The following is a 288,358-nucleotide window of genomic DNA, read 5'->3' on the forward strand; positions in this document are numbered from 1 at the left end:
GTTTTCTATATCCAGAGTATGTATCCCTTAATCTTTTTTAAACTGTCTATGCATCTACTGTTATGTGGCTCAATAGCCATAATTATTTCCAAGCAATTATGCTGGGTTGCTAAGAAAAAGGAAGACAGACAGCATTGCAGACCAAGTTTCCACACAACACCACAACTTGGGCATCATACATTTTTGAGTGACCTAGTAACATTAAACTGGTGAAGTTTTCCCCCCTAAAGAAGTCATCCAATACCAGATTGAAAGGTGATAGCTACATATCATTAGAGAATCACCTGAGAGGAGGCCAGGGCTACATCTGCTTCATGTTTCTCTACACACAGACAATGGGACAAAATGGTGCCTCAAGTGTACTCATATCACCTCACCGGTGGGTCCCAATAATGTCTCATGTCTCCTGAATTGTTTACTACCTCCCATAATTCTAAAAGCATTGGATTGGTGGAGGCATTGGCTAGTGGTAGGTTCCACCATGTTTCTTATTCTACTCATTTCCTTTAAAGGTACAGGGAAGTGAACAAGTGCACACTTCGGGAGGAAGGAGAGCCTACCAGATGAGCTAAATTACTTCTTTCCCCCCTTCGAGGCAAGTAACACTGAAACATGCATGAGAACACCAGCTGTTCCTTTAAACGGGTCAACATTCACAATGCCGCAGGGCCAGACGGATTACTAGGACTAGTACTCCGAGCATGCGCTCACCAACTGGCAAGTGTCTTCACTAACATTTTCAAACTCTCCCTGTCTGTGTCTGTAATACCAACATGTTTCAAGCAGACCACCATAGGCCCTGTGCCCAAGAACACTAAGGTAATCTGGCTAAATGACTACTGACCTGTAGCTCTCACGTCTGTAGCCATGAAGTGCTTTGAAAGGCTGGTCATGGCTCACATCAACACCATTATCCCAGAAACGCTAGACCCACTCCAATTTGCATACCACCCCAACGGATTCACAGATTATGCCATCTCTATTGCACTCCACATTGCCCTTTCACACCTGGACAAAGGAACACTTATGTGATGCTATTCATTAACTACAGCTCAGCGTTCAACACCATAGTGCCCTCAAAGCTCATCACAAAGCTAAAGACCCTGGGACTAAACACCTCCCTCTGCAACTGAATCCTGGACTTCCTGACGGGCCACCCTCAGGTGGTGAGGGTAGGTAACAACACATTGGCCACGCTAATCCTTAACACGGGGGCCCCTCAGGGGTGCGTGCTCAGTCCCCTCCTGTACTCCCTGTTCACTCATGACTGCACGGCCAGGCACGACTCCAACACCATCATTAAGTTTGCCGATGACACAACAGTGGTAGGCCTGATCACCAACAACGACGAGACAGCATATAGGGAGGAGGTCAGAAACCTGGCCGTGTGGTGCCAGGACAACAACCTCTCCCTCAACATGATCAAGAATAAGGAGGAAAAAAAGGAGCACCGAGCACGCCCCCATTCTCATCGACAGGGCTATAGTGGATCAGGTCGAGCGCTTCAAGTTCCTTGGTGTCCACATCACCAACAAACTAACCAAGCATACCAAGACAGTTGTGAAGAGGGCAAAACAAAACCTTTTCCCTCAGGAGACTGAAAAGATTTGGTATGGGTCCTCAGATCCTCAAAAGGTTCTACAACTGCCTGGTATGGCAACTGCTCGGCCTCCGACCGCAAGGCACTAAAGGGTACATCACTGGGGCCAAGCTTCCTGCCATCCAGGACCACTATACCAGGCGGTGTCAGAGGAAGGCCCAAAAAATGGTCGAAGACTACCGCACGGCAAGCTGTACCAGAGCGCCAAGTCTAGATCCAAGAGGCTTCTAAACAGCTTCTACCCCCAAGCCATAAGAATCCTGAACATCTAAACAAATGGCTACCCAGACTACTTGCATTGCCCCCCCCCCCCCTCCTTTACACTGCTGCTACTCTGTTATCTCTGCATAGTCACTTTAATAACTCAACCTACCTCGACTAACCCGTACCCCCTGGATATAGCCTCGCTATTGTTATTTTACTGCTGCTCTTTAATTATTTGTTACTTTATTTCTTTAGGTATTTTTCTTAAGCTGCATTGTTGGTTCAGGGCTTGTAAGTAAGCATTTCACTGGAAGGTCTACACCTGTTGTATTTGGCACGTGACAAATAAAACTAGATTTTATATATTTGGGACATAAGATATGGAGGGGAAAGCACACATATATTACACTCCACACCTGGTGAGGTGAGCTAGTTCATTGGCCACCTTGCATGATGTACATAAGAAATGCAAATCCAGGTTGTGCTGGAGGAAATGTGGTTTTGTCTGTCTATTCACCATCCCTCTAGGGCCAGCCCTCATGAAAAACAAAGCTAGCTGTGCAAACAGCATTATGGCCTATACACCATGGAAACTATGGTGACTGGCAGAATAGGTCTGGATGCACTTGACATTTCAGAGGGACAATAGATACTGTCCGTCACATTGGAGAGGGCAGTGCGAGGATGCATTGATACTACTTAAGCTTCTAAAATATTTACACAACATTGTCTGTGACCATAACCGCAGTAAAGACTTAAAAGGCAGCTCCAGGTTATTCACTCCTTGTCTGCATCCCAAATATAGTGCACTACTTTTGACCAGAGTACCATGGGCCCTAGTCAAATGTAGTCCATTATATAGGTGCCCTGTTCGGAAGTGGTGCACTATAAAGGGAATAGGGTGCCATTTGGAAGGTAACATTGGTTTCTAAGGACATGTTGGGAGGGAGGGTCGGAATGAATGCAACGCTTCTCTGAACTCAAAATGCTACACACGGAGAGGAAAGCCTCGCGCTGCTATTTTAACATACTTGTTCTTCACATACAGTATATTTAAGATCATTGTGATAACTGAAAAAAGTAGATACAATAATTTTTTTCAAGACAATAAATAAAGCCTATGAATATGCCGTTAACTGCCAAAACAAAGGAAACACTTGACTAAACGAGGGATACAAAGTATATTGAAAGCAGGTGCTTCCACATAGGTGTGGTTCCCGAGTTCATTGTGCAATTAAAACATCCCATCATGCTTAGGGTCAAGTATAAAAATGCCAAGTTGCCCAATATTTTGGCTACCATGGCTAGAAGATATCTCATTGACTTTGTTTGTCTCAGTCATCAGGGCCCAGTTTTTTAAAAAGTTATTTATCTGGATTTCACCTATTGGATAGGATAAAATACATAGAATGAATAGAACTGACAAATCATTGACTTGAATGGGGACTCTTGTTCTATTCATTCCATTTAATACTATCCGATAGGTGAAATGCAGATAGATATCTTTTAAAAAATGGGATCAGATCTCCACCAAATTGAACACTTACGGAAGATTCTGGAGCGGATCAACGCCACCACAATCAACGAAACACCAAATTATGGAATTTCGCATGGAAGAATGCTGTTGCATCTCAGTTTCACACTTGTAGAATCTATGCCAAGGCGCATTAAAGCCATTCTGGGTACACTGGCGGCTCATGGTGGCCCAACGCCCTATTTAGACACTATGTTGGTGTTTCCTTTATTTTGGCAGTTACCTGTAAATTAAACTTTTTGAGCTAGGGTAATAAAAAATTACATATTTTGAGCAAAGGAAGATCAACTAACTGTATATCGCTGTATTAATGACAAGGCCCAATCATCCCTAGATAACGATGGATAATAGCAGTCATTTGTTCAAACAATAGAGGACAGACACATCTAGATGACCACCTTTTCATCCTATCAGCCCCGGGCGACCAGATGATGAAACCTGGCACAAATGCACTTCTACAACAGAGATATTGAATATGGGATGACATCTCATGGAATTACATGAATTCTATCACAGTAACTGTGTCCCAAATATTTTACTAAAGAAAAGGTGCACTCAACTCATGTTTTATGCAGAGGAAAACCAACAACAGGAGGGAAGAACGCTGACCAACAGTATGTTATAAAAACTAAGGCAAATGATGTGCTCTTGCGTTTAATGCTCAAGATCCATCCACTCACATAAAGAGACTTAAAAAAGTTCAATGCAGCCATTTTTATCTCAATATCAAATCATACTTGGGAAACAAGTAAGTACCTTACTGTGATTGTTTTCAATTAAAAATGGTCAAAAAGCAACAAATAGCTTCTTAGCAAAGATCAATTTCTCAGGCAAGAATTTAGCTAGGACTATCTGGGAGGGGTCCGAGTGGGGAGGGAAAAAACGGAAATCTAGCTGTGATGTCTTCATCCCATCAAACAGCTATTACAATAAAAGGGCATTATACAGTATTATCATACAGTATTATTCCAACCTCCTAGTGTGTAAAAATATATGAAACACAGGATAATCATGTTTTTGACTGCACTGGGCCTTTAACAAGCACTTGTTAAGCAATTCATGAGAGGTACTGGGATTTTGAAAATGATACTTTCTTCCAGACCGGTATGGCTATAAATGACAAATAACAGCAAGTTCTCTACACAACTCAGTCAGATGCATAAAAAATATGATACAAGAGCGGAACAGTATATTCTGCACCCGAAAAAAAGAACATCTATGAAGAAAACAGATGTGGATGATGATCATCCACGTGTAGCGCGGCATCAAAAACAGTAAATCTCAAAGGCAGCAAAAACATCCAGCATATGTACATGTTTTATTCAATACAAATGTAAAATGTTTTGTTGTAAATGGAAGGAATAGGACAGTTAGGAAATAAGGGGGGGGGGGTAATCCAGCAGCATGTAATCAGGCCTGGCCCTGGCAGCAGGAAGGCAGACGGACCGACCTCCAGGCTTGGCCAGGCAGCGGGAGCCCCACCCGATAGATAGGACCGTCATGTCAAAGTAAAAGAGAGTAGGTAGGCAGCCGTGTCAGACCAGACAATGCACCTCAGGGGCTGACGGGAAAGTTCTGAATCTGTATCTCTACACCTTCCTCTGTATCCTCTCCTCCCACCTCCTGTTCACCAGGAGAGCCTTTGGCTGAGCCCTGGCCTGCCTCCTTCTTCTGTTGGGATTGGATCTTTCGAATGAGCTCCTTGATCTCTTCGCGTTTAGTCTTCATCCGTTGCTGCAGGAACCATTCCGCCAGGTTCAAGGGGAGATGAAAGCTGGCAAGTGGACTCTGAATGGAGGGCAGAAAAACGTAATTATTATGGATTCACTCCTAAGCAATGTCCCATCTATTTTTGGAGTGTTGTAAGGTAGCAAATGAGCTTCAAAATCAAGAGTCTATAAAGGCCTGGTTTGGTGCGATTGCTTTAAAACAGTAGCTGGTATCCGTATTTGGGATTCACTTCTGGTTAGCAGAGTCGACCCATCAGTAGTTGTTACAGTAAATCAATTCGGTAAACATTGCCAATCTAAAAATACAACCAATAAAAAATGAAAATGGACCACATCTCATTATATGGCCCCAGGTGTCTGTTATTTTATACACTGCACTGGTTGTATTTCTCGCCGTGTGCATCCTAAAAATCGCACCCTATTCCCTATATAGTGCACTACTTTTGAACAGAGCCGCTTTGCCTTCAGCCTATTTTCTCACCTCGAAGAAGCTCTCCACATACTGCAGGATGTAGACTCCACAGTCGCTGAAGTTATCTTGCTGAGGCACACGCGGGTTGGAGCCCTTCATCTGATCCTTCCCAAAACTCCTCTGACTTCCTTTCCTCACCTCCCACTCCACCTCCAGGTACCTGCAGTTACACACGCAAATCACACAAACAAAAACACTACATTTAAATGGCTTGGGAAGGTTTGCTTTGGTGCGCCAATGCGTGTAATACTTAGATAACGTACAAATTAGGCAAACTAAATGTACAATATACAGAACAGTATGAAAGAATTGACTTACTCTCGTAATGTTTTAACTACTGAAGATCTGGAAGGGCCACGTAACGAGTCCATGATGAGAATGCAGGGCCTGAGAAAACAAACAAAAATCACTCAGCAAATGCTTAAACATTGTGATTCTGAGGTAAATATGAATGGACAATCACCTCAAATCACACTAGCCACAAAGGTGTCAGGAGAGCAATATCGCCATCTACTGGCACAAGTAGAACATCCTCTCCTACTCACTGTTTACAGGTGGTGGGTTTGGAGGTACACTCCGAGCTCTCAGGGGTAACCGGGTCCTCAGCAAGTGCACCATCCTCACTGCACTCATCCTAGACAAAAGGAAAAACAACAACGTGACACATAACATTCATTTAACTTCCTCAGAAATGTCACCAAACAGAGAAGCAAATTCCACCGTTACCTGGCAGGAGCTTTGATCATCAGAAAAGGTTTGGGTGTCATCACCATTGCCACCTCCTGATCCATAACACACACTGATTCTGTGCAGACCATCTGCAAAACATAATTAAAAGGCCAGTGAATCACAGATTCATTTCCCATCAGTTCCCACACAGCTTCCAAGAAATCGCAATCAAAGTTTATTTGCCATATGCGCAGGATACAACGTAGTGTATTGTACACAGTGCAATGAAATGCTACTTGCAAGTAGTGACATCTGCCTGTGCCTTACCTGTGTACTGTGGCTGGGCGTTGACCTGTCCATTCACCCTGGCTCCAGAGGTCTTGGGAGGCTCTTGGCGCCCATTGGGACAGGTGGACACCCCCTTTGGCTGCTCGCTGTGAGAGTGTCTCCCCGAGGAGGCCTCAGTGGCACTGAGGGACAGCTTCTCTGAGGTGGCCACGGGTTCCTCTCTGTCTGGGGACAGAGGCTCAAAGTGGTCTGGCTCTGGAGACAGGGGCCGGCAGTGGTCAGGGGGGCTGCCCTGGGGGGCAGCCTGTGTCGGCCCTGGTGCTGACTCCGGGGCCTGGTATAGGGGGTTGGTCACAAACTGAGGGCCCTGAAGGCCTGGGAAGCAGATCACTGCTAAGTACCAGTGGGCTCTGAAACACATACAGCAATGGGTTTGGTTAAGAGAGACAGTTAGGTCTACCATCTTTGTCTATTATTTTGTATCAGTCTGTTCACCATCATTGCACTTGAGACAAGAAAACAGTCAATTCATTTCCATGTTGAAATTCGCATCTCAAATGGCAGGTAGCCTAGAGGTTAGAGTGTTGGGACAGTAACCGAAAGGTTGCTTGTTCGAATCCCGGCAAGGTGGAAAAATCAACCGTTCTGCCCGTGAGCAAGGCAGTTAACCCCCACAACAACTGCTCCCTGGGCACCGATGACATAGGCGTTGATTAAGGCAGCCCCCCGCACCGCTCTGATCCATTTGGGTTGAATGCATTCAGTTGTGCAACTGACTAGGTATCCCCTTTCCCTTCCTTATATAGTCGGGCTCCACTCAAATATAGTGCACTACATAGGGAATAGGGTGTAATTTGGGCGCAACCAGGGATATTGAGCAGCACTCACGACTCGTTAATGGGAACAAAGATGAAGTCCTTCTGGAACAGGTCTACATGTCGGGTCCACGTCTTCACCCGATTGTGCTTCCTCTTCTGGATCCTGGCAAACAAGAGACATGGTTTACTGAATTCTGCCTGAAATGTGTTGCCCTTGCCTGGTCCCACATCAGTTTGTGCCGTCTCGACAACTAAAACAATGTTTGCCGTGATAATGACCAAATGAGTTGGCAAAACAGCACAAATAGATCTGGGAGCTGTCGGGCCGCTCTCGGCAGAGGAGAGGAGACTCACGTTAGGTTCGTGGTGTCTGGGATGCTTCTCCTCTCTCTTTGGTTGAGCCTCTTGTAAAAGAAGGAGCTGAACACGTGACTCCTTTGTGAGTCTTCTTTTTTCAACTTCTCCAAAACTAAATATCTAAAGGGAAGATGCACACAGAAAAACTGTTAATCCACTCTCCTTGTAAGGTTGGCAAAATTCCCAGTGTACTACAAACGCCGGCACTTTGTGTTTCTATAGAATATCAAACCTAGAATGTGACTTCAAAAAACAACAATGGGAAATATACAACGGAACGCGAAAGCCACTAACTTTAAATAAAAGTCTATGATGACGTCGTTTAGGAACTCTCCATCGTTAAGGCAGTGGAGGTCTTCGTTAGTCACCGACATGCCCCCCTTGGCTGGAGGAGGTGGGTACACCATCAACCTACAACACAACCATCCAATTACCATTAGGCACAAACACTTTAGAATGATACTTAGGAGGACAGGGCACACCGAAGTGAAATGGTTTACAACAGAAAACGAGTGTTAGCCCCTTCCCATTTCAGCCCATTTTCTTGAACATGACCCAGGTGTAGGAGATAGATAACCCTCGTACTTTACGATTGGTCCAGTGAAGGTGGGTTGGAGCTCAGCCATGTCATCGTCTTCATCATCGAAGAACGTGCTGGTCTGCTGCCGTGTGGCCATGCGTGTCCGCACTGTTGGTGGCGGTGTGTTGTTGGCATTACCGCCATTGTTGTCGTTATTATTCTTTACCTACAAGAAAGTGATGCAGCCAAAATATCATGGTCAAGGGATTGTTTAAGAGAGACTGTTGAAAACCTGAAGCCAAGGAAAGGCAACACCGGCAACACATACTTTGTTAGCTAGTCTCAAAAGGCTCCAAGATGCTAATCTTCCATGGAGAGAAAGCCCACCTTTTCTTTTGTTGCTTTGTTGTAGTTGACCAATCTGATGTTAGCTTCATCAAACGGCAGTTTAGTGGGGAACTCGTTCAGTTTGTTGGCTCGGCCGATCTCCTGTAGAATCTCCTCTAGAATCATCTGCTCGTGCATCGACAGCCCATTCTCAAAGATCAGCACGATGTACTTCTCGTCAGAGTCTGGGGTGAGTAGGGAGAGCAATAAGACTTGACATTTTGTTGACCGTCACAGACTTGAGGTCACAGACTTGATTTAGCAAAAAAATATGTCATAGAAAGTCTTCTCCAAAACAGAGGGACAACGTTGACGAGTCTTGTAAACAAAAAACATATTCATCCAACTATTTTACAGACGACTGATGTTGCAACTGGCAAGGGTGCTTCACTTTTCGATTGGCATTTCTCACCGTTGCTGGCACAGTCGTACCACAGGCCTCCCTTGTCGCGGGTCATCTTGAGCTGGGTGCGAAGCCGCAGACATTCCTCTTGGGTGGTCTGGAAGAAGAGCACGGGTAGCTTCCTCACGCTGCACCACTCACAGCTGATAAGCCCAGACGCTTGCAGACGCACCTTCTCCAGAGAATCCACTTCAGGGCCTGGGATACAAAGCACTAGAACATCACATACTGTTAGGTTTGCTAAACTTCAGTAACGTTTCCACAATTCTCAGGTTGTCCAGAAGTCCTGGTTGGAAGATTCCCTGAAACAGGAGGGAATAAGCAGGAAATTCGGAATCCTCCAACTACAATTTCTAGAAAACATGGGAATTTTGGGAAATGTATTGGAATTATGCCACCCTTCATACTGTACAAGAGTGTGCGTATAATGCATCTACAACATTTTGTCATTGGAGAGCAGAGGGAAAAAATGCGTAAGACATTTTATGTTCTTATGTCTCTCACCTTCAGTTTCAAGTTGAATGTAATCGCCCGTAAACTGAAAGACAAAGAGATGGTTGAATGACACATTATGTCAGTAAGACAATTAGTATAAATAATTTCAGCTTTGACCCTATTGCTATAGGCTATTGTTTTTGGCAAGATTTTTGATAAGCGCGACAGTGTCTGTACAGAGAGAGAACAGAGTACAGGAGCGGAGTACTTACAATGACAGGTTTGGTCACCATCCTGCGAAGAGTCCCTACTCTCACGCTCCTACAGTCCAGGATGATGCTGTCCAGCTTGTAGGGGGAGGTCTTCTGTTTTTTCCTGGGTGTAGAGTCGTCGGGTATTTGGTTTCCAAACTGAAAAACACACGGTCAGCCTCAAAATCTGCCGCCTCGTATCATTCATTCCTCTTAGGGACCAATCATGTACAGTACTCGTCTTGCCAACAATATCGGATTCTTCCTCAACTCATCATTTAGATTCAGCTGCATAATTAGTTTGAAAGCTAAATGTCAGGAGCGGTATGTTTCTCAAAGGAAAACGATCCTGAACACACAAAAAGTAAATTAGGAGACATAATCGTGAGTTGTTTTTGGCCATTGGGAGTGGGACTATCTTAGTGAATAAAGAAACACAGAGTAATATAACTTGCTGCCAAGCAAAACAACCCACAATGTTACCTTGAGAGAGCAGATCAGGAACATTGAGTTCTCAAGGACATTCTGACGGACAGGGTCAATAAATCCAGACTGAAATGTTCCAAAACAGCTCACTATCAGACTGGCTCACTATAGCTAGGCCTGTGTACTAAATGTGGCTGACCTTTGAGAAGAGAACTGCGGAAACATCCTTGAGGGATCAACAACATTTCATTACGTATCCACACAAGTGCCATCCTATACACAGAGGCTGGTGCAGCACATATACACTACCACAACATGGGTACAAATCCCAGCCCCCGACACTACTCATTTCATGCTATCCCAGTCTGAATAAAACCTTTTTTTTTTTTATATATATATAGAGAGTATACCAAATATTAGGAACACCTTCCTAATATTGACTTGTCTACCCCTCCAGCCCTAAGAACAGCCTGAATTCGTCAGGGCATGGACTCTACAAGGTGTCGAAAGCGTTCCACATGGATCCTTGCACATGTTGACTCAAGTTGGCAAGTTGTGTCAAGTTGTGTCAAGTTGGCAGCTGGATGTCCTTTGGGTGGTGGACCATTCTTGATACACACAGGAAATTGTTGAGCGTGAAAAACCCAGCAGCGTTGCAGTTCTTGACACAAACCGGTGCGCCTGGCACCTACTACCATACCGCGTTCAAAAGGCACTTTAATCTTTTGTCTTGCCCATTCACCCTCTGAATGGCACACATACACAATCCATTTCTGAAGGCATAGAAATCCTTCTTCAACCTCTCTACTCCCCTTCATATACACAGATTGAAGTGGATTGAACAAGTGACATCAATAAGTGATCACAACTTTCACCTGGATTCACCTGGTCAGCCTGTGTCACGGAAAGAGCAGGTGTCCTTAATGGTTTGTACACTCAGTGTATTTCAAAGAAGCGGACACATACCTGATCTTTCATGCGGTTCCTTTTCGGTAGTGAGATTCTGCTGTCGACGTCGGAGAAGAAATCAGAGGTGATCTCCTCCTGCTCCTCTCCTGCGCTACTCTTCACTGCCGCCTCTACCCTGCCTCCGGAGGGCGCTGGCGAGGAGTGGGCCGAGTCAGCGGGCAGCGGGGAGACGCTGTCCAGCCTGTTGACGCTACCAGTGCTGCCGTCGTCTGCTTCATCCTCCTCATCATCGTCACTGGACAGCACGACTGGAACACACACACACACATTACAGACATTTCATGACTGAGAATGAGTCACTCGCTCCACCATAGTTGAATTTATTCTTTCAAGAAGAGCAGGAGATTTAGATTTTGAAAAGTGGCATTCGGTGGCAAACAAATGTGACCTTGTGTGAGAGAGGTAAGATGTACAGACAGGTGCTAGTGGTTTTGAGGTGTGTGGTTTACTAGCAAGAACATTCTGTACTGCCAATTTAAATGAAAACTTCCTGCACTACCTTACACAATGCAAAGCCCTGAGGTAAACCCTGACAATAACCACTGTAGGGAGATGCGAGAAGTGAGTACTTAGCAGGTTGGGATGGATCAGTAGACTTACTGGGGTCGTTGATCTTGTGTAGCTTGGCGGCCGCCGTCCTCCTGCCTTTGTTGGCGGCGACTTTCCCGGCGCAGCAGCTCCCCACTAGCCCAGCCCCCACGGCTCTCCCGTTGTGTGGCAGTAGCAGGCCGGCCCGGGTGGTAATGCGTACCGGGATGGGCGGGTTCATCACAGTGTCCACACGCAGCGGCGGCGCCCTCAAAGTCGAGGCCGAACCGTAGAAGTTGTTCTTCCTCAGCTGTAGATTGTTGGCTCCTGGGGAGGGGTGCTGGTTGGTATGGGGGTGGGGTCGGATGGGGGGTCTGGGCGTGGGGGACGTAGGCTGGGCTGCAGGGGGGTGGTGGAGGTGGGGGGCCTCCAACGCCAAGGGGTTCCCGCAGTGTTCACACATGGTGCTGTTTTCACTGGATTTGCTACACTTCCCGCACACTACGTTTGGATGTAGGGCCTGCAGAAAAGACGAGAGACAATTTCATTTCAGCAGCAGATACATTCACATTCAAATACTTTGATTTTCTTCTCAACACTATCTGTCAGGGGTATCGTCTTAAAACCTGTCTGCCCTTTCGGGTTGAAATGGTCCACTGAAGTGGAACTGTTACACATGCTTCTTTCTAGTCAGGTATTTATTCATCTCTGGCTCTAGGCCCAACACTAAAGGTATGACTCAGACAGGAAGGAGCAGGCTGGATGGTTTGATAGTTGACTAGCAAGGCCTGAGAGAAAGGCCCAGAGGGGAGTAGCTCCCACTCCAGCCCAGCAGGGTCAGAGTCCTCTCATATGGAAAGGCTGCATGGTAAACACTAAACAGTCAAATCTAGATGACCACAGAGACATGCACTTACTAAGCAGGCACAGGTCCTTTTCCACCTTCAGGGCCTATACATAAAGCATCTCAGAGTAGGAGTGCTGACTTAGGATCAGCCTCCCCCGTCCATATTAACATATACATTATAATGTAAAAGCAAAAACAGATCCTAGATCAGCACTCCTACTCCGAGATGACAAAGTGTTTAAGCAACTGCTCTTACCTCCTCGGTCTGAACCTGCAAGGGAAAGCTACAACAGCCCTCCGCCGAGGCTCTCCGACTGTGCTGCTGGACACGCCGTTTGATGCTCGAGTTGTCGTTGGCTAAAAAGGAAACAAAAGATAACATGGAAAGGAAAAATATGACTTATCTGTCATATACAGTGTGCAGTAACAACTGGTTAAGAACCAGCCTCATCTTCAACACAAACACAAATTGCCAGAGTGGAAAGAATTGCCCTTGGGGAAAAGTTTCACATGGGTGCAGTGTTCCAATGTTCCAAGGTCACCTTGCTGCACCACATGTGATCATCATCACTCCCATAATATTTCGCTGTGCAGGAGTTGGCTGGCTGGGCACAGTGTGCTTTATTAGCCTGACTGCCTGTGTGTGCTGCTTTCCTTCCCATGCTCATTTGTGACCGCCAGGCTCTCTCTCTTCTTCCTCTCAGAGGAGCTTTGCAGGCGGAGTAATCTGCGAGGCCTGCTGCAATCCCCCTCTGGCAGACACAGGCAGGAGGCTCAGCACAGATCTGCTGCCCCGCAGACCCTACAGCCTTCACTGCCAGAGACTGAGGCTGCAAAGCCACATCCAGACACCCTCTACCACCTAGTACCAAGTCCCACATTACATCACATTACATACACTAGCATTTACCCACGCCATCTTAGTACAGTACACTTTGTCCACATATAAAACCATGCTGGGTGATTCCATGTCAGGATGGTTTGGGCATCTCAGATTGTTCTAGCAATTCTCACACAGAAACTTGACATGCTTTTTACATTTGTATCACAAACATTTGGTAGAGAAAATCATGATGTTGGCTGCATGAATTGTCCACCAGAGCTGTTGCCAGAGAATTGAACGTTCTTTTCTCTACCATATGCCACCTCCACGTCATTTTATAGAATTTGGCAGTACGTCCAACCAGCCGCACAACGTATAACCACGCCACCCCAGGACCTCAACATCAGTCTTCACCTGCGGGATCCTCTGAGACCAGCCACCCAGACAGCTGATGAATCTGTGGGTTTGCACAACCCGAAGAATTTCTGAACAAACTGCCAGAAACCATCTCATTGGAGCTCATCTGCGTGCTCGTCGTCCTCACCAGTGTCTTGACCGGACCGCAGTTTGACATCGTAGCCGACTTCAGTGGGCAAATGCTCACCTTCGATTGCCACTGGCACGCTGCAGAAGTGTGCTCTTCACGGATTCAGCCTGGTTTCAACTGTACCGGATGGCATCATGTGGGCGAGCGGTTTTCTAAATGTCAATGTTGTGAACAGAGTGCCTCACGGTGGCGGTTGGGTTATGATATGGGCAGGTATAAGCTACGGACAACAAACACAACTGCATTTTATCAATGGCAATTTGAATGCACAGAGATAACGTGACGAGATCCTGAGGCCCAATGTCGTGCCATTCATCCGCTGCCATCCCCTCATGTTTCAGCTTGATAATGCTCGGCCCCATATAGCAAGGATCTGTACACAATTCCTAGTAGACATGTCACCCATTGAGCATGTTTGAAATGCTCTGGATTGACGTTTACGACAGCGTGTTCCAGTTCCCGCCAATATCAATGCTGATACAGGAAAGGGCCTTCCCCAAACTGTTGCCACAAAGTTGGAAGCACAGAATCGTCTAGAATGTCATTGTACATTGTAGCGTTAAGATCTCTCTTCACTGGAACTAAGGGAGCTAACACAACCCATGAAAAACAGCCCCAGACCATTACGCCTCCTCCACCAAACTTTACAGTTGGCACTATGCAGTCGGGCAGGTAGCGAATCTCCTGGCATCCACCAAACCCAGATTCGTCCGTCGGACTGCCAGATGGTGAAGAGTGATTCATCACTCCAGAGAATGCATTTCCACTGCTCCAGAGTCCAATGATGGCGAGCTTTACACCACTCCAGCTGACACTTGGCATTGCGCATGGTGATCTTAGGCTTGTGTGCAGCTGCTCGGCCATGGAAACCCATTTCACGAAGCTCCCGACTAAAAGTTACTGTGCGGCGGACGTTGCTTGAAGAGGCAGTTTGAAACTCAGTAGTGAGTGTTGCAACCGATGAAAGACATTTTTTTACGCGCTGCGCCCATCAGCACTCGGTGGTCCCGTTCTGTGAGCTTGTGTGGCCTACCACTATGCGGCTGAGGCGTTATTGCTCCTTGCCGTTTCCTCTTCACAATAATAGCACTTACAGTCGACCGAGGCAGCTCTAGCAGGGCAGAAATTTTACGAAATTACTTGTTGGAAAGGTGCCATCCAAATGCACGGTACCACGTTGAAAGTCACTGAGCTCTTCATTAAGGCCATTCTACTGCCAATGTTTGTCTATGGAGATTGCATGGTTGTGTACTCGATTTTATTATCTTATCAGCAATGGGTGGGGCTGAAATAGCAAAAATCCACTCACTTGAAGGGGTGTTTACATACTTTTGTATATACAGTGCATTCGGGAAGTATTGCGACCCCTTGACCTTTCCCCCAAAAAAATCCGTTACAGCCTTGTTCTAAAAATGGATTCAATAAATAAAAAAATCCTTATTTACACACAATACCCCATAATGACAAAGCAAAAACTGGTTTTTAGAAAGTTTTGCTCATTCATTAAAAATAAAAACCAGAAATACTTAATTTACATAAGTATTCAGAGCCTTTCCTATGAGACTCGAAATTGAGCTCAAGTGCATCCTGTTCCATTGATGATCCTTCAGATGTTTCTACAACTTGATCGGAGTCCACCTGTGGTGAATTCAATTGATTGGAAATGATTTAGAAAAGGCACACATCTTGTCTATATAAGGTCGACACAATTATAAGTGCATGTCAGAGCAAAAACCAAGCCACGAGGTTGAAGCAATTGTCCGTAGAGCTCCGAGACAGGATTGTGTCGGGATACAGATCTGGCGAAGGGTACAAAAAAATGTCTGCAACATTGAAGGTCCCCAAGAACACAGTGGCCTCCATCATTCGTAAATGGAAAAGTTTGGAACCACCAAGACTCTTCCTAGAGCTGGCTGCTCTGCCAAACTAAGAAATCGGGGGAGAAGGGCCTTGGTCAGGGAAGTGACCAAATAAAAATAAAAAAATAAAAAAAATTGGCCGATTAATCGGCACCGGCTTTTTTTTGGTCCTCCAATAATCGGTATCGGCGTTGAAAAATCATAATCGGTCGACCTCTAATTGAAACCAGTAGCCTATTTCTCTCATGTTCTATTGGTTATCGGTTATCAACTTTCTTTCATTGTCCAGTAGCCAAATGCACATTCGCGCGTAGCCTACTGCCTTGTGCACATTGCTGCACTAAAAAAGTTACATTATAGTTTATCAACATTTTAAGCTGAATGTTCTGATATGTTGCAGATTCATTGCTTCAACTTTTTTTGTTTGTTAATGTAGCCTAGGCTTACTGGTTATATGAATTTGGGATCTATCGTCCCATAGCCTATTTGGGCTATTTGTTTCTCGACAAGCTGACCAATAGAATAGGTAGACTTTTCTACAAATGGGGGATAGTAGATTGGCATAGGCTCATATGCGGCATGTCTTCAAGGCTAGGGGAAGCTAAGCCTTCCCTTAGTAAACTATATTAAAGTGGCAAAATTATATAGCCTAATTAGCCTACTCCTGTCGATACATAAATAAATACCATACTTCAAAATAGGTTACTAAAGCAAGATTTAACCACAGAGGATCATTAGCTTCTCCTAGCCGTAAAAAAAAATGACACCTTGTGGATTTTTAAAAATCGCATTGCCTACAGTCGGGAGGAAAGGCAACCCGCGCAATTTTGGCAGCGTGCACTGCAAATACCAAATAAATGATTGTTGAGTTGTGACTGTCAGTGAAAAGTAGACGCCCAGCAAGGCATATCACAAAATGTCTACATTCAATCACAAGAAAACATAGCTATTTGCTTTCAAAGCTATTGCTGTAAAGAGATGACAATGAAAAGACTAAACTGTCTTTTAGTTGAGCGAACAACAGGCCTATAGCCTATCATATTGGAACCAGCGGAGAGCAACAGCCATATCCCTGGTGCACACTGCACATATTCACACTATCATTGTTGGGTCAATGCCACTTAAAAGTTTGTTTTTGGACAATAATTACCTCCTCCAGTTTAGATGGACGTCATATTCTAGTTGTGTATCCCCTTCTCATAGGCCTATCATATGGACAAGAAATGCTTTGATTGTTTGTCAGTGTTAGAGTAGGCTACCCTGTAATTTGTTTTATTTAACAAGATTCTGCTAATGTCTCCAGTCATATAAAGTGCAGTAGAATCGCAAGAAATGTGTTTCACGTGCAAAGAAAGAAGGAACGTAACCGATATGGCCTATAGCCCAGGCCTCTACGCGCTCAGCCATGCATTGAACTGTCTTTTTTTGCGAATAGTGATCGAGTTATATTATTACCCTAAATTTTGACTATCCAATCTACTCATCACATTACAAATAGTAGGCTATCTTACATAAGTCTGCAAATGCGATGATGCATGGAATGCTTTATTATAAAAGGTGCATTTTACGGTGAAATGTTATTCTCCAAACTTGAAACTCACGTGCCACCTATACATAGGCTAGCGATTCTGCTACTCGTTACTCATTTTGTCGTCTGAGGAAAATATAAATGTGGACAGTTCTTCTAACATCCTCAAGGACATGTCATTGCATCCTCGACTTGCATATTCTGGGAAGACTATTTACCATAATCTAAAATGTGACTTCTGTCATTCTGAGAACGGTGATTGGACACCCTAATCAGGTTACGCACCCACTGCACATGGGTCCGGGACATTACTCAAATGTCCGGTAAATTTAAATGCTGCCGGTCAAATGTCCGGCGCCACATTTTCATAACGGAAACCCTGAAATACAGTGAATGTAAGGGCACAGTGTCGTCTTACCTGGGTTCTCTGGACAGGTGAGAATGATGCTCTCTACTTCTACTGGTTGGATCTGCTGCTGGGTGGTGCTGTACTCTTTTCTGCGGGAAAAATGGCACAGTTTGGTCAGAAGCACAGCCATATACCTAGATATGTCTAAATCTATGGCTCTGGTCAGAAGCACAGCCATTTAAAACAAATACTTTTTTTGTCAACAGCCATAAATGAGGTAAACAACTCAAATCCGCAGTGGATCATTGGAGATAAGCAAAATATGCAATATGAAGTGTAGGAGCGCAAATGAAGCTATTTCACAATGGAGTAAGGCTATGATGAAACACATGACATGGGATATTCCATGCAAACAGACTTCAGTCAGTGCCCTACAGATCCAGACCAAAGGTGGGTGGATGCAGGTTGAGCAGGGTATTAAGTTAGCTAAAAAGTACAAACGCACATCGGCACAGGCACTATTGCTTTGACTACAGCATGACATGAAATGCAAAGTCAGAACAGGACAAAGAGAGCAGACCATTCAGCTCACTACGAGTGGTTGCAGCACAAAGCATGGCTGAGAAAATCCTCTGGGTTCAATGTCTTACCTTTCCTTTAAGTCAAGGTTGCTTAAGAAAGGAAAATGGAGAGAGAGTAAGTCTCGTCTAGCAATACAATCAAGTCTAACACAATAATTGTGATGATCCATGATTAAATGGGCTGCACCTCCAACTTGATGGCAATTAGCCAAACGGATTTGATCAAACCCTTCCATAAAAAGGGAGAGTAACATGTTCTCTCTTCGATCGACTAAAGAGCCAGCCCTACCTGGCAACTTGGGAGAAATCAAGCGTTCTGACATACAAAACCACAGAGTCGCTTTCGATGCTTTGTTTTGCAGTACGACTAGAGTGTGACTTCCGTGAGGGCTCATACCTTTGGACAGGTTTCCTCATTGCAGCAGGAACATGGTGGGTGTGCTGAAAGTGTCTCCCCTGTAGAACGACCCCTTGAGGCGGTGTTGGGCTGCCGATTAAATAGTCTGTTCTGTTCGGCATTGGCGACGTCGTTGCTACCGGGTATGGAATTTCACTAGAGAGGAAAGCAGAGAAACAACATCCGCCGGGTTTCACTGAACACAGGTCGAATTTGTTCATTATCATATTTGCCATTGTCATCAAAACGTTCCAACTTGGACAGGAGAGATACTAGCAACAATGATGTGCCATACCTTAGCCTCTTGCCAGTTCCTAGTTTGTTTAGAGCCCTTATGTGATTATTTGTATTTGGCCTGTTTTCATATGTTTTCAGGGGATCCGCAGAAGAGAAGTGCCTAAGAGCGGGGGACTGGTGGAGAGAGAGACAACAAAGAAGAGAATTAACAAAGAGGATCTGATTACATAAAGTATGTTGCAGTGCATTTCGGCTGAGAGCATACAGTATATGCCTGAGTGATGCTGCATTAAACACTGATAAAGTCACGGCAAAAACAGCACTGAGCTGATGTTCTTGTTCACTGTTCAGTTGAGACAAGAGAAACAGGTTTTGAATATTTAGTAATAATACCCCTAAATAATATCACATTCACAACAAATTTCACCGGATTAAATGTTCTGTGTATTCTAACAGTGCAGTTAGCATCAAAATGTCACAACATTTACTTTTCACCAGCAGCAGCACAGAACATTTTTGCTGGTACAAAGCTGGAGTCCTCTGGATGCCTTTGCCATACAAGATTTGACAGAGCGAGAGAGAAAGAAAAAGAAAGGAGAGAAAGAAAGAATAAGGACATATAAAAAGGGAGAGAGATGAGACAGAACGGCAGAGGGCACCAACAGGACAGAGCAGAAAGCCTGTAGCCTGCTGCGAGCAACAATGCCATAGATGTGAGTAACGCGGAGGGGTGCACGATAAGGCTTTCCTTCGTGAGGGAGGTAGCCTACAGTACCTTCTGCCCCTCTGGGGAGGAGTGCTGTTGTCCATCCATCTCCTTCGTGGTCACCACCGATGTGCAACTTAGGAGAAAATAAGAGAAAAAGGGGTGGAAGAGCGTGGTTAGATAATGCCTTGGTTTTATGTCCACTTAGACAAAAACCATCAGACAAACATATTGGGTAGTTCCTTAAGTTACTGGACTACATCAATTATTGAATTACAATGTCATATGATGTCATATGTAACCGCATGATTCTGTGATACATGTAGTTTTACAGTAACATCACTGTCAGTTTGTATCCCTGGTGTAAAACACTTCTACAGTCTACACACTTCTATTACAACACAGACTCTGCATGCAGACAGTGCGTGTGCATGTGGCCATATCTGTATATTAAGCTGGTGGCAGGCAGGCTCTCAGGTGGGAATACTAATAAACAGAACAGAAAGAATCGTGGGGTCTGTCAGTCTGGTGGATACGGCGGGTGGCAGGGTGAAATTGATGCAATGCAGCGATGCCGAGTGCTGAAATGAGGTCCGGAGGAGAAATGCTTACTCATGTCTCCTCTCCTCTTCACTGCCTTCAGAAAGAGAAAAGCTCCAGTTCTGCTTGTACCCTCCATCTCGCCTGGCCTCTGATCTATCCAGAGCTTGAATATAATAAACCACAACTTGCATGAGTTCAGTTATACGACGGGAAAATGAGGGCATCAGTTGAAATGAGCATGTGTACTTCTAGGAGTTGCACTAATCATTTCAACACTGCTTGTATTAGCACCATATGCATCATTCAAATCATCAAAGAGAACTTCGATTCATGAGTAATCCTCAAACTAGATTATGAATCTGATGTTAAGATGAAGCCAAATAGCCTCAACCTAAAGTCAAGTCAACAAAGAAATAACTGAATAGCCCTTCTATGTTCTTTGATGAATAAAGCTTAAATCATGTCTGCGATAAAACTGTAAGCAGAGGAGACACGTCGGCAGCTGACAACAGAGCAGGTGTTTGCCAAGGAGCTACTCCCCCTCTCTGTGGACGACAAGACTCATTTCCTATGGTGACTCTCATCATAAATGTGTAACAGGCTTAGAGGCGTAGCACCATGCTGCTCGAAAATGAGACACGGTGGAGTCGTAATATCTCACGACAATCACAATAGCTGGTTTAGAGATGGCAAAAACGGTTTTTGGATGGCGGTATTTCACAAAAAGTTATTTGCATGATGCTTTGAGTAGGTGTGTTTTGTGCAATCACATAACTGTAGGCCTCTCCATATCAATGTCTGAGGATAAACATTTCACCGCTGTAGGAAACCATTTCAAGGAAGCACTTAAAATGTTTTCCAATAAATACTATGTGGCACAGCAGCAGGGTACGCAGTGAAGCTGGGGATGTGGCAGTTAGCCAAAGGGTCTATATTTTGCTGTCAAAAACTCTGTCACTAAGTGTTTAGGCTAACAATTAGAATGTATTTATACCGGATCTTAGTACACCAACTGTAGCCTAGATAATTAGGTAATGGCTTGACCACTGAGCTCGTTCCATTTTCACCCGACTAGCTATGATTTGATTTCCTAACACTGTAGGCTATCCTTACAGTGTTATGAAATCAAGGCTTCCACCCTACATGTGTTAGCCCACCTTCATAACACCATCAGCAGTCTAAATGAATGAGGCTGGTCAGTCATAGATAGGCACAGCAGTTGAAGGATTGCTTTGAGTCTGGCTCGGTGGATCAAACCCATGGCTCAATGACACAGTCACTGCAGCTTTGTTCCCTTCTCAACACTGTGGGCACTGTTGCCAGACAGACTGCCGCAAGACAGCCCAAACCAGTCTATGCTAGGTACAGCAAGATATTTCCCACTTAGCTGACCCACTGTAGGCACTTACAGTTATTTATAATGGAAGAAGATTGTCATGTGTTTTTAGAGTTTTCTAGAATTACATTTAGGCTCCCTTTAGAATCTGTCAGATGAATGTCTCAATGTACTGACCCCTCTCCCAGGATGTGGTCTATAAAGCTAGTAATTTAGTATAGAAATAACTAATAAACAAAGTTATTCCAGGAGTTGCCTTTATCAATATGCCTTTGGGTTGCATACTGTCCTCATTAACTACTTCCTTGCTCCACAGTCTGTGGCACAGGCAATGAAATACTTAGGCCTATTACTTAATTGGTCATGACTACGAGTGTTAACAGCAAAATATATTGAAAGTGTTCGTCTTGTTAAGAGTTATGTGCAGATGATATACCGTAGCTATACCTATAGCCTCAACTCCCCCACCCCCAACACACTGAATTTGGAGACACCACATTCCACACTGGCATGGTGCTTACAGAAGTGTTCCCTTCCTTGTTTTTGAGCAAGTTAGCACTTTGATATAAGAATGCATATTATAAAGTTGCTCATTTATTTGCTGGCTATTTACATGAACACCATCAGACTAGCTACTTTGTTATGCGCTGTCTGAAATGGAAACTGACAACCCTTCTCTGAGTTTTAAGACCTTGAAAAGCAGAAAGAATGTATTGTTTATAACTAACGTTAACTTGATTGCTAACCAACAAATAACGTTAGGTTGATCCACTGTTAAATATTTTCAAATGAAAAACAAAAGGACATGTAAAAGTATAGCTGACATGAAGGCCTGTCAACAATTATGTCTAGGTAGCTAACGTTAGCCAGCTAGGCCTTGCTGTCTGACTGTTCAATCTTGACCATTATCTACAGTACATTCAGTACCTACGTCCACAAGTAAGTTACAACTTTACCCCATGGCGCAGAAAGCTATAATTTATGTAAACAAATTACTCATGTAAAATACTGCGCAAACTTATGTCAGTAAAACCGTGTCCCATTTCCTACGACATTTGAGGCTAGCTAGCTTAGCTAGTAGGTAGTCAGATAGCTTCTGGCTAGCTAGTCAGACATACACGGGCAAGTTAGCTAGCTAGCTTAATAGCTAGCATAACTATAGACGGCGTTCAGTAAAGCAGCGTGACTCTGATAATTCCATTTTAATCGTATTAGGTCTTTTTAATTAGGTCTTTTTGGTTCTGAAATGTCCATTCGCGGTGAACAATGTAGCTACAGATGTAAGTTATGTGAATAAATGTAGCTAGCTAGTTCTGGAAGGAATAGCTAACTTTAGCTCGCTAGCTAGTTGCTAGTGCTCTCCGAACAGGCTTGAAACCAAATTTGAGGCACGCGCGCTGGATCCGATGTCTCATTTAGAGACCTGGGAATATGATCGCTAACAAACATTGCCGCCTTGCCTTTACAATTAGTTAGGTAAAATAAGCCTCACTTTACCTTCAAAAAAGCTTATGTTGTGTGCCATGTTTATTCCATGTTCTCTTCCTCTTTCAGATGGTGTTTGCTGCTCACCAGCGACCCAATCTCGCAGAGGGCTCGCGAGTTGGCTTTTGTGGTTCTACGCACAACGCAGAATGTGTCGATTACTTTTTCAGCCAACAAACAGTTAGTTGCCAAATGTACCGTAATGGTCTCAGAATAATTGTGCTAGCTCTACACACATTGTGCCCATTCGATTGTTACAAAGTACCTAGCTAGTTGTAAATGGGGCAACATTGTTTGGTAGCTAGAAAAGCCCAACGTTATTGATTTGCCTATTACTCAGAGGTGCTAGGTAAAACATTATCAAAATAATACATGTGGGTCTACTTCGGCACCTCTGCTGCTGTTGCCTCATTGTAGTATTATTCGGCCTGTGAAGGTAAGGGCTGGCTAAACAACTGCAAGTAAGTTGAACCATGGTTACAGTCATTTACCATGATAAGCCTGTGACTAATTATTCCTTGAAAATAAGTGCTTATGTGCTAAGTGACAAAATATGTGATGTATTGACGAAGACAAGAAAAAGCTATCTTCCCATCCCACCCTACTATTCAGCAGTGTTCGCATAACTGATTTCATTCAGAAATACCACATCCCTAAATTCCCATTCCCAAACCACAGTGAACTGCTAGGTGGCGACAACTCTCTAGGAGAAGCTGAACCATCCCCGAGTACAACAAACACCCTCTCATGTCACATAGCCGACTCACTTCTCAGTGCTGTATTGTTGCTCTGAATGAAATCATTATACCCCAGAATAAATGAGCTGCTGTACAAATATATGTAATAACTTTCCATTTCATTCAAAAAAAAGTATGCATTTATCTTAAATAATCAGATACAAATCTGTCAAATGTGTGGTGTGTAGTGGCATGCCCTGAAATGCCTCCTGATTGTTGTAATTGGATGCAGCCATTTCTCCAATGCATAGGCCTACTACATCACATACTCCCACTGTAAAGGCCCAAGGTCAAGTAGCCTATTCATTGTCTCCACCGAAACTCCATTATGGTAAAGCCAGTGGGATGAAAATATAATTAAATATTCATAGCCTAACAGCCTGTACCATTGACGTGTGATATTAACTGAAAGGGTCCTATGTTCCCCATAATGCAAAACAGATGAGGGCTTTCATACATAAGGCTAAATAGACCAATGTAAAGGGGGGTGGGGTCTCCTTATTTAATGCACAAATCTCAGCTAATGTGTTATTACTGAAGCTCCACTACTACTAACTGATGATTAATGATTTCCTGAAACAAATTGTGTGTGTTGCAAAATCTAACTCCACTGCTCTAGCCAGCTCCCCACAAGCTAGACATTACACATATCGGAAACATTATGTTACATTATGTTGCAGCGCAATAGGATATTATTTTGTTTGGCACATTATGGCGCGCTAATGACATTAGCATGAAATCGCTCACCAGAAAAACTGCAAAACAGATGTTGCATCATTTATATTTTGCAATAAAGAGGACAGAGATCTAGCCTTAATGAAAGTCACAAAACATCTGTTTCCAGACACCTAGAACGAACCGTGTAAATGTGTAAATAATTTGATACATTTTCCTTTGCCAAACGTGACACGCTACAGATGCTGAACCCATCTCTTGTGAAGATAGATATATGTAATCTACAGAGGGCAAAATATCATTATGAACCTCTGGATACCCATGGGGGGAAAAACTCATATCTAAAACAAGTGTTGAACCTCATCCAAATACGTAGGATTCAATACAGTGTATCCAATGTTGCTTTGATTTTACTTGCCAATAAAAAAATGACATGGACCTTGATTTTACAAGCACATTTAAACACCTCCCCAAAATAGGTCTGGGTTGCTATGTGACAGAGAGCTGCCTTGCTGCCTATTTGCTCATCCTGCCTTACCATGGATGAGTCTGTTGAGGGCCGTATCAAATTCTACACTTAGCATTTCTCACAATGGAACACACCAATGTCTCTATTAGCTAGATTGAATGACAGAGCTGGATTCAATGCACCTTGCACTTTGATTTGGCTTGATTACATAGAGGTCGTGGAGAGTTGTACACATACCTTTCTACATGTATTGTCAATGGTAACGACATGAATCGATCACTGTATTTCTTTGATTGATCAGAGGAACTGTACAGTTGCAAACGATAAGATCTTGAGCAAAGGTATTGGGTCCATACAAAAAGTGAAGGGCTCTTACGTTGGATAAGGTAAACAAACATTTTGAAAATGACTTCAAAAGGTACTGACTTGATCAGTATCTTAGTAACCCCAGATGAAATGCCCAACAGAGAGGTTCTGACCATGATAACCATCTCGGAGCATTAGGGAGCAGAGAGAAGGAGAGGCCCTGACTCAATTGTCAGTAATGTGCAGTGCTTTGGTTTCCGGCTCCCTGTGCATTAGGAGAGAATGGAAGACTGTAACCATAGCCACAGTTATGAGCACACCATCACCCTTCGTGTTCCGGAAAGATTTAAAATAATTATACAATAAACTTTCAGTTGTCATTTTACTGTTGTTATGGTACATGTCAGGATGAAGATCAAACGTGGACATAATAATTAGGAAGGATAGAAGGATATTAGGATAGAATTGTAGGGAAACAGCCCCCCTTTTGCCTTCAGAACAGCCTCAATTTGTCGTGGCGTGGACTCTACCATACCCATTTCAAAGGCATTTTTTGTCTTGCCCATTCACCCTCTGAATGACACACATACACAATCCATGTAACAATTGTCTCAAGGCTTAAAAATCCTTCATTAACTTGTCTCCTCCCCCTTATCTACACTGATTGAAGTGGATTTAACAAGTGACATCAGTAAAGGATCATAGTTTTCACCTGGATTCACGTGGTCAGTCTATGTTATGGAAAGAGCAGGTGTTCTTAATGTTTTGTGTACTCCGTGTATGTCATCTACACAGAAGAATTATCTCTAACCACTAGATTACTTAATAAAATACTTAGACTTTGAAACAGTTTGGTCACTTTCACAGCCGTGTCTCAAGTGACTCATGTTATCCACAAGTGCAACACTGAATCTTAATGTGAGGACCACCATCAGCTCTGGGCTAAAAATATAGAAGGATCCATGTTTTAAAACAACAACATCTTTCACACCAACTTTATGACTTCATTGGGGCGTGTGGTTCAAGTATAATGAGTTGTGCATTAATAAGACCTCTGTGTGAACATATACTGCACATCTGTTTCCAAAGTATTGAATAGCATTAGGGGTGCGTCCCAAATGGCACCATATTCCCAAAGTAGCGCACTACATAGGAAATAGGTTGCCGTTTGGGAGACAAGCCAGACTAGATAACATATTTCAACAAGGAGACCTAGCAACTTGTAGCACCTGTCTGAAGTTCCAGCTTTCATGTGTCATTATAGAACCAACTTGATTGATTGAGCTTTAGGCTAGTTTTATTGGAAAGAGTTGACAAACGGTTGTGATTATTCCTTTCTATATCAATGGTGACTGGTAATGCCGCTGGAGTTACTCTCACAATGAATGTTTATGTTTCTTAAATGCCATCCGGTGCGAGAGCCATTGTCAATTACAGCGTGAACAAGGTCATACACCCCTAGACAATGACATTTACAACACTTTGGTGTCAACGGAGTCTATGTTTGTCAAGGCTAGTGTCACGCTTGTAACACTACAGCAGCAGAACCCTCACAGGAGTGGATCACTGCTTCTCATTTGTAATGCTTTGTTTTGACTTGGTTTTATTGGGAACAAATGTTCTCATATTTATGGCTCTCAATAAATCATTTTTGTTTGAAAAGGTTAACTTGGCCCCTGTACGGTATCAGTGGTCGAATCCTTCTAGGGAAAAATTGCTGAGCAAGCAAATGGATGCATAAAGTGGAACCACCTTTACACAAAAACAATAAACTAACTTCTCATACTCAAATGGTTGAAGGCAAACTGGTGATCTTATATTATTTGCCTGCGATTTTCTCATTTGCTTCTTAGAAAAGATGACTGTGTATTGACTAACCAGGCAGAGACTGAGCCCTCCTTGCTAACCCTGCTTCTGCTCTGGCGGGAGTGGTAGAGCTGGACTTCCCCTGCCTGCTTCAGAGTGGGATAGTTCAGCTGTCAGAGGGGCTTGGAAAAGCTTCCCTCAATCTGCTCAGCTGCTAACAGCCATGAGTGACTGAGAACACTTGTTAAATATAGCCCAGGCAGACTCTGCTACACTCAAAGCTCTACACTCTCCTGCCCAGGAACAAAAGGGAAAAGGCAGGGTCCTGGCTACTGACAGGCTATATTCCACTTATCTACCCTCCTCTCCATCTAACTTTGGATATCTCCATTTGAAGAAAAAACTGACTTTTCAAACAAAAGCAGCTCTGACCACCTCCTCTTGCTTGCTGGTCTCTCTCTCTCTCTTTTTCTTTCTCATCCTCTCAGTTTGTGAAAGACTGCCGGCCCAAACTCCTGGAGAGGACAAAGCTTGGTGTTCATCTTCAGACGCCTCTTGCATTGCCTCTGTTGCCTTGACAGGAGAGAAGAGGAGAAACAAGTTATTAAAAGAGAAAAGTAAGAGGTGAGAGTATAGGTCATCTACGTTTGATATGATGTCTCTTTTTGACACACACAGTCAAGGTAACTGAAGAACACTGAGACATTGAGGAGAGACGGTTTTTACTCTGGGACTTGATTCTCAGTAACTGAGATATTCCTTTTTGACCTGTCGTCACCTGTGATGTGGTACCATTGAGAACAGGTAAGAGGAAATGATTCTGCTATTCTTCATAGATTTGAATAGCTTTTCTTTTCCTTGCAAAAATAAACTTGTATGGACTAAATGTTGGGACATTTAGATGCCCAATTATTTGGCTTCTAGTTCCCTTTCTAGTTCGTAAAATGGAACACATTGTGAATCAGGGAGTTGGGAAAGAACATTAGTTGCTGCCATCTGACGTCCGGTCCAGACTCAATTCAGGAAATGGTACATTAGGAGGCATTCATTGATTACATCTTTTACCAGAAGAACGCTTTAGCTCTCTCTCTAGAGGATATATTAAATGTACTAATAGCTGAGTAACAACACAGGAAACGTAGTGAAACTGATGCAATAATACAATGATAAATCAGTGTCTAACATACTGTAGTTGCTCAACTTTCTTTGGACTGTGAGATTTGTCTCTAAACATGTAAACTTGTTCACGTTGGAGGAAAGTTGAAGTAATTAACATTAAAGAATGTCTCTCTTATTAATAAGCCTGTATGGCTCTGTTGGTATGGCATAGTGCTTGTGGGTTCAATTCCCAGGGCCACCCAAATGTAATATGTACGCAAGCATGACTGTAAGTCACTTTGGATAAAAGCGTCTGCTAAATGGCTGATATTATCACTATCATGTCTGTCCACTTTGACGTTTTCCCATGTCAAAACAATAGATGTTCCCAATGGGTTTTGTTCCGATAAGAGGTTCCATGAGAGACCCCGCTGTTTGAAGGCACACAGTAAACAGAGATGCTATCCCACCCTCTCACTGTTATTCCAGTGGTAGCCAGTAGATGTGTCCTCTGCCAGCTTGTGGTACCACACACACATACCCAGGCAGCACATGTGGGTGGCACCTTAATTGGGGAGGACTAGTTTCATGGTAATGGCTGGAGCAGAATCAGTGGAATGGTATTAAACACATGTGTTTGATACCATTCCATTTACTCCCTTCCAGCCATTATTATGAGCAGTCCTCCCCTCTGCAGCCTCCCGTGCCAGGCAGTCACATCCCTAGGGACTAGGGAACGTTCCATTAATAACTTTTTCCACTGTTTCAATTGTAAGTTATTTTTAATCCGATCAAAATATTTTTCCCTCTGTGATGATACAATAAATGTCTGCTCTCCGTGTGGGTAAGGGAGGGCTTCAGTGGCATTTGCGTCATCAAGTCATTGTCATCGGCTTTAGGAACTCCACACAGCTATCCTGTGTGTTATGTGGAGGATGATCAAGGGTTAAAAAAATCTATTGTCTTTTGTAATGGACAGGTCAGAGGTCAGTTTGTTTAGAAATATTTTGGACAATGCCAATAGTGTTCAGAACAACTGAAGGAATAGTGAGGTCCTGTTGCATATCAATGACCATTTCTCAAAGGGCGAGTTTATACAGATATTATTCTTGGACACTTTTATACTTCCTCCTTAATCTCTATTAACAAGCCTGAATTACTTTAATGGAGTATACCTTTCTGGACAGATTATTGACAGGTTGGGTAGTTATCGGGTATTATGTATGAGAAACTAAATTACTGCCTGTTGAGCCTCTCTTTTGTCCTCCCCTCCAGTCTCTAACTCAATTGATCCCACTGCATTCCCTGGTGCTCTTGTAAGTTTCTCTGGCAGCGGTTGTCTTTAAATCATCTGCTTCAGTTTGTGCCTGTGGCATTACTTCACCGGCAGCCAAGGCCCAAGTGATAAGACAGTGAACCATGAGATCACTTAGCTAATTCAGCTCTGCAATCTCCCATGGAGGGAAACAGCAGGGCCTGTCCTCATGTTTTGTTTCGTAACAACAGCACCGCTGTTCCCATGACAGCAAAATAAGGGACTAGAGAGAGATGGATTACATTTGTTTGGGTGCTTTGCCTTGTTGACGTTTTTGGGATGAGTCTTGTCCTGGAGGCAGAACTGAGCGATTTTCACTAGCTGCAAAATCTAAAATGCCGATATAGTACAAATTCATGAAAACAAAAATGTCCTTCATGGTCTTAATTTAAGGTTCGGGTTAGGCATTAGGGTTAGCAGTGCGGTTAAGGTTAGGTTTAACATCAGATTTTATGGCTGTGCCAGCTAGTGACCACTGCCGAGCTGCCTCCAGAACAAGATTCATGACGAAAACCACTAACCTGCTTGCCAGATGATAGGACACAAAAAACACTGGCTGAGATCACTAAATATTGTGAATGAAATAATACTATATATCATCTCTATCACAGATCGTTATGTGCGCTTCATAAAAATAGTATATCACGAAAAATGTTAAATGGAGATGACAGATAAACACGTTTGACTGAATAACCCATTGTCAGCATTATGCTGTGGGTGCTTTTACATCCCACAAAGGGTGTGTCTCTTTAAAAATGACCAAGGGTAACCATGCATTACCACTATGCTATTTAACATTCCATATCAGCCCACACTTAGTGGAATCATCCAGCCTGCCCACACACTGAAGTGGAGCTGAAGGTGTGGTGCATGGGACGGACAGCACGCACACACACACACACACACACACACACACACACACACACACACACACACACACACACACACACACACACACACACACACACACACACACACACACACACACACACACACACACACACACACACACACACACACACACACACACACACACACACACACACACACACACACACACACACACACACACACACACACACACACACACACACACACACACACACACACACACACACACACACACACACACACACACACACACACACACACACACACACACACACACACACACACACACACACACACACACACACACACACACACACACACACACACACACACACACACACACACACACACACACACACACACACACACACACACACACACACACACACACACACACACACACACACACACACACACACACACACACACACACACACACACACACACACACACACACACACACACACACACACACACACACACACACACACACACACACACACACACACACACACACACACACACACACACACACACACACACACACACACACACACACACACACACACACACACACACACACACACACACACACACACACACACACACACACACACACACACACACACACACACACACACACACACACACACACACACACACACACACACACACACACACACACACACACACACACACACACACACACACACACACACACACACACACACACACACACACACACACACACACACACACACACACACACACACACACACACACACACACACACACACACACACACACACACACACACACACACACACACACACACACACACACACACACACACACACACACACACACACACACACACACACACACACACACACACACACACACACACACACACACACACACACACACACACACACACACACACACACACACACACACACACACACACACACACACACACACACACACACAGTGATTTGGAGTGGTGCTGGCCTCACACAACGTCTCTGGATTATTCTCTCATTATCAGCTGGAACAGCTGCATCTGAAGCACCCCACAATCATTTCCAGCCCTTGCTATTGTACTGCTCCGAACAAGGGGAATCAAAGGATTTCAAATGATAGCTGGTCAGCTGGTTTACATAATTCAGCGTTGTAAGAGCAGATGTACTGTATGTATTTAACTCCAAATGCTCAAATGATCACCCCAAATGGAGGACCATTTGTGATTTGTGTTCAGAACATAACACGTCTCTCAACTCATCTTTACCGATATAAAGCCTTTAAAGTATGTTTACTGTAAGATAAGGCTGATCTACCTACAGACTGTTCTGTGAGCTGTCTTTTTTTCTAATTGCAAGAATTCTGTCTTCACCCCATTTGTCCTGACATTCCTAGATGTTATGACAGCATGTGTTTTCTGGGAAACTGATGACAAACAAATAGTTGAGTGTTTCAGGCTCAGGGAGAAAATAGTCTGTAAAAATCAAAATAATAAAACACAGTCAGCATTAATCTCTCCCCTCTCTCATAGGGTCTCAAACTCTCACACATTCTTCTCTCTCTCTCTCTCTGTTCTCTCTCTTCCCCTCTCTCTCTCTCTCTTCGCTGTCTCTTTGTCTCTCGCTTTATGAGGGAAGTGACTTCATCGTCATTCCACCAGAAAGGCATTTGAGACTGGCCAGCTCGAGAACTACATCTGGCTAGTGGTGTCAGTTTGCTGGATCCATAACCACTGATTAGGACTCAGCACAGAGGCTTGTGAAGATAGAAGCAAACCTGCCATGTCTTTTGCTCGTTCATTTTCACTGCTGATTGAACATGTAGGACTGAGAATTGATTCGGACTGTGAGAGTTTTGATGATGACAGGGAAGTCAAGTCACGGCCAATCTTTAAGACACCCTATTAGGCTTGGCAATGGAAATAAGACTATTGAAATAACGCCACAGTTATAACAAGTTATAGTGCTATTTAATTAAGTGTACTATATTCCATGTCCTTTTATGATAGCAATAGTTTTGAATGAAACATTTCCTTTCAGCACTGCGCCTCTTTTAGACGCACGTCACATTGTGATTTGTTATTCCGTTTTAATATCTAGCCCTAGGCTTAGGATTGACATTGCAGCTGAACCTCCTCTTTCCAAGTGAGATCCACTCATGTGGCTTTAGTCCTGGATCCAGTCTGGTTTCTGAGAAGCCCTTTCCAAGGCCTGCTTTCTGCTAAAACCCTAATAAAAAAAACCTGGCCTGGCTTCTTGTTGTGTGCAACTTTGAACTTGCTCAAGAGTCCGATTTCTATTTTTATACCAGCGTTCACATGAACCTTGCTGCTCACTCATTTGTCTGACTTCAGATACCCTTGTAAGGTGGCATATAATGATGTCATGTAATGTTGCCAAAGGATGTGGGTCACTAACTCAAATGTAAAGACACTAAACCCCTCTACTGTATGAATCTCAGGTGTCCCTTCCACGACTCAGACTACCAGATAGCCTTGAATGAGCACTGTATAATGCAGCTATCTTGACAACCCAGACATTTTAGGAACCATTTAATCTTCCTATTTGATTTTCTGATAAAAGTAAAGAATATATTCCAATCCAGCGTTGGAAGCCGTACATATCATTTTAGAGGTATTTGTATGAGTGTGTGTGGGGGTCCAACACTAGCAGGTGGGTTCTACATGTGCCACGGGCCAGGGGGGAAGTTGTCAGTAACGAGGTTACATTAAGATTGCTATATTTATGTCATCTGTATGAAATACTACAGATTGGAACCCGACACAGTGATATTCCACTCTCGGCTGTATACGTACGTCAGCACTTGGGGCAGTAAATGTTTGATATTAATAGTGGACGTTGTACAGTACAGTGAGGTCTGCAATATTACATTTACACAGTGGTAAGATGTCCATAGAGGTTTAGTCAAATGTACATCAGTGGTCTGGAATGTTTTATTTGGTGTTGGAGCTAGGAACACAAGAATTTCGCTACACCCGCAATAACATCTGCTTAATATGTGTATGTGACCAATAAAATTGGATTGGATTTGATTTGAAAGTTATAGCCTCTGTGAATAGAACTGCATGGCCATCTGGTTATATGCATCTGTTTAGGTTACATGTACTGTATCGTTTACTGCTATGGTTTGTTTTGTGGAATAACACCAAATTAAACATTCCCGACCACTGATGTACATTTGACTAAACCTCTATGGACATCTTACCACTGTGTAAATGTAATATTACAGACCTCACTGTACTGTACAACGTCCACTATTAATATCAAACATTTACTGCCCCAAGTGCTGACGTACGTATACAGCCGAGAGTGGAATATCACTGTGTCGGGTTCCAATCTGTAGTATTTCATACAGATGACATAAATATAGCAATCTTAATGTAACCTCGTTACTGACAACTTCCCCCCTCGCCCGTGGCACATGTAGAACCCACCTGCTAGTGTTGGACCCCCACACACACTCATACAAATACCTCTAAAATGATATGTACGGCTTCCAACGCTGGATTGGAATATATTCTTTACTTTTATCAGAAAATCAAATAGGAAGATTAAATGGTTCCTAAAATGTCTGGGTTGTCAAGATAGCTGCATTATACAGTGCTCATTCAAGTCTATCTGGTAGTCTGAGTCATGGAAGAGACTCCTGTGATTCATAGACTAGAGGGGTTTTGTGTCTTTACTTTTGAGTCAGTGACCCACAAAAATATTGTGATCAGATTACAGATACTTTTTCAAAACTAGATGATTACTTCGAGGATTACTTTTCAAATCAGAAAGGATATTTGCGAAATAAAATCTTCTCAAGGACATTCAAATCAGCATAGAAAAAAGGCGCAAATTTAAATTTGTTCAACGTGAGCGAGTCTGACTTAAGTCAGAGACCACTTTGATGACACACCAAATGTGTTTGATGGATCGCGGGAAAAGAGCAGGAATAGGCTTTTGTTGGCTACAGTCCAAGCTACAGTGACTTTTCCTATTTTGTTGCATTACAACCTGTAATTTAAATTGATTTTTATTTGGATTTCATGTAATGGACATACACAAAATAGTCCAAATTGGTGAAGTGAAATTTAAAAAATAACTTGTTTCAAAGAATTCTTTAAAAACAAAAACTGAAAAGTGGTGTGTGCATATGTATTCACCCCTTTGCTATGAAGCCCCTAAATAAGATCCAAGCAACCAATTACCTTCAGAAGTCACGTAATTAGTTAAATAAAGTCCACCTGTGTGAAATCTAAGTGTCACATGATCTGTCACATGATCTCAGTATATATACACCTGTTCTGAAAGGCCCCAGAGTTTGCAACACCACTAAGCAAGGGACACCACCAAGCAAGCAGCACTATGAAGACCAAGGAGCTCTCCAAACAGGTCAGGGACAAAGTTGTGGAGAAGTACAGGTCAGGGTTGGGTTATAGAATATATCAGAAACTTTGAACATCCCACGGAGAACCAATAAATCCATTATTAAAAAATGGAAAGAATATGGCACCACAACAAACCTGCCAAGAGAGGGCCACCCACCAAAACTCATGGACCAGGCAAGGAGGGCATTAATCAGAGGCAACAAAGAGACCAAAGATAACCCTGAAGGAGCTGCAAAGCTCCTCAGCGGAGATTGGAGTATCTGTCCATATGACCACTTTAAGCCGTACATGCCACAGAAGGGCTTTACAGAAGAGTGCCCAGAAAAAAATAAGCAAACATGTTTGGTGTTTGCCAAAAGGCATGTGGGAGACTCCCCAAACATATGGAAGAAGGTACTCTGGTCAGATGAGACTAAAATTGAGCTTTCTGGCCATCAAGGAAAACACTATGTCTGGCGCAAACCTAACACCTCACATCACCCCGAGAACACCATCCCCACAGTGAAGCATGGTGGTGGCAGCATCATGCTGTGGGGATGTTTTTCATCGGCAGGGACTGGGAAACAGGTCAGAATTGAAGGAATGATGGATGACACTAAATACAGGGAAATTCTTGAGGGAAACCTGTTTCAGTCTTCCAGAGATTTGAGACTGGGACGGAGGTTCACCTTCCAGCAGGACAATGACCCTAAGCATACTGCTAAAGCAACACTCGAGTGGTTTAATGGGAAACATTTAAATGTCTTGGAATGGCCTAGTCAAAGCCCAGACCTCAACCCAATTGAGAATCTGTGGTATGACTTAAAGATGTAAAGATTGCTGTACATCAGCGGAACCCATCCAACTTGAAGGAGCTGAAGCAGTTTTGCCTTGAAGAATGGGCAAAACTTCCAGTGGCTAGATGTGCCAAGCTTATAGAGACATACCACAAGAGGCTTGCAGTTGTAATTTCTGCAAAAGGTGGCTCTACAAATATTTGACTTTGGGGGGTGAATAGTTATGCACGCTCAAGTTTTCTGTTTTTTGTCTGATTTCTTGTTTGTCTCACAGTAAAAAATATTTAGCATTTTCAAAATGGTAGGCATGTTGTGTAAATCAAATGACACAAACCTCCCAAAAATCTATTTTAACTCCAGTTTGTAAGGCAACAAAATAGGAAAAATGCCAAGGGGAGTGAATACTTTCGCAAGCCACTGTATGTCTTCCAATGGTGTGACTGCTGTCGGCATCCAAAGATTATCCAATTTGAATAAACGCTTGGAGGTAAGGATGGCAGCAGTGGTGTAGTCTACGGCGATACGGATATCACTTATTATTGATATCTACATAGCGCATTGACGTGAATCACACTGCTGCTCTCTTGTTTAGTTATTTGCACCGTACGGATTGTGGTTGTTGTGGATAGCTGTTCACAAATCTAAATGTGTATTTAAACCAAATAATGGTTGAATTCAAGAAGTTTAAGCCGCCTATCAATCATTATTTTTGAAACCAGTGAAAAATGCGCTCTTGCAACAGCTGCATAGTGCGGATCCCAGCATATGGAATAAAAGTGAGGCTTTTATTGCTCAATCTAATTCATGCTGCTAAAAACATTATCCATAGGCCTAATGGACACATGCTCAAACTCGCACACTTCTAATAGACTTGAAGGGGCAATCTGTAGTTGCTACATCCAAGAAGGAAAGATATTCCACAAATTAACTTTTAGCAAGGCACACCTGTTAATTTCAATGCATTCCAAGTGACTACCTCATGAAGCTGGTTGAGAGAATGCCAAGAGTGTGCAAAGCTGTCATCAAGGCAAAGGGTGGCTACTTTGAAGAATCTCAAATATAAAATATATTTTGATTTGTTAAACACTTGTTTGGTTACTACATGATTCCATGTGTTATTTCATAGTTTTGATGTCTTCACTATTATTCTACAATGTAGAAAATAGTAAAATATAGAAAAATCCTTGAATGAGTAGGTGTGTCCAAACTTTTGACTGGTACTGTATATATATCGATTAATTCTTGAAGAATATAACTTATAAATGCGCCTCATGAGCTTAGTTTAACTGTCACACTACATGAGAACCCAAAATATAAACTTGTTTTTCTCCAATAATGTAAACATTGTAAATATAAACAAACACTGTATAGCCTCATAACATGGTTAAAACAATAATTTGCATCCATAGTTCTGTCTATTAATCTGAGAGTCGTTACATTTTCCTGGCCCATCCCTCAGCTTTTTACCAAAACAGAGGTGGGGCGGCCATTTTGTTATTGATTAATCTGTGGATTTTCCCTTTAAACAGCTGCATATTAGATATCAAAGTGTCACCAACAAAAAGGTAAACAATAGGCCTATTGCAAATGCAGCATATGGCATTTATTTTTCACATGTAAATAGCACTTTTCAGCAGTAGGCTTCTTCCATGAGCATGCCATTCCATGAGCATGCCATTCCATGAGCATGACATTCCATGAGCGCAGCATTTATTTTTCAACTTGTATCAATGAGCCCAATCAGTCCTCCATGACAATAAAATCATAAACAACTAGCTTATGTCACGAACCGGCTCAAAGCCCGTAACAAAAGGGAGACAACGTGGAGATAAGGAATAACAAAACATATATTTATTAAATAAAGTAACCTAAATGCAATTAACAATGGTGTGTGTAATCAGTAATCAGTAGTGTAAGTGAGTGTTTTGGCATGCATGAATGTGATAATGCGGTGTGTTGAAAGGTGCTAAAGCAAACAACCAAAACGCACCACGAAACACAACAAAATCTATCAAGGTGTCTGCATGGAGAGAGTCTCCTCCATGAATGGGGAAGTGGTGCATTTATCCTATGACAGTGGGCCCAGGTGTTTCCCATGTAGCTGACGACCCTCCCAACTCCGCCCACCGGCATCCTAATAAGGAAACAAGAACAAAGAGAGAATACGGCAGACAGAGTGGGAGGGTCGTCACACTTATAAATCCTTAGTTTTGGGGTTATGCTCAGGTAAAACAATTTAGCTAATCTATACTTCCATATTTCCAAGTCCTATTCTTGAAGATCAAGGGGTATACCATTTATTGGCATGACTGGAATTCTGATCGACTTTTGTTTTTAATGTGAAGATATAATTTAATCGTATTATTATATGTAGTAGAACGCGATGGGTTAGAAGAAGCCTACATAACCAACCCATAAAGTAAAATTTAACATCCATGTATGGCCAGCTATGTAAACTTTAACATTGATTTATCCTGCAATAGATGTTGTTCAATTGGTAACATACTTTTTTGTCTTCTTCTAATACCTCTAAAGGGGAAAGTAATCTAAAAGTAACTGAATGTAATCAGATTACGTTACTGAGTTTGGGTAATCCAAAAGTGATGTACTGATTACAATTTTGAACAGGTAACTAGTAAATGTAACAGATTACATTTAGAAAGTAACCTACCCAACCCTGGCTCTGAGTGACTGAACCCTTGTAGACAGTTTTCCTTCCTGTTTCACAGAGTTTTGTTTTACCACCCTGATTTGAACCCCCCCAGTCACCTTTGACCCTACCCTGACCTTTTGTCACAAACTTGTCTGGGTTGGTAGGTAGCAATGGTAGGAGACTTCAGGAAGTGCCTGTTTTACACTGAATTTACAGAGAGCTGTGACATTGAAAAGACAGATTGACCTCCTCCTGTACCTATAAACTCTCAGTGGTATTCACCTTACAGTGGGAGACTGAATATAATATACTGTAGCTAATCACAGGCTACCCAGAGGTAACCGAGGTTTGGAATGCACACAGTGTCTCTCACTGACAGAGTCAGATGGGTTTGAATTGAGTGGTATTTCATTAGAGGTGACTTATCAGAACTTTGTTTTAGTTTTTATAGCTTTGTTCTGATTGTTTTGTCCCCTGCTGGCGGGGGTTTTTACCGACAGTGGCAGCTGAACTCATGAATACAGCATGGTGTGAAGCAGACTCCCAGAGGAAGATTACTCAATCGTCTGATAAACGAAGTGCAAAGCTGCATTAAGTTCTGATGTTGCACACAGCTCTCTCTACTGTCTACCCCATACATGGTTGCCAAGACAACCACAGCATAATATTTTGCTTTTGGAAATGAGGTGAAATCTACTCAGCATATTGTCACCAGTAAAATTCTCAGAGGAGTATAGATGTGGCAAGTGTATGGTCCCGTTACACGAGTCGGGTTATGCTGCTTTTTCTTCCCTTTACTCAGAGTGAGTTGCTGCAGCAGGATAGGATTTTCGGTTTTCAAAATAAAAAGTCTCTCCCCTATGTTCGTCTTCCCATATTTAGTCACATTGGGAGTCTTTAGTCGCATGCATGACTGAATCGAAATTCCATTTCAAAGGGACATTTTTGAAGAGCTACAAAATCAAGTAGTGGGGGATTTGGACAGCTGCCGGCACCAGCCAGTACCTCGTTTTACTGGGGCTAAGTTGGCTGGTCTGTGAGACCGTCCACAGGGAGCCTTCGCCACATTCAAGTAGCCTTGATTGGACGAGACAATGTGTCAGATCTTCCTTTGTAACTCTGTAAGGAACCAAATTAACCAAAGAACACATCTGAAAGGCGTTGTGTGGCAAAAGGAAGTATTGGAGCTGAGAGCAGACACGCTTGAAGTTAAGCACTTAAACACTCTCCCTTTCACTGCAGTATGTGGTAATGCACCGTGAGAGAAACTAGCAGGTGGACCTGCCATAATACCAAGATGTGATGCTGTCAGCCTGCCAGAGAGATGTTTATACATATCATATAACATATCAATTATAAGAGTCATTGCTGACTGCCTTGGCCAACACCACCAGTCTTTGTTTCCCCTGATTAGCTGCGCTGTCATTATGCCCATGGAGGAATGTGTTGTTAGAGAAGCCAAGAAATGATATCAATATCCGCCATTTTATTTCTATAAATAGCAGAGGTCTTTGAATATCAAAGGATGTTGCATACCTCTCGAAAAAATGTGTGCAGAGGATCGTAGGAACGAATGAGGAACTGTGTGATGTGCATTTACTGGCGTGTGTGAAAACCTACAGCTGTGGAGTAAAATAGAAGTATTGACAGCTGTTTAGAATGCTGATGGCTTATAAAGTGATCACATTTTGGCATTTCCACTTCTGGGTCCCACTGCACAAGTTGAGGGACGGGGCTCCTATAAATACTCACTGAAAACTTCACCAGCAGACAGCTGTGCATGCCGCCCGGCCAAAGGCCCAGCTCAAAAATAGGGACCCTGCCCTTATTTACCTCCCTATTTTCATGGGCAGAGAATTCACATAGGGTGCATTCCAAATTGCAGCCTATTCCTTATGGGCCCTAGTCAAAAGTTGTGCACTATGTAAGGAGTAGGGCTCCATTTGTGATGCGCTTATGCTCTACCATCAGCTATGGGCCACAGCTGTCCCAGGTTTTAGCAAGGCTCAAGTGTAAGTTGAGGAGACCAGCCTGGCACGATCACATCCCCAGAAATACCTGGGCCCTGCGAACATTCATCTTTACGTACTTAAGCTGCATGATCTTCGTGATGATCAACATGTGATATTGGGCAACGGGAAAGTTGTGCCTTGTAGCATAGTCATTAGTAATAAGGGAAAGTGTGATTCAATGTGTGAACAGACACCATGTTTATAGTGAGGGTTTGTGTATTAACCTACCATTGGATAGTGCCTGTGAATCAGTGGAGGCTGCTGAGGGGAGGACGGCTCATAATAATGGATGCAACGGAGCGAATGGAATGGCAGCAAACACATGGAAACCATGTGTTTGATGTATTTGATACCATTACACTATTCCGCTCCAGCCATTACCACGACCCCATCCTTCCCAATTAAGGTGCCACCAACCTCCTGTCCTGTGAATCCACATTTAAAGGGAGTTGTGAACAACAGTATTGCCAACCACCCTTTTTATTTTCTGTTTTAAGTTTACTGTTATTGAAGGGTGGGCATGAGACCGAGAAGAACATGTACAGTAACTTGTAGTGGGTGACTTTCTATGGTATGAATCCACTTCAGAATAACATCGTAAATATTATTGCCACTCTTTCCCCTGAGCCCGTTTTGAGATATTCGATACAGAACCTTTAGGTAAACATTCCAATGTAATATTCTGCCTGCTGTTACCCTGGGCTTGTCATGGATTTATTTTTTTATACACAACTTTTCGTTTTGGTTCGAATCAAACTGACACTCAACATGAAGACAGCTCCATGGCTGCACCCGATGGAGTGCTTGGCTTCTCCCCTGAAACAACTATTAATAACGCCCAACTCTAAAGTGGCTGCTACCATTTGGCTGCCAGGATTCTCTCTGCCTGAGTCACACGCTGCTTTCATCAGAGACTGTGCAACCTTGGGGAACTTTGGCCCCATTCATATGCAATGGCCTCATCGTGTTCTTTTCCTGAGCACCCCCGCCGTGTCCCTCCCTCCCTCCCTCCCTCCCTCCCTCCCTCCCTCCCTCCCTCCCTCCCTCCCTCCCTCCCTCCCTCCCTCCCTCCCTCCCTCCCTCCCTCCCTCCCTCCCTCCCTCCCTCCCTCCCTCCAAGGTTATGGATCCCCTGTGTCTGTGTCTTCTGCCTGGGCTGTTGTGTTGATGTGACCATCGTCATAACTGGCATTGTCCCAAAGCTCGACCCCTGATATGAGAGCAAATTATTTTGATTCACACAGAACGAACCAGTTATCTATCATCCAAATTCAATTAAAATTGCCCATCTGTTATGACTATATTCTGGGATCTGCATTTTCACAGCATATCGGCTTTGATTATGATGCTTCTGATGGCGATGCGGACTTATTACAGACACAGACAACTAACACTGGTCTGATCAATGTCCAAACAAGGCCAGCCAGGCCAGGCATACTGTAGCAGCTCCGCTGGTGTGACATGATGGTAAGCGTGACTCTGGCTCTATAGATTCTAGGACAATGGAAACAATGGATCTGATTTGGCACAGTAGGAGGCGAGAGCTCTTGGCCAGGAAACGTCCTCCCTGCAGTAAAAGCAGTAACTAACCCACTCCATATACTGTAGTTAGAACTACGCTAACCTCATCCCTAGGCTAACTGCACACAGCGAGGAAGTGTATGGTGAAAGAGGTTACAAGTTACACTAGAATACTAAAAAGTCATGGTAGTCATGTATTTATTTGTATACGTTAGTTCACATAGCCTACCATTCAAGGTCACACATGTTTTTTGATGCATTAACGTCACACTGAATATATTTGTTTATTCAGGTTAGAATAACACAGTTGCTATTATAGCTACTTGCTTCATAATATTCCTTTGGTTCCAGATGTTTTTAAAAGTCCCTATGAGAACATTCTTCTAGACCATTCTCACTCCCAGAGTTGGGTCCCACACCTAATTACAATCAAGTATAGCAATTTAAGAAACAGAAAAAGGGAGCAGTGTGAAATACTAGTAGGTCAGAGGTTAAGGTCAGAGGTTAAGTTATGTGAGATCACAGGGGAAATTCTGAACATGTCTTGAGGTCATATTTAAATGTGGCTGAGATGACAGAGATGTTATTTACTCTTTATTGTACAAGCTTTCTTACTGGTCTATGTGGTATGTATGGCCGAGGGAGATCTCCACTGAGAAATGTTAGCAACACTTTCAACTTGTTCAAAACATATGCCATGAGAGACAACCCCATATAATTAATGCTCAGAGAATATTAATTTAACAAAAACATTATGCTAGGGCAGTGTTATATAAGGTTTTGTATCATTTCAGCCAGTGGCTTCGAAAATAACACTAACGAGCTACAAAACGGGTCCCCGGAAATTGTGCACTATTGTGTACAATGTCATCCATTTTGTATGATATGTTACGATTTCCAATTCGTACAATATGTTACACATTTGTAAGTGCTTAAGATCCCGTCACTCGCTTTAAGAAGTGATCTCATGGCATATTATTTGTCATTCAATAATGTCAAATGATTATGTTGCTCTGCAGAGATAATGACGCACTACATGACTCAGGCTTGGTAAACAAAACATGATCCTGTTATGCCAGGAGTGGAGGAGCCACTGACTATTACCTCCCCAATGGCCACTGTGATCAAAATAGCTGCTATCCAAAGCCAGGGAAGAAAACTGATAGAATCCTCATCGTCTCTAAACAATTTACAGCCACCAAGAGGGCAATTTCAAGTTATTTATTTGGATAACATAGTGTGAACTATTTGGGCTGTGGATTCAGTGTCCCTGTTGTCTGTCTCCGCCCTGCAGGTGAGAATGCGGTCCAGGTGCAGCACAGCCATGGAGGGCTCAGACGACGGACAGATAAACCAGGTCACCCAGCCCACCAAAGCCTTTCCCAAAGAGGAGGGGGAGAACACACCAGAGCTGGTGAAGAGGAAAATGAAGGTCCAGCGAGAAGAGAAAGAGGGGAAGTCAGTGGTGTCTGGAACAGCGAAAAGGCCCCAGACAACCACAGAGAGCAGCAGAGGACAAAAGAAGGCAGCAGGGCTGACAGACCTCTCCAAGGAGGACCTTCTCCGTCTGCTGGGAGTCATGGAAGGAGAGGTGCAGGTGAGAGGTTCTCCACTAACATTGTGCTGCTGTGCCCTGGTCAAAAGTAGTGCAATATATGCAGTGGTGTAAAGTACTTAAGTAAAAATACTTTAAAGTACTTCTTAAGTAGTTTTGGGGGAGTATCTGTACTTTACTATTTAGATTTTTGGTAACTTTTACTTTAACTTCACTACATTCCGAAAGAAAATAATGTACTTTATACTCCATACATTTTTTCTGACACCCAAAAGTTTGACAGGAAAATGGTCCAATTCACACACTTATCAAGAGAACATCCCTGGTCATCCCTACTGCCACTGATCTGGCGGACTCACTAACAGCAAATGCTTTGTTTGTAAATGATGTCTGAGTGTTGGAGTGTGCCCCTGGCTATAAGTAAATAATATAGAAACAAGAAAATTGTGCAGTCTGGTTTGTTTAATATAAGGAAGTTGAAATGATTTATACTTTTGACTCTTAAGTACATTTGAGCAATTCCATTTACTTTGATTCTTAAGTATATTTAAAACCAAATACTTTTAGACTTTTACTCAAGTAGTATTTTACTGGGTGACTTCCACTTTTACATGAGCCATTTTCTATTAAGGTATCTTTACTTTTACTCAAGTATGACAATTGAGTACTTTTCCCACCACTGTATAGGGAATAGGGTGCCATTTGGGATGCACTCAGAGAGTTTCTCCACTGACACTGTGCTGCTGTGTGCTAGGTAACAGCTAACATTGTGGTAAGTGGTTTGTGTTATATTTGGCAGGTGGTAACATCTCAGCCTCTCATCATCTCAGCCTATGTGTCTGGCTTGACATGTTACTGTAACCAGGAGTGCGTAAACCCAAGAGTCATGTTGCTGACTCACTGCTGTTGAGAGTCAACCTCAGTGTCAGCAGCCATTAACTCTGGTACCTTCCCACGCTGCCCCACTCTGTGGGTCCTAATGAAAGTGTTAAGCCTGCTGTTCATTATTTTCTTAATGGAGTTCCATTTATAAACAAGCCTCAATAGAGTACCACAGCGTGAGTCATAAAACCCACAAAACCTAGCGGTCAAACAGGGAAATGGTTCCAATCGTTTTTCCACTATTCATTTTTCCCATAGGGGATTTTAGAAACACTTAAAATAAGGGCTGTGTTTTGTGTAGGCTCACCTTGGCGTGACGTTTTGATAACCGTGTAAATCTCTCTCGAATTTGATCAATATATCTGGCTGTATTTACCCCCCACAAAAAAATGAAACGCTAATGAGCTGCTAATGTGGCTATCATGCAGAACTACAAATACCATGACGATCTGCACGAGACTGCCGACTCGAGGCAAAGGTAAGTATCTCTGGATTAACTATCTAATGTTAGCTAAATGTAGTAATGAATAAATTGGCTACATTCCTTTAAATGGACAATTCTGTGAACTGTCTTGGGCAAGTTTTAAAATACACAGTACCTGTTAGCAAAGGTGTCAGCTAAAGCTGACGTGAAGGAGCTTGCTGGGATTTGCAGTCTTGCATGATGTCTACTTTGATGCTAATTAGAATTTTCAAATCTGAGAAAAAATAGAGCCGAATATATTGATAAGTCACCTTGTCCGAGAGAGATTTACATGGTTATGAAAACATCACACCGGGGCTGCGGTTTAAACTCATAAAAGACACACCCTCGTTCACTTACCCTCACCTTATGCCCTTGGGGGAATCCCCGTCAACATCTTGGAGGGCGGTCTAAATGATTAGCCAAGCAAGGGAAGTTTGCAATGTAAGCCCATCAGCCCTCGTGTTTAGTCAAGTTTGCGAGTGTACAATTACAGTATGTTCACTTTGGGCCTGAAACTCCCCATAATTCAATTCGCGACGATTGTATATCCGCTAAGTAAAGTCAGACAAAAATTAAAACCTCAACGTCAATATATGGAGTCAACATACAAGTGTAAGTAAAAACGAATGTAAATAAGTTTGAAATTGTGCAACTAATGCACATGCCAGCTCAAACACATCTTGTAAATGTAATGATATTTTTGTTTGGTTAGCTTTTGGAAATTGTAGAAATTAAACATTTTCCTTCTTCAGAAGTTCCAGCTAGGCAGGCTAACATTATTTAGCTAATTCATTTGCTAGCCATTATACAGTAGGTGTATATTCATAATTATATATTTAATGTAAGTAGACATGCAATCATAATTGACTGTAGCGCATATAAAGCACCGACAAGGTGGCTGAAAACACAATCATCGTGGGATGAATAAGTGCCGAATTTCCGGGCATTCGTTCCTCCTTCGCTCCTTGCCCTGCAAGTGTATACTCGTCAGACGTCGTGATTCGTCATCAGAAGTGTCCACTTAATTTTAGGGCTGAGGGGATAGGGTGTCTTTTAAGTGTTTGGACTGCAACCCAGGGAAAGCCTACACAAAACACAGCACTTATTTTAAGTGTTTCTAAAATCCCCTATGGGAAAAATGAATGGTGGAAAAACAATTGGAACCATTTCCGTGTTTGGGAGCTAGGTTTTATGGGTATTATGACAACTACTGTGGGGCTCTATGGAGGGAGTGATGCTGCTGCCATCAGTGCACCCTCATCCCTTTCTCCATCCAGCTGATTTGTTTAGGCATGTTGATGACTTTGCAAAGTTGCAACTTGGGATAAACAACACACGTCCTCCTATACCTTATGTTGAAATCCAACCCTGAACATGTTGAAATCCAACATGCTCTGAATGTCTTATCAACACTCAAGGTATTGTGAAAACAGAAGAATGGTCTTGTTTATACTAAATTACTTGCTAATTATATTCTAGCACAGTGGTATGGCAATAATAATGTATATGTACAATAAATATGTAAAAATGTACCACTAGCCACTTTAAGCAATGCCACTTAATACAATGTTTACATACCCTACATTACCCATCTCATATGTATATACTGTACTCTATATCATCTACTGCATCTTGCCATCTTTATGCAATACATGTACCACTAGCCACTTTAAACTATGCCACTTTATGTTTACATACCCTACAGTACTCATCTCATACGTATATACCGTACTCTATACCATCTACTGCATCTGCCATGCCGTTCTGTACCACCACTCATTCATATATCTTTATGTACATATTCTTTATCCCTTTACACTTGTGTGTGTGTGTAAGGTAGTAGTGTGGAATTGTTAGGTTAGATTACTGTTGGTTATTACTGCATTGTCGGAACTAGAAGCACAAGCATTTCGCTACACTCGCATTAACATCTGCTAACCATGTGTATGTGACTAATAAAATTTGATTTGATTTGATTTAATTAAACTCTATTAATAATTTATAAGGAGCGAGATAAAGAAGGGTCTTGTGTCCTTCATCTCTATGCAGGAATGTATAATTATGTTCCAAATGGCAGCCTATTCCCTATATAGTGCACTATTCCAACCTGGGCATATGGGGTCAGTTGAGAAAAAAACCTGTGTTTTGGATTGCATTTGTGTGAGAGGAGACACTCAGGGGTCTAGCTAAGGAGAACAGCACCCCCCTGTGGGGAGAGTTGAGCTCACAGTGCAGGAAAACCACTATGAATGTGGTGTTTATTTTCAATAGTTACCCCACCCTGTGGTCATTAAAATATTTTACAATGATCATACTTCAAAATAATTGTATATGGTTGCCCATGTATATTCTCTAACCCAGGGCTCTCCAGCCCTGTTCCTGGAGAGCTGCAACCCTAATCTAGCGCACCTGATTCTAATAATTAGCTGGTTGATAAACTGAACCAGGTTAGTTACAACTGGGGTTGGAGCGAAAACCTACAGAAGGGTCTCTCTCCAGGAACAGGGTTGGTGAGCCAAACTGAACTTTTACCAATAATTTCCTTTGACGGAGCTGGCCGTCACGCCATACACATCACATAAGAAGTTAAAATACAACTGAAAAGTTATCAAAAAATGTATAAATATTTATTAAAAACAGATCACAGAGAATAAAACATAGAACATGCAACAACAACATAAAAAAGGCTACAAAAAGAACACTTGACCCTTAAGATACATCGCATGTCTAGCCTCTTACCACATTGTCAAGAACTCCCCAAACTCTTCTCAACCTCCATTTTAAATGAGAAACACAATCAGGTGTGGGCAATAACCAATTAGGGGTGTGGCCCACACTCCTGCATACAATTAACTAGACCCGACAATTTATCAAACAAACTGAAGGAGATGTAGTTGAAAGATTAAGTGGATTTACATGGATAAAGTATGGAATAATGGTTAACTTGGGCCCAGTTCAACAAATATAGTTCACACAACACATTTAAAACAGTTAAAGGGGGAAATTGTGTCCTAGTGAAGATACTATCTTCACATTTCCCAACTAAAAAACAAAAGCAACCTCCAAGTGTCACTACTCACAATAACAAAGCCACATCCGTCAATTTGAAGTGGTTCAAATGTCATCGAGAATAAAGAAGGTAATAATGTTATTGTCTTTATCCCCGTGTAAATGGTTCTTAGGTGACCTAACGTGTCCCCCTGCTCCTTGTGTCCGTAGGCCAGAGAGGATATCATCCACATGCTGAAGTCAGAGCGTCCGCGACCCGAAGCCCTGGAGGCCCATTACGGCTCAGCTGCCCCCATCAAACCCCTCCAGGCCCTGCAGAGAGACAGCCTTCTGACCAACAACACTACAACGCTAGGGGACAACGTCTATGAGATGCCCATGCAAGAGGTGAGTACCACTATAGACAGTTTAGTCTCATAGTATAGTAAATGTAAATCTGGGACACTCAAATTTGTATTATGTTTGGTATGCTTACATAAGACAGAAAGTTACATAAGGCCATCTCATCACAGACGATGTTAGCTAATTAGCAACTACGTTACTTATTACTTTTTAGCTACTTTGCAACTTCTTAGCATGTTAGCTAACCCTTCCTCCAACAATCTAATTCCTAACCTTAACCCATACCCTAGCCATGTTACGTTTACCCCAGAGTCCAGGTTGCTATAGAAGTTAATATCAAAATAAATATAGATTAACTATAAATCGCTATATAGTGTTGATAAAAAGGTCAATGTTTTTAATGAACATACTGGATAGATAAGTGTTTGAATGACTCAGACATGGCGTGTGCTCCAAATGGTACTCTATTCCCTAATAGCGAATTCATTTTTATCATATGGGCCCAGGTCAAAAATAGTTAACTATATAGGGTGCAATTTGGAATGTAAACATGGTGGATGCCATTGAAAACCTTCTAATATGTTGATCAGTTGGACCGGCTGGAGGAAAAGCATCGCGAGACGTACAGGCGTATGCTGGAGCAGCTGCTGCTGGCCGAGAAGTGTCACCGCCGCACGGTTAATGAGCTGGATAGCGAGAAACGCAAACACACAGACTTCATGAACAAGAGTGATGACTTCACCAACCTGCTGGAGCAGGAGAGGGAGAGGTGAGAGAGAGTTGCATGTTCCTTATTCCATGTGTGTAAGTACAGTGCAGTGGCGTACCGCAGTTTCGCTAACTTCCTGCAATTCTACATATATTGCCATGGGGCAGAGAACAATGTACAGTTTTATAGCTTATAGCTTTTATAGTTTAGCTCATGCTATTCTAAACGTTTTGCAATGAGGCTAAGAGAATGTAGAATTTAAAGCCAATTTCCTGCAATTCTACACATTGCCATGATAACTTTTGCAGTTTTATAGCTAATCTCATGCTATTCTACACATTTTGCCATAAATCAGAGAAAATGTTACTGTTTTAAAGCTAATTAACTGCAACACATATTGCCATGTTTTGCCATGACTATTGTACACACTTTTCCATGGCTTATGACGTGTTTATATATTTTTGGGGTTTGGGGCCCCCCACCTTGCGGTAGCTGCAGTACGCAAATGAGTTATTACATCATGTTACAATTGGTTGTGTGCCAATCTGTCACTGCACTCTGCAAATCACAAGGCCCGCAGTGCTCTAAAGTGTGACCATTTTGATCTCATATGCTCCTAGATATTTTGCTGTGTGACCTGACATTTCATTTTGGTAGCACCAGTGCAACCAGGAAAGAAATCACCCAGATAATATTTGTTGTAATGATGATGCAGTTGTTTCCGAGTGCCCTTGAGAAAAAAACTAGCGCAGATTCATACAATGCCTGTGCCTACCACTTTTTGTCGCCGGTTAGCTAAAGGCTTTCCCATAAAACAAATTAATGTTAACGGCAAAGTAGGCTTACCTGGAAGAATTATATGATGATTTGTATCAATCGGGTGGTGTTTTGCAAACTCTGCTATTGCGCATGCAGTACAGAAACACTGCCGGCCAAACATACCTCATTAGCTAGCTAACAACCAGGTTACTTTACCGGTATACTGTATCTAAACATTTGGGGGCACAGAAAGAAAGGAAAAGGGATAGCTTCTTTAGAAGACCAATGATCATAGCAATGAATGACTGATCTCTTGCATGTCATCACTCACAACTTGACGCTCTTAGAGAGACAGTGCAGCATTTAATGTAACACATCTCAATATGTAGTACTTTTCCACAATGTAGAAACCTAATATTCCATGAATTACTTTGTAAATTCCATGACAGGTTTTTGTATCAACATTTTTATAGAGCGTTATTCGTTTTATAGAGCATAACATGCTTCAAAAGTAGCTAGAGTTCATATAGGTCCAATATGCTATATCTCATTCCAAAAGCATATGTTCTGGTGCTCCTAGATTTTATGGTGTGCTCCTAACCTTCAGTTGGGAGCACCAGTAAATGTTTTTAATTTAGAGCACACGGGGAAGCAAGCCCAAACAATACCAGACAAAGACCCAGTGACAAAGAGACGCTGAGGCAGTTTCAGAGCCCAGATGTAGCATGTCGACACCCAAGCTAGAGAACCCCTCAAAAGGGCTTGAACAGAGTCAATGCTCGATAGAGTGATGAATAGACTCAACCAGTGAACAATGATAGTGCCACTCTGTTACAGTTGTTAGGTCATTAGACCACAATGACCTAACAATTGTTATTGGACACAGCACATATGTAGAAGAGGTACTGACATGATGAAGTATACATTGCTACAACTATGATTTAAAGTAATATGGCAGTATTACATAGAATATATCATTCTTTTATGGCATGGTTGTTAAAGTTATGATACCCATTTGCCTTCATAGACATATAATAACTGTCACGAGCTGCGATTTACCCATCAAATCATTTTAGCCTCCTTTGAGACCAACTGAGTTTGACTATGGCTTTAACATTTACATTTACATTTAAGTCATTTAGCTTTAAAACAAGGATGAAGAAGAGATAAAAAATCCGATACCAGCAAGATGTTCCCAGGTGGAATTTATGAGGCTCATAACAAAGGTGGAATCCAGATGTCAAATCTAACCTGGCCCCCTAGTACAGTGCCTCAGTGGTACCCAATTCCCTATGTAGTGCACTCCTTTCAACCAGGGCCCGTAGGCCACGGTCAAAAACATTGCACTATGTAGGAAATAGGGTGCCATTTGGGACACAGACTGTCTGACAGTACCTCAAGACCTGCAAGTCAGGACAGAGCACTGACATCATCTATACCCAACACTAGAGTAATCTGATAAGGCTCAGTCTATCTGATAATGCATGATGATGAATGGTTCCTCACCATCAGAACACTGCTAGCTCACACAGTACTATGCACAGCTAGTTCTACTCCAGGTGTAAAACATTCCCCAATTGAAAGACCTCATGCCTCACTGAACCATTTACCCACAACATGAAAATATTTTAGTGTTTTGACAGTGGGTTGCATGCTAATTGGTTAGTAGTCTTATGTAAGGAACAGATGGATTTCCCAGTTCCTATTTGAGGAACAACTGTTGTGTATGACCTCGTCCACAAGCGAAAACCTGCCCAGCATTGCCAAATTAATCGCTGTGTATGCAAATCATTTGTCACTTATAATTGACCTTGTTTTACTTGTGCTAGAATGAATTGCCTGTTCATATGTTGTTCAGGACATTTATATACCTTCAGTGGTCACATTTGTATCTGGGCAATTCCATGGTAACAGAATTTTAAATGTATGCCAAACAAACACCATTGATTGCAAAGTTAAACAAACCATACAACTCTATACACAATGACTATATTTCCAAAATGTCCACTGAAAATTTTACAAAAACACATTCAGAAAGTTTTCACACCCCTTGACTTTTTCCACATTTAGTTAAAGCCTGAATTTAAAATTGATTACATTTATATTTTGTGTCACTGGCCTATACACAGTACCCCATAATGTCAAAGTGGAATTGTGTTTTTAGACATTTTTATTCAACCCCTTTGTTATGGCAAGCCTAAATAAGTTCAGGAGTAAAGATTTGCCTAACAAGTCACATGTACTATGTGTTAAATAAGTGTTTAACATGATTTTTGAATGACTACTTCATCTCTGTACCCCACACATACAATTATCTGAAAGGTCCCTCAGTCGAGTAGTGGATTTGAACCACAAAGACCAGGGAGGTTTTCCAATGCCTCGCAAAGAAAGGCACCTATTGGTAGATGGGTAAAATATAGCAGACATTGAATATCCCTTTGAGCATGGTGAAGTTATTCATTACCTGAAAGGAAGGAAACTGCTCAGTTTTCACCATGAGGGCAATGGTGCTTACAGCATTTAATGGCTGTTGACTGTGATAGATGACAACTGAGGATTGATCAACAACGTAGCAATGAACTATTTCCTGAATTCAAAGCGTTATGTTTGGGGCAAATCCAACACATCACTAAGTACCACTCTTCATTTTCTCAAGCGTGGTGGCTGCATCATGTTATGGGTATGCTTGTCATCGGCAAGGAGTAGGGAGTTTGATAAAAAAATAAACGGAATAGAGCTAAGCACAGGCAAAATCCTAGAGGAAAACCTGGTTGTCTGGTTTCCAACAGACACTGGAAGACAAATTCACATTTAGCCAGGACAATAACCTAAAACACAATTAAGTGATAATGCCCGAGAAGACAGTGTTTGGAAGCTATATTGGCATGGGTGTTGTGCTCTCTCATTAGGACACTGTTCAGATGAGCAAGGCAACAACACAGCTAACACAACTTCAAACTGAAGCTGGAAAGACTGCAAACTAGCTGCACTTCGTTTTACCTTTTTTTCCAATTGACCTTTTTTTCTATATATCCATAAAAATTATGCCATCTGATTCATGATTTCGACTGGCTGAGAAACGCTGCCTGCCTTTCTGTCACGTTCTGACTCCTGACCCCTACACGTTCATTACTATGGGACAGTTGGAGATCGAATTTGAATATTGAAACAATGTTACAAATGTCGGAGAGACCTACAGCAAGGTTTATACAAATCTCTGCTGTTGAAAACTAAATGTTAGTCGAAAAGAAATGTGAGAATGTCTAGATGCTTTTTATAGTGGAGATGAAGTTCAGAACTTCTCTGCCTGGGCTGATGAGACAGTGGATTGCGCAGTCAGATGGAACAGAGTAAATAGGCATTTTAACATTATAGATTTCGCCGGTGGTAACTTGTGGAATAGACACTGGCTGGAATGCGCTTTCAACCAATCAGCATTCAGGATTAGACCCACCCGTTGTATAAGGCCAAATATACACTGGAGTTGCTTACCAATAAGACATTGAATGTTCCTGAGTGGCCTAGTTACAATTTTACTTAAAATAGGCTTGAAAATCTATGGCAAGTCTAGCAATTGTCAACAACCAACTGGACAGAGCTTTAATAACTATTTTAAGAATGCGAACATTTTGTACAATCCAGCTGTGCAAATCTCTTAGACTTACCCAGAAAGACTCAAAGTTGTAATCGCTGCCAAAGGTGATTCTAACATCTATTGACTCAGGGGTGTGAATACTTATGTAAATTAGATATTTCTGTATATAATTTTCAATAAATTAGCAAAACATTTTAGAAACATGTTTTTACTTTGTCATTATGGGTTATTGTGTGTAGATGGTTGAGGATTTTTTTATTTTATTTTGAATCCAGGCTGTAACAACGTTGAATAAGTCAAGGGGTATGAATACTTTCTGAAGGCAATGTAGTTGAAGAAGTTTTCCAAACACTCTAAATATCTAGTCTGAATTAAGATTAAAAGATGTCTGCAGAAAGGCGGCTGCGTAGGCACTAGCTATTATCAAAGCCAGCTTTACAGATGTTCAAGTCCGGGCTTTGGCTGTGCCACTCAAGGACATTCCAAGACATGTCCTGAAGCCACTTCTGTGTTGCCTTGCCTGTGTGCTTAGGGTCGTTGTCCTGTTGGAAGGTTTTCATCAAGGATCTCTGTACTAGAGGTCGACCGATTATGATTTTTCAATGCCGATACCGATTATTGGAGGACAAAAAAAGCCGATACCGATTAATCGGCCGATTTATTTTAAAAAAGTTTTAAAAAATAAATAAATAAAAAAATATATATCATACACACACATTTTTGTAATAATGACAATTGCAACAATACTGAATGAACAATGAACATTTATTTTAACTTAATATAATACATAAATACGCACACAGCTCTGAAGTGACAATGATACTGAAGAGTCTGCTTAGGAGACAAATACTCTCAACTGTTTGAATAAAAATTGAGTTTAAGTTACCCGTGATGAATGTTGAAAACAAACTTTAATTTCTATATGCAGGAAATCCTATTTTAATAATGGGCATGGTAAGAATTGACAACCAAAGTGCGAGTCATAATTCCCATGACACCTTCTAGTAAAATTTGAAAAGCGGTTCCTTCATTTATTCCATAGGATATTTTTAGATTCACTTAAAATAAGGTCTGTGTTTCGTGTAGGCCTACAGCACCGTGCCAATTTTATAACTGTGTAGATATCCATAGGACAAGGTAACTCTGATCAATATTGGCTAAATATAAGTGAAGATACATTTTTTTGTAGAGTGGATTTATGAAAATATGTTGACAAACGTTACCTTATCCTAGTGAGATTTACACGGGTATCAAAACGTCGAGGCGGTTTAAGCCTGCACGAAACACAGACCTTATTTGAAGTAGATCAAGACATTCTCTATGGAAGACATGAACGGTAAAATAACGAAGGAACCCCTTTCAAATTCAGCCGCAAGTTATCACAGGAATTATAGCGCGTCGACTATTTCTCTCTAAACCATATACCTTTGACTAATCCGGAAACTATCACCCTGAAAACAAAACGTTTATTCCGTTCCGTATTTTATCTAACGGGTGGCATCCATGAGTCTAAATATTCCTGTTACATTGCACAACCTTCAATGTTGTCATAATCACGTAAGATTCTGGCAAATTAGTTCGCTAAGAGCCAGGCGGCCCAAACTGTTGCATATACCCTGACTCTGCGTGCAATGAGCGCAAGAGAAATGACACAATTTCACCTGGTTAATATTGCCTGCTAACCTGGATTTCTTTTAGTTAAATATGTAGGTTTAAAAATATATACTTGTGTATTGATTTTAAGAAAGGCATTGATGTTTATGGTTAAGTACACATTGGAGCAATGACAGTCATTGATTGTTTTTTATAAGACGTTTAATGATGTTAGAGCATTGGACTAGTTAACTGTAAGGTTGCAAGATTGGATCCCCCGAGCTGACAAGGTTAAAAATCTGTCGTTCTGCCTCGTTCCTAGGCCGTCATTGAAAATAAGAATGTGTTCTTAACTGACTTGCCTAGTTAAATAAAGGTGTAAAAAAATTATCGGCAAATCGGTAAGTCGGCGCCCAAAAATACCGATTTCCGATTGTTATGAAAACTTATGAAATCGGCCATTCCGATTAATCGGTCGACCTCTACTCTGTACTTTGCTCCGTTCATCTTTGCCTCGATTCTGGCTAGTCTCCCAGTCCCTGCCGCTGAAAAACATCCCCACAGCAAGATGCTGCCACCACCATGCTTCACTGTGGGGATGGTGATAGGTTTCTTCGGCATTCAGGCCAAAGAGTTCAATCTTGGTTTCATCAGACCAGATAATATTTTTTTCTCATGGTATGAAAGTCCTTTAGGTGCCTTTTGGCAAACTCCAAGCGGGCTGTCATGTGCCTTGTACTGAGGAGTGGCTTCCGTCTAGCCACTCTACCATAAAGGCCTGATTGGTGGAGTGCTACAGAGATGGTTGTCTTTCTGGAAGGTTCTCCCATCTCCACAGAGGAACTCTGCAGAGAATGGTGCTGAAAATCTGTAGAAATCCTTTATTTTATTTGTGTTAACTTAAATTCCAAATTCTCACCTGATGACCTGTTCATCCTCTCCCTGTGCCTCAACATGGGCGGTGCGCTCCCTCTCTCTACTGACTCTCTGACCCCTGCCATGACAATCAAATGAAATCAGAATGCAGGCAACAACTGTAGAGATGAGGAATTTAACTGATAGTGCCCTTAACTCAAATTCTCACATGATGACCTGTTCGTTTTTACCCTGCCTCAACATGGGCGGGGCTTTCTCTCTCTCCACTGTCTTTGATTCCTGCAATAATCATATGACCAAATACCATCATATGACACATATGACACAAATGTCTGGCCTTAACAATGATGGGGTTAGCTTATTAACATGAATTAAGTTCTGCTTTTATTAGCTAAATTATTGATTTACTGTCTGGCAATATAGCTGGCTAGCTGACTACATAGTACCAGTCTATTATACATTATTCCATGTAGCTAGCTAGCTATGTAGCCATTCATTTATTTACTTAGTCCTCTGCACTCCCCCAAAAAATCTTTTGTCCTACACTTTTCTCCTCTTTGGCATTGACCTCTCTACTAGCTACTTTTTCAGAAAGGCAGACACTGACTCACTGAGTGCTGTTCATCTGAAACTGCAGTTGAAAAGGGGAAGATCCAGATACAGTGCTAGCTTAGCTAGCTAATGTTAGTCTAGCTAAAATAGCCAACCAAACAGTTTTTAGTATCTCATATCCAATAGTTTGCTAGTTACACAACATAGCAATACATTTATGAAATGTTCATAAACCTTTACTCGTTTTCACCATTCAAAACATGTATACACTGGAGCACTCGTGAATATAGATACCCGGGGCTTGAGAATAACTTTTTTTCATCACTGTCCCAGAATCGTCCCGAAGTGCAATTTCAAGCATCCCAAACTGAAGATGACCATCCCAAAATATACTTTGTTTGTTTTAGTTTTGATTTGCCAACGTGTGTCTACTCCAGACCCTAGGTCATTCAGGGATTTAAAAGGCTAATAAGAGTACTACTAAAATAAAGAAATAGGGCTGTCAACGGAGCTAGAAATTCACACACATGTGCCTCTAAAAAGGCCAATTAGAAAAACATTCAAATCTATTTTGCATAAATGTACAGTTAACGGACAAAATAATGGAGAACTTGAGGAAATGAGGGATACAAAGTATATTGAAAGCAGGTGTGGTTCCTGAGTTAAGCAATTATGCCTAGGGTCATGTATAAAAAGCTTTCCAAACACTTGTAGAATCTATGCCAAGGCACTTTGTTGGTGTTTCCTTTATTTTGTCAGTTAGCTGTACAAAAATTAAAGTGTATCCTAGGTGATGTCCACACCGATGATGATATGAGGGAGGTGCCAGGAAATGTAGCCACACTTTCAGGCTTTTAGTTACATAAAGGCTAAACTGCAGTAATGTTTGACAAATATAATGTAGGATTATTAACATTAATATTTAAAGGCTTGATTCTGACATGCGAGGCATGGTTAGTTCACAAGAGTGGAGAGAGAGGCCACTGGCCAGCGCATGTTGCACACTGCACACATCACCCACCCTGCAATCAGAGCATAGGCAGTCAACAATTTTGAAAGTATTAAACCATAAACTTAATTGGATAAAACCTGGAGGTTATATGTCATTTTATGAAGCATGTCTTACCTTGTTTAAGAGTACACTAGCCAAAATCAGACCACAGAAATGTTAAGGGAATTATTAAACTAGCATTTCTATCAAGTCCTATTGGTTTTCAAATCAACCCTCTTTCATTGTCCAGCAGCCAAAGAGACAATCCTAATCATATTAGCAAACCATGCTAGTTGTTGCATCTTTAGATCTCCCCTCTTTCTAAAATTCGAAAATATTTTCATCTGTCACAGGAAACCACTGGCATATGCAGTGTGCTTTCCAGAACAGTGTGTTCCCGCTAATTGCATTTTGGAACAATGCACACATGGTGTAGCCTATTTAAACACAACATGCAACAATTTCAAAGATTTTGAGTAACAGTTCATATAAGAATCAGTCAATTTAAATAAATTCATTAGGCCCTAATCTATGGATTTCACATGACTGGTCACAGATACCTTAAAAATGTAGTGGGGTGGATCAGAAAACCAGTCGAGTTGATCAGGCTGTTGATCGTGGCCTGTGGAATATTGTCAGACTCCTTTTCAATGGCTGGATATTGGCGGGAACTGGAAAATGCTGCCACATAGCCGCAGGAAGAATTTTGGGGATGTGGTGGCGGATAATTTTTTGGCACACGCTACAGATGTCTACAGTATCAGTCCGCTAATACAGGACCAGGAAAGGCCTTAGTGAACTACTTTGGTTCTTTTTTTTTTGTCATTAGGAAAAGCATTCCTCATGAAGCTGGTTGAGAGAATGCCAAGAGTGTGCCAAGTTGTCATCAAGAAAAAGGGTGGCTACTTTGAAGAATCTAAAATCTTTTGTTTTAACACTTTTTGGTTAATACATTATTACATATGTGTTATTTCATTGTTTTGATGTGTTCACTATTATTCTACAATGTAGAAAATAGTAAAAATAAAGAAAAACCCTTAAATGAGTGGGTGTGTCCAAACTTTTGACTGGTACTGCAGCACCCTCAGCACCCCTACTTCCCATGGCTATGCGCTGTCGTACATGTCGATCCAGAGCATCCCAAATATGCTTAATGGGTGACATATCTGAGTATGCAGGCCATGAATGAACTGGGACATTTTCAGCTTCCAGGAATTGTGTACAGATCCTTGCGACATGGGGCCCTGCATTATCATGCTGAAACATGAGGTGATGGCGGCGGATGAATGGCACGACAATGGGCCTCAGGATCTCGTCACGGTATCTTTGTGCATTCAAATTGCCAACGATAAAATGCAACTGTGTTCGTTGTCTGTAGCTTATGCCTGCCCATATCATAACCCCACCGCCACCATGGGGCACTCTGTTCACAACAATCACATTAGAAAACCACTCACCGGGGCTCCCGAGTGGCGCAGCGGTCTAAGGCACTGCATCACAGTACTAGAGGCGTCACTACAGATCTGGGTTTGACCCCAGGCTGTATCACAGCCGGCCGCGACCGGGAGACCCATTTGGGCCAGCGTTGTCCGGGTTAGAGGAGGGTTTGGCCGGCTGGGATGTCCTTGTCCCATCGCGCTCTAGCGACTCCTTGTGGCGGCCAGGCGCATGCACGCTGACTTCTGTCTCCAGCTGTACAGTGTTTCCGCCAACAAATTGGTGCGGCTGGCTTCCGGGTTAAGTGAGCAGTGTGTCAAGAAGCAGTGCGGCTTGGCGGGGTCGTGTTTCGGAGGACGCATGGCTCTCGACCTTCCCCTCTCCCGAGTCCGTACGGGAGTTTCAGCGATGGGACAAGACTGTAACTTCCAATTGGATATCATGAAATTGGGGAGAAAAACGGGATAAAAAGTACCAAAAATAAATAAATGCTTGCATACTGACATCTGCCCGGTACAATTGAAACCGGGATTCTCCAGCGTGCCAGTGGCTATCAAAGGTGAGCATTTGCCCACTGAAATCTGTTTCGACGCCAAACTGAAATCAGGTCAAGACCCTGTTGAGGACGATGAGCACACAGATGAGCTTCCCTGAGGCGGTTTCTGACAGTTTGTGCAGAAAATCTTTTGTTGTGCAAACCCACAGTTTCATCAGCTATCTGGGTGGCTGGTCTCAGATGATCCCGCAGGTGAAGAAGTGGAGGTCCTGGGCTAGCATGGTTGCACGTGGTCTGTGGTTGTGAGGCCCGATGGATGTACTGCCAATTTTTTTTTATTTTTATGTGGTGTGACAAAACTGTAAATTTTAAAGTGGGCTTTTATTGTCCCCTGCACAAGGAGCACCTGTGTTTAGGAGAAATACTCACTAACAGGGATGTAAACAAATGTGTGCCCAGTTTGAGAGAAATAAGCTTTATGTGCATATGGGAACACTTCATGGATCTTTTATTTCAGCTCATGAAACATGGGACAAACACTTTTCATGTTGCATTTATATTTCTGTTCAGTGTAATTGGAAGGTCAACCTTTACTTGCGGACATTATCTACACTGCCAGACAGTAAATCCTAACTTTAACTATTAGTGGGGGAAATGCAAAACTGACCCACGATCAGCATCTAGGGGCAATGTCACCCTACTCCTGTTCTCAACCTGAGATTCACTTTGTTTTTCTGTGCTGAGGACATGTTGAATGGCTGGTTCAGTGAACTGGTGAATAAATCGACGTTTAACGTCTGTCGGACGTAGCATGGAGATGACGGCCGATGACCTCAGTCTTATTACCTTGTTGAAATGGCCAGTGTTAAGAAAGTTGGGAACATCATGCTGACCAACAACCGTACATACATTTAGTTAAAGCCTTTAGCTAGGTTTATGTGGATGGAGCCTCTAGGCAAATAGTAGAGGGAGTGTTGAAAATATGAAATGTTGTAATATTAGATTTGGAGGTTTTATATTTTGTTTGAGTGGGTCACATTCAGAAACATGTGAAATAAGACTTGTGACCTCTGCACAATTCAAATGCATGCCAATTATTATAATCCATCTCCAAATGTATTGTCACCTCAAAAGCATTACTCATTTGGTGAGTAGATGTCCTTCTCTGGTTCTCAGTTTCGAGTTTTGAAAGATTTTTATAAAGTAGCATTCTACTTTATAAATGTGAGCTTTGTCTGTGAGTCTGTAGCAAACTATATACTTGCATGCTCTTGTGCTCGCTGATGCACAGATTTCCAGTTGCCCCCCCCCCCGTCACCGATGACCTCCCCCGCTCTGTTCGCAGCACCATGTGATAACACATTCCTCCCAGCTGCAGTCATCTCAGAGATTCACTGCAGGTGATGTCATAGTGGACAACCCTGAGCACCTGTGAAAGGATGCTAGTTAGTCATCAGAGGAGTGAGAGAACTATGCTAAGCCACTTAGATCTTTGTTTGTTTCATTCACCATGGTGGAACCTCTCCCACTCCTTTTCTATGAGGTCAGTCAGTCGTTCTTCGTACGTGGAAATGGATACTGTATATTTTCCCTAAATTAAAATATATTGACATGACCATATCTGTTAATTAAACTGAAACAAAAAAATCCAACAAGCTAATTCTGTTCCAGATGAAGAAAGTATTCCAATTAGAGTTATTTTCAAATGTGACTTCCTTTCTGTTTGAAGATTCGTTATAGTGATCGTTATAGTAACTGTAATTGGTATGACATTAGTTCAGTCTCTGCTGTGGGCTTAGCTTGGCCACAGGAGGTTTTGGACCTTCTTTGCCGTCACTGATGGGCCTCTGTCAACAAAGAGGCTATGAATAGCCCTGACCACCAGGAAACATGCTGGTCACCTTCTAAAGGACTTATTCATAATGCCACGATAATCAGTGAAATGACACCTGGCTCATATTCTAAACACTATCATCACCACTGAGAATGGGGGAGTATCTTGTTGCAGAACTATATGTCATATCATAATTGGGCCTATGGGCTCTGGTCAGAAGTAGTTTGCTATAAAGGGAAAAACGTGCCATTAGGAACGCCAACTTGGTCTCATTAAGATTATCTGGATACTTTGAAGTAGCCTTGTATACTCTTTCCTGAAATGCAGTGGTAGCTAATGGTAAATATTTGAGGTGGGTCATGCAACCATTGACTCCTGTAGCATTTTCTGCTTGACAAGCTGCCAGGCAGATTGTGTGAGGGCCACCCAGGACCTCGTGACACAGGTTTTATGACCAGTGACATCATCCGTGTGGTATTTGCATGATTACACATCACACTTTAAGACCACAAGTGTTGCTCCCAGCCAGGAGTTATGGTCTGTGTCTGAAATGACACCCTAATTCCCTATATAGTGCACTACTTTTCATCAGGGCCCATAGGGCTTGGTGAGTGAGCTGTTATTTTAATGAAGAACACTGCAGTGCTGTAAATATCTGAATCCACTGCAGGATTGGGCTTCTGGTGCAGCAAATTCATCCCGTTGTGAAAATGTACAAGTCCACTTTTACCTTACCACCTTAGGATCTGGCATCTATAAAAAAAAAATATTTCACCTTTATTTAACCAGGTAGGCCAATTGAGAACAAGTTCTCATTTACAACTGCGACTGTAATATGTCTGTAGCCGTAGCATCCTACAAATATCGACATTTGGTTTTACTTCTTTGCATTCAAGGGGCAGACAATTATGAATTGGTCTGGCACTAGTCAGACATTGTTCCCAAAACAACAACAACTTTCCCCTTGCATTGTTGCCTTGTTTCTATGGGAACATGGTTGGTCGCAAGATGGACAAGAAACAATTGGGTCAGGCAAGACAACAGTTTGTGTGTTGGAAGTGGAAAGAAGCACTGCTAACATTAGTATAATTCTATATACATTTACCTTTGGTCTAAAAGGCTGCTGCAAATCTACTGAATCTCACAAATACAATTCCCCTTCTCTGTTGGAGGAGAAAGGGGGGGGGAAAAAAGAGAGCAGGGGCACAGGAAAGATAGTGTGAAAAGCCTCCCCCCCCTGGCTTGAACCCCTCTGTGGCCAAACAAGGGCAGCACCATTCTGTGGCATAAATGGGAGGAGGGATGACATCACCACCAGCTAGTGGAGCAGGGATAATTTTACACAATTCACCTTTCATTGTCCATCGATGACATGTTTGGAATTTGATGGCCAATTCCTCGTGGATTGGGGGCCTTCTCACTACACAGTGAGAGGGAGCAGATGCCTGCCTGAATACAGCTCAGCACTATCTAAAGTACGCAAGGACCTAGTGAATCCATCCCGACTAATACTGGGTAAGTCTGAGAGTTTGAGCTGTTGAAACTTTAAGAAACAGAGTAGTCTGGCTGTTACAGTATCATGTGCATTGTTAGACCGGCTGCTGGTGGAACATTTGTTTGTAATGCAAAGCAACAGCGGACAATGATCAGGACTCGCTCCTGATTATGCACTGAGTTTCTAGTGTGGTTATGTGAGAACCATATGTAAGGGACCTGTTGTAGGCAGCAGACACACTATTGCAGTTGCACAGGGAGATAGACTCCCGCAGAGATTAGTTAAACATCTACTCACATTATTCCGTTAAGGTTCACTCCGTGTTAAGGACACTGGTTGTGTTTTTTACAGTTTAGCTAGCATGTCTCTATTGTGGTACTTTGCTCAGTGTGAAGGGCAGTGTTGCCCCTGTTGGGGAGAATCATATGGGCAGTGTTGCCCCTGTTGGGGAGAATCATATGGCTTCTAATCTGCCCCCCACCCCCTCCTTTGTTTCCTCTTCTATCATGCCTTTTCTTCTGTTTGCCTACCTCCCATCCGGGATCTCACCACTGCCCACGGGGTTTTGGGCTGGGGATAAGGCACTCATTCTGAGTCTGGTCAGGCTCCTCTACTCTGGGAAATGTTACTTAACTTTGGAGATTTGTGAGACATTTTAAGAGTTCAAATACTTTTTATTTTTATTGAAATGCTTTTTTCCCGGACTATTTGTAGTTTACAAAATCAAAGGTTCAATATTTGTAAGTACTATGTAGCAGTGTACAGGAACAGGCCTACATTGTTCCTGTATACTGTAATTACATCAGCAGGAACAGCGTAGTAGATACAGTTTCACGGTCTCTTAATACAGAGGGGGATTTATTATTATCATCAGGTGAAACATCTGAATAAAGCCTATCAAATTGAGAATTTACATTTCAATCACACTTCATCTCTCTCGCTCTCTGTGTCTGTCACTTTCTCTCTCCCCCCTCTTCTCGCTCTCTCCCAGATTAAAGAGGCTGCTGGAGCAGGAGAAGGCGTACCAGGCTCGTAAAGACAAGGATCACAGCAGGAGGCTAGAGAAGGTCCGTGAGGAGCTGGTCAAACTCAAGTCCTTTGCTCTGATGCTGGTGGATGAGCGGCAGCTTCACATTGAGCAGATCGACCAGCAGAGCCAGAAGGTCCAGGACCTCAGCTGCAAGCTCCAGGAGAGAGAACAGCGTCTGGCCGCTGTACGCGGCACCGCCAAAGAGGACGCCCAGAAGGTCCTTAGGCTAGAGGCGGAGCTGGAGTGCAAAGCTGCCAAGTTCACCCAGGAGCATGAGGAGATGACTGCCAAGCTGGCCAACCAGGAGTCCCAGGGCCGTCAGCTCCGCCTGAAGCTGGCAGGCCTGGCCCACAGGATCGAGGAGCTGGAGGAGAACAACAAGGCACTACAGAAGTCAGAGGAGGACCTCCTGGAGCTAAGGGACAAGATCAGCAAGGGGGAGTGTGGGAACTCCAGCCTCATGGCGGAGCTGGAGACCCTGCGCAAGAGAGTCCTGGAGATGGAGGGCAAGGATGAGGAGATCACCAAGACGGAGAGCCAGGCCAGAGAGTTGAGGAAAAGGCTGCAGGACGAGGAGACCACCGGCCGGGAGCTGAGGCTGGAGGTGGAGAAACTGCAGAAGAGAATGGTGGATCTGGAGAAACTGGAGAGGGCTTTCAACACGAGCAAATCAGAGTGTGCAACACTTCATATTAACATAGAAAGAGAGAAAGGACTGGCAAAGGACTTGGCTGGTGAGCTGGACACAGTGAAAACCCGTGTGAAAGAACTGGAGAACTCTGAGTCGAGACTTGAGAAGGCAGAGATGGGCCTAAAGGATGACCTGATGAAGCTGAAGTCATTTACAGTGATACTAGTGGATGAGAGAAGGAACATGACTGAGAGAATAAAACAGGAGGAGCTAAAGAGCGATGATTTAAATAAAATGTTCAAAACTGAGCAGAGTAAAGTTATGGAGGTCACCGAAAAGTTGATTGAGGAGAGCAAAAAGCTCCTCAGACTGAAATCAGAAATGGAGGTAAAAGTGACGTCTCTTACTAAAGAGAAAGATGAACTGAAAAGTAAACTAGCAAGTGAAGAGGAAAAGTGCAGGGATCTTAGCTCCAAGGTCGGCGTAATGAAAAAAAGAATGGACGGGCTAGAGGAGGCAGAAAAAGTATTGTTAAAAATCAAAGCCAATAAGGACAGCAAGAGACCCCCAGACGAGGAAAACAAATTCATGGAGCTAACGCAGGAAATTGAAAGGCTAAAAAACCGCCTCAAACAGCTAGAGGTGGTGGAAGGTGACCTGATGAAGACAGAGGACGAGTACGACTTACTGGAGAAGAAGTTTCGAATGGAGCAGGACAGGGCCAATGCCCTCTCTCAGCTGCTGGAGGAAATGAAGAGTCAGACTGCCAGGAACAAAGCCATAGAGAAGGGAGAGGCGGTGAGCCAGGAGGCTGAGCTCAGGATGCGCTGCAAGATGGAGGAGGCAAGGACCAGAGACCTGCAGGCAGACGTCCAGGCCCTCAAAGAGAAGATCCACGAGCTGATGAACAAGGAGGACCAGCTCTCCCAGCTGCAAGTGGACTACTCCCTCCTCCAGCAGAGATTCCTAGAGGAGGAGGACAAGAAGAAGAGCTTGAGCCAGGAAGTGATCAACCTCACCAAAGAGCTGGAGGTCACCAAGCGCTACAGCCGCGCCTTGCGTCCCAGTATGAATGGAAGGAGGATAGTAGACGTCCCTGTCACCTCCACCGCAGTCCAGACAGACGTGGTGGTCAGTGAACCTGCCGAGGAGGACACGCCTGCAGTGTTCATCAGGAAATCTGTCCTGGAGGAGAACCATATCATGAGCAACCTGAGGCAGAGGGGTCTGAAGAAGCCTGTAACTGTGCTGGAGCGCTACCCCCCAGCAACCACCGAGCTGGGCATGAGAAAATCATGGATCCCCTGGATGAAGAAGAAGGATGCAGTGACGATCACTCAGACCACCCCAGAGAAGACCCCAACCCCTCAGGACAACGGGAACTCCTCCCCTCGTCCACCAGAGCTGTCCATGTCCCAAAAGCCAGGCCAGCCGCTGCACATTCGAGTAACCCCCGATCACGAGAACAGCACTGCCACTTTGGAGATCACCGGCCCTCGTGCTGAGGACTTCTTCTCCAGCGCCACCATCATCCCCACACTGGGCCTGCAGAGGCCTCGCATCACCATTGTTCCCAAGCCCACCACCGTGTCCTCAAAGAGCAAGCCGGGTGAGGGAGTGATGGGGGGGCCTGAGCGGTGCAAGTCTCCAGTCACCATCACCACCATCTCCAGGGCCAAGTCCCCAGATAGGAGTAAGGGCTCCTCCTACTCAGATTCGAACAGACCCCTCTCCCCCGTCTCCATCATCACAGTGAGCACCACTCCTGTGACGGAGGCCTTTGCCTCCGCATCCCCAGAGCCCCATGACATGAGCACCATGGGCCGGGCTGTGTTCAAAGTGACCCCAGAGAAGCAGACATTGCCTATGCCCGTCAGAAAATACAACTCCAACGCCAGCATAATCACCACCACAGAGGACAACAAGATCCACATCCACCTGGGACCTCAGTTCAAGAGGCCATCAGACGTCAGCAGTAGCAGCCCCACAGTGACGGTCAGGCCCCTTAGTGTGAGCACAGAGAGCAAGGAGGCACCCCCAGGTACGGTGCTGCGCTCCCCGCGTCACCCCAGCAACATCACCACCGCTCCTGGGAAGACCACCCCCAACAAATTGACCAGCAGCATCACCATCACCCCCATCACCTTGGCACCGTCCAGGCCAACTCAGTCTGTGGTGAGTAGTCAAAATCGAGTATATTTACATAAGTTATTTCTGCCGGTTAGCTCTCCCTCTCCCTTTAATGATGATTTGAACATCGGCTGTCTCACTAAAAGAGAAGCTTTGTAATTGTATATTTTATGTAACCGTTTTCAGCTGGTATGCTGAATACATTCTATATCGTTGTTAGTAATACAGTTTTTCAATTACGTTTTCTTTTCAGACAAACCATCTAAATGATATCCAATCTTTTATATTTCAGTTGCTTCTGAAATGTTTCAAAATGATATCAGGTGGTGTCTGCTCCCTAGATAGCACTCTTTCCAGGTACAGTGATCCCTCGCCACTTCGCGGTTCACTTATCGCGGATTCGCTATTTCGCGGATTTTCATAATGCATTTTTTTTTTTTTTGGTGCATTGTGCTCTGCATTCTGATTCGCTAAAAACTCACTCCCGCTTCTTGTATCAAAACATGCTACGAATTGTGCTATCATTTTGTCGTCTCGTGCAGTTATGTGTACGTACATAAAACAGCTTGGCAAATTTACATTAAGTTGGCCAAATTATCTTGTAATTTCGAACATCTCCTAAACCCATAATGTCGACGAAACGGCCTACACGTGAGTCACTGTATTTGTATACATGTAATAGTTGCTAATTGTAAAAAAAAAAAAAAGTTTTCTATTTCGCGGATTTCACTTATCGCGGGTCATTTTCGGAACGTAACCCCCGCGATAAACGAGGGATTACTGTATACCGAAATCAAATGCACTCCTTTTACCTATGACCAATACTAACACTGGAATGAATTGACACGCATATCCCCACCTTAAAAAGGCCCCTCTCAAAGGGTCTTGTGTTGACACATCTGTTTCTACTGGCACAAACTGACATGTTCCTCCCTTTTTAACTGAAAATGTACCAGTGATGACCAATTTGGATGTTTGACTTCAAAAGTGGGCTGACCCGCACATCAGCAATATGAACAGCATACTGTAATGTATAATCTCCTCTCCCAAGTTCTGTTAACTCAATGTAAATCATTTTTGTGAACGCTAGCTTTGCAATGCTCTTTCTTAATGCTGTGAAGGGTTAAAGGTGAGCTATGGTAACATTGTGGTTTTTCATACAGCTAGATTTAAAGAGGCTCTGTATGGATGGAAGCTTTTTGAAGGATAAGAAATGCAACACTTTAATCCTATTGCAATTCTAATCACAATCAATATCCAATATGGCCAACTCTTGTCATCCCTCTTGAACCTGTAAATTGATTTCTTTAATTTACATGTAATTCTGCACCACTGTTCTAACAAGTGTTAACTTTTTTATTAGTATTTTTATATACACTGCTCAAAAAAATAAAGGGAACGCTTAAACAACACAATGTAACTCCAAGTCAATCACACTTCTGTGAAATCAAACTGTCCACTTAGGAATCAACACTGATTGACAATACATTTCACATGCTGTTGTGCAAATGGAATAGACAAAAGGTGGAAATTATAGGCAATTAGCAAGACACACCCAATAAAGGAGTGGTTCTGCAGGTGGCGACCACAGACCACTTCTCAGTTCCTATGCTTTCTGGCTGATGTTTTGGTCACTTTTGAATGCTGGCGGTGCTTTCACTCTAGTGGTAGCATGAGACGGAGTCTACAACCCAGACAAGTGGCTCAGATAGTGCAGTTCATCCAGGATGGCACATCAATGCGAGCTGTGGCAAAAAGGTTTGCTGTGTTTGTCAGCGTAGTGTCCAGAGCATGGAGGCGCTACCAGGAGACAGGCCAGTACATCAGGAGACGTGGAGGAGGCCGTAGGAGGGCAACAACCCAGCAGCAGGACCGCTACATCCGCCTTTGTGCAAGGAGGTGCACTGCCAGAGCCCTGCAAAATGACCTCCAGCAGGCCACAAATGTGCATGTGTCAGCATACGGTCTCACAAGGGGTCTGAGGATCTCATCTCGGTACCTAATGGCAGTCAGGCTACCTCTGGCGAGCACATGGAGGGCTGTGCGGCCCCACAAAGAAATGCCACCCCACACCATGACTGACCCACCGCCAAACCGGTCATGCTGGAGGATGTTGCAGGCAGGAGAACGTTCTCCACGGCGTCTCCAGACTCTATCACGTCTGTCACATGTGCTCAGTGTGAACCTGCTTTCATCTGTGAAGAGCACAGGGCACCAGTGGTGAATTTGCCAATCTTGGTGTTCTCTGGCAAAGGCCAAATGTCCTGCACAGTGTTTGGCTGTAAGCACAACCCCCACCTGTGGACGTCGGGCCCTCATACCATCCTCATGGAGTCTGTTTCTGACCGTTTGAGCATACACATGCACATTTGTGGCCTGCTGGAGGTCATTTTGCAGGGCTCTGGCAGTGCACCTCCTTGCACAAAGGCGGATGTAGCGGTCCTGCTGCTGGGTTGTTGCCCTCCTACGGCCTCCTCCACGTCTCCTGATGTACTGGCCTGTCTCCTGGTAGCGCCTCCATGCTCTGGGCACTACGCTGACAGACACAGCAAACCTTTTTGCCACAGCTCGCATTGATGTGCCATCCTGGATGAACTGCACTACCTGAGCCACTTGTGTGGGTTGTAGACTCCGTCTCATGCTACCACTAGAGTGAAAGCACCGCCAGCATTCAAAAGTGACCAAAACATCAGCCAGGAAGCATAGGAACTGAGAAGTGGTCTGTGGTCACCACCTGCAGAACCATTCCTTTATTGGGGGTGTCTTGCTAATTGCCTATAATTTCCACCTTTTGTCTATTCCATTTGCACAACAGCATGTGGAATTTATTGTCAATCAGTGTTGCTTCCTAAGTGGACAGTTTGATTTCACAGAAGTGTGATTGACTTGGAGTTACATTGTGTTTAAGTGTTCCCTTTATTTTTTTGAGCAGTGTATATTTATTTTTTACTTCAATTTATGTAGTAAATATTTTATAACTCTTTCTTGAACTGCATTGTTGGTTAAGAGCTTGTAAGAAAGCATTTCAGGGTAAGGTCCACACCTGTTATATTCGGCGCATGTGACAAATACAATTTGATAGCTTGCCATCCTGAATTTGTTTTCACCAAATGTACACAAAGTAAATCATTTATTTTTTTTGTGCTAGTTTACGATAATACTTAAAAAAAATATATTTTCTGTCTGTGCTTTTGTCTTATGTTGTGTGATTCCTTTCAGCCCGGGGCGGATGTGCAGTCAACTCGTGCCGCAGCCACACGAATCCCTATGTCAAAAGGTATGAAAACAGGCAAAGCAGTTGTGACAGGTGTCTCCACTGTGACACGGTTAGAGTCGCGAGCCGAGTGCCAGTCTATGAAAATTGAACTGAGGAGGTCGACAGTCTGCAGCTCTACCTCCACAGGGGGAGGGAAGTGCTGAGGGCCACACGCTGCCATGGAAATGTGGCCCCGCTATCTATCTATGGACTCAGTCACCCATCATTCAATTCTGACCAGTCTGTTGCCAGCAAAAAGCATATAGAATAGGATAGGTGTTGCAGGCACCTTAATCTGCTCCGATACAAACAGGAACACAGAATAGCTATATCACAGACATGTCCCTTTCCTCTTTAAACATTGGGGTAAAAAAGCATTGAAATTAGATTGTATTGTAATTATGAATGTTTTCAAAAAATATTTTTCTATCCATGTTGAAATGCTTTTTGTTTTGATTGACACGTTACTAATCCCTCACCTGGGTTGTTGTTTATTTCATAATTCATGTTAATATTCTTGTTTATTTCACAATTTCTTATGGAGGTTTCCGAATACTGGGTTTTGCATATGAAATACATTTTGGTTGTCATCAACGTCACTAATTTGTGGCACCAAATTCTTAAAAAATAAACATTATTTGGAATAAAGTATGACACTGTTTTGTTTATTATTCATGTGGAGATATGACAATGCAAAATCTTCTTGATGTTCACTAAACAAATGATTTAGTGAATGCAGGCGAGTAACAATCATGGAAACTTCCATAGTGCTTTATCCATACATCTATAAAATTGCTTACTGCATGTTTGGCGTACTAAGCAAAAGAAACAAAAGCCTAATCTGTAATCTTGCTTGTTCATAATACTAGTACTGTATATCCATACAAAAGGAATGAAATACTTTAGTCAATCAGAATAAAAATGTAAACTAGAATTTTCATACCTGATATTTTGGAGTAGGCTTTTATTTACATTGTAAAGGCTTCCGCACAGTTCACAGCTGCAGAGCCACAATCTGAAAGTACATAAAATCCATCACAAGGTTTGATTACCTAACGAGCAAATAAAATTAAAAACACAAGTGACCTGCAATGACAGTAAAGTGATACTGTTTGTACTTCAAACCGTTTGTTGATTAGAGTCATGCAGAGTGCTGATGGGAGAGGCTTTTCCTTGTTGAGTCATTGAACTTTACTCAGTGACTGCATCACAAATGGCAACCTATTATCTACACTGAGTGTACAACACCTGCTCTTTCCATGACAGACTGACCAGGTGAAAGCTATGATCCCTTATTGATGTCACTAAATGCACTTCAAATCAGTGTAGATGAAGGGGAGGAGACACTTTGGTCATGTTGAGAAACTGATCTGAGGAAGGGTACCTAAAAATGTCTGCAGCATTAAAAGTCCTCAAGAACATAGTGCCCTCCATCTTTCTTAAATGTAAGAAGTTTGGAACCACCAAGACTCTTCCTAGAGCTGGCCGCCCAGCCAAACTGAGCAATCGGGGGGAGAAGGGCCTTGGTCAGGGAGGTGAATGTCCTGCAAGGAGCTCGCCCCCAATGATGTATTTGGCTATCCACACCACCCTCTGTAGAGCCTTGTGGTTAAGGGAAGTGTAGTTGCCATACCAAGCGGTGATGCAGCCCGTCAAGATGCTCTCGATGGTGCAGCTGTTGAACTTCTTGAGGATCTGAGGCTCCATGCCGGAGGTTGAAGGGGAGTTGTTGTGCCTTCTACACCATGGTGTCAGTGAGATTGGTCCATGTCAGCTCCTCTGACGTGCACGCTGAGGAACTTAAAAGTTCCTCTCCACTGCATCCCAGTCGACGCAGATAGTTCTGCTGGCTTAAGATATGGTCTGATGTTGGTCTATAGCTCCCTCACCTGGACAATGGACAGCTGTATCTGAAATTGCAGAATTGGAGTGTCAAAAATAACTGAGCAGTCTTTCTGATCACTAGATGTAATGTCATTTCTATGGTAAATTATCAATGAAGTCTACATTTACCTTGACTATGGACTTACAGTAAGGTCCACTACATTTGGCTAGCGACCATTGAGGCCTAAAGTATTTCCTCCAAATGGCTCCTGTTCCAAAAACAAATTAAGCAAGGATGTGAAAAGGAAGCGCTGAGGGAAAGCAGGTCACAGGTCTGGATCTCATAGCCATGCACCACTTGATTAAACACCCTCTAGACTAGAGCAATTAAGAAATACTTATTTTTTAACAAGCAGCCTCCACTCTCTAAAACGATAACACAAACCACAGACTACCACTCCCATGAGAACACATCCTACTATCCTAATGAGCGGATGAACAAAGGTTTACATAAGTGAAATGAGGCAGGAAGAAAAATAACTTGCTTATGTCATGGTGCATTGGAGTGCATTCCTGAATATTCTGTCGAGCCAGCTACAGATGGAGGGTGATGGGTACCAGACCCAACTCCACCGTCTCTGTGGGGATGTCCCAAATGGCATCCTATTCCCTATATAGTGCACTACTTTTGACCAGGGCCCATAAGGCTCTGGTCAAAAGAAGTGCGCTACATAGGGAATAGGGTGCCACTTGGGACACCCACACAGAGAAGAGAAGGTGGAGTTGGGTCCATGTAGGGTCTCCCTCCAAAGAGAAGCATCTGGAAACCAGGCCAGGGACAGTAAACATGAGATAGCTGGAACACAGATTCACAAGTGAATTCCACTTTCACTCAGCTGCATCCTGATCCTGCAAATGGTCGGCTGCCTTCACTCCCCTGGGGTTGTTTGACTGACAGATTTTGGTGGATCAAAGTGTGGATGAATCTAATTTTGCACATACAAAAATCAGGAATGTTTATAAAATGTGTTACAAAAATACAAAGCTAAACAATACTCGAAATAATTGCATCGGTTGATCGACAGACTCATTCCTTGCATCCCAAATGGCACCCTATTCCCTATATAGTGCACTACTTTTGACCGGAACCCTATGGGCCTTGGTCAAAAGTTGTACACCACTGTATATAGGGAATAGGTTGCAATTTGGGACGCAACCCATACCTCTATTTGAATAATGACCCTCATGTCTTCATTGGTTGGTCTGAGTGAGGATGCAATGGCACAGTATCACTCATGGTCCTTTTATTGATTTCTTGTCCCCACAGGAAATATTGTGCACCATGTGATAGTTGAGCCCAGATGATGAGACTGTAATGTGGAACTCCTTCCTTCACCTATGACAAGTGCCCTGCATCCCTACTCTACTCTTACAGTGTGCCACCGCAACCATAGGGTCAAGCCAACAGACGACAACCATCGGAAAACAGTCAGAACTCCGCATGCAGACTGTCATGGAGATGATTTCTAACCTCAGGGCACCTAACAAGGCTCTCTTCTCAGTTCTGTGGGCTTTCTAATAATATTACCTCTGGATTCTGGCTTACATCACTATGCGAAATAGCCACATGGAGTTGTATAAAAGGGGTATGCAACGTGGGGTATGCAACGTGTACTCTACAGTAGCTCTGGTTCAGGCTGTTACGTGCGGCTTGAGCGTTCTTCAATGGAAGGCTTGAAGACTCAAGCCGCACGTGACACCCTTGACCCGAGCTAACGCTGCAGCGGTTTGTGTGAGAGGACAGATACATAGCGTACCAGTCAAAAGTTTGGAAACACCTACTCGTTCAAGGGTTTTTCTTTATTTAAAAAAAAATGTTCTACATTGTAGAATAATAGTGAAGACATCAAAAGTGTTACACAACTGTTAGGCTCTCCCTGCCTGCTCCTCTGTGTTTGTGCTTTTACTTGCAGATTGGGGACAGGTGGAGCTGATTGGGTCGTTAAGGTGACAAGTTGCACCTGGGTTTGGGATCAACTAGGAGATAAAAGTTCCTGGTGCCCAGTCCTGGCCCTCTCTCTCCGCAAGCACCATTTTGTTTTGTGATCTGCTTGATGATCTTTTTTGATTAGGTGCACCCTTCAACACATTTTACCTTCATCCATGCATCTTCATTACACACCTCACATGTCTACTTTCATACTTCACAGGTTAGTTTGGTGGAGAGAAGACCACGAAGTCTCTTTTTCCTGTATTGTCTAGAGACACTTTGTTCCTTGTTGGGTCATCGGATTATGGAGGGGAGTTGTCTTTGCAATGTATGACAGTGAGAAGTTGAGGCAGACAACTTATCGTCCAGAGCTATGGTCTTTCCCCCTGTTAGGTATAGTGGCGTGTTCCCACTGGGCGCAAGTTGTGTGTCGTTTTGTTATTTTTGTGTGGTGACAGCGGTCAAAGCAGTTGTCTCTGGAGTACATCTGTGGTTTGGGGTTGGTTACTAGCAAGCTGGTTCCTCCTTCGTGCCAGCGGGCTCTAGTGCATCAATACCTGCCGCAAAGCCACCGAAGACTAGGGTTAAGTTTAACAATAGGATTTGGGGAAACTCAAGTAATACTCATCTGTTTTTGCACTGATCTGTTCATTTGGTAGTAACATTATGGCTTCTGAGGATTTTGTCCGTGTTCCTTCTGAAGAGTTGCTTATGCAGTTTACCAAGGAACAGTTTTTGAAGTTGAGTGAGTATTATCATGTTGAGATTAGTGACAAACGTCTCAAGGATCCAGTGAGGTCTATTCTGTCAGCTAATTTGCTTTCAGCTGGTATTTTGAAGGCAGAATTGAGTGAACCTAGTCCAGCTGTATTGGCTGTACCAATTGTGTCTAGTGCTGGTTTGAGCAGAAAAAGGAGTTACTTTTATTGCAGCGAAATCATGACAAAGATTTAAACATCAAAAATAACTTGATTTGAAAGGTTGAAGCAGGATACAGAGCAAGCTAAACTGCGGTTGCAACATCAGCGAGAATGATGCTGCAGTGTATTTTGACCGGTAGGGCTCACTCATCTCTTAGCGCTACAGATGGCGACGATTACGTAAAGGTTAAAACTGCTGTCCTGCATACTTAAGAGTTGGTCCCTGACGCGTATCGACAGCATTTCAGAACGTTGAAGAAAGGTGAGAAACAGTCCCATCTTGCGTTTTCACAGGATTTGTTAACTCAATTCAATCTTTGGTGTACTGCGTCAGCAGTCACTCGTTTTGAAGCTTTGTACAACCTGGTTGTCCTGGAACAATTTAATCTGTCCCTGATCGTCTTGCTACCTATATAAAGTGCGGACTGCATCTGAAGCTGCTGTTTTGGCAGATGCGTACGTACTGACAAAGCAGTTTGAGGGTCCAGTTATGTGAGCTTCGGGGCAGAGGAACCATTCAAGTGGATTTCAGTCAGCAAATTCCTTTGGTTCTGGTAATGAAGCATTTCCGTCTAGATCCGAACATGTTTCATGTGGACAGAATGATGTAAGTAAAATCTGTATTATGGCAATGGCCACTGGAAGAGCTAATGTCCTGTCCTTGGTAAAAAGGTCAGCAGATTGGCCAGCACAAATGTAAAACCTGTTGCGTTACCTGGGCCTGTTCATGCTAATCCTGTTGCTCAAGAATTGTCCGACCCTTTTAGTATTTATTATTCACCATTTGTCAGAGGGTTGTGTTTCACTAATGGGATGTGCCAGTAGAGTTTCTGCGAGACACTGGTGCCTCTGAATCGTTTGTTTGAGTCTTTTCTGCCTTTTTGTCTGGAGACAGATACAGGAACCAGTGTCCTGATTCAAGGGATAGATTTGAATACATTGTCTGTACCCTTGCACAAATGTCAAACTTATATCTGACCTAATGCAAGGTGATGTTTCCCTTGGGGTGGGTCCCTTTCTGCCCGTTGACTGTGTTCATGTGATTTTGGGTATCAACTTAGCCGGTAGTCTGGTGTGAGGCATCTCCTCTGGTGGTTTCTCATAACCCATTCCATGTAGGGATTATCGCTTAAAACCTACAGAGATTCCCGGAGGTATTCTCTACATGCGCTGTGACTCGTGCTATGAGCTGTGCTGACACTAGGGTCAAAGCGGAACTTACACAACACAGCTGAACAGTTTGATAATCGATTAAGTAAGGAGTGCTGCCCAGGGTTACTACATTCAAGATCAGTTGTTGGTGAGGAAATGGACACCTCACAGCAAAAGTTGTGGGTGACGCTATTGTACAGATCGTGGTTCCTTCTAAGCTTCGAGATCAAGTTTTGAAAACATGACGTTTCTGGTCCCTTAGGGGTTAGTAAAAACTTTTTTCTTGGCCTCGTAATCGGAAATGTCTTTCTTTAAACATCTAAACATGCCATGTTTGTCAGCTGACTGGGAAGCTTAATCAGATTTGAAGGCCAGTCCCGCTACATACAACCTATTCCTGTTACAGGCCAGCCATGAGCATTTGATTATTGATGGTATTGGACCCTTACCCTGTCCTAAAGCTGGTAGCACCTACATGTTAACTGATTTGTCAGGCTACGAGAGATCCTCCAGCCTATCCACTTCGGAACATAACCACTAAGTCTGTTGTGAAGGCTTTGTCACGGTTCATCTCAATTTTTGGAATACCTAAGTTGATTCAGAGTGATCAGGGTTCCAACTTCACTTCGCACATATTTGTCTTGCAACAAATGCATATAAAACATAATCAGGCCAGTGCTTTTCATGCGCGGAGTCAAGGGGCCCTTGAGCGTTTATCAGACTTTGAAGTCCCTGTCACGTGCGTGCTGAATTAGAATGTGACTGGGATGAGGGGTTACCCTGGTTGCTACTCACTGTTAGAAGTATCACAAGCACGCACGGGGTTCAGTCCTAATGACCTTGTTTTTGGTCATACTGTGTGTGGTCCCCTTGCTGTATTAAAGGAGGTTTGGAAGGTGGTTGAACGTCCCCCAAATTTGTCATGTTAGTAGTTTCCAACACAGGTTGTACAAAGCTTGTGAAATAGCTAAAGAAAAACTAGCATCCTCTCAGGTGAGGATAAAAAGGTTGTTTGACCGGGGAGTTGCGCCGCGACAATTTAGTCCAGGGGACCAGATTCTGGCCCTGCTGACCGTTGTCGGTTCTCCTTTTCAGGCTAAATTCAGCGGCCCATACACAGTTCAGATCGGACAATTGCCGAACCACAATCTGATTGCTACCCCTGAGCGCAGAAAGGCGAATCTGCTCTGCCATGTCAATTTGTTAAAGCCCTATTATGCTCGTTTGTCTTCTGAATTGGCTAAATCAGAACTATGTGCTAAAACTGACGTGGTTAGTCCTGTTCTTTTGGTGGAATCCGTTGATCTGAGGTGAGCCACTCCACCTTCACATACAGTGGCAGTGTGAGGAAGAGGGGCTGCCGGGCCCTGATGGTATTTTACAGGGTAGGTTGATGAATTCAGAGTTCCTTTGCAAACTTGGCGTGTTTTTTGGGTCACCTGTCTTATTGTCAAGCAGAGTTAACTGATTTGATCACTCACTTTCAGTCTTTGTTTGCTGACACACCTTCTTGTACACATTTGGCAGTGCACGATATTGATGTTGGGGATGCTGTCCCTATTAAACAATGTTTGTATTGTGTCATTGGAGAAGCTATGCCACTTGGACTCCAGATTAAGTACATGCTAGTTAATAATATCGCTGTACCATCATTCTCCAGTTGGGCCTCCCATGTCTCTTGGTGAGCAAGCCAGATGTTTCTAAGATTTTGCAATGACTACCGGAAGGTTAAGTGTGACAACCTGACTGTTACCCACTCCCACGGATTGCTGTCATGGGCATCCGGTGGGCCTCTATATGGTTTGTATAGTATTTGTCAACCTTTTATTAGTTATGGTTTTTGATCAGTTGTATTTGTGGTTTTGTTTTTGGGTTGTTAGTGCTCAATTTTTATGGGAGGGGGTGTTACGCCCCCCTTGCTCTCCCTGCCTCCTGTGTTTGTGCTTTTATTTGCTGATTGGGTCATTAAGGTGACAAGTTGCACCTGGGTTTGGGATCAATGAGGAGATGAAAGTTCCTGGTGCCCAGTCCTGGCTCTCTCTCTCTCTCAAGCACCATTTTGTTTTGATCTGATTATGTTTTTTGATTAGGTGCACCCTTAAACACTTACACACATTTTACCTTCATCCATGCATCTTCATTACACCCCTCACATGCCTACTTTCATGCTTCACAGGTTAGTTTTCCTTTTGTAGTTTTATACTTAGTTAATTATTTAATAAATATTTGTTACTCCTTAACTGCCAATGTGTGGACTCCCTTTGTCGCCAGGTTGTGACAACTCAATTTTAGATTCTTCAAAGTAGCCACCCTTTGCCTTGATGACAGGTTGCACACACTCTTCCAACATATGCTGAGCACTTGTTCGCTGCTTTTCCTTCACTCTGCGGTCCAACTCATCCCAAACCATCTGAATTGGGTTGAGGTCGGGTGATTTGTGCATGCCAGGTCATTTGATGCAGCACTCCATCACTCTCCTTGGTCAAATATCCCTTACACAGCCTGGAGGTGTTGGGTCATTGTCCTGTTGAAAAACAAATGATAGTGGGACTAGGTGCAAACCAGATGGGATGGCGATTCGCTGCAGAATGATGTGGTAGTCATGCTGGTTAAGTGTGCCTTGAATTCTAAATAAATCAGTGTCCCCACCAAAGTATCATCACACCACCTCCATGCTTCCCAGTGGGAACCACACATGCGGAGATCATCCGGTCACCTACTCTGCGGCTCACATAGACACGGCAGTTTGAACCAAAAATCTCAAATTTGGACTCATCAGCCCAAAGGACAGATTTCCACCTGTTTAATGTCCATTGCTTGTTTCTTGGCCCAAGCAAGTCTCTTCTTATTGGTGTCCTTTCGTGGTGGTTTATTTGCAGCAATTTGACCATGAAGGCCTGATTCAGTCTCTGAACAGTTGATGTTGGTGTGTCTGTTACTTGAACTCTGAAGCATTTATTTGGGCTGCAATTTCTGAGGCTGGTAACTACTTATCCTCTGCAGCAGAGGTAACTCTGGGAGGCAGTTTCATCATAGCGCTTGATGGTTTTTGAGAAGTTCTTAATGTTCTGTATTGACTGACCTTCATGTCTTAAAGTAATGATGGACTGTCATTTCTCTTTGCTTATTTGAGCTGTCCTTGCCATAATATGGACTTGGTCTTTTACCAAATAGGGCTATCTTCTGTGTAACACCCAAACCTTGTCACAACAACTGATTGGCTCAAACGCATGAAGGAAAGAAATTCCACATTAACTAAAGGCACACCTGTTAATTGAAATGCATTCCAGGTGACTACCTCGTGAAGCTGGTTGAGTGCCACTTTTGTTTACTACATGATTCCATATGTGTTAATAGTTTTGATGTCTTCGCTATTATTATACAATATAGAAACGAGTAAAAATTAAGTTAAACCCTGGAATGAAATGAGTAGGTGTGTCCAAACATTGGACTGGTACTGTACATATTGGGACCATCTTAACGACTGCATTGACTTCTCCAAAAGTTGCATTGCATGCATGCCACTAACTTTCTCATAAAACCAGAACAGTGAATCATTCTAATACATTTGGTTTTAATAAGATTTTATGAAAAAAAAGCAGAAATGTTTTAAATACATTTAAAATGGAATGATATAAAATTGCCAGCATAAAAAAAGATGACGCATTGCTGTTGAACCAGACTTCGTTATAGCAGGCCTAGAGTAAGGGTAGCTTACAGAGGGCTTGGGTTTTACAAATATGAAATGGGGAAAATAAACAATTGTTACAGGAGATTAACTTCTAAATACGAGGTTCACCGGTATGAAGCTCTCATTTCATGATGGGCATGTAGCCTACGTCATGGAAGGGGTTTTACGCACGTCCAAAGCATAGCTAAAATAATTTAGGCCTGCTTATAAAAAGGGAACGTCAGCTCACTGTTTTGCTTCTCACAAACTTGATATTTGAATAAAGCTTTGGTGATTAAGATTCATTTCCAAGCGGTCTCACGAGCCAAACACTTTATCGATGGTCTTGACAAGACAAAAAAAAGACATTCAAATAAAACAAATGGTGGGAAAGGTGTTATGTTTATAAATACGAAATATATAGGCCCCAAATCACATGTTCCTTGCATGTCACAGCTGGATAAGTTGCGACTCTGCTGTCAAAATGTATGCCATAACCAACTGTTACTGCTAAAACCAGCTCTTGGTTGGCCTGAAATATCCCAACCAGTGCTGCCTGAAATTAGTACTTTGGATCATGTTATCATGCCTCAAATATTTCCACCCTTCCCATCTGAGCGCAAGCATGGTGATGTTTGACAGGTAAATTGTCAAACCTGGCATTAGGGCTGGAAAATAAGGAAGTCCTGAGGACATATGAATAAAATATATATTCCCTCGTTATTTCGATCACTAAATAACAAAAGTAATTTTGTACGATCACAAGATAGCTTGTTACATAAAACAGGCATCAAGGCATTCAGTTACTTTTAGATTGAATGTTAGAATGGGCTAAACGAGTGCCTTAAACGACAGTGTGTTATGATCGTTGGTGCCAGGCGCGCTGGATCCAGTATCTCAGAAACGGCCGCCCTCCTGTGCTTTTCACTCACGACAGTGTCTTGGGTTTAACGAGAATGGTGCGACAAACACAACATCAGCGCCAACCTGTGGGTGAGAACAGCTTGTTGATGAGCGGGAGGTTGAAGAAGGGCAAGTATCGTGCAAGCTAACAGATGGGCCACAAACAGACAAATAATAACGCAGTACAACAGTGGTGTGATCCTGGTCATGGATGGGGTGTTGCAGCAGAAGACCACACCAGGTTCAACTCCTATCAGCTAAAAACAAGAAGAGGGCTCCAGTGGGCACACGATCACCAACCCTGAATAATTGAGGCGTGGAAAAACTTTAACTGGAACATTACAGCGAGTTCCATTTACTTGAGTCCCCAGACCTCATCCCAATAGAGCATCTTTGGGATGAGATGGAATGGGCGGTTCACAGCATGAATGTACCGCCGTCCAATCTGCAGCAATTGTGTGATGCCATCACATTAGCAAGGACCAACATCCCTGTGGAACTTTTCAGGCTGTTCTGGAGGGAAATGGGGATCTGACCCAGTACTAGACTGGTGTACCTAATAAACTGGCCAGTGAGCGCATCTTTCTATTACGTGTGGGAATAGTTTGGAACTGATTTCCAAAATTAAAGTAACTTGGGTCTGGTTTGCTGGTGTTTTTACAGTATTTAATGCCCAAAAATAAATCAAATAACTTAGGGGGGCAAATATCAAATTCCACTTGAGGTCCACCATTTGGGGAACTCCGCAGTATGCTCTAAATGGTCATTTATGTTAAGAATCCAGATAATCAGGCACAGTTGTCAAAGGATGACCCATGTATGCAATATCAGCTGGTTATGTTTGCAACAATTAACCTGAAAATTCAAATGGTTTGTCATTATTTGAGAGTTCATAAATTGATCTCCTACTAGACCGATAAATGGTTTTGGTCTATTTGGGTCAAGAAAATATTCAATATCAATTTATTGGGAAAAACAAATGAGAATTATAAAATAATTATATAATTCATTGACTTTTAATGAATCTCCTGAATTGAATCAGACATTAGCTATAGTATGAATGATAATATTTGCCACAAAGAAACGTTTATCATATTTTATGTAATCACGTATTTTCGCTTCGCAGTACGCAAGTTTGTAAAAACTTCCTGACTTGAGTGTTTAACGTCGGGCAAGCCATCTTTTAATATAAAACATAGTTATATATGGAGAAATAACCTATAGCACAAATATATCAGCGTTTTCTCAGCTAAACTGTTAGCTTCTTCAGCTTCAGGGAGATGACCCAAAATAGCTGACACACTGGTTGTTTTCGGTCAGAAGCCATGATGGCGTCGAGCTACAACGCGAAGGAGGAAGTCGGTTACATCGCCGTACCTGTGGGACCATCAATAAAAAGTCCGATAACACAGCGTTTTAACAACAACGATTTTTAACAACAACGATTACCTGCTTGGCAACCCATTCTGACAGCAGGCACAGTTCTCCCAGCTTTCTTCGTTATCCGTCTCATCTAAATCCCCATTGGTATAGGACTCTACGTCACGTCTAACAACATCAGAGAGTTTGAGGTAATGGGACAGGTTGTCACTAGTTACCACTATTCTGGGTACCAGTCTTTAGCTAACATTCCACTCCTTGCCATTGCCAAGGTGACTTACCATTCGGCAAACTCAACGTGCAGCTTGATTTACGGCGGAGTTGGTTGTTGGAAATAACATTAAAGTAATATTTTCCATGATCACATGTGGAGCCTCGAAATTAGAATTGTAAGTAAAAAACATTTAGCTGTTAGCTAGGCAAGTTGTTGTATTTTGATGCTTAAAGTGGCACTGACAGCTTTTTACCTACTTTGCAGATATGAAACAATCATATCAGTCAAAAATATCAAATTCTCAGTATGCTTAAACCAACTTTATAAGCGGTTTTAAAAATGGATTGATTCAAAATGCCATTATACAGTATAGAGTAAGGCATTGTTTGCAGAATATATTGATGCAGTTAAATGCATGATTAATATAATTGATCAATGCATTTCTTGGTAGTCCAATATAAATATTGCTATCAGGTTCTAAATCACAGCTGGCCTGATACACTGTTTGCTGCCTCCACCCATTCGGGATGCACTGTTTCAGTTTCAATAACTCAATATTTTTTTACAAAAACGGACGATTTTAACTAAGGCTTGAAATGTCAATGCGATGATCGCAAGTCGGTCTTATAACGTGGCTAATGGGCTAGCGCACATGTGTCAAACACAAGGCCCGCGGGGCGAATAGGACACACAAACAAGCATAAATGAGTAATCTACTTTATGAAATTACAGCCTGATGCGCTCACGTAGGTGAATTCAACTTCAATTGCACTGCTTTCGTGCGTGCATGCAGTGGAGGGAAAGTGTAGACAAATGCAGAATGTTAGCCAAAGAGACTGGTACTCAGGCTGTTGCCACAATGTCAAAATTGGCTATAATTGTAAGTCATAAAAACCCCCAGCTTTTTTTTGTCTTAATTTAAAGTTGCAATATGTAACTTTTGGACAACCTGACCAAATTCACATTGACAGATCTATAACATACATTTCTTATTGAAAGCAAGTTAAGAAGCGGTAGATCTGCTCTATGTGCACTATTTCTATTAGAGGTCGACCGATTAATCGGATTTCAAGTTTTCATAACAATCGGAAAATGGTATTTTTGGACACCGATTTGGCCGATTTTTATTTTATTTTAATTAAAACAAAACAAAAAATCCTTTATTTAACTAGGCAAGTCAGTTAAGAACACATTCTTATTTTCAATGACGGCCTAGGAACGGTGGGTTAACTGCCTTGTTCAGGAGCAGAACGACAGATTGTCAGCTCGGGGATTCAATCTTGCAACCTTACAGTTAACTAGTCCAACGCTCTAACCACCTGCTTTACATTGCACTCCACGAGGAGCCTGCCTGTTACGCGAATGCAGTAAGAAGCCAAGGTAAGTTGCTAGCTAGCATTAAACTTATCTTATAAAAAACAATCAATCAATCATAATCACTAGTTAACTACACATGGTTGATATTACTAGTTTATCTAGCGTGTCCTGCGTTGCATATAATCGATGCGGTGCGCATTCGCGGAAAAAGGACAGTCGTTGTGCCAACGTGTACCTAACCATAAACATCAATGCCTTTCTTAAAATCAATACACAGAAGTATATATTTTTAAACCTGCATATTTAGCTAAAAGAAATCCAGATTAGCAGGCAATATTAACCAGGTGAAATTGTCACTTCTCTTGCGTTCATTGCACGCAGAGTCAGGGTATATACAACAGTTTGGGCCGCCTGGCTCGTTGCAAACTAATTTGTCAGAATTTTACGTAATTATGACATAACATTGAAGGTTGTGCAATGTAACAGGAATATTTAGACTTATGGATGCCACCCATTAGATAAAATACAGAACGGTTCCGTATTTCAATGAAAGAATAAACGTTTTGTTTTCGAGATGATAGTTTCCGGATTCAACCATATTAATGACCTAAGGCTCGTATTTGTGTGTGTTATTATGTTATAATTAAGTCTATGATTTGATAGAGCAGTCTGACTGAGCGACGGTAGGCACCAGCAGGCTCGTAAGCATTCATTCAAACAGCACTTTAGTGCGTTTTGCCAGCAGCTCTTCGCTGTGCTTCAAGCATTGCGCTGTTTATGACTTCAAGCCTATCAACTCCCGAGATTAGGCTGGTGTAACCGATGTGAAATGGCTAGCTAGTTAGCGGGGTGTGCGCTAATAGCGTTTCAAACGTCACTCGCTCTGAGACTTGGAGTAGTTGTTCCCCTTGCTCTGCATGGGTAACACTGCTTCGAGGGTGGCTGTTGTCGATGTGTTCCTGGTTCGAGCCCAGGTAGGGGCGAGGAGAGGGACGGAAGCTATACTGTTACACTGGCAATACTAAAGTGCCTATAAGAACATCCAATAGTCAAAGGTATATGAAATACAAATCATATAGAGAGAAATAGACCTATAATTCCTATAATAACTACAACCTAAAACTTCTTACCTGGGAATATTGAAGACTCATGTTAAAAGGAACCACCAACTTTCATATGTTCTCATGTTCTGAGCAAGGAACTTAAACGTTAGCTTTCTTACATGGCACATATTGCACTTTTACTTTCTTCTCCAACACTTTGTTTTTGCATTATGTAAACCAAATTGAACATGTTTCATTATTTATTTGAGGCTAAATTGATTTTATTGATGTATTATATTAAGTTAAAATAAGTGTTCATTCAGTATTGTTGTAATTGTCATTATTACAAATAAATAAATAAAAATCGGCCGATTTAATCGGTATTGGCTTTTTTTGGTCCTCCAATAATCGGTATCGGCGTTGAAAAATCATAATCGGTCGACCTCTAATTTCTATGCTTCCCGTTAAGTTTAGATTTTGCGTCTTACTTTTGGTTTTGTACACCACCTTCAAACAGCTGAAAATACCACATTTTTGGTTATGGAAAATATTTCACTGCTGTTTGATGGAAAATGATCCTCTACACTATACTTGCTTGTTTAGTGTAGAGATTTGCTGCAACAGTCTGCTGCAACCTGAATGCAATACGCAACATCCGGGACTAGCATTCCTAGGCATTAGCCACTCTAGCATGGTTTTGGAAAATGGTGTTTCATAAAGAAAGCATATTTTCCCAGTTCCCCCTCACCATTAAATATAGTTTGAGTAAATTGACACTTTTTTGCAGCCTGAATGGAGAATGTTTTAGGTACGAACCGGTCCACCAGGGATATGAGTGTATTGCCTGCTGCATACAATGCGTTTGGACTGTAAAATGAAACGACTCATTATCGCCGGCCTTTGGGATAACCAGCAACCTGCTCCCATGTGTAGCAAGCTAGCTACTCAACAAGCCCAAAGAGAAGGGGTCCCAAACTAGCTACAGATTGTAACACCAGATAATTTGATTTAACCAAGAACATTTGGTATCCATTATCCTGGGAGTTACAGGTTAGGTACTGTTTGGTGTAGCAAAGCACATGTTTGACCAACCTTAACTCGATGATACTGTCTTCTGTCTTCTGTTTTGAGTTTGGAAAATGCTCCATTATTAAAATATATATACATATTTTTTTTTCTCCATGAAGTGATCCAACAATGTGTACGCCGCCATCTTGTCTATTTCAAGTTCTCTCATTGATCGAGACAGGTGTCTGTCATCATGACATATGGCACTTTGGGGTGGACCCACCTGTCTAAATCGTTGAGAGTAGACTTCAAATAGACAAGATTGCGGAGTGCACGGTCGGATTACTTCATGGAGCAAAACTTTTGAATTTACATATGTGCTTGTTTGAACCTTTTACCAATTTTAGCATCAAAATATGTGCCATTCACTTGTATATATGCTTCTACCACTGTCATTTTAAATGATTGTTATCAATAAAGAATATTAACTTGAACAAGTCCGATCAAGGTTATGTATTTGACGCCAGGTGCACCATTAAAATAATGTTAATGGCTCTCATCATTCCCCCAGAGGCAGCAGATTGCTAGCTATTTGGAAATGATGTTTGGATGTACACATCACATCTAATTACAGATTGATTATACTGGGACTGAGAAGTCCAGCCCATGCTTCGACTGCTCCCAGAGCTTTAGTTGGAACAGCACAAGACAATGCACCTGTGCACTGCCCATCTCTGGAACAGCCTTTTGAAGTAAGTCTAAAGCATGACGTCTCAATCACTCAGTTTGTGCTGTATTCATATGTTGCACCTCTGTCACTCGGTCGCGTCATGCCATTGTTATGAACTTTCTTGAGCCGCCCTCTACAGGTGATGCCATAGCTGTGCCCTAAAGTCGTGATAAACCCAGTCTTTCTGGACGGAGGCTAACTACTGTTTTGTCTAAATTACACTAGTGCCAGGAAATACAATGACATTCTTAAAGTAGTCCAAATATTTAGTAGGAAACAACTTTGCCAGCATTATCATGTCGTCAAATTTACTTCAGACAGATGACCGTGTAGTCATTAGCTAGAAAAGTTTGTCAAAAATAGCTAGCAATGCTTATACTGCATATAAAGTCAATCTGGTGACATCAAAATATGTTTTTCCTACTAGTTATGTCTCCTTTTGAATGTCATGTAGTTCCAAGCCGCTGTAATGCGCTTTTAAAGAAATCTTCATCGGCGCTCATTGATGCATTGAGCAGAATGCTCAGTCGGACATCAGTCCAAAATGAACAATATTGTAACGAAACATGCAACCCATGAATACAGGTACCCTTCAATTGAAAATGAATCTTCATAAACATCTAATAGAATTTTGTCTCAACAGAGCAATGTCTTCATGTATTATTGCCTGTCCAACTTCTACCAAAATCACCGGCGCTATGTCAAGTCCAGGGATGATAGCCAACTGAATGGGGACCCCACCTCTCTAATGGTACATGAACAGGGGTTCTGTACCAATGTAACATTTTGACACTGTGCATTCCTGAATATCTGCAATGACTTTTGACTGATCATCATCAGCTTTACGTGTTCAGTTATTAGACATATTCCTCAAATTGTCAAGATGTCATGTTCTGTGCTATGACCTACATGCAACATTACCTGTCTGCTTGTAATGTCCACAGAACCCTAGTAAGGAGTGTGAGCCTTACGCTCGCAATGAAAACATGCCCATTACGCCATGTGGTGCCATCGCCAACAGCATTTTTAATGGTAAGACAGTTCTGTCCTTTTTTTTAGGTCAGAATTACAAGGATTGCAATAAGAGCAGCTCCGTTTAATCAGGATCTCTATCCTCAGACACTTTGGAGCTGTGTTACATTGACCCTAATGGCACAAGAATCCAAATTCCTCTGATGGGCATCGCTTGGTGGACAGACAAGCATGTGAAGTTCAGGAACCCAGGAGGCAACCCCAACCTCACAAGAGCTTTCCAAGATAAGCAAGCATTCAGAAGAATTGTTACCATTGAAGTTGATAAGGAGTCTCACTGTCTTTTCCTAGGAAACTCACGGTAATTTCCTCCCCCAGGAACAACCAAGCCGATCAACTGGCGCAAGACTGTCTATGAGCTGGACACAGACGCTGAAAATAATGACATCATCAATGAGGACTTTATTGTGTGGATGCACAAAGCTGCCTTCCCCGTCTTCTGTAAGCTGCACCGTATTATCCAGAAGAAGAACAACGTGACGCTGACTCTTCCCCGGGGCAACTACACCCTGGAAGTCACCTACAGTATCCTTTCACAGGCAGCTGTTCAAATTATACAGATTTACAGGAAGTTTGGGTTTGTGGAATGATGGCTTGTGATGTAGTAGTCTTTTTTCTCTCCAAATCAGTCATTGTCATAATAGGTCAGACAGACCAGGTCGATGTCCAGCCGTGTGCAGTAGGTGGCCGTTCCTTCACTTGCTATAACAATAGGTACCACCTGCTGGATGTAGATGGATGCTGGCTTTCTTTGTCGCTTCCACTAATATAGACTAACATATTCATAATGAGTCCACATTTTTTTTGTATGATACGTTAAGAGCCTTATTGCTACAGAGTTCTTCGGTTAGTCAGATGTTAAATGGGTCTGAAGTTTAACATTTTTTTCAACCTTAATGAGTTGATCCCAGACTATCCTGTTTGTAGCTTTGAGGGGTGGAAGCGTGTGATCCTGAGTACCGTCTCCTAGATGAGGGGCAAGGACCTGTGGGCTCCGTCTGCTTCTTCCTGGGGGTGGTCCTCCTATCCACCACAAATATGGCAGCCGCAACCACAGCGCTGATATCCCTAACTAAAGATGTCCTATATGCATGTTGCATGCTGGCTAGCACAGGAAGCGAACATAACCAGTGGCTAATTACAAGCTCTGGTGGGACCCTTGTGCCTGGCTTGTGTACTGTATGTAAGAATGGGCTGCTTGTCAAAAGTGCTGTGCAAGTATTGGATGAGTAAAGATGTCAGGGGAAAGTTGCGATAAAGTGGAAGTTCTCTCGTATTTATTTTTCATGGTCAAAGCTATGCAGTTATGTACTATTGCAGATCAGTTTTAATGCAGAAATATGTGTATATCAGTCATAGATGTTTAGTTCTAAATGAATCAATTATTTAAAAGAATGTTTGAATACAGTCAAGCAAATCTGAACTGTCTGTTAAGCTAGAATTGCTTCAAGTTAAGGCTATAGACTTGGTTTTTCGTACAAGTAGGTTGTGTGTTACTGTACAGTAGTTTGAGGCACATTTTTCTGGTCTTTTTACACTGCTGATTGGGTTCTATAGCTTGTACAAGGATGTGCACTCATTTTCAGGTCAAGTGTTATGGATTGCTTGCGTTGTATGTACTTCTATTCTCAGTATATACAGTAATGATGTTTAGCTGCCTGGAATATGCGGAGCTTGAGTCAAGTTTATGTCATATTACACAACCTTACACAATGACTTTATTTTTCAGGGACCAAAGCTTTATTCATGTACAGTAGCCTGGGTGCCAGTCTCTCTGCTCTCTTGCCAACTCCTTGTGGAATTGTCATGCCAAACATGTTTGGCTTGACAATGGAGTAGGGAAGAGCACAAACAGAACTGGGACCAGGCTACTGTTCATGTTAGACTACGGAAAAACCTCCATATTAGTTTTCTTACTAAGACTGCTGCAAGTTGAAACATGTTTTGCACTTTAGAGTTGCCATGGATTTATTACCTGGAGATTCTATGTCTGTTGCTTGACAAATAAAATGTCTGAACAACTCGTAATTTTGTTTAGTCACCTGCTTTTATTTAGAAATGTTTTGAGATGTACCTTTGTTGTGAAATGGAAAAAGTGAATACGTATACAAACAAATCATTTGTCAATCTTGAAGCAGTTTTTATTTTTTATTTATTTTTTAGCCCAGAAATAGAGAATGGTGGGTCATGTGTTGGCTACTCTCCAAGTACCCACTCCTGACCATTATGTGGCAGCATGCACAAGTGTTCGTGATGCGTCAGTAAATCTTTTCAAAGAAGAAAATAGTGGATGCGCAGTCTTCCGGTGTCCTTGTACGACGATTGTTGACGTGGAGCTATGTACCGACACATTCAAGTAAGATGCGATTTAGTATGGTTTTGAGTGGAGTTCTTAATATAATTGTTTTCCATGCCATCGGTCTGCCTTAAAAAAAATGCTTTCTAAAAGGTCAAGAGAAGCCAGCATCACGAGCCTTTAGCGGTCATGTGAGGACATATCCCATCAGACTTGTGTTGAGTGCCCGTTGCTTCTCTATAGTTTATGTTCTGACAAGTCTTTATGGCAGACTAGCTAATTTGTTGAATATTCAGATAGACAGCGGCCTATTCCAAACCAGCGTTGATTTTACAATCTCCAAATCTGTGAAACTGCAGTGCTGGTGAGGGGCTTACAAATGGATGCTTCTTTTCCGTTAATTGACAGGCGCTCCAGCAGGTGTCGCGGCGGACACTGAGCACCAGTGCGCGCAGGCAGGTGGAGAACAAGGTCCCACATAAACAGAAGCATTTCCAGGTAATTGTTTACACTTAAAATGTCTATTTCAAGCTTAATATTAAAACGTACTCTGATTTCAGTTCAATGTCAAGGAAAATGTCGTTTCAAATCAATGACAATGTGATATGTGTTTTAATGACTGGTGACATGTCTGCTCCTGTAGTTTCTTTACACACGATGAAGCCTGAGACGCATATAGTTGACAGATAAGTACATCTGAAAGATGGCTCACTGGGTTGGAGTTACTTATTTGCATGTAGTGTGTAAAAGTATGGCTCCTGGTCAAAAGTAGTGCGCTAAATAGGGAATAGGGTGCCATTCGGGACATAGGCCATGGCATGAGATGAGAAACCCATGTCTGACTCTGATTAGCGATTGCCACTGGCACATGATCAAGGGAGGGTGATGCCACTGCCTCATTGGCTGCTTTTCAATAACTGATTGTGCAAACTGTGTTGCTGTAAATGCTTTCTAAAACGGGTGCGTTGCAGGTCTTGCTGTCAATAATGACACTCGTAATGGCAACATGTTGCGTTCTGTGGCTAACTAGAATGGTCCGTTTTGGGGGTATTAATGACCACTCAACCACCTAGAACAGAGGTCGCTGTAGATGCACCATTGAGGCCCTTTGTGCCACTAGAAGCTGAAAGGAATGTCAAGTCAATGTCCACTTGGAGAATACCACAGCTTTGGTGGGCTTAAAGGAAGTAGGATGCTTATACTGCATGTTGCTGTGCATGATATGCGTTTGATACAGTATGTTTTTCTTCACCAGGAGGACAATGGGATTCCAATTCATTTGAAAGGGGGTGCCAGCGACGCTATCCTGTACAGAGCAACAATGACACTAACTATCCTAGGTGAGTACAGATGGACTCAATGGCAAAACATTTAAAAACATTTTTTATCCATGTAGACACCAGATCTTGGTATAGTCTGGTTGTGCATTACCACTTTAAATTGTTCAACACCTTTGTAATAACACTGTATTTAATTAGTAATGATGTTTTATATGTTATTGCAGGATCTGCATATGTCATATATGAACTGGTTTGTGCAGCTTTCCCCAAGAAGAAGGAGTGACGCCAGCTGCTGGGCTCACCTGTTCTACATGACACCCTATTAGTTGTAAAAAGTTGTCTCTGTGTCATCAGGGGGTTGATTTGTCATGTCATAATGGCTTTTGTTTCATGTTCATGGGATCAATATTTATTTATTTATAACTGAGGATGATTAAATATGCCTCTCATTACCAAGTGGTCTTTGTTGTCTTTGTTCTTTTTGTATGTGTGTAAATGTTATATTTTAAGTAAGGGATACACCATAACAAACGTCGGTAGTGCGCAGCGGGCGGCCATCCTATCGCCTCTGACCACAGAGCATCGGTTGTCATTTTCTGTTAATGTGCCAACAATTCTGCATGTGGTATCGCCACCGTTCGTTGAAACCCAGCAGGTGATCTATTGGGCATGGCTGACGTTTGTGTTGGTCTCTCTTGTCCTTTAAACTACACTGAATCAACAATGCTCACAATAGTCTGTGTAGAGGAATGTTGGTGGTAGCCTACATCTGGATGTCTGGTAAGTGTTCATTATCATCAACGCAGGCAGAGGAAGAAAGGCCTTAACAATGTTGTTAATCTGGTTTGCTACTAATGACGTTCTCATGATGGGAATTATTATCCGTGCTGTAAATGGAAATTCATCTTGTCTTAGAAATTTCCTGAATGGATATACACACTGATCTTATTATAAACAGCATCAAAGAGAACAATTATGCTCAAATTTCAGGGTGTATTTACATTTTTTTATTTAACCAGGCAAGTCAAGAACAAATTCAGATGTACAATGACAGCCTATGAACAGTGGGTTAACTGCCTTGTTCAAGGACAGAACCACCGATTATTATTTTTATTTTATTTTTTTACCTTGTTAGCTCAGGATTCGATCGGGTCCAATGCTCTAACCACTAGGGTACCTGACTATGCTTTCCCCACTTTGTGCAGTTTGGCTGCTTTGAAGCCAGTCTAAGATTACTAGGCTACATTTGGCCAAGAGCAGTCTTAAATGTGTTCATCATGATACTTTGAAAATAAATTAGTATATCTCGATCAGAAAATGATGCTCCTATTTTGAAATGTGCCTTGAGCTCTAGCCTACAGAAATCAGGACTATATCATGGGAAAATGTCATGAGATGCAATTTGCTGTGTATTGTTTATTTTAAAAAATGGTGATAGGCTATGCGTGCACGTTACGAAGTTGAGTAGCAGATAAAGTGTTTTTATCAGACATTTAACTCATGAAATGTAAGTAACGTTTTTTTAATGAACTTATTTGCCCAAGGAACCAGCACTGCAGGATTTTTCTTTTCCATGAGCATTTTGCCTCTTGAGTCACTAGAGGGCTATGTCTTCAAGGGAATGGATTGGGTCTCACATTATGATAGGTCTATGGTCAGGTAACTGAATTCTGTCATATAAAATAGTTTAAACGTGACGATCTCTTTTTATTCCATTTAACATGTCAATTATCAACAAAATGTTCATTTGGAAAAGTGAATCTTCCAAATGATCTGTAGGGCTATAATCTGTATTTCATAAATGAGGGTTTATTAGACTACTCCAATAGCCTATTTTTAATAGGCAGGACAAAGGGTTTGTTTTATCTTGGCCTAGGCCTTAATTCAGTTAGGCCTATCAATTAACTTTTTTTCACAGAGAAGAAGGAACCAGGACAGAAAGCATCACCCTTTCCCCGTGCCTTGCCTGTATAATTCTGATTGGACTGTTAAGAATTTATTGACATTTTCTGAGTTGAATCCAAAGACCTATTAAATACTTCAATAACATAATACGTTTCTAAATATTTATCTACTGACATAAAGCACATTAAATTAAAAGGACATGGTTACTGACTCTTAAACTTGGTCACTTAATAAATGCTATTGGGCTGTTGAGGATTTTTCCATTGTTCCATTGTCCCCCCCCCCAAAAAAACGGCTTAACGGCTGCCAGTAAAACATCTCCTGGTTTCCAAACGCAGATGCTATCCCTTTAATTTGCAGTGGACTTGTGGATACAACACATAGAGGGGCATCATTGCAAAGGAATGCAGAAAACTATGCAAAGTTTCCAAAAGTAATCCCCACACTTTGAGAGGCTGCATATGTCAACCCATGGCAGGGTTCCATGCTTGCTGGCTGTCGTAAGAGCCTACGATGTAAAAGGGAGAGTTGGGAACAGCCCCCTATTAAGTAGCAGATTGTGTAGAGTCTTCCCACTTGGAAAAAGGCTTCTTATCTGGGACCTCCGCAAGAGGAGCACTGAGTTTTCGTCTGTGCTTAGGCTACTTGATTCTTGATAAAGTGAAACTTTTATCCATCATTAGGCAGAAGAGGCATATCCAAAGAGGCTTTACTTTTTTATATTCTGAGACGAGAGAAAACATCATTTCCACAGGTCAGTATTGAATTAATTGAATATGGATTGGACTATTGCTTAGGCTATCTGAGAGGAAGATGGGGAGAGTGAGGTGAGTTGTGGTCATCCGGAGACCAGTGAAGTAGGCTAGGGTATCCCAAGATTGTCCTCTGGGCAAGTGTTTTAGCATTTGCCTATTGTTCATTTGCCTTATTATCATCACGGTGTCATGTTGGTTTGAAATGAAGTATAGCCCATAATTATAGCCCAACAGCCATGACGTAAATGCCGTGCGTGTTGGAATAGTTGACTGCTTCTTCGTGTAATAATGTATGTGATGTAAAGTAGAATTTAACTTGAGAAGAAACAACATATTGATAACTTGGTAGCGTATTCAGTTTTCGTTATAACACTTAGATGAACATGCAATGCAGGATAAAGACGGACACGTTTTTGGAATCGATTGCTCTATCAGCAGCAGAGTGATGGCCAGTAGCCTGCATCTGGCGCACCTGCATTCTGGCGCCTTTGAACGTTTTATTTGGATTTTGTGTTGGGAGACCACGGAATGCTATGCATTGTGTTTTCATAGGCTTTGTACAAGTTTGTGAAAGTTATGGTTTTTGTGTCTTGCTAGTGAGGCACAGCATTGCATTCCCATCTCCATCAATTCTAATGCATTCCTCAAGGCACGTTTTGACTGAATGGGGACAGACTTTTTGATCAGATACTACAGCAGGCTCCCTTGTCCCATAGAAAAGTGTAGACCTACAAGGGACTCTTTTCCATTTGTAGCTGTGCATTTAAACCGCATTGAAATTTGATTGTGAGTTTTTGAGGATATTTGAATGCTATTTAAGATGGAACAATATGTTAATTTATAAAGCCAATGCAGTTGGACGATCAATGGTCTTGCCTTTTGTCTTTGAATTAATAACTATGACACTCTTTGAGAGTGGGTATCATAAGTATCCCCTCCCTTGGATTTTTCACATTCTGTTGCTGTACAAAGTGGAATTGAAATGTATTCATTGAGATTTGTTTTCCATTGATCTACACAAAATACTCCATAATGTCAAAGTGAAAATAAAAATTCAATAATTTTAAAAAAAGGAATGGAAAAATTAAACACCTGGATAGTGCCCAGTGTTCTTTTCTCTGTCAAAGTGTTTAGGGATCATCGATCTTCAAACAGATTGAAACAGTATTTCACCAGAGTGAGTCCATGTAATTTATGTGATTTGCTAAGCCAAATTTTACTCCTGAACTAATTTAGGCTCGCCTAAAAAAGGAGTGAATACTTTTGCAATATTTTAGCTATTAAATCTTTATTTTATTTGTTAACATTTGTCTAATTTTCCTTTCACTTTGACATTATGGAGTATTTTGTTTAGATCAATGACAAAAAAATCACAACTAAATTGAAATCGAACCCACTTTGTCACACAACAAAAAAACCAAGGGGGATGAATACTTATGATATAATACCCTCTGTATGTTTAAGAGTAGGCTATTGGATGATAGGACATCTGCGAAAAGGTACAACAATGTATGCAATCACTACCCGTAAGTCGCTCTGGATAACAACGTCTGCTAAATGACTAAAATGTCAAATGTAAATGTTGCTTGTGGTCATTAAAGGTAGACTGTGTGTTGAAGGATGGCGCATTGCTGAGATCCTTGTGTAATTGCCCGTGCCTTTTGTAGCCTCATTCATGTTCTGCTGAGCCAGAGAAAGAGAGCGAGTCAAAATGAAGATAAGGCTGTCTCTGGCAGCGGCTGCCTTCCTTGCAGTGCTACTATCCTCCGTCGAGGCCCAAGGTAAAGTACCCCTCACCCGCTGTCCTGTCCTCCCTCCCCCCCTCCAATGTTCCTACTGTTAATTAAACACATCTGATCCGAATGAAAAATATGCAGCCCCCCCCCCCTCTCTCTGTAGCTAGTTGTGTCCGTTTTTAAGCTCCTCATGGTGAAATTACAATACTTTCACCAATGCAGTTTTATTTAATGAATAAATGTTTTGCTGAAATAAAATGTCTACAGTATTTGTATCTCATGTAGGCCTTTGCCTATAGGCCTATTTCATCGGTAGGCCTATGGATTCTTGTATTTTTGTTGTGTTTGAATAGGTTGGCTATTTCATTTGTCTTTTGATCCAATTTTCTCTGCCTATTAATTGTGACAGGTTGAATCAACTCAAACAAGTAGCCTAGGGTAGGTAGGCTAACCTTTTACTTGGTCGTCACTAGTTACCACGGCCACAAAGTCTTACTTCTCACTAAACCCTGCCTATTTCTAAAATGTATATATTCTTAAAATCTAGTTTGAAACCTAACCTTAATCATAACCACACTGGTAACCTTATGCCTAACTCTAACCTTAAATTAAGACCAAAAAGCAATTTTTCGTTGTCAGGAATTTTTACAATAGCCAATTCTGACTTTGTGGCTGTGGTAACTAGTGACAACCCCTATACTTCCAAACATCACACTTTAAACTTTTGAGTAGCCTTGAAACACAATTATATAAGCACAATTATATTTTTAATCTAAAACTGGTTCAAATAGATTTTTTTTTATCTAAAAATTCAAAGTGGAACAGGCCCCATCATACACTCTTAGAAAAAAGGGTTCCTAAAGGGTTTTGCGACTGTCCCCATAGGATAACCCTTTTTTGGTTCCAGGTATAACTTTTTGAGTTTCCATGTAGAACCCTCTGTAGAAGGGTTCTACATTGAACCTAAAAGGGTTCTAGCTGGAACCAAAAGTGGTTCTTCAATGTGTTCTCCTATGGAGACAGCCGAATAACCCTTTTTGGTTCTAGATAGCAAGTTTTCTTCTAATAGTGTTGTAGGCTAGTCTGGAAATTAGTGAAGGGGCGACTCCCTAAGCATGATAGTTGTAGTGAAGTCTTTCTTGCGCTAGGAGGGGCACTTGCTTGATATTTTTTTTTATAGGACTTTGTCATCAGTACCTAGTTCCTCTAACAGGCCCAACTCTCTGGTGATGAGAAGAAATCTGTTAAAAAAAATAAGTTAAGTAATGATAATGATAAGGTAATGATAAAGGAGCCAGATAATGATAAAGGAGCCTGATAACGATAAAGGAGCCAGGTAATGATAAAGGAGTTAGGTAATGATGAAGGAACTAGGTAATGATGAAGGAACTAGGTAATGATAAAGGAGCTAGGTTATGATAAAGAAACTAGGTAATGATAAGGGGCTAGGTAATGATAAAGGCGCTTGGTAATGATAAAGGAGCTAGGCAATGATAAAGGAGCTACAGTAGGTAATGATAAAGGAGCTAGGTAATGATAGAGGAGTTAGGTAATGATGAAGGAACTAGGTAATGAGAAAGGAACTAGGTAATGATGAAGGAACTAGGTAATGATAAAGGAACTAGGTAATGATGAAGGAATTAGGTAATGATAAAGGAGCTAGGTAATGATAAAGGAACTAGGTAATGATAAAGGGGCTAGGTAATAATAAAGGAGCTAGGTAATGATAAAGGAGCTAGGTAATGATAAAGGAGCTAGGCAATGATAAAGGAGCTACAGTAGGCAATGATAAAGGAGATAGGTAATGATAAAGGAGCTAGGTCATGATAAAGGAGTTAGGTAATGATGAAGGAACTAGGTAATGATAAAGGAACTAGGTAATGATAAAGGAACTAGGTAATGATAAAGGAGCTAGGTAATGATAAAGGAACTAGGTAATGATAAAGGAGCTAGGCAATGATAAAGGAGCTACAGTAGGCAATGATAAAGGAGATAGGTAATGATAAAGGAGCTAGGTCATGATAAAGGAGTTAGGTAATGATGAAGGAACTAGGTAATGAGAAAGGAACTAGGTAATGATAAAGAAACTATGTAATGATAAAGGAACTAGGTAATGATGAAGGAACTAGGTAATGATAAAGGAGCTAGGTAATGATAAAGGAACTAGTTAATGATAAAGGGGCTAGGTAATAATAAAGGAGCTAGGTCATGATAAAGGAGCTAGGCAATGATAAAGGAGCTAGGCAATGATAAAGGAGCTAGGTAATGATAAAGGAGCTAGGTCATGATAAAGGAGTTAGGTAATGATGAAGGAACTAGGTAATGATGAAGGAACTAGGTAATGATAAAGGAACAAAGTAATGATAAAGGAACTAGGTAATGATGAAGCAACTAGATAATGATAAAGGAGCTAGGTAATGATAAAGGAACTAGTTCATGATAAAGGGGCTAGGTAATGATAAAGGAGCTAGGTAATGATAAAGGAGCTAGGTAATGACAAAGGAACTAGGTAATGATAAAGGAGCTAGGTAATGATAAAGGAACTAGGTAACAATAAAGGAACTAGGTAACGATAAAGGAACTAGGTAATGATAAAGGAACTAGGTAATGGTAAAGGAACTAGGTAATGATAAAGAGGCTTGGTAATGATGAAGGAACTAGGTAATGATAAAGGAACTAGGTAATGATAAAGGAGCTAGGTAATGATAAAGGAGCTAGGTAATGGTAAAGTAATTAGGTAATGATAAAGGAGCTAGGTAATGATAAAGGACCTTGGTAATCAAATCAAATTTTATTTGTAAGAAAATGCTCATCCTGAGGCGGTGCTCCTAGTGGCGGGGACTTTAATGTAAGGAAACTTAAATCAGTTTGACCTAATTTCTATCAGCATGTTAAATGTGCAACCAGAGGGAAAAAAATTCTAGACCACCTTTACTCCACACACAGAGACGCGTGCAAAGCTCTCCCTCGCGCTCCATTTGGTAAATCTGACCATAACTCTATCATGATAAAGGAACTAGGTAATGATAAAGGAACTAGGTAATAATACAAGTACTAGGTAATGATAAAGAAGCTAGGTAATAATACAAATACTAGGTAATGATAAAGGAGCTAGGTAATAATACAAGTACTAGGTAATGATAAAGGAACTAGGTAATAATACAAGTACTAGGTAATGATAAAGGAGCTAGGTAAAACAATTAAGTGAAGGAAGTAACACATGTTTTGCCCGTAAGGGATGTAATAGATTAGCTAATACAGTACTATGAGAGATCAAGTAAAAATGAACCGAGAACTCAGTTGTCTCCTCTTTCATTTGGAGAAAAAGGGGGCTTGATTTTCCTTCTTGTGTTCTTTTTCTGTCTGATGGAACAGAAAGACAAAATATGAGTGTCCCTAAAATTATTTTCCAAAAACTGAGAAAAAACATTCTTCAGAAGCTTCCGTGACCATTCATATAGATTACAGATTACAGCATTGCCTTCTTCTCATTAAATCAGGCTATAATAAGGCTATAATATTCTGTTAGCATATCATATAGACCCCGTATTTTTTAAGAGAAGGCCTCTCTTTTTAGGAGACTGTAGCCTACACTCGGACCTTGATGACCAGAACTAGAGATCACAAACAGAGGTCATAGTAGCACCACCCCCCCCGCACCCCCCACCCCCCACATTGGTATGTTCCTTGTTGAATGGCTTGACATGTTGAGACCAGGATGCTCACTGATCAAATCTTGAACTACTTGGAGAAACCAGAAACGAAGAGAAAGAGTCATAACTCCAACAAAACTTTTTGGCTCATTATTGAGGTTTGTGTGTGTGTGTTTGCGTTTGCGTGTTTGCGTGTGTTTGTGTGTGCATGCCTTTGTGGACTGTGTGTACATGCGCGTATGCCTGTGCTTGCTTGTGGTGTGTGTGCTTTAACTAAGAGCTTCGTAACAAGGAAAATGTGGGTAGTACTGTATGGTTTTGATGGGTCCATTTGGAAACAGAGAAGGAGCAGACCATGGCCCTTGAGTTGATCTGCCAGGTTGGTGGTTCTCATTTTTGATATCCTGTACTGGACAAGCTTCGCTCAGGTCATTTGCTGTGCAAATTTGCATTCAACTTGTCCTGAGTCATGGCTTTTCAACAATATTTTAGAATGATATTCTTGATCCCCACCAGCTTCCCTTATTTAGAAAACCCTTATTTAGACTACAACCCCATACTTACCCTGCTATGCACCACTGCACTATCCACTGACACGTTATCTTGTTATAGTTCATCAACAAGCAGATTAATCTTAAACCACTACACATATTGTCTTATCATTTACTGTATTTGTCATTTTAGACATCTCTAGACATTCTGTTATTACTATATAGGCTACTTAAACGGATACTCATGGATAACGTTGTTATGTCTCTGCATCCAGTATGAAGGAAGTTAGAGGTAGTTTCTCAAGCCAATGCTAACTAGCGTTAGCGCAATGACTGGAAGTCTATGGTATCTACTAGCATGCTAGCAGTTACCATAGACTTCCAGTCATTGCGCTAATGCTAGTTAGCAATTGCGCTAACGCTAGTTAGAAACTTCCTTCAAACTGCCCGTGGAGACGTACAAATGGTATCCATGGGTTCATCTGACTCTGGGGAAGTAGATAACGGCCTTCACTGCCACAGGCATCCCTTTAATACTCTACTCTTGTTAATGCTGTTTTCTCTTAATAGCCTAACTTACTTAAACCCATCCCCCAACAGACGAATATCATTTAAAAATATTTCTAAAATATGTTCTCTGGTCCGTCTTGTACATGGAAACTTTTGTCCGGTTCCATAAGTTGTTACAAACAACTTTTCATGTACATGTGCATGATCTTCAGACAGTCCATTCACTGTGACCAATCACATTTATGGTTTGTTTTGCTTTTCTATTTGATTTGTGTTTTTCTAATATATTTTTTCATTGTGGATTCTCACTACTTAGCGCTAGAGGGGTTGGAAAAGATGTACCCAATGGTCTTAAATGGCATTGTGTATTCTTTTAAGAGGTTTGCAATGGATGGGAGTCATACACATGGGTCAATCAAAGGAAACAATGTACTGAAGGCTATGTATGACTGCATGTCGGCCTTTACACAACCATGGTATATAAACGTATGAGAAGACTCCATTGTAAAATCCATTTCCACAAGTTTTATGAAAGGTGTATGTTGTTGCCGGTTGACTCAGTTTAGGCATGACCTTATCAGCATGCAAAATGTTAGTTAGTCAATGTAAACAAAAGTAATTGTGCCCTTGGATATTTCTTTTTGCCACCGTTTGTTATTCTCCTCACTATATTGTATGTGCTTGAGTTGTTGACTGTGGTCGGACAGACATGGTCGGAAAGCTCAAACGAATGTCATTTTTCTCCAAAATGGCTGCTCGAATGTTATGTTGCCTTGTTGTCACCTCTTGCTGTTTGCCCCAACAATGAATAGGATAACTTCAACCTTGAAGTGTTGATTGTTGGGATATGTGTTACCTACACCTTATGTTTCATCATAAATACACTTATTTTGCAAAAGCTGGAATAACATTTGCAACTTTTTTTTTCACAGTTGAACCACCTTCAGACTTGAGATTTAAGATTTTAAATGAGAACACAGTACAAATGACATGGAATGTTCCACTAACACGGATAGAGGGATTCAAGATACAAGTGGCCTCAGAAACAGGTTGGTGGACTGTTTTTCTGCAGGCCATCTCTCTCAACTTCACTACCTTTACTGCAACATTACCTGTGTAGTTTACAACAAGCAATCACTGCCATTGACATGACAAAACACCTACATTTCCTGTTTTCACCAAATCATTATGGGATCCACATATTAAGCATTTCATGCACTGAACTAAGATTGTTAAGGCATAAATTGCTTGATTTTGAGATTCAGAATTGCTAATTTCCCTAACCTTTAATTTTTAAACTTGGTACTGTATTATTTCCATAGACGAACCAACAAAACATGTATCCCTCCCTGCCACTGCCACTAAGACCTCCATCACAGATCTGACACCAGACATGGACTATGTAGTAACAATCATTGCATACTCTGGATCTGAGGAAAGTTTGCCCATCTCAGGACAGCTCACAAGTGAGTCGTTTACTATCACATCTTATGTAGACTATACTGGTGAATGAAGTGAGTCACTTACGGTCACAGCCATTTGTTTAGTCTACTGGTGATTGATTCAGACTAGAGAGAGGAATGACACTGAATTACTGCATGGCCTTTATCACAGGGGCTGCATCCCAAATGACACCCTATTCCCTATTCAGTGCACTATTTTTTACCAGAGCCCTATGGGCCCTGGTCAAAAGTAGTGCATTTTATATGGAATATGGTGCCTTTTGGGACACACCCCGCCCCCCGCCTCTAATTTCAAATCAAATTGTATTTGTCCCATACCGTGAAATGTTTACTTAAGAGCCCTTTCCCAACAATACAGTTTAAAAGTAAGAAAATTATCAAATAGATCAAAAGAAAATAGTAACACAAAAAAATAACAATAACGAGGATATATACAGGCTATATACTAGGAGTACCAGTACCATGTTAGTGTACTGGGATACAAGGTAGTTGGGGTGATAGTTGGGTAGTTGGGGTAAAAAGCAGAAAGTCCAGGTAGCTGTTTAATGAACTGTTCAGCAGTCTTATGGCTTTGAGGTAGAAGCTGTTCAGGAGCCTTTTGGTCCCAGACTTGGCACTCTGGTGCCACTTGCCGTGCGGTGGCTTAGAGAACTAACCATGACTGTGACTTGGTTGGCTGGAGTCTTTGACAATTTCTTGGGCCTTCTTCTGACACCGCCTGGTATAGAGGTCCTGGATGGCAGGGAGCTTGGCAACAGTGATGTACTGGGTCATACACGCTACCCTCTGTAGTGCCTTGCGGTCGGATGCTGAGCACTTGCCATATCAATGGTGCAACTGTATAACTTTTTGAGGATTTAATCTACTGGTGAATGATTCCAAATGTATAGAAAGAGGAATGACTATCCATGGCCCTAACACAGAGGCAACCCCCCTCCCAAGTCTAACAGTGATTAAAGTCTGCTGTAATGTAATATGAACTGCTTGGTGGGGAAGCCTCTTTGGCACCGGTCCTTAGTTCTGATACTAGAGTCCTAAGCAGCCCAGTCCGGGTCTTTAGAGATTACTGAGAAAACTGCCGTAACTAATTGCATCAGTCCATTATAATTTGGGAGCTGGCTTCGCCTGCCTGCTCGTTGTGACCCCTAGTGGATTTGATCTTATTAGAGACAACCTCATCAAATATATACACAAAGTATATCTTTATGTATAAATTCTAGAATACATTTTTCCCCCCATGCTACTAGTTGACTCTTTTACATTAAGGTGTTGTGGGTAAGGTTAAATATATTTATTTGTTTTTTTGACATTATTTTTTGTCTCATTGCTTGTGTTTCAGTCCAATCAAGTGGCACAGCACACGGAGGTCCCAGGAAACCACAGGTCATAGACTCAGTCAGTAAGTCCATTGCCTCATTGGCCTTTTCTTTTTCTGACACTTAACAGTTAACAACATTTTCCAGTTTGTTCATAGGCTACAGTCTCTTTTTATTTCTCTTATTGTGCCTGGTCTCTTTCCGTTGGTGTGTGGTCGACAGCACAGTAGAGGGAGTTTCCACATATTATTCTATTCAATGCCCCATTGTATAGCCAAATCAGTTTTTTTTACTAAATAAATCTTGAAAATATTGATCATAACATTGCTGCCTGTCATAGTCAGGCTGTCAATCATGCTAAGTGAAGGAGTTTGCACATGCTCAGTGTGGGGGTCAGTGGTGTGGAGCTAACACCTGTGTCAGGGGGCAGGACCCCTGGTGCTGGAGCGGAAGAGTACACAGCCAGGTTGAGAAAAGTGGAAACCATTACGGATACAGCTCTTTACAAGAGCACTGTGGCCTCCCCCAGATGATGCATGCTTACTGCTACTTGGGAAAACCTCTCTCAGACTTTATTTCTATCCAGAAGGAATAACTGGAAAATACCCTCCAGGTAACCCCCTATTCACCCACTGTACCTTTAGTAGTGTTCCCAAAGACTGTACCCACTATGAGGGGTTACATCTCAAAGTATCCCCCTAATAGTTTGTATAACCATTTGAGCTGGATGTGACTGCTGGGCTTATATCAATCGGATTATTCTTGACTGCACTGTTGATGCCACTATCCCTAACCCGGTATCTGGTCTAGTGAGTATGGTGAATGACCTCCAGCCCATCAAATAAAAGTCTGATGAAGAGCCTGGTGAATACAGTGCTGATTTTGGTAGTGACAATGTTATTCTGTCAAAAGGGATGGCAATAACATCAATATTTTTTATTGCATTCTTTCTTTGTCACCTTAGGGTCCTATCTGAGCATTTGTATTTGCCAATAAGAAATATTAATTGATATTCCATAGTTCCTGTCTAGTATATGAGTGTTAAGAGGGTCGTTTTCCTTGTTTTCTTCATACAATAATGTTAAAACGCTGGACCAAAGTTTGCACCTGGAGGCTACTTTCATTGTTCACTGTATATATTTGCACAACAGCACTCTTCACACTGTTTTCTTTGGTCAATGATACAGCTATCTGGGACTTGTAAAGCTACGGAAACAGGACATGCTTCTCCTCAGCTCAAATAATTTGCCTCTCCCATTTTTCCAGTGTATGCTACTTTTTTCATGTTCCTTCTTCTCTCCTTCTCTCTACCTCTCCTTCTCTCCCAGAGTGTTCATTCAGTGCTGTCACAGATTTGGTGTTCCTGGTTGATGGTTCATGGAGCGCTGGAAGAGACTTTAAATACATCCGTAACTTCATCTCTGCCATGGCGGGTGCCTTTGAGATTGGGGAGGACAAGACAAGGGTGGGCCTGGTCCAGTACAGCACTGATACCAAGACAGAGTTTAACCTCAACCAGCACGTGAAATGGGGCGAACTCCTCAGAGCCATCAACACACTGCCTTACAAGGGTGGCAACACCATGACAGGTACTTACCCATCCCATGTACAGTACCTGGCTATACAATACACAATCATAACATAATACTAACTGACAAAGCCGTAGTTCGTCATTAACAACTCTCTGAGGTTGGTAGAGTGAATCAAATGAACAATGTTATAACCAAAAGGGACGTCATGCCACTTTGTTACAGGTGAGGCCATGGACTATTTGCTGAAAAACACATTTACTGAGGCAAACGGTGCCAGGAAAGGCTTTCCCAAGGTGGCCATGATTATCACAGATGGGCAGTCTCAAGACCCTGTGGAGGCGATCGCCAAGAAACTCAAGAACATGGGGGTGGAGATCTTCACCTTGGGTATGTGACTACAGGCTACCTTTCTGTCATCTAACCCTGTTTATGTCTTACTGATACTGCTAATCCTGTCTATATATATATATTATATATATGTATATATTCCATAGTGAATCCAGCTGGTTGTTCTTAAAAGTGGAAAAGAAGGAAAGACCTCTTGCTTCATTCCATATATTTTTAGATCACTTGTTTTATTCAGTATAAGCTCTCGAACCTGAGAAACTATGCCGCAATTAATTCCTACATTCGGAATAATTTTCATGTGCTGCCATTGACTTTAACAAGGAGTGTTTGGACTTTATTGGTTTTAACTATGAATGAGTAAACCTTCTGAAACTGTCGGGAGATCAGGATTACAATGGTGATATGGAACATTTCCCCCAGTTTTTATAAGAGACCATATACATTTTACACCCCTTTTTTGTTCTTTGTCCAATTTAGGGATCAAAGGAGCAGATGAGGACGAGCTAAAACAAATGGCTTCAACCCCCTACAGGACGCACGTCTATAATGTTCTCAACTTTGACCTTATCAAAAATGTGCAGAAAGAGCTCATTACCCATGTGTGCTCGGGGGTGGACGATCAACTCAACTCGCTCGTCAGCGGAGAGGAAGGTAAAATGCAGTTTTACGACTCAAATGTTGGAAGTGGTTTTGGCATGGATAACTTTGAAGAAATTATTAGAGATGCATGAATTAATGGGGGTTGCTCAAAACTTTTCCAGCTAGGGATATCATTTCCTAACAAATTCCCGACCGTGATTTCTTTGTTGGGATTGTTCATTTACAGTTATTGAACCAGCATCAAACCTCAGAGTCATGGAGATGGCCTCCAAGTCTATGAGGGTGACATGGGACATTTCCTTTGGAGATGTCTCGGGTTACAAGCTCCAGCTGATCCCCATGATGGCCGGCAGCAAGCGCCAGGAGCTGTACGTAGGCGCCAGCCAGACCTCAGTGATGGTTACGGGCCTGTCTCCAGACACAGAGTACCAGATCAGCCTGTTTGCCCTCAAGGGCCTGACCCCCAGTGAGCCCATCATGACCATGGAGAAGACTGAGCCAGTCAAGGTGTCCCTTGGTGAGTATACTCTACAACAATATCTTAAAGTCATACTGTATGTCAGTCATTGTTGTAGTCATCCAGTGTCTGATTTTGTCATTACGTGACAGATGTTTTTGTGTCCTCTTCTAGAATGTTCTCTTGGAGTAGACGTGCAAGCTGACGTTGTCATTCTGGTCGACGGCTCATACAGTATCGGACTGTCCAACTTCGCTAAAGTCAGAGCTTTCCTGGAGGTGCTGGTGAACTCCTTTGACATCGGACAGGACAAGATTCAGATCAGCTTGGTTCAGTACAGCAGGGACGCTCACACTGAGTTCTACCTGAACACCCACCACGAGATGAGCGCTGTGGTCCATGCCGTCCGGACGTTCCCCTACCGTGGCGGTTCCACCAACACCGGAAGGGCCATGACCTATGTAAGGGAGAAGATCTTCTTGACCAACCGAGGATCGCGGCCAAACGTTCCCCGCGTCACTATCCTCATCACAGACGGGAAGTCGTCCGACTCCTTCAAGGACCCGGCCACCAAGCTGAAGAAAGCAGACGTGGAGATCTTTGCCGTGGGCGTGAAGGACGCTGTGAGGTCTGAACTGGAAGCCATTGCTACCGAGCCTGTGGAGACCCATGTGTACACCGTGGAGGACTTTGACGCCTTCCAGAGGATCTCCAAAGAGCTCACCCAGTCCATCTGCCTGAGGATTGAGCAGGAGCTCCTCAACATCAAGAAGAAAAGTGAGTAGGACCCTCTCTATATCTGCATGATGTAGTTATTTTTGTTAGTCAGTAAACCCATGCCAACTGTACTCAAGTGAAGATAATGGCTACAAATAATAGTAATTAGGTGGGTGCTTACATTTGTCATATTTCACACATGTACATGTTTTTTGGCATATCCCACTCCCCTTGAGACACCCTCAGAGAGTGGAGTCAAAGCCAGCGATCAGCCATTATTGATAGCGACCCTGTAGCAGTTAGGATTAAGTGCCTTGCTCAAGTGCACATTGACATATTTTTCACCTAGTCGGCTTTGGGATTTGAACCAGCGACCTTTCGGTTACTGGCCCAACTCTCCAAACTGCTAGGCTACAGTAAGTAAAGTAATTTCTTAGCTAAATAGAATGTCTTGCAAACAAGAAATATGGGGGACATTTGAGTATGCCATAGATTCTCAATGGAGATAATGGCCCAGCACCCAGTATTTCCAAAGTCTAAGATGTTTTAATGGAAGTGTCTTAGATACAGTATGTTTGCAATACAAAAATAAATGCTAGCATTCATTGAATTACATAGTAAAAGTAAATCCGTGGCACTTCAATTAGTATGATATGTTACGTTTCGTATGGTATGTATTAATTTGTGGAAGTCCATCATCCATGTGACAAATTTCAATTCGTATGATATGTTATGAATTTTCAAAACGTATGATATGTAACGAATTCCATTTTTTTGCTAGGCTAGGGGTTAGGGTAAAGGGTTAAGGTTAGGTTAGCTAGCATGCTAAGTAGTTGCAAAGTAGCTAAATAGCTCAAATGCTAAAGTTGTTTGTGATGAGATTCGAACAGTGTGTAAAGTGTGAAGCTAACATCTGGCACAGTATCATACAGCGCCATATGGCAGCAAGCAAGGAGCACAGTTTTCCGATGTATACCTTACATCCGAAACATTAGTCAGTTTTTACGATTTTGATTTCTTGATTTTGAGCAAATAACCATGTTTTGAAATATTATACAGTATACTTGGGTAATTTGATGAATTGTGGCAAAAATCTTCACCTTTTTAAAAACTTTTTTAGACTTTATTAATCTATGTAGTTTTGATCAACTGCTTCTATTTGGACAATTCGGAGAGAATAACTCTTGAAAATGACTCCACTCTACCTTGGCCTTGTTGGTCCATGACCTGAGAAGTAGAAGAGAAAATCCTAAGAGTGTATACAACATATGCTTGCAATTACATCTGTCACAACACTCTTTTCCAAAGTTATCATCTTCTGTTTAACAATGTGTTACACACATGTAAAAACTCTTGCACTCTCAGGGCAGTAAGATGACTTGCATGTGGAAATATAATACCAAATATTAGTCGCTCTGCATTACATGGCCAGTGTATTGCGTAACTCACACCAGGTTTGATTATTCATGATATATTCCTTATATAATAATCTATTATGACAACATAGAGAACTGTACACATAGAAAACAATACAGAGATTTTCACTAATGGAATGGAGATGTTTGAGTGTTATTGGGTCTCCATCCCAAATGGCACTTGATTCCCTATACAGTGCACTACTTTTGACCAGAGCCCTATGGGAGGCTGGGAATAAGGTGCCTTTTGGGACGCATCCTGAGTGTTGTGACCTAACGCGTAGTCATCTGCCATCTCCTCCAGGCTTACTCCCACCGAGGTCGTTAACTTTCTCTGAGGTGGCCGCCAGGAGCTTCAGAGCCACTTGGGAGACCGATGCCCTCAATGTCCTGTCCTACCTGATCCAGTTCAGACCTGCTGCTGACGTCGACGGGGACTTTGTGTCCATGTCCTTGCCCGGGGACACGCTCACCACTCTGCTGCCTCACCTCACGCCCCTCACCCACTACGAGATCAACGTCTTTGCCCAGTACACCGAAGGAGACAGCTTCCCTCTGAATGGATTCGAGACCACACTAGATGGTCAGCACCGTCAGACCAACAGATACCAACAGATAAAGAATTTGATGCCAATGCCTTAACTTCTGTTCTAATATTTGTATAACCTCTAAATTCCTTATGACCTCTAATCCCACCATCTTTGTTGCAGAACAAGGACCAGTGCGTAACCTGAGGGTTTCAGAGGAAACGACAGACAGTTTCCGGGTGTCGTGGGCGGCAGCGCCAGGGGCGGTGGTACGGTACCGTCTAACCTATGTACCAGTCAGGGGTGACAGCACAAGATTAGAGACAGCCACCGTCGGCGATGAGACCACCATCGTGCTGCCAGAGCTCTTCCCCTTGACAACGTACCGCGTCATGGTGGCTGCAGAGTACCAGTCAGGCACTGGTGCTGAGATGAAGATCGATGGCACCACCAAAGAAGGTGACTAAATCTCTGCTTATGTAACAGGCATCACTGCGCTTGCTTAATAGTATAGCTTACATCCCTGTCCCTCACTGTGCTCGAACTAGGGCTCCTCTGCCTTGCAACGTCTTAGCCAATTATGCTATAGAAAAGCTATTTGAGACCTTTCATGCTGGGGACTGAGGCTAGGAATCCTACTCCCTTATACAATCCGTCCAGGGGTGTGAACTGAACATGCCTGCCTTTTGTTTCCAACAAAGTTTTAATTTTCTTCATGTTTCATTTTCTTCATGTTCTACTAAGCTAATATTCCACCCAAAATTACTGTGTCATTATATTTTGGCGGGAAGGCATCACAAAGGGGTTGCAGTCTAAGGGGGGATTTTTTCGATGCGTACCGGAGGTGTGTTTGTGTGTGTGTGTCCAGTAATGCTGTAGTTTACAGCGTCGGAGCCAAAGGAGCAAGGGGAAATAAACAAAAATGTACTCTTATTCACCACGGCAACCACATTCTTCTCAGTGATTATCAGCTCTCAGAGCATTTAGTGCCCGTGGACGTTCCAGCTCCTTTAAATAAGGCAGCTGTTTACTTCCAGAGCCTTTAAAAGGGTAGAACGTAGCCCAGCCTTTGCCTCTTTGGCATCATTCACCACCCAGATGTTTCAGAGATGAATTTGTGTTTTTTCCTCAATCTTCTTTACAATGTTGCTCTTATTGTGCTATTCACTGCGTAACCTTTCCAAAAATCTGAAGGTTTCTGTAATTATATGACTTAAGATTTGCATTAATGAAGACTTGTGGTCTTTCCAATCTGTCTTGTCTAATAACAGACTATAATCAGACTATATTGGACACCTCAGCTAATTGGTCATATGCCATAGCCTACACACAACAACTTCAACTTTGATTGGCTCCTCATTGACAGCGTGGCTTTTCCCGCTTCTCCTCTTTCAGCGCTGGGATCTCCACGTGACCTGCAGGTCTTTGACGAGACGGTGTCCACCATGAAGCTTTCGTGGGCGGCGGCACCGGGCCGCGTCCTCCAGTACCGTATCAATTTCCGTCCGTCGGCGGGTGGCGAGAAGAAGGAGGTGTGGGTGAAGGGAGGGAACACCAACACCCTTCTGAAGAACCTGCAGCCTGGCACTCAGTACGATTTGGTGGTCAGCGCACGCTACTCCTCTGGCCTAGGAGACCCTCTGGAGGGGAAAGGAACCACACTGGAAGGTAAAGCAGAGAGTTCCTAAAATAGTTTCATTGGAGTGCAGCTAGAGTGGTGTTTGTGAGACAAGGGCGGATCCTGAAAAACAGTTATTCTCACAAAAACGTATGTAAAGTCCGAACGGTTTGAACTGCAAACTATTATGACCCCACTATGAAAAGCTGTAACTTTCATGAATACGCTCTGCTTTGCTATATAATGTTCACAAGCCACACAAAAGTTGTTAGAAGGTAAGGGGTTCGTCTACATAGAAGATCATAGGATATCTGAGGACATGTCTATAATACAGTAATAAGCTCACATACACTAACGGGTAAAAGTTATAGAACACCTACTCATTCAAGGGTTTTTCTTTATTTTTTACTGTTTTCTACATTGTAGAATAATAGTGAAGACATCAAAACTATGAAATAGCACATATGTAATCATGTAGTAACCAAAAAAGTCTTAAGCAAATCAAAATATATTTTATATTTGAGATTCTTCAAATCGCCACCCTTTGCCTTGATGACCGCTTTGCATACGCTTGGCATTCTCTCAACCAGCTTCACCTGGAATGATTTGCCAACAGTCTTGAAGAAGTTCCCAAATATGCTGAGCACTTGTTGGCTGCTTTTCCTTCACTCTGTGGTCCGACTCATCCCAAACAATCTCAATTTGGTTGAGGTTGGGGGATTGTGGAGGCCAGGTCATCTGATGCAGCACTCCATCACTCTCCTTCTTGGTAAAATAGCTCTTACACAGCCTAGAGGTATGTTGGGTCATTGTCCTGTTGAAAAACAAATGATAGTCCCACTAAGCCCAAACCAGATGGGATGGCGTATCACTGCAGAATGCTGTGGTAGCCATGCTGGTTAAGTGTGCGTTGAATTCGAAATAAATCACAGACGGTGTCACCAGCAAAGCACCCCCACAACATAACACCTTCTCCTCCATGCTTTATGGTGGGAAATACATATGCGGAGATTATCCATTCACTCACACCGCGTCTCACAAAGACACGGTGGTTGGAACCAAAAATCTCCAATTCGGAATCCAGACCAAAGGACAAATTTCCACCTGTCTAATGTCCATTGCAACACTTTTCTGGTTACTTTATGATTCCAGACCTTATTTTCATTGACATTTGTCAATAAAACTCATGAATGCAACTGTTTATGCCAAATGTTGTGTTCTACTTGTAGCCCTGGTTGTCCTGAAAAGAACATGGTGTACAACTTCAATGTGAGGGCAGAGCAAGCAGATGAATGAAGTAGTGAATTTCAGCTTTTTCACTGTGCGAATCCCTGGGACCAACTGGGTTGGACAGACAGCAATGAGAGAGAGAGAGAGAGAGAGAGACAGCGTCAGCCATCTTGTTTTCCTATAGCTGTTTTAGTCAGCTCAGCTCCATCCCTCTGGATGCTGGAGATCATGTTGTGTGCTTGTGTTTTGGCTGGCGGTCAAGCTGTTTGCCCCGGATCGCTGCCACAATAACACAGCTACTGTATCACACCCAGTGGTGCTCACCTAGTTCTTTACCTGCCACTGTGGCCCATTTCCAATGGAATAGACATTGAAGTAGCGTCAGAGCTGACATAAAGCAGAACCACTAGGCTATATTAGACTGTTTTGGCAAGAGTCACACATGCAATGCAGTAGGAAGGAGCAAAAGAGGAGTCTTAAACTGAGAACATCTCATCCCTTTTGCCTTTTCCACTAAATCCTTCCCTTTTACATTCATAAAAAATGCCAAGAGCTTGATGTTAGCCAGCCTTCCTTCTCCAGGCTTTGGACAATGGTGCATATTTGACTGGACCTTGACTTGGTGTGACTGGGAATGGGCCATGGTCCTTGAACGTGTCTGAGCCTGTCATGGAGGTTGGCCGACTGGGGGAGGCCCGGGCCCCTGCTGGCCGACTTTCTTCTCTCCTGAGGGGACGTGGAGGAGTCGCAGAGTCTCTGAGTTAGTTAGTTTGCTGACACAGCATCTGGGACTCTCTCTGCTTTCACTCACGCCGCCAAGCCGACACACACTGATCACTTTGTGCTGGGCTCCACTGGAAGCCTAGGGACTCAACCACTGGGAAGAACCTATGGTATGTTTCAATTCCCAACTGAAAATAGTGGAATTACTGGATTTGGTGTGTTGGAATGTTGTGTGAATTCCTAAAACAAAACTGAACCGTAGTGATATATTGTAGAAAGCACGTACTGTAATGATGAATATGTACAGTATCTAGCTGCAAGTCCTTATAAACAGAGCAAAATCCAATAATGTTGGTCCCAGTGAGGTAGTGGGGATTTGGAGTAATGTTGACCAGGGGAGTCCATGTTGTGATTATTTGTCAGGCCCTATGCCTGGACACCCTTAAGGAGTAGTGGACCCTCGCCCTACGTCCCAAATGGCACCCTTGTGCACTGTATAGGAAGTAGGGTGCCATTTTGGCCATACCCTAGGCCTGCCTATGGGGGTGGCCGTTTCTGCGGAGCGTCCAGCTTGGCCAGCAACACACTCCAGCACAGCTCCAGTCCCTATTGGGGGAAAAGGATGACTTCTGACTTGGAGTTCGCCTCACACTGAGGCGGTAAATCGACGGAGCACACTGTACGTTTTCCCCCCACTAATTTAATATTTCGATGTGGTAGGAGGAGGACAGAATAATTGTAAGAAAACAAATGAAAAAAGGAAAAGTGGTGAGATAATGAATGTCAAAGACAGAGGAGGCGAATGGAAAGTGTTACCTGGGAAAATACTTCAAAGCTGTGTAAACGCTGGCCGCCTCCATCCTGAGCACTCACCATCCACTTTCATCAGGGAGTGGTGATGATTAGGAGCCAAGACTGTGCCGGGAATCAAAAAGAACCAAAGCGAGGCATGGAAATTGAATCAAAAACGAGCATAAAGGAGGTTGCAGGCCAAGTCAAGAGGTGGTTTTCTCTTACTGGGACTCAGGCTCTGTAGTTATATAGTTGTCTTCCTTTAGGATAGATAGCACCTTAGAATCCCCCCTCTCAGTGAGCTGAATGTTTCCTCCCTCCCCTATCTGGCATTTGTCAGAGTTTATAAAGGATTCAAGCTGCTGTTCTCTGATCCTCAGGGATGTCGTTAAGACAAACATGCAGTGGGCAGACTGCACTTCAGGACCTGCACTCTCCCTTCTATTGGACCAGGGTCTAAAGAATATGAAAGCAAGGTTCAAACTTCAAACATTAAGCTCCAGCTTGTTTTGACTGTGGTACTGAACTTTTAGGCTCTTTTGGCTTAATATCAGTGCTGGATACAAATGCACGGCAGATTTCTCCGCTGGATAGAGTTTTGTCTTGAGTGTAGGACGTTGCAACGTGCTTGATATGTCAAGGCCATTTAGAATTTCAAAGGCCTGAACAAAATCAATGCCGCCTGGTGTTGGAAGGCTACAGTGAGTGCAGATAAAATAGAACAGAACAACAGTGTATATATTTTGTTACGTTTCAACAATTGACTCATTTGATTGTCTTAACAACGTTATTCATTGTTATGCAGGCAGCCGTAAAATCACATAGTTGTTTGATTCAGAAAATATTCCAAGCCAAAATAGTGGATCGTTTTTAGAGAGAAATGTGTGTTTAAAAGAAAGAGAGTTGAATGTACTGTGGTTTTGTTCAGTTTTGCCTTATAATAGGGTTGAGTGGGTTTCAGGCCGGGCCGCCGAGCGCCAGATTCCCTGCGAGAGCCGCCTGTGGTTTGATATTTAGAAAACCTCCAAACTCCCTCCCAGACATTGAAAGTGAGGGCTAATGGCAGTGGCTGCTGCTGTGCCTCTGTGGTGGAGACGGAGAGCCTGCCCATGTGGACTGAGGCAGTACATGTCCAGTAAAATGAAGGAAATTAGATTTTAGCAGGGGCTGGAATGGGTTGCTTCAGAGGAATATTATGTTTGATAGATTCTTTTTGGCGTGGCAGTTGGAAAGACTTTTCCTGAAATCAGACGCAGCTTACTTGTTGATCTATAAAATTAAACAGATGCTTAAAGTTAACATCTCTCCCTGTACAATTTTTTGTCAGGAAAAAAAACCCAAATCTTTCTTTCCCCCCTGAAGTATAACAGTACTTCCATATGTTTGTCTTTCAATATGAAAGAGGACACATGTTCACATGTTGATTTGATGGGGCACCGGACGTTTGCATTTATCGGTTAGCTTGTCTGGCTTTAGTGGTAAGATGAGAAAACGACAAAAGGTAATGGTTTAAGTCAGTATCTGCTCGATGTACTCGTGGTGGCATGGTTAGATTGGTCACGTGTCTTACCAGTGAATATCCACCAGTAGTCCTGCTCTGGGCTACCCTAAAACGATTAAGAGAGTCTGTCTCGGATCCACCACACTATGAACCCGAACACAGGTTTTGATGATTCATGAAAATGTCATCTTGTATCTGGAGAGTAATACTGGCTGTGGTCCACTATAATCAGTTGACTGTGCAGTACACTATCCATTACAATCCCAATATGTCCATTGGCAGAAAGTGAAGTGTTGTATGTCTAATGGCTACTCTCTGTTACATTGTAGTTACATTGTTTAGTTAGATCACTCGACCAGACATTTTTCATTATTATCATAAACAGACAGAGTTTGTACTACTATGCAATGTTTTACCTCTATTCAACTCATGACCAATGTGGTGAGTTTGTTTTGCATCGCTCGGGTTCCCAGGGTCGGTGAGCTATCGCCCTTGGGAGCAAACTCCGCCCGGCAGTGGCACAGAGTGATGCAAAACGAATGCGCCCAATGTAACATATACAATGGCGATGCAGATTGTCACCGCCATTCACAAACCCCAGTCATGTCTATAGTCCCTATAGACTGCTGGCTCTGTGTAGCATAAGCTCCATGTGTCTTTTTGCAGTAACATGAGCCATATGCACAGGAAATTAGTTTTGGTCTTGTTTAATGAAACAAATCTATATAATAAGGCAAACAGGCTTCCCTTGTCTGCTTCATCAGTTAGGAACAGTGGTGAGAACCCACAACATGACCATGCTCTCGCATAGACGCATAGCTCCTGTCAGTGTCCTCCCTCCCTCCATCACTCTCCATCCATCCAGTATATGAAGCAGATGTGCACTGTTGACCTTTAGTTTATTGGGAGTCTCCTATAAGTCAGCCCATATGTCACAGGTCCAGTCGCAGTGCGAGGCATGTTTGTAATCCGAGATAGATATGTGGTATCTCTGCTGATCTTTTGTCTTTATAGATGTGACTAGCTGTTCAACTATGCTGTCCTCTGGACACGGGTTTCAATGATTTCCATTTTGAGTAGTCCAACTGGCCAGATGCGGTCAGACAAAATGGATGCTTAGATACAGCTGGGCTGTGGGGATTTGTCAAAGGCACTGGATTTCTATGTTGTTTGCAAAAGTGCATAATGTTTATGGTTCTAAGCACCCTTTTTACTTGTTTACGCAAGAGGATTTAGAGTTGAGCATTTTCTCTTCCTTTACTGAGAAGTGCATAAGGGCCTATCCAGATAGTGTGTTGGAACGTTCATTGACTATCATTAACCAAACATTGTATCCTGTATCCTCTCCCAAATCCTCACCCAGAAATCTGATCTCTTTTCCTTTGTTTCAGAACTGGGTTCCCCCAAGGACCTTGTCACCAGCGACGTAACGGACACCAGCTTTGCTGCGTCTTGGACGGCTGCCCCTGGAAACGTGAAGATGTACAGGATCCGCTGGAAGTCGTTGTACAGTGACGAGTCAGGGGAGAAGACGGTCCCTGGAGATGTCACCAACACTGTCCTGGATGGTCTGACACCTGAGACCCTCTACCAGGTGTCTGTCGTGGCCTCCTACGGCAGAGGAGACGGGGACCCACTGACTGGACAGGAGACCACCGATGGTAAGACTTATTACACATCATCCTCCGTTCATTCTGTCTGTGGACAGGGAAAGCTCTCAGTGTTGGACGTCAGAGGTGGACACAATGGCCGTATCCCAAACTGCAACCTATTCCCCATATAGTGGAACACTTTTGACCAAGGCCCATATGGCTCTGGTCAAAAGTAGTTCACTAAGTAAGTAATAGGGTGTCATTTGGGATACAATCAATGTCTCATCACTGCTAGGGATTACCAAAGTAATGAGTCACGGAAGTGGTGTTAGTTGTGGCGGTTTGGATGTATCCATGAAGCATTTTGTAGATCTGTCGAACGGTTTGAAACTCTCCCTGGGCCATCACATATATTTTCATACAACTGCACTATGCCAGTCCCTAGATTGAGATTTTGTTTTAAACAAATTGATAAAATATGAAAATATTCCACGCCAGTGCTCATCATCCTCACTCTCTGGAACTCTTTTGTCTTGGTGTCGGGTATTTTGGAAAAATATCATTTCTAAGCTGTGGTTTGCAGTGGAAAGCTGAGGTGGTGACAGTTATTATGCATTATGTGTTCTAGAATCTAAGATAACCTCACTTTTGTGGAGGGGATTTATTTTTTTTTATTATGCATTTGTTGGCACATTGTGTAATGTGTCCTGTATACTGCCGTTAGGGTGCGTGGGAGCAGTATTTAGACACACTATCAAATCCACCACACATCCCTCTATCCTACACATGGGAAATCACATTGATGGAAATGTCCTCAAACAATTGAGGAACCAGTGAGATGGTTTGATTAGACATGTGTAGATATGGAAAGTAATTAGTTTATTGACTCTGGCAGGCCAAGTCAAGCATATTTTGAACAGTAAATAACCTTGAGACATTCTCAGGAGACCTCACCTTTCATATCTGTGCTTACCTCATTACGTTCGCACAGCGGAACCAATGGATCTCCGGTAACGGGGTTACAGGTTCATTCAGGTCAATCAACACATTGAGAAGTTGGATGTCATGTTTTTTCCGCCAATAACAATCCTCCCAGTGAACGAATGAAGACTAGTGGTCTGCCTTTTTTTCCTGGGATAATTAACTGTTTGGAAGGATTGCCTTTGGTTTGACTATTCTTGCATGCCGAAATGGTGGAACAAATGCACCTTATTACATGGTCTATGGAGCTTAGCTTCATTCACAATAGGGGAAAGGGAAAGTTAAAGGTCCAATGCAGCTGTTTTTTTTCAAAATATCAATTTATTTCTGGGTAACACTTAAGTACCTTACTGTGATTGTTTTCAATTAAAATGGTAAAAAATAAACAAAAATAGCTTCTTAGCGAAGAGCAATTTCTCAAGACAGAATTTTGCTAGGACTGTCTGGTAGCGGTCTGAGTGAAGGGTCCTAATTGGATGAGCCTAATGGGAGGGATATGTTACCTGAAAACTAGCTGTTATTGGCAGAGAGGTTCGAAACTGTTTATTATTGGTCTATTGACTTATACCGCCTGGTGATGTCGCCAGGCAGGCCAAAACTCCATCCCACCAAAATAGGTTGACATTTCTGGCGGCCTTTTCAAACAGCTCTTACTCTAAAAGGGCATTATCATCATTTAAAAAACTTCACATTATTATTCCAACCTCATAGTGTGCAAATATACAGTTGAAGTCTGAAGTTTACATGCACCTTAGCCAAATACATTTAAACTCAGTTTTTCACAATTCCTGACATTTAATCCGAGTAAAAATTCCCTGTCTTAGGTCAGTTAGGATCACCACTTTATTTTAAGAATGTGAAATGTCAGAATAATAGTAGAGAGAATGATTTATTTCAGCTTTTATTTCTTTCATCACATTCCCAGTGGGTCAGAAGTTTACATACACTCAATTAGTATTTGGTAGCATAGCCTTTAAATGGTTTAATTTGGGTCAAACATTTCGGGTAGCCTTCCACAAGCTTCCCACAATAAGTTGGGTGAATTTTGGACCATTCCTCCTGACAGAGCTGGTGTAACTGAATCAGGTTTGTAGGTCTCCTTGCTCGCACATGCTTTTTCAGTTCTGCCCACAAATGTTCTATAGGATTGAGGTCAGGGCTTTGTGATGGCCACTCCAATAACTTGACTTTGTTGTCCTTAAGCCATTTTGCCACAACTTTGGAAGTATGCTTGGGGTCATTGTCTATTTGGAAGACCCATTTGCGACCAAGCTTTAGCTTCCTGACTGGTGTCTTGAGATGTTGCTTCAAAATATCCACATAATCTTCCTCCCTCATGATGCCATCTATTTTCTGAAGTGCACCAGTCTCTCCTGCAGCAAAGCACCCCCACAACATGATGCTGCTACCCCCGTGCTTCACGATTGGGATGGTGTTCTTCGTCTTGCAAGCCTCCCCCTTTTTCCTCCAAACATAATGATGGTCATTATGGCCAAACAGTTCTAATTTTGTTTAATCAGACCAGAGGACATTTCTCCAAAAAGTACGATCTTTGTCCCCATGTGCAGTTGCAAACCATAGTCTGGCTTTTTTTATGGCAGTTTTGGAGCAGTGGCTTCTTCCTTGCTGAGTGGCCTTTCAGGTTATGTCGATATAGGACTCGTTTTACTGTGGATATAGATACTTTTTTACCTGGTTCCTCCAGCATCTTCACAAGGGCCTTTGCTGTTGTTCTGGGATTGATTTGCACTTTTCGCACCAAAGTACATTCATCTCTAGGAGACAGAATGCGTCTCCTTCCTGAGCGGTATGACGGCTGCATGGTCCCATGGTGTTTATACTTGCGTACTATTGTTTGTACAGATGAACGTGGTACCTTCAGGCATTTGGTACCTTCTTGCTCCCAAGGATGAACCAGACTTGTGGAGGTCTACAATTTTTTTTCTGAGGTCTTTGCTGATTTCTTTTGATTTCCCCATGATGTCAAGCAAAGACGCACTGAGTTCGAAGGTGGGCCTTGAAATACATCCACAGGTACACCTCCAATTGACTCAAATGATGTCAATTAGCCGAACAGAAGCTTCTAAAGCCATGCCATCATTTTCTGGAATTTTCCAAGCTGTTTAAAGGCACAGTCAACTTAGTGTATGTACACTTCTGACGCACGGGAATTGTGATACAGTGAATTATAAGTGAAATAATCTGTCTGTAAACCATTGTTGTATAAATGACTTGGTTCATGTACAAAGTAGATGTCCTGACTGACTTGCCAAAACTATAGTTTGTTAACAAGAAATTTGTGGAGTGGTTGAAAAACGAGTTTTAATGACTCCAACCTAATTGTATGTAAACTTCCGACTTCAACTGTATCTAAAACACAGGAAAATCACGTTTTTGACTTCACTGGGCCTTTAAGATAAACAGATTTGGGGATATGAGTCAAACTCTCGTTTAGATCATTTTTCGAAACATCCTCGCTACGAATCGAACATTCTCCTCCTCTCTGTCCTCAGTGTCTGCTGCTGCGAAGGCTCTGACTGTGTCCGATGAGACCGAGCGAAGCATGAAGATAACGTGGATGGCGGCACCGGGGAAAGTCATCAACTACCGAGTGACATACGTACCCACCGATGGCGGCAAAGAGATGTTCGCCAAGGTTCCTGGCACCTCCACCTCCACTGTGCTGAAGCGACTGACGCCCGTGACCACTTATGACATCACGGTGCACCCCATCTACAAGCGGGGAGAAGGAAAAGCAAGGCAAGGAGTAGGAACGACACGTACGTTGGTCCATAATTCAACCCCATGAGATGAGAGACAGTAGGGTGCAGTGGGAAACACTGTGGGTGTGGGGCAGGTATCTTTCACTAAGGACACCTCAGAGACTTGGTTAATACACACATATATTTAACACACAAAGTTCAATAAAAGTATAAAAAAATATATATATATATGAGAGAGAGAGAGAGAGAGAGAGAGAGAGAGAGAGAGAGAGAGAGAGAGAGAGAGAGAGAGAGAGAGAGAGAGAGAGAGAGAGAGAGAGAGAGAGAGAGAGAGAGAGATGGAATGACATTGGGTTCTTAGACGCCGGAATGGCACCATATTCCCTTTGTAGTGCACTACTGTTGACGTGCATATGGCTCTGGTCAAAAGTAGTACGCTATATAGGGCATAGGATGCCATTTGGGACTCAAGACTTGTATTATGGACTAATGAGAAACTGACTGGAATGTGGGTTGGCTGATCTCATTGAAAAATGACTAGCTTTGCCAAAGATGAAGTTACGATCTTTCTTCATGAGTTTGAACTGATATGTTTGCTCTGTTTGTCCCCTTGTAGTATCACCTTACAAAGCTCCCAGAAACCTGAAGACCTCAGACCCTGGCAAGACCAGCTTCAGAGTCTCCTGGGATGCAGCCCCTGGAGATGTGCGTGGCTACAAGGTCACATTCCACCCCAGTGGCAATGATATCGACCTGGGAGAGCTGCTGGTTGGGCCCTATGACAACACTGTGGTGTTAGAGGAGCTCAGGTGAGAGACAGGAAGTTATAACCTCAGACAGGAAGTCTTCTGCCTTGAGACATTTCCTGCGTCCCAAATAGCACCCTATTCCATATGGTGCACTACTATTGACTATAGTCATTTGAATCTCATCTCTCCATCTCATCAGGGCCGGAACCAAGTACTCTGTAGCAGTGTTTGGAATGTTTGATGGAGGCCATTCTGCTGCACTGGCTGGAGAGGAGAAGACTACCCTCTCTGATGCACCCGATGTCCCATTGGAACCTTGGAACGGTAAAACCTTACAATACCATAACGTAACCGACGACCGACAAAACAGACATTTGTTGCATCCTAAAGGGCACCTCATTTCCTAGCTTTGACCAGAGCAGTGCACTATATAGGGAATAGGGGAGCCGTACTGGAGGCAGCCATAGAACAACCACTCAGATAGAAACACAGACCAAACCACAGACACACAGTGTCCCAGCCACAGCCCATCTCTGTTCCCATCCGCGTTAGTAGAGCAGAGGAACGGCTTTCCCACTGCGAGTTACAGTATGACGCTAATCATCCCATTATAGGGAATTATGTGTCTGTCGAAACTAATCCACATCACAAACACATTGGAATAAAGCACCACATCACACTGCCATCAATTCTAATGAGTACTAATCACTTATAGCTGTTTGGCTCCAATGGCCTTTTTTATGCCTCATATCATGTTAAAGGCACTTTCAAAAATCCCCCTATGATTCGGATCCTGGAGCGTTTGGTACCCTGATCGCGCTTTAAAGCATGTGCGAAACGCGATCGAACACTGGCTGAAACGAATCCTGGACCTGCGTGAGTAGGTGGTCCAAGATCCAGGACCAGAGTACCAGGTACTGTGACGCGGCAGCGCGAGTCGGGTGGAACTTTTTTGCCCGTTATAAACAAGCTAGCTCGCTAACGTCATGGAGAATGTGCGTCTTGCTAATCACACGAGAAACAATTCTTTTTTCTGGTCTCGTGAAAGCAAAACATATTCTGTAGAATTCTCACAAACGCTCCAGGTAACTGAACCAGGGTACCATATTTCATATGGTACATATTATACTCATCACGCATGGTGATAAGCAAGACATTATGATATTTCTAGGATGAATTAATTATGGGTGATATGTCTTGACCTCCTTTTTCTTGCAGTGCCACTGTGTGATGACTTACACTCCCCCACAACTCCAAACGTTCAGCATGCCAAACATGTTTGTGTATCTTTTGCCACAAACAAATATTTCTCATCACTGTGCCCATTTGACCCAGCAGCCATATTGTTTCTTCCTTAATCCTTCCTGACATGCAAAAGTTCATATTTCTCATTTTTACTTCGCAAAAAAAAGTTAGTAATGGAAAAAAAAACGTTTCTCTGCTTTTAATTAGAGATGTTTTACAACCAGGAGAGTATGCAGTGCACCCGGGCTGCCGCGGAACACAGCTCTATGCGGCTAGGAAAATGTTTCTCATAAAAGACCCTAAGAGAGCTGCTGACCTTGGCCCGAAATTCCTCTCAGTAATGGGGAGCAGACACACTGACACACAGTGACACACTGCCCACCGCACCGATCAGAGCAGAGCTAGGGACGTTCCAGTCCACCATGACAAGACTTAAGTCGTTAATACGCCTCTACAGCGTCTTACTGTCTCAGTTGATGACAGGTGGTTTTGATGGGGAATGTCTCATAGACTTACATTGAGCTTACGAGCGTTTTGTTTACCCTTCGTTGTGTAACTCAAACAAACTGCTTCCATATATAACCAGATACACATTTTACGAGGGGCTATCCCCCACACATCGTCAAGCACCTGTTTCTCCATGCTGCAGTAAAGAAAGTGGGTAAATGTTTGTCTCCTCTAACCTGTTTTCAATTGCAGATACAGCGGGCAGATTGCATAGCTCCGTGTCTGAACGCCTCTGGGTCCTTTCGCTCGGCTGCAGGGCGAGCGAGCAACCACCCTTTCACCCCCACAGGTGTCGAGTAGCGAGCACAGCCGGAATGTGCGATAACTCGGGGAGAGGAGTCTCTCGTATATCGTCTGAGCTGGTTGCTCTTGTTGTTCAGAGGCAGGGGACAAACCCAACGACAGAAACCCCACGAGCATCCCGAAGAGCCGCAGGCCACAAAAGGCCTTTTGGATATACACAGAAAAAAAGAGGGGGAAAAAGAAGATGGACCCCCCAGGGGAAAGAAAATAGTTGATGCTCCCCCCGCAAGAGAAAAATACTGCTGCAAAACGTGTTGAAGCAATAGATAGTTTATTGTAGAAACATTATTGTATAGTACGTATAGTTTTTGAGTATAGTTATTGTGATATTTGTAATGCCTTTCTGCCTCCTGCTTGTTGATGTCTGTATTTGGTGTGTGTATTTTGCCTGTGCATGTCTGTCTGAAACTGTTTAAAAAATATATATATTCTATTGTTCTTTGGCACCCCTCTCCTCGTCCCTTCCTACACACATCCTCTCTACTGTCACACTACATGGACTGTACTAAGTGGTCACATCCGAGGGGTGTCTATGGTATCAGGCCTCCCTTTCACCGCCCTCTCCTCCACCCCTTACAGAAGCCAAGTGTAAGAGCCAGGCCAAGGCTGACATCATACTGCTGGTCGATGGCTCATGGAGTATTGGCCGTCTGAACTTCAAAACCATCCGCACCTTCATCGCTCGCATCGTTGGTGTCTTTGACATCGGCCCTGATAGAGTCATGATCGGTAATCTTTCTTTTGATCAAATCCCCATTAGCAATGTGTACGATGGCATAGGTTCATCACCCAACTCAATTGAGTTTGATCTGGACTTGATGCCATAATTGAAAATCAATGTTATATTCTGAACAATCACTTTGATTGGAGGTAGGTATAGTCTCATGCTGTTGTGTGTGTCTCCAGGTATGGTTCAGTACAGTGGAGACCCCAAGACTGAGTGGCATTTGAATGCCCACTCAACCCGGGATGGTCTGCTCAAAGCTGTGGCTGACCTGCCCTACAAAGGGGGAAACACCATGACAGGTGACGTATCATCATCAAATGAAGGGATAACTCCGAGCTGTCTTCAAAAAACCTAACCTAACTTAACTTACCTTAAAATAACTTCACTTAACTTAATCATGATAAAAGTCCAAGGCAGATTTTTTTATCTCAATATCAAATCATTTCGGGCTAACAATTAAGTACCCAGTGTGATTGTTTTAAATGAAAATGGTAAAAAATAAACAAAAATAGCTTCTTAGCAAAGATTAATTTCTCAACCAATAATTCTTCTAGGACTGTCTGGGAGAGATCTGAGTGGGGAGGGGAAAACTGAAAACTAGCTGTTATTTTCAGAGAGGTTTGGAACTCTCTTCCTTATTAGTCTATTAACTAATTTACCGCCTGATGATGTCACCAGGAAGGCCAAAACTCCATCCCACCAAAACAGTATTTTCAAACAGCTCTTACACTAAAATGGCATTATCATAATTTTCATAATTTCACAGTATTATTCCAACTTGTGGAAATGATATAAAATAATATACTGCACTGGGCCTCTAAACAATCTCTCGAATGTCTCTCTGTAGGTATGGCCTTGAACTATATCCTCACGAACAACTTCAAGTCCAACGTGGGACTGCGTAAGGACTCGCGCAAGATCGGTGTGCTCATCACTGACGGCAAGTCGCAGGACGAGATCATCACCAACTCCCAGGTGCTCAGGGATGAGAACATCGAGCTCTACGCCATCGGTGAGTGACACTCCTAGTGTATAACTCTAAATCTGTCATGGTTCAGCTAATCACCAGGTCGTGACCATGTCAAGTGAAAACAGACATTTTACAATGCGAAGGTTTTCAACGCTTGGACTGCATGAAAAAGACAGAGTCTTTTTGTCCAGACCCCACATATGTTAATATTGTGGTGTTGTGTGACTTTTAGGTGTGAAGAACGCTGATGAGAATGAGTTGAGATCCATTGCCTCCGACCCAGATGAGATTCACATGTACAATGTGAATGATTTCTCCTTCCTGCTGGACATAGTGGATGAGCTCACCATCAACCTCTGTAACAGTGTGAAGGGTCCAGGTACTGTAAGGCCATCTCTCTCTCTCTCTAATTCTCTCTCTTTCTCTCTCTCTCTCTAACTCTTTCCCAATCACTGAGAGAAACATGGATTTGTGAAGCAATGCTCAACTTAAAGTTTTGCTATTGTAAAATGATTCCCCTGAGTCAAGCTGTGTATTGTACTTGGTACAGCGGTTAGGGGTCTTTCTAATCTAATATGCCAAAAGCAGCACAGATGGCAGAGAGCAGGCATTAGAAAGCAATTTAATCTGTCACCGAGAACAAGCTGTACTGATATCTCCCATCAGTTGCATAAATGGATTAGCATAGAAGGTAGAGAATAGCAATAAGAGCAGCATGATTGATGAGACGAGCCAATAAAAAGACGGATTGAACGCCAACACTTGGATTTTGTCTCGAAGGTTGCCTCACACACTTGATAAATTGAGTTTCTTCACTTATGTTACATAAGGTCCACCAATTTGATGGAAACTTTCGTTTTTTGGACGCACTCCTGTCCTTAAATCAAATTTAGGAGGAAACACAATGGTGATTTACTACACGGGGAGGGAAACTATTTCCTAAAGAAGACTTTTGTCTGATATATAGAAACAGCTCCAACAGCCCTGTGACAATGAGGCTAAGGTGTTCGGGACAGATTTGTGAGAGTGTTCAGTGCATGAAATATTTGACGTGTTTGCTCACATTCCCGCCGCTTCTCGTGCAGGGGGCCTGGACCCGCCCACTAACCTGGTGACCTCCGAGGTAACCCACCACTCATTCCGTGCTACCTGGACCGGGCCTGAAGGTCCTGTGGAAAAATTCCGCATCGACTACATTCCCGTGGTGGGAGGAATCACCGAACAGGTAAGCCTATAGCCTACAGTACTGTACCTCACTTACCTCACCTCTCCAAGTTCAGCACATCTCTCCAAGTTTACTGCATTTGAACTGAAGAGCGTCAGCTCTCACAGCTCTCACACCTGGTTTAGATACAGTACACTCAAAATCGAATCAAATCAAGTTTATTGGTCGTATACACAGTTTAGCAGATGTAGCGGGTGCAGCGGAATGCTTATGTTACTAGTGCTAACAATGCAGTAAAATGTCAAACAGTACACAATAATAATAATAATAATAATAATAACAATAATAATAATAATAATAATAATACAAATTGAATAAATAAGTCAAGAAATGTCGGAACGAATCCAATTAATATCCAAATAGCACTGTAACAGTAATCCAAATGCGATCTATATGTAAATACACCGGATGAATTTACACAATATATACTACGAATGTTATGTACAGCGTTAGAGACTGTATATTAGAGTGATCTATCGAAAGAATCCAGTATATAAATAAATATTGCGGCGTGTATAAACAATTGAACTAAAATGCAATGTACAGTAGTAGAACTAATAGAATGAGCTATGTTGAGAATACAGTATGTGTAAGAGGGTGCGTACTGGCGGCAGAGAAGTCAGACACAAGGGAGGACTGTGTTTCCAGCGGCGCAGTTTATTAGACAAAAACTCACCGGGAAACATAACAGATATAACAAATGGGTACAATAGCCTACGCACGCCAGGACAAACGTGCACAAACACTTACAAAGAACAATCACCGAGGGGAAACAGAGGGTTAAATACACAACATGTAATTGATGGGATTGGAACCAGGTGTGATGGAAGACAAGACAAAACCAATGGAAAATGAAAAGTGGATCAGCGATGGCTAGAAGGTCGGTGACTTCGACCGCCGAACGCCGCCCGAACAAGGAGAGGGACCAACTTCGGCGGAAGTCGTGACAGTATATAAATACGCAGTACAAAACCCCATGTCAAAATGGATAGAATTGCAGGAAATTAGCTTCAAATTTTCGACTGCCTGAGCTCCCGCTGCTCCTATAAAATATTAGCTCAAAAGTATTGTTGAGCTCCTCCACCTAAATATAAACAGTACCAAACATGAGTACCAGCACCTATTTCAGTCCAAGTCAAGCACTGTATGTATGTGAATGGTGTGTATAGACAGTATATGAATAGAAAAGGTGTGTACAGCAGTAGTTATATAGGATGAGCCATGACTAGAATACAGTATATACATATGAAGTCTATCAGTATCGGTGAAGTGAGAATGTTATAGAGGCGTAAATATCATACCCCCAAAAAATATTCTAACCTCCCCTTTTATTGGTAATGGTGAGAAGTTAGCATGTCTTGGTTGGTATGATCTTTGTGCCTCTGTAACATTCTCACTCATCACTATTAACGATTCATTCATCATTATCCGTAATCATGGTAGCATCCACATTATCCATATTATCCATATAATAACATATTATATTGTTATTTACAATAAAAGTTTCTCCAAAATGACACAATTCATTGTTTACCATACATTTCTATTGGGCACAACATAATCTGGAACATAATCTGGAACATAATCTGGAACATAACCAAAACAAACTGCAAATGCATCCAACAAATGTGTAGAGTCACAAGCTGGATGTAGTCATTGCGCTCTGGGAATATGGGAACAAATGCTAAACGTTTGACTACTTTAATACAAATGTAAGACATTTTGTCCAAATACTTTTTACCCCGTGAAATGGAGGGACTAGATACATAAAGTGCTTTAATTTCTAAACATTAAAACAGATATGTTTGAAAATACCCTCAAATTAAAGGTGACTTTCTGTACTGTCGCCTAATATGAAACATTTGATTGAAATCCTAATGCTGGAGCCAAATGAAATGTTTTGCTTCACTGTCCAAATAAATATGCAGTCGAGTGTATGACAGAGAATTGGCTGTATTATTCATTTTGTTCTGAATTCCTCTCTCAGACCTCCATGGTTCGTCTTGCCAGAGTTGATCAGGGCCACTTTGGCAGCGGCCTCATTTCACTCTGTTTATCCAGGAGTTTCTGAAAGAGGAACTGCCTTCTATGCTGCCTAACAGGAGATTTCATGGTTATCAAGTGTTATCCACAGTGAATTGTTTGCTTAAATCCACCTAGTTGTCATCATCGAGCCGTTTCATCATGTTGATCAGATTCATTTGGCTCTCTTCACACCCTTGAGAAGTGGACAACAGTGGCTGAGGCAGACCTGCATTCAGTTTCACTTAACCTTCCGTCATTTATGTCCTTAGAAATACAGGAATGGATCTATTCCATGCTTTGCTTTCATTGGCCCTCGTCAGGGTTTGGGTGGTTCTAGTGAGCCCTGTCTGAAAGCGAGACCAAAGACTTTCCACTAGGCCTCAACCTAAGACCAGACCCAGTCAGTTTAATAATACATTGTATTTTAAGCACTTTTCTTGACTCCCAAAGACACTTTTCATACACAATAAAATCAGCAGGATAAAAAGCAATAAGTATTTAAAAGTACACTCAACATGAGGACAGACTAACCATGGAGTACACTAAACATGATAACAGATTAACCAGGTGTGTGAACTAGACAGAGGATAAAAGCTAAGACAACAGAGAATGTGGGTAAGCCCGTGTGAAGCGGTGTGTCTTTAGTGTGGAGGTGAATATGTGTATGGATTGTGAGGTTCTGACATGGAGAGGGAGGGAGTTCCAGTTTTGGGGGGCTGAACTGCTAAATCCCGGTCTCACATGGAGCAGAGCCTGGTGCGAGGGATGGTGATGAGGCTAGTGTCAGAGGAGCGCAGTGAACAGGTGGGAGTGTAGGTGTGCGGAAGTGAGTGCTTTGTAGGTGAGCATGAGCAATTTAAGGAGGGACCTATTTTGAACTGGGGCCAATGGAGTTTGATGAGGGTGGGGGTGATGTCTGATGTGGTCTGATGTGGTCTGATGTGTGTGAGGACTCCTGCAGCTGAATTTTGAATATGTTGAAGTCTGTACTGTGTTTTAGCGGGGAGTCCATAGAGAATGGCGAACACAGTAGTCCAGGCGTGATAAAACAAAGGCGTGAATGAAGGTTTCAGCATTCGTTTCAGCATTGGGGTCAGTGAGAGAGGGTCTGAGTTGTAAGATGTTTTTGAGGTGGAAGAAGGGTGATGTTCTGGACGTGGGGTTGAAATTACAGAGTGGGGTCAAATGTAACACCAAGGTTCCTGACTGTGGAGTTGGTGTGGATGATGCAGCCGTTAATTGTCATGTTGAGTTCGCCCAGTTTCTTGATGAGGGAGTTGGGGCCCATGAGCATGATCTCTGTTTTTGTCGTCGTTTGAGTTTTAAAAAGTTATTGGTCATCCAAGTTTTCAATTCACGGAGACCGTCTACAACAGAGGAGGGTGACATAGTGGAGTTGGGGTTTGTGTGGATGTGGATTCGTGTGTCATCTGCATAACAGTGGAATCTGAGTTCAAATTGACAGAGGATCTGGCCAAGGGATAGCATGTAAATACTAAACAGCAATGGACCTAACACTGAGCCTTGTGGGACACCTTGTGATACAGGGGCAGGGGCAGGGGCAGACCTGCAGTTGCCACATTAGACAAACTGTTGTCTATCAGATATATAGGAGTGGAACTAGGCAAGGAGTGTTCCGGAAACTCCAAGAAGCCTCTCCATGCGGTCAGTTAAAATATAATGGCACATGCTGCAATATATATCACATGCTGCAGACAAGCCCAGGAGGATAAGGATGAAGATGTTGACAGCATCAGCAGCACAGAGGAGGTTGTTCACTACCTTTGCCAAGGCAGTTTCAGTGCAATGCATAGCCCGGAAGCCTGACTGGAAGGGTTCGGAAAGTTCATGAGAGGCCATGTGTTGAAGGGGAGGTTTGAGATAGGCCTGTAGTTTAGACTTGTTACATAACTTCTCCTGCTAGAAACGGATTCTTGGCTATCCATCCATTCTCCCTCATTTCAAATGCTTGCATTGGACCCCAAAAAGCTTCTTCACACAAATAAATCAGATTTCACTTTGCATTTGATGATATGTGCTCCGTTATTTTGGATAGCCCTCTGAAATTTTGAAGAGAGAGTATGTGTGCGAGAAGATGTTAGTTTTGTTTTGGGTTTCCTAAATGTGTGCCGCATTAGTTGGAACATTTGCTTTTGACCTGCTGTAATTCCAATATAATCCCATGACGAATCTGAGGTTGCTGTTTATTTTCTGCTCAGCTTTTTGGATCATCATCCTGTTATACTTGGATTTTGAGGTGGGGTTTCCTGCATAACGACCGTGTTCCTTTGCACTCCTCAGATGATTGTCGATGGGACGGTCACCACTGTGGTCCTGACCAAGCTGACCCCTCTGACTGAGTATGTGATCAACGTCTTCTCTGTGACCGGAGGGGAGACCAGCGAAGAGCCACTGAAGGGCACTGAAACCACCTGTAAGTGTTGCAGCTGTTCTGCTCCCTCTCCTCTCTGTTTTGTATTCCCCTTTCTCTGTTTCCTCACACAACCTCGTCCCAATTACCCAGAGTAAATCTTGTAATCACTTCCTGGAAAGGTGGCCCGGTTCAGCCAATCCAATAGCCTTATTTGGAAGTTGAATGACTCACCAGAGCTTCAGTGATACACAGGAAGTGAAATGAGATGAGTTTCACAAAGACGTCTGTCGGTTGCCCTCAGGGATGATTAAAAGGGAGCTTTAATGTGGGGATAGCAACGCCGCTCCAAGGAGTTCCACTGGTGTAGGAGCGCATGTTTCATTACGGTATACAATGCTGAAATTAGCTACATCCCCGCCCTCCATGCTCATTAGGCTGTTTTAAATGGGTTGAACATGGATGGAACTTGTTTATGTTGCTCTTGGTGGCGTATTAAACAATGTTGTTTACACCACCAGGGTTATATTGGGTGTATATCTGATTGGTGGCAGTAAAGTGTTAAAGAACAAGTTCCCATAAGGTTTCCCATTGGAAAAGGCACAAGTGGGGACTTCTTATGAGGAGAATAACCATTGTTCTCTCATTCTTGGCCTCATTAAAAGTGTCTTAAGAAAACTGACATAATTTCACATGATGGTTAAATACACTGACCACTTTCATTGTTCTATTTGTACTTAATAGTGGACGTTGTTACTTTTTGAAATGTGTCCCTTTGATTTACATGGTGGATGTTCTAAGATATTTCTCACTCTCATAAAGCATGGTTATTGTTTTGTCGCCCGCCACTTGGACACCGCAATAGTAGGGTGAGATCACCATAGTTTCCTTTATATGTCAGTTTAAGCTAACACGTTGATCAGTGGTGGAAAACGTATTCAATTGTCATACTTGAGTAAAATCATTTAATAGAAAATGACTCAAGTAAAAGTCACCCAGTAAAATACTAAATGAGTAAAAGATTTTAAGTATTTTGTTTTAAATATACTTAAGTATCAAAGTAAATGGAATTGCCAAAATATACTTAAGTATCAAAAGTCAAAGTAAAAGTATAAATCATTTCAAATTCCTAATATTAATTTATTACATCATTTTTATTTACAGATAGCCAGGGGCACATTCCAACACAATTTACAAACAAAGCATTTGTGTTTAGTGAGCCCGCCAGATCAGAGGCAGTAGGGATGACCATGGATGTTCTTTTAATAAGAGTGTGAATTGGACCATTTTCCTGTCAAAATGAAATGAGTACTTTTCAGTTCCAGGGAAAATGTATGGAGTAAAAAGTACATTATTTCTTTAGGAATGTAGATGAAGTAAAAGTTGGGAAAAATATTAGTAAATTACAGATAATCCCAAAAAACGACTTAAACTACTCGTACTTCAAAGTATTTTTACTTAAGTACTTTTCACCACTGACGTTTGCATCCCAAGTGGCACACTATTCCCTATAATAGTGCACTATTCTTGACCAGAGCCCTCCTGTGTAATCTGTTAGTGTGGCTCAGCCGTAAACACAGAGATGTGGGTGGCTGGGTTGTGTTGTGGATGTCAATAGACTAGAGTTAGGTGGGTAGCTGTGGTTGTAGGTTTTCCAACATTTCCAGAAGATGGGCAGGGAATCTGCTCTCCTGATGTTAGGGTGGAGCTTGTTCCACTATTGGGGTGCCAGGATAGAGGAGAGCTTCGACTGGTGGTGACTAACTGTGGGTTTCCTACCTGCTCTCTCCACAGTGCCACTACCCGGGGTGATCAAGTTGACTGTGTACGACGAGACCATGACCACCTTTAAGGTGAAGTGGGAGAAGGCTGAAGGGGCGACAGGCTATATGCTGCTCTACCGTGCCATCAATGCCACTGTGCCCACTGTGGAGAAAGAGGTGAGTAGGAGAACACACACACACACACACACACACACACACACACACACACACACACACACACACACACACACACACACACACACACACACACACACACACACACACACACACACACACACACACACACACATCCTGGTGGAGGACGCGTTGGATAGGAGCTCCATGTGCATGATCAGCATATCCCCATCCAGTTCAGCATATCCCCATCCAGTTTATAACTCCTTGAAGCCAAGGCCTCTGCTAGTGGGGCCTTACTCATTCCAGATGGCAATATGATGATCTCTGCACAGAGCAGGAAGTGGACGTTTACAGTGGTGTTCAGGCAAGGCCTACAAAAAAACAGACCCTTTGGACCCATCGGGTAATGGGAAGGACGAGCTCATGCTGACCCTGTGCAGATGATTTTTTCACCAGTGAAGTCATTGAGATGATATTAACCAAACAAAATCTCAACAAATGCTGTATATTTTGAACTGCAGGCTTCTGTAAGGGCTGGCAAGACGTAGTGTACCCTTTAGAGGGATTTCAGTATGGACTGAAGGCAGCAAGGCAGGCATACCTTAAGAGACACACAGTTAGTGCTGTTAACCAGGTGTTCAAAAAGTGTCCTTTTGACAAGTCCTGTCTTGTTGTTTTGTTCCCCTTTGTCGTCCGGCCTGCTCTAACACTCTCTCTCTCTCTCCCTCTCCCCTTCCCCCCTCTCCTGCCTCCCCTTGCTGTGCAGGTACGAGTTGGGGCAGATGTGAATGATGTTCAGCTGAAGGAGCTTATCACCGACACAGCGTATACACTCACCCTGTTCGCCCTACATGGAGTGGCAGCCAGCAACCCCCTCATAGACCAAGGAGTCACCTGTATGTTCCTCTTTTCTCTGTCTCTCTTTGTGTGTCTCTCTCTCTTTGTCTCTCTCTCTCTCTCCTTCTGTCTCTCTCTCTTAAATTTAAGGTGCTTTATTGGCATGGGAAACTATATATAAACTCTATATTGCCGAAGCAAGTTAAATAAATAATACACACAAGTTAAATATACAATAAATAATGAACAGTAAACATCACACTCACAAAAGTTCCAAAAGAATAAAGACATTTCAAATGCCATATTATGTCTATATACAGTGTTGTAACGATGTGCAAATAGTTAAAGTACAAAAGGGAACATAAACAAACATAAATATGGGTTGTATTTACAATGGTATTTGTTCTTCACTGGTTGCCCTTGTTGCTGTGATGGCACACTGGTATTTCACCCAATAGATATGGGAGTTTATCAACATCTCTTTCTCCCACCATGACCCTATAGAACTGTGTACTACCTTACAATACAAATGGGTCTAAGACTCACTAACTTTCACTCCCTTGCCCCCTCTACCACACTCTCTCCTTCCTTCCTTCCTCCCTCTCTATCCCTTTCTCTGTCATTCCTCTTACCCAGTGCCCTTGCCACCATCGGGTAATCTGAGGATCACTGGTGTCACCCATAGCGCCATGAAGCTCAGATGGGACGCCTCCCCGGGGAAAGTCCTCAAGTACATCATCACCTACAAGCCAGATGAAGGAGAGCTCAAAGAGGTAACACTAGCACCACACATTTAAACAGGCTCCTGTTGCGAATATAGAATTTTCCTTTCAATTTGAATGGTTTTGAAACACAATCTCCAGCTACAGCAATAAATAACATGTATGGTTAAGCCCTATGGGCCCTGGTCAAAAGTAGTGCACTATATAGGGAATAGGGTGTCATTTAGGACACACAGATACTGTCCTCAAGGTTCTACAGTGGTGCCATGAGGTCATGGGAAAAGTGTTAGTGAGGAACTCAACGTTCTCTATGATAGCTTAGCTGTTTAGGGAAGGCCACTGAAGTCAGTGGGTTATAATGGCAGCCCTTTCAGTAGACTGGGATCTTGACTCCATGGGCAGGCCAGCACACGTCGATGTGGGGAAAGAAGCCTACTGGCAGTCAGAGAAGACCCTGGCCCCAGCACCCAGCCACAGACTCAGAGATATATCACTGGCGTCACTCTTCATCATTTCTCACTTACATTTAAGAGACCGCCAAGCTGTGAAGAAAGCTGAAAATTGATGTTGAAGGAGGTGTCTCTTTGGACACCCCCAAAAGAACCTCCAGAAATGACTGATGGATGAGCTATGGGTCTCCACTGGATACATCCAACCAGATCCTCTCATGGATAACATCTGAAGGCTGCTGTCTCCGAAGTAGCCTCTCTCTGTGGATTTATGTTCTAAGGTCTGCCCTGTCGGTTGCCACAGATTTTTCCTCTACGTTACAATTGGAGAACTATCGCTGTTATGGACACCTTTTTCTTGATTTTTTTTCTCTCTAAGTTTTGAAGTGGAAACTGAATTGAAAGAGACATTTATCCGCATTTCTGCTGGAAGCTTTTTGACTTCAAGGGTTTTTCCTACCATTAAACATCCTCTGGAATTACCAATATAGCCTTAGGACTTTTCTAGGGACACGTACCATTATTCATAAGGCTTTTCTCAAATGCTCTGATGACGTTTAGAAGTAACAAGGAAAGAAATTGGAGAGAAGAAAGAGGGGGATTTTCACTTTGAGAACATTGTATTGGTTAACATCAATGTTCAAAATGGGACAATCAGAGTTTCTGTTAATGTTAGTAGTGGTAGTTCATTCTAGTTGTTCAGCAAAAATACGGTTGTTAATTGTTTGTTGATCCTAAAATCCTAATACCCATTTTCTGCCAGGTTGAAGTCAATGGTGATATAACATTCCTGCCTCTTACCAACCTCATCTCTCAATCTGAGTACGACGTTGCTGTCACCCCAGTTTACGACGAAGGCGTTGGAAACTCGATGCTTGGACAAGCCATTACAGGTACACAATCGTTTGTGTGATTTATCATTTGGCTGACGAGCAGTCGATTAGAGATGAGTGTGTCTGTATGGTGAGAATTGAGTGTGTCTGTATGGTGAGAATTGAGTCTACAGATCCCCCTTGGATTCAGCCTCTCCTCAGTCATTTGTCTTTCTAGATGAAGCCCAAACATGAAGCCACTGTTCCCTGAGGGTGTGGGTGTGTGTGTGTGTGTGTGTGTGTGTGTGTGTGTGTGTGTGTGTGTGTGTGTGTGTGTGTGTGTGTGTGTGTGTGTGTGTGTGTGTGTGTGTGTGTGTGTGTGTGTGTGTGTGTGTGTGTGTGTGTGTGTGTGTGAGTCTAGTTAATTGTATATGGGCCGACAAACTTTGTGTGTTTGTGTGTCTGCTGTCACTCACTGCATGGGGCCTTCTTCATCATTAATCACAGATGATTTGAGGAAATTTTGTCTTCCACACACGCAAAAACCCATTTGTTGACGATTGAGCCACAAAATGGACTCGCAGCAAAAATGTTCCTCACATGGTTCGCAGCCCGTCTGATGAAATGGCTTTGCCTCATCTCTCAGGACTTCCTCATAATAATCACGTCTCCCTCTCGCACGTCTCCGTCCATGTGCACAGATGTTGTTCCTGCCCCGCAGAATCTGAAGTTGTCCGAGGTGACCCAGACCTCGTTCAGGGCCACCTGGGAACACGGGGCCCCTGACGTGGCCCTCTACCGAATTGGCTGGACCAAGAAGGGAGAGAACAACTTCCAATATGTACGTTGATCAAGTGGCTAGCCGACGGTGATTGTTGACTGGACTATCTACTGCTATAGAGCGGACAGGATTGAATGGAGTGGTGAAATGTGACTGTTTATGCTTTCTCTCTCTTTCTCTTTCCCTCTCCCTTTCTCACTCCCCCCCTCCCCCTCCCCTCTCCAGTCTATCCTGAACAGTGATGAAACGTCCCATAATCTGGAGAACCTGGACCCGGACACCCTGTATGATGTCACCGTCACGGCCATCTACCCAGACGAGTCAGAGAGTGAGGACCTGATTGGCAGCCAGCGCACATGTAGGTTTACCCTTCTCTTCTTCTCCTCTGTCATCCTCCTATCAATTCCATTCATGTTTTCCAGTTAGACCACAGATGTGGTCCACAGCGTATTGAAATAACCTGTTGTTCTCTTAACGTTCTCTTTTTCCAGTGTTAAAGATGACCACACCTGGTATGTTATTTGAAACGGAGAAGGACATTGTCATTGTAATATTCATGACCTTAATTATTATGGTAATGCGAACGATAATGAAAGTGTTGTTGATGGAAAACACACTTAAAAAAATAATAATCTGCATGTGCATTGATGTGCCTTTAAAGAGCTGCAAATTTCAAAGTGGGACTACTGACCCGCAGGGACCGGACGTTCCACCACAGACACCTCATTGTCAACCATTCGTCATAATATCATTTCTCATGTCATTTAATGTCGTTTTTCATGCCGCAACGTTGTCATTCCTCATGTCTTTAATGTCAAGCCTCATCATGTCACAATGTCTTCTTTATCAATGTCCCCATCATTGGAAATGCATGTGCCATATTTAATGGTAACCTTACCGGCTGCTTCACTCTCCTTTTGTGTCGCTTATGTGTACTTCATCACCAAATCATGTGTCCTCGTCACCAAATCATGTGTTCTCATCATCTCACCCCCCATCATTACCGTCATTGCTTCATCCAGCTTCATGACCCCCAAGTGATCATTGGGAATTGGTAAAGGCTGTGTCATGTGCCCTGCAGCCATTTTATATACATGACCACTGTCTTGGGTCAGTGTATTGATTTGTAATGTGTTCCTAGCTCCCACTGGACCTCCGCAGAACTTGCAGGTGTTCAACGCGACCACGGTCACTCTGACAGTGAAGTGGGACCACGCCCCAGGCCCCGTCCAGAACTATAAGATCTCCTTCCAACCTGTGGCAGGAGGCAAAGCTCTCTCAGTAAGTCACACACCCTCCAGTAGTTGCTTGAAAAATTTGAATAATTACTAACTAAGAGTGTATTTTGAGCAACTGATAAGCTTTGATGATGTCCTGACTACTAAATCCTTTAACTTGATTAATTATGCCTTCTGGGTATGATATCTCTCAGTTTACTCACCTATAATTTAGAGTAGGTTGTTCTTACTTTCTGGTCTGCAAGTGAGTGGTGATGTTAGTTGTTATCAGTGTAATTTCTCCAATGTGCCTGAAGTAGTTTAACCCCAATGATGAAACTGGGAAAATCTGTGCATCAGTACTTCTTAAGGCCAACAGGTAAACAGCCCAAAACCTTAAAGGGATAGTTCACCCAAATTACAAAATAAAATATTGGTTTCCTTAACCTGTAAGCAATCTATGCGTTGGTTTAGTTTCCCTGGCACTGTTTCCACATGCTAACGTTTGAGCATTTATGGCACAAATCTCATTCAAATCATGGGACCGATGTTAGCATTTTTTGCACATCATGTTAAAATCATCTGTAAGTGACTTTCAACAATACATTTGAGATACTTTTGGATGATTTGGACGTGACGTGCAAAAAAGGCTAATATCGGTCCCATGACATCAATGGGATTTGTGCCACAAATGCTACAATGTTAGCATGTGGAAATAGTGCCAGGAAAACTAAACCAAAGAATGGATTGCTGTCATATATTTTCCATAGACTGCTTACAGGGTAACGAAACCAATATGTCATTTTGTAATTCGGCCAAACTGTGCCTTTAAAGTCAAAGGGCTAAATCCGTGTGCATAGAAGTACTGAAGCATCTCTGAATTGGTTCATTGTGACATGAAATCCCTTTCCTCTTGGGACCCACTAGTGGTCTCCCCCCACTGACAAGAGTAGGAAGTAGTAGTCCTGTGTGGCTCAGTTGGCAGAGCGTGGCTCTTGCAACGCCAGGTCTGTGGGTTCAATTCCCACAGGGGACCAGAATTACAATTTATGCACTCACTACTGTAAGTGTAAAATGTAAATGTAGTAACAACAGGCTCTTTTGTCTTCCTGCACATCGTTAGTTTGACATTTGATTATGACATTGTCTTCCTATCCGGTCTGTTTGTGTACTTACTGTATCTGGCAGCCAAGCCCACATTCCTAACTGATAAGTTAATTGTGAGCAGCGACGGAAATTGCTTGGGAATTCCTTTAGGAACTTTTTGGGGTCTTTCGGTTGACAATGCGCTAATATGAAAAGAATTTGGCTAGTTAAAAAAAAATTCTAAGTGTCTCTGAGAAGTTATGACAGGGCACCCCAAACAAGGTGTCAGTTCTCTAAACCGTGATCTCAACATGACACTATGGGACAGAGCTGTTGCATGTATATCCGATCCCATCATAGCACATTATTGCTATTATAGTACTGTATCTCTGTAGACATAAAACAGTATGGAGACATCTGCTGCTGTGGGTCTGAAGACTTGTTGATTTAACATAAGCCATATAAGCCAGGCATGACATTCACACTTGGGTGATGTGAGGATCCTCAAGTGCCTTTCTCTGATATGATGGTTTAGGGATGTCAAAGTACAAACAGTGGATGTGTTGCTTAGGGGATATGCTAAGTAGATATGTCAGATATAAGCGAATACAATGGAAATTGCATTGTATGTCTTCCGCTCAATGGCTTTAGAGCTTCCTGCTGTCAATAGTTGTTGCTCACTGTAGTGCCCATTAACCGGCATGATGTTGCAACGTAAAAGGCTTCCATGATGTCCAGTGTCCCTCAAGACCATTTCGTCTTCCCTTTTATACACTACTTGTTGATGAACAGAGTAGTGTGAGAAAGGCAATTGTTTTCTCCTAAGGTGTTTGAATGAGCAACCCTGTTCACGCAAATGGCATCAGGTAAACAAATGATTCATGTATTGGTTGATTATAGAGAAACTCAATTGCTGCTTTGATAGAGTTGGAGTTGACATTGGTCACGTTTGGATGGCTTCCCCGCGACAGTGTAGAAGAACTCTGCTTGGCCTCAACTGCCGAGGTAGCTAGCCAGTGAGCTTCATGGCATTTTGTCTCAGAGCCGAGGAAAGCGCTAACCATCGAAACAGTGTTACTTGTCATCCATCTGTCAGCCCTTTATAATGAGCTGCTCTTTTAACTTTGAAGTGAGATGTTCTATCCTCCCAGAGACATAGGAAAAGACTCTGACTGTTGACATGTTGTCTCCCAAACAGACCCAGGTAGGAGGGAAGAAGAACAGTGTCGTCCTCCAGAAGCTAACGCCTGACACTCCCTACTCTGTCACCGTGGCTGCCATTTACCCCAGCGGAGAGGCCAAAGACATCTCAGGCCGAGGAAAGACCAGTAAGTGTACCCGACGACAGGAACTCTGGAACCATCAGACATATAAAAAGGCCAGAGAACATGCACAACATTCTCCCAATAGATGTATAATTTTAGAGTACAATCAATAGAGAAGACAAGAGGATTTTGACTTCAGTTCAATCAATATAATAACCAGAATATACAGTAAAATGTTTGAAACCCCATATTAAAGACATTTGGTTTTATCCAGAGCCTCTTGGTGGAGTAAAGAACCTGCAGGTGATCAACCCCACCATGACCACCCTGAACGTGAAATGGGAGGCGGCCGACGGGAAAGTGAAAGAATACAAAGTCCTCTATGTACCTGCTGCCGGCGGAGATGAGAGCATGGTAGGCATGGTAGGACCGGTAGGAAGCATCTCAGCTTACAGTTAGCTGACTGTGTAGAAAATACTCCAACAATTCACATCCAAAAATAAGAAATAGCATACCAATGTATTGTGTGATATTGTTTGTTTTATGAAACACAAAATATGGTAAACAACTACAGTGTCTTCAGTCAAACAGGGTTGTATAGGCATGTTGGCAGTCGTTAATAGTTGGGTTGTGTTTGTGTAATGTAAAGGAGACTGTGGCTGCCACTTCCACCACCACGGTTCTGGAAGGCCTCCTGCCAGACACCCTCTACACTGTTTCACTGGTGCCTGTCTATGAAGTGGGAGATGGACAGAAACAGTCTGAGAACGGAAAGACAAGTAAGACTGGCTGACATCTAAGTCTAAAGATCGTTAAAGATCTTCTAAAGATCACTTAAACAGTGATCTTTTCAGGGACTGATAATGGCCTTCTTAAAAGCTGATTTATGGAGTAAAATCCATAAATAACCAACAATGCGGAGGATAACTCTACATTGAGTCTCTATTTTAACTTTATACAGACTCCTTGCAATACCAAGTTCAATCAGTATAATGTGATATTATTAAAGCCTTGTTTGGCGTATCCAGGGCCCCTGGGTGGAGTGAAAAACTTGCAGGTGACCAATCCCACCATGACCACTTTGAATGTGAAATGGGAGCCAGCTGATGGGAAAGTCAAGGAGTACAAAGTCTTCTATGTACCTGCCGCTGGTGGAGCTGCTGAGGCCATGGTAGGACGAGTACTGTAGCTGATAGTGTAGAAATGGTTGTCTCCCCATTGCTTGTGTCGTGGAAATTCTACACAGGGACACTCAAAGTCAAATTGAATGAAGAATTGTTTTTGTAAGTTAACTGGAGAGGTTCCAACAAACTTGATGCAACATAGTACACGTCTGTCACGAGCTCCGCGGAGGCTGTCCGTTAGTTCTCTAATATACTGCTTACACAGACAAGTTATATTTGCATGATTCAGTTTATTCATTATTCATACTTAATTCATCATTAATGTTTGGTTCATGCATGTGACCGACAAATACTGGTTCATGAATGTGACAGACCAATACCTCACAAGGCTTCTTCTCTCCAAGCTGAGACCTTGAAACTGAGATATCCTTTCGTTCTCAAAACAAGGTTCTGGGCATACTGCCAAATTGCAGATACTGATTCATTCAGTCAGTCACTTGCATGAACACAGAAATTGGTTATTAGAAAAGCACAAACATAGAACACAGAAATTGGTAATTAGAAAAGCACAAACATAACATTTTCCATCACACTTGCCATATAAAACATGTATAGTTGGCATGTTGGTAGTGGGCAGTCGTTAATAGTTGGGTTGTGTTTGTGTAATGTAAAGGAGACTGTGGCTGCCACTGCCACCACCACGGTTCTGAAAGGCCTCCTGCCAGACACCCTCTACACCGTCTCACTGGTGCCTGTCTATGAAGTGGGAGATGGACAGAAACAGTCTGAGAACGGAAAGACAAGTAAGACTGGCTGACATCTAAGTCTAAAGATCGTTAAAGATCTTCTAAAGATCACTTAAACAGTGATCTTTTCAGGGACTGATAATGGCCTTCTTAAAAGCTGATTTATGGAGTAAATCCATAAATAACCAACAATGCGGAGGATAACTCTACATTGAGTCTGTATTTTAACTTTATACAGACTCCTTGCAATACCAAGTTCAATCAGTATAATGTTTCAGGGACTGCCTAATGGCCTTAGAACCCATTAGTATCATCAATGGAGAGGATAACTCTTCATTGCTGGATTTTAACTTCATACAAACTTGATAAGATAGTACTTTATTAAGTTCTATCAATCAATATAATGTGATATTATTAAAGCCTTTTTTGGCATATCCAGGGCCCCTGGGTGGAGTGAGAAACTTGCAGGTCACCAATCCTACCATGACCACCCTGAACGTGAAATGGGAGCCAGCCGATGGGAAAGTCAAAGAATACAAAGTCTTATATGTACCTGCTGCTGGTGGTGGTGCTGAGGCCATGGTAGGTAGGGCTAGGAATTGCCAGGGATCTCACAATACGAGATCACAATACTTAGCTGCCAATACGATGTGTATTGCAATTCTCATGAGAGAGAATTGCAGAGAGACGAGAGAAAACTAGTTTTGATCAGTCAGGGAAATAAATGTGCTAAACACATGTTGGCTCACTATTAAAAATAAGATAGAAAACAAGCTATAGGATGAAACATACTGGAATTCTGGAGCAGGTACAGCCAACTACAGTAGCAAAAACATATATACAGTGCTTTCGGAAAGTATTCAGGCTGTTTACTTTTTCCACATTTTGTTACGTTACAGCCTTATTCTAAAATGGATTGAATTTTTTTTTATCGTCAGCAATCTATACACAATACCCCGTAATGACAAAGCGAAAACAGGTTTTTAGACATTTTTGCAAATGTATTAAAAATTGAAAACTGAAATACCTTATTTACATAAGTATTCAGACCCTTTGCTATGAGACTTGAAATTGAGCTCAGGTGCTTCCTGTTTCCATTGATCATCCTTGAGATGTTTCTACAACTTGATTGGAGTCCACCTGTGGTAAATTAAATTGATTGGACATGATTTGGAAAGGCACACACCTGTCTATATAAGAAACCACAGTTGACAGTGCATGTCAGAGCACAAACCAAGCCATGAGGTCAAAGGAATTGTCCGTAGAGCACCAAGACAGGATTGTGTTGAGACACAGATCTGGGGAAAGGCACCAAAACATTTCTGCAGCATTGAAGGTCCCCAAGAACACAGTGGCCTCCATCATTCTTAAATGGAAGCACCAAGACTCTTCCTAGAGGTGGCCGCCCAGCCAAACTGAGCAATCGGGGAGAAGGGCCTTGGTCAGCGAGGTGACCAAGAACCAGATGGTCACTCTGACTGAGCTCTAGAGTTCCTCTGTGGAGATGGGAGAACCTCCCAGAAGAACAACCATCTCTGCAGCACTCCACCAATCAGGCCTTTATGGTAGAGTGGCCAGACGGAAGCCACTCCTCAGTAAAAGGCGCATGACAGCCCGCTTGGAGTTTGTCAAAAGGCACCTAAAGACTCTCAGACCATGAGAAACAAAATTCTCTGGTCTGATGAAACCAAGATTGAACTCTTTGGTCTTAATGCCAAGCGTCACATCTGGAGAAAACCTGGTACCATCCCTACGGTGAAGCATGGTGGTGGCAGCATCATGCTGTGGGGATGTTTTTCAGCGGCAGGGACTGGGAGTCAAGTCAGGATCAAGGCAAAGATGAATGGAGCAAAGTACAGAGAGAACCTTAATGAAAGCCTGCTCCAGAGTGCTCAAGAACTCAGACTGGGGCGAAGGTTCACCTTCCAACAGGACAACGACCGTAAGCACACAGCCAAGACACTCGCAGGAGTGGCTTTGGGACAAGTCTCTGAATGTCCTTGAGTGGCCCAGCCAGAGCCCGGACTTGAACCCGATCGAACATCTCTGGAGAGAACTGAAAATAGCTGTGCAGCAACGCTCCCCATACAACCTGACAGAGCTTGAGAGGATCTGCAGAGAAGAATGGGAGAAACTTGCCAAATACAGGTGTGCCAAGCTTGTAGCGTCATACCCAAGTAGACTCAAGGCTGTAATCGCTGCCATAGGTGCTTCAACAAAGTACTAAGTAAAGGGTTTGAATACTTATGTAAATGTGATATTTCTGTTTTTTATTTTTAATAAATTAGCAAAAAAATCTAAAAAGCAGTTTTTGCTTTGTCGTTTTGGGTGTAGACAATTTAATCAATTTTAGAATAAGGCTGTAACGTAACAAAGTCTGTAAAAAGTCAAGGGGTCTGAGTACTTTCCAAAGGCACTTGGGTACAAGCTTGGCACACCTGTAGTGGGCAGGTTCCTCCCATTCTTCTCTGCAGATCCTCTCAAGCTCTGAAAGTACCAGTCAAATGTTTGGACACAGCTACTCATTCAAGGGTTTATCTTTATTTTTACTATTTTCTACATTGTAGAATAATAGTGAAGACATCTACACTATGAAATAACATATGCAATCATGTAGTAACCAAAGAAGTGTTAAACAAATCAAAATATATGTTTTATTTTAAATTCTTCAAAGTAGCCACCCTTTGCCTTGATGACAGCTTTGCACATTCTTGGCATTTTCCCAACCAGCTTCATGAGGTAGTCCAGGTAGTCACCTGGATATCAGTTAAAATGGCGCCGACCGAGATGGCCGCCTCGCTTCGCGTTCCTTGGAAAATATGCAGTATTTTGTTTTTTTATGTGTTATTTCTTACATCGGTACCCCAGGTAATCTTAGGTTTCATTACATACAGTCGGGAGGAACTACTGAATATACGATTAACGTCAACTCACCATCGTTATAACCAGGAATATGACTTTCCCGAAACGGATCCAGTGTTTTGCCTTCCACCCAATACAATGGATCTGATCCCAGCCGGGGACCCTATGCGACGCCGTAAAAGGGGCAAACGTAGCGGTCTCTTGGTCAGGCTTCGGAGACGGGCACATCGCGCTCCACTCCCTAGCATACTACTCGCCAATGTCCAGTCTCTTGACAATAAGGTTGATGGAATCCGAGCACGGGTAACATTCCAGAGAGACATCAGGGATTGCAACGTGCTCTGCTTCACGGAAACATGGCTAACTCAAGAGACGCTAACGGAGTCGGTGCAGCCAGCTGGTTTCTTCACGCATCGCGCCGACAGAAACAAACATATTTCTGGTAAGAAGAGGGGCGGGGGGGTATGCCTTATGATTAACGAGACGTGGTGTGATCATCATAACAACACACAGGAACTCAAGTCATTCTGTTCACCTGATCTAGAACTCCTCACAATCAAATGTCGACCGCATTATCTACCAAGGGAATTCTCCTCGATCATAATCACAGCCGTATATATTCCCCCCCAAGCAGACACATCGATGGCCCTGAACGAACTTTATCTGACTCTTTGTAAACTGGAAACCACACACCCTGAGGCTGCATTCATCGTAGCTGGGGATTTTAACAAGGCTAATCTAAAAACAAAACTCCCTAAATTCTATCAGCATATCGATTGTGCTACCAGGGCTGGTAAAACCCTGGATCATTGTTATACTAACTTCCGCGACGCATATAAGGCCCTCCCCCGCCCTCCTTTCGGAAAAGCTGACCACGACTCCATTTTGTTGATTCCAGCCTACAAACAGAAACTAAAACAACAAGCTCCCGCGCTCAGGTCTGTTCAACGCTGGTCCGACCAATCTGATTCCACGCTTCAAGACTGCTTCGATCACGCGGATTGGAATATGTTCCGCATTGCGTCCAACAACAACATGGACGAATATGCTGATTCGGTGAGCGAGTTCAATAGGAAGTGCATTGACGATGTCGTACCCACAGCAACGATTAAAACATTCCCAAACCAGAAACCGTGGATTGACGGCAGCATTCGCGTGAAACTGAAAGCGCGAACCACTGCTTTTAACCAGGGCAAGGTGACCGGAAACATGACCGAATACAAACAGTGTAGCTATTCTCTCCGCAAGGCAATCAAACAGGCTAAGTCCCAGTACAGAGACAAAATAGAGTCGCAATTCAACAGCTCAGACACAAGAGGTATGTGGCAGGGTCTACAGTCTATCACGGATTACAAAAAGAAAACCAGCCCCGTCGCGGACCAGGATGTCTTGCTCCCAGACAGGCTAAATAACTTTTTTGCCCGCTTTGAGGACAATACAGTGCCACTGACACGGCCCGCTACCAAAACCTGCGGGCTCTCCTTCACTGCAGCCGAGGTGAGTAAAACATTTAAACGTGTTAACCCTCGCAAGGCTGCAGGCCCAGACGGCATTCCCAGCCGCGTCCTCAGAGCATGCGCAGACCAGCTGGCTGGTGTGTTTACGGACATATTCAATTAATCCTTATCCCAGTCTGCTGTTCCCACATGCTTCAAGAGGGCCACCATTGTTCCTGTTCCCAAGAAAGCTAAGGTAACTGAGCTAAACGACTACCGCCCCGTAGCACTCACTTCCGTCATCATGAAGTGCTTTGAGAGACTAGTCAAGGACCACATCACCTCCACCCTACCGGACACCATAGACCCACTCCAATTTGCTTACCGACACAATAGGTCCACAGACGACGCAATCGCAACCACACTGCACACTGCCCTAACCCATCTGGACAAGAGGAATACCTATGTGAGAATGCTGTTCATCGATTACAGCTCAGCATTTAACACCATAGTACCCTACAAACTCGTCATCAAGCTCGAGACCCTGGGTCTCGACCCCGCCCTGTGCAACTGGGTCCTGGACTTCCTGACGGGCCGCCCCCAGGTGGTGAGGGTAGGTAACAACATCTCCACCCCGCTGATCCTCAACACTGGGGCCCCACAAGGGTGCGTTCTGAGCCCTCTCCTGTACTCCCTGTTCACCCACGACTGCGTGGCCATGCACGCCTCCAACTCAATCATCAAGTTTGCGGATGACACTACAGTGGTAGGCTTGATTACCAACAACGACGAGACGGCCTACAGGGAGGAGGTGAGGGCCCTCGGAGTGTGGTGTCAGGAAAATAACCTCACACTCAACGTCAACAAAACAAAGGAGATGATTGTGGACTTCAGGAAACAGCAGAGGGAGCACCCCCCTATCCACATCGACGGGTCAGTAGTGGAGAAGGTGGAAAGTTTTAAGTTCCTCGGTGTACACATCACGGACAAACTGAATTGGTCCACCCACACAGACAGCGTTGTGAAGAAGGCGCAGCAGCGCCTCTTCAACCTCAGGAGGCTGAAGAAATTCGGCTTGTCACCAAAAGCACTCACAAACTTCTACAGATGCACAATCGAGAGCATCCTGTCGGGCTGTATCACCGCCTGGTACGGCAACTGCTCCGCCCACAACCGTAAGGCTCTCCAGAGGGTAGTGAGGTCTGCAGAACGCATCACCGGGGGCAAACTACCTGCCCTCCAGGACACCTACACCACCCGATGTCACAGGAAGGCCATAAAGATCATCAAGGACAACAACCACCCAAGCCACTGCCTGTTCACCCCGCTATCATCCAGAAGGCGAGGTCAGTACAGGTGCATCAAAGCAGGGACCGAGAGACTGAAAAACAGCTTCTATCTCAAGGCCATCAGACTGTTAAACAGCCACCACTAACATTTAGCGGCCGCTGCCAACATACTGACTCAACTCCAGCCACTTTAAAAATGGGAATTGATGGAAATTATGTAAAAATTTACCACTAGCCACTTTAAACAATGCCACTTAATATAATGTTTACATACCCTACATTACCCATCTCATATGTATATGTATATACTGTACTCTATATCATCTACTGCATCTTGCCATCTTTATGTAATACATGTACCACTAGCCACTTTAAACTATGCCACTTTATGTTTACATACCCTACAGTACTCATCTCATATGTATATACCGTACTCTATACCATCTACTGCATCTTGCCTATGCCGTTCTGTACCATCACTCATTCATATATCTTTATGTACATATTCTTTATCCCTTTACACTTGTGTGTATAAGGTAGTAGTTGTGGAATTGTTAGGTTAGATTACTTGTTGTTATTACTGCATTGTCGGAACTAGAAGCACAAGCATTTCGCTACACTCGCATTAACATCTGCTAACCATGTGTATGTGACTAATAAAATTTGATTTGATTTGGAATGCATTTCAATTAACAGGTGTGCCGTGTTAAAAGTTAATTTGTAGAATTTATTTCCTTCTTAATGCGTTTGAGCCAGTTTTGTTGTGACAAGGTAGCTGTCATCAAGGCAAAGGGTGGCTACTTTGAAGAATCTCAAATCTCAAATATATTTTGATTTGTTTAACACTTTCTTGGTTACTACATGATTCCATATGTGCTATTTCATAGTTTTTATGTCTTCACCATTATTATTCTACAATGTAGAAAATAGTAAAAATAAAGAAAACCCCTGAAAGGAATGGGTGTGTCCAAACTTTTGGCTGGTACTGTATGTATATATATATTTTGTAACTTTTTTACAAAACGAGCCAAATATCAAAATAATATCTCCCCCAAATTATTTAGCGATATATAACTAGGGATTTTATTCCCCACATCACTAATTACGACTAGTATTGTAGCTGACAGTGTTGTTAGAAATGGTTGTTTTCTTGCCATATAAAACATGTATTGTTGGCATGTTGGTATTGGGCAGTCGTTAATATGAGTTGGGTTGTGTTTGTGTAATGTAAAGGAGACTGTGGCTGCCACTTCCACCACCACGGTTCTGGAAGGCCTCCTGCCAGACACCCTCTACACTGTTTCACTGGTGCCTGTCTATGAAGTGGGAGATGGACAGAAACAGTCTGAGAATGAAAAGACAAGTAAGACTGGCTGACATCTAAGTCTAAAGATCGTTAAAGATCTTCTAAAGATCACCTAAACAGTGATCTTTTCAGGGACTGATAATGGCCTTCTTAAAAGCTGATTTATGGAGTAAATCCATAAATAACCAACAATGCGGAGGATAACTCTCCATTGAGTCTGAATTTTAACTTTATACAGACTCCTGCAATACCAAATGGAATCAGTATAATGTTTCAGAGACTGCCCAATGGCCTTGAAAGCCATTATTATCATCAATGGAGAGGTTAACTCTTTTTTGATGGATTTTAACTACATGCAAACTCCATAAGATACGATGGTACTGTAATAAGTACTATCAATCAGTATCAAGTTATATTATTAAAGCCCTGGTTGGTGTGTCCAGAGCCTCTTGGTGGAGTGAAGAACCTGCAGGTGACCAACCCCACCATGGTCACGTTGAACGTGAAATGGGACGCGGCCGAGGGGAAAGTCAAAGAGTACAAAGTCATCTATGCACCTGCTTCCGGTGGAGCTGAAAGCATGGTAGGACTGGTAACTGACAGTGTAGAAAGTGTGGTTACTTTCAAGGGTATGAGTACTCATAATCCTTATACACTCCTGTTTGACTGAATATAGTTGCTTGTCCTATTTTGTGATTTATATAACATTAGTTATTGTTAAGTTGGGAGTGGGCAAACGTTAATACTTGTATTGTGTTTGTATAATGTAAAGGAGACTGTGGCTGGAACCAACACAGTCCTGAAGGGCCTCACATCAGACACCATTTACACCGTTTCAGTCGTGCCGGTCTACGAAGTGGGAGATGGCAAGAAGATGTCTGAGAATGGAAAGACAAGTAAGCCTGGCTGACATCGAAAAGAGGGATGTAAATAATGATAATTTCAGAGTATCATCAGAGGAGGGCAGCTCTTCATTGCTCGATTTTAACTTTAACTTTGGTGTGTCCAAGGGCCCCTGGGTGGAGTGAAGAACCTGCAGGTGATCAACCCCACAATGACCACCTTGAACGTGCGCTGGGAGCCAGCCGATGGGAAAGTCAAGGAGTACAAAGTCTTCTATGTACCTGCTGCTGGCGGAGCTGCTGAGGCCATGGTAGGACGAGTACTGTAGTTGATAGTGTAGAAATGGTTGTCTCCCCCTTTGCTTGCCATATAACACATGTATTGTTGGTATGTTGGGATGGGTAGAGGTTAATAGTTGGGTTGTGTTTGTGTAATCTTTAGGAAACTGTGGCTGCTACTGCCACAAGCACTGTCTTGAGAGGCCTCCAACCAGACACCCTCTACACCGTCTCACTGGTGCCTGTCTTCACCGAGACAGAGGGCAGAAGGCAGTCTGAGAACGGAAAGACAAGTAAGACTGGCTGACATCCAAGCAATCTTTCGCCGTGTGTGAACCTTGAATGCGACCAATACACACTTTCACTTTTTCAGAACGCCTCAGATGCCAGAGCAAGCATAAATCCCATAAATTGCATAAATTGTCATTAGTACCCACTGTATGCTGTATTATTTATATTCACTTTTAATATTTTCCTTTTACGGTATGGAGGTACGGAGCATCATTGCTGCCTGAAAGAAATCTTTGTCCGGCCATTTCTTTCTTTTTTTGGCAGCAATAAGCTTCCGTAAACAGTGAGTTTTCAATGTAACATGATTATTAATGAGATGAGAGGGTTATAATGGATAAAGGCCAGGTTTTTCTATAGTTTTGGTTCTAATGTTGTTTTCCTCACCAGGACCGTTGGGGGGAGTGAAGAACCTGAAGGTGACTGAACCCACCATGACCTCTCTGAAGGTGGACTGGGACCCAGCCGACGGAGCCGTGCGACAGTACAAGATCTTCTTCGTCCCTTTGGCTGGCGGAACACCAGAGGAAATGGTGGGTCTCTTTCACCTTATGACCTCATAAATAGCGTTTAGGAAATGAAACTGTGATAAAGCATTTAATCTGCAATCACTTTTTCTCTTCGTGTAAATAGGAGCAAGTACCTGGAAGCACCACCACCATTGTCCTGAGAAACCTCAAGCCTGACACACCTTACACAATATCAGTGTTGCCTATCTACCCTGCCAGAGAGGGGAAACGCCAGTCGGAGAATGGAAAGACACGTGAGTAGCAACATCAAATTAACTGGTAGCCTATACAGCCTATTTTGCAAAGTGATTTGGGAACATTGGAAATATAAACTGAGAAACATGAAACATGATTTTCTCCAATAATCACAGAATAATAATACCACACTTAAAGTCATGTTATTTTCTATTCCCAGTGCCTTTGGGTGGAGTGACCAATCTGCAGGTCACCAACCCTACCCACACCACCCTAACCACCAGCTGGGACGCAGCTGACGGCAACGTGCAGGGCTACAAAGTCATCTACACTCCCGTCGCAGGAGGCCTTGAGATCATTGTGAGTATTCTACTGTACTCCGAACCACACTGCCTACCTCCATAAGCCTATAACTCATCACTGATACGGTGATGTTACATTTGTTGACAGTGTAATCCCCCTGAAACACAATGGTATCCAATCCTGTAGGAGGGAAGAATCCAACTTCGTTGCACGGCATACTTTGTGGAGTGGGCATTTCGTCAGCCCGGCATGAGGAGTAGTGTTGAGGAGTTAGCATTGAGGACTTAGCGTTAGCAGTTAGCCTGCTGTGTTAAGCATGACGAGAGGCAGCAGCAGAGTAGTAACGCTGTTGTAGCCTAGCGAGGATGGAGTTCAGGCTGCGTAGGAGCTAACAGAGGGTGAACAGCTCTGTGATCACAACTCTAATGCAATGGACTTTTTGGTTTGGTCGGCTTATATGGAACAAGATCCTCTAAAGCAGGTATTCCCAAACTGGGGTATGCGTATTTTTAACCATCTAGTGTTCAGCAAAAATAACAACACAATGTCAAATACAGGTAGCCTAGTCAAGTAATTAACATCCAATCACATTAACCGTTACTCTCTCACGGGAATTCCACTAACGGTCCGTATGTAGCCAAACATAGCTGCTGCTCATTCCGTTTGCTCGAAAATGTGTTAATGGTTAAAAAAGTAAGGCCCTAGAATCAACTACCAGCAGTACTACACCTGCACCTGTCGACGACACAAGTTGTTCTGCTTCCACGAGCACATCCAATGCTAGCATCAGTAATTCTACATTTGTTGTTAGCCCAGCTAGCATGGACACTGACAGTTGTGAATCTGATGCAGCCGAAGAGCTACTGCCCCCTTACCCGGGAAAGCACCGAACAACAGACAGGGACATTGGACCATCGAAGAGGTGCAAATATGATGAGAACTACATTGATTTGGCGTTCACTTATATTGGGAGTAGTGCCTTTCCTCAGCCACAGTGTGTTGTATGTGCAAAAGTTCTATCTCACAACTCGATGAAACCTTCACTCTTGCGCAGACATTTAGAAACAAAACATGCCAATTTGAAAATTAAGCCACAGAAGTTTTTTGAGGGAGAATTAAGACGACTTTCGAGTAGTAAGATATGTATAAAAGCAACAGATACCATTAATAAGAAGGGGCTAGACACGTCTTATATGGTGAGCTACCGAGTAGCTAGGACAGGCAAGCCCCATACTATTGTGGAGCACTTAATTCTTCCTGCTGCCGCGGATATGGCTGGGACAATTCAGGGGGAAAATGGCATTAAAAATATACAGACAATGACTTCATCAAACAACACTGTTTCACGACACATCAGTGACATGGCAAGAGATGTTTTGAAACAATTACTGCTTCGCATACAAGCCAGTGAATTCTATGCGTTACAGCTGGATGAGTCAACAGATGTGGCGGGCCTGGCACAGCTCCTGGTATATGTCTGTTACGTTTATGGGGGGTCAATTAAGGACAACATCCTCTTCTGCAAACCACTGGAAACCAGGACAACAGAGGATATTTTTAAAGTACTGGACAGCTTTGTGACATCAAATGGACTTGGTGGTCAAGATGTGTTGGTATCTGTGCTGATGGCGCAAAAGCCATGACAGGGAGTTATAGTGGAGTGGTAACGCGCGTGCAAGCAGTTGCTCCCAACCCACTTGGGTATAATGCAGCATCCACCGAGAGGCTCTTGCTGCCAAGGGAATGCCTGACAGCTTGCAAGATGTTTTGGACAATACAGTGAAAATGGTTAACTTTGTTAAAGCAAGGCCCCTGAACTCTCGTGTATTTTCTGCATTATGCAATGATATGGGCAGCGACCATGTAAGGCTTTTACAACATACAGAAGAGCGCTGGTTATCAAGGTGCAAAGTATTGACATGTTTTTAAAAAAATTGATAGACTAGATTAAAGTTTTCTTTACTGACCATCATTTTCACTTGTCCGACCACTTGCACGATCACGAGTTTCTCACACGACTGGCCTATCTGGGTGATGTTTTTTCTCACCTGAATCAACTGGATCTAGGATTACAGGGACCCTCCGCAACTATATTCAATGTGCGGGACAAAATTGAGGCTATGATTAAGAAGTTGGAGCTCTTCTCTGTCTGCATTAATAAGGACAACACACAGGTCTTTCCATCATTGTATGATTTTTTTGTGTGCAAATGAACTCAAGCTTACGGACAATGTCATATGTGATATAGCGAAGCACCTGAGTGAGTTGGGTGCACAATTACGCAGGTACTTTCCCGAAACGGATGACACAAACAACTGGATTCGTTATCCATTTCATGCCCTGCCTCCAGTCCACTTACCGATATCTGAACAAGAGAGCCTCATCAAAATTGCAACAAGCGGTTCTGTGAAAATTTAACTTAATCAGAAGCTACTGCCAGGTTTCTGGATTGGGCTGTGCTCAGAATATCCTGCCTTGGCAAATCGCGCTAAGACACTGATGCCGTTTGCAACCACGTACCTAAGTGAGAGTGGCTTCTCGGCCCTCACTAGCATGAAAACTAAATACAGGCACAGACCCTGTGTGGAAGATGATTTAAGACTGAGACTCTCTCCAATACAACCCAACATTGCAGAGTTATGTGCATCCTATCAAACACACCCTTCTCATTAACCTGTGGTGAGTTATTCACAATTTTCTATGAACAAATAAGGTTTTATATGTAAGATGGCTAAATAAAGAGCAAAATTATTGATTATTATATTATTATTATTATTTGTGCCCTGGTCCTATAAGAGCTCTTTGTCACTTCTCACGAGCCGGGTTGTGACAAAAACTCACACTCATTCTTATGTTTAATAAATGTATTGTATAGTGTGTGTGTGGCAGGCATACAATGATGGCAAAAAACAACATTTGAGAGTGCGCTGACCCTGGTGCTAGCTGGAGGTTGAATGTTTGAAGGGGTACGGGACTATAAAAAGTTTGGGAACCACTGCTCTAAAGCATTGTTTGGTTTATCTGTTTAGAATTGGCCTGAACAGTGTGGCGCATAGCTTTCGCTCAAAATCAAACCTGTCAAAACAAACTCCACGGAAGGGTGAGAGAAACTAGAGCAGTGCATGTAGTTTTACAGATCACAGAACAGTGGTGGTACATGGGCCTTCTCGTGTGGATCTGGTGTATGAGATACAGTGGGGAGAACAAGTATTTGATACACTGCCGATTTTGCAGGTTTTCCTACTTATAAAGCATGTAGAGGTCTGTAATTTTTATCATAGGTACACTTCAACTGTGAGAGACGGAATCTAAAACAAAAATCCAGAAAATCACATTGTATGATTTTTAAGTAATTAATTTGCATTTTATTGCATGACATAAGTATTTGATCACCTACCAACCAGTAAGAATTCCGGCTCTCACAGACCTGTTAGTTTTTCTTTAAGAAGCCCTCCTGTTCTCCACTCATTACCTGTATTAACTGCACCTGTTTGAACTCGTTACCTGTATAAAAGACACCTGTCCACACACTCAATCAAACAGACTCCAACCTCTCCACAATGGCCAAGACCAGAGAGCTGTATAAGGACATCAGGGATAAAATTGTAGACATGCAACAGGCTGGGATGGGCTACAGGACAATAGGCAAGCAGCTTGGTGAGAAGGCAACAACTGTTGGCGCAATTATTAGAAAATGGAAGAAGTTCAAGATGACGGTCAATCACCCTCGGTCTGGGGCTCCATGCAAGATCTCACCTCGTGGGGCATCAATGATCATGAGGAAGGTGAGTTATCAGCCCAGAACTACACGGCAGGACCTGGTCAATGACCTGAAGAGAGCTGGGACCACAGTCTCAAAGAAAACCATTAGTAACACACTACACCGTCATGGATTAAAATCCTGCAGCGCACGCAAGGTCCACCTGCTCAAGCCAGCGCATGTCCAGGCCCGTCTGAAGTTTGCCAATGACCATCTGGATGATCCAGAGAAGGAATGGGAGAAGGTCATGTGGTCTGATGACACAAAAATAGAGCTTTTTGGTCTAAACTCCACTCGCCGTGTTTGGAGGAAGAAGAAGGATGAGTACAACCCCAAGAACACCATCCCAACCGTGAAGCATGGAGGTGGAAACATCATTCTTTGGGGATGCTTTTCTGCAAAGGGTACAGGATGACTGCACCGTATTGAGGGGAGGATGGATGGGGCCATGTATCGCGAGATCTTGGCCAACAACCTCCTTCCCTCAGTAAGAGCATTGAAGATGGGTCGTGGCTGGGTCTTCCAGCATGACAACGACCCGAAACACACAGCCAGGGCAACTAAGGAGTGGCACCGTAAGAAGCATCTCAAGGTCCTGGAGTGGCCTAGCCAGTCTCCAGACCTGAACCCAATAGAAAATCTTTGGAGGGAGCTGAAAGTCCGTATTGCCCAGCGACAGCCCCGAAACCTGAAGGATCTGGAGAAGATCTGTATGGAGGAGTGGGCCAAAATCCCTGCTGCAGTGTGTGCAAACCTGGTCAAGAACTACAGGAAACGTATGATCTCTGTAATTGCAAACAAAGGTTTCTGTACCAAATATTAAGATCTGCTTTTCTGATGTATCAAATACTTATGTCATGCAATAAAATGCAAATTAATTACTTAAAAATCATACAATGTGATTTTCTGGATTTTTGTTTTAGATTCCGTCTCTCATAGTTGAAGTGTACCCATGATAGAAATTACAGACCTCTACATGCTTTGTAAGTAGGAAAACCTGCAAAATCGGCAGTGTATCAAATACTTGTTCTCCCCACTGTATAACTGCGTCCTAAATGGAGCCCTATGGGCCCTGGTCAAAAGTAGTGCACTATGCACGGGAATAGGGTGTCTTTTGGGATGCAGCCATAGTGTTCCAGTATGTCTGTTGGAGCTTCTGTTGGTGTGACACCATCGATTTTTCCTTTGTAGGAGGAAGTCTCAGAGAGCACAACCACCACAGTTCTGAAGAGCCTCTCGCCCAACACACAGTACAGAGTCACTGTGCTGCCAGTGTACCCGGAAGGAGATGGTCAGACCCAGACCAAGAATGGAACAACAAGTGAGTAACGACAACTTATTGCACGATGCTCTCAGTGGCCAGTGATAGTTACGTGCAAATTCTATAGTGAAAGACATGAACTACTTAAGCAATAAGGCCCGGGGGGGTGTGGTATATGGCCAATATACCACGGCTAAGGGCTGTTCTTATGCACAGCGCAAAGCGGAGTGCATGCATATATAGCCGTGGTATATTGGCAATATACCACAAACCCCTGGTTACCAATGTAATTAGAGCAGTAAAAATATATATTTTTGTCATACCTGTGGTATACGGTCTGAAATACCACGGCTTTCCGCCAACCAGCATTCAGGGCTCCAACCACCCAGTTCATAATGTGTATTAGCTCATCTGCAGACATCTAATCAATAGGCATATAGTAGTAGTAAAACATACGTAGCTGTGCAACAGGTGTATCATTGTTTTCAAATGGACGTGATGGCTAAGCTGCCCTGTTTCCTCTTGGTGCTCAGAGCCCCTGGGCTTCGTGAAGAACCTGCAGGTCATTGAACCCACCACCAGCACCCTGAACGTGCGCTGGGACGCAGCTGAGGGGAACGTGCGCGAGTACATCGTCGTCTACATCCCAACTGCAGGCGGGGAGCAGGAAGTGGTACGTCCGGGTCACCTCACCAACACCCCTACTAGCGCACTAAAAATGGTGTATTCCATTGGAGACTGGTGGAGGGTGAAATCCATTACAATCAGCCCATCCTTCCATTTAAAGTGTCATAAGCCTATGGTGTTTTCCCCTATAGCTAGTCAACATGGCTCAGGTGTAAGTAAGCCCAGTTTCTGACTGATATTCTCCCTTCTTCTTTCTTGAACAGGACCAGGTGTCTGGAACAACGACCACCACTGTTCTGAAGGAACTGAATCCAGACACGGAATACACTGTGACAGTTGTGCCTGTCTACCATGAGATGGAGGGTCTCTCTAGGTCTCAGAATGGAAAGACAAGTGAGTTGAACTGAACGGGGTGAAATTATTCAAAGACCATCTAAGCAACATTTTCAAAATGTCTGTTACTTGTTCAGCTTGTACAGTACAGTAAGTGTGATGCTATAACATTGTCTCCTCTGCCTCAGATCCTTTGGGTGGAGTGAAGAACATGAAGGTAATCGACCCCACCATCAACAGTTTGTCTGTTCGCTGGGACCCGGCTGTCGGTAACGTGCGCAACTACAAGGTCTTCTACGTGGCCCAGCCAGATGGGAAGGAGCAAATGGTACGTCTCCTATTCATCTCTCTAGCCATTCTACTGTCAACTCAGCCATGTTTACACTATAAGTAGATTATGTAATTGTCATACAGTACTAACGTTGATCTGCACTTGCCCTGAACAGGAGCAAGTCTCTGGAGGCACCACCAACCTTGTCCTGCATAATCTGGAATCCGATACCCAGTACAACGTGTCTGTTGTCCCAGTCTACCCAGACGTGGACGGCATAATGCAGTCTGAGATGGGAAAAACAAGTGAGTGAAGCGTTTCAATACTTTCTTTTACTCAGAAACCCCATACTATAACACTAGTGAAGCATGTAGCTGTCAACATTTAAGTCAACTTCAAAAATGTTAAAATACATCGTTTATAACATCGACAGAGTGGGGTCTGAAATTATTGACACACATGAAAAGATGAGCAAAAATACAATTATATCTTTTTTTACTAATACGATTGCTCAGAGAAAGAGATTTTGTTTAACAAGTCATATTTATTTTGCTCAAAAAGTTAGAATTTAAAATTATTGCCACCCCTGTTTTCAATACCTTTAAATCCTTCACCTTGCGAGGATAACGGCAACTTTTACTCAAATGTTTTTTTGGAAAACACATTGGGAGGGATCTTAGACCATTCCTTCATACGGAATCCTTCCAGATCCTTGATATCCTTCATCTGCGGTTATAGACTGCCCTCTTCAATTCAAACCACAGGTTTTCAGTGGTTTGAGATGGCTATTGCAAAATAATGATTTTGTGACCAATGAACCATTTGTTTGTGGATTTTGATGTGAGCTTGGGGTTATTGTCATGCAACCAGGTTTTTTGCACACCAGTGGTGGGTTTGGCATTGAAATGACAATGCAGGAGCAGAAAATAACCCCATATAAAATATGGTGGTAGATCTTGGATGTTATGGGGCTATTTTGCTTCCACTGGTCCTTGGGCTCTTGGTCAACAGCATCATGAACTTTATCCAGTACCAGGATATTTTAGCCAAAAACGTGGTTGCCTCTGCCAGGAAGCTGAAACTTGGTGGCAAGTGGATCTTCCAGCAAGAACATAACCCCAAACACAAAGAAATGGTTAATTGGTCACAAAATCAATATTTTGCAATGGCCATCTCAATCTCTTGAAACTCATTGAAAACCATTGAAACCCATTGAAAACCTGCGGTTTGAATTGAAGAGGGCAGTCCATAAGCGCAGACAAAGGATATCAAGGATCTGGAAGGATTCTCTATGGAGGAGTGGTCTAATATGTTGTCCAACTAGAAAAACATTTAGAAAAAGGCTCAGTCCCATTATCCTCGCAAGGTGAGGTATTGAAAACAGAGGTGTCGCAAATATTGACTTCTACATTTTTGTATTAGTATAAAATAATATAGTTTCCCAACGTCTTTGGAGCATAGTTCAGTATTTAAATTATTTATTTTACACTGTCATTTTTGCTCATCTTTATCAAGGGTATTAATAATTTCAGACCCCACTGTATATGCTTCCATATCAGACTCAGTACCAGCTTAAGCACCTTGGCGCCATTTACTTAGAGGGATGTTGATGTGTTATTTCTTCTTCAGAGCCTCTGGGTGGAGTGAAGAACCTGCAGGTGACTGACCCCACCACCAACTCCTTGAGGGTACGCTGGGAGCCAGCTGAGGGGGATGTGCGCCAGTACACTGTCATCTACGCCCCGCTAGCAGGAGGGCCTGAACTCACGGTACAAAGTCAACACTTCCTTTCATAGCGCATCAAAGCGATATCTGCACACTCACTAACTTGCGCACTATAAATATGTACGTTGAATAATTGAATATGCTATGTCTTTAGTAGTGTGGTTTTACTTTACGTTCTTGTTAAAACTATTTTTCAGACCACAGTTTCTGGGATGTCAACCAACACCGTTCTCAGGAACCTTGTGCCAGACACAGAGTACAAAGTGACATTGGTGCCTATGTATGGCGATATTGAAGGGAAGAGAACTTCTGAAAATGGAAAGACAAGTAAGTCATGACTGAACAAACTACACAATACAGCTACAGTACAGTGAGAAAAAGACAAATGTGCAGCAAAATTGAAAAAGTGATTTGATGCTCAACTCGTTGTTTGGTGACTTGTCAGAGGCATTGGGTGGGGTGAAGAACCTGCAGGTCACAGACCCGACTACTAGCTCCTTGAAGGTGCGCTGGGAGCCAGCGGAGGGCAACGTGCGCCAGTACCGTCTCTTCTACGTCCCTGCCTCTGGCGGAGCCGAGGACATGGTAAGACCACCAACTATCTGTGCCTTAACATCTGATACTGTACAGGGTATCGCTTGACCAATCAGAATTGAGTCGAGTACGGCATCCATATTAGGAATTTGTTTACTTCCTAATACGGATGCTGCAGCGTTCAACCAATCAATGGTATAAACATTGATAATGCATCTCAAACACCTCTCTGTGAACAGGAGCAAGTGTCTGGTGGCACCACCTCTACCGTCCTGAGGAACCTTCTCTCAGACACGCCCTACACCATCACCGTGGTCCCCGTCTACCCCGAGGGAGAGGGCCTGCGCCAGTCTGAGACTGGAAAGACACGTAAGTTATCAACTGAGGGATCTCAAGTCATCCATTTTGTTCTTATTGGGACAAAGATGTGCTTTATTCATTTGTGTTTGGTTTTTCCAGAATTTGGACTCCGATCTCAAGATAGATCTCAGGATAATAGATACCCTCCCAGTGAAACATTGTTATTCAGGTCAACGTTTAACACAACTGAGTGGAAATAAATATATATTTTTATTCCAATCCCCAAACCAGATAGCATTTGCACCCCCGCGCAACAAAGGGGCAGCTTATCTCACCATAATAATAATAATTGCTGGTTGGGTTGCCCTGCCTGTGTCTGTGCAGTTTTTACACCCGGTTGTGTGCATCGGTTTTGTTTCTGCTCAAATGGCTTGCCATGCTGAGTCAGCAGAAATCCATCCCAGAGAAGTTAATTGGAAAGCTGTGAATCCAGCGGAGCATATCGGTATTACAGAGCTGATGGTGCATGATGGTTCCACGGGAGGTTCCAGAGACTCCGTTTGTGCAAGGCTAATATGAAGACGTCCAATGGAAGTCAAGCATTTTATTTGATCTCACTATGTCCTTGTCAGTTTCAAGTCTTGAGACGGACACAGATTTATGATCATTGATTCACGTCTGATGTGCTCTGATCCTCGGCCAAATGTGAAGAGATGTTTGACAGAGTAATCTTCCTAAAGACACCATATGCATGTGCACTTGTACACGTGTTCAGTATAGAATGAAGCTCACTGTTGGACAAAGGTTCTACTTTGCTTCTCAATAAGGTGGCTGGGTCTGTCTACCTACTACATCTAGCTTTATTGGGCTAAAGTGCGGAATGCCAGAGGAATATGAACATCTGTTTTAGTTTAAACGGGAAGTTAAGAGTTTTTTTCATAAACCCAAACTGTGTTGCTTCTCTCTATGTGCTGTCTACATAGACACTATAAAATCACTTGGAGACTGGAGAGTTTGCACCCCTCAGCATTTAATTTTTTTTTTTTTTTACTGAGCTACGTCCTATTTGAAACTTAGCAGTCAAATAATTCTAACATTTTCTTGTGGTATCTTTACTTAATTCCTTTGAAATGGACTCAAAGCATTGATAAGGCGTTGTAGAGTGAAATCAAAGTTGTTGCTGTTTTGTGTTTTTAAGATAGCTAAACTTGTTAGGGGAAGTCAATCTAGCAGTTCTCTCCCCTTTTGATTTTCTATGACCCTCTGTGACCCCCAGTTCCACGCACCCCTCCTAAGAACGTCCAGGTGTACAACCCTACCACCAACAGCCTGAACGTGCGCTGGGAGCCTGCCTCTGGCCAGGTGCAGCAGTACCGTGTCATCTACACACCTCTGTCCGGAGAAAGACCTGCGGAGACGGTAAGTTCAATGGCTGCATCTCAAATAGCACCCTATTCCCTATGTAGTGCCCTATATAGGGAATAGGGTGCCATTTGGGACATACAAACTATCTCTCTCCAATGTGGTGTGGTGGGAAGTATGTTCACGCTCCCGTTCACTCTCCCTCTCTGCTCAGACCACTCGGAAGGAAAGGGAAAGTAAGCAATGAAATAGTAGAAAAGGGTTGCTGGGCTCCACGTTTAGCAACGATATCGAAAAGCCTCTCTGGAAGAGTGTTGTAGGAAGTCTGTTTAGAAGCCGACGCAGATGGCTTCCCCTTTGTAATGAGGTTAGTGTTCATTAATGCGGAAATCCAGACTATTTGGCTTTTAATTGTCTGAATATCAGGATTGGTTTCATGCACCGATGTACATATCTTGGATTACAGGAGAAAGGTGGAGCTAATTGCCCTACAAACAGCTTTTACTGCATCACTAGGAGTTTGGAAAATGTGGATATGCACATATGCGAGAGATCTGCAAATTCTTACATTTGAAAATTTGGAGGACATATACTGTGTTATATACAGAGATGTTCAGTTGAATCCCCTGATAAGCTGTAGACGAGGCTAGACCACTTTAAAGAGCAGCTGTGTTTAGCAGGACGTAATGGCATTCCCTCAGACATGCTAATAGATAACGGGCTGCGTAGTGATAGTGATTACCCCGATGATATGACGAGTCTAGGCTCCACTGTTGTTAGAAACAGCGGTGAGATACACGTTGAGGCCTGTTCAATGACAGAGCGCTGGTCTCGTGCTGTTGGTTGCGTCGTCTTCATTTGCCTCCGTAACACTAACTGTTTATCAGTCACTTTTAAGCAAAATGAATGCATTTGTTTAGCTTTTTAAACCTCTTCAGGGCGTTGTTAGTACTTCCCGCCAGCCTTTGCACTAGGCTCCCTCCCAGGAAACACTAGCAGGGATTCACAGTGAGCTCATTATGTACGTTTCTAGTGCCAGAGTAGTATGGTTGAAGAAGCTCATTTGAGGGTGCATCTATGGGCCCTGGTCAAAAGTAGTGCTCTAAATAGGGAACAGGGGGCCATTTGGGACACGAAACCAAGATTCCTCTCTTGTAAGCCATCATTGTGATCTATGTCCTGTGACCTCTCCAAAAGGTCTTGGTCCCGGGGAACATCAACAACGCGTTCTTGGATTCGCTCATTCCCGACACGCCGTACTCGGTCAGCGTCCTGGCTCTGTACGCCGACGGGGAGGGACCACCGGTGAAGGGAGACGGCAAAACACGTGAGACATGAATCCAATCAATCTGACTTTGTTGTATACATTGGTACTACTGACTCATGCGACTTTTGTTTACTTTGATACTACCGGCTCATGAGTGTTACTCACGCTTCCAGGCACACTTGCTTATACTGTAGTCTACATTCAAGCACGTCCGCACACACATACACGTAGCTATTTACAGCAAACACACGGTGGTTGCTAGGTGCATGTTGGTGTGCACCGTTGCTCGGTGCATGTGTGTGAGTATAACCCAGTGTTGTTGCTGTTGCAGTGCCCCGTGCTAGACCTAGGAACCTGCGGGTGTTTGATGCCACCACCAACACTCTGACCATCGGCTGGGACCACGCTGAGGGACCCGTGCAGCAGTACAAGATAGCCTACGCCCCCACCACAGGAGACCCCATCACTGAGTTTGTGAGTTCAAAGTCATTCTCAACAAACTTTCATGTAGCACAGGACTTAGAGTTTGACTCAAAGGATGAGTGAGTTTATGACCTAAACATGTCTCGTTTTATATGTAGCTGAGTGGCAAATCAAATACACATCCATACACTAGCATTAACCTTCTGTTCAACGTGGTAATGTTACTACTGCCAAAGCACTGAAGGCATACAAAGGCATATTACTCCCAACAGTTAATTGCTGATTAGTAAGATGAATTAAATGCTCGGTAAGATCAACATTATCACAGGAAACATTATGTTACATTACATTCTATTATTAATGACTTAAACATGAGCACCAGTTAAGGATAGCACAGCTGTACTGCATCATTGCCCCCTAACTAGCAAGGTAACTATTGTGTTAGAAAACTCTACTTAACTAGAGAAAAATGTAAGGAGTCTTTTAGCATGCTGAGTTTGAAATGAAAGGTCACTAGAGCTAAATCGTCCATTGTGTTTTTTTTTAAAGAGGACAGGAAACGTTCATTATTAGCCTCCTGGTTACCCCCTTTTTCTCTATGCTGCATTGGCGTAGGAGCTAGCCTAGCATCGACACATAGCTTCCATTAGCAATCACATTCCTTTGTGTATTGAGGCGCTTTGCTCTGCTAGGAGCTGAAAAGACTATGTCAAGTGTGTTGAGAAGCCATTTTTTGAATGAACTGACAGTTCTTTCTGGTGCTTTTCCTTACAGACCGTTGTCCCTGGCAACAGAAACAATGCCATCCTGCAGAACCTGCTTCCTGACACCCCCTACAACATCACTGTGGAAGCCATCTATGCTGACGGAGCAGGGGGATCGCTGAACGGGCCCGGACGCACAGGTAACGCGGTTAGAAAAGTGGTCAGGAAGTGTTCAGTCTGGTCTACTGAACACCTAATGGTCTAGCTAGTTGTACATAATTTCCAAGCCTGATGAGCTGGGAGTGAGACCTGTGCACAGGAGTGGAAAATACTTAAAAGAGCCATACAAAATAGCCAACCGATTCCAACATGTTTCAGTTTGAAGAGTTCGGAGGATTGGGAAATTCACAGTAGAGCAACTGGGAAAGCTCAACGACTGGCGAACATTAGCCCCGAGTTACACAAACAATAGAAACTTTATGTCTTGGCTTGGACCGAGGCACCACTGTGCCAGCTAGGCAGTTTGGATGGGCCTCGCTCCAATGGGGAGCTCACGCCGCACCCGACTACCCACCCACCCACTGCCCAGCTCCCTCAGCAAGACCATGGAAAAATCTATCCAATCTAAACACATGTATTACTCATAATAGTCTTCATAAACAGAGGAGGAGGAAAAAGAGCAGTAGCTTAGCAGCAGGCCGGGCTGTGTGCTCTGGTAATGTGGTGCCTTACTGCACTTAGGGCTAGCTAGACTGGAAATGGTGTCATGGCCCTACTTGTTGTTGAGGGTAATTGCCGTGACTGATTGAATGTTGACATGTTTCTGCTCACTCTGTTGCTCTGCCTTGGTTACAGTTGGCCTGCTGGAGCCCAGGAACCTGCGCGTCTCCGATGAGTGGTACACTCGCTTCCGTGTTGCCTGGGACCCTTCGCCGTCTCCGGTGCTCGGATACAAGCTGGTCTACACACCTGCGGGTGAGATGACGTCCGACTCTGGGCCACGTGCATGCAATCATGAGCAGGGACCCATAACACGCTCGGAAATAAAAGTTACAGCACTTCACGATGTCACGTTTTGTCATACCGGGTTTTACTCGTCAAAGGTCCCAGTGCAAAGCCAAAGTTTGACAGCAATGACTAAGTAATGACCCAGAATAATTAGCATGAAATCTAAGGGCCATCTTTACATTTCAAATGAGATGATTTCAGGTTCAGATAGGTCTGCTCTTCTCCTTATCCTCATGAGTAAAGTTGAGATTGTGTTGTAGTGTTGCTGTTATTAATGTAGAGATTGTGTTGTAGTGTTGCTGTTATTAAGGTAGAGATTGTGTTGTAGTGTTGCTGTTATTAATGTAGAGATTGTGTTGTAGTGTTGCTGTTATTAATGTAGAGATTGTGTTGTAGTGTTGCTGTTATTAATGTAGAGATTGTGTTGTAGTGTTGCTGTTATTAATGTAGAGATTGTGTTGTAGTGTTGCTGTTATTAAGGTAGAGATTGTGTTGTAGTGTTGCTGTTATTAAGGTAGAGATTGTGTTGTAGTGTTGCTGTTATTAATGTAGAGATTGTGTTGTAGTGTTGCTGTTATTAAGGTAGAGATTGTGTTGTAGTGTTGCTGTTATTAAGGTAGAGATTGTGTTGTAGTGTTGCTGTTATTAAGGTAGAGATTGTGTTGTAGTGTTGCTGTTATTAAGGTAGAGATTGTGTTGTAGTGTTGCTGTTATTAATGTAGAGATTGTGTTGTAGTGTTGCTGTTATTAATGTAGAGATTGTGTTGTAGTGTTGCTGTTATTAATGTAGAGATTGTGTTGTAGTGTTGCTGTTATTAATGTAGAGATTGTGTTGTAGTGTTGCTGTTATTAATGTAGAGATTGTGTTGTAGTGTTGCTGTTATTAATGTAGAGATTGTGTTGTAGTGTTGCTGTTATTAATGTAGAGATTGTGTTGTAGTGTTGCTGTTATTAACGTAGAGATTGTGTTGTTTTTGCCTGCAGAAGAAGATCAGAGTAAGAGCTTGGACGTGTTTGTGGGTGACGTGACCTCATACACCCTCCAGAACCTCCTCCCTGGCACCACCTACGATGTCAAAGTGTTTGCCCAGTATGATGCTGGCATGAGCGGGGCCCTCGAAGGACAAGGAACAACACGTATGTATCTGATCTACACAAATATCATCTTTCTGAAGCATCAACGTCAGCCATCCCAAATGGCTCCCTATATAGTGGATTACTTTTGACCTGGAGCCCTATGTGCCCTGGTCAGTAGTAGTGCACTATGTAGGGAATAGGGTGCCATTTGGGACTCGATCTTGAAGTCAGTCTGAGACACTTCTTCTTGTGGTCCGCTCCAGTCTACCTGAACGTCACCAACATCGAGACCTACAACGTTGGCTTCGACAAGTTCTGCATCAAGTGGAGTCCTCACAGGGCTGCCACCTCCTACAGGATCAAGCTCAACCCTCTGGACCGTAAGTCTCAGCCAAACATTCATTTCAGATTGCACCTTTAAGCTTGGCCACATGAGAGACTCTTTGTCTACCCTGAAGAGTTGCCGCATTATAATTGAGTTTGTGCTTCTTCTTATGTCTGAAGCCATAAAGGAGATTTCAGAAGGAGCGTCAACACATGCTGTAGTTGGTGTTAGTCAGTCACTAGTCAGAGATGCTATAGATCCCCACTGATCAGAGCCACAGCCTCCTCCGTGTTCAGAACATTGGAGTGGTACGGTGCTGGCTGTTGAGATTGGGTCTAGACATTCACACGACTGTTTATCCTCAGCCCGCTCCTGTGTTTATCTCTTGAAGGAGAATGCATAAATGTGGCGTGTTCTGAACGTATCCGACCACCAAGTTTTAGTTGTCTCTCTGTCTGAAAAGACAAGATCTTTTTTTATTACTGTCGGCCTTTGAATCCATCTGTATTAATGTTCGCATGTAGACCTAGGGCTGTGACTGTCATGACATTTTGTCAGATGGTGACTGTCATGACATTTTGTCAGATGGTGACTGTCATGACATTTTGTCAGATGGTGATTGTCATGACATTTTGTCAGATGGTGATTGTCATGACATTTTGTCAGATGGTGACTGTCATGACATTTTGTCAGATGGTGACTGTCATGACATTTTGTCAGATGGTAACTGTCATGACATTTTGTCAGATGGTGATTGTCATGACATTTTGTCAGATGGTAACTGTCATGCAAATAACTGCTGGTCTCATGGTAATTGACTGTTAATTAACATAAACATGTTTAGTATCTCCATGCCTCCACGCATACAAGCTGCTGATTTGGGACATCTACATTTTTTCAAAGTTTAATAAATCCACCATCACAATACGTCCATTATTTATTTTATGTAGGTCTAAAGAAACATTATGATGTGGAGAAAATGTATTTCATAAAAGCAGAATATGAGTTGGCCTACTGTATGTTATCTGGCTAGGTGCCATGCCAATGGGAGCCTAGGCTGTAGGCTAGTTCATTTAATAGACAAGATATGCTCAAAAATTCTCTGCCATTATTTTTTCATTATAGGATTTTATAGTAAACTTTTGCCATTCCCGAGCGAGTGCGCATATGAGCTATGTTGAGCGTAAAAGTGATCATTTGAAACAGGTCCTATATGCTAGATTTAGAGTTATTTGGCAACTTTAGTTGTGAATGACACAATGTTAGAATGTCTTAGAAATCCAAACATATATGGGCTGCTTTATGCAACTATATTGATGCTTTGTAAAAAGTCACAACAAAAAGCTTGCGCTCTAAGGCACTAGCTGTTCCCTCATCAAGTGATAATATTCTAACTCATCAGACTATTCTCAATGTAATCTTGTCTTCATTAATATGCTACATTTGTTTTGATTTAGAATGGCCCATTATCATCCGTATGCACTCGAATAGCGAATGGAGGCTGCGCTTTCCCGTGGTTCCTTTTTCGATCATTCTGATAGGCTACTCCGATTTTACAGCAGAGAAATGTGCTTAAACTTTTTTACATGTTCAACTTAAAGTTCATAATCTCCAGCACCATCCCAACATCAACCTATGTGAAAATGTCACATTTCTATGTTTTGTTGAAAAAAAGATGGAGGAAGATAAATGTTTCCAATGACATAATCAGTGTCCATCATGTGCTTTTACCAATTATGAGTAGGCATTGCCTACTAATTGTCTACTAATTGGTTGATGATGTCATTGGAAACATTTATCTTCCTCTATCTTTTTGACTACAAAACATAGAAAAGTGCTATTTCCACATACAGTGCATTTGGAAAGTATTCAGACCCATTGACTTTTTCCTAATTTTGTTACGTTACAGCCATTTACATAAGTATTCAGACCCTTTACTCAGTATTTTGTGGAAGCACCTTTGGCAGCGATTACAGCCTCGAGTCTTCTTGGGTATGACGCTACAAGCTTGGCACACCAGTATTTGGGGAGTTTCTCCCAGTCTTCTCTGCAGATCCTCTCAAGTTCTGTCAGGTTGGATGCGGAACGTCGCTGCACGGCTATTTTCAGGTCTCTCCAGAGATGTTTGATCTGGTTCATGTCCGAGCTCTGGCTGGGCCACTCAAGGACATTCAGAGACTTGTCCCGAAGCCGCTCCTGCGTTGTCTTGGCTGTGTGCTTAGGGCCGTTGTGCTGTTTGAAAGGGAATCTTTGCCCCAGTCTGAGGTCTTGCGCGTCCTGGAGAAGGTTTTCCTCAGGATCTCTCTGTACTTTGCTCCGTTCATCCTTCCCTCGATCCTACCTAGTCTCCCAGTCCCTGCCACTGGAAAAACATCCCCACAGCATTATGCTGCCACCACCATGCTTCACCGTAGGGATGTGCCACGTTTCCTACAGACATGACGCTTGGCATTCAGTCCAAAGAGTTCAATGTTGGTTTCATCAGACCAGAGAATCTTGGGAACTCTGGAGGTCTGTCATAGTGACCATCGAGTTCTTGGTCACCTTCCTGACCAAGGCCCTTCTCCCCCGATTGCTCAGTTTGGCCGGGTTGGCCAGCTCTAGGAAGAGTCTTGGTGATTCCAAACTTCCGTTTAAGAATGATGTAGGCCACTGTGTTCTTGGAGGCCTTCAATGATGCAGACATTTTTGGTACCCTTCCCCACATCTGTGCCTCGACACAATCCTGTCTCGGAACTCTACGGACAATTCCTTCGACCTACTAGAGTTTGTTTCATTTTGGAGAATCATATAGGCTAGACCAATTTTTTACCAAAGACATATTAAATCGTAAAAAATAATAATATTAATTCTGCTGTGCGTAATACGCGGTAGACTATTAGGCTATGCATTGTATAACGGCACAATCATTATTTTGTTCCCAATTTCTTTTCAGTAGAGGTATAAACTCTTAAAAACAAGAAGCATTATCTCAAGGATTTAAATATGAACATGGTAATCATTACCCATGACACATTTCCAAACTTAAGCAGGCTTTGCTTGTGTGAGAAAGACAACTGCTGTAGAGAACACTCACCGAAAGTAAACAGTCCCCAAGGTTTGAAAAGCTAGCGACTTTTTAAAGATGCTTCCCAGACAGACTGAGCTTCCAAGTCAGTATTAGAATGCCAATTGTTTGTTACTGAAGTGGAATGTGGTTGAGGAATGAGGATCATAGCATACATCTCTGCGCAATAATCTTGGTCTTCTACCTTGAGCAGCAAGGGGTCAGCCCAGGAGAAGTGATTGAGGGGATATTTGCCCTTATAAGGCCATTGTCTTGGTCTCATGGTTCATTTGACCAAAAATACGACATTTTGGAAAACTTTCTGCATTTTCCCCAAAACAATTCATATTGAATTACATGTGTAGCGTGACAACACCGATATTACATCTATGTGCTTTACCGCAGCACTGTCATAGCCCCAGCTGAATGGCATTAACTCTGCTTTTCGTACTCAGAGAAGACCCTTGATTTTTACGAGGAGCAACGTTTCAGGCAGCGGCCTCGGCAGTCAACACGTGTCAACATGTTTCTCTTCTCAACATATGTCAACATGTCTCATATTTCTCTTTGTTTTGTCTGTGTGTAGCCTCCAGTAAAGGTCAGCAGGAGATCACCATCACTGCAGCTCAGAGCCAGTACTGCTTCAAGGGGCTCTCCCCTGACGCTCTTTACAGCGCCACCGTGTTCGTTCAGACCCCTAACCTCGAGGGCCCTGGAGTCAGCACCAAAGAGAGAACATGTGAGTAATTACATTTGAGTAATTTAGCAGACACTCTTATCCAGAGTGACTTACTGTCAGGGCAGTTACCTAAGTAGTCTTCAGCTTTTTACAAAAGTGGTGCCAATGTGCTGTCCGAATTTGTCATTGCTTTGTTGATGTTTACTGACACTTTGTTGTCTCTTTCTCAAAGTGGTCAAACCTACTGAAGCCCCAACGCCACCCCCCACTCCTCCACCACCACCTACCATTCCTCCTGCATGGGCAGGTAAGAACCAATGGCGCCATGATGACTACGACATACAGTATCCATCACCTCCATAGTGCCAAAGCACCAAATGGCACCACATTCACCAATGCTATATGGAACATTTGAAGCCTTCCTTGGAGCCCAAACTCGGTGTCAATTGCAAAGTCACGACATTTGAATTTGAGTGTGTTTTAGTGCGATTAGTTGAGAGTCATAAAAAGCCAGGTTCAGAAAACATGCAATGCCATCAAAATCTCACTATTTGGCAGAAGCAGAGACCTGCAGACATATTTCCTCTAGATCAGAGTGGTGCCAGTGTTAAAGTAATGGCCGCCACATGCTCGACACAGACCGTCCAGGGTTTTCAGTGGGAACTCACCCATTGACTAATGACTGACCTAGGTGTTGAGAAAGTCCAAAGAAGCTGTTTGTTTGATAAGGTATTGTGTAAAACTTGTTTATGGATTCTGACTTTGAGGAAGGGGATTGCGAGAGATACGAAAATAAAGTGCTCTATCACATCAGGCAGACATTATCTTGTGTTTTGCCAACTCGTTTTTTGTGCTAAGAGAGAAAGACATTAAAGAGCAGTTCATTTCCAGCCTTTATGGTAACCAAATGTTCCTAGTTTAGTTTTTTGTTTTCAGGAAAGTGTGATCAATTAAACCAATAATTGCCATGTATAGCTTCATTATGTAATTTCTTTCTCTCAATGATTTTGTTTGTGAGATTCATGCAGACGTTTTTATTTTTGAGGTTGCCGACTCTCATTATCATGCCTTTCTCTGTTATCGGGCCTGGTGTTCCAGGCAGCCCAGAATCTGGTGCCTGCCATGGAATCTTTTAAGTGCAGTTCACTGAGTTCTTTTTCTTTTGCCTCAGTGTGCAAAGGTGCCAAGGCAGATGTGGTGTTCCTTATTGACGGCTCGTGGAGTATTGGAGAAGACAGTTTCCGGAAAGTGGTGCAGTTCGTCTTCAGCATGATTGGAGCCTTCGACGTCATCGGATCGACAGGAATGCAGGTGTGTAGTGTTGTAAATAGAGGAAAAAGCACATTGTAATAGTGGAAAAAGCAAGTTGTAATCGTTAGTCAACTTGGCAAACTGTTTAGAATAATAGGTGCGGTATGAAATCATACTATAACTCCTTGTAATGCTTTCTACTTTGGAAACAGGTGTCGTTTGTGCAGTACAGCGACGAAGCAAAGACAGAGTTCAGGCTGAACTCTTACTCGGACAAGGGCAACGCTCTCGCTGCTCTACAGCTGATCCAGTACCGAGGAGGAAACACTAAGACCGGTGAGGCTCCCCAAACCCCTTTAGCCTTATGGGCCCTGATCAAAAGTAGTGTACTATTAAGGGAATAGGATGCCATTTGGGATGCAGCACTAGTCTCTGGTTGTAAAAGTGACTTTACACCAACATGTTTCATTGGAGCCAGGCCTGCTTAGTCTCGAAATATCCATCCTTTGAATATATATTGTTGTCTATCACCTTAATGAATCTACCTTTCTTTGTTCTTGATCAGGCGCTGCTTTGATGCATGTCAAGGAGAAGGTGTTCGCCCCAGAAAATGGAATGAGGAGGAATGTCCCCAAGGTTGTGGTAGCTGTCACAGACGGTCGCTCTCAGGATGAGGTGAAGAAAAACGCTGCCACACTGCAGCATGCTGGTAAGGGTTACTCAATTTGCTGCACAGCCATCTTCAAGTCAACCCATTGTCAATCATATCCCATAATGCTTGTAAATGCTGTCATTGAGGTATTAGCACTCTGTAGCATTTTATCATCACCCCATGCACATAGTGTAGTTGGTTTTCTGAGAATGCAGGTGCTCCTTCTCCAGGTTACAGTGTGTTTGTGGTTGGTGTTGCCGATGTGGATTTTGCTGAGCTGCAGAACATTGGCAGCAAGCCAAGCGACAGACACATCTTTGTTGTGGACGACTTTGACGCCTTTGCAACTATCCAAGACAACCTTGTGACCTTCATTTGCGAAACAGCGACGTCATGTAAGCTGTTTTGTTGTTTGCCATTTTGGATACCACTTATAGTATTTAGCAGTAAGCGATTTCATTTATCGCCCAAGATAAAATTCTCGAAACAAATTGAACTGTTGCTAATCTTTGATATTATCTTCACAGCTTGTCCCCTGATCTACCTGAATGGATTCACATCACCTGGTAAAAATGCTCAGATGATTATTTATGTACATCCCAAATTAGAACCATCTGTAGAAACCGCATGCATCATTCCCTCATTGGTTTGAGAAGTTCTAGAACTTAAAATGAGTTCTTCACCTTGTGCTGTAGGCTTCAGGATGCTGGAGGCGTTCAACCTGACAGAGAAGACCTATGGCTATATCAAGGGAGTGTCTATGGAACCTGGTTCCTTCAACAGCTACACAGCCTATAGACTCCATAAGAACTCTTTCCTGACCCAGCCCACCACGTGAGTCGGAGATACCATTGTCTTGGATTACAAAAAAAAATCTGTTTTTCAGAAATCCTGTTTGGAAGATTCCCGGAATCAGGAGGGAATAATCAAGAAATCCAGAATTCTCCAACCAGGATTTCTGGATAGCACATGCATTTTATGAAAGTTACTGGAATTTTACAACGCTATCATTGTCTTTGGCTTTGAATGGTCAATTATTGTGGTTGTACACTTCATAGCCAAATGTACGTGGACACCTGCTCGTCGAACATCTCAATCCAAAATCATGGGCATTAATATGGAGTTGGTCCCTCATTTGCTGCTATAACAGCCTCCACTGTTCTAGGAAGGCTTTCCAATAGATGTTGGAACATTACTGCGGGGACTTGCTTCCATTCAACCACAAAAGCATTATTGAGGTCGGGCACTGATGTTGGGTGATTAGTTCTGGCTCGCAGTCGGCGTTCCAATTCATACCAAAGGTGTTTGATGCGGTTGAGATCAGGGATCTGTGGAGGCCAGTCAAGTTCTTCCACACCGATCTTGACAAACCATTTCTGTATGGACCAAAGCTTTGTGCACATAGGTATTGTCATGCTGAAACAGGAACTGGCCTTCCCCAAACTGTTGCCACAAAGTTGGAAGCACAGAATAGTTTAGAATGTCATTCTATGCTGTAGTTTTGAGATTGCCCTTCACTGGAACTAAGGGGACGAACCCGAAACATGAAAAACAGCCCCAGATCATTATTCCTCCTCCACCAAACTTTACACTTGGCACTATGCATTCGGGCAGGTAGCGTTCTCCTGGCATCCACCAAACCAGATGGTGAAGCGTGATTAATCACTTCAGAGAACGAGTCCAATGGTGGCGAGCTTTACACCACTCCAGCTGACGCTTGGCATTGCGCATGGTGATCTTAGGCTTGTGTGTGGCTGCTCAGCCATGGAAACCCATTTCATGAAGCTCCCGACGAACAGTTATTGTGCTGACGTTGCTTCCAGAGGCAATTTGAAACTCTGTAGTGAGGGGTCCCGTTCTGTGAGCTTGTGTGGCCTACCACTTCGAGGCTGAGCCATTGTTTCTCCTAAACGTTGCTACTTCACAATAACAGCACTTACAGTTGACCACGGCAGCTCTAGCAGGGCAGAAATTTGACAAACTTGACTTGTTGGAAAGGTGGCATCCTATGACAGTGCCACGTTAAAAGTCACTGATCTCTTCAATACGTGTCATTCTACTGTCGATGTCTGTTTGTGACATCGGCTAGTGTAGAAAGGGCTTTATAAATACATGTGATTGATTGATTGAACTATGGAGATTGCATGGCTGTGTGCTTGATTTTATACACCTGTCAGCAATGGGTGTGGCTGAAATAGCCGAATCCACTAATTTGCAGTGTATGTCTGCACTACTTTTGTGAGCTAATGGATTTAAGGGATAATTGAGTTGCAGCACATTATAATGATAGTCTCAGACTCTGAAAGCTTGTGTCCGCTCGAATCCAGGAAGACTGAGGAGATGTCGGTCAATGCAGGGAGTGAGGAAGTTAAGAAATTACTTGTTTTTAAACATGACCTTTTTGTGGGCCTTTCCCATGCAGCAAAAACTGTATTAACGTTGGTTTGGCACTTTGAGATGACACGTCATACTCAACTATGTTCAGACAAAATGTTAGACCCCATTCCCCTCTAAACTAGGTCAATAAATGTACAATGTCCTGCTTATTCGCTTGTGATTGGCTGACCCAACAGGTCCCAACATGTCAGAACATGGACTGCCCTATAGCAGTGTTCCAGCTCAATCTGAAGTTCTGGCGTGCTGCTGGGTTCACTCATCCCACGTAGCTCCGAGACATCCAACTACACTGTCTATCTCCTACACCGTACATCTCTCAGCGTTTTATCAGCCGCACAGTAGGCCTATCAAATACTGTATATCTCCAGTCAGCTTAACCTTCCGCCTCAGAGTTTTACCTCTGCTTGCGACTCTATGGATAAACATCAGCCACATCACGGTGGTTCATAGGCATAGAGTAATACTGTACACATGTATATTAATGGTGAATTGATTAGTGTGTATTTTGTCTTTTTTTTTAATGGTCAGTCTTATTGTTGGGGTTGTGTGGGGGTTTGAACAGGGAGATCCACCCAGACGGACTACCTCACTCCTACACCATCATCATGATGTTCCGTCTCCTCCCGGACACACCCAACGAGGCCTTTGACATCTGGCAGGTGTCCACCAAGGACGACAAGCCTGAAGTCGGGGTCACCATTGATCGTAAGGCTCTGTAGCTCTGGGGATTTGAAAGGGTCAAGTACAGAGGGTTTACAATGAGGGTTACAAGATCTTACTGGTGTAGCATCCCAAATGACCCCCTACTCCCTACATAGTGCACTACTTTTGACCGGAAGCATATGTATCCTGGTCAAAAAGTAGTACACTTCATGGGGAATAGGGTGCCATTTGTGACACAGCCACAGAGGAAGGAGGAAGTAGGGTTGTGTGAGGAGGAGATATCATATCCAGCAGCTGTAGATAGATTTATGTTGTTCTGTCTGATATTCTCTCATGGGAGCAGTGAAGGGATCGTAATGGGCTCCAGAGCACAGGGCTGCTTTGGTCTCCCTCAGTAACCACACTCACCCCCCTCCGGTTCCAGCATCCTGTATAAGCTATCTTCAGCTGGCCTTTATAAAGCACCGACCATGTTGTTTGTGATGCAGCTTTCACAAAGCATATCTACTTTATGATAAACTGCCCATTGATGATAATGGTATTGGAGTCCTGTTTCTAGTTTAGGAGCTTTGCATGACACCAAGTCCTAATGCGACGTTGGAGAGCTATCTGTAACCTCGTTCTTTTCTCTCCTCAAACTCCTTTTTTTTTCTCTATTCAGCTTCCAGCCAAACGATTTCGTATTATAACAAGGATACGAGGGGGGAGATCCAGAGGGTCACTTTCGACAATGACCAAGTGAAGAGAATCTTCCATGGAAGCTTCCACAAGGTAAACCCTGACTGCCTGTCTGCGTGACTGTTGGGATTGGAGGAATATACTGGGTGTAGTGAAGTTAATGGCCAGATTATAGAACATTCAGGGGCTTGGCGACTGGACTTGAGATATGGCACATCAATCACAGTTGTCTCTTTTCTTCTTGCTGTAAGCTTGCATGTCCTGAGGATACACAGATAATGAGAAGGGATACCTGGCATTCCTGATACATTGTATATTACAGGAGGTGTACCTCCTGATACAGCTACAGACATGTGTTCTGCAGAACAGTGTCTGCTCATGCAAACAGATGGTCTTTGGCTGTAAGTTGTATAAACCCCAATGTTACATGATGCGTAGATTGACGTTATTGATGGTAATCAAAGCCTCTCAAAGTAATCAAGCGATAGAAGTGGCCATTGATCTTTTACCAGTTTGTTTGGACTTTGAAGCTAATCAAATGACTGGTTTCATGCTAAGCTGAAGTGGTCATGTTTGGTCCAGCTCCAACTCCACATTGGGCTCTAATTCGATGGCTGTTGGTTTCCCGAGAGAAACTGGACTAAGTGGGGCAGAGAAATCAGACTCTGTTGACATATTTGATCTCTTGGATCTCTTGGATTAGTGCATTAAGTTGTAACCTGAGGGAGGGAGACCACTAAAGATTAACCATAGGCAGTCCGTGTATACTCTGTGCATTAAGAGCTATATGGAAGTACTTCCCGCTGGTACTTGCTGGAGTTTCCATTTACCATAAGGTCAGAGCCGTGTGCTCATAGGGGCTGTGGACATAGTCATTTCACAACGCTATCACAAACGTTCACTAGAATCTATAAGTCCTTTTGCGGAGACCATTAAAATGTACTGCTAGTCGCTGCTGGCGTGCTAGTCTGGAAAATATTGGGTCACTGCTATAACTATTAAACAATTACATCAGAGAGGCAGTGGAATGCCAGGCTGGGGGGAGGTTTTTCTGCCTGCCTTTCTCTCTCTCTCTATCTCTCCTTCTCTCTCTTTATCTATCGCTATCCCATTTTTGGCTCTGCTGCCGTTTCTCTGCCTGGATGTTGGATGCAAGCCTTGCCTCTGTTGCCTCTGGTAGCCGACCGCAGGGGAATTCTCGCCGTTGCTGTAGGGGCGGCGACTCTGTTCTGTGGTTTACCTCCCAGCATGGTTATGTATGCTGTATCTGTCCCAGTCTTCCAGCATGGTTATGTATGCACTATCTCTCCCAGTGTTGTCCAGCTGGGCTCAAAAGTAGTGCTCCAAGAATTTGTTCTTAACTGACTTGCCTAGTTAAATAAAACATTTAAATAAAGTGTAAGGAATAGGGTGCCATTTGGAACGCAAGCTAGGCAATTTCCAGCTCCCACTGGGGACAGGGCCTCAACCACACTTCTTACAGTGACAGACTCACAGACAGACAGTAATGAGTAGGGATTGAGTAGTATAAGCGCTTTTCACTTGTAATTTCCCTCAGTCAGTATAGCGGTTGAAACTTTCCTTTGCAGAATGCATAATGTGTTTTTAAGAAGTAGATGACTGTGTCAGTTACAGAACTGGTGACTTATAGAACCCACTCTTCTCTCCCTGCTGCCAGCATATGCAGCATAAACAAACACAATTTAGATGGGCTAGCTTGAACCCAGACTCTCACTCCCTTATTTGATTGATGTCCGGGTTTGTTTTCTTAGCCAACTCTGGCAGGTTTAGGAAAGTGTTGTGTGGTGAGGAGGGCTATGGGCTTTGAAACAGCCGCGTTGCACTGCTTCACCGCAAGGCTGATTTACCTCGACCTAAGCAGTCAGGAAATTGCTAATTCAGCGTTTGAAAGGTCTTAGTTACCGCCGATGATACAAAACTCGCTAAAATAGGTTTAACAGATGTGCTCCACTCAAGGAATTGGGAGCCTCCTGTGTGTATATTGGGTCAAAATACAATTCCATTATATCAGCCAGTAAAAAAAATCCTCACTGTGACTATTGTATAAGCCACTTGTTTTCAAACTTTTCTTGTCCAGGGACCCCTGCCCAGGCAAACCGGCGACCCAGGAACCCCCATCATATCTTAGTAAAAAATGCAATTACATTGTGTCTTATTATCAGGGGAATGATAATGGCAAATAAAAGTAATCAACATTTTAAAATGGACAGATTTGGTAGGCAGTTTCATTATTTTGACCTCCCCACAGTTCATTGGAAGAGGAAGTGTAAACTCAAACATAGTCTATTAGCTAGACAGATAAAGGTATCTTGGTGGTTTAGAGAAAATCGTACTGAAATTCAAACAAACAGAAATCCTCAAACATTAGAACAAAATCAATAGCCATGTGCCCTGAATGCAGTTTTTTATTTGTATTATTCTCCCTGACTGTCTAGCTTTTATTTGATTGTTAGTTTCAAATATGGTATTCTAAAAATATATACGTAGTTTAATATCTTTTATGGGTAACAAGAATTGAAGCTTTCTGCCCATATCAGATATGTCTATGTCCTGGGATTTGTTTTGGTTTCTTACAACCTCATGCTAATGAGGTTAGCACGAGGACGGGTCACCGATTCTGTATTAAACTTACTCTTGAAAGTTGTAATAGTAGAATGCACAAGGGGCAATTTCGAAATTGGGTAGTGCATCATCACTTCCTCTTGTCGTGTTAGTCATTACATATCTTAGAGAGCTATTTATAACTTGTCAGAAGTGTCCAGTTCTAGAACCATTTTTTTTAAATTTAGTTTTGTTAGCCCATAGATATTGTTGTAATTTGTAGTCACTCAAATATATCATGAATACACATTAGACATAGCAAAATGTATACAATTGTGAGAAAATTTGCTTTAAAATAGCAACATTTTCTTTGCACTCCATGACAAAATGTGTAGAATTGCAGGAAATAAGCCTAAGAATTTTCTATACAGAAAACATTTGGTAATTAGATCCTATTACTGTAATTTTCTCCATATTAAAGGGGTAGTTCGAGGTTTTGGCACTGGAGCCTTTTATCTACTTCCCCAGAGTCGGATGAACAGGAACAGCCAGCATGCTAACTGTTCCTGTAGACTTCCAGTCATTGCGCTAAAGCTAGCTAGAAACTACCTCTAACTTCCTTCATACTGGATGCAGAGAAATTAAAATGTTATCCATGGTGTTATTATGTTGCAGCTAGCAAAAAAAAATATATAAAAAAAATTGCGGACCACGTTCAGTACCTATTTGGTGCAATATGCAGACAGTCTGTAACCCAGTTTGAAAACGCCTGTTATAAACCATCTCTATTTGCCTGTTTCTGATGACAGTTTGAATGCTTTGTTCTCTCGCCAGTAACCCTTTCTTTCCACTAAGATTACGGTAAGCATACAGTAGGTTTAGCAGACCCTCAGGAATCAAACGCTAAAGCGGTTTCTTAAACCATGATTAATAGTCGTTAGGAATTCGTTTAAATATCCACAAAGATGATAAATGAGTGTTGACATACCCTGACCGTATGGACTCTGCTTTTCACCACGCTGAACGTATCAAACATTTAATTAATTATCAAAAACCACCGTCTTGTGTTTGGATAATACAATAACAACCTAATGCATATTGTACCAAATAATACTCAAATAAAGGCATATGGGTTTCATGGAAGCTTGAGTCAGTGAGCAAAACGCAAACCATATGTAGTCCGAATGGATAGAGAACACCCAAGACTTGTGAATGAAAAGGCTAATACGTGTTAGACGATGGTCATGTCAGAGAGAGAGAGAGAGAGAGAGAGAGAGAGAGAGAGAGAGAGAGAGAGAGAGAGAGAGAGAGAGAGAGAGAGAGAGAGAGAGAGAGAGAGAGAGAGAGAGAGAGAGAGAGAGAGAGAGAGAGAGAGAGAGAGAGAGAGAGAGAGAGAGAGAGAGAGAGAGAGAGAGAGAGAGAGAGAAAATATGGTCATATGATGGTAGAAGGTCTGGGAGGAGCTGTATAATCTGTCCCAGTCACTGACCAGAGGTCAAGGGAAACTCCAACATCTGTAACGTGGATGTCACATCAGTGAGCTGCCTGCTGCACACCACATTTTGCCTCTTGGTTACGATAGCATCTTGGTATCCCTTTTCTTAGGGTCGAAGGTTTACTGTGTCTGATTCTTGATAGGCGACGAGGTGATTTGTTGTATTGCTGTGTTTGAATCGCTCAGCCAGAGGTCTTAAACTGGAGACAGTCTGAGGCTGTGTAGAGCATTCCTAGAGGTGCTGCATTTCTTCTTCACGTTAGAGCGCTGACGATGATGTCATTTCCCTGAGCCGAGTTGCTTTCTCACAGTACCGTTACCTTATTTACCCTCTTGCCGTCCAAAACAGACTCACAGTTTCCATAAATTGCGGCGCGTGCTCCGCTGTCTGTCTGCACGCTCTCCGAGAAGAATCCTGAGATATGAGTTTCCTCTGCTCGCGGTCGGCTAAACATAGCTGTACATTTGTTGACCACAATGAATTAAACAGTGTGTGGTTGTCAAACCTCTGGGGCTGACTCCATGGCTTGGTACTGTACAGTATCATTTTGCATGCTCAGTAAGAATGTGGTTACTGGGCTACAGCTGAACTCCCCAGAACAGCAGCTAGCCTCTGAACGTTTGGCAATATAGGGAAAGAGTAGAAAGGGAGCACTTCTTATGTCGCGCCACAAAACAACATCATAAGAAAATGTGGTGAGGTCGATCTGAGTAAGGAAGAGCGACGTAGTGTGTACATTGACTCTGTGAAACACAGTGGTGGAAAGACTCATCCTTGGTGTGCACCACATCACTTTAAACCCATCACCGCAAAGTAAATGAGACAGATGAATGGATGGCGGTGTTCTGTAAATCAGTAGGCACGCAAACAGCTGATCCGGCATTTCCTACTGTGTTCTACCACACTCGCTAAATCTTACTGATGATATGACATGCCATATGACTAATGTTATGTATTTAACAGTGGATGGAGATGACATCGATGGAATTGTGGTGATGATCTTATCCTGAGCGTATCTTATCCTGTGTGCACTTTTAGGATGCTGTACATCATCGGAACACATTGACATCATGTTTGTGTGCTGCTCTTGTTGTTGTACTCTGGCCTATCTCTTTTGGAGAGATTCAAGGCACAACACATCAAGGAGAGGAAATAACACATCCAAATACACCCTGTGTCTCTCTGTGCTCTGTTGCCAACCCCAGATAACCCAATGATTTGCGGAGTTTTAGGATAGACAGCAGACGGGTCCTAGACGAAAGTATGTCCTGGACGAAGAATGTAACAACTCTCAATCTTTTCTGTCTGCAGCTCCACCTCCTTGTTTCCCCCACCAAAGTCAAGCTGAACCTCGACTGCCAAGAGGTGACGGAGAAGGAGATTAAGGAAGCTGGAAACACATCCACGGATGGCTATCAAGTTCTTGGCAAAATGTCCAAGTCCATTGGCTCCAAGGGTGAATCTGCAACTGTAAGTGAACTGTCATACAACATGAAAGGATATGGACCTACAAGCCTACTAGCATGACGGTTTTGGTGCTCCTGTGTATCTGAGTGCTGTTATGACAGGAGGAAGCCTTGAAGCTCACTCCCTCCAACACAGTGCATCTCAAGTGGAATGTGCCTGTTATCCTTATCTGATGCTCCGCGGGCTCTCTGTCTGCACGTTCTCCTTGTTTTCTTATTTTATATTTTGGGATGCGGAGGAAGTATGTAAGTTTCCTTTTTTTTCTCTTCTGTTCCACAGTTCCAGCTCCAGATGTTCGATATAGTGTGCACCCTGGGCTGGACGAGCAGAGACAGATGCTGTGACCTTCCGTCTATGGTGAGTACGAGGAGCCTCAGTGGACCTCCGCTGAAATTTGCCCACGGTACAGATCTAGGATCAGCTTCCTCCCCCCCAATTAGTGGGGAAAATGCAGATCAGTGACTAGGGGCAACTTCACCCTACACCTGGACCTCCCTGGAGGGGAGAGGCGGGACAACGTAACAGGCTGCACAACAAGCTCTTGAGCAGTCTGTAAGCATCTTCACTGACCCCAAATCCATAGTCCTCTTGACACCCGTTGAGCCTCTGAGTGTGTGTGCCTTCGGCCTGGCATGAGTGTCCGTGACTGAGATCAAGTCCAGTTGTGTGTGTCTGCATGCGTGTGCACATGTGCGTATTAGACAATGCATCTTGCTTGTCTCATCTTTTAACACGGCAGTAAACAAATGCATATCCATCGGACATCTCTGCTTTAGGACATGCTTACCTCATCCTGAACACGTGAAGAGGAACAATGGAAAAACAAGCCTGTATTTTATAAGCTGTGTCTTGGATTCTAACGCTGTCCTGATAACTTGTATAACAGATGCAGTAAAAGTGAAACTGCATCCCTGCAAATCTGATTCCCAATGGTCAAATCCTGTGCAGACAGAGGGCTTAGTATATTTCACTCAACCTATGGAAAGGGGAATGGCGAGCAGCTAAGTATGGCATGATTAGCACTTGACTGACCACCCCTATGCAGTTGTTCTCTCTAATATGTAAAAGTCGAAGCTGAATGAAAAAGTGCCTCCAGTACAGAACACATTTTGGCAGCAGAAAAGGTTAATCAGTTTGAACAGGAAATCTCTGTTTTTTTCTTCTTAGATTATTCAAACTCTTGGAAGACTCTCAATGGATGTTTGTGAGACACATTCATTTTACAATCCTAGTTGGCCATTCTATAATTATGGTCTCTTGTCCTGACTGTTAAAGAACCATGACTGTGTTTAAATGGCCCAGCTGCAGCTTCAAACACCTTTTGTCAAGGAGAGAGTGTTGCTGATTTGCAGATACGCTGCCCCAGAGCCCGGCCGGTAGGCGGAGAAGCAACGGCCATCGACTGTAAAGGCATCACAACTTTGAACGGCCTTCAACAATACGTACATCCAACAGAAAACAATGCCAAACTGTCAAGACAATGCCCCTGTTTGATCTGGACTTTCTCTCTATTGTTCCGCCAGAGATATCCAAGAACACGCCTCTGTTTCAACAAATCAGAGCTGCACAATTTCTGTTGGTTGGACACCCAGAATGTGTTTTAATGTGTTTCATGTCTTGTGGGTAGGGCTTACAACAATGGACTTCCTGGAAACTCAGGCTGTATAGGGTTGCATGCCAACACATCTGCCTGATTAGAGTTGTTCTATAAAATATTGCTCTTATCTAGTGAGCATGTACTTCATCGGTTTGTCTTCCTTGAGAGATACCGTACTGCTGGTACAAACTAATAACATTTCATCAATCAAAATAAGCCGTATTATTCTGTAACCTCCTGACCCTTCCTCTGCTTACATTTACATGACATTTCGGTCATTTAGCAGACGCTCTTATCTGGAGAGACTTACAGTCAGTAATGGGTCTGTGTTTTAGCCCTTCTAGTTACCGCAGCTCACCACGTCTCTTTGTCTGTTCCCTCCCCTGTTATCAGAGAGAAGAGTCCAAGTGCCCGTCCCTCCCCAACGCCTGCACATGTACCTCGGAAAGCACAGGACCCCAGGGAACACAGGGGGCAGTGGTAAGGACCAGATACACCCACTACACTCTCTGTTTGTCTCCAAAATGGCACTATGTTCCCTATTTAGTCCACTACTTCTGATCAGGGCCCATAAGGCACTACATGGGGAATGAGGTGCCATTTAGGACTTGTTTTCCTTCCATCTCTATGCTGCAGGCCAGGGTTTCTAGTGAACTCATTGATCTGCCGATCGGAAAGTCTCTTTTTGACCCATTTTGATTTATGTACTGTACAGTTGCCTCTGACATGCATTCGTTATGTAGGACTGACTGTACACTGCACAATAGAAGTTGGCTTGTATTTCATTTTAAAAGGGCAAGCCAAAAGGAAACTACAGTGATGATTATGAAGCCCCCAGGGAGGGAGTATCCATCATGAGTGTGGGTCAGAGCTTCTGGACACTCCCTTCTCTCCCTGTGTTAACTTGACAAATGATCTTTCTTCACCAGGGCGCACCCGGTAGCAAAGGTCCCCGGGGGGAAAGAGGAGAGACTGGCCCGGCTGTAAGTACCTCACTAACCTCACCTCTCACATTCCCTCTTTAGGACTGCAGGGCTGTAACCGACGGCAGGCAAGTCCTAAAGTGGTCCTGGCATTTGACACAGTTTGGAGAATGTGGGATATTTTAAAGCTTTTTCTGCTCTTGATGAAAACTGAGAAACTGTTTACAGTTTCATGGCTTTGAAGAGGAAGAAACACATCTGAATTCACTTATTAGGAGTATGTTAGTCTTCTCGAAATTTCAGGGAGGCTTGGTTTGACAGTGTAGGCATTCCACGGTTTCTGGTGCCTTCTTCCAGAGATTGCAACAGTAGCATATTTGACTGCACTGCCATTTTCAGTCTGGAGATCTCAATAGCAACATTCGTTCCAGGTCTAATTGATTCTTATCTCTTGTCTTTGTTTCTCTGGTAGGGTCCAATTGGACCGCGTGGAGATACAGGATTGCCAGGACCTATGGGTCTGCCTGGCCCTCAAGGATCTAGCGGGCTGTCTATTCCAGGAGAAGCTGTGAGTCTCACTCTTACACTGAACACTCCGCACTCACACATTCCACACGCCACACACACTCCCCTCTCCCCAGCCACAGGCGTTGCTGCTGCACACGGCTCGTTTCCAGCAGTTACACGTAAATCCCACGATGCCGCCACACACCAAATAGGAATAATTTTGTCCGTTTATTATGTAAGGGAATCACAAGCTGCAGAGTAATTGTGGCCTGTTGAGCCTGCATTTCTTCATGTCTAGGGACATGTTAAACCAGCCTAATCTCAATGCAGCTAAATGCAGCTCAATGCTACATTAATCACCACTGGGATTTCCTTCGCTGAAAAGCACCCAAACTCAAGACGAATGTTTATCCACTTCTTCGCAAAAAAAAAAAAGAAGGAAATTGCCATTAGACTGTTCAGACATCACCAATACACTTCCACACATCTCGCACAGAACTCTCATCACAGCGTGTTTATCTTGGGTTAAAGACAGATTGGCACAACACATTTTCTTAGATCTGTCACCTAAAGGTTAGTGAGTGTTGAGTTTGGAGGAAGTATTATGTTGTTATACACTGAGTGTGAATGTGTTTCTCCCTCCGCTGTTTCAGGGCCGCCAAGGACCGAAAGGAGAAGCTGGTGATTCTGGGCTACCTGGACAGAAAGTGAGTGCTGCTTTGGCTCACCGGCCTGGCTGTGGTTTAGAACAGTAAATCAGGGATAATTCACAGGGTACAGATATGCTGCTTCTCTGGCCTCTCTTCAATCCACAGACAATATTTCATATGAGGAGAACTCACGAAGAGGCAGGTTGAGATTCCCAAATCCTTATTCAATCTTTCTTGTAGTTAAGAATAACTGAGTGGGAAACAAATCACCTTGATATACAATGCTTCTTGACCAGGGGCTTCTGGTTAGGCCGTGCACATTAGGCCTTCCTCTTTGTGTCAGTTGTACTATGGTCCACACAAAGCTGATGAGGTGATATAGAATGGAAGAATGGAAAATCCAGTTTCATGGACTCCCATCTTTTTAATATACTAAACCTATATGATAGATGGCATCGCAGAACATAATGGTAAACGAGCCTTACTCTGCTCACATAACATAGCTGGCTCTTCTATTTCACCAATATTGACAACATTATGGGAGCCCATCAATGATTACCAGGCTTCGCCTGTGACGTTTTACAGGACAACGATGCACTTACTTGTGTCGTCATACGTCTGCATTTTAGAGATCCTCTGAGATGGTTTCCATTAAACTCACAACGCCATGAACAAATATCAAATCAAATCAAATCAAGTTTATTTTATATAGCCCTTCGTACATCAGCTAATATCTCGAAGTGCTGTACAGACACCCAGCCTAAAACCCCAAACAGCAAGCAATGCAGGTGTAGAAGCACAAATAGCCCCCTCCAGTCCTCATACATGAAATGGCATCTTTGTATTTCTAGAAAAAGCCTGCCCCTTTTATTTACTGATAAAAAATGAGAAGCCCCCTTTGTGTCTACCAGTAAACTCAGAGTACTTCTATGCAGAGGAGTCAATTGGGAACAAAGCTTTCCCCCTCCCTACATTTTTGTTTTACCTCTGTTTAGAATTGCAGGTTTGTTGATGCCACAAGACACTGGAGAATGAATTACCAGTGTAAAATAATGATCAATTCCAAGATAAAAGCCTTGGTGAACCCATCGCTTAAATAGATTGTGGGTAGTGTTTGCAGGTGACCATGATAGAACAGATGATATAGCAACGTGCATTTAACGACTTGCAGAGTATGCAGTCCTGATTTATAATGGCCAATAAAACAGATCTGGAATATATTATGTTCCCTGTAAATTTTATGCGAAGCATCAAAGGCTAGAGAGGATTTGACAATACAAAAGTGAGCAGGGTTTCAAGAGGAAATTTGAAATAAAGGGGAAATGTACTGTTTGACAGAGAAAACTGGTGGTTAAATAAACTGGTTTGAGTTGGTTGGTCAACGGTAGGTGGCCTGTGTTAATGTGAGCTGTGAGGAAGCAAAAAAGAAAGTCCAGCTCTGACATGGGCTGTGTTTCCGCCTTTTCCCCCAGGGTCCACCTGGGAAAGCTGGGACCATCGGCCCAATCGGACCTTCTGGACCGAGGGTAAGTAAAATCAATGGGCCATTGTCTAATGATCATGCAATGTCTGTCAAATGAACTTCATCCCATCAGCTCAACTTGTTTAACTCTATTGTCTGTGTGTTGTGGATGCAGGGACCCCAAGGAAAGGAAGGACAGGCTGGATCCAGAGGTCCAACAGGACCAATGGTATGCTCAGTCAAAGTAAAGTCAGGGAGAATAAAGACATTTAAGAACTGTCAAACTCAGCCTCTCCTAAACTATAGTAAAGACAGACCAGCAGTTTCTTGAGTGTAATCTGAGTGGTTATTTTGTTTGTGTCACTGTATCTGATTGGTTCTTTTGTTTGTGTCACTGTATCTGATTGGTTCTTTTGTTTGTGTCACTGTATCTGAATGGTTATTTTGTTTGTGTCACTGGATTGATTGATTGTTTTATAAAAAAAAAAAAAAAAAAAAAAAAAATACATATCCCTGTTAACTTGACAGGGATAACACAAAGTCAATGACTTCCCATTGTGGTCCCTTGAAGAGCATGGTGCAATACATGTATTTGATTGGTTATTTTGTTCTTGTCACTATTCAGGGACCTCCTGGATCTCCTGGAATGCCTGGGGCTTCAGGAAAACCAGGAAAGCCTGGTGACACAGGTGTTTCGGTAAGCATCCATCTCACCAAATCTCATAAAACAGTTCTGTATGTCATGCACACCACGGAAAGGTACATTTTTTGTGTCATACGGTACATACATCTGTGTGCAGTGAGATGTAACGGCCTTGTATTTTTCATTTCAGGGAGCCAATGGTATTAAAGGGGACAGAGGAGAGAGAGTGAGTAACATCTCCAGGGTTCTAGCTCCACGTTTTGAACCTCAGTAAATCATGTATATTCATCACCAAGCCTTCCTCTCTGTTTGTTTCTAGGGCGACTTTGCTCCTCAGAACATGATGCGGTCCATTGCCAGACAAGTGTGTGAGCAGATAGTAAATGGTGAGTGGGCCTTTTTTCAGCACTGCATTTGTAAGTAGTACTTTCACCAGAGAGAAATCAAAGTCCTAACAGAGTCTGCCTTTCATGAAATGTCTGTTGCCTTCTCAATGTTTATGTTTATCATTGTTTTTCAGGACAAATGAGTAGAGTCAATTCCATGCTGAACCAGATTCCCAGCGGTTACCGTAGTAGCAACAACCCAGGTCCCCCCGGTGCCCCTGGGCCCAGCGGTAACCAGGGTCCCCGTGGAGAGCCCGGACAGACAGGCAGGAATGGATTCCCAGGAAGTTCAGGACAACCTGGCCAGCAAGGAGAGAGAGGTATGTCGTCAGGATGTCCATGACTGTCAGGAGCCCAAGAATTCCACTATGTTAACTGATAAAGCGGTTTATCAATAGGTTTAGCTCTAGGGTGTCAAACTCAATTCCTGGACGGCAGTATGCCAGCGGATTTTCTCTCCTCCCTTGTACTCGATTGACCAATTAAGGTTGTTGATTATTTAGGAACTCCCCTCACCTGGTTGTCTAGGTCTTACTACAAATTGAAAGGAAGTAACAAAAACCAACAGACACATGGACCTCCAGGAATTGACACCCCTGGCCCAGCTGTTCAGTATCAGTAGGCTTAACTAGTGTCTCTTGCTGTGTGGTATTGTCACGGTTGGAACAAAGACTGGACATTTTTTCCATAGACATACAATTCTGTCTTAGAATTGCTGCGATAGCAATGGAATGAAGCCTTCACAGACCTTTTCCAAAGTCTCATCTTCACAACATATTCCATTCATCTCAGTGGTTATGTCTGTATTTCTGTGTGTCTTTCCATAAGCCTGCCTCAGACTGTTTTCAGTGGCTCAGGAAATGTCTATCCCCCCCCCCCCCCCCCACCGCCTGCAACTTCTTGAAAATGTTAATTCCTGTGCGCTCATAGTGGTTGCATTAGGGTTTCCTCTTTGAGTGTGTGTCCTTGTCTTTGTCGGCTGTGAGTGATTTTCTATTTGTTTCCCAGGCCCTGCAGGAGAGAAGGGTGATCGAGGGACAGCAGCAGTCGGACAGCGAGGACAAAGAGGACCACCTGGTTAGTTTCACATTTTTGCTCCAGATCCATAACAATCCAGTCTTTGTCTTCTGTCCTGCATTGCGTCACATCTGTCTTAATAGCAATACTGCTCATTCATTAAGCTTAATCTCGCCGAGTGATTCGCATGGCGTCATATTCTTTGGTAGAATCAGGGGAAATCAATCATTACTTTACTTTAGCTGCAGTAATGGGGGTCTTTCTGGCCACGTTTCTCATTTTAAGCTGGATGTGTCACTATGAATTGAACCATTTCTCCCAGTTTAAATCTCCGTAGCTGTAACTACAGGCTGCTAAACCAAGCGTTGCTAAGCTCAGAGGTGTTGCCTGAAGCAGTGCTGGGGCAGCTGTGTTTAATAAATGACCAACGCTGCCGTTCAGCATTTTCCCAGTTAAACACTCTGCCTTCTAGGGGATTTATGTTGTCTTTGTGTGTGAGATGCTCATACGCACAGATGTTGAAATACATTTTCTATTCACAGGTAAAATGTAAAGTACAGATAGCCCCCACCCAAAACGACTTAAGTAGTAATTAAAATGATTTTTTACTTAAGTACTTTACACCACTGGGTTTATGTACATCACAGATGTAATGTACCAAACAGATTAGCAACATCAAACTTGATATGGATAGTAACCAGAGTTGGTCCATTTCAGATGATGTGCTCGGCTTAGTCCTCATCCATTCTAATGTCTTGAGCAGTACCACAGTCATTACAAGCTGTCACTGACAGGACCAGTGCGCTGACAGAGATCATAGATTGAGTTCTGAAACCAGAGATCAGACAGTGGGATTCCCATTGGTTTAACCCTGTAATGGAGCTACAGGAACAGATTCCAGCCAAACTGCCTGCCAGGCCATCCAACAATAATATGAGTTTGTCTTGCCAGGGGCCATAGAGGTGCATTACAGCTAATACAGTTCCCATTGTAATTCAGCACGCTTCACTATAGCCACCCACTCCTACTGAAATTCAGCACTGCTTGACTAAAGTCACCCACTCCCACTGAAATTCAGCACTGCTTGACTAAAGTCACCCACTCCCACTGAAATTCAGCACGCCTAACTATAGCCACCCACTCCCACTGAAATTCAGCACGCGTAACTATAAAGCATTGGGCTTCAAGGTCTACAAGGTCAAGACTTGGAAAGTGGTCTTGAATCAGGGAAAGGGAAATGCCCAGATTACTGGGGAAGCTAGCTGATGGTGAGTCATTGTTCAGGGGCCAATCAGATGTATGTACTGACGTCTTCCTCTCATGGTCACATTCACAACACATGTTTAAAGGACTTAGAGGACCACGGATGAGAGACTGAGGGAAACATTCCAAGCTTAGCTTTTCTAAGCGTCTAGACGAAACAGAGGGGGAAAAAGGATCAACGAATGAATTCAGGGTTTTTCTTCTTCAGTAAAAAAGAAAAAAAGAAAAAATAATTTTCCAAACCGTTGTGGCAGAAACAGTTACTACACTTATAGCTCCCACTGATGTCACAGGGTGATGACATGCCGATGCCTTCTAATTGGTCGATTGTGATTTGTCTCTCCACAGGCCCAACAGGCGAAGCTCGGACCGGCCCTCCAGGCCCCGCAGGCTCCTCCGGGCCCCGCGGTCCTCCTGGGCGCCAAGGGTTCGCAGGTATTAGGGGCCAACCTGGCACTCCTGGCTACTGTGACTCTTCCCAGTGCGTCAGCATTCCGTACAATGGACAAGGATACCGAGGTACATAACTGGAAAGGTTGATGGGCATGACATCCTCAATGACTGCATGTCACCGAAGCATGAAACATGAGTGAAAAGCATGTGTAGTTACTACATAGTTATTACGTAACATAAGTGAGTACAGTATAGACTGATGACAAAATGGATATATTCCAGAAACGGCTATATATAAATTGTGATAATTCATTTGTTAACATTTGGAGAGAAAGTAAATATTCCCATACCAACTGAAGACTAACACTTCGTTTGACCTATTTCAGGTTCACCATAGTAAACTTTCGTAATCGCCTGTGCTGCTTTCACTTTGAATTCCTGAGAAAAAAAAAAGGTCCTGTTACTGAGATGCTTGCTCACGCGCTCTAGAGCTGTTTGAGGATAAACCACCAAAGGATAAGATTAACAAACTATGTTGAGAAAGACAAGAACAACGAGGACCGGTACTAACAACATTGTAGAGCAACTAGATCAGACAAGCGCCGGTGATGACCACAACATAGTTGCCTGTTTGCATCTTGAAGCCAGAGAACGAGCAGACAAAGACCTTCTATCAGGTGGAGAAGCATGTGCAAACAAACAAACAAAAACAAACACCCAAATACGTCAACAACAACATTAACGTGGTTACTCTTGAGGTGACATCTGTAAATAAACTAACGATGCCTTGTAAATGATGTTGAAATCACATCCCACTCAATGTGGTTTTTAACACCTGTAGTTATGCTTTTGCCTTGTAACCTGCTGCTTGGTGAATGCCAACGCGAATGCTTCTTTTTCTACCACGTGTCCCTAAAAAGGGATGTTTCTGTAGCCTAAACACACACAGACAGCTCAGGGGCCATGTTGAACCACGTGCCTTTTGTGCCGATGTGACCTTGTAGGTTTAGCTCTTCTATCTATGTACACGGTAGTAGCATTCTGAGAATCATCATTCGTTACGCTGTAGTATTCATTGGTATTCTTCCAGTGCCAGCTGGTTAGCTCTGTTATGTTATGAGGAATAACCTCCCAATTCCAAAATGTATGAATAGGCTGGTGGTAGAACTCTTACTTGATTTTTGATATTTTGTGTTGATATTTTAGACATGAATGAGTTGCAGCGAATGGCAATGATGATTCTGTTCAACGATTGAACCCACCCACTACTCAAACTTTACTAACATTGTATTATTAACATCACACAGACATAGAAAATGCACTGAACCATTCAACCCACCCACCACTCAAACTGTATTAACATTGTGTAATATTAACATCACACAGACATAGAAAATGCACTGAACGATTCAACCCACCCACCACTCAAACCGTATTAACATTGTGTAATATTAACATCACACAGACATAGAAAACGCACTGAATTGTTTACTTCCTATCAGTGCCTTTGAAAATAACATAAAGGGATATGACCACGTTCCACTCAATTGTCATTTCCCCAGTATACTGTATGTCCAAGCCTGAAAAGAAAACCTAACACAGCAATTCATTTTTGTGCATGTTGAGCCTGACATACTCTGCAAATTACACTCATGTTCAATTGGCATAAAACACTATTTCCAAGCAGACCCATATCCACCTGAGCCTGAAACCTACGTAGTCCCAATACCCGAAGAAGAAGACGACTCACAAAACGAGCGTCGAAAGAGGTCACTATCAAGAATGGAATCCAAAAGTATAGGTTCATAAAAAGGGGATGTTCTTCTTTTTTTGTTCTTCTTGTTTTTTTGTTGTTGCTGTGTTCACATATGGTGTCATTAAGGGCTATGCACATTTCACTAAAAAGGGGTTTGATACCTCTATATTTGGAAGTACCTTAAATCATATGTTGGGGGAGGGGGAAGCAAAAACATGACAATCTGTAAGCTTGCTGTCTTTTCCCTATTGTGTCTTTTGCTTGTAACATATCTGCATTAAGTGTTATTGAATTGCAGTGTTGGACAATCCACTCTTCATGACAAAACCAACATTCAAAGGTATTAAAGGAAAGCAAATGTTTGTTCACACAGTGTTGGGGCATCCAACAAAAAAACGGCTCTTTTACGGTTCATCCAAAATTTCTGATGATCAAAATGTTGTTTTATTCCTATTTTATACTTTTGCTTTTTTTTCTCACTTGAAAGATGGCCATTTGTCCACCATCTACCTACAGTTTTCATCTTCAGTACTGCAGTTAAACATGGCTTCCATTTTGTAACTTCAGACAAAATATTTATCAGTTTTCTTATATCAACTCACAGCTGATTTTACCAAAAGGTGGAATTGCATGTCTGTGGTGTATATTTAGTATGGTTTGTTAATCAGAATATAGTTGTTGTCATTTGTTGTTTTATCAATATCGAATGCAGTTGGAATTTGTGTGCAAGACTATGGATATGGTATTGCTGCTTCATGTTTTAACTGCAAATTGTGAACTCCACAGCCTTATTTTCTTATTTATTTCTGAAACACAAGAGGCATTTTTCAATAAAACTACTGAAAATGTACTGTCGTGTCAATCATTATATCACAGCAGCTAAATAGATGATTTAAAGATGGATTGTTTTCAGGGATATGTATTGAAACATCTACAACAATCAAATCTAGAAAACTATAATAACATGAACTTTGTTCTGGGACAAATCTGCCTATGAGGACAGGATGTGAACTAATTTTGATTGGATGCCCTGAAGGCAGAACTATTTCTTTGGTAATAAAGACAAAGGTCATGAGAGGTGTGGTTTAGTTTGAACAAAGGAAAAGTCAAATGGTGGGAGAGAAAATGGCAACAAGATTCAATGTCCAGTTAATGTAGAAATTGTTAAACCATCAAGTCATGCATTTCTAACCATGTTGTTTTCTGACAAATTATCAGAGTATAAGTGTCTGACAGGAATTTGTAACGTGAGGACAAGTTTAGCAAATTGAGCTACTTCTTTGCCCTGAGATTGAAATACGGAAGGAATGAGGGGACTAGGAACAGATAAGAAGAATTTGGAAAGGTACTTAACTTATCAATGGTGGATGTGTAGTCAAGAGAAAATGAGCATGCTACTCTGAGCATTTTCTTTTATATGCCACTTACAGTGCCTTCGGAAAGTATTCAGACCCCACTTTTTCCACATTTTGTTACCTTACAGCTTTATTCTAAAATTGATTAAATTGTTTTTTCCCTCATCAATCTACACACACTACCCCATAATGACGAGGCAAAAATAGGTTTTTAGAAATGTTTGCTCTTTTATAAAATAAAATAAACTGAAATATCACATTTACATAGGTATTCAGACCCTTTACTCAGTACTTTGGCAGCGATTACAGCCTTGAGTCTTCTTGGTTATGACGCTACAAGCTTGGCACACCTTCATATGGGGAGATTCTCCCATTCTTCTCTGGAGATCCACACAAGCTCTGTCAGGTTGGATGGGGAGCGTTGCTGCACAGCTATTTTCAGTTCTCTCCAGAGATGTTCAATCATGTTCAAGTCCGGGCTCTGGCTGGGCCACTCAAGGACATTCAGGAACTTGTCCCGAAGCCACTCCTGCGTTGTCTTGGCTGTGTGCTTAGGGTCATTGTCCTGTTGGACGGTAAACTTTTGCCCCAGTCTGAGCTCCTGAGCGCTCTGAAGCAGGTTTTCCTCAAGGATCTCTCTGTACTTTGCTCTGTTAATTTTTGCCTCGATCCTGACTAGTCTCCCAGTCTCTGCTGCTGAAAAACATCCCCACAGCATGATGCTGCCACCACCATGCTTCTCCATTAGGATGGTGCCAGGTTTTCTCCAGACATGACGCTTGGCATTCAGGCCAAAGAGTTCAATGTTGGTTTCATCAGACCAGAGAATCTTGTTTCTCGTGGTCTGAGAGTCTTTAGGTGGCTTTTGGCAAACTCAAAGCTGACTGTCATGTGCCTTTTACTCAGGAGTGGCTCCCGTCTGGCCACTCTACCATAAAGGCCTGATTGGTGGAGTGCTGCAGAGATGGTTTTCCTTCTGGAAGGTTCTCCCATCTCCACATAGGAACTCGAGAGCTCTGTCAGAGTGACCATCAGGTTCTTGGTCACCTCCCTGATCAAGGTCCTTCTCTCCCGATTGCTCAGTTTGGCCGGGCGGCCAGCTCAGGGAAGAGTCTTGGTGGTTCCAAACTTCTTCCATTTAAGAATGATGGAGGCCACTGTGTTCTTGGGGGACCTTCAATGCAGCAGAAATGTTTTGGTACACTTCCTCAGATCTGTGCCTCGACACAATTCTGTCTTGAAGCTCTATTGACAATTCCTTTGACCTCATGGCTTGGTTTTTGCTCTGACATGCACTGTCAACTAAGGGACCTTATATAGACAGGTGTGTGCCTTTTCAAATCATGTCCAATCAATTGAATTTACCACCGTTGGATTCCAATCAAGTTGTAGAAACATCTCAAGGATGATCAATGGAAACAGGACACACCTGAGCTCAATTTCAAGTCTCATGTCAAAGGGTCTGAATATCTATGTAAATAAGGTATTTCAGTTTTTAGCAAACATTTCTAAAAACCTGTCATTATGGGGTATTGTGCGTAGATTGCTGAGGATTTTTATTTATTTAATCCATTTTAGATTACAGCTGCAACGTAACAAAATGTGGAAAAAGTCAAGGTCTGAATACTTCCAGAAGGCAGTAATTAATTTCATCTGACCAATTTGCGCACCACTTTTCCTCATCAGATTTTTTCTTCCTGAATCATTTGCCTGAGCCCTGAACATAAATCGTAATGGCTAAGTACGCAAGTCAGACTCACAACTTTGTATTTGTTACAATCATCAGGTCAGAACCTATTAACTACATGGAAACACCTCGTCAGCTCTGGCTTAACTGCTTTGGAGTTCATTTCATTTTTGTTTTAAGGGTACGTTTAGCATGGCCTGAATCACACAAGCCACTTGTTGCTATGAACTTAAATACATCCATGTAGGCACTCAAGCTGAGCAACCGGAAGCCGGGAAAATATAGATTTTTTTTTCTTCAACTGGATGCAATGTGTCCCAGTTATATCTAATGGTTAGATGATATGGATGTGCACTGCACCATTCCATTAGATGTAGTTCCAACTTTTGGAACTGAAAGCGCTTTCCTAAGGATACACAGAAAATATTTAAGGAAGTTCTCTACGTCTATACGCAGCTCTGGCATTTTTCATCAGCACAGTACTGGTACTTTATTGAAAAGGGATGAGCAGGGAGGGAAGAGGAGTGGGCTTGCTGCTTTCGTACCACTCTTATCAATAATGAGCCTTTGATGTGAATCCCTGATTTGGACCGTTGCCACAGAGGTATGCAGATTAAGATGCTGCTCTTTGATGCCGGTACATTTCTAAACAGAATCCCTGCAGAAATAGTTTCAAGTCACCATTTTCTCTGATAGATGATATAGCTAAGGTCAGTGAGTATAAAAGCAATATCTTGTGCCCTCTCCTTGAACCTGTCCACCGAAAAGTTAATCAAAGGGACGACTCGAATTCACATCCAATTGTTTAAACAGTATCCTTGGTCCTTGAAGTATTCATGATTTATGGTCGATCTACATTGTAAGCACTACATGGTAGGAAAAGAGTGTGTCATCGTCGTCGTGTTATGGATGCATAATATTACTGACTCTATAAAAAGTAATCCACATCTCAAAAGCCAGCCGTGACTCACCTTTAGGGGTCAGAGACGATACTATTGGCACAGGTGCTCTGACTTTGAGTGCAGCACGTTGTCTCACAGACGCCAGGCCAGAGGAAGGAGAAGCCGTTTGCAACCATTTGCCAACCATTCCCGATGCAGTGTGTGCGTCCCAAAGGGAACCCTATTTCCTTTATAGTGCACTCCTTTTGACCAGGGCCCATAGGGCTAAAAGTAGTGCACCATATAAGGAATAGGGTGTCATTTGGGAAGAATCCCCGTGTCTGGTGGACTGTGGGGTCTGCAACTGGGGCTCACGTTTGAGCTGGTGCTCAAACCTCTCACATCTGCAGAATATAATCAAACACCTGAAGCCTCATTTGTCAGAGAAGTCCGCACTGATTAATGGAACTCGGGTACTGTAGTGTTGCATACACACAGGGCTCGAGCATTTAAATCTGTTTGAAAGTGATCAACTCCTTAGTATCACAATGACTCGAGTGTGGATGGAGAAATGAACAAAAGTATGAAGTTACCTCGCTTCACCTGGTCATGTGTGAAAAACAACAGTGAATCCATACGATTGGACCTTATTGCTTTTAGCAAAGAAGTTAACATTTCAAACCATTCAGTCACAGGAGACACAGATTTCAACACAATGTCGAGACCATTGTTTGTATGTCGCTGTGAAGTGCAATAAAAAACCAATCTTCTGTCTGGCTTTGAAGGCACTTAGCAGAACTATAGACACACAGAATCTCCCTGGCTAGGGATGACCTCATGGATGAAGAGGCAGCAGCAGCTAGGAGATAGTCTGGCAGAGGGGCTCGTCTGCACAACATGAGGTGTTCCTTGAGCAGCCACTCCTTTTCCTGATGGAGGCAGATGAAGCAACTCTCACCACCCCCACAGAGATGATCCCACCTATCTGTTATGATGAGGTTTCTCCTCATTCCTTTCACCTTCTCCTCTGTTTACTTACATTCCAATAGAGAATTCCAACTCGGAATCAGAGGACGAGCACCTGGAATTCAAAAGAACAGAGTAACTCAACATGGTTCTGTAGCAGTGGCTCTTTTTCCAACTGATATTGTATCGCCTCAGTTCAATCACCGACAGAGTCCATACACAAATGACATCATCACATAGAGACAGTCAGGAAAGAGCAAAGATGAGTGTTTAAGCCGTGATGTGAGACGCTCCTTCAAAACATGTAGTGACAGATGTTTTCCTGAGAAGGTCAACGGAAAGTCCATGTCAATTGTGGAATTACCCATGCAGTAAATCATACTTAGACACAGTAAAAAGATATGCAGTGTCATTAAATTGGTTGTTATACCATCATAATATGGGAGTGTAGTAAATGAAATGGTGAAAGCATGTTTCACTGTTGCGTGTTATGGCAGAGAAAGACAAGAAGGTCAAATCAAAGTTGTATACAGATCTGCAGATGTTATCGCAGGTGCAGTGAAATGCTTATGTTTCTAGCTCCAACAGTGTAGTAATGGAATATAACACAATAACAATAAACACATAATCCAAATGGTTAAAAAAAAATATGAAGAAATATCAGAGCGAGCAATGTCAGAGTCCGGAATTGAAATATATCACAGGAGGTTGGTGGCACCTTAATTGGGGAGGACGGGCTCGTGGTAATGGCTGGAGTGGAATTAGTGGAATGGTAGAAAATACATCAAACACATAGTTTCCATGTGTTTGATGCCATTCCATTTACTCAGCAGCCTCCACTGAAATATATACTGTATATATATATATATGTGTGTACAGACAGTATATGAATATAGGATGAGCTTGGACTAGAATACAGTATATACATATAAAGTGGGTAAAACAGTATGTAAACATTATTAAAGTGACCAGTGTTTATAGGGCAGCAGTCTCTAAGGTGTAGGGTAGAGTACCGGGTGGTAGCCGGCTAGTGACAGTGTCTAAGATTCAGAGCAGGAGGCCGGCTAGTGATGACTGTTTAACAGTCTGATGGCCTGGAGATAGAAGCGGTTTTAAATTATGAGGTAAATGATGATATACTGTCATCTTGTGTGTTCTTGATTATACGCCACGAACAAGTATAGATCATAGTTTAGTGTCAATTCAGCTCTAAATACTGTTTATACTGAAGAGTAAGGAACTTTTATGGACATTTTGGAACAGACAGTAACCCTTACTGTACAAGGGAATCTTTTAAAGGTATCCACAGTACACATACTACATAACGCATATTTGAAAGAAAGTACTTGAGAGAACCTGTGCTTTTTGTGTTTACGTCAGAAATCCGTCTTAGATTATAGCTAAGCTTGCGTTCATCCTACTCGCTTACATACTGCATGCATTTACTAGCTCCACATAGCTGTTCACGCATGGTTGGAGGGCCAACTGAGACGCTGTTCTTACTGAGACACAGTCCAACGAAAATGACTCTTTAAACAATCTCCCCTGACTCCACATTTCTCCTCTACAATGTCTCTAGAGATAAAGTACAGCATTATACGGCTCAGCAATCTAATTTTCTCCCTGTTTTACAGTAAATGCTCGGTAAGACTCCTTAGTCATTTAGCATACAGACAACATTACAACAGACAGTAAATTGTTCATGAAGAGTGAGAGTTTCAATTAGAAACCTTTAGTTAGGCATGCTATTTATACAGCCCTGTGTATTGAGTTCCACAAGGAAATAAGCTCTGATGTCTCTCCATGGCTCCCGAGTGGCGCAGCAGTCTAAGGCACTGCATGTCAGTGCTAGAGGCGTCACTGCAAACCCTGGTTTGATCCTGGGCTGTATCACAACTGGCTGTGATGGGGGAGTCCCATAGGGAAGCGTACAATTGGCCCAGCGTCGTCCGGGTTAGGGGAGGCCGGGGTAGGCAGTCACTGTAAACTGACATGCCTAGTTAAATAAAAGGGTCAAAATAAAATACATTTGAATGTTTGTGAGATCATTGTTCCGTTACTCCGTGGGGTCACATTTATCATGTTCCTCCATGAAGGGCTTTTGTGTGACTTTTACTTTGAAAAAGGGCAAAAGTAAATGACAATCCCCTTTTTCATTATTATTATTATTATTATTATGGACAGGACTTTATAGAGCGAAGCATTAAAGAGTAAATGTATTAATTTTGTTTGTCTGCAACTTGCCTGACCTGCCATCAAGTCAGGCACTAAATACATTCCTATGGAATTATATTATTATATTTCAAAAACTTTGAAGTTGGCTCCATCTTACTCTTACATCACTTCTTGTCAATATTTAGAAATGCATTTAGTTTGCTGATTCTGCACTCTGTGACCAAGCACATGAGGTTGAAAATACAGCCACAGAAACATTAAACTGGATTAAAGGCCCTGTGCAGTCAAAAACGTGATTTTCTGGGGTTGTATATACATTTCCACACTGGGAGGTTGAAATAATGCTGTGAAATTGTGAAAATGATGATACTGCCCTTTTAGTGCAAGAGCTGTTTGAAAAGACTGACTGAAATTTCAGCTTGTTTTGGTGGGATGGAGCTTTGGCCTGCCTGGTGACATCACTAGGCTGTAAATTAGTTTATAGACCAATAAGAAAGAGAGTTACAAACATCTCTGTCATTAACAGCTAGTTTTCAGTTTTCCCATCCCCACTCAGACCACTCCCAGAAAGTCCTAGCAAAACTCTTGCTTGAGATATTGCTCTTTGCTAAGAAGCAATTTTTGTTTCTTTCTGACTATTGTAATTGAAGACAGTCACAGTAAGGCAGTTAATTGTTACCCAGAAATTATATGATATTGAGATAAAAATGGCTACATTGGTACTTTAATGCTGCAATATGAAAGTTTTTGGATGACCTGACCAAATTCACATAGAAATGTGTGCTATAGATATGTCATTCTTATTGTAAGCCTAAAGAAGCGGTAGATCTTTTCTGTGTGCTATTTTTATGCTTCCCATTTTTAAGTTTTGTTTTTGCGTCTTTTACCTTCGATTTTGTACACCAGCTTCAGAAAGCTGAAAATACAATATTTGTGGTTATAGAAAATATATTTCACAGCGGTTTATATGGTACAATGATTCTCTACATTGCTTGTTTTGTCACAAACTGAAATTAGACGAAATATTCAAATTTTTGCAACTAGGAAATGGCGGAGCGATTTCTGCGTATTGCACCTTTAAGGTTTTTATGTAAGTAGACAATATTGAATGGAATGGTGTGACAGGAAGCAGAACATCCTGGAAGAAACTGACTATAAACTAAATATAAGACAAATGATGACCAGTTCTCAAAAACATTGATTATGTTGCTCCAACACAGATTTATTCTGTAGTTGAGAAAGTTCTGTGCCTACCACATATGTCCAAAGATGCAAATATTGAGCAGTTGCTCCCCCAGGATTTCCTTGTTTGCCTGAGTAGAAAAGTATGCTTGAATAATTGTGCATGACCTCCACTTATGCCTTTCAAATAAATAGCTATTTTGGTGCTAAATCACTTGGAAGAAGCTGTTACCCAAATAGCAACAATTCCTGATCATTGTAGGAGACATATGCTGTGCTACTCTGTAACCACGAGCAACCAGGCTAAGCAGGTCTTAGTACAGCATGCTTTCTGCTTTAACATGCGCACACTTACAGGTGTGATGGTATTTTGACAACTGTGAAGAGTAGAGTATGTAAATCATTAATCATTTCATGCCTGTCCTTTGTCAGTTTCGGAAAGCTTTCAAAAGTTAACCAAACATGACATAATCCTATTGTTTAGCAAGTGTAAGTGTTACAAATGTACTGCACATCCAGAGCCAACAATGCAATTAACTTTGTAGTGTGAAAGACACATGTTTCTACTGGCACCAGTATCACTTGATGACATCACTAACTGCTCTTAGGTCTAGGCCTAGATTCAATCTGTATCGAGGAAGATCCGTGCTACAGCGCAAATTATATTGAAAGGCAAAACTGCATATGTTGGCTCAATTGGATATCACCTTCACATTTTAATTGTGCTATATCATGGATCTTCCGCGAAACGGATTGAATTAAAAAATGTAAATATTTAAATTTAAAGGCAATGCCCCCGCGTTTGTGGAGACTGCATTCACTCAATCGGAAATGACCTTTAAATTTCAATCACGCTATAATGCAGCTCTTCTGCGCTACAGATTATATCATAACTATAGTTACTGTAAGGTTTGTATGGCCCTCTCTCATTGGTTTTGTCGATTGCAGTGGCACATTGCCACAGGGAAAATAAATGGATCTTGGACATGAGCACAGTGATGACATTGTAAAGCTGTGTGGTTGACAAAGTAAGGATGTCTCTGAAAGGATGAATTCAACTGGAAAGACTCAAAAGCCAGAAAAGATTTCATATCATCTGATTAGTACTTGACATTGATTGCGTTTTGAATAGTAAACCTTGTCTTGCTTACAGATCCTTGTGCATTAGGTTAAAGAGGGAAGTTCCTCCTTTCTATTACAAAGAGAGACTAGCATCTTGATTCAACTGCAGTGTACATTGTTCACATATTTCTTATTAGTGCCAACAAATGTAATGGCTCTAATCTGATAATTAAATGCACGGAGATCAGCATTTCTGTTGTTGGTTTAAGGAGTCTGCAGTCAAATCTTATTTGTCACATGAGCTGAATACAACAGGTGAAATACTTACAAGCCCTTTCCCAACAACGCAGAGTTAAAAAGTAAGACAAATTAGCAAAATAAAAAAATGAAATATTAACATAATAAAATTAAAATAACGAGGCTATATACAAGGAGTACTGGTACTGAGTCAATGTGCAGGGGTACGAGGTAGGTGAGGTAATTGAGGTAGGGGTAAAAGTGACTAGGCAATCAGGTTAGATAATAAACAGAATAGCAGCAGAGTATGTGAAAGTGTGTGTGTGTGGGGTGTCAATGTGCATTTGTGTGTGTGTGTGTGTGAGCATACAGTATGTATTGTGTGTGCGTGTGTTGGAGTGTCAGTGTAGTAGTGTGAGTGTGTCGGTAGAGTCCAGTGAGTGTGTCGGTAGAGCCCAGTGAGTGTGTCGGTAGAGCCCAGTGAGTGTGTCGGTAGAGTCCAGTGAGTGTGTCGGTAGAGTCCAGTGAGTGTGTCGGTAGAGTCCAGTGAGTGTGTCGGTAGAGTCCAGTGAGTGTGTCGGTAGAGTCCAGTGAGTGTGTCGGTAGAGTCCAGTGAGTGTGTCGGTAGAGTCCAGTGAGTGTGTCGGTAGAGTCCAGTGAGTGTGTCGGTAGAGTCCAGTGAGTGTGTCGGTAGAGTCCAGTGAGTGTGTCGGTAGAGTCCAGTGAGTGTGTCGGTAGAGCCCAGTGAGTGTGTCGGTAGAGTCCAGTGAGTGTGTCGGTAGAGTCCAGTGAGTGTGTCGGTAGAGCCCAGTGAGTGTGTCGGTAGAGCCCAGTGAGTGTGTCGGTAGAGTCCAGTGAGTGTGTCGGTAGAGCCCAGTGAGTGTGTCGGTAGAGCCCAGTGAGTGTGTCGGTAGAGCCCAGTGAGTGTGTCGGTAGAGCCCAGTGAGTGTGTCAGTAGAGCCCAGTGAGTGTGTCAGTAGAGTCCAGTGAGTGTGTCGGTAGAGCCCAGTGAGTGTGTCGGTAGAGTCCAGTGAGTGTGTCGGTAGAGCCCAGTGAGTGTGTCGGTAGAGCCCAGTGAGTGTGTCAGTAGAGTCCAGTGAGTGTGTCGGTAGAGCCCAGTGAGTGTGTCGGTAGAGCCCAGTGAGTGTGTCGGTAGAGCCCAGTGAGTGTGTCGGTAGAGTCCAGTGAGTGTGTCGGTAGAGTCCAGTGAGTGTGTCGGTAGAGTCCAGTGAGTGTGTCGGTAGAGTCCAGTGAGTGGGCATAGAGCCAATGCAAAAGAGTCAGTGCAGAAAAAAGGGTGTCAATGCAAATAGTCTGGGTAGCCATTTAATTAACTGTTCAGCAGTCTTATGGCTTGGGGGTAGAAGCTGTTCAGGAGCCTTTTGGTCCCAGACTTGGCGTTCTGCTTGCCGTGCCACCCAGTCTTTGACAATACCCTCTGTAGCACAATACGGTCGGATGCCAACCAGTTGCTATACCAAGCGGTGATGCAGCCAGTCACGATGCTCTCAATGGTGTAGTAGTATAACTTTTTGAGGATCTGAGGGCACATGCCAAATCTTTTCAGCCTCCTGAGGGGGAATAGTTGTTTTGTGCCCTCTTCAACACCGTGTTGGTGTGTTTAAACCATGATAGGTCTTTAGTGATGTGGACATCAAGGAACTTGAAGCTCTCGACCCACTCCACTACAGCCCCGTCGATGTGAATGGGGGCATGCTCTGACCCCCATTTCTTGTAGTCCACGATCAGCTCCTTTGTCATGCTGACATTGAGGGAGAGGTTGTTGTCCTGGCCCCACACTGCCAGGTCTCTGACTTCCTCCCTATTGTCGGTGATCAGGCCTACCACCGTCGTGTCGTCGGCAAACTTAATGATGGTGTTGGAGTCATGCGAGGCCATGCAGTAGTGGTTGAACAGGGGAGTACAGGAGGGAACTAAGCACGCACCTCTGATGGGCCCCGTGTTGAGGGTCAGTTTGGTAGATGTGATTTTGCCTACCCTCACCACTTGGGGCGGCCTGTCAGGAAGTCTAGGATCCAGTTCCAGAGGGAGGTGTTCTGTCCCAGGGTCCTTAATTTAGTGATGAGCTTGGAGGGCTGTAGTCAATGAACGGCATTCTCACATAGGTGTTTCTTTTGTCCAGGTGGGAAAGGGCAGTGTGGAGAGACTGCATCATCTGTGAATCTCTTGGGGTAGTATGTAAGGGTTCAGGGTGTCTGGGATGATGGTGTTGATGTGAGCCATCACCAGCCTTTGAAAGCGTTCTTGGGCACAGGGACTATGGTGGTCTGCTTGAAACACGTAGGTATTACAAACTGGGTCAGGGAGAGGTTTAAAATGTCAGTGAAGACACTTGTCAGCTGGTCAGCGCATGTTCAGAGTACGCATCCTGGTAATCCGTCTGGTTTGTGAATCTGGACCTACAATCTGGACCTGTCAAAGTAAAGAGAGGGGCTGGAGAAAAAATAGCAAACATTTAACAAGCAGTAAGTAATTGGATTATTCTTGAATGTTTGTTTGATTATTCACTCTTTTCCCTATAGTGCATTACTTTTGACCAGAGCCCTATGTTGGCTAACCTGGAACACTAGCGCGAGCCCATACCAAATTAATGGAATCAAACGTTCGCAGAGCCTGTTTTGACTGGAGTGATGCTTAGAATTCCATTTCGCCTAAATGGCACCAAAACATGTATCTCTTTTTATTTTACCAGTACAATCTGTTCTTAGGTCGAAACTGAAAAATAACAACTCATGTAGAAAGTAAACATCCGCACCTCGATGGTGCCAAGTGTGCTTATGTCTGCATACAAGGAATTAGGGAAAAAAATCAAATTTTAAAATTTTAAAAAATTCGCAACTGACTATTTCTGGTCTAGCATTTGATGACAACGGAATACAGTGCCCAGCCTTACATAATTATAAAGAGGAGATTCTCATGACTAAAATGGTGCCCGACTTGAAAAGAATCGAAACACACACATTCGAGATATTTGGCGAAATATACCAGCATGCCTCTCCATAGGAAAACAATGGGGGGAGCTCAGTGTTCCAAGGGCAAAAGGTATTTCGTGGCTAGCGTTTCATGACAACGGAATACACTGCCCGTCCTGACACAATTAGAAAGAGATTCTCATGATTAAAATGGTGTCCAATTTAAAAAAAATCTAAATCTACACTTTGAGATATTTGGAAAACAATGGGACGACCTCAGAGTTCCATGTTTAACTACAAACAACGTGGGCAGGTCTCATTGCCAACAATAGCAAAGCAGGCATTGTGACGTAGAACAATAAGCTGGGAATAGAACTTTCGGAAGGCGAGTGCTCAATAGAACTAATAGGAGCTGGCAGGGTGAAAAATGCCCTAAAATAATGCCTGTTTTTTCATGATTACTTCAAAACTAGGGCAGGCAGCTGGGACATATGGCAACATTATGAAACTGGGCTCCACGGCAGATGCAATGAACTCGTTTTTATCAGAAAAAAGCATTGTTAAAAATGTAATGTGACCAGCCTGCTGTAATGATATGCTGTTCGCAAGGCTAGCATAGCTAACAAATTGTCAGACAACATAACGGGTAACATTAATTATTTTTCAAATAAGTTCTTTATTACATTGCTCAACATTTTCTTAACGTTTGTCATCATTTGTTAAGCAATGAATTTGTATCTGTATATTTCTTCAAATCTGAAAATGTGAAGTTGCACCCATATTCTGAAGAATTGCATTATGGGCCCTAAAAGCACAGGAATCGTTTCCCCTGCTTGTATACTTCGTATTTTGGCAAATGCAGTATTCCCAAATGTTATTTGGGAACTTCAAATCAAATCAAGTTTATTTTATATAGCCCTTCGTACATCAGCTAATATCTCAAAGTGCTGTACAGAAACCCAGCCTAAAACCCCAAACAGCAAGCAATGCAGGTGTAGAAGCACGGTGGCTAGGAAAAACTCCCTAGAAAGGCCAAAACCTAGGAAGAAACCTAGAGAGGAACCAGGCTATGAGGGGTGGCCAGTCCTCTTCTGGCTGTGCCGGGTGAAGATTATAACAGAACATGGCCAAGATGTTCAAAATGTTCATAAGTGACAAGCATGGTCAAATAATAATCAGGAATAAATGTCAGTTGGCTTTTCATAGCCGATCATTAAGAGTTGAAAACAGCAGGTCTGGGACAGGTAGGGGTTCCATAACCGCAGGCAGAACAGTTGAAACTGGAATAGCAGCAAGGCCAGGTGGACTGGGGACAGCAAGGAGTCATGCCCGGTAGTCCTGACGTATGGTCCTAGGGCTCAGGTCCTCCGAGAGAGAGAAAGAAAGAGAGAAGGAGAGAATTAGAGAGAGCCAAGATTTTCAAAATGTTCATAAGTGACAAGCATGGTCAAATAATAATCAGGAATAAATGTCAGTTGGCATTTCATAGCCGATCATTAAGAGTTGAAAGCAGCAGGTCTGGGACAGGTAGGGGTTCCATAACCGCAGGCAGAACAGTTGAAACTTGAACAGCAGCAAGGCCAGGTGGACTGGGGACAGCTTTTGACATACTAACTATATCCATACTACGACCAATACAACATACTCAATTTAAATCACAAATAGTATGGTTAGTTTGTGTATTCGAACACAGCTCTTGACATATCTAGCTATATGGTGGTATTCAAGCTGAGGTTAATCAATAACGGCAAACAGATATTTTGATTAGCTAGGTAGCTAGTTAGCTAATGTTAGTTTGCTTGTTCAAAGTCCAGCAGATAGCCTCTGTAGCTAGCTAACAGTAGTCAGCTGAAAGCTAACTAGCTAACAAACAGGCAAAGAAACTAACTAACATTAGCTAGCTCACATCCTAATGCCAGTCCTACATTTTTCCACAAAACATAGCTAGCTAACATATCAGTTAAAAAGCAACACCAAACTTGAGGAAAATTGTCACGCTGCTACCTTACAATGTAGACAATGGGCTTTTGCAACACTAGCTAGCTACTACTCCATAGTACAAGCTACGGTAAGAGCTAGCCACATTTTACTATCAGACATTGCACAACTCAAACAGCTGAGAAAACAAATTGCACTGTTTAATCAATAGCGCCTATGTTGTCACTGACTGCAGTGTGCAAATGCATGCTTGCTAGCATTTTAATCCAAAGGTGTGCTGATCAACAGTGCCAAACTAACAACTCTGCCATGTGTTGGATATTTGTCAACAACTCTGCCATGCACGGCCATTCCAGTGGCACAGCTCTAGGCATGGTGGAGGGCTAATGCCCCCCCCCAAACCAGATTATACCAATATAAAATAAACAGGCTGTAAAATGCACAAGAAAGATGCGGTTCAAGTGTAAATGGGATATATTTTAGTCTCTATGGCCGATTTATACAACTTCAAAAGTCAATTACTTAAATGGTTTTCTTTTACTTTGCTTTCAATGGAAATGGAGTCTTATTTTACAATGTAAGACTGTCACAATCAATTGAGCTACTCAACTTCTGAAAACTGCAGACAATTACTTTTGACTATCCATGGTAAATTCTACACATACTTTAATAGCTAGTTCAAAATTGATTTGAGCTATTAGAGGGCAACAGCCAAAAGACCAGGCTTTAAACCGGCAACCCTTGCAGTTATGCAAGCACACCACCTATGCCAATAAGGCCCAGGGGCCTCATTTATAAACGTTGCGTAGGCACAAAAGAAGGCTTACGCCACTTTCTAAGCAAACTTTGGGTTTTATAAAATACTAACTTGACGGGAGAATGTGCGGTCCTCCACGGACACTCTGACCCATACTTACGCACATAAACTGGAGAAATTAGAAACTGACTCCGATGGCAGAAGGATGAAACTTGAAAAACGTTTGAAATTGATTCCATTGTGTAAAATAAATCGAAATACTACCTCATGTATTATATATGAAGAGTTCCCTTGAGTGCACAAAAAAAAACATGATTTAGGATAATAAATACAAACGGAGATATGTTTTTACAAAATAACCCCTCAAATATGTTGTACAGTTTAATCGGGAATCATTTAACTGGATCTGTAATTATTAAACAGTACTTGCATGTTATGAAATGTATTCTCATAAATAATAAGGTGAACAGTAGGACAAATTACGTTTAAACTGATGCCGTTTTAGACGCCTCAGTCGGGCAGATAGCAGTGCAGTTTCATGTATTGTTCTCTCATGTTCGTTGCGCAGAACTGTCAATGTAACAATGGCCCTGTCATTGTCAGTTACAATCAGGGTAATTACCACACCTGAAGGTGTTACGCAATTGGTAAGCTTTGACAATCAAATGGGTGGGTATAAAAAAGGCATGCAATTTCAATACGTAATGACGCAAAATGGGTGCTTTGGCACTGTTGGACGATTTGGCGAATTTTCAGAGACCAGCAAGATTTACTGGCCAATGATGAGTGGCGTATGAGCCAGTTCCGATTACTAAGAGATGTTCTCTTGGATCTCTCTGCTGTAATGGGCCCAGCTTTACAGAGAAACACCCGCAGAAAACAAGCCATGCCTGTCCCACTTCAACTCCTTGGCAACCTCGTTAATAGCGTCGATGGTGTCTCTTTGCATTTGTAGGATTGCATCTGTGAGGACACGGCCGCTGGAGAGTTGTGAGGTGCAGTGGAGACCCCGGGGCTGGGCGCACTCAGCTCCTGCTCAGCTGCAGCACCAATAGAAAATGTCACAATTGTTTGTCAAATGTTTAAACTGGAATGCATTTAGTTAACTCTTTTCAAACGAGGGGAAAACTAATTACATACCTGGATCCTCCGGTGCGTCTTGCATGTCCGTGTCCCTCTCCGTCACTACTCAACTCAGGAGGGATCCCCCTATAATACAGCAAGTCGCTTGATTTCCGGTGGCACAAACACTTTGTCTGTGTAAGGCTATGCGCCTTTTGGCCTCCACTTTTATGTCGGACCACTTTTTTATTTCTGAGAGGGTCTGACATTCTGAGCCAGCAGCATAGACAGTGGCAGCATGTGGTTGGACGCTAACGCCTTTTTGGTATTTATAGTGTCGACCAAACAATATTTTTTTTCTTGCATCAACCTCCCCTACAAGAACTTCCATTTCACACTGGGTGAAATTCAATTTTTTTGCCTTTCTGTCGGGATTTGCCGAATATTAATTAGGGGCGTTTCACTGACTATTTCTAGGCTATTTAAAAGGGTTAAACGGGTGGGACAAGACGCTCGCACACGTGCGCAAAATTTCGAGTTCATTGTGATTTATAAAGGGAAACTAGTTTGGGACGTGCATGCGCACTGTGTTATAAATCAGAATATTTTAGTGCGTAAGCACTTTCTGTGTTTTGTCTGTATGCCACCTTTTGACATGAATCCTCCGCACAGTTTTATAAATGAGGCCCCAGACCTTTTAGCAGAGGCCAAATTAAAGGTTCCAATAGCACTGCCAATTACAGACTTTTGGTTGCAAAAAAATATCATTTTTTGCATGTGGAAATGTTTAAAGAGCGACTGCCGCTAAAAACCAACTAATCCCTTAAAAATGGCTATATGACATCGATAGGAGTCAGAAACATGTATTCTAGTCTCAAAATGTACTACAAAATAGGTTAAGAGTTTGGATCCTCAGTGTGTCACAATGAGTAAATGAAGGTTGGGTTTGGATTACAATTATGTGAACAAATCATGCCCCTTTTTGCCAAGCTTCACGTGCAAATCGCCCCTAAGCCCACTTTGCTTCCTTCATTGAATTTGTTTTAAAGGATCACGGCCGTTTGTGACTGAAAAGCTTTATACAGATTGACCAACTATGGTTTGCATGCCCTGCCGAAGGACCCTATAATGCGGAATAGATGGTTGGAGTTTGTTGGTCCCCAGTACAATGGTGGTCCCCAGTACAATACCGGTAGCTAGGCCATAGACTGCAGGTTATGTACCTGGTTATGTATATTTTAAAAGTTGTATTCAAAAACACCCTGCTTGATGAACTAGTAGCCTAATTCCCCAGCCAAGCAGATGCAACCAATACAGTCATTTTGGTTGTGAAGTGCATTAGCAAAAATCTTTGTCCTTTCTTTGGAACAAAATGCAATTAATAACTTGGCTGTCTATTACATCACCCTGTCACAGGCTCTCCTAGTCAACACCACCTCATAAGATTACCTGCTGCAGTTGTTCGAGAGATGTCCAGTTTGCAGCCGGACATGCAACACAGAGAAAACCAGCAAGGGGGCCCTCATCAACATCATGCAGACATGCCCTCACTGTGAGCATTCCTATGAATGGACCTTCAAGGTTGCTGGCAGGATACTTGCAAACATGAGGCTGACTGTTCCATTCATAGGAATAACTATGGGCGTTTAAACCAACAGCTTTCACAGGCTCATCATTTATACAAACACAGAAGGCAACCCACTTCATTACTTGGATACATTTGATAACCCAATTCAGAGACATCATTTATGTAAACTGACATTATTTGTAGCTTATTTTCTACTTATTACATGCATACAATGTCCATGGCATAACTGATAAGAGAATTTCCAATCCCAATGATAATAACAATCAATCAATAGCTCTGACCAATTCCCGAGGTTTGTAAGACCATGGGTATAATACTAATTAGTCAAAGACTCAACTTATACAAATGGTTAGTACAGTTTATTCAGAGAACGTTCTAAAGTAAAGAATACAAAACAATACATTTTATACTGACTTCTCACGCCCACACATTCACACAACCATACGCACACACATACACACAAACAGACGCACACACATACACACAAACAGACGCACACACATGTCCTGCTACCCAGCCGACAGAGATTAGTGACCTTGTCCTTGAGACGTACTCCCTGTTCTCTCCCAAATCTCTAGTCAGCTCGGCACCAAGCTCAGACAGTCTATGTTTAAAATACCATAAAGACATATTGTCTTTAACCTAATTCTGACTAGGACTACACATTTATTGATTATGATTTTATACATTCTAATCAATTCCAAACAATTATATGTTTCAGGGCGGAATATTCTAATCATTCAATTAACAGATAATTCTCAACTAACAATAACCTAGCCTGATTGCTGTGTTCCCCATTCTATTTCACTTCACATTTTATGATATCTGAAGTGAAATTAAAAGGTGAACGCAGCGATCAGGTTGGTTCCACCAGGCTACTCATAACCACCATTGATCATTTAATCAGTGCTCTGTGTGTGTGTGTGTGTGTGTGTTTGTGTGTGACCGACCAGTATCTTTGATGAGGGGCCAGAAGCTGATCTATGCTGTTCTGGCAAAGACCTTACCTCCAGCCTCACCTCTTGCCTGCTCACCAACAGTCGCCGTGGGGAGAACAGAGTTAAGTAGGTTTAGTTTGACCTGTTCAAACTTCAACATAATATATGTTTTTCTGTCAGATATCACCCATCCCTAACTGCCATTGGTAATAGAACAGTGACTGTGTATGTGTTCACCGATGCATGAGATGCAGAGAGACCTGATACTCAACAGAGGTGATTACTATTAATACAGTACAACACAAATGTCCAGTACTAGCAACACCCTTTTCATTCCATGTGTCACTGATGAATTCTGCCTCAACTCTGCCTATTTCTACAGATGGACTGGAAATGCTTTTGCCAGACGACAGCTTCAGTCATTTGATAGGGAGACCATAATTGGGTAGGTTTTATCTGACCTGTTCAAACTTCAACATAGTACCTGTTTGTGTGTCAGATATCACCTATCCTAACTGCCATTGGTAATAGAACAGTGACTATGTGTGTATGTGTTCACAGAAATATGTATGGAGTCAGCACATGGAGATTTGCAATATTATGTGATTTTACTAGACAAAACTTTTACTTGTATTACCATTCAATTCAATAAAAAAAGGCATCAGTCTATATGGAGAAGGAGAAACCCTGTGTATTCTGCACCAGGATCAGGGAACTCCTGTTGTATACGGGTCACCACACAGGAAGGTATGACCCCTCTGACATGTTTGCCAAGGTAGCCCCATTACCACTAGACAAAATGCTGATAGGCACAGTATCTGTATCGGCTCACAATTACAATGAAAGGTGCACATTGTTATATTAACAGAACACTGCTTCTATGGTATTATGTAAAGGGTTGTATACTCTACATGGAAACGTTACTACATTTGAAAGTTATCAAAACACTTAGTTTACAATATCTATATAAATTTAGCCATTGCATTCTTCTCATATTACTCTGTACGCTACTGACCTACTCAAAGCTTCTGACCTATTCAAAGCAGCTCACTATACATTTGCCTGTATTTATTGAACTTAACCTGCAGGAGGTTTGTTTGTTGTGGCTGACTGCGGGGAAACAGCTTTGGGCAAGGTTCTGACAGATGGGTATGTTTTGGTGGTGTCGAGGACACACCCAAGAAACACCCATATCACACCACACCCCGAAGCCAACACACGTTTGGCTTCTGTCATGGCCGCCAGATTTCTTAAGCAAGCCAAAAAACGAGGCAAAGTCAGCAGGTGCAGTTCCCCTTTAAAAGAAAATCATCTTCCAGTGTAGAAACCATGGAAATTAAAAACAAAAAACTATGTTTTAAGTTAGAAGTAGGCATTGGTCTGTAGCCGAAAAATAAAAAAAATCACGAGCACCACAATGACTACTCCATCCATGCTCTACTAAGGTTTTCAAACACATAGCTTTGACCTACCACAGTAGCTATGTTGGTCTGTTGTATTTCCAACAATGTGTATGCAGGTTTCTCATGATTCAAACCTTCTCAAACAGCCTAATTTATACTCTTCAGTGTAATAATGGACTATACGGTGTCCTGCTATTAATATATATATATATATATACTACCAGTCAAAAGTTTTCGAACACCTACTCATTCAAGAGTTTTCCTTTATTTTTTACTATTTTCTATATTCTAGAATAGTAGTGAAGACATCAAACCTATGAACTAACACATATGGAATCATGTAGTAACCAAAAAAGTGTTAAACAAATTAAAATATATATTAAAATAAAGGTTTAAAGAAATACAGACAGGCACCACATTACTGCAAGACAAAACAGCTCACTCGCTTAATCAAATGATGGTGTTGTAAGTTTAAAAGCAAAGCTTATTTTCAGATCATTTGAAAAAGTTTGAAAAGGTAGTGGAACGGGATTAGTCTGGTGTGTGAAGAATCCAATACGTTAACTTGATTGTGATACAAATCACATTATTGTGGAAGCACCTCCTCTAAGAGTATGAATTAGGCTGTTTGAGAAGGTTTGAATCCTAAACAACCGGCCTACACATTGTTTGAAGTACAATAGACTAACACAGCTACTGTAGTAGGTCAAAGCTGTGTGCTGGAAAACCTTGGTAGTGCATGGGTGGAGTAGGCATTGTGGTGCTCATGTGAATTTCCTTTATTTTTCAGCTTCCTCTCAATTAAAACGTAGTTTTTTGTTTCTAATAGGTATCAGTGTAACACAGTTTATTGTACCTTTCCCTCTTACGTCTTGAGATTTATCCTTCAGAGAAACAGAACATGTTGATTGATCCATGCAATTTGTTTAACAGCAACCAATTTCTAATCTAGACTTATTTAGTGAATTGTCTGCAGGTCACTAAAGTGAGTGTCCATTTGTTTATCGAATGCCTCACGAGAGCAGCCTCCCTCTATAGAAAATAGAAAAGCCAATTGAGTTGGTATGGGGCAAATACTTTCGAAGTACAAGTACAGAGAAATGTTTAAGCGCAGTCACATTGACAGACCTCAAAACCAGACATTAAACCCTTGTCAACTCCTCATTACTGATAACCTTAATATGGCATGTTTATTAAAAGAGGACAGACGCAAGCCCAGTGTTTCAAATGGCACCCTATTTATTACATATAGTGCACTAATCTTGAATGAAACCGTATGGGCCCCGGTCAAAAGTAGTCCACTACATAGGGAATAGGGTGCCATTTGGGATGCATGTCGTGATTTCTTCCTTTATTAAAAAAAAACAATTCAAAAGAATTACTTCTTAGCCACATCAGAGGGTCCCATGTAAATAAACAAACAATCTTTTCAACGTTTAACGAAGGCCATATGTATGTCACAGACTGGTTTGGTGACTTATTCAAATCAACACCTCCTTTATTAAGACAAATGTTTTCTTTAGGGCCAGGAATTCTGAATGTGTTGTTGTCCATTAAGAGTTTTATGTCTTTGTTACCCATTCCTGCCTGCATGTGAGCCCTTCTCCCTGTGCCATGAGACTGTGCCTTCAATGGGCTGGGGCACATAGGGGCATTGGCTAAACTGTATCCGCTACAGTGCAGGTTGCCCCAACTAGCAGCTCATGTAACCCAATATTGCAAGCTCTGACAGGGGTGGACTGGGAAAAAAGTTAGGGCCTGGCATTTCAACCACACAAGGCTGAAACTCAGAACAGCCTCAATTCGTCAGGGCATGGACTCTACAAGGTGTCGAAAGAGTTCCACAGGGATGCTGGCCAAAGTTGACTCCAATGCTTCCCATAGTTGGCTGGATGTCCTTTGGGTGGTGAACCATTCTTGATACACACGGGAAACTGTTGAGGGTGAAAATCCCAGCAGCGTTGCAGTTCTTGACACAAACCGGTGCGCCTGGCACCTACTACCATACCCTGTTCAAAGGCTCTTACATCTTTTGTCTTGCCCATTCAACCTCTGAATGGCACACATACACACTCCATGTTTCAAATGTCTCAATCCTTCTTTAACCCTTCCCCCTTTATGTACACAGATTGAAGTGGATTTAACAAGTTACATTAATAAGGGATCATAGCTTTCACCTGGATTCACCTGGTCAGTCTGTCAGGGAAAGAGCAGGTGTTCATAATGTTTTGTAAACTCAGCGTATAATACCTAACAGCCTAACTACATATTTCAAATTAGTCATGCCAAGTGTTCTCCCCTGCCCACTTACCTAAGTGTTTAAATATTAGGCTACATATAATTCAATAGAAGAAAACAGAGAGAGAGAAGGAGAGAGAGACTGCCAGTTCCTTAATGTTTTGGCTGTATAATACGGCCAAAGGCTACATTAAAGAACTGGCAGTCTCTCCCCCTCCCTCTCTCTGTTTTCTTCTATTGAATTCAATATGCAACCTTCTGTTTGTCAAAGAACGATGCCGGGACTAGTTTATGTGGATGCGGATAGATTTCCAGCGTTGTGCTTCGTTTCACATACATATGCATATTCTTTTTGTCAAGAAGTGACGGGTCTTTGAATTAAGCGGGAGATAGGCAGGACTTTCCAGCCTTCAGTGGCGGTGGCTATGTAATGTAATCCGACACAAGAGTCACTTGTTAAAACAGCTCATAAACCCACTCGCTGGGCTGAAGAGACTGAGATTCAGAAGCAAATAAATATTGATAAAACAATTTAAATACACAGACAGTCCCCGAATTGACCTTGTATTTAGTAAAAAACACTGTATAACTGCCTAGTAGATGGCTATTGACAGTTAATTTCACACATTTAGCTGCGTCGGCCTCAATAGCTCTCTTTTTTGGCACCACCTTTCAGTTTTTCTGTGGTTGAATAGCCAACTTTCCAAGTACATTTTGCTCTCATTTAGTGCTGTATGGTCCTGCTTGACAAAAATGCATACATTTACACATGTTTTTTGATGTGTAACTGAGCCTCTTTGAGCATCAATGAGACAACTGGGAGGGTCCAACGAAAGGAAAGAGAATCCAACCCTGGACTCTGACCACCCTATCCCTAGCTCTACAACAAGTGACATCAATAAGGAATCATAGCTTTTACCTGGATTCACCTGGGCAGTCTACACTGAGTATACAAAACATTAAGAACACCTGCTCTTTCCATGACAGACTTACCAGGTGCATCCAGGTGAAAGCTATGATTCCTTATTGATGTCACGTGTTAAATCCACTTCAGTGAATGTAGATGGAGAGGAGGAGGATTTTTATGCCTTGAGACATTTGAGATATGGATTGTGTATGTGTGCCATTCAGAGAGTGAATGAGCAAGACAAAAGATTTAAGTGTCTTTGAACGGGGTATGGTAGTAGGTGACAGGCACACCGGTTTGTGCCAAGAACTGCAATGCTGCTGGGTTTTTCACGCTTAACAGTTTCCCTTGTATATTAAGAATGGTCCACCACCCAAAGGACATCCAGCCAACTTGACACACCTGTGGAAAGCATTGGATTCAACATGGGCAAGCATCCCTGTGGAATGCTTTCGACACCTTGTAGAGTCCATGCCCCGACGAGGCCGTTCTGAGAGGGTGGGGGGGATTGCCGTCTGGAAATTGCTGGCGTGCATTGTCCTCATATGTACCTATTTTGCTACCAACCATGGCTGCCCAGCCCATGTGACACCTGAACTAGACTCAAATTAAAATAAAATAAAATAAAAAACAAATATAACAAATGTTTATTTAACTAGGCAAGTCAGTTAAGAACAAATTCTTATTTACAATGACGGCCTACCGGGGAACAGTTGGCTTACTGCCTTGTTCAGGGGCATGTGAAGAATGAGCTTCATGCATTCATGCATTGGTCTTGGAAACTGCACTAATCCCAACATTCCGAGAAGGACATATGCCATTTATTACAAACAAGAGGCACTTTAGGATGGTTAAACATGCTGTATGTGATCGTTTATGTTGGCTGGGGATTGGCTGTGAGACAGTTGCTTGATCATCTCCACCTCCTCTGCAAACCTTTTACTGTCCATCAAAGCCCAGGGATCATCTTCAAATGTATATGGGTGTGGAGCTGTGCTATGTCCCTCACAACCAACGCTTCTTAGTCATAGTCTATGACCTAGCTACACTTACCAAACTCTAGGTAACCTCAGGTCACTCTCCACATCTCCTGCTGGCCGTGCCCCAGTCGGTAATCAATGTTAACCACCCATGTGGTTAACATTGGTGGGGGCGGCAGGGTAGCCTAGTGGTTAGAGCGTTGGGCAAGTTCGAATCCACGAGCTGACAAGGTACAAATCTGTCGTTCTGCCCCTGAACAAGGCAGTTAACCCACTGTTCCTAGGCCGTCATTGAAAATAAGAATTTGTTCTTAACTGACTTGCCTAGGTAAATAATGGGCCAAATTATCATTCTATGTACCTGACTTCTGAAGGAATATAAGGAAATATGCAGGATGTGACCTGCAGGACTTTTAGCCACATTCAACATATAAAACGCTACCCACAGGCCAATTTGGCGTTGGAAAGATCTTTAGACAAGTCTGTTTGTGACAGCCCTTTCACATACTTTCCTTCACAACCAGACAACCAACCATTCCACTACTGGAGTATCCCCAGCATCATTCAGGCTGGGATAACATTCCAGCTAATAAATGGGTCTCTTTTGTATGCAAACTGCATCTGCTGACTGCCTGTAGTGAACTGTAGAAATGGAAACGGATCACCCCTCAGCCCCAATAACCCACCAGTCACACAGGAAGGATACTACCCACCAGTCACACAGGAAGGATACTACCCACCAGTCACACAGGAAGGATACTACCCACCAGTCACACAGGAAGGATACTACCCACCAGTCACACAGGAAGGATACTACCCACCAGTCACACAGGAAGGATACTACCCACCAGTCACACAGGAAGGATACTACCCTTGTTGCTGCAGCTTTCCCAGGATGACAAGTTAGCTGTGCAAACTGGTCAGGCCCCAGAACTACAACTGGTTACTTTGTCTCCTCACCCTTTAAGGATGCGTTCATGTCCTGGCCACCTCAAATACTTTGAATCAACCTTGCAAACTTAGTTTTAGTGGGGAAAAGAGGGCTTTACATAAACACTACTAGAGTAGCTGACTGTTGTATTACGGTTGCTTTGTAACTTGGTTACGCTACTGTGTGCTTGTGTCGTGAAAGGCTTGTGGAATTACTTTGTGGAATTGCCCATTGTTGATATGCTGTAAGTGTGTGAATGAGATTAAAACATGAATACACATTGAAAAACCTGTTGGCTCTGCTGCTCCCGAGTCGTGTGGTGGACTAAGGCACTGCATCTCAGTGCTAGAGGCGTCACTACAGACCCTGGTTCGATTCCAGGCTGAATCACAACCGGACGTGATTGGGAGTCCCATAGGGTGGCGCACAATTAGCCCAGCGTCGTCCGTGTTGGGCTGGGGTAGGCCGTCATTGTAACTAAGAATTTGTTCTTAACTGACTTGCCTAGTTAAATAAAGGTAAAATAAAACCTAAAAAATATTCAGACAACAGAGGCATGGCAGTGCCACTCATAGTCCAAGATATACCAACAGCCTTATGAAACGATTTTAAAGACAGACTAACACAATGCAAAATGAAGAAGGGCAGGCTAAGGTATTTAAATGTAATCATGCTGGCCATATTGGATTCAGAATAAAATTGTTTAACATCAACAGTCTTTATAGGTGTGAGTGTTGTACACAATTCTGTAAAAAAAATCCTCTCATTTACAAAATTCATATTTACAGGGGATTTAACCTCCATCAAATGCTATTATGGAAGCTATATTGGATTTTGGATGTCATATTGGATTTGAGGCAAACTATAAAGATAATCAGTGATTGACACTTTGACTTAATTGCAAGACTAGGTGCTAAAGATACAATATCCATTAAGGAACCTTGGACCCCAAAAAACATTTAATTTCGATGTCTGAGCCCACTTGTTCCCTTGGAGCCAGTTACAATAGCCGAAACATAACAGATGTGTAACTATATGCAAATTAGAGCTTGGGTGTTGGGTTACATGACAACATGTTTAAATGCTCCTTCAAGGCCTTTTGTTTTCCTGCCCTCACAATGTTGAGTTGAGAAATAAAATGGCCGTTCATGCATAATGTGTTTGGTCAAATGCATTACTTAATCCAGCCCCTAGCAAGGAATACAGTGCCATGTTTAATTATCATAATTCTTGTGCAACCGCTAATGGGTATGAAACACCTGCTATGTGTTTTATAGTGAAAGCTAATGCATTCTAAGGCTCTCCATGACATGATGAGAGACTTGAGGTAGTTCTGAGCAATTCCTCATCAATTGCAGGGTTCATGTAATGTCCATTATGCAATGCTCTCCTGGGCATCGTTACACTCCGACTTCATTAACAAGTTCACATTGACTCTGTGGCAACTTCCTAGAACTAATACAGCCACATTGTGCATTGCCAGCTGTGAGTGAATAGGGATTTTTTATTATGGGAATCGATTTCCTAGATTTCCAAGTGTTGGAGCTCTCCAAGCCCTCTGGGTCTCTCTGCAGTTCAATGACGGTGAAATGGGCAACTCTGTTTTCAACATGTTTTAATTTAAGCGTCTGAAACAGCACGTGTGTATTTCACCCTTTCCCAGTATGAGCAGAACAAGAGCAGAAACACTCCTACTCTGGAGATTTCGGAGGTCCGTCCAGCCCAAGACAGAGACGAGACATGGGAAGCCTGCTGCAAGCCCAAGTTTTGGGTTAACAACAGCATTTGTTGTCATGGAGACAGGATGACATTGACTAATTTGAGGGGAATTTGGACATCTTTAACCACTGAGTGAAGAAGTTCCACTTCCAGCTACTTCTTGACGTGACTAAGAAAGAATAACGTCTTCTCCAAAATGAGACCCAGGCTGTTCCTTTTTGATTGATCTGGGTAATGAAGTCATGACGTCAGCCTATGTGTGAGAACTGCAGTACTGTTGCCATAAGGCACATTTTCCGCATTAGCACTGTATTAGTGTTATAGATTGAATGAATCGTATTTAGTAATATAGACCTATATTCACAGGGCAGACGGAGGCCAGGTGACACACATTTGACTGAAATCTAAAGTTATGTTGAATGTAAGGTCTGGTAATGCTGGAAAGTTGAAACAATCCCCATATTATGAAGGATTGTGGTGTGGATGGAATATGGAATATAGAATAATCAGTGTCACTCTGAAAAGGGGTTCAAGTAAAGCCACACTTTTTGATGGACATATGCTTCCTTTTTTATTATTTGAGGGTAACCAACAGTGACTGGAGTATAGACTAATCCGACTGGGAATTGGAATCAATTGCTAAGGCAAGATTCAGAACAGCCATACACGTGGCTAGCCAGTATTGAGTTATGGTTTGATTCTTCATATTTGGTTGAATTTATATTATGAATCGCTATGATAGAAAAAACGATGGAACAAAATACGACAATCCAATTCAGTCAACACGAGAGAAGACCGTGAAAGAACAGAAGCCTATAGAGTAAAGGACAGGGCCCGTATTCATATTGCGTCTCAGAGTAGGAGTGCTGATCTAGGATCAGGTCCTCCCTGCTATCTAGAATTTGTCTCAGACTAACCTAGAGGGAGAGCAATGCAATCTTCCATATACAGTGGGGAGAACAAGTATTTGATACACTGACGATTTTGCAGGTTATCAAATACTTGTTCTCCCCACTGTATATATAGTATTTTTCCAGAGGAGACGCAGATTACTAGTTAGTCAAACATTTAAAGGATCAGATGGACCATTTCATCAGATAATATTTGCAGGACTTGGCTTCCATTACTGACTGATTTTACAATGCCCAGAGAATTCCTCCCTAGCTAATGTCAGGCCTTATTTAATACCTTACTTCAAGCATGTATTTTTTAAGTGAAAAGAAACATCTGTGTTGCCTTTATATACTGGAGTAATATACACTACCGTTCAAAAGATTGGGGTCACTCTAGAAATGTCCTTGTTTTTATAAGAAAAGCTCATTTTTTGTCCATTAAAATAACATCAGAAATACAGTGCATACATTGTTAATGTTGTAAATGACTATTGTAGCTGGAAACAGCTGATTTTTTATGGAATATCTACATAGGCGTACAGAGGCCCATTATCAGCAACCATTACTCCTGTGTTCCAATGGCACGTTGTGTTAGCTAATCCAAGTTTATCATTTTAAAAGGCTAATTGATCGTTAGAAAACCCTTCTGCAATTATGTTAGCACAGCTGAAAACTGATTAAAGAGCCAGTTTGCGCTGTTCTGTGAAGGGAGTAGTACACAGCGCTGTACGAGACCTTCAGTTTCTTGGCAATTCTTCGCATGGAATAGCCTTAATTTCTCAGAACAAGAATGGACTGATGAGTTTCAGAAGAAATGACTTTGTTTCTGGCCATTTTGAGCCTGTAATCAAACCCACAAATGCTGATGCTCCAGGTACTCAACTAGTCTAAAGAAGGACAGTTTTATTGCTTCTTTAATCAGAACAACTGTTTTCAGCTGTGCTAACATAATTGCGAAAGGGTTTTCTAATGATCAATTAGCTAATCCAAGTTTATCATTTTAAAAGGCTAACACAACGTGCCATTGGAACACAGGAGTGATGTTTGCTGATAATGGGCCTCTGTACACCTATGTAGATATTACATAAAAAATCAGCCGTTTCCAGCTACAATAGTCATTTACAACATTAACAATGTCTACACTGTATTTCTGATCAGTTTGATCAAATCAAATCAAAGTTTATTTGTCACGTGCGCTGAAGACAGTGAAATGCTTACTTACAGGCTCTAACCAATAGTGCAAAAAAAGGTATTAGGTGAACAATAGGTAGGTAAAGAAATAAAGCAACAGTAAAAAGACAGGCTATATACAGTAGTGAGGCTATAAAAGTAGCGAGGCTACATACAGACACCGGTTAGTCAGGTTGGTTGAGGTAGTATATACATGTAGATATGGTTAAAGTGACTATGCATATATGATGAACAGAGAGTAGCAGTAGCGTAAAAGAGGGCTTGGCGGGTGGTGGGTGGGACACAATGCAGATAGCCCGGTTAGCCACTGTGCGGGGGCACTGGTTGGTCGGCCCAATTGAGGTAGTATGTACATGAATGTATAGTTAAAGTGACTATGCATATATGATAAACAGAGAGGAGCAGCATTTTAATGGACAAAAAAATGAGCTTTTCTTTCAAAAACAAGGACATTTCTAAGTGACCCTAAACTTTTGAATGGTGGTGTACCTTCTTATTCAAGAGATCATGGCCTATACTCTATAGACTTTTATTCTTTCACTGTTTGTGAAAAAACACTTTAAATAAAATGTTGTTCCAAAACTCAAAGTTACTTTCGTAACCCCGGTTCTCTGATAATATGAGTGAGATGTATCACTACGGGATTCCCTCCAGGCGGAACACTACTGGGAAGAACCAATCACAAAACGTCTGTCGGGGACAGACAGGTCGAGTGGCAAATGGAGTGAGCCCCTCTCCCTTTATAAGGCGTCACTCGCCAGTCCTTTGGTTATTTTCAAGCATGCCTCTCTTCCTTGCACTCTAGTGAGCAGGGAAATGCGGTGATACATCTCACTCATATCAGAGAACTGGGGTTACGAAAGAAACCCTGAGTTTTCTTTCAAATACTCATTTCAATGTATTACTATGGGATATGGCCAACTCCCGTATTGCAGACATTGTCTCTGAACCCAGGGTAGTCCCAACAGTATCATTCATCAGAGTGAGGACAGCATGCGCTGAGGACAGCATGCGCCAACAAAGGTGCAGTGACATCCAGTCGGTAAAACCTCAGAAATGTATGAGGGGTGGCCCAACATGCCCAATAGGTGGGCAGTAGGTGCCTATTAGGAAGAGCGATACCTCTGGTGGAATGAGCCCTCAGGCCCACCGGGGGCTGTAAACCCTTGCTATTATAAGCCAATATAATAGCTTCCACTATCAAACGGGATAGCCGTTGATGACGGCCAATCCTTGCAGGGAGGCGCCCAGAAAATGAAGAGTTGGTCGGTCTTGCGTAATGCTCTCGTTCTATCCACGTAAATATGCAAAGAACGTACAGTCCATAAATGATGGAGACACTCTTCTCCCGCAGAAGTGAAGGGCGACGGGTGGAAAGACACAAGCTCTAAGGCGAGACCATTCGAACTATTGCTGACCTTAGGTATAAAGGTGGGGTAGGTAACAAGGTCACCTTGGATAACCCCAGGGCAAACTGTAGGCACGAATTGTGAACTGACAGAATGTGTAGCTCACTCACATGTTTTTCAGACGTAAGGGCAATCACTGGGAATCATCCGGACCTCAGGAATCTCCCTGGTACCGTATGAGTCCAGGGAGACATCTGGGGTGAGATACGTTCAAGACACGCACCTGATGTACGTGCACCCACTTACATACTGTGTTTGTAGAATATTCTAACTCCGGAAAGGGTATGTCACATGCTGACATATCTAAGCCTTTATACTTAGGCATGAACAAATCCACATATTATGAGAAATGTATCATATCTGTAGTCATTACCTGATAATTTTTGTATCCGTACTAAAGAAAAATCCTAATTTTAATAGATATCCTTAAGTAATATTCATCCTCGTATGTCTGAGTGAAAACGGGCTAAATTCGACTCATGAAATGTCCAGGGCCCAAATTATTTTACCTGTTCAGGTGTTGAAAATCACTGTGCCTCTTCACATGAAGGTGACATATCTGAGCTTACATTTGCAACATATTCAGTAGTAGGCACAGAAAGGCAAACATCGTAATACTTAATCCAAGTTGCTATTTCCCAAGCATATCTCTGCTATTTCTATTTTTAAAATGCTGCATAGCAAATCCAGATTTCCAATGACAACACATTTTCTGTAAAAATGCAAACGTAGGCCAATCTTTGTATTTTATTTATTTAACAGAAAATTAAAGTTGTACACCCTTAACACCCCTTGGGTCGTCAGCGGCGGTCCCTCGCAGTCCAGACCCAATGTAGTGGTAGTGTGTGATCCACTCCAAACTGAAAATGTATTAATCATGAATCAAAATTGTGTCGATGTTGCAAGAAAATATTATAATTTCACAAAACCATACCACAAGGTAGCTACTCTACCTACTTCATTCATGATGAGAAAAATAACTGAAGTTAGTTTATATTAGCCAGTAATACAAAATACGCCTAAATGTTTTAAAACGTTAGCTGTCACCTTGAGGCTTTATAGGGGGTAGAAAAAAATTCTTGAAGGGAAGGAAATGTTGTTATTTGTTAGCAAGCTAGGCTACCAGTTAGCGTTTATGCCACTATCAAGCTTAGAAGGCTAGCTAGCCCGACTGGCTGCTGGCTAAATTAGCTAACACTCTTGATTCTAGTTACTAAGATAAATACACATCTCAAATTAGCTACTCACTTTAGCATGAACTTCTTGTAGGTATTTTCTGGACAGCTTTTCACTTCTTTGTTTCTCCAGTTCTGAGTTCGACCACCCACCGTTTAAACACTCATTTGTGGACCCCAAATAAAAGAATGACAGTTGGAACTCCACATGAGCAAAACCTTTATTATTCTTGCAAGACTACAGTGCTTTTAGCTTGCTTGTGTGTGTGTGCCTTTATAATTTACAAACATTATATCTAGTGGCTGAAAGAATTATATGGATTTAATATTTGTCAAATTATTGACCATGTCCTCAAAACTCAAATAAGTATCATAAATTGTCCTTATTTAGCATATAAAAATGCATATCAAGATCTTGATATGAATCTTAGTCAAGAGCATATGCATTGTGTGTCCTAAGAAAATATAGTATGTAGGACTACTGTCAGTATTTGTCATCATATAGAGAAAATAAGATGTCCACATAGGTCTATCTCAGGATATCTAATGAGTCAATATCCGGCCACACCATGTATGATATCCGGAGGGAATCCAAAAATGATTTGTGCATGAAAGAAAAATATGGATTTCATATTTTCATCATATCAAAGTGTTTCTCTCAACTGTCGAGCTGTCAAGCTAGGACGGTCAGCCTAGTCAACACAGCACAAGGGAACATGGGTTGAACTAAAGTGGGTAGAAAAGCTAGTTTGGTAGTATAGCTGGCCTTTGGGCGAGCTAGCCAGGTTAGCTAAGCCTTGCTGCGAGAGCTAGCCAAATCTCAGTAGTTAGCCGTGTGACGCTAGCTACCACAGCAGTAGAGTATTTTACCACCTTTTTCTCCCCAATTTAGATCTTGTCTCATTGCTGCAACTCCCAAAGGGCGAGTCATGCGTCCTCCAAAACATGACCCGCCAAACCGCGCTTCTTAATACCCGCCTGCTTAATCCAGAAGCCAGCCGCACCAATGTGTCAGAGGAAACACTGTTCATCTGACGACCGAGGTCAGCCTGTAGGCGCCCAGCCCGCCACAAGGAGTCAATAGAGCGCAATGAGTCAAGTAAAGCCCCCCGGCCAAACCCCCCCCTAACCCGGACGACGCTGGTCCAATTGCGCGCCGCCCTATGGAACTCCCGATCACGGCCGTTGGTGATACAGCCCAGGATCAAACCCGGGTCTGTTGTGACGCCTCTAGCACTGCGATGCAGTGCCTTAGTGCCTCTAGCACTGCAATTTGCATACCGCCCCAATACGTACACAGACGATGCAATTGCTATTACACTGCAGACTGCCATATCCCATCTGGACAAGAGGAATACCTATGTAAAAATGCTGTTCATTGACTACAGCTCAGCATAGTATCCTTCAAGCTCATCATTAAGCTTGAGGCCCTGAGTCTCATCCCCGCCCTGTGCAATTGGGTCCTGGACTTCCTGAAAGGTTGCCCCAGGTGGTGAAGTTAGGAAACAACATCTCCACTTGCTGATCCTCAACACTGGGGCACCACAAGGGTGCGTGCTCAGCCCCTTCCTGTACTCCCTGTTAGCCCATGACTGCGTGGCCATGCACGCCTCCAACTCGATCATCAAGTTTGCAGACCACACAACAGTAGTAGGCTTGATTACTAACAATGACGAGACAGCCTATAGGGAGGAAGTGAGGGCACTCGGAGTGTGGTTTCAGGAAAACAACCTCTCACTCAACGTCAACAAAACAAAGGAGATGATCGTGGACTTCAGGAAACAGCAGAGGGAGCACCCTCCTATTCACATCGACGGGAAGGCAGTGGAGAAGGTGGTAAGTTTCAATTTCCTCGGCATACACATCACAGACAAACTGAAATGGTCCACCCACACCGACAGTGTGGTGAAGAAGGCGCAACAGCGCCTGTTCAACCTCAGGAGGCTGAAGAAATGTGGCTTGTCACCTAAAACCCTCACAAACTTTTACAGATGCACAATTGAGAGCATTCTGTCGGGCTGTATCACCGCCTGGTACGGCAACTGCACCGCCCACAACCACCGGGCTCTCCAGAGGGTGGTGCGGTCTGCACAATAAGAACAACTTATTTAATGTTAGATTAACTTTAAAATATGAAATAATCATAACTTGTAAAAACTATTTACTCAATAACCTAATATTTGTTAACAGTACTCAACAACATTAAGTGATAAGACATCTTATTGACATGAGTTAGTACCACTTTTATGATTTGGGTTCTACTGACCGTTAGAGATGTTTGAGTAGCCACCACTCAATTTCTTTAATGAGTTAGGCAGTTTTAACAGTGTATCTATAGAACACGTTTGTGTTGAAATGCTGAGGCTAAGGTAGTCAAACAAGCAGAGGAGTTTTGCTCATGATGTATTTAAATGGTTTGTGATGCTAAACCATGGTTTGTAATGCCATTGAGCTATCAGCCTGCAACAGTTCACTCACCAAACTGTGAAAATATATCAAGCAAGAATAACACTGGTCCTGGGTCCTGGTGAGATTGAACTTCCATAGCTAGTGTTATTTGAAGCGGGTCAGTCTGCCAGGCTTCTTTTATGGAAACTAATGCAAAACGTATGACTAAATTGTAATGAAATCAGTTTAACCAGATTTTATGAGGGAAATACAAACAGGGTGCTTACCTTCAGTTTATGTCATGTCAATTTTAAGTCTGTGCAACATAATCACTCAGGAATGCAAAGTGTCTGAAAATGTTCCCTCATATTATGTCAGGGCAATAAATGGTAATAGTCAAAATACACAGCCTTTTAACAATATTGGTTTTAGTTCCTTAGTCGTTTAGTTTCTACATTCACTTTAGCGGTTGTATTAGCCCTGGATGAGTAGTAAACCTAAAGTAAACTCAGAAAGAAACTCTGAAGAAGTTTCAGTCTGAAACAGAATCGTTACATTTCAGTACCACAAAAAGAGTCACGGAGATGGTAAGATAGCAGTATACATAATCAATCCAAGGCTCAGAATTGCTACACCTTCCAAATCAATTCAAGAACCCAAATGACTTTGATCACGAATAGGTGATATTTAAAGAGTAACGCGGCATCTCCTTCTGTTTTGGTTCTCTGAGGTGAAGGTACGAGAATACAGAAATACCTGTAGCCTATAATTTACTTTAACAGAACATCAGAGGTTCTCTATAGCCAATACTGATAGTACATTGTCAGTTTCCATTTCAAACACAAATATTTGTACCTCATTTTATTACTGCTTATTAACAAAAAATATGATTTTCACCAACTGTTCACCAACAGTAATTCAAGGAATAAAAGCTTATGATTCCCAGGAAGAAGAAAACAATGTGACAGTTTGTACTCTTCACCCCTTGGAGAGGAGTGTTCAGCCAGTTGTTTGTTTCCTGAAGAATGCTCTCCCCCTCGAACGTCTGATGGCTTTACTACTTGTTGACAGATGCATTTGGCTCTCCATCAAGGGTACAACTCCAAGAATATGATGGAGTGGGTGGAACCGGGACAGGAGGGGGAGCTCCCTGTTTTCCAGGCTTCCGCCAGATCAGACAGACCAGGTTTTGGTACTACTACTCCCTCTGTCTGTGTACAATGACCAATGACACTGTGTACCTAAATACAGTAGTCTGCCCCCCCCCCCCCCGCTCTCTCTCGCCCCCTCTCTCGCTCTCTTTCCTCTCTCTCTCACTCTCACTCTCCCCCCATAGTTTCCATCATCACTGGCTTGACTAAAATCCATTCATTTTATGTTTCTTACATGATGTTGTAACGACATTCTACGTCGTCCTCCTCAGACAAGGAGAGGAGAGAGGGATCAGATGACCAATGTGCAGCGAGGTATGTAGACATGAATGAATTTATTAGACACGACGAACACTGACACGAACTATACTTGAATATTTACAAAATAACAAACAAACAACGTAGACTAACCTGAACATGCAAACTACATATAACGAAGCACGCATGAACAGGAACGAACGAATGAGACGAGACAGTACTGTGTGGTGCAAATAAACACAGACACAGCGACAATCACCCACCAACAAACAATGTGAAACCACCTACCTTAATATGGTTCTCAATCAGAGGAGATGAAAACCACCTGCCTCTAATTGAGAACCATATCAGGTCACCCATTTACCAACATAGAAACACATAACATAGAAATGCCCACCCACACTCACGCCCTGACCGACTAACACATACAAAACAACAGAAAACAGGTCAGGAACGTGACAGATGTGGAATATTACAACATCATTGGTTATGGTTAGGCAGAGCATCATAGTTATAGCTTCTTGATATACTGTACATCATTCTCAATAAGAAAAAGACCAATGTCAGAAAGGTGGTGAATTGCTTTACAGTTCCAATGCTGCTACTTGTCGCCTGATTGTAATTCATACAAGACCTACATACAAGATGTTAAGGGCACATTCAGTCTACATGAGAAAAATGTACTTAACAGGAAAATATATTATTTTTATATCCCTTTCATTCCCATACTCTATCGCAACTAGATTTATGGCGCTGGCAAGAACTCCCTATCCTGAGGAAAGAATAGAGTTTATCTGCAGTGAACCGCTGTTGGGCTGTGGAAAGATTGGTGTTGATTTTTAAGAAAGGGTCTCAAAGTAAATACAGATGATCGTCTGAACTTTTAAGCAATAGGCAAAATAGATCATATTTGTCACTTTATGAATTTTTTAATTGAACCTTTATTTAACTAGGCAAGTCAGTTACGAACAAATTCTTATTTACAATGACGGGGAACAGTTGGTTAACTGCCTTGTTCAGGGGCAGAATGACAGATTTTTACCTTGTCAGCTCGGGGATTCGATCCAGCAACCTTTCGGTTACTGGCCCAACGCTCTAACATTTGGCGGTAACACTTCCTTGACGCCTAGTGTCATAACACGTTATGACACGGTCATAACCATGTCATTATATGTTATAACAGCTGACATAACTTGTCATAACCTGTCATAATATGGTCGTAACACTGTCATGACACATATATTTAGACCGTTTGTGACATATATTGCATTATTTTATGGCTGGTTATGACACCTACATAAGTGTGTCTAAATCCACAAAACCTACCAAACAAGATAAAACATTCCTTTTCCCCATAGCCCACATTTTCTGAAATTGACCATATTAAATTATCATTGTAATTGCGCACACATTGATATCAGACATGCACCTACCCCAATGCTCTGTTGCTGATGACTGGGATGCAGGAGCAGATTTCAGCAGCGGGACAAGACACCCTCTTTTTGACTGATGACTGACATAAGGGCATGCATGATTAGGATGGTCATAATGCTTCAGGAGTGTTTCATAAAGTTATATTTTCTTAGTCCAAGTAAAGTGACACAGTATAGTCATAATGCTTCATGGCAGTGTAATAAAGTGATATTTTCTTACTCCAAGTAAAGTGACACAGGATGGCCATAATGCTTCTTGACAGTGTCATAAAGTGTATATGATTTTTTTTTAAATCATGACTATAAAGAATTCATTACAATACCAAACAAAGGATTTAAGAAACAAACTTTCGAGAAAAAATACATTTGAATAAATGGTTTTAACACTTATGTAGGTGTCATAACCAGCCATAAAATAATGCAATATATGTCACAACAGGTGTAAATATATAGATAGGGTCATGACAATATTATGACAGGTTATTTAAACTGTTATGACATATTATGACATGGTTATGACCGTGTCATAATGTGTTATGGTGCAAGGTGTCAAGTAAAGTGTTCCCGATTTGACTTCAGACAATCATTGGTCATCCAATAGTTTTCGTTCCTCTCTGTCTCATCCTTTTGAGACCATGCATTCTAAGAAAAAAAAGGTGCTATCTAGAACATTAAAAGGTTCTCTGGCTGTCCCCATAAGATAACTCGTTTTGGTTCCGGGTAGAACCCTATTGTGTTTCATAGCCAAAGGGGTTCTCCTATGGGGACAGCCGAAGAACCCTTTTGGAACCCTTTTTTGAGGGGACAGCCGGAGAACCCTTTTGGAAACCTTTTTTTTGTAGTAAGATATGGGGAGTTAGCGTATTGAGAAACACACATGGTTTCGAGGAATGGCACCTTGACGAATCCACTTCATTGGTGATACTGTAGTAGTCAGCCGCTCCTTCATCATGAGTCATGACTGCTAGAAAGTAAGGGGACCACCTTCCAAAGAATCAGTGGCTGGGTATCATTCCATGAAGTAGCTAATGGGGTGAATAATAGAGTCTGGACAGATGTTGGTGTTATAGAGGGGGTGCTTGGGCCCGGCTAACTAAGTGAGCCCAAGTCCATTTCACTCTGATTAATGCGTGGTAGAAAACATTCTCCTTCTCTCTCCAAGGCTTGTTAGTGAATAACCAGTGAACACTTGGCTTACAGCTTTGTGACTCACTGACTGCAGTAACTGACTGATTCCTGGAAAACGGATTCCTGGAAAATAAATGAACCTAGGCTACAAAGGGTGATCTGAAGGATACTGACTTGACATGAATATTGACCACATGATACACTTACTTGTCTGTGCACTGTTCTGGATCCTGTGAGTCATCCCTGTGAGTTGTGACAATGTGCTTGCTTAGACCTTCCGAAAGTTGACAAAATACATTTTGACAGGACTTTGAGTGAACGTGTGACGTACGGCATTCATCATGTTTAGAGCTGTCGTGGTTATCCCTATCCCAATATTATTGATTGTTACTACAAAGGGTCTTCAGCATCGTGTTTTACAGACAAAGCTAACATATAGTCCAGCCAATAAAAAACGTCTAAAAACCTATCTGAAAGTTGTACGCCTCATGGAGTGTTAAATTGGAGGGGAAAACCTTCCACACTAGAGGGATAAATGAGTCTTACGTTTTTATTTCATCTCTGCTGAATTCCTCCTTCACCATTTCCAGTTGACATCGATTTTCCAAATGCTTTCTCCAGCCCTACAATTGAGATGACAAGAAACCATGTGTCCCTCATGCAGTCATCACAGTCCAGCCGTGTGAGTCAGTAGTTCTGACTGGGAGGAATGCTCCTTCACTGGGACAGTCATACCTCCCACAGCGTACTGCGTTGAGGAGAAACTCACTCTGCTACTGCTACTGAAGAAGGTCTCCTCCGAGGCTTGCCATATGCTTCTCACGTAGCTAGGGCAGTAGGATTTTGAACATCTGGTTTATACAGTTCTATTCTTAGAGGTATTGTATTTCCAATGTCTTCATTGGTAGGTGAGGACTTCATTTGACACACCACAGTCCCTGAGAAGTATTTGTCCCTTTGCTTCACTCTTGCCAGTGTCTTTGTTGAGGGAGGATTTCAAGGTTCTTCAGGGTCATTTGAATGCTCACACTCACTTGCACTTCAGCAATATCTGAAATACTGTGACAAACATACCTGCATTGAATAGGTCTTGATCACTGCGTCGTCAATTTAAAAAGTCCTTGAATTTATTAAGTGGATCATAGTGACTTTTGTACTGTGGTTTCTTGGCGTTGGCAGTCAATCTTTCTTTTCCCCCCGCCCACCTCCTGTCTCTGCCATGTTTACCCACCCACCTACACACACCGATGGCCATGTGGTCCACATTTAGAGGCTCACTGTAGCAATTCGATGATGATACAGAGCCAGGTTTCAGCATATATCTTTGGTTTCATCCCAATTTTTAATTTGACCCTCCAGGCTCTCTGTGCACGACATCTCAGATTAGAACAGACATTGCACAACTGAGCGTTACTGCATCTCCATCTCTGTTTCTACTTACGCTCCTCGCATGACTGTCCAATTACTGGATCAGATCTGTTGTCTTCCACAATACAGCGCATTGTAGAGATCCACAGTTACTTTAGTCAGTGACTCGTGCTGAACTGTGTCTTAGCGGGAGTAGGCAGTGGCGCCGCCAGGGATTTTGGGCCCCATGGAAAGATATCACCACCACAGGCCACACTAACCCTGCACAATTGCTGTAACCACACACCTCCAGAACCCAATAGACCCATTCAAAGCTTTAAATAACTCTAACTTTGCAGGCTTGCAACTCTCTTGTAGTCCAATAATTACTGTACGATATTTACTGACAGTGAGCTGTGAAAATATAACACTGTGCAGACATGCATGCAACATTCTCCATACAGTGAAATTCACTATTTGTTGCAAGACTGATACCTGATATTGACTGATATAAGAAATGTGCTAAAGGCCATATTTTCCACTCTAAATGTAATTTTAATGGTAAAATTCTTGAACGAAAAATAATCTTAATATTAATGAATAACTTAAAATAAATAGAACTTAAATATACATTAACCTCTTCAATTAAAATTAATTAACATTATCATCTATAGAATGATTTAACAAACAAAATAATCAAATCAGAAGCAGATTTTTGAACTAAGTATACATTTTTTGTTATTATTATTATTTTTATTATGAACACAACAAATACAAAAAACTGAAATATACAAACAAGAGTATATAGACCTAACAGAGGGGTATTACATATCAAGATTCATTTTCAATTTGTTAAATACTTATGGTGCGTATTGCTTTTTTGTTTTTACATTTACTGATAATTTCAAAATAGTATTTAAATTCTGTCTTAAACAATGCGAAGAGGGGTTTGATCTCGGCCCACTTCATTTTATGGATAAAGAATCTTCCATGAAAGATAAACAAATTAACAATGAAAATTAAATCAGGGTCCATATCATTTGGATCAAAATAAAACATAATATCAGAGTCTCTCAGATTAACATGAATAGTTGTTTCTTTTAAAATGAAATCTTCTAACTCCAAAATCTTCTGACATAAGAGCAGTCCCAAAATAAATGGTCAAGAGTTTCTGGGTCACAACCACAAAATACACATTTGTTATCAATAGCTACTTTAAATCTGTGTATAATAAAGGTCTTGGTGTGTTCTCACATTGTGTGTTCTCATATTCAAGATTGCTTCGATCACGTGGACTGGGATATGTTCCGTATTGCGTCAAACAACGACATTGACGAATACGCTGATTCGGAGGGCGAGTTCATTAGCAAGTGCATCGGCGATGTCGTACCCACAGCAACTATTAAAACATTCCCAAACCAGAAACCGTGGATTGATGGCAGCATTCGCGCGAAACTGAAAGCGTGAACCACTGCTTTCAATCAGGGAAAGGTGACCGGAAACATGACTGAATACAAACAGTGTAGCTATTCCCGCCGCAAGGCAATCAAACAAGCTAAGCGTCAGTATAGAGACAAAGTAGAGTCCCAATTCAACGGCTCAGACACAAGAGGTATGTGGCAGGGTCTACAGTCAATCACGGATTACAAAAAGAAAACCAGCCCCGTCGCGGACGAGAATGCCTTGCTCCCAGACAGACTAAACAACTTCTTTGCTCGCTTTGAGGACAATACAGTGCCACTGACACGGCCCGCTACCAAAACCTGCGGACTCTCCTTCACTGCAGCCGAGGTGAGTAAAACATTTAAACGTGTTAACCCTCGCAGGCCCAGACGGCATCCCCAGCCGCGTCCCCAGAGCATGCGCAGACCAGCTGGCTGGTGTGTTTACGGACATATACAATCAATCCTTATCCCAGTCTGCTGTTCCCAACATGCTTCAAGAGGGCCACCATTGTTCCTATTCCCAAGAAAGCTAAGGTAACTGAGCTAAACGACCGCCCCGTAGCACTCACTTCCGTCATCATGAAGTGTTTTGAGAGACTAGTCAAGGACCATAACACCTCCATCCTACCTAACACCCTAGATCCACTCCAATTTGCTTACCGCCCCAATAGGTCCACAGACGACGCAATCGCAACCACACTGCACACTGCCCTATCCCACCTGGACAAGAGGAATACCTATGTGAGAATGCTGTTCATCGATTACAGCTCAGCATTTAACACCATAGTACCCTCCAAACTCGTCATCAAGCTCGAGACCCTGGGTCTCGACCCCGCCCTGTGCAACTGGGTACTGGACTTCCTGACGGGCCGCCCCCAGGTGGTGAGGGTAGATAACAACATCTCCACCCCGCTGATCCTCAACACTGGGGCCCCACAAGGGTGCGTTCTGAGCCCTCTCCTGTACTCCCTGTTCACCCACGACTGCGTGGCCATGCACGCCTCCAACTCAATCATCAAGTTTGCAGACGACACTACAGTGGTAGGCTTGATTACCAGTGTTTGAGTAAAAAAATATATAATTAAAGGCTGCTTTTCACCTGGCAATTAGGCAGAGTCAAGAGTCACTTTGTCTGCTGTGGTCAGATCCTCCGTGAACCTCAATTTTTGCTTGATGAGGAATTCACAATTTTTCGCTCGCCTCCAGAGAAGATCCCGTGTAGATCTGCTGGTCAACCGGATGATGCTAGTCCTCGGTCTCTTGTCTTGATCCTTGAGTCTTCCCAAACGATGAACGATGTCTACATTGATGTCCTCACCCGCCTGCTTTGGAATTCCATGGAGCCTCAAGTTCCACCTGTGCTGGTATCTCTTCACCTCATTCACCTTTTTCTTGTGTTCAGCCACCTTCCTTTCATTTTCCTGGCAGATAACTTCCACTTTCTTTATGTCACTTTTGAGGGTTTTCAAGATAAAGTCAACAGATTTTTTCATGGCCAATATTTTCATCGTATTCTCCCTAACCATGTCCTCCAAGCCATTTGCCCTTTCACCTATCTATGCTGTCAAAATCATTACAAAAATATTTTGCATCTCAAGAAGTGACATACCCTCTTGGCCTCTCCCCTGGGGCTTGACTGGAGTGCCGGGGTCGTAAGGTAACGGCTTGAGCTGGGGACTGGAGCGGCGCAAGTCATGACCACATTTTCATCACCCATTGCAGTATTTCCCTCCACAGTTACATTCTGAAGAGGAGTACCACCATCTTTTGTGGTTAATTGTCCATCTGACGATCTCTCCATTTCTTTTCTTTTGGTTCTGGTCGTGGAAGTTTCCATGTACGTTCGACAAGCTAGTTTTTGAGCTAGCTAGCTCATCTGGCTATCTAGTGTTGTCGCAAACTTAGTTTTAGAGGTGAATAACTTGCAGAAAGTAATCAATTACTTTGGTAAACAAACTATACCATATTCATACGGGGTTTTATGATGGTAGAAATGACCAAATTGTCATATTTGGGTAAGGAAATCCAATAATTCCTTCAGCTACCAAAACAAATGATCTGCACTGACCACCATCTTGCGCGCGTATACAAGTATAAGTATACATACCAGCTAGAAAATATGCAGCCGTAAAAGTGGAAATGGAAAACAAAATGGAAATGGAAATGAAAAGGCCTGATGGTGGCGCTAGAGGAAAGGTCAAGAGGTCACCAAATCAATAGGCTTCTTCCACTTGTTGTAATTGTTGGATTGCCATAAAAAACAAGATATATCTTGTTCTCAGGATATATCAAGATATATCTTGTTCTCAGTCTGTTCTCAGTCTTGTTCTCAGCCTGTGGGAATCATGTGTGTAGTGATCCAATATCCATAGCCATGCCATTTAACAGTTATCACTGGCCCTTGCTCAGCCTTACTCACCAAGAGCCCAGCGCCGAGCCTTCTTGCGAGCAGTCACTGATCAGCTTGTTTTTCAACATCCTCACTTTGTCTGTCTCTTTCTGTGCACCTTCTCTCATTTGCTCGATTCTCATCATCTGCATTGGTACTGCCGGCACTTTCACCTCTTTCACCTCTTCCTCCACTTTCACCTCTTTCACCTCTTCCTCCACTTCCACACTCCTCCCTGACAAAACTGTATCACTTGAAGAGGGTCCTGGCTCTGTAGAGTGTACATGCCCTTTATATCCTATAATATAATACCATTTGTAATAACATCATAACGAAAATTTCAGTTACTACCATTTTGTTGACTTAAACTAACTGCATGCACCACAGAAACAATTAGACAGCACTGAATCCTGCAGAATATTGACCCAAATTACCTGCAATTGCGTATCACCACCACTACTCAGTAACCGACCATATTTAAGTCCTGGCACCAGACAGGGGCAGGGACAACTGATTTAGTATGATTAGCTAGCTAAAAGTTTGGCTGCATTGATTAAATGTCGGCTAAAAGAGGAGCGAAATGTAAACTCTCATAATTTTCTGTGAAGATATTAAGTAACTAATGTTAGGGGAGCAAAAGTAGACTATTTCACTATGGACTAAGCTAAGAGGTTAATTTCCACCACTCACGGACTACACCCACCTATCCTTTGTGAAAAATTGGGTGACATACTGTTGCCTTTTCTTTTCTCTCTCTTGCCTTTTTTTTTGGTTTTTGGAAGCCAGATTTTTCTTTAGGAAGCTGAGACATGATGGGCCACCGGCACTAATCACTTGCAATTAATTCACTGCTAGCATGTACCGTTCACACCTGGTTTGAGGGCAGGATTATTTCACTTATAATTCACTGTATTACAATTCCAGTGGGTCAGAAGTGTACATACACTAAGTTGACTGTGCCTTTAAACAGCTTGGAAAATTCCAGAAAATGACGTCATGACTTTAGAAGCTTCTGATAGGCTAATTGACATCATTTGAGTCAATTGGAAGTGTACCTGTGGATGTATTTCAAGGCCTACCTTCAAATTCAGTGCCTCTTTGCTTGACATCATGGAAAAATCAAAAGAAATCAGCCAAGACCTCAGAAAAAACGTTGTAGACCTCCACAAGTCTGGTTCATCCTTGGGAGCATTTTAAAAATGCCTGAAAGTACCACGTTCATCTGTACAAACAATTGTACGCAAGTATAAACACCATGGGACCACGCAGCCTACATACCGCTCAGGAAGGAGACGCATTCTATCTCCTAGAGATGAATGTACTTTGGTGTGAAAAGTGCAAATCAATCCCAGAACAACAGCAAAGGCCCTTGTGAAGATGTTGGAGGAACCAGGTACAAAAGTATCTATATCCATAGTAAAACGAGTCCTATATCGACATAACCTGAAAGGCCACTCAGCAAGGAAGAAGCCACTGCTCCAAAACCGCCATAAAACAACCAGACTACGGTTTGCAACTGCACATGGGGACAAAGATCGTACTTTTTGGAGAAACGTCCTCTGGTCTGATGGAACAAAAATAGAACTGTTTGGCAATAATGACCATCGTTATGTTTGGATGGAAAAGGGGGAGGCTTGCAAGCCGAAGAACACCATCCCAACCATAAAGCACGGGGGTAGCAGCATCATGTTGTTGGGGTGCTTTGCTGTAGGAGGGACTGGTGCACTTCACAAAATAGATGGCATCATGAGGGAGGAAAATTATGTGGATATATTGAAGCAACATCTCAAGACATCAGTCGGGAAGTTAAAGCTTGGTCGCAAATGGGTCTTCCAAATGGACAATGACCCCAAGCATCCTTCCAAAGTTGTGGCAAAATGGCTTAAGGACAACAAAGTCAAGGTACTGGTGTGGCCATCACAAAGCCCTGCCCTCAATCCTATAGAAAATGTGTGGGCAGAACTGAAAAAGCATGTGCGAGCAAGGAGGCCTACAAACCTGACTCAGTTACACCAGCTCTGTCAGGAGGAATGGGCCAAAATTCACCCAACTTATTGTTGGAAGCTTGTGGAAGGCTACCCAAAACATTTGACCCAAGTTAAACAATTTAAAGGAAATGCTACCAAATACTAATTGAGTGTATGTAAACTTCTGACCTATTGGGAATGTGATGAAAGAAATGAAAGCTGAAATAAATCATTCTCTCTACTATTATTCTGACATTTCACATTCTTAAAATAAAGTGGTGATCCTAACTGACCTAAGACAGGGAATTTTTACTTGGATTAAATGTCAGGAATTGTGAAAAACTGAGTTTAAACGTATTTGGCTAAGGTGCATGTAAACTTCCCACTTCAACTGTACGTTCCATGCTGATAGTCTAATTTTCTTTTTGCAGACCACAAGGACCCACTGTGCCCACAGGATTTGGAGACACAGAGCTGCTTTGATATAATTTTGAATGCCAGGACAGTTGCTTTTGTCTATGTTTGCGGTAACAAAACGTGGCCTGATATATGAATCAATGACGAATGATAATGTCAAACAATTATTAATGTTATTTTAGCAAAGCACATACTGTAAGTCATGTACCAGTCAAAAAGTTACAAGGCGTCATCCGATGAGTCAGCGGACATCATTTGAGTATTAGGATCGCCTGGCTCTCAACAGTTGGATTTGGTCCATGATATGAGTCCAGATTTAAAAGCACACACTGTAGTGAGAACCACACTGCCTCTCATTACCTTACTGCAGTATACCACCTCATTGGAGAACTGCTGCAGTAAACCACCCCATTAGCTGCTGCCAAAGCAGCAGCTACTCTTCCTGGGGTCCAGTAAAATTAAGGCAGTTTATACAATTTTAAAACATTACAATACATTCACAGATTTCACAACACACTGTGTGCCCTCAGCCCCCTACTCCACCACTACCACATATCTACATTACTAAATCCATGTGTATGTATAGTGCGTATGTTATTGTGTGTGTGTGTGTGTGTGTGTGTGTGTGTGTGTGTGTGTGTGTGTGTGTGTGTGTGTGTGTGTGTGTGTGTGTGTGTGTGTGTGTGTGTGTGTGTGTGTGTGTGTGTGTGTGTGTGTGTGCGTGTGTCTGTGCCGATGTTTGTGTTGCTTCACAGTCCCCGCTGTTCCATAAGGTGTTTTTGAATCTGTTTTTTAAATCTAATTTTGCTGCTTGCGTCAGTTACTTGATGTGGAATAGAGTTCCATGTAGTCATGGCTCTATGTAGTACTGTGTGCCTCCCATAGTCTGTTCTGGACTTGGGGACTGTGAAGAGACCTCTTGTGGAATGTCTTGTGGGGTATGCATGGGTGTCCGAGCTGTGTGCCAGTAGTTTAGACAGACAGCTCGGTGCATACAACATGTCAATACCTCTCATAAATAAAAGTAGTGATGAAGTCAATCTCTCCTCCACTTTCAGCCAGGAGATATTGACATGCATATTATTAATATTAGCTCTCTGTGTACATCCAAGGGCCAGCCGTGCTGCCCTGTTCTGAGCCAATTGCAATTTCCTAAGTCCTTTTTTGTGGCACCTGACCACATGACTAAACAGTAGTCAAGGTGCGACAAAACTAGGGCCGGTAGGACCTGCCTTGTTGATAGTGTTGTTAAGGCAGAGCATCGCTTTATTATAGACAGACTTCTCCCCATCTTAGCTACTACTGCATCAATATGTCTTGACCATGTTACTCCAAGTTACTCCAAGTGTCACGAAGTCGGCTCCTCTCCTTGTCCGGGCGGCGTTCAGCGGTCGACGTCACCGGTCTTCTAGCCATCGCCGTTCCACTGTTCATGGTTCCATTTGTTTTATCTTGTTTCCCCGCACACCTGGTTTACATTCCCTAATCACACTACATATTCCCTCTGTCCCCCCCCCCCATGTCTTTGTGTGGAATTGTTTTTGTTACATGTTTCGTGTTACGCGCCAGGATAGTTTTTCCCCGGGTACCGTGTTGGACCCGAGTGTGTTTAATTGTTTGACTTATGCATTATTGTGACTGTTGTCGCACTTTGCACTTTTGCCATTTGGCTGGAATTTTGTTGACGCAGTTGTGTCCGTCTGTTGTTACTTCTGCCAATTAAAGTGTGCGCCTGATCACAACTCTCCGCACTCCTGCACCTGACTTCTTACCAGTAGCGCACAACCTGACACCAAGCAGTTTAGTCATCTCAACTTGCTCAATTTCCACATTATTTATTACAAGATTTAGTTGAGGTTTAGGGTTCAGTGTTTTGTTCCAAATACAATGCTTTTAGTTTTAGAAATATTTAGGGCTAACTTATTCCTTGCCACCCATTCTGAAACTAACTGCAGCTCTTTGTTGAGTGTTGCAGTCATTTCAGTCGCTGTAGTAGCTGACGTGTATAGTGTTGTCATCCGCATACATAGAAACTCTGGCTTTACTCAAAGTCAGTGGCATGTTGTTAGTAAAAAATGTAAAAAGCAAGGGGCCTGAACAGCTACCCTGGGGAATTCCTGATTCTAACTGGATTATATTTGATAGGCTTCCTTAAAGAACACCCTCTGTGTTCTGTTAGACAAGTAACTCTTTATCCACATTATAGCAGGCGGTGTAAAGCCATAACACATCAGTTTTTCCAGCAGTAGACTATGATCAGTAATGTCAAAAGCTGCACTGAAGTCTAACAAGACAGCCCCCATAATAATTTTATCATCAATTTCTCTCAGCCAATCATCAGTCATTTGTGTAAGTGCTGTGCTGTTGAGTGTCCTTCCCTATAAGCATGCTGAAATTCTGTTGTCAATTTGTTTACTGTAAAATAGTATTGTACCTGGTCAAACACTATTTTCTCCAGAAGTTTACTTATGGTTGGTAACAGGCTGATTGGTCGGCTATTTGAGCCAGTAAAGGAGGCTTTACTATTCTTGGGTAGCGGAATGACTTTAGCTTCCCTCCAGGCCACTCTCTCTAGTAGGCTTAAATTGAAGATGTGGCAAATAGGAGTGGCATTATCGTCTATTATCCTCAGTAATTTTCCACCTAGATTGTCAGACCCTGGTGGCTTGTCATTGTTGATAGACAACAATAATATTTTCACCTCTTCCACACTGACTTTATGGAATTCAAAAGTACAGTTCTTGTCTTTCATAATTTGGTCCAATATACTTGGATCTGTAGTGTCAGCGTTTGTTGCTGGCATGTCATCCCTAAGTTTGCTTATCTTGCCAATGAAAAAGTCATTAAAGTAGTTTGCAATATCAGTGGGGTTTGTGATGAATGAGCCATCTGATTCAATAAATGAAGGAGCCGAGTTGGCTTTTATTTCATTTAAGGTGCCCCAAAGCTTTTACTATCAATCAATCAAATGTATTTATAAAGCCCTTCTTACATCAGCTGATGTCACAAAGTGCTGTACAGAAACCCAGCCTAAAACCACAAACAGCAAGCAATGCAGGTGTAGAAGCACGGTGGCTAGGAAAAACTCCCTAGAAAGGCCAGAACCTAGGAAGTAACCTAGCGAGGAACCAGGCTATGAGGGGTGGCCAGTCCTCTTCTGGCTGTACCGGGTGGAAATTATAACAGAATATGGCCAAGATGTTCAAGTGTTCATAGATGACCGGCAGGGTCAAATAATAATAATCACAGTGGTTGTCGAGGGTGCAACAGGTCAGCACCTCAGAAGTAAATGTCAGTTGGCTTTTCATAGCCGATTATTCAGCGTATCTCTACCGCTCCTGTGGTCTCTAGAGAGTTGAAAACAGCAGGTCAGGGACAGGTAGCACGTCCGGTGAACAGGTCAGGGTTCCATAGCAGCAGGCAGAACAGTTGAAACTGGAGCAACAGCACGGCCAGGTGGACTGGGGATAGCAAGGAGTCATCAGGCCAGGTAGTCCTGAGGCATGGTCCTAGGGCTCAGGACCTCTGAGAAAGAGAAAGAAAGAGAGAAAGAGAGAGAAAAAGAGAAAGAGAGAGAATTAGAGCGAGCATACTTAAATTCACACAGGACACCGGATAAGGCAGGAGAAATACTCCAGATATAACAGACCCTAGCTCCCCGACACATAAACTACTGCAGCATAAATACTGGAACCTGAGACAGGAGTGGTCGGGAGACACTGTGGCCCCGTCCGACGATACCCCCGGACAGGGCCAAACAGGCAGCATATAACCCCACCCACTTTGCCAAAGCACATCCCCCACACCACTAGAGTGATATCTTCAACCACCAACTTACCATCCTGAGACAAGGCTGAGTATAGCCCACAAAGATCACCGCCACGGCAAAACCCAAGGGGGGGGGGGGGGGGGGGCGCCAACCCGTCATTCTTTATACTATCATTCTTTATCTTTGTTTCATAGTGTAGTTTATTTTTATTTTTTATTTAGTTTAGTCACATGATTTCGTAATTTGCAGTACATTTGCCAATCAGTTGAGCTGCCAGACTTAATTGCCATACCTTTTGCTTCATCCCTCTCAACCATACAATTTTTCAATTCATCATCAATCCAATGGGATTTAACAGTTTTTACAGTAATTTTCTTAACCTTTCACGAGCCTCTACCCCGGGTCCGGGATCACCCCCCACCCCCCCCACACACTGATTAGCATAGCTAGCATAGCTTCACAAGTAGATAGTAGCATCTAAATATCATTAAATCACAAGTCCAAGACACCAGATGAAAGATACAGATCTTGTGAATAAAGCCACCATTTCAGATTTTTTAAATGTTTTACAGGGAAGACACAATATGTAAATCTATTAGCTAAACACGTTAGCAAAATACACAATTTCTTTGTCCACCATTTTTTCTCTCCACCAGTAGCTATCACCAATTCGGCTAAACTAAGATATTGATAGCCAATAACCAATAAAAAACCTCATCAGATGACAGTCTGATAACATATTTATGGTATAGGATAGGTTTTGTTAGAAAAAAGTGCATATTTCAGGTAGAAATCACAGTTTACAATTGCACCGACCATCACAACTCGACTAGAATTACTATAGAGAGCAACGTGTATGACCAATTTACTCATCATAAAACATTTCATAAGAATAGACAAAGCATAGCAATGGAAAGACCAAGATCTTGTGATTTCAGACAATATTTCAGATTTTCTAAGCGTTTTACAGCGAAAACACAATAAATCGATAAGTTAGCATACCACATGTGCAAACGTTACCAGAGCATCGATTCAAGCCAAAGAGAGCTATAACGTAATCATCGCCAAAATATATTAATTTTTTCACTAACCTTCTCAGAATTCTTCCGATGACACTCCTGTAACATCATTTTACAACATACATATAGAGTTTGTTCGAAAATGTGCATATTTAGCCATACAAAACCGTGGTTATACAATGAAAATACTAGCAAATCAAGGCTCAAAATGTCGGACGTCATCTTTCAGAGTGATCTAGTTTAATCGAAAGCTAATCATATACTTGACTAAAAAATACAGGGTTGACAGGAATCGAAAGACAAATTAGTTCTTAATGCAACCGCTGATTTACATTTCTAAAATTATCCTTACTGTGCAATACAGGGTTCGCCAAGTGAAGCGATAACAAACAAAATGGCGGATTATGCGTTTAAAATATTTCGACAGAACAACGATTTATCATATTAAATATTTCTTACTATGAGGTGATTTTCCATCAGATTCTTGGGCAATGTATCCTTTCTTGGGTCTAATCTTCTTTTGGTCGATAGATGTCCTCTGTCCTTCGAAATGTCCACTAACATCGACCGAGACCCCGAAACGTGACCAAAGCTTCAAAGTGCACGACAAAGAAATTCCTCAAAATCGCACTAAACGGATATAAATTGCTATAAAACGGTTCAAATTAACTACATTATGATGTTTTTAACAACTATAACGACTAAAAACATGACCGGAGAAATATCACTGGCTAAACAACCATTTGGAAGGAGGCAAGTCCGATGTCCATCTTGCGTAAGACGCGCGAAGGGAAAGGACGGTACTTCCACGTTTTGTTGTTTTATAGTGGCTCTGATTGTGCAATCGACTCCATTCAAAGCGTGATGACGTACTGACACCCAGAGGAAGACGTAGGCAGTGTCGGTTTCTCCATAGCATTTACAGGCACCTTAAAACCGACCCCAGATCAGGGGTCAAAATTTCTGAAATCTGACTCCCTGTCAGGAAAAGTGCTGTAGAAGTAGTTCTGTACCACTCAGAGACAAAATTCCAACGGCTATAGAAACTAGAAAGTGTTTTCTATCCAATAATAACAATAATATGCATATTGTACGATCAAGAATTGAGCACGATGCAGTTTAATTTGGAGACCAAAAAATGCTAATGCGGAACAGCACCCCCTATAGTTGCAACTGGGTGCGTGCTTATTAGTAACTGGAATAAGTCGTTTCATATATGTGTCAAGTGCAGCGTCTGGTTGCTCCTCATTACACACCACAGACCAGCAAATATTCCTTACATCATCAACATATGAATCACTACAAAACTTATTGTATGACCTCTTATACACTATATTAGGCCCAACCTTTGGTTTTCCTAGAAATGGCTTTAATGTGACCACTATGAATTTGGATACTGCTTTTAAAGCAAATATCTGCAGCGTTAGTAAAAATGTGATCAACACATGTTGATGATTTCATTCCTGTGCTGTTTGTAACTACCCTGGTAGGTTGACTGACAACCTGATCAGTATTTGTATACTACAAGACCCAGAAACATACAGAGCCAAGAAGCTTTGGAGTTTTGGCCTTCCAAATGTGATAATTAATCAATAAGAAAGAGAGTTCCAAATCTCTCTGCCAATAACAGCTAATTTTCAGTTTTCCCTTCCCCACTCAGACCACTCCCAGACAGTCCTAGCAAAATGACTGAAGCAATTTTTTGTTTATTTTTAAGCAGTTTAATTGAGAACAATCACAGTAAGGTACTTAATTGTTTGCAGGAAATGAATTGAGATAGAAATGGCTGCATTGGTGTAACGGCATTCTACGTCGTCCTCCTCCGACGAGGAGAGGAGAGAGGGATCAGATGACCAATGTGCAGCGAGGTATGTAGACATCATGAATTTATTAGACAAGATGAACACTGAACCGAACTATACTTGATAAATACAAAATAACAAACAACGTAGACTGACCTGAACATGCAAACTACATAAAATGAAGAACGCACTAACAGGAAAGAACGAACGAACGAACGAGACAGTACCGTGTGGTGCAATAAACACAGACACAGCGACAATCACCCACAAACAAACAGTGAGAACAGCCTACCTTAAATATGGTTCTCAATCAGAGGAATGTCAAACACCTGCCTCTAATTGAGAACCATATCAGGCACATTAAACCCAACATAGAAACACAACACATAGAAATGCCCACCCAGCTCACGTCCTGACCAACAAAACAAAGGATTAACACAATAACTAGGGTCAGAACGTGACAATTGGACCTTTTAAAAGCATTTCTTGCTACTAAGAAACATTTATTGCTACTAAATATGGTGTCTCAAAGGAAATAAACAACAGCAATGATTCATCATCATATTCCCCATTTCAGACCTCCCAAGAGCCACCACTTTATCCTCTGGGGGTGAGCAGACAACTGCGGTGAGCTCAGTCTTTGATAACCTCCTCGTATTCCATTAATTATTGGTTTCATGCAGGTACTGAAACCATTGGGAAAAGTTTGTCGGTTGGTTCCCTTTTAAGCCCTTTGGTTTGACAACCTTCACCGCTGTGTTTTCATGCCAAACACCTTTGTTAAGTTTTCATAGTAGTGGAAAAAAATCAGCTGTTTGGAGGCAGCTACAGGATGTCAATTTAGAGGGTTGTAAGAGTCAGAAAGAAATAACAGATGTTACCATTCTGTATTATAGCTAAAAGTTATTGCTAAATTATTCTTCAAAAGGTGTACCTCTTTAAATATTTTGAAAACACATAGGCCGACATCCTTCATTCCCTTGAAGCGATCATTGATCTGATGGAATTGGGACAGGGGAATAATGGTTTCCAACTAAATACTTTCACCTATCCAATCTTGTCAGATCAGCTATCAACTAGGGAGAGGAAGGAGGTACTGAACTCCAACAGTGCACGTGTTTCAGTTTTAGATGTGTGTTCACGTGCAATTGAAGATGTCAAACTACTTCTAATGACTCCACGATATAGACATCACAGATCCTCATATCCCTTTGCCATTTTGACTGGTTTATTCCAACTTCATTTCCTTTCAAAAAACAATAATCATCCACATATGACTTGTGTGGAAAACTATTTGGACTTCCCCTTGTCAGAGTCTATGCTCACCTGAGTAAACAATGGGATATTTGTGAGGTGAGAGTACAAAGGCTTGTGTGATTGGTATCTGTGTTTTATCACCACGGATTCCATGAATCCCTATTATTTAGTGTTGGGAGCACCAAGTCTGTTATCACTAAATATCAGGCAGTGCCCTGGTCCTGTCTGGCATCTATCATGGAAATAATGGTTGTTATCAAGGTTCCCCGAGGTGCACCACAATTACTATGTTTCCTTTAATAGTTGATGACATTTAATAGATAGTGTAATGAAACAGATAGGGAGAGTGTCTGCGGTGGTCTGCGAACCCTCAACCTTCTGGCCCGTAGATTTGCACTCTGCTGACAGCTCCAAGAAAGTTAGCTCCCTTGGGGGAGACGATATACATAAAGGCAGGGTCACTACAATTCAGTATACTGTATACTTGTACATACCGCTCTGATATTGGAAGGAATGAGGTAATTGTTATTTTTTTCCACATTGTCCTACAACTGTCCATATTTCTGTAGTTCACTGTTGCAGGACAGATCACAGTAAGGCCTACCATTTGATTCATGCTCAGAATTAAACGTTTTTTTTCATGTTCAGATTGCCTCAGTGGAATTAAAATGACAAAACTAAAAGTTAAATGAGAAGGACAGGATACAACACCAAGAGCCAACAGGTAGGCTGCTACTTAATAATTTGAATCAAGTTCTTGTTATTTACTGTAGGATTCAGAAGGGGAGAGAGAGCACAGTTAAAGTTATGTAGTCTCAATTAGCCTAGTTAACATTCAACTAGCTTCTCTCGGTCTGATGCAGTCGAGACAGATACTATGTATTCAGATGAGAGGATAAATAATTAGTATTATAAAACCGCTTTGGAGAAATCTGCATTCTGATTGGCTGAAATTGGGTTCTAGGCTTTTGACAATTCATTGTTATCCGCACTGTCTGAAGTAGCCTAATCACTCACTGAAGTAGTACAGTACTTGACGTCAAAGTATCGATACTTGACCAAAACAAAAAACACGGTGGACAATTTCTCTCGCTTCAGATCCGTAACCAGAATTAAATACAAATTCAATGAAGGTTATCTTAAAAGTAAAAGACTATTCTAAGATTCCCGCACCGGACTTGCTAGCCAGCGACAGCCGTTTTCTCAGCCGTATTCTTATAAAAACAACTCAGCTAGCAAAATAAACTGTGGAGTTAGCTAGCTAGCGTAGTTATCTGTAGAGCTTACTGGTGGAAAAAGAGCTTACCGGGGGTAAAAGTACTCAATTGTCAAACTTGAGTAAAAGTAAGGATACCTTGATAGAAAATGACTCAAGTAAAAGTGAAAGTCACCCAGTAAAATACTATTTAATTAAAAGTCTAAAAGTATAGTTAAGTAAATATTATTTTAAATATAGTTAAGTATCAAAAGTAAATGTAATTGATCAAATATACTTAAGTGTCAAAATAATAAATCATTTCAAATTCCTTATATTAAGCAAACCAGATGGCTATCCTTGTATTAAAAAACAAGAAAATTATGCCAAGGGCACAGAACAAAACTCAATTTACAAATGTGAGTCCACAAGATCAGAGGCAGTAGGGATGACCAGGGCTATTCTCTTGATAAGTGTGTGAAGTGGAACATTTTCCTGTCCTGTTAAGCATTAAAATGTACTTTTGGGTGTCAGGGAAAGTAAAATGGAGTAAAAAGTATGGAGTAAAAACTTTTTTAAATCTTTAGGAATGTAGTGAACTAAAAGTAAAAGTTTAAAAAAGAAGTAAGACTTAAGTAGTACTTTAAAGTATTTTTACTTAAGTACTTTACATCATTGTTCCTTATAGTCCAAGGACCATACTGTACATTTTTTGTTTAAAGGCGAATTGGATCTGGAAGCCAAAACAGACAAATATTCCATCTAAATGTGAATCGATTGCGATATGGTTCTAGAAACATAAATCCTTCTACTTTCATTTTACATCAAAATAATTTCACAAATGCAACATACAAACTATACACTGTACACTGTTTTAACACAGTTGCAACCGATGGTATTTTTCAGTGACAACACGTTTGGGGCATCCATCTTCCATTTACATACACGTGTTAGGAGACACAGATAGTTCATTAGCACAGGTAGTCTACTCTGTCTTCTGTCTGTTTTCGTAAACACGCGCTGTAACATGGAGATATGCCCATGTGGGAACACTAACCCTAACCCTATAAAAAGTGTGTATCAATTGAACCTTTTGTTTTTTGAAAATGATTTCTCGCTGATATGAAAGATAAGGTCCTTATGCTTCCAAAACCTTACCACAAGTGATGAGTATTAATGTTCAGACCGAGCGACGGGGCTCTTAACAAAATACACTTTTGTTCAATAACTCCTATGTGCAATGGAATGGAACTGAGAGTCATGATCAAGGGTTAACTGGTATGCAGCTGGTTAGCTAGCTATGATTACACCATCGTCAAAAACTGCCTACTAGTTCGTTTTCAGACAAATATGTTCGACTCATAACTAGTTTCTGCACTGACCACCACATTTCGGAGAATAACTGGCTGAAATCAAAGATTATCTTCTATATTGAATAGAGGCTTTGCCATCTACTTCTATACGGAAATGTAGCTAGCCAGCTAGCTATCATGATAGTCCACTGGACAATAGTAGCTAACCATCAACAGAATCTTTTTTCCCGGGATCTTTGTGGGTACATAAGCTGCACAGGAACCAGAGTGCCGCTGTTAATGCAACATTTAACATGTTCGGTGATATTGTCAATCTTGTCAAATGTGTATCAATCTTGAGACAATGAACAACTCTTTAAAACTTCATGCTTCTGATTTCCCTTGTTTTCAATGTCTGTCTATGTATGAATGTAACTAGGTGTACATTCCATGTTATGTTTTCAACTTGTTCTAGAACCCGGGAACAAAAAAGTAGCCTATCAGAAAGACTGATATTGCATGGCTAAAGTTCAAGAACAAGCATTATGTCTAGGGAACTATAATCACAGACAGAACATAGAGACGGATATTTCCCCTCGTCACTCACATTTGAGCTGCGGCTCTACTTTGAGCCTCTCGCTCTTCCTTGTGCATCACAGCTCCAGTTAAAAAAGTAGCTAAAAAATCAATGCTTTTTTCTCCTCCTACTAACGTTACAGCATTGTTGCGTTAGGTATTTGTAAAACAATAAATAATCATCTTTATGATGATGATCGGGACTTGCTAGTGGTAGTTTTGTGATAAATGCACTGTGATTTTAATTTCATGGGTTAGGGGGAAAAAAACATTTTTCTGTTAAGGATTTTTTTTAACATTAAGGATCCCAATCTAGTTTTAACGTTTTAACGTTTACAGCCCTAAAAGTATCTATTTCTCCAAGTGCCTTCATGCTGTGTTAATTCGGTTGGGACTCTTTTTTTTGTCGTCATCTAGCAAGTTTTCTCTGGCTTTGAACTTGGCTGACAAAGACCAATAAGAAATAAGATGAGTACACAACTCTCTTGGTTAAAGATACTTTGGGGATTCACCTTCAGCTGAAAAATGTTCTAACCTGTTTACAGAAGCTAGCCTGTTAGCTAGCCTAGCCTGTTAGCACACCTAGCCTGTTAGCTTGCCTATTAGCTAGGCATACCTGGTAGCTAGTGGATTCTCTAGAGCCGATTTAGAGCTTGGTACTGAACTGTGGTGCAGTTAGATTGCTCCATTCACGATTGACTAGGTTTACACCCCACATTACCACAATTGGTAATGCATGAATTTGAAGAGGTCTTGAAGAGTGGTGTTGTGCATATTTTTTTCCACTGAGCATGAATCTTCTAGGCTGTGTCCCAAATGGCAACCTATTCCCTATAAAGTGTAATACTTTTGATCAGGATCCATAGGGTCTGGTCAAAATTAGTGCACTGTATAAGGAATAGCGCCAATTTGGGACAACCTATGTGTAGGTGATGTGGGGGCGTTGGTGCAGACGAGTCAAAGAGATGTGGGCAGCTAGCTGGTAAGAGCCAAAGGTGACTATTTTTGTCTAAACTTGTTAGAACAGACACACGTGCAAACGCACGCACACACACGTGCAAACACACGCACACACACGTACAAACGCACACATGCGCACGCACCACACACACAGAAAGAGTGATTTCTGATACTGTCCAGTTTGTTGTCACCTTCACAACGGTCAGGTTTGAGTAGGGACTAGAACAAGTCTCCAACCCTGTTCCTGGAGAGCTCCCCTCTTGTAGGTTTTCACTCCAATCCCAGTTGTAACTAACCTGGTTCAGTTTTTTATCCAGCTAATTATTAGAATCAGGTATGCTAGTGTAACCGATGTGAAATGGCTAGCTAGTTAGCGGTGGTGCGCGCTAATAGTGTTTCAGTCGGTGACGTCACTCGCTCTGAGACCTGAAGTAGTTGTTCCCCTTGCTCTGCAAGGGCTGCGGCTTTTGTGGCGCGATGGGTAACGATGCTTCGTGGGTGTCAGTTGTTGATGTGTGCAGAGGGTCCCTGGTTCGAGCCCAGGTAGGGGCGAGGAGAGGGAAGGAAGCAAAACTGTTACACTAGATTAGGGGTTGGAGTGAAAACCTACAGGACGGTAGCTCTCCAGGAACAGGTTGGAGAGCCCTGGACTAGAGTGCTAATGCTCTCTGTCAGACATTTAGGAAGAGGAAAGAGGTGACATTTGTGAGACCTCATGTAGTTTGACTAAAGCTGCCTGCTGCTGTCATAATTTGTATAGGTCCAACAGAACGAGGTAAATCAACAGTAAATGGACTTGTACCACAGTTAGAACATAATAGTGGGTCCAGTGTAGACATACTGGGTCCATACTTGAGAAGATTAGAAATGTTTTCTCTGTATCAAAATGCGCATCAGCTAAATAAAATCACGACGTCGTTGCATGTGATACAATGCTACATATATAGCTGTTCCCATTAGATAACCCATGAGATTTAGCCCTATGCTAACCTGACCAGTGAATATTTCTTGTAACAAATTACGCATCAGCCTATCAAAGGTCAGACTTTATATACACCAACCAATGGCATTTTTTAAAATAAGTAAACTTGGCCACCAGAGGGATATTTTAAACCTTGAAATTCAAGGTTGACTTTTGTTCCACTTGGTCTTTCACAATTGTAGAATGCCATTACTGCATGATGCATCCTTTACTAGGCTACTAGCTTCTAACGTTCGAAAGGCAAATTTTCGCATACACGATCCCATGTTTTTACACATCCATGTGCTTTTGGTGGAAAAAGATGAAGTCTATACAACATTTAAGTTTGTCGTATATCATTAAAAAAAATGTATAGCCTTATGGTCTCATCAAATATCTGTCATGCACCCCTATTACCATCTCTGCCAGGTGGCGTTTGCCGCTAAGGTGGTTGACTGTGAATCTTTAGGGTACAGAAACCTTGGGTTCGAGGTCCCCTCGCATTAAGCTTTTTTTGTTAAAGTCCATGGGATCGCTGTCTCTAAACCGGGGGATTATCAATATGTGATAATGTGACTAGAATGACATTGTAAACAACAGCCAACTTTCCAGGACATAGACATGTCTTATATGGGCAGAAAGCTTAACTATTGTTAATCTAACTGCAGTGTCCAATTTACAGTAGCTATTACAGCAAAAAAATACCAAGCTATTGTTTGAGAATTGTGCACAACAACTAAACACTTTTATAACGGCAACTGCTTTGATACATTCACCTCTGAAGGTAAATAATGTACTTACATTCAGTAATCTTGCTCTGATTTGTCATCCTGAGGATCCCAGAGATAATGTAGCATAGTTTTGTTTGATAAAATCAATTGTTATATTCAAATGTAGGAACTGGGTTCTACAGTTTGACCCCACTGCTGTCTGGCTCCACACCCACCCCGCCCAGCCATCTAGATATGTGAAGGTTAGTGTATTTTCTGTAGGGAAGCTAATGATCCATCATGTATGACATTCCTGGGAGTGTGTATTACTATACCATTTGTGTATGTTCTCTATAGTTATGTACTTGAAAATGTATACATTGACCAATTCAGCACATTTGGGCAAACTCCTGGCAGATTTGACACAACATTTGTGTAGTGATGTAATTCTTCACTGGATCAGACTGAAACATGTTTTACACATACTCCTGCCATTTGTGGACAACATCTAAATGACATACATTGAGTCCTATCTCAATGTATGGCCTTTCTCTTGCATTTCATAGAAGATTTAAAAATATATATAATGTGTTATATTCTACTACATTAATTTCACATTTCCACAAACTTCAAAGTGTTTCCTTTCAAATGGCATCAAGAATATGCATATCCTGAGCTACAGGTCCTGAGATACAGGCAGTTTGATTTGGGTATGTCATTTTAGGCGGAAATTGAAAAAAAGGGGAAAAAACTGTTCACTGCTGGTTCTCGATGCTCGATTCAAATAACGCTTGATTCATGTGACGAAGTGGATGATTCTAATAATGCATATAAAACATTGTACATGTAAGTGTAACCTACATTAGAAATGAAGTGGTGTTTTTGGTTTAACTGCAACGTTATACTGTGCTATTGTTATTGGTATGTTAGGGCTATGTAAAATACTAACTAATCATTAAGTGATCTTGCGAGACATTGATTCAGTTTCGATCTCTGACTTTCTTAAAGAAGCACCATTCTGAGAAGTGGCGTCGTGTCGCTCCAGTGCATTCCGGAACTAGCGGCACTATACCCTTCTGTAGTAGTAGCCTATGTGACGGTTTGCAAGAGGGACTCCAAAAAGCTCCTCATGAAATATATTTGTAATCTTCATTTTAAATCAAAGTTTATCGGCCGTGTACACAGATTTACCAATGTTATCACAGGTGCAGCTAAATGCTTGTGTTTCTAGCTCAAACAGTGCAGTAATACCTAGCAATACAAAGCAATACACACACAATCCAAAAGTGAAAAGAAATAAAGAAATATCAGAATGAGCAATATAATTGAGTATACCAAACATTAGGAACACCTTCCTAATATTGAGTTGCCACCCCTCCCCCCTCTTTTTGCTCTCAGAACAGCCTCAAATCATTAGGGCATGGACTCTACAAGGTGTCAAAAGCATTCCACAGGGATGTTGGCCCATGTTGTCTCCAATGCTTCCCACAGTTGTGTCAAGTTGGCTGGATGTCCATTGGGTGATGGACCATTCTTGATTCTTGAACAATCCTTCTTTAACCTGTCTCCTACCCTTCATCTACACTGATTGAAGTGGATTTAACAAGTGACATCAATAAGGGATCATAGCCTTCAACTGGATCCACCTGGTCAGTCTGTCATGTTTTGTATACTCAGTATGTGTATATAGTGCATTCGGACAGTATTCAGACCACGTGACTTTCTCCGCATTTTGTTACGTTACATTTTATTCTAAAATGGATCCAATTGTTGTGTTTTTCTCATCAATCTACACACAATACTCCATAATGAAAAAGTGAAAACAGGTTTAATTTTTTTTTGCAAATATCACATTTACTTAAGTGTTCAGACCCTTTACTCAGTACTTTGTTGAAGCACCTATGGCAGCGTTTACAGCCTCTAGTCTTCTTGGGTATGACACTACAATCTGAGCACACCTGTATTTCGGGAGTTTCTCCCATTCTTCTCTGCAGATCCTCTCAAGCTCTGTCAGGTTGGATGGGGAGCGTCACTGCACAGCTATTTTCAGGTCTCTCCAGAGATGCTTGATCGGGTTCAAGTCCGGGCTCTGGCTGGGCCACTCAAGGACATTCAGAGACTTGTCCCAAAGCCACTCCTGCATTGTCTTGGCTGTTTGCTTAGGGTTGTTGTCCTGTTGGAAAGTGAACCTTTGCCCCAGTCTGAGGTCCTGAGCATTCTGGAGCAGGTTTTCATCAAAGATCTCTCTGTACTTTGCTCCGTTCTTCTTTCCCTCGATCCTGACTAGTCTCCAAGTCCCTGCTGCTGAAAAACATCCCCACAGCATGATGCTTCCACCGCTGTGCTTCATCGGAGGGATGATGCCAGGTTTCCTCCAGATGTAACGCTTGGCATTCAGGCCAAAGAGTTCAATGTTCGGTTTATCAGACCAGAGAATCTTGTTTCTCATGATCTGAGTCTATGAGGTGCCTTTTGGAAAACTCCAAGTGGGCTGCCATGTGCCTTTTACTGAGGAGTGGCTTCAGTCTGGCCACTATACCATAAAGACCTGATTTGTGAAGTGCTGCAGAGATGGTTGTCCTTCTGGAAGGTTCTCCCATCTCCACAGAGGAACTCTGGAGCTCTGTCAGAGTGACCATCAGGTTCTTGGTCACCTCCCTGACCAAGGCCCATCGCCCCCGATTGCTCAGTTTGGCCAGACGGCCAGCTCTAGGAAGAGTCTAGGTGGTTCCAAACAAACAAACAACTTCTTCCATTTAAGAATGATGGAGGCCACTTTGTTCTTGGAAACTTTCAATGCTGCAGACATTTTTTGGCACACTTCCCTAGATCTGTGCCTCAACGTAATCCTGTCTAGGAGCTCTACGGACAATTCCTTCGAACTCATGTCTTGGTTTTTGCTCTGACTTGCACTGTCAACTGTGGGACCTTACAGGTGTGTGCCTTTCCAAATCATGTCCAATCAATTTAATTTACCACAGGTGCACTCCAATCAAGTTGTAGAAACATCTCAAGGATGATCAATGGAAACAGGATGCACCTGAGCTCAATTTCGAGACACATAGCAAAGGGTCTGAATACTCATGTAAATAACAACTCATGTAAATTCTGTTTTAAATATTTTTATAAATTAGCAGACATTTCTACAAACTTGTTGTTGCTTTGTTATTGTGGGGTATTGTGTGTAAATTTATGAGAATTTTTTAATTATTTAATCCGTTTTTGAATAAGGCTGTAACATAACAAAATGTGGAAAAAGTCAAAGGGTCACAGTTCAAAGTGCATGTCAGAGAAAAAACTATATCATGGTCCAAGGAACTGCCCTTGCTGTAGATCTCTGAGATAGAATTGTGATGATTCATACAATGCCTTCAGAAAGTATTCACATCACTTGACTTTTTACATATTTTGTTGTACTACAAAGTGGGATTAAAATGGACTTAATTGGGATTTTTTGTTAACGATCTATACAAAATACTTTACTGTGAAATTTGATTTTTTTGTTGTTGAACATTTGTAAAAAATAATCATAAAAATAAAACAACAATATATCTTGATTAGATACGTTTTCAACCCCCTGAGTCAATACATGTTAGAATCACCTTTGGAAGCAATTAGAGCTGCGAGTCTTTCTGGGTAAGTCTCTAAGAGCTTTAAGAGAAACATTTGCTCATTATTTTTTTCAAAATTCTTCAAACTCTGGCAAATTGGTTGTTGATCATTGCTAGACAACCATTTTCAGATCTTGCCATAGATTTTCAAGCAGAACATTCACTGTCTTCTTGGTAAGCAACTCCAGTGTAGATTTGGCCTTGTGTTTTAGGTTATTCCTGCTGAAAGGTGAATTCATCTCCCAGTGTCTGGTGGAAAACAGACTGAACCAGGTTTCCTCTAGGATTTTGCCTGTGCTTAGCTCCATTCCGTTTATTTTTATTCTGAAAAACTCCCCACTCCTTAACAATTACAAGCATACCCATAACATGATGCAGCCAAAAGGGCAAGAAGTTAATTTCTTTGCCACATTATTTTCAGTATTACATTAGTGCCTTGTTACAAACAAGATGCATTTTTTGAATGTTTTTATTCTGTATGGGCTTCCTTCTTTTCACTCTGTCAATTAGGTTAATATGGTGGAGTTATTACAATGTTGTTTATCCATCCTCAGTGTTCTCCTATCACAGCTATTAAACTCTGAACTGTTTTAAAGTCCCCATTGGCCTCATGTTGAAATCCCTGAGCGGTTTCCTTTCTCTCTGGCAACTGAGTTAGGAAGGATGCTTGTATCTTTGTAGTGACTGGGTGTATTGATACACCATCTGTCACGTCCTGACCATAGTTCTTATGTGTTTTGCTTGTTTAGTGTTGGTCAGGACGTGAGCTGGGTGGGAATTCTATGTTGTGTGTCTAGTTTGTCTGTTTCTGTGTTCAGCCTAATATGGTTCTCAATCAGAGGCAGCTGTCAATCGTTGTCCCTGATTGAGAATCATATATAGGTGGCTTGTTTTGTGTTGGGATTTTGTGGGTGGTTGTCTCCTGTGTCAGTGTTTGTGCCACACGGGACTGTGACGGTTAGTACGTTTGTTGTTTTGTATTCTTGTCTAGTTTTCATGTCATTAAATTATGGAAACTTACCACGCTGCACATTGGTCCTCCGATCCTTCTCGCCTCTCCTCGTCCGATGAGGAGGACGACTTAGACTGCCGTTACAGAACCACCCACCTAACCCGGACCAAGCAGCGTGGAAACGGGCAGCAGCGACAGCAGCAGCGGTACCAGGAGGAATGGACATGGGAGGAAATCCTAGACGGTAAAGGACCCTGGGCAGAGCCAGAGGAGTGTCGCCGCCCCAAAGCGGAGCTGGAGGCAGCGAAAGCGGAGAGGCGGCATTATGAGGCGCTAGCAAGGCAAAGTGGCTGGAAGCCCGAGAGGCTCACCCCAAAAATTCTTGGGGGGGGGTAAAGGGGAGTGTGGCGAAGTCAGGTAGGAGTCCTGCGCCAACTTCCCGGGCTTACCGTGGAGTGAGAGGGCGTCGTACTGGTCAGACACTGTGTTATGCGGTGGAGCGCACGGTGTCCCCAGTACGCGTGCTTAGCCCAGTGCGGGCTATTCCACCTCGCCGCACTGGCCGGGCTAGAGTGGGCATCGAGCCAGGTTCCATGAAGCCGGCTCAACACATCTGGCCTCCAGTACGTCTCCTCTGGCCGGTGTACATGGCACCAGCCTTACGTAGGGTGTCCCCGGTTCGCCAGCATAGCCCAGTGCGGGCTATTCCACCTCGCCGCACTGGCAGGGCTACGGGGAACACTCAACCTGGTAAGGTTGGGCAGGCTCGGTGTTCACGAGCTCGTGTACTCCTTCACGGTCCGGTATATCCGGCGCCACCTTCCCGCCCCAGCTCAGTACCACCAGTGCCTACACCACGCACCAGGCTTCCAGTGCGTCTCCAGAGCCCTGTTCCTCCTCCACGCACTCTCCCTGTGGTGTGTGTCTCCAGCCCAGTACCTCCAGTTCCGGCACCACGCACCAAGCCTCCTGTGCGTCTCCAGAGCCCTGTACGCACTGTTCCTTCTCCCCGCACTCGCCCTGAGGTGCGTGCCCTCAGCCCGGTACCACCAGTGCCGGTACCACGCACCAGGCCTATAGTGCGCCTCGAGAGTCCAGTGTGCCCTGTTCCTGCTCCCCGCACTAGCTTTGAGGTGCGTGTCTCCAGCCCAGTACCACCAGTTCCGGCACCACGCACCAGGCCTACTGTGCGCCTCAGCAGGTCAGAGTCGGCCTTTCTGCCGAACGCCGCCTGCACTGCTCGTTTGCCCAACGCCGCCTGAGCTGCCTGCCTGCCCAGCGCCGTCTGAGCTGCCTGCCTGCCCAGCGCCATCTGAGCTGCCCATCTGTCCCGAGCCGTCTGAGCCGCCCGTCTGTCCCGAGCCGTCAGAACCGCCCGTCTGTCCCGAGCCGTTAGAGCCGTCCGTCAGTCAGGAGCCGCCAGCCAGTCAGGAGCCGCCAGAGCCGCCAGCCAGTCAGGAGCCGCCAGAGCCGCCAGCCAGTCAGGAGCCGCCAGAGCCGCCAGCCAGTCAGGAGCCGCCAGAGCCGCCAGCCAGTCAGGAGCCGCCAGAGCCGCCAGCCAGTCAGGAGCCGCCAGAGCCGCCAGCTAGTCAGGAGCTGCCAGAGCCGCCTGCCAGTCATGAGCTGCCTTCCAGTCATGAGCTGCCCTCCAGTCATGAGCTGCCCTCCAGTCATGAGCTGCCCTCCAGTCATGAGCTGCCCTTCAGCCCAGAGCTGCCCCTCAGCCCGGAGCTGCCATTAGTCCGGAGCTGCCTCTCTGTCCGGAGCTGCCCTTCAGTCCGGAGCTGCCCCTCTGTCCGGAGCTGCCCCTCTGTCCTGAGCTACCTCTCTGTCCTGAGCTACCTCTGTGGCCTGAGCTACCTCTCTGGCCTGAGCTGTCTCCTAAATCATGTGGGGACCTTGGTGAAGATTCCTAGGTCAAGGTCGGGGGCGAGGGTCGCCACTCAAAGGACGCTAAGGAGGGGGACAAAGACAATGGTGGAGTGGTGTCCTCGTCCTGCGCCGGAGCCGCCACCGCGGACAGATGCCCACCCAGAACTCCCCGTGAGTTTTAGGGGTGCGTTCGGAGTCCGCACCTCAGGAGGGGGGTACTGTCACGTCCTGACCATAGTTCTTATGTGTTTTGCTTGTTTAGTGTTGGTCAGGACGTGAGCTGGGTGGGAATTCTATGTTGTGTGTCTAGTTTGTCTGTTTCTGTGTTCAGCCTAATATGGTTCTCAATCAGAGGCAGCTGTCAATCGTTGTCCCTGATTGAGAATCATATATAGGTGGCTTGTTTTGTGTTGGGATTTTGTGGGTGGTTGTCTCCTGTGTTAGTGTTTGTGCCACACGGGACTGTGACGTTTGTTGTTTTGTATTCTTGTCTAGTTTTCATGTCATTAAATTATGGAAACTTACCACGCTGCACATTGGTCCTCCGATCCTTCTCGCCTCTCCTCGTCCGATGAGGAGGACGACTTAGACTGCCGTTACACCATCCAAAGTGTAATTAATAACTTCACCATGCTCAAAGGGATATTCAATGTCTGCTTATAACATTTTTACTCATCTACAATAGGTGCCCTTCTTTGCGAGGCATTGGAAAACTTCCCTGGTCTTTGTGGTTGAATCTGTGGTTGAAATTCACTGCTCGACTGAGGGACCTTGCAGATAATTGTATGTGTGGGGTACAGAGAAGAGACACTCATTCAACAGCAACGTTAAACACTATTATTGCACACAGAGTGAGTCCATGCAACTTATTATGTGACTTGGTAAGCAAGACATTTCAGATTTAATTTTATTTAAAAGATTCCTAAAACATAATTCCACTGACATTATGGGATATTGTGTATAGCCCAGTGACATCAAATCTTAATTTAATCAGTTTTAAATTCAGGCTGTAACACAACAAAATGTGGAAAAGGTGAAGGGGTGCGAATACTTTCTGAAGGCAATATATATCTGGGAAAGGGTATAAAACAATTTCTAGAGTGTTGAACGTTTCCAAGTGCACAGGGGTCTCCATCATTGGGAAATGATGGAACTACCCAGACTCTGCCTAGAGCTGGCCGTCCGACCAAACTGAGTAACCGGGCAAGAAGGACCTTGGTCAGGGAGGTGACCAAGAACCCAATGACCACTCTGACAGAACTACAGAGTTCCATGGCTGAGATGGGAGAACCTGCCAGAAGGACAACAGTCTCTACAGCACTTCACCAATCTGGGCTTTATGGGAGAGTGGCCAGATGGAAGCCACTCTCGAGAAAAAGGCACATGACAGTTTGCATGAAGGCACCTGAAAGATAGGCCATAAGGCATAATATTATGTGGTCTGATGACACAAAAATGTAACTCTTTAGCCTGAATGCAAAGCTCTATGTCTGGCAAAAACCAGACACAGCTCATCACCCATCGAACACCATCCTTATTGTGAAACATGGTGGTGGCAGCATCATGCTATGGGGATGCTTTTCAGGGGCAGGGACTAGGAGACCGGTAGAGGGAACAAGGAATGGAGCCAAATACAGACAAATCCTTAATGAGAACCTGCTTCAGAGTGCAAACAACCTTAGACTGGGGCAAAGAGTTAAGTTCCAACAGGACAATGACCCAAAACATACAGCCAAAGCAATGCTGTAATGGCTTCAGGATAATAATGTGAAAGTCCTCAAATGGCCCAGCCAAAGCACAGACTTGAATCCCATTGAAAATCTGTGTAAAGAATTGAAGATTGCGGATCACCACAGCTCCTCATCTAACTCAACAGAGCTTGATAAATCTGCAAGAAAGAATGGGAGAAAATCCCTAAATCCAGATGTGCAAAGCTGATACAGACATACAATTGAAGTCGGAAGTTTACATACACTTAGGTTGGAGTCATTAAAACTCGTTTTTCAACCACTCCACAAATTTCTTGTTAACAAACTATAGTTTTGGCAAGTCGGTTAGGACATGTACTTTGTGCATGGCAAAAATAATTTTTTAAACAAAATCAAAAGAAATCAGCCAAGACCTCAGAAAAAAACATTGTAGACCTCCACAAGTCCGGTTCATCCTTGGTAGCAATTTCCAAACTCCTGAACGTACCACGTTCATCTGTACAAACTATAGTACGCAAGTATAAACACCATGGGACCACGCAGCCGTCACACCGCTCAGGAAGGAGACACGTTCTGTCTCCTAGAGAAAAGTGCAAATCAATCCCAGAACAACAGCAAAGGACCTTGTGAAGATGCTGAGGAAACAGGTACAAAGGTATCTATATCCAAAGTAAAACGAGTCCAATATCAACATAACCTGAAAGGCCGCTCAGCAAGGAAGAAGCCACTGCTCCAAAACCGCCATAAAAAATCCAGACTACGGTTTGCAACTGCACATGGGGACAAAGATCATACTTTTTGGAGAAATGTCCTCTGGTCTGATGAAACAAAAATAGAACTGTTTGGCCATAATGACCATCGTTGTGTTTGGAGGAAAAAGGGGGAGGCTTGCAAGCCGAAGAACACCATCCCAACCGTGAAGCACGGGGGTGGCAGCATCATGTTGTTGGGGTGCGTTGCTGCAGGAGGGACTGGTGCACTTCACAAAATAGATGGCATCATGAGGTAGGAAAATTATGTGGATATATTGAAGCAACATCTCAAGACATCAGTCAGGAAGTTAAAGCTTGGTCGCAAATGGGTCTTCCAAATGGACAATGACCCCAAGCATACTTCCAAAGTTGTGGCAAACTGGCTTAAGGACAACAAAGTCAAGGTATTGGAGTGGCCATCACAAAGCCCTGCCCTCAATCCTATAGAAAATGTATGGGCAGAACTGAAAAAGCGTGTGCGAGCAAGGAGGCCAACAAACCTGACTTAGTTACACCAGCTCTGTCAGGAGGAATGGTCCAAAATTCACCCAACTTATTGTGGGAAGCTTGTGGAAGGCTACCCAAAACGTTTGACCAAATTTAAACAATTTAAAGGCAATGCTACCGAATACTAATTGAGTGTATGTAAACTTCTGACCCACTGGGAATGTGATGAAAGAAATAAAAGCTGAAAAATCATTCTCTCTACTATTATTCAGACTTTTCACATTCTTAAAATAAAGTGGTGATCCTAACTGACCTAAGACAGGGAATCTTTACTAGAATTAAATGTCAGGAATTGTGAAAAACTGAGTATGTAATGTATTTGGCTAAGGTGTATGTAAACTTCCGACTTCAACTGTATGCAAGACGATGCAAAGCTTGAATAAGTCAAGTGGTATGAATATTTTCTGAATGCACTGTACATAAAGTAATTAAACATTATGTAAACATTATGAATTAAAGTAACCAGTGTTCAATGACTATGTAAATAGGGCTGCCGTTTCTAAGGTGCAGGCTACAGTACTGGGTGTTAGTCAGCTAGTAAAAGTGACTAGGGTTCAGGGCAGGGTACTAGGAGGAGACCGGCTAGTGGCCTTGAGATAAAATCTGTTTATCAGTCTATTGGTTCCAGCTTTGATGCACCTGCATTGTTTCCACCTTCTGAACGGTAGCGGGAGGAACAGGTCGTGGCTCGGGTGGCTGAGGTGCTGTAAATGTCCAGGAAGGCAGGCAGTGTACCCCCGGTGATGCATTTGGCTGACATGGCGAGTTGAGGATCAATGTGGAGGAGGTATTTTTGCCTACCTTCACCGCTTGGGGTCGGCCCGTCAGGAAGTCCAGGACCGAGTTGCACAGGGAGGGGTTAGGGATGCTGTCTGGGCCTGTAGCCTTGCGAGTGTTAACACGTTTAAATGTCTTACTCACGTCGGCCACGGAGAAGGAGAGCCCACAGTCCTTGGTAGCAGGCCGCTTCAGAGATATTTATTCCTTTCTGCGCGATGAACTGAGAACCCAACTGGCTGGACGGACACAGAAAGTATATCCTGAGAGAGCCATGTTTCCGTGAAACAGAGTATGTTACCATCCCTGATGTCTCTCTGGAAAGAAATCCTTGCCCTGAGTTCGTCAACTTTATTATCCAGAGACTGAACATTGGCGAGTAATATACTCGGAAGCGGTGGGTGGTGTGCACGTGTCCTAAGTCAGACTAGAAGACCACTTTGAGTACCTCTCCTCCGCTGGCGTTGTTTTGGTTCAGCATCTGGAATCAGTTCAATTGCCCTGGGGGGTACGAACACAGGATGCAATTTGGGAAAGTTGTATTCCTGGTCGTAATGGTGGTAGTGCTGGTGAGTTACACCGCTCTGATATCCAAAAGTTCTTCCCAGCTGCATTTAATAACACAAAACATATTCTGGGCTAATAATGTAAGAAATAACACATAAAAAAAACAAAATACTGCAACGTTTCCTAAGAGCTAGAAGCACGGCAGCCCTCTCTGTCGGCGCCATTTTTGGCCAGTGTGGATTTCTCTTCCAAGGCTTTGAATATCTACATTGGTCAGTCCATAATTGTTTTTATTTCTGTCATGTATTTTTTATATTTTTTATTACCAAGTAATTCAAGGTTTCTATGCCTTTAGTTTTCCATGTGTATCACTGTATCTATGAACTCTGAAAAGCTATCTAAGAATTGTTCCATATAGTTGTGTTTTTAGGGAGTGATATTGGTTCTTGTAGAAAAAGGTTAAAGGTTTTTCCTGGCTTTTTCTAAAATAGTGATTTATTTTTTCTTTTCTAACTCAGATTCAACTTTTGCGAGTATGAGATTATCATTCCCCTAATGTACGTCTTAAAAGCATCCCAAAATATATCAGGGGTCTGTCCTGCATGTCTACATTTATAAAGGTAAAGGTTTTTCATTTTTCATTTACGTATTTAATACATTTCGGGTCTTGAAGATGTCCTCAGTTCATTCTCCATATTCTGTCGCTAAGTGTATTTCCTGTTGGTGTAATTAAGCATGATACCGGAGAATGATCTAATTTCACTATGTAATGGATTTTTAACCTAGTAATTGTTGAGTGCCTTTTTAAAAATAAAATGTAGTAAATTCTTGAGTAGGTTTTCTTACTTTGAGAAAAAAAAGGAGTGGTGTTTTGTAGTAGGGAATAGTAATCTCCAGGTTTCCTGTAAATTATTTGTGGAGATTAAAATTTTCAGGCTCCTTGAATTTGCCTTTTTTGTTGCTATGTTTGTCAATCTTAATTTAGGTCGCCTACTAAAATAATAGTTCCTTTCTGGATTTGATCTAATATAGCTTGAATTCTATCTAAAAACACCAGATTTGCCCCTGGTGGGACATACAATGACATCAATGTGTATTTTTCACCATGTAAGGTACAATTCAACATTAGAAAACAGCCTTCTTGGTCCATAGGCTGGGATATAAGGGCAAAGGTTGTATTCTTTGTCACGTCCTGACCATAGAGAGTCCTTATTTTCTATGGTAGAGTAGGTCAGGGCGTGACTGGGGGGTTAGTCTAGTTTATTATTTCTATGCGGGGTTCTAGGTTTGTTTTTCTATGTTTGTGATTGTGTATGATTCCCAATTGGAGGCAGCTGGTAATCGTTGTCTCTAATTTGGGGATCATATTTAGGTAGCGTTTTTTCCACCTGTGTTTGTGGGATATTGTTTTGAGTTAGTGCACGTATCATCGCTGTAGTCACTGTTAGTTTATTGTTTATTTGTTTTTGTCTTTGCTAAGTTTCACTTTATTAATTAAATTATGTGGAACTCAACATCCGCTGCGCCTTGGTCCGATATTTATTCCAACGAACGTGACATTCTTATTTATCAGGCTGCTTATCCCTCTGCTATTACTACAGTAGGTGGCAACATAGGCTTCTCGAACCCAGCTCCTCTTTAAATATTCAATTTCTCCTTTTTTAAATGCAACTCTTGCAAGAAAACCACATCTGCTGACAATCTCTTTAAGTGTTCAAGAACCATATCCCCCCCATCATCAACCCGTGCATATTCCATGTACTAAGTCGGATTTTGTTGGTCTTTACTTAACTATTCCATCTATCATTGAAGAACTAGATAAAACATTTCAGCAGACATGTCATATGAGGGCGGTTGGCATTCCATGGAATGGGAGAGTCATAGTATGAATACATAGTTATTGTATACATTACATATATAGAGCGTGTTAACATGTGGGCTGAGCATACATTTAACAGAGAACACACACAAAAAACAGTACTTCTTTGTACTTTGTGGTACTGTGCCTTTTTAGGGCTTTTATGCTCCAACTCCTCTCCTAATGTACCAAAAGTCTGTTGATTATGTAATTGTTGGACAAAAGACTTAAGTACTGTGGTCAGTTTGTATTACCTTGTAAATTCAATTAAAGTATAGTGGCTGATGGTGGTCTACTTGGGGAGAATGGGTCCACCAAGAGACTGAGGTGAGATGAGTGGAGAACCCACACATACTTCAGAGAAGGGTCTGATGCCCTCCCAGTCACCCTGTACCAATCCCTCGGACAGAGCCCTTCTCCACTTTCACCAATAACCACCATTGAGTCTTAGCAATAATGAAAAACAAGGAATAATAATGACATCCTCTCCTAATCTGTCCAGAACGCTTATTCATTTTATAGCAGGTTTGCAAGTCACACAAAGAAAAACAATTACATTGTAGTATAGATAAATCCTTTATTCTATCTCTCCCAAGCCAAACCAATACCCCATAATGACAATACCCCATCATGACAAGGCAAAAACAGTTTTTTTGACATTTTTGCATATGTATTAAAAACTAAAACTGAAATACCTTAATTATTCAGTATTCAGACCCTTTGCCATGAGGTCAGGTGCATCCTGTTTCCATTGATCATCCTTGAGATGTTTCGACAACTTGATTGGAGTCCACGTGTGGTAAATTCAATTGATTTGACATTATTTGGAAAGGCACACAAAGGTCCCACATTTGACAGTGCATGTCAGAGCAAAAACCAAGCCATGAGGTCAAAGGAATTGTCTGTAGAGCTCCGAGAAAGCATTGTGTTGAAGCACAGATCTGGGGAAGGGTACATCAAAAAATTGGCAGCATTGAAGGTCCCCAAGAACACAGTGGCCTCCATCATTCTTAATTGGAAGAAGTTTGGAACAACCAAGCCTCTTCTTAGAGGTGGCCGCCCAGCCAAACTGAGCAATCGGAGGAGAAGGGCCTTGGTCAAGGAGGTGACCAAGAACTCGATGGTCACTCTGACAGAGCTCTCGAGGTCCTATGTGGAGATGGGAGAACCTCCCAGAAGGACAAACATCTCTGCAGCACTCCACCAATCAGGCCTTTATGGTAGAGTGGCCAGACGGAAGCCACTCCTCAGTAAAAGGCGCATGACAGCCCGCTTGGAGTTTGCCAAAAGGCACCTAAAGACTCTCAGATCATGAGAAACAAGATTCTCTGGTCTGATGAAACCAAGATTGAACTCTTTGGCCTGAATGCCAAGAGTCACGTCTGGAGGAAACCGTGCACCATCCCTACGGTGAAGCATGGTGGTGGCAGCATCATGCTGTGGGGATGGTTTTCAGCGGCAGGGACTGGGAGACTAGTCAGGATCGAGGCAAAGATGAACAGAGCAAAGTACAGAGAGATCCTTGATGAAAACCTGCTTCAGAGTGAGCTGAACGCAACTGTAGATCCGAGTCACTAGGCACCATTAGTGGTGTACTTTTTTGGGGTATCTGTACTTTACTCCTTCCCTGACGCCCAAAAGTACTCTTTACATTTTGAATGCTTAGCAGGATAGGAGAATGGTCCAATTCACACACTTATCAAGAGAACATCCCTGGTCATCCCTACTGCGTCTGATCTGGTGGACTCAGACATAATTTACAAACTAAGCATTTGTCTTTACTGAGGGTTGGAGTGTGCCCCTGGCTATCCATAAATTAAAAAAACTAAAAAACTGTGCCGTCTAATTTGCTTAATTTAAGGAGTTTAAAATTATTAAACCTACTAACTGTACACAATATCCAGTTTGGGAACAATGGCATCTATTCATTTATCTGATAACAGCCTTAATAACCCTTCCCAACGACAAGACGAGAGATTACTTTGTCTGTAAGAGTGCTTTTACAACCTTTCATGTACCTCTGCTGCCAACCAAGCAACGCAAATACGGGTCACTCCTCAAAAAAAACTCTTCAAAAGACATCTGAAGCTATAGTACGTGTGTGTATTTTAAGGTTTCACGATCGACTACATCCATGACAGCAAGATTAGACTCATGTGCTGGTTAGAATGTGTTGGTGTGGAATAATCTCAGTATCCGTAATACTTCAATGGTATATAGCTACCTCAACTCTACAACTGGGAAAGACAACATGGAGTATGTAAGAAAAAAACGCTAGGCTACTCGAAAGTGCAAAAGGTGTGTGACCTCTAAATTAGAAGCAGTTTCCATTTGGTAGAGGGATGGTGTTATTTGGAGGACACGGTACACGTATGACAAAGGTAACTTTCTGTAGTGCGTGCCCACAGCCCAACAGCTGCTTCTGATTGAGGCCGTAAGTGATCCCGATCCCAGTGAGATCTCCGTGCCATGGAACAGGAGCAAATCCACCGACTTTACGCTTTCTGCATTGAAAGTGGACATGATGTCACTGGAAATATTTACTTCTCTAATGAATAGGCTGCTTTGAGAGTAGGAATCCCCCCCCCCCCCCCCCATCACACCGTCTGCACTTTCCAACTGATTTGAATACAGCAAAGCAGATGTCTTCGCCTTTGTTAGGATTGATGTAGAGCAGGGTTTCCCAAACTCGGTCCTGGGGCCCCACCTGGGTGCACGTTTTGCTTTTTGCCCTAGCACTACACAGCTGATTCAAACAAAGCTTGATGATGAGTTGGTTACTTGAATCCCTGAAGTCAGACTGAATGACTTAATGGGGCATATTGTGTCTGATGCAGGTACTGTGAATGCATATACTGCTGGGATTCTTTGCCCATCAATTGTGGGAAACCATGACATATTCTAAAGGAAAGTGGGTTCCTCACTCACCTTTGCAGTTATTCAGACAGAATACTCCTCTTACTCATGGTCCACCACTTCTGAATGAGTTAAATAACAACAGGCTCCTCCTCACGCATCATTTTCACCACCTTTAAACCACATTTTTAAATCTGGAGACATTTTCATTGCCTTTGTCATATCCAATTACTCTAAACAAGCACATTTTTACTGGGAGATCATTTTTCGAGTTAGTAAATTTGACGCCTTTGCTAGGAAACACTAACTATCCTGGCGTCTGTGCTATGTCACAGGGGTCATAAAAGGGCTCTATGCTCGGTGTGGTGCCTGGTTCTTGTGGCATCTGAAAGTGCTAATCAATCCCTACGTTTCCACTGGGGTAGACAGCCTGGTGAGTGGTGAGCACTCGCTGAGTATTAGCTAGACAGGGGGTGGATTCTCTCCACTTGTTCCATTAACAGGAGAAAAGGGGAAGACAGTTAAGTTACAGACAGAACTCATCAACAGGCCTTAGTTAATGTTTGTCCATTAACAGTCTGATGAGATTGAGGCTTCGTCACAAATTGGCCTATGAGCTCTGGTCAAATGTGGTGCCTTAAGTACCTTAACAAGTTAGCCTTTGTCGTGTAACAAACCTAGACAGATAGCAAGGATGACATGAAGAGTCTGACAAGGCATCAGTCCACTGCTCCAGGATGATATATTGAAGTCATTAGGATGGAAGGACAGGTCCCTTGGTGCATGAGTCTCATGGTGTCAAATTCCTGTGTTATCTTTAGACCCATTATTTTTAGGCAAGTCAGTTAAGAACAAATCCTTTTTTTCAATGTCAGCCAAGGAACAGTGGGTTAACTGCCTTGTTCAGAAGCAGAACAACAGATTTTTACCTTGTCTGCTTGGGGATTTGATCTTGCAACCTTCCGGTTACTAGTCCAACGCTCGAACCACTAGGCTATCTGCCACTCAGTTGAATGATGAGTCAGAGGTTAATGGCTAATGGCTTGATCAAGAGGGACTTAGACTGGTTATCAACCAACTTCCAAAAGCATCTGATCATCATAGATGCTACATCCAAACTATGCCTAAAGGACAAGTATTTTCTCTGTTTGCAGTTTGAAGCCAGAGTCAGATGTAAAATGTGTCTCCTGAAGTTTGAGCGTCATGTCCATACTCTTCCCAATGCAATATTTTTATGAACAGATTATAGTCATGAGAATGATCTAAATCCACATTTGTAAACAGATTCTACAGCAAAACAATTATTTTCTTGTCATTAGTTATGCATTTTATGAAAACATACAAGAAAGTAAATTGCATTAAATTTAGTAATTTTGTATTTGTGTTAGGCCATCTGGCAGTGTGTTTTATCGGCCATTGTTAGGATTAATGTAGTGACAGGAGCAGTCTTACATATGCACAGAAGCCAGAACGTCATTAGTTTAAGGCTATTTTGGCAAAGAAAACCCCAAAAAGGTTCATTTAATTTACAAAAGTGTTGGTAACACAAAGGTTTAATGTACTGGATAACACAAAATATGTTTTACGAGCTGTATAATGTTGTAATGTACCGTGCCATATATATGAATGAATTTTGATGCAGAACTTCCACAAGCTTAATCTTAACCCAGGTTATAAAACATAAACAACACTGCAGCTAATCAGCCTAAACTCCATCCGGCCACTGTATGATATAGGAAAGGATTTTGGTATTAAATGCTCCAAAATTCACTGTACAAGTATCACAGGATATACTGTACTGATTAGGGATAATAGAAGTCAGTCATATTCTAATTCAAAAGAAGTTAACACAAGTCAACAATGATCTACAATTTGGCATCACAGTAACTGTCAAACCCACACTGCCAATATTGTTAAATTGCGTCTAGAATAGAATTTAAGGCTTACATCTTTCCCGCCGTAATGCCAAGTATTATTAGTGTTGTTGCTGTTGTTCTTTAATCGGAACTTGGGGGTTATTTGTGTTCACTCACAAAGAAATAGATGGCCAACGAGGCAATGACTCCAGCATTCAAACCCAGATACAGAGACAGCCCACAACCATCAATTAAAACGGTGCCGTATTGTACATCCTCTTGAGCGAAGCAATCAGTAGCTTAAATCGACAAAAATACTCGTCAAAGAAACTGTTTGATTAATTAACACTTCTTGGATAAATACTTAAGAGCTATTGCCATCTGGTGTTGCGTAAAAATAAAAAATATAATCATAATGGTAGCATTTTACAGTAGGAACATAAATGGTGGTAAATCAGATGACGTGAGTAGATTTGGATTCTGTCAAAGACTACAGGTCAATTGAACCACTAGTATTATGTTTATTAATCCCAACTTTTTGAACAATAGACCTTTTCGCACAAAGTAATGAAGACAAATCAATGAGGAAAAATAGGGTCCAAAAATCAATTGATGATGCATTTTTCTTAGTTACTTTCCATGGCAAACCCAGCCAGTTAGTCCCAAATGTTCAAACTCCTTCTCTTTTGCTTCTATGGAAAAAATGTTGCTTTATAGCGTGCCTTTTAAACATCCACGTCCTGTAATCGTGCATCCAACTATAACTTTTAAGATGTCATTAAATATTGATGTTGTTTTTATGACATACTTTTACGAGGTCTGCACTTGGGGGACATTCCACCAGATGAATTTCACCCCCCTATTAGAATCCTGGAGTTACTGAAAATCTGCAACCCTTTCTTCTTGCTCAGATCTATAAAACAATGAGATTGTGTTCACCTCCTCTTAACCCTGTAATTCTACAGTATTTAAGCAAGGAAATGTATCTAAAATTAAATGTTTCCCCCCCAAAATAATGACTTTCCATATACTGTGTAGTAGTAGTCATCAACTCGTCACTATTTAACTACTAATAATTGATGATTTAACTACTGTACTGTATGTGTGCAAGTGCATGCGATGTCTATACAATTGTCGAGCAAATATAAAGCATGGTTGGTGCTGCTGCTTGGAGTGACGGAAGAGTTGGATCAGGCTTTGAACAGAAGGATCGAAGTTCCACATAAATGGAGACATAAATCCAGGCGCAGAACACTGTCCCATCCACGTGCCCTTTTGGAGAACAGCCTCAATAAAAGCAAACTTTCCATGGAAACCAAACTTCCCAAACAAACCCAAATACCATGTTACCTGTTAAACGCTGAAGCGACGGTACGCGTCTTTCCTCACCATTCTCTGACTAATATACTTCCGATCTAGTTGTACCTTGAAAGAGCGTTCCCAGATCCTTCCTACGGTGCATTTGGAAAGTATTCAGACCCCTGGACTTTTTACAGATTTTGTTACATTACAGCCTTATTCTAAAATGGATTAAATAGTTTTCCCCCCTCATCAATCTACACACAATACCTCATAATGACAAAGCAAAAACAGGTTATTAGATTTTTTTCTTAAAATTTACAAAAAATGTAAAACTGAAATATCACATTTACATAAGTATTCAGACCCTTTAATCAGTACTTTGTTGAAGCACGTTTGGCAGCGATTACAGCCTCAAGTCTTCTTGGGTATGACGCTACAAGCTTTGCACATCTGTATTTGGGGAGTTTCTCCCATTCTCTTCAGATCCTCTCAAGCTCTGTCAGGTTGGATGGGGAACGTCGCTGCACAGCTATTTTCAGATCTCTCCAGAGATGTTCGATCGGGTTCAAGTCCGGGCTCTGGCTGGGCTACTCAAGGACATTTAGACTTGTCCCGAAGCCACTCCTACGGTGTCTTGGCTGTGTGCCTAGGGTCATTGTCCTATTGGAAGGTGAACCTTCGCCCCAGTCTGAGGTACTGAGCGTTCTGAAGCAGGTTTTCATCAAGGATCTCTCTGTACTTTGCTCCGTTCATCTTTCCCTCAATCCTGACAAGTCTCCCTGTCCCTGCCGCTGAAAAACATCCCCACAGCATGATGCTGCCACCACCATGCTTCACCGTAGGGATGGTGCCAGGTTTCCTCCAGATGTGACACTTGGTATTCAGGCCAAAGAGTTCAGACCAGAGAATCTTGTTTCTCATGGTCTGAGAGTCTTTAGGTGCCTTTTGGCCAACTCCAAGAGGGATGTTATGTGTCTTTTACTAAGGAGTGCCTTCTGTCTGGCCACTCTACCATAAAGGCCTGACTGATGGAGTGCTGCAGAGATGGTTGTCTGATGGAGTGCTACAGCGATGGTTGTCCTTCTGGAATGTTCTCCCATCTCCACCTCCCTGACCAAGGCCCTTCTCCCCCGATTGCTCAGTTTGGCCGACCAGCTCTAGGGAGAGTCTTGGCGGTTCCAAACTTCTTCCAATTAAGAATGATGGTGGCCACTGTGCTCTTGTGAACCTTCAATGCTGTAGAAATGTTTTGGTACCCTTCCTCAGATCTGTGCCTCGACACAGTACTGTGTCGGAGCTCTACGGACAAATCCTTCGACCTCATGGCTTGGTTTTTGCTCTGACATACATGGTCAAATGTGGGACCTTATATAGACAGGTGTGTGCCTTTCCAAATCACGTCCAATCAATTGAATTTACCACAGGTGAACTCCAATCAAGTTGTAGAAACATCTCAAGGATGATCAATGGAAACAGGATGCACCTAAGCTCAATTTCTAGTCTCATAGCAAAGGGTCTGTATACTTATGTAAATACATTTTTTCCCGAATGCACTGTATATTGCCACATCACATCAGTGTTTTACCTTTCCATTTAACCACACACAGTTAATTTCTTTATATGATTATTTTGAAATGTGAAAGGTCTTTGACAACCACAAGAAAACTATTCCACCAGATAGCTGAGAAGTGCATAAATGGTACAAGTCTATTAAAGATGTAGATTACAGCAGCACCAGTGCAAACTCAGAGAAAGTGGGGTGTGCATGTGGTAGAAAGACACACACACACACAGACACATTAAGCCATTATCACCTGTGAGATTACTAGTACTACAGCGATGAATGCCCACATTTCAGGCACACTACCGTGCCTACTGCTGGTTGGGCAGTGCCCCACTGACTACCATGTCGTGCCCCACTGACTACCATGTCGCATGTCGTTATTCCTTTTGCACTCCCTGGTGTAATCATCAGTAATGCAAGATATGTTTTAATAGACTCTCCTGAGATGTGGCATTGTTGTGACTGGGGACCAATTTATTTTGGTCTGGACCAGAAAGTCCAGGTTTGATGTGAGTATTTTTGTTACATAACAGGACACAGAGTTTCCACTAAAATCTGTCAGCAGTGAATGAGTAAAAGTCTGCCTGGCCACATCCATCAGAGGGAAGATTCCAGATTGGGGGTCTTGCCAGATCACTAATTCAGACCATATTGGACAAAGAGGGAGCCTATGGGACAGAGTGATCACATCTTCAACAGCAGCAGAAGGAAGGGTCACATTCTCTAAGAAAGGGGATATGACTGGTCAGCCATTGTTAGGATTAAATCGCCATTCATGTTTTGCTTTTCTTCACCGTACTTTAACCTTATAGCATCTAGAATCTATCAGACAAATATTAGCCATATAACCCCCATTTCACATTTGCATGCTACAAAGGTGAACAGTTATTAAAACACAAATAACTAACAGAGAATTACAAAGACTTATTTGATTATAGATGCAGGGGTACTCATTGGCCTAAATCCAACCAAGTTTCTGGAATTACAGCCTTATTCGTTTTCCATTAACATGTGAATGAATCTATGCTTCAGGGTGGTCTGGGTGGGTATGACACATCACGTCTACTTCTTCCTGTTCCATTTTGGAAAATGGACACTTTCCATACACTGAACAGTTTCCTCAAGTGATTTACTGAGTGGAAATGTAAACATTGACTGTGCCCAATATCCCTGCCATATGTAGGACTTTTAACGCATAAAGATATTGAGACAAAAGTACATGCCGTTTAAGTAACATTAAAGTGTCCAGTCAGTAAAATAAAAATAGGGGTATGAGGCTGAACAGATGCCTCAAATTACGAACTCTTCTAGAACACACTTTCACATTTCTACTTCCTGCCCATCTAGACAATGATATATGGAAGTATATTTGCAAGTTCAGTTGAGTGTTTTTTCATCATTAAGCTTCCTCCTCAGAGTTTTCCACTGAACCACTGCCAGCTCTGAAGCCTTCACGAACATTCAGGAGACAGCAAGCATTCCATATGCTGTAGTGCCAGAAAATGAAAGAAAAACAAATATATTTTTGTACAGAGATCCAACTGTATGTCGGCAATGCAATTTAACTCATGTTTTGACCCCATTTACAAGTTTGTTATCACAGTACCACCTGTCAAGTTGTCTGACAGTTTAAGGTTGGTTTTAAAATACGGTTGAAGTCGGAAGTTTACATACACCTTAGCCAAATACATTTAAACTCAGTTTTTCACAATTCCTGACATTTAATCCTAGTAAAAATTCCCTGTCTTAGGTCAGTTAGGATCACCACTTTATTTTAAGAATGTGAAATGTCAGAATAATAGTAGAGAGAATGATTTATTTCAGCTTTTATTTCTTTCATCACATTCCCAGTGGGTCAGAAGTTTACATACACTCAATTAGTATTTGGTAGCATTGCCTTAAATTGTTTAATTTGGGTCAAACGTTTCGGGTAGCCTTCCACAAGCTTCCCACAATAAGTTGGGTGAATTTTGGCCCATTCCTCCTGACAGAGCTGGTGTAACTGAGTCAGGTTTGTAGGCCTCCTTGCTCGCACACACTTTTTCAGTTCTGCCCACAAATGTTCTATAGAATTGAGGTCAGAGCTTTGTCATGGCCACTCCAGTACCTTGACTTTGCTGTTCGTAAGCCAGTTTGCCACAACTTTGGAAGTATGCTTGGGGTCATTGTCCATTTGGAAGACCCATTTGCGACCAAGCTTTAACTTCCTGACTGATGTCTTGAGATGTTGCTTCTATATATCCACATAATTTACCTCCCTGATGATGCCATCTATTTTGTGAAGTGCACCAGTCTCTCCTGCAGCAAAGCACCCCCACAACATGATGCTGCCACCCCCGTGCTTCACGGTTGGGATGGTGTTCGTCGGCTTGCAAGCCTCCCCTTTTTTCCTCAAAACATAATGATGGCCATTATGGCCAAACAGTTCTATTTTTGTTTCATCAGACCAGAGGACATCTCAAAAAGTACAATCTTTGTCCCCATGTGCAGTTGCAAACCGTAGTCTGGATTTTTTATGGCGGTTTTGGAGCAGTGGCTTCTTCCTTGCTGAGCGGCCTTTCAGGTTATGTCGATATAGGACTCGTTCTACTGTGGATATAGATACCTTTGTACCTGTTTCCTCCAGTATCTTCACAAGGTCCTTTGCTGTTGTTCTGGGATTGATTTGCACTTTTTGCACCAAGGTATGTTCATCTCTAGGAGACAGAACGCGTCTCCTTCCTGAGCGGTATGACGGCTGCATGGTCCCGTGGTGTTTATACTGCATACTATTGTTTGTACAGGTGAACGTGGTACCTTCAGGCATTTGGAAATTGCTCCCAAGGATGAACCAGACTTGTGGAGGTCTACAATTTTTTATCTGAGGTCTTTGCCGATTTCTTTAGATTTTCCCATGATGTCAAGCAAAGAGGCACTGAGTTTAAAGGTAGGCCTTGAAATACATCCACAGGTATACCTCCAATTGACTCAAATGATGTCAATTAGCTTAGCAGAAACTTCTAAAGCAATGACATAATTTTCTGGAATTGTCCAAGCTGTTTAAAGGCACAGTCTGTAAACTTCTGACCCACTGGAATTGTGATTCAGTGAATAATAGGTGAAATAATCTGTCTGTAAACAATAGTTGTCAAAATGTCTTTGACATGCACAAAGTAGATGTCCTAACTTACTTGTCAAAACTATAGTTTGTTAGCAAGACATTTGTGGAGTGGTTGAAAGTTAGTTTTAACGACGCCAACCTAAGTGTATGTAAACTTCCGACTTTATACTGAACAAAAATATAAATGAGTGAAATTAACATTAAATTCTCTGACAACAGCTCTAGTGCACAATCTTGCTGTCAGCATGCCAATTGCACGCTCCCTCAAAACTTGAGACATCTGTGGCATTATGTTGTGTGAAAAAACTGCACATTTTAGAGTGGCCTTTTATTATCCCCAGCACAAGCTGCACCTGCGTAATGGTCATGCTGTTTAATCAGATTCTTTATGTGTCACACTTGTCAGGTGGATGGATTATCTTGGCAAAGGAGAAATACTCACTAGCAGAGATGTATACAAATTTGTGCACAAAATTTGAGAGAAATAAGCTTTTTGTGCATATGGAAAATGTCTGGGATATTTTATTTCAGCTCATGAAACATGGGACCAACACTTTACACTGAAAAATTCTTATTTTGTTTAATGTCGTTTTTGAGCGAGGATCCCACATGTAAATGGACACTTTCAATTACAGATTGCATATTCTATTTTAAATCAGAATTATATACATCAAGAAAGAACAGATCAAAGGTACCGTATAGTCAATCAAGACGTAGGTCTAGTGCTCTGTCTCTTATGATGTGCACTGCATGTGTGTGTGTTTCAACATTACACAATTACATTTATGAATTCTGTTCTTGCCCAGAGGACAATTTTCTTAAAACTTGAAAAGTTATCAGAATTCAACAGGTGCAACCATGCAAATATATAAGGAAGAATTACATGCTTAAAATTGTATCTGTCATTACGTAATTGTCACATTCAATTCACAATTTTCTCAAATTCTTATAACTAAATGCCATGTGACTCACCACTCTTATTGGAAATGCTAATATGGTTTTGGCAGACGCACATACATTCTGTTTTTTTACCATCTAGCTGTAGATTTCTGAAGCAGGTGTAGGGGATGACGCCTGCATATAAGTACCTAGCTAAGGAAGTAGCGCATTGCAGTGGAAATTTTACACAGTCTGCACCTTTAAAGAAGATTATCTGTTGAAAAATATAAGTGGTTGAAAAATATAAGTGGTCAGGAAATGTAGTTGAGCAATTTTAAAATTCAACCCTGTGAGGTTTTGTAAAAAGATCTAATAAAAACAAGGCTTAGGGTTGTATGGTGTCCATATTAGTACAGCCTTAGTCTCAGGCTGACCTGCTATGGAACATAGTCTTATTTCTCATGCCAGTGTCAGGTGTGAGTGCCATGGAAAATGTATGAAGTACAGACTAGACACCTTTGTTTTGGATTTGCTTACTATGAATCATGTTAACGAATCTATTTAAAGAATCATCTTCAAAAGCAAATAGAGTGGTGCATGGAGCACGCTATTGGTGTGGTTAGACTGTCATTTCTGGTAATTCTGCACTAACCATTGTCAGGAAATTAAGCACATTTTCCAGACAGAACAATAATTATAGATAGTCAACAACCAGAGTGGAAATGGAAGGAAATCAGTTGCCTATGACTTGGAACTTGCATGTAGGCCACAAAAGTCGTGCTATAAATTCTCAGACAACACAAAGATTCCTTGATGCCCTTCCAGACTCCCTCTGCCTACCCAAGCACGTCAGAAAACAAAAATCAGTTAACCACCTAACTGAGGAACTCAATTTAACCTTGCGCAATACCCTAGATGCAGTTGCATCCCTAAAAACGAAAAACATTTGTCATAAGAAACTAGCTCCCTGGTATACAGAAAATACCTGAGCTCTGAAGCAAGCTTCCAGAAAATTGGAACGGAAATGGCGCCACACCAAACTGGAAGTCTTCCAACTTGCTTGGAAAGACAGTACCGTGCAGTATCGAAGAGCCCTCACTGCTGCTCGATCATCCTATTTTTCCAACTTAATTGAGGAAAATAAGAACAATCCGAAATTTATTTTTGATACTGTCGCAAAGCTAACTAAAAAGCAGCATTCCCCAAGTGACGATGGCTTTCACTTCAGCAGTAATAAATTCATGAACTTCTTTGAGGAAAAGATCATGATCATTAGAAGGCAAATTGCGGACTCCTCTTTGGATCTGCGTGTTCCTCCGGGGCTCGGCTGTCCTGGGTCTGCGCAGCTCTGCCAGGACCTAGGATCAAGAGAGACACTTAAGTGTTTTAGTACTATATCTCTTGACACAATGATGAAAATAATCATGGCCTCTAAACCTTCAAGCTGCATACTGGACCCTATTCCAACTAAACTACTGAAAGAGCTGCTTCCTGTACTCGGCCCTCCTATGTTGAACATAATAAACGGCTCTCTATCCACAGGATGTGTACCATACTCACTAAAAGTGGCAGTAATAAAGCCTCTCTTGAAAAAGCCAAACCTTGACCCAGAAAATATAAAAAACTAATCAGCCTATATCGAATCTTCCATTACTCTCAATTTTTTTTGAAAAAGCTGTTGCACAGCAACTCACTGCCTTCCTGAAGACAAACAATGTATACGAAATGCTTCAGTCTGGTTTTAGACCCCATCATAGCACTGAGACTGCACTTGTGAAGGTGGTAAATGACCTTTTAATGGCATCAGACCGAGGCTCTGCATCTGTCCTCGTGCTCCTAGACCTTAGTGCTGCTTTTGATACCATCGATCACCACATTCTTTTGGAGAGATTGGAAACCCAAATTGGTCTACACGGACAAGTTCTGGCCTGGTTTAGATCTTATCTGTCGGAAAGATATCAGTTTGTCTCTGTGAATGGTTTGTCCTCTGACAAATCAACTGTACATTTCGGTGTTCCTCAAGGTTCCGTTTTGGGACCACTATTGTTTTCACTATATATTTTACCTCTTGGGGATGTCATTCGAAAACATAATGTTAACTTTCACTGCTATGCGGATGACACACAGCTGTACATTTCAATGAAACATGGTGAAGCCCCAAAATTGCCCTTGCTAGAAGCCTGTGTTTCAGACATAAGGAAGTGGATGGCTGCAAACGTTCTACTTTTAAACTCGGACAAAACAGGGATGCTTGTTCTAGGTCCCAAGAAATAAAGAGATCTTCTGTTGAATCTGACAATTAATCTTGATGGTTGTACAGTCGTCTCAAATAAAACTGTGAAGGACCTCGGCGTTACTCTGGACCCTGATCTCTCTTTTGACATATCAAGACTGTTTCAAGGACAGCTTTTTTCCATCTACGTAATATTGCAAAAATCAGAAACTTTCTGTCCAAAAATGATGCAGAAAAATTTATCCATGTTTTTGTTACTTCTAGGTTAGACTACTGCAATGCTCTACTTTCCGGCTACCCGGATAAAGCACTAAATAAACTTCAGTTAGTGCTAAATACGGCTGCTAGAATCCTGAAATCCTGAAATCCTGTCTCCTAGAACCAAAAAATGTGATCATATTACTCCAGTGCTAGCCTCCCTACACTGGCTTCCTGTTAAGGCAAGGGCTGATTTCAAGGTTTTACTGCTAACCTACAAAGCATTACATGGGCTTGCTCCTACCTATCTTTCTGATTTGGTCCTGCCGTACATACCTACACGTACGCTACGGTCACAAGACGCAGGCCTCCTAATTGTCCCAAGAATTTCTAAGCAAACAGCTGGAGGCAGGGCTTTTTCCTATAGAGCTCCATTTTTATGGAATGGTCTGCCTACCCATGTGAGAGACGCAGACTCGGTCTCAACTTTTAAGTCTTTACTGAAGACTCATCTCTTCAGTGGGTCATATGATTGAGTGTAGTCTGGCCCAGAAGTGTGAAGGTGAACGGAAAGGCTCTGGAGCAACGAACTGCCCTTGCTGTGTCTGCCTGGCCGGTTCCCCTTTCTCCACTGGGATTCTCTGCCTCTAACCCTATTACAGGGGCTGAGTCACTGGCTTACTGGTGCTCTTTCATGCTGTCCCTAGGAGGGGTGCGTCACTTGAGTGGGTTGAGTCACTGACGTGATCTTCCTGTTGGCGCCCCCCTTGGGTTGTGCCGTGGCGGAGATCTTTGTGGGCTATACTCGGCCTTGTCTCAGGATGGTAAGTTGGTGGTTGAAGATATCCCTCTAGTGGTGTGGGGGCTGTGCTTTGGCAAAGTGGGTGGGGTTATATCCTTCCTGTTTGGCCCTGTCCGGGGGTATCATCGGATGGGGCCACAGTGTCTCCTGACCCCTCCTGACCCCTCAGCCTCCAGTATTTATGCTGCAGTAGTTTATGTGTCGGGGGGCTAGGGTCAGTTTGTTATATCTTGAGTACTTCTCCTGTCTTATCCGGTGTCCTGTGTGAATTTAAGTATGCTCTCTCTAATTCTCTCTTTCTCTCTTTCTTTCTCTCTCTCTGAGGATCTGAGCCCTAGGACCATGCCTCAGGACTATCTGGCATGATGACTCCTTGCTGTCCCCAGTCCACCTGGCCGTGCTGTTGCTCCAGTTTCAACTGTTCTGCCTGCGGCTATGGAACCCTGACCTGTTCACCGGACGTGCTACCTGTCCCAGACCTGCTGTTTTCAACTCTCTAGAGACTGCAGGAGCGGTAGAGATACTCTTAATGATCGGCTATGAAAAGCCAACTAACATTTACTCCTGAGGTGCTGAATTGCTGCACCCTCGACAACTACTGTGATTATTATTATTTGACCATGCTGGTAATTTATGAACATTTGAACATCTTGGCCATGTTCTGTTATAATCTCCACTCGGCACAGCCAGAAGAGGACTGGCCACCCCTCATAGCCTGGTTCCTCTCTAGGTTTCTTCCTAGGTTTTGGCCTTTCTAGGGAGTTTTTCCTAGCCACCGTGCTTCTACACCTGCATTGCTTGCTGTTTGGGGTTTTAGGCTGGGTTTCTGTACAGCACTTTGAGATATCAGCTGATGTAAGAAGGGCTTTATAAATCAATTTGATTTGAATACGTTGTTTAAATTGCAGCTGTGGACAATAATACCTCTTTGCTTAGGATCTGTGAGGTCTGATAATCTGTGCATCATGACTGCAATAAAGATTAACTGGATGTCTCCATAGGCCACAATAATATTGGGCTTGTGGTGAAGCCCACTGACTTAACCTGTTTGATAAGTCTTATAGCAACTTAACACAGAGGTCTAAAAGGTCTATTAAAGACATGCTCCGGTACTAAAAAAGTATTTTTCAAACCTCCAGCTTTAGGCTGTATGTGTCAATGTGTAGTTCATAAATGTAGAATCTATGAGCAGAATTACTGTCTTGCCTCAATTAGCCACAAAATCCTTAGTTTGAATGCGACAGTTTTCTTGACGCTGTGCTTCGCCATTTCCCCTACACTTTCCCCCACGTCCATTAGCGAATTGCTAATGGACAATTAGCAATTCGAGTTCTAGCCAATGAGCTTCAGCCCCTTGCATTTGAGTGACAGATCGCAAAAGGCTTGCCCAGCATTATCCAATGAGGCTGCACGATGGGCCCAACGGTTCAGTGGAGACAGCAGAGAAAGAGAGAGAGAGCAATGACGTTGTGACGTAATATGCCATTTTCAGTGACCACTTTTGGTTCGTGAGAGCTACTTTCAAAACTACTGGCTAAAAAGTATACAAAAGTACAGGAGAATCTGTTTAAAGAGCTAAATATGATTGACATATAATGTTTATCTTTCCAGTCTTCAATAGGAACCTGCATTCAATGGTTGGTCAGGCCCATCTGAGACAGTTTTAGAATTAGCATCCATGATCTGATTATCGGTGGAAGCTACAAAACACTCTCATACTCTCTCAAACGGACATCTGAGTTAAATTTGCTGTCTGTTTTCCTCGTCTTTTTCTTTTATCAGTCATCTCTTTGTCAGCCAAAGGGATGCTTCTTCGCATTCAAGACAGAATGTTTACATTTTGTCCAGGTGCTGGTTTTCACATATAACAATTATGTTTAATTTTTTTGATCAAACCCAGACTTTCCTGGTTGAATTTTGAAATAAATGAAGTCCAAATGTGAGCTTTTCTTTGTGTGAACTGCCTATGTTCTTCACAGTGCAATCCATGTGGTTTGTTCATTTCTCAAAATGATGCTTGCGAGGTCCTCAGAGTTCACATGGTCCATCAACCTTTATTTCCCATTTCCCAGGCATCCATCCCTTTATTGCCTTCAACATCAAAGACAGGGAGACATTTCCATAGACAAAATGTTTTCATCCGACAAATAGCTAAAGTGTTCCTCCATACCTCATATCAGGCCTTACTGTAGCAAACATTCTACAGTAGCTTTACTTTTAAGAGCTCCACCAGCTAAAATCTCTCATGTAGATTACGTTGCTATTTTGGTCTTTTTAATGTCTTTTTAGAACTGAAATAGATTAAATGGATTTAAGGGTACTGTCGTATTTTGTCTACCTGAAAGTGTTTAGTTGGGTTTTAGTCCAGCAGTTTTCAGTTGAATAGTGAGTATCTTTTAGATCTTCTAAGATCCAGAGGCTTTTAGTACAAAGTACTACACATAAAATATATAATTGACTTTCCAGGGGACTGCTTTCTCAGCAAAATTCTCCCCTTTAGGACTCGTAATTAATGCCTCAAGGAGAAATCCTAAACTGAAGGCTGATGACTTTTCAAAACATCTCCCTCTACTTGCCTCTATACACGAATACCGGTCAGGACTTTTACATCCATTAAATACATCAAATAATACCTTTGATCAGATATTTACTTGAGTAAGAAATCAAAAAAACTTCGTTTTGTTTTAATCTAACAACAAAGTCTAGACAAGAGTAGGCTATAGAGTGATTCCTTGGGATTTTCATTTTTTCATTTTTTTTGTTGCAGTTTTTCAGACCAGCCATAGTTAAATAAAACATTTACAGTAAGTTTCCCAAATGTCACTATCCATTATATTATCAACCATCAGAACCATGCAGGGGGTACAGTAGGTTGATGTTAGAAAGGGTTTCAAGTGTTTTATAGGAAGTCTGTTTTGAGGCAGCTTCTTTAATTTAACACGACTTCAGAGGTTTCAACCAAGCCAGACGTGACTTTGGAATGGTTCTTGTCTCAAGATGATGGACACCCCTTATCAACACCATCTCCAGACAATAACAAAAAAGTCCTTAGGGAACAGATACCTTAAGCAGACATGAGCTTCTTCCAAAGACTTTTCATCTCCTTGTCCAAAATATTTTGACCCGTAAGGGAGGATGAGTGTTAAGGGAATGTTCAACTCAGCGCCTGCGTCCTGAGAGGTTCATATCAGGTAACTCAGGCACATTAATTAACAGAAATGTTCTTAGCGGTTATTAACCAGCATTTTCCAAAGATTTTAAGCTGCAATATGGAACTTTCTATATTTGTTTTAATGTTCAAAAGCTCTAAGTCGCTAGTGATTAATGTGATTAATCGGTAACAACATATTGTCTCCAGTCTGCCTGAAAACTACTGTATTTGAGTTTCCTGTCTTTTAAAAAAAAAACGTTATTTAACTAGGCAAGTCAGTTAAGAACTGACTTATTTACAATGATGGCCTAGGAACAGTGGTTTAACTGCCGTGTTCAGGAGCAGAACGACAGATTTTTAACTTGTCAGCTCGGGGATTTCATCTAGCAACCTTTCGGTTACTGGCCCAACGCTCTAACCACTAGGCTACCTACCTGCCGTCTACTTCACACTAGTGGCACGAAATAGCCATAATCATTATTCCATGACAATGCTCTAGCTAGAAAATATCTTTGAACAAAAATATTGCTTCTTTTACAGTTTTGACAGGGATCAATTGACATTGACGCCTGCCAAGCGTGGTGTGTTTCCACCCCGACCATTGTCGAGTATTGTAGCAGAATCAGATCGCTAAGCACAGACTTTAGCAAAGTATTTTTGGCTATGGTGTCTGTTCCATCATTGTGTTTCCCCTAGCTGGCCAAGAACAATAATGTTTCACCTAATAATAAAGTAGATGCTAGGTGTAGCTAATGCTAGGCATCTATGTAGCTAAGCTGCTAAGCAAAATGAAATACCCAGGATTTCCTTTGAGTAATGATGACATACTTTCCCAATAGATAAGCCTACTGCACAGATATATCACTATGTTATTCCCCATTTGAGCCGTCTGGCTGAGATGTAGACAGTCGTATCCCAAAAGCAACACGTGTATTGAGTAACATGACATTATATTGAATGACTGGAAACATTCATTCTTCATTGTGCCTAATATCCTCCTTTTCAAATGATCCAAAACGGAATGTATTTACCCTGGAAATATAATACTGCTGGTCATCAAAGGCAATTCGGTCATAAGTTTAATCAGGTGTGATAGCTAAAGGGGTAAAGTGTGACACCAATCAGACCCCCAAGGACAGGAGTTGCCCGTCCCTGATCTACAGTAGGTCTACATCTGAACTGGAGTCCCTCTGTCACGCCCTGACCTTAGTTATCTTTGTTTTCTTTATTATTTTGGTTAGGTCAGGGTGTGACGAGGGTGGCATGTGTTTTTGTCTTGTCTAGGGGTTTTATATATCTATGGGGTTTTGGTATTGTATAGGGTTTATGTATGTCTAGGTGTGTGTAGTTAGCCTAGGCATATGTAGGTCTATGGTGGCCTAGATTGGTTCCCAATCAGAGGCAGCTGTTGATCGTTGTCTCTGATTGGGGATCCTATTTAGGTTGCCATTTTCCAGTTTAGTTTGTGGGTTATTGTCCATGTTTAGTTGCCTGTGAGCACTACGTTGGCGTCACCGTTCGGTTGATGGTTATTGTTTTGTTGGTGAATTCTTATATTAAATAAGTATGTACACTCACAACGCTACGCCTTGGTCTACTCCTTTAAACGGCCGTGACACCTTCTAGAACCACATACTCATAGAAAGTGATTTGCTTTCCCCCCTCCAGTCTAGGAGGCTGGAACTCTACGGCCAGCACTTTTAATTAACCATCTTAACCATCGTCCAGCCTTGGAGAATGTGGAGGGCAACAAGATGTAAGTCTTAGTCGTCCTCTCGGTTGTGAAAAAGATTTGTATGATGTAAAAATCCAAAATATCCATTATTAGAACAATATAATACATTGTATCGCTGTTATACTTTCGACAGACGTCAACACTACAGTTGTGCGCTGATAGTATTGACACTCCATCGACAGAATACTCACCAAGTCTTATTCTCTTTCAGCTATAGGTGATTCTCCAATAAGTCTCGAAGGTGGAGTGTCTGTGCATTGAAAACGGGAAAGGAATACACATACATCCCAGAACTTCAGAGAGCAGTGTTGAGAAGACTGGGCTCTCAATTGGGGCTACCAAGGAGAATGACCCTGAGATCAGATGAAGTGCCACCACCAACAATGGCTGACCATTGTAGATTGAGTGTGCATAGATTGATGAGGGGGAAAAAAACGATTTAATCCATTTTAGAATAAGGCTGTAACGTAACAAAATGTGGAAAAAGTCAAGGGGTCTGAATCCTTCCCGAATGCACTGTATAGGCCTACATACTGTAGGTAGGCTATTTACCTTTAAATGCAGTCATCTCGGTTTTCATCTGAAGCATCTTTTTATCCTTCACTTGTTTGTAATAATTGCAAAGACTTCTGTTTATAATGTAAAGCGGTTGGGAATAAACGCATCTAATAACACACTAAGCTGTTCCGACTGCCTCAGAGTGGTCTGAGGCAGTCGTTAAATAACAAGCATTTTCAAGTGCAACTTTTGTAATGATGGTTTTGGGAAACAGCTTGGAGATTTAATGATGATCTTAGCATGAAGATGTTTTTGGGAAATCGGGCTGGGGTAAAATAAAGGTTTATTAGGGAGATTAACAAGAATACAAGGTTGTCTCTGTAACCTTCTCAAAATATCAAAAGCACCGTGTAAGGAAAACATTCTTAGAAAGTACTGAACTGATATCAACCAGACCAAGGAAGAAAACACTAAAAAACGACTTCAAGATATCACCAAATTGAATATTTTTCAGAATTGGGATCTAAATGAAGAATAAAGCATAGTGTAGTCATGGAAAGTGTTCAACTGTTATGTAGACATCATTCGTAATAAATAAATAGAATAGTGCAATGGTGAAATGGCACCAGTTGTAAGGTGCATGAGTATTTAGATTGAAGAATTTAGTCTGTGAACTTAGAGTTGTCTCTGGACTGTAAAAGGTACAACAATTGTCCATGTTGTTAAAGGCTTTCTTGTAATTTACTGTGCTGTCTTCCGGAGCGAGGACATCAGAGCTCTACAGCCTAGGTATGACCACACTGTTCTTGTCCTAGGGCTCAATACTACCAAACAACATGGAGCGAGGACATCAGAGCTCTACAGCCTAGGTATGACCACACTGTTCTTGTCCTAGGGTTCAATACTGCCAAACAACATGGAGCGAGGACATCAGAGCTCTACAGCCTAGGTATGACCACACTGTTCTTGTCCTAGGGTTCAATACTACCAAACAACATGGAGCGAGGACATCAGAGCTCTACAGCCTAGGTATGACCACACTGTTCTTGTCCTAGGGTTCAATACTGCTAAACAACATGGAGCGAGGACATCAGAGCTCTACAGCCTAGGTATGACGACACTGTTCTTGTCCTAGGGTTCAATACTGCCAAACAACATGGAGCGAGGACATCAGAGCTCTACAGCCTAGGTATGACCACACTGTTCTTGTCCTAGGGTTCAATACTGCTAAACAACATGGAGCGAGGACATCAGAGCTCTACAGCCTAGGTATGACCACACTGTTCTTGTCCTAAGGTTCAATACTGCCAAACAACATGGAGCGAGAACATCAGAGCTCTACAGCCTAGGTATGACCACACTGTTCTTGTCCTAGGGTTCAATACTGCCAAACAACATGGAGCGAGGACATCAGAGCTCTACAGCCTAGGTATGACCACACTGTTCTTGTCCTAGGGTTCAATACTGCCAAACAACATGGAGCGAGGACATCAGAGCTCTACAGCCTAGGTATGACCACACTGTTCTTGTCCTAGGGCTCAATACTGCCAAACAACATGGAGCGAGGACATCAGAGCTCTACAGCCTAGGTATGACCACACTGTTCTTGTCCTAGGGTTCAATACTGCCAAACAACATGGAGCGAGGACATCAGAGCTCTACATCCTAGGTATGACCACACTGTTCTTGTCCTAGGGCTCAATACTGCCAAACAACATGGAGCGAGGACATCAGAGCTCTACATCCTAGGTATGACCACACTGTTCTTGTCCTAGGGCTCAATACTGCCAAACAACATGGAGCGAGGACATCAGAGCTCTACAGCCTAGGTATGACCACACTGTTCTTGTCCTAGGGTTCAATACTGCCAAACAACATGGAGCGAGGACATCAGAGCTCTACAGCCTAGGTATGACCACACTGTTCTTGTCCTAGGGCTCAATACTGACAAACAACATGGAGCGAGGACATCAGAGCTCTACAGCCTAGGTATGACCACACTGTTCTTGTCCTAGGGTTCAATACTGCCAAACAACATGGAGCGAGGACATCAGAGCCTTACAGCCTAGGTATGACCACACTGTTCTTGTCCTAGGGTTCAATACTGCCAAACAACATGGAGCGAGGACATCAGAGCTCTACAGCCTAGGTATGACCACACTGTTCTTGTCCTAGGGTTCAATACTGCCAAACAACATGGAGCGAGGACATCAGAGCTCTACAGCCTAGGTATGACCACACTGTTCTTGTCCTAGGGCTCAATACTGCTAAATAACATATTGTCTTTATGCTGTACTCCTTGTGATCAGTGCCTGGATCCTGCAGATTGGCCAATGGCATAACCCCCTCCTCCAGGCAAAAAAAGTACCATGTGTGCCATCCTGCTCACATATCTGTCTGGGCCCTGACGGCAGAATTTCCTCTCAAGATCAGTGGCCATGTCCCATTCAGGCAGTTGCACCAGCGGGCTGTCCTCGGTCTGGGAAATCTGGAGAACCAAAAGAGATGGAGAGGGGGAGAGAGAGACAGAGACACTTAACGTTGTTACGTTTTAGAAACTCCTCTCACAGTAATCATGTACTTTGCACAGAAACCGCCGCCCGTTTGGAGTAAGAAATCATGAAAGTATTTACATTCAAAAGTCTTGGTTCTTCAAGGATTTCTGTCGGAACCAGGCCTTCTTGGAAAGGTTGTTGGGCCTTTTCGTGGCATGCTTGTAAGACTCTGATTTTCCAAAAGGGGTCCCCACCCATCTTCTACTGTTGTCCGGTATCTGGTGACTTGTCGTGTAGTCCTGAACAGAACTACAGAGTTGATTTCCCTTCCATTCGCTCCTGAAGCTGCTTATTTGAACAGCCGCAACAGATCCACAGATGAAGCCATCTCTATTGTACTCCACACTTCCCTTTCCCACCGGACAAAAGGACCACCTCCGTGAGAATGCTGTTCATTGACTACAGCTCAACGTTCAACACCATAGTGCCCACAAAGCTCATTACTAAGCTAAGGACCCTGGGACTAAACACCTCCCTCTGCAACTGGATCCTGGATTTCTTGACGGGCCGCTCCCAGGTGGTAAGGATAGGCAACAACACATATGCCCCGCTGATCCTCAACACGGAGGCCCCTCAGGGGTGCGTGCTTAGACCCCTCCTGTACTTCCTGTTCAACCACGACTGCTTAACAGCTTCTACCCCCAAGCCGTAATACTGCTGAACTGGTAATCAAATGGCTACCCGGACTATTTGCACCCCCCCTTTTTTTTACGCTACTGCTACTCTCTGTTTATTATCTATGTATAGTCACATGTGCATATTACCACAATTACCTTGACTAACCTGTACCCCCGCACATTGACTCGGTACTATTACATAGGGAGATACGTAATGTTACAGGTCACAGTTCCCTCCTGAGATCTCCATACAAAAAAAGAGTCTGACAGCAATATCCTGGAATTTCACAGGATCAAGGTCAATGTGTAATTCAATTGTTAAATGAAGTAAATGATACAACAACAAACAACAGTATCATAAATGTAAGGAAAGAAAGGTAGTGTTATGTCACACAATTTTTGCCAAATCTGTGAAGACTCCAAGCATGAGAAAGTGTTTAATCACAGGTTTTGATTCAACTCATATGTCACGTTCGTCGTAACGATGAGACCAAGGCGCAGCGTGATTGGAATACATTCTTCTTTATTAAACGAAGAACACTTAAACAAACTAACAAAACGAACGTGACGCTATAAACAACTAGTGCTGACATGCAACTGCACATAGACAACTACCCACAAATACATGTGGGAAAAGGCAACCTAAGTATGGTTCTCAATCAGAGACAACGATAGCCAGCTGCCTCTGATTGAGAACCACACCCGGCCAAACACACAGAAATACAAATCATAGAAAAAGGAACATAGAATGCCCACCCAAAATCACACCCTGACCAAACCAAAATAGAGACATAAAAAGCTCTCTACGGTCAGGGCATGACATCATAAATGATATTGAATGTAGAGTAGGTTCCCCCCTTTATATCTTAATGTATTAACATGAAGAAAAAGTATCAGTCATTACTTTGTAACAGCTCCAAACAGTTGTCCACCACACGAAATGCTATGTGGCACCCTAGTTTATAGAAAGACCCATTTATGGTAGGTATGGTATAGGACACGACACTGACTAATAACTCATTTGCACACCATTACAGCTTTATGTCCATCATATTTTCCCCTCAAGGTTCACTGCCATTGTCAACGAAGAGTAAAAGTTCCAGACATTTGACTCAGTTATGATCCAATACAATTCCAATGTCAACATCACACAAATCTAATTGGGTATAAAGATGGGATCAGATCAGGAAAATTCTGTCAGACAGTGCAAACAATATAAGAGGCCTCCAGCACCGATATGACGCAATGTGCTTTATCAGGGGAAATATTGAGTGCCTCCAAATGTCTGGCACTACGCTATCAGTCTGCTGGCAAAGTCAATTATCACTGAGACACAGTGGCATCTGTCAGCAGACAGTGAATATAAATGTTTTAACCTGGGAAAGAGCACACACTAACTGATATTTCCACATTTTCATGAGCTTGGCAGTAAATCAAGTGTGGTTGTAAAGATTAATGCGTGAAGGATTTTGCATTTAATACATAATTTTAAAACTTTTCCCTAATCTACAAAAATAAAATAAAAGTAACCCACTAATCCCAAAAATTACAAAACACATCCATAAATACTCAAATCATTTTAGCCTCATTTGTAAACTGCACTATTAGTCGATAAAATTCTCTTGTGATATACACTGAGAGTACAAAACATTAGGAACACCTTCCTAAAATTTAGCTGCAACCTCTTTTGCCCTCAGAACATGGACTACAAGGTCTCAAAAGCGTTCCACAGGGATGCTGGCCCATGTTGACTCCAATGCTTCCCACAGTTGTGTCAAGTTAGCGGGATGTCCTTTCGGTGGTGGACCATTCTTGATACACACGGGAAACTGTTGAGTGTGTTAAACCCAGCAGCGTTGCAGTTCTTGACACACTCAAACCGGTGCGCCTGGCACCTACTACCATACCCCATTTAAAGGCACGTACATCTTTTGTCTTGCCCATTCACCCTCTGAATGGAACACATACACAATCCATGTCTCAATTGTCTCAATGCTTAAAAATCCTTCTGTCTCCTCCCCTTCAGCTACACTGATTGAAGTGGATTTAACAAGTGACATCAATAAGGAATCAGCTTTCACCTGGATTCACTTGGTCAACCTGTCATGGAAAGAGCAGGTGTTCCTAATGTTTTGTACACTCAGTGTAGCTCTCTTGTGTTTCAAAGTATTACGTTCCCTAAAAACCAACCAACATTTTTGTCACCCAACAGAAAAAGGGAACTAATGGGTGCTGGCCAAGCAACTCGAGTAGGGTCTTAAAAGACTGGATTTTCCTGAGAACAGACAAACTAAAAGAAAACAAGGCGTCGCCACAAGGAGTCGCGCCCTAGCGCGACACCTGCATCCTGACCCTGGTCGCCAGTTGAATGGTGTTTCCCCTGACACATTGGTGTGGCTTCTGGGTTAAGCTGGCAGGTGTTAAGGAGTGGTTAGGGGAGGGGGTCATGTTTTGGAGGACGCGTGACTCCACCATCGCCTCCTGAGCCCGTTGGGGAGTTGCAGCGATGAGACAAGACGGAAATTGGGAACAAAAATTGTCTCAAATACAATAATTTTTTGAATATATATTTTTTAAACTGAACAGAAAAAACTAAGCCTGCAACACAAGTCTGTAAAAATACAAAATATGTAATTCATGGCAAAACAATATAGTACTTAAAAATCTTCACCACAATGAAAGGAAAGACCAAAATGTAATAATATAATGCCTAAGTAATGCATAATTGGCACAAGCCACACATATTTTTCTCTGTGGAAAGAGCAGAGCAAATGTTCCTAAGTACACGGCTGCGTGGTCATTTTATTTTGAAAACATCTGAATCGTTTTATGCACAGTAATTATTGTGTACAGTTGAATGCCTCACTGTCACATTACCCCTTTTTATATACAACGTTGTAACAATAGCCTTTGTTGAATTCCTTATAGTAAACAGGTGTGTGGATTAAGGAAGTTGGTGTTCAATATATTTTTTAGCACTTCCAGCTCAGCACCCGTATGTGTTGACAGTCCGAAAGGGAACACAGTTAAATCATAATGGCCGGAACAATTACTATTGTTGAAGAGGTAAGTCCAGATGAAACTAACATCAAAGACACATGTAAAGGCAGCTGAGCTGAGGAGTCATAAAAAGTAAAGAGGGAAGAAAAGATTTAGTCAAACTTAATGTTTACATTTTCAGTTCCCTGCGGTTTAATGTTTCCTCTTAAATCTGCTGTTTAGTTCAAGAATAAAAGCATACAGGAGAAGCCACCCACAGCGGTACCGTCAGTACATTCAGATATCTGAAACATATTGTCTGAACTTCTTGTTAAACATAGAAATCTTTGAGTTAGTTTTGTGAGCCATTTATCTTAGTTTTGTGAGCCATTTATCTCAAATGTACAGTGATATACTGGAAATGGAAAGGGCATATGCATATTTCAAAAATATGTATCGACTGTAAGTCAATACATGCATCAGGCAGTATGGTAACATTCTGAGACGTCTCCATGGTTCCCTTACACCCTTTCCACTTCCATATGAGCTGTTGACTAAAGTTTTAGGTCAGTTCTCTCATTCTATAGTCTACAGAACTCACACATTGCACTTATCAATCCATCACCTGATGATAAATTCGTTTTACATAATAAATCAAAAGTTGCTCCCAATGGACATATTACACTATACAAGGCATTGAAACTCTAACAGAAGGAGCTTTGGAAAAGAGGGCTTATGAAATGATCCGTGACCATAAATCAGCATTGACAATCTATTGAGTTCTTCTGCCTAGTCAGTGTTTGTTTCTGCCCGTTGCGTAGAGATGGACTGATTTAACTGGCCCTTATTTAATTCCGTAACAAAAAAATGAACATTCCTATTCAAGAAAATTTCCCAAACATGAAATAACTCCTACTTTAGGAACGGTTTAAATTTTTATAGCGTGTTAGAATTTAATTAGGGCATCTCAGAAACGTTTTTATACATAAATCGTTCCTCTAAGGGATATTTTGAGGTTGGAAGGACTTGCACTAGGTTAGATATTAACAACCTGACATTAAAAGGAAAGTATATGTAGTACATTGCAACCCTGTACGT

The 288,358-nt window shown here is 42.5% G+C and overlaps 4 protein-coding genes, 2 long non-coding RNA genes and 1 pseudogene across 21 annotated transcripts; 4 read left to right on the top strand and 3 right to left on the bottom strand.

The window, feature by feature from the left end:
* Positions 1-3,955: 3,955 nt before the first annotated feature.
* On the bottom strand, positions 3,956-23,354 carry LOC139582259 (sentrin-specific protease 6-like). Of its 5 annotated transcripts, none has more exons than XM_071412262.1 (24): positions 22,842-23,354; positions 20,078-20,171; positions 19,535-19,601; positions 18,818-18,933; positions 18,523-18,678; positions 18,195-18,215; positions 17,614-17,693; positions 12,695-12,795; positions 11,664-12,111; positions 11,061-11,311; positions 9,690-9,827; positions 9,487-9,520; positions 8,992-9,180; positions 8,580-8,764; positions 8,258-8,418; positions 7,967-8,083; positions 7,670-7,792; positions 7,386-7,478; positions 6,537-6,907; positions 6,267-6,358; positions 6,086-6,174; positions 5,859-5,927; positions 5,550-5,700; positions 3,956-5,126 (listed from the first exon to the last, which is right to left on the bottom strand). In XM_071412262.1, the coding sequence occupies exons 1-24, from the start codon at positions 22,867-22,869 to the stop codon at positions 4,893-4,895; spliced, it is 3,408 nt and encodes a 1,135-aa protein (XP_071268363.1). In that variant the 5' UTR covers positions 22,870-23,354; the 3' UTR covers positions 3,956-4,892. The 5 variants fall into 5 exon arrangements, with proteins under 5 accessions (XP_071268363.1, XP_071268362.1, XP_071268364.1 ...); XM_071412261.1 differs by having other exon boundaries at positions 8,992-9,195; positions 22,842-23,351; XM_071412263.1 differs by lacking the exon at positions 18,195-18,215 and having other exon boundaries at positions 8,992-9,195; positions 22,842-23,344.
* A 3,669-nt stretch (positions 23,355-27,023) lies between these two features.
* Positions 27,024-77,265, top strand: LOC139582258 (filamin-A-interacting protein 1-like). 5 transcript variants are annotated; one of them, XM_071412256.1, is made up of 8 exons: positions 27,024-27,626; positions 42,796-43,098; positions 47,624-47,800; positions 48,346-48,524; positions 63,084-65,928; positions 66,176-66,240; positions 69,103-69,160; positions 72,291-77,265. In XM_071412256.1, the coding sequence occupies exons 2-8, from the start codon at positions 42,802-42,804 to the stop codon at positions 72,309-72,311; spliced, it is 3,642 nt and encodes a 1,213-aa protein (XP_071268357.1). In that variant the 5' UTR covers positions 27,024-27,626; positions 42,796-42,801; the 3' UTR covers positions 72,312-77,265. The 5 variants fall into 5 exon arrangements, with proteins under 5 accessions (XP_071268357.1, XP_071268358.1, XP_071268356.1 ...); XM_071412257.1 differs by lacking the exon at positions 66,176-66,240 and having other exon boundaries at positions 27,025-27,626; XM_071412255.1 differs by lacking the exons at positions 66,176-66,240; positions 72,291-77,265 and having other exon boundaries at positions 27,026-27,626; positions 69,103-69,787.
* LOC139582267 (uncharacterized) lies at positions 69,789-81,395 on the bottom strand. The gene is made up of 3 exons (XR_011676320.1): positions 81,048-81,395; positions 71,153-71,232; positions 69,789-71,049 (listed from the first exon to the last, which is right to left on the bottom strand). It is a non-coding gene; the product is annotated as an uncharacterized lncRNA (long non-coding RNA).
* On the top strand, positions 78,250-88,350 carry LOC139582264 (cell cycle control protein 50A-like; annotated as a pseudogene).
* Positions 88,351-88,506: 156 nt separating this feature from the next.
* LOC139582265 (cytochrome c oxidase subunit 7A2, mitochondrial-like) lies at positions 88,507-90,350 on the top strand. The gene is made up of 4 exons (XM_071412283.1): positions 88,507-88,678; positions 89,027-89,116; positions 89,874-89,958; positions 90,123-90,350. The coding sequence occupies exons 1-4, from the start codon at positions 88,661-88,663 to the stop codon at positions 90,179-90,181; spliced, it is 252 nt and encodes an 83-aa protein (XP_071268384.1). The 5' UTR covers positions 88,507-88,660; the 3' UTR covers positions 90,182-90,350.
* Positions 90,351-92,318: 1,968 nt separating this feature from the next.
* LOC139583078 (collagen alpha-1(XII) chain-like) lies at positions 92,319-190,169 on the top strand. Of its 8 annotated transcripts, none has more exons than XM_071413816.1 (86): positions 92,320-92,557; positions 94,226-94,339; positions 99,881-99,997; positions 100,271-100,414; positions 101,751-101,810; positions 103,056-103,316; positions 103,482-103,646; positions 104,085-104,258; positions 104,434-104,724; positions 104,839-105,441; positions 107,101-107,379; positions 107,507-107,782; positions 108,719-108,991; positions 114,579-114,848; positions 118,274-118,540; positions 119,100-119,292; positions 119,432-119,556; positions 121,867-122,016; positions 122,194-122,313; positions 122,862-123,026; positions 123,217-123,363; positions 124,070-124,209; positions 128,536-128,668; positions 130,400-130,545; positions 131,273-131,402; positions 131,980-132,116; positions 133,278-133,407; positions 134,028-134,167; positions 134,333-134,465; positions 134,599-134,619; positions 135,249-135,388; positions 137,609-137,738; positions 137,950-138,098; positions 138,325-138,454; positions 138,704-138,846; positions 139,473-139,602; positions 139,985-140,127; positions 146,366-146,495; positions 146,882-147,021; positions 147,211-147,334; positions 147,449-147,591; positions 147,723-147,852; positions 148,238-148,380; positions 148,481-148,610; positions 148,772-148,911; positions 153,806-153,935; positions 154,409-154,548; positions 154,766-154,895; positions 155,024-155,163; positions 155,282-155,411; positions 156,736-156,875; positions 157,029-157,158; positions 157,277-157,416; positions 157,605-157,734; positions 158,942-159,084; positions 160,225-160,354; positions 160,626-160,768; positions 161,492-161,621; positions 162,277-162,396; positions 163,414-163,566; positions 163,770-163,886; positions 167,464-167,616; positions 167,789-167,863; positions 168,728-168,867; positions 169,020-169,143; positions 169,373-169,516; positions 169,690-169,854; positions 169,987-170,025; positions 170,155-170,293; positions 172,419-172,561; positions 173,181-173,290; positions 178,567-178,725; positions 179,002-179,079; positions 180,713-180,799; positions 181,249-181,302; positions 181,715-181,810; positions 182,403-182,456; positions 183,872-183,925; positions 184,037-184,090; positions 184,487-184,558; positions 184,695-184,730; positions 184,824-184,890; positions 185,025-185,210; positions 185,899-185,967; positions 187,519-187,689; positions 187,950-190,169. In XM_071413816.1, exons 2-86 carry the CDS (start codon positions 94,270-94,272, stop codon positions 187,958-187,960), a joined length of 11,931 nt encoding a protein of 3,976 aa, XP_071269917.1. In that variant the 5' UTR covers positions 92,320-92,557; positions 94,226-94,269; the 3' UTR covers positions 187,961-190,169. The 8 variants fall into 8 exon arrangements, with proteins under 8 accessions (XP_071269921.1, XP_071269917.1, XP_071269913.1 ...); XM_071413812.1 differs by having other exon boundaries at positions 189,251-190,169; XM_071413813.1 differs by having other exon boundaries at positions 92,321-92,557; positions 137,950-138,089; positions 189,251-190,169.
* A 14,690-nt stretch (positions 190,170-204,859) lies between these two features.
* On the bottom strand, positions 204,860-205,854 carry LOC139583079 (uncharacterized). Its single transcript, XR_011676478.1, has 2 exons — positions 205,633-205,854; positions 204,860-205,532 (listed from the first exon to the last, which is right to left on the bottom strand). It is a non-coding gene; the product is annotated as an uncharacterized lncRNA (long non-coding RNA).
* Between the last annotated feature and the right edge of the window lie 82,504 nt (positions 205,855-288,358).

The sequence above is a fragment of the Salvelinus alpinus genome, chromosome 8 (genome assembly GCF_045679555.1).
Source record: "Salvelinus alpinus chromosome 8, SLU_Salpinus.1, whole genome shotgun sequence".
Lineage (NCBI taxonomy): Eukaryota > Metazoa > Chordata > Actinopteri > Salmoniformes > Salmonidae > Salvelinus > Salvelinus alpinus.

What these genes read in the sequence shown, in the direction of transcription:
- LOC139582259 (XM_071412261.1), bottom strand. Translation starts at nt 22,869, where the DNA reads ATGGCACACAACATAAGCTTTTTTGAAG. An exon ending in ATGAGGAAACCTGTCCAAAG is followed by an intron (nt 18,216 to 18,522) that starts GTATGAGCCCTC and finishes TCCTTTCTTAAG; the next exon opens with CAACCTTGACTTAAAGGAAA. An exon ending in CCAGACACCACGAACCTAAC is followed by an intron (nt 7,479 to 7,669) that starts GTGAGTCTCCTC and finishes CTTGTTTGCCAG; the next exon opens with GATCCAGAAGAGGAAGCACA.
- LOC139582258 (XM_071412255.1), top strand. Translation starts at nt 42,802, where the DNA reads ATGCGGTCCAGGTGCAGCACAGCCATGGAGGGCTCAGACGACGGACAG. An exon ending in TCATGGAAGGAGAGGTGCAG is followed by an intron (nt 43,099 to 47,623) that starts GTGAGAGGTTCT and finishes TTGTGTCCGTAG; the next exon opens with GCCAGAGAGGATATCATCCA. An exon ending in ATGAGATGCCCATGCAAGAG is followed by an intron (nt 47,801 to 48,345) that starts GTGAGTACCACT and finishes TATGTTGATCAG; the next exon opens with TTGGACCGGCTGGAGGAAAA.
- LOC139582265 (XM_071412283.1), top strand. An exon ending in ATAAACAGAAGCATTTCCAG is followed by an intron (nt 89,117 to 89,873) that starts GTAATTGTTTAC and finishes TTTCTTCACCAG; the next exon opens with GAGGACAATGGGATTCCAAT. An exon ending in AATGACACTAACTATCCTAG is followed by an intron (nt 89,959 to 90,122) that starts GTGAGTACAGAT and finishes ATGTTATTGCAG; the next exon opens with GATCTGCATATGTCATATAT.
- LOC139583078 (XM_071413812.1), top strand. Translation starts at nt 94,270, where the DNA reads ATGAAGATAAGGCTGTCTCTGGCAGCGGCTGCCTTCCTTGCAGTGCTA. An exon ending in GTGGTGTTAGAGGAGCTCAG is followed by an intron (nt 119,293 to 119,431) that starts GTGAGAGACAGG and finishes CCATCTCATCAG; the next exon opens with GGCCGGAACCAAGTACTCTG. An exon ending in GTCTGAGAACGGAAAGACAA is followed by an intron (nt 138,455 to 138,703) that starts GTAAGACTGGCT and finishes TGGCGTATCCAG; the next exon opens with GGCCCCTGGGTGGAGTGAAA.